The sequence below is a fragment of the Hippocampus bargibanti genome, linkage group LG12, assembly GCF_051943395.1.
Source record: "Hippocampus bargibanti isolate YZ-2025 linkage group LG12, ASM5194339v1, whole genome shotgun sequence".
In the NCBI taxonomy this organism is placed as follows: domain Eukaryota; kingdom Metazoa; phylum Chordata; class Actinopteri; order Syngnathiformes; family Syngnathidae; genus Hippocampus; species Hippocampus bargibanti.
Window position 1 is genome coordinate 22,710,207 of NC_142745.1, and position 288,358 is coordinate 22,998,564.

Here is a 288,358-nt window from a genome sequence, read left to right on the forward strand (position 1 = left end):
AACATTTAGCTTGTAGTCGACGTGCACATTCCACCATGATGTCCCTGATCCACTGGTGAAGAGACGCTTTGATCCTCTCCTCTTTCATCAGCACAGAAAGTGCTTAAGAATGAATGTCTCTCTGTGTCTTTGTGTTGTCATGTTATTTGTATTTAGTTTTTTTGTGTTCTTTTGACTTCAAGACGGCGCCGCGAGAGTGGCTGCCTTTCCAGCAGCTCCTGTGTTTTGCTTTTCTACTTTCATTTCTTTCCTAACTTTGCTGCTGTGAAATGTAAATTTCTCCACTGTGAGACTAATAAAGGCAAATCCAATCCTATTAGCTGGCTAGCTAGCTTTCTATCTATCTGAGTTACTTCTGGGATGAGTGAACGCTGGCGTGTGTGGCTGCAGCTGCTCACATATGCCATAATCAGGCATAACAATAGAAGTAATCAGTATGGATAATAGGGATATATATATATATATATATATATATATATATATATATATATATATATATATATATATATATATATATATATATATATATATATATAGGGCCAAAACCACCAGCAAATTTTAGTTCGCTGACGAATCCTCTTGAGCAAAACGTCCGACACCTTCCAATTTGTATAGGTGATGGCTGAAGAAACCTTCTCTTCTCATTGATAAACCTCACAACGTCATTTCATAAAAGGACATTTGTTCGTGGAAGCTTATTCGCTTTCTTTTAAACTTCTCCCGAGCCGCTTTGTTATTCGGCCCCCACCATTTCAACCCTTCCCCTCAACACACACACACACTCACAGACACACTCATTGCTCTGGTGCCTCGACATCTGATTAGTTGTCTGTTGTCGTGGAGATGTCCGGGACCGTCGGTGGGGGCGAGATGTGGGATTAAAAGAAAAAAAAATCCATGTGGATAATGGCCTTCCCATAGCACTGGATAAAAGTGAATTCCACGCTACGCTCATTTGTGGTCAAGGCGAGAATGGCGCTGATCTGTGGTGTGTAAGTCAAGTGGTCATCGGCGCGGCCAGCCTGGATGATGGAGATTCATGCCGACGTGCCCTGCAGGCGCCTGCTCGGGCTTTTACTCCCGTTCTGCTTTTTGAGTCCATACGGGTCAACCATGGACACAGGTTAGTCGGCCGCCGTTAGCACCAGCTCGCGTGTGCGTCGCAGGGTGATAGTAGTTTATTGCCAAACAGTTCTACCCTGAAATTGTTTTCTTCGTAACTTAACCCAAAGATGACTTGAAAAGAATTTTGCTGAATGCAAAGTCCAAAAATATTAAATTAGCCACTGCTAATACGCGACTTCCGACAAAATGACTTGATCATTTTTGTGTCATGGAACCTATCCCAGCCGTCTTCGGGCACTAACTCTGGTGCTTTCAAAGTACAATGGGACCTTGGCTTACGAACTTAATTGGTTCCCAGACAGAGTGTGTAAGCTGAAAAGTGTGCATCCCAAACATTCATTTCCCATCGGAAACCATTTAAATGAGAATAATCCGTTACCAGGTCCCCATAAAACATAATTTACGACTTTCTAATTCTCTAAGCCTTAAAACTACACAAACTATACCTTATTTTATGTATAATAAATGTGCTATTGTATTATAATGAAATAAATTAACTGTACTGTATAATCAAGTGGTTTTATTGACCTTTCTGATGGTCATTGATGACTTGATGGAATGGAGTGTCCGGTTTCCTCAGCATTAAACACTTGATGAGGAACGTAGCCTTCTTCTTTCGCCATCTTGAGGAATGATCCCTTGTAGGTGCTTTCTCTGTGATAATTGTATCTAGTTCTTCATCAATTGTGATCTGTTGAGCTGGGTTCATAGCTTTTAGCATCAAGTGTACAGATGACTTGTGCGGGTTATTTGTGGAGCCTGATTGATGGGAGATATTCTACAACATTAGCATATTGCTACCAAAGTGAACGTCTCTGTAAATGTTAGGAAATAAAAAAAATCAAAAAATCATGGATGAAAAGGTTTCTTCAGCCGTCATCTGTACTTCTTTGAAGGGGTCGGACATTTTGCGTCTTATTCAAGAAACTTTGTCAGCAAACTAAAGTCTTACTGGTAGTTTAGGCCCTATATATATATATATATATATATATATATATATACAGTAAAGTCTCGTTATATCGATATCGGATATATCGATAGTCCCGGTTATATCGATATTTTTTCGGACTCCCTTGAATATCGATATATAGATTTATATATATATATATATATATATATATATATATATATATATATATATATATATATATATATAGTGACATCATGAGAGGCTAGCTCTCAGCGGGACAGGACAAGGAGCGCAATGGGCGACAGGTTTGAATAAAAACAAAGGTTTTAATAAAGGGTTTCAGGGGGAATTCACAAGCAACAAAGGTTTGAAAAGTGTCTCTTCCAATACTTAAATCAAGATAAAGTCCCTTCTGAGGTGAAACTGAAGACAGAGTTCTTTTCCATGTGGTTCTAGGCCTCACCCCTCTTGATGTCCTTCTCAGGTAGCCTCGCCACCTTTAGCAAGAGTCCAAATCCAGTGTCTGTCGTATGGTCGCAACTGGCGATGAGTTTCATGCAGCAATCAGTTTCTCCACAGAGCACAGCAATCGAGCTTGTCTTCCCCGACCTCCACACTCAGAGGCTCTCTGCCTTAAGAGCCTTGCTTGCCAATCAAGCCGTGATCAGCCGCAGGTGTGTGGTTTGAATTGCTGCCTTCCACCAGATGGGGCCAAGACTCTCTGTGGGTGGAGCCATCTTAGGGTGATGTATTTGCCCTCCAGGGCACAGCCTCTCGTGACATCCCTATATATATATATTTATATATATATACAGTAAAGTCTCGTTATATCGATATTCTCGGGTGTTAGAAAAAATGTCAATATAACCGTACTGTCGATATATGAAAAATGGACAAAATCTGACTTCAACGGACAGTTAGGACGGCGGAAAAAATCATTGGCACCGCCCTACCCACTCTCGAGGACTTGCACACTGCAAGAATCCAAACTAGGGCGCGGAAAATCCTACTGGACCATCCGCACCCTGCCCACCACCTTTTCCAGCTACTCCCCTCAGGCAGGCGCTACCGATCCATGCGCACCAAATCCAGCAGACATTTAAACAGCTTCTTCCCCCAAGCCATTAACTCTTTGAACTCTTCAACAGTAGCCAAAATGGAAATGTATAGTGCCACTTAGCAGTTTTTTTGACGACGATACTAGTGCAGCGTGTTCTACCGGAAACAAATTCCTTGTGTGTTCTACATACTTGGCAATAAAGATGATTCTGATTCTGATTCTGATATCCGTCCTGTGCCGAACTGCATTAACAAAAGCCGCCAAAAGAGGGCATTCAAGTGCCATATAAGAAATAGAGCTGGCCATGAGTTCACCAGTTTGTGCCTTTTTTTGGGTGAGAGATGTTCCCCCAATGTTGCCTCAAAATGGCACATATAATTCTTTAATGGATTGCAAACATGTATGCTTTCCTCTTCAGAACTGCAGTGTATTTGAATCATATTCATAACTGGATGTGTAACAAGAAAGCATATTATCCGAATCTGAAGCCATTGTTTGGATTCACAAGCAATGCAAGACGTCTTGGCGTTAAGTCATTTTTATTTGCATTTGAATAAAAAGTGACATCGGCTGTCCTTTAATACACAGTATGGAATGTTAATAATTTTCAAAATCATCAGCTTCAGCAGACAAAACAAGAAACATTGTTGCAAAAAACGATTCATATACAGTACAGTGGGCATGTACATAACACAACAGGGAAACTGCAACGCTTACATCTTACTGTATTATGTATGCAATTTAAAAAAGTCATCAATATTCTTCTGCTTCCCATTTTTACCTTTTAAAACACTTCAGTGTCGTCTGCTACACATGAGCTAGCGTCTGAAAATGAAAATGGCTCTGCTACACGGGAGCTGGTCACGTAACAAACTCACGTGACCAAGTCGACCAATGGCGCGACCGATACAGCGACCGATACAGATTTCGATAATGGTGGTACTGTATAGAAACCCCTTAGCAAATATCGATTCATCTTAAATATCTTTTGTATCGATATAAACATAGCAAAATGGCTGGCGGGAGATGAAAAAGAGCACCGTAGTAACCGGCTTATCGTAAAAACCACGAATCGTACTAAACGGAACTAATTATACATAAAAAGACTAGAAATGTGCGCGGTGTTTTATGAAAAATTGCCTTGTTACAGGTTCGGAGAGATCGCAGCAGAGAAATGACTACAAACAACGACTGTATATATATAGATATGTATTTATTGATAAAACACACAGCAATTTACAGCATTTCCCGATCATGAGTAATTACGCTAGACACAAACTGTCACCTCTATGCCCCCACGTAAAGACTCCAACATCCCGGTTAAGATCCAGAATAGTATACCTTACCGTTGACAGAGGTCGGAGAGCCGGCAAAAACACCCCGGGAGAGTAATCTGGACTGGAAAACCCAAAGCTGGACACTCGTGCACAGCAGACTCTAACCGATATTGAGGAAACCCACATCTTATAGACCCAACTCACGCGGAAATAAGTGGCCAGTTTGTCCTCGCTAGAGATGAGTCATTTCTCCCCAATCCCTCAGCCTTGAGACCAGGTGCTCCAGAAAAACATGTTGTGTATGATACATTGTCGGGCGTATGAGAGAATCCCGATCAGTTCATGCAGGAAAATACAAAACATAGATAAGTGCGGAACAAGCGATAAAACAAGTGGTACCAGGTGTTCATGATCAGTGTGAGAGAAATACAGAAAGTGGCAAATAAATTGTATAACCATATGGGTCAGCTCAGGACACCAATAAAAATTTCTTCCTTCACACGGGAAATGAAAATAGTATCGTAATAAGCAGTATTATCAATATAAACGATATCGATATAACAAGACTTTACTATATATATATACAGTGAGACCTCAACTTACAAACTTTTTGTCTTGCAAACGTCAAATTTATGAAAATTAAACCTCATACTAAGCACTATTTTCATAATACACATCCACCACGGCTGGCGGAGTGATCTTCGGCGGAAGCACACGACCGCACAGCACCAGAGGTTAAGTTACCAACAGTCCTTATAGAAGGTGACTCTCCTTCCATAAGCCATCAACGACCATCAACAAGGTAAATAAAACTTTATTTTACAGCACAGTTTATTTCTTTAATTACAGTCGTCATGTAATGCGTCTCTCTTTCCAAACAGCAATTCCCTTTGATCTTCGACCGCCAACTCCATTCCATCAAGCCATAAATGACCATCACAAATGTAAATAAAGTGACTTTATGATACAATGCAGTGGATTTCTTTCATTTCAATACAATAGCACATTTATTATGCATAAAATAAGGTATGTTGTGTGTAGTTTTAAGGCTTATTTAGTTGAAAAGTATATTTTATGGAAACCCGGGAACGGATTATTCCCATTTTAATGGTTTCCTATGGGAATTGTTTTTTTGAGATACACACTTTTCACCTTACACACTCTGTCTGGGAACCAATTAAGTTCGTAAGTTGAGGTCTCACTGTGTATATATATTTATATATATATATATATATATATATATATATATATATATATATATATATATATATATATATATATATATATGTTGTGATGTCACGAGAGGCTGTGTCCTGGAGGGCAAATACATCCCCCTAAGATGGCCCCACCTGGTGGAAGGCAGCAATTAAACCCACACACCTGCAGCTGATCAGGGCTTGATTGGAAAGCAGGGCTCTTAAGGCAGAGAGCCTCTGAGTGTGCAGCTTGGGGAAAGACAAGCTCGATTGCTGTGCTCTGTGGAGAAGTTGATTGCTGCGTGGAACTCATTGCCAGTTGGGACCACACGACTGGATACTGCATTTGAACCTAGCTAAGGTGGCTAGGCTACATGACGAGGACGTCAAGAGGGGTGAGGCCTAGAGACTCTTGTAAAGAACCCCGTCATCAGTTTTTACCTCAGAAGAGACTTTATTTGGATTTAAGCATCAGAAGAGACTTTATTTTGATAAGTATTGGAAGAGACACTATTCAAACCTTTGTTGCTTGTGAATTCCCCCTGGAACCCTTGATTAAAACCTTTTTCTTTGCATCCGAACCTGTCGTCCATTGCACTTCTTGTCCCGACCCGCTGAGAGCAAGCCTCTCATGATATCACTATATATATATATATATATATATATATATATATATATATATATATATATATATATATATAAAGAAAAATCCTCGTCTCACCCACCATGGGTGGTGTCTGTCCCCCATTTTAGCTCGGGTCCTCGACCAGAGGCCAGGAAGCTTGAGGGTTCTGCGCAGTATCCGTGCTGTTCCCAGCACTGCGCTTTTCTGGACCGAGATATCTGATGTTGTTCCTGGGATCTGTTGCAACCACTCGTCTAGTTTGGGGGTCACTGCCCCGAGTGCTCCGACCACCACAGGCACGACTGTCACCTTTACCTTCCAGGCTCTCTCCAGCTCCTCTCTGAGCCCTTGGTATTTCTCCATTTTCTCATGTTCCTTCTTTCTGATATTTCCATCACTCGGGACCGCTACATCCACAACAACGGCTTTCCTTTCCCATTTATCTATGACCACGATATCTGGTTGGTTGGCCATTACCATCTTGTCAGTCTGTATCTGGAAGTCCCACAGGATCTTTGCTTGGTCATTCTCCACCACCTTGGGAGGTGTTTCCCATTTTGACCTTGGGGTTTCCAGTCCATACTCCGCACAGATGTTTCGGTAGACTATGCCAGTCACCTGGTTATGGCGCACCATGTAGGCTTTCCCTGCCAGCATCTTAGCGGCTGGACAGCTCAGTTGAAAAGGCATAGGTTTGCCATATGGGAGATGAGGGTTCGAATCCCACTTGGGGCAGAGAAAATGAGCACAAAAACATCATCCAGTGTGGGTCCTTGGGCAAGACCCTTCACACTAATGCCTACCTCATACAATGATGAGAGACATATATATATATATATATATATATATATATATATATATATATATATATATATATATATATATATGCACGTCTGTGTAAGCTCTCAGTCGTACAGGAGTGGTCCATCGATGAGAAGGTTTCTTCAGCCGTCATCTGTACAAAAGTGAAGGTTTCGGACGTTTCGCCTCCTATCAAGAGACTTCGTCAGCGAACTAAAGTCTGACTGGTCGTATCGGCCCCATTTATATATCCCTAATGTCCAGACCTATATATATATATATATATATATATATATATATATATATATATATATATATATATATATATATGGGGGCACAAGCCAGTGTCTTATTGTGCCGGTCCCAAGCCCAGATAAATACAGAGGGTTGTGTCAGGAAGGGCATCCGACGTAAAAAAAAAATTGCCAAAACGAATATGCGAATCAAACCTCTGAATCCCATACCGGATCGGTCGAGGCCCGGGTTAACAACGGCCGCCATTGGTACTGTTGACCTTCAGGGTGCCAGTGGAAAATGCACTACTGTTGGTCAAAGAAGGAGAGGAGGGAGGTGTGCCCGGAGGAAAAGAGAGAGATGGAACGCCAAGAGTATAGAACTAAGAGTAGGAACTTTGAATGTAGGAACAATGACAGGTAAAGGTCGAGAGCTGGTTGACATGATGCAGAGAAGGAAGGTGTGTCCAGGAGACCAGGTGGAAAGGGAGCAAGGCTAGAAGCTTAGGGTCAGGATTTAAGTTGTTCTATCATGGTGAAGACAGAAAGAGAAATGGAGTTGGGTTATCTTAAAAGAGGAGTTTGTTAGGAATGTCTTAGAAGTAAAAAGAGTACCAGATAGAATGATGAGTCTGAAGCTAGAAATTGAAGGTGTGATGTTCAATGTTGTTTGTGGGTATGCCCCACAAGTAGGATGTGAGCTGGCGGAGAAGGAGAAATTTTAGTTGGACTTTGATGAAGTCATACAGAACATCCCGAGAAGTGAGACGATTGTACAGATGGTGGTTGACTTTGCTAAGATAATGCAAATGGCTATTGTGAATACTTTCTTTCAGAAGAGACAGGAACATAGGGTGACCTATAAGAGTGGAGGCAGAAGTACACAGGTAGACTACATTTTGTGTCAACGGCACCATCTAAAGGAAATCAGTGACTGCAAATTAGTGGTTGGTGAGAGTGTAGCCAGACAGCATAGGTTGCTGGTGTGTAGGATGACGCTGGCAGTGAGGAAGATGAAGAAACCAAAGGCTGAAGTGAGGACAAAATGGTGGAAATTGAAAAAGGAAGAGTGTTGCATGACATTTAGGAAGAAGGTAAGACAAGCACTGGGTGGGCAAGAGGTCCTTCCAGATGACTGGCAAACTACAGCGAACATAATCAGAGACACAGGTCGGAAAGTACTTGGTGGAAGAAAGGTAGATAAGGAGACTTGGTGGTGAAATGGGGAGATGCAGGAGTGTATACAGAGAAAGAGGTTAGCAAAGAAGTGGGACACTGAGAGGACGGACGAGAGTAGACACCAGTACAAGGAGATGCAGCGCACGGTTAAAGTAAAGGTGGCAAAGGCCAAACAAGAGGCCTACGATGACTTGTATGCTCGGCTGGACAGCAAGGAAGGTGAGACTGATCTTTACAGGCTGGCGAGACAGAGAGACAAAGATGGTAAGGACCTGCAGCAGGTTGGGGTGATTAAGGATAGAGATGGCAATGTATTAACAGGTGCCAGTAGTGTGATGGCAAGATGGAAAGAGTACTTTGAAGAATTGATGAATGAGGAAAATGAGAAGGAACAAAGAGTAGAAGACGTGACTGTTGTGGACCAAGACGTAGCTAACATTAGCAAGGATGAAGTGAGGAGGGTGCTGAAGAGGATGAAGGGGGGAAAGGCACTCGGGCCTGATGATTTACCAATCGAAGTATGGAAGTGTCTTGGAGAGGTGGCGGTGGTATTCCTGACTGGGTTATTCAACAAGATCTTAGAGGGTGAACAGATGCCTGAAGAATGGAGACGAAGTGTACTCGTGCCCATTTTTAAGAACAAAGGAGATGTGCAGAGTTGTACTAATTACAGAGGAATAAAGTTGATGAGCCATACAATGAAACTCTGGGAAAGAGTAGTTGAAGCAAGACTAAGGGCAGAAGTGAACATTTGTGAGCAGCAGTATGGCTTCATGCCAAAAAGAGTACGACAGATGCAGTGTTTGCTTGAAGAATGCTGATAGAGAAGTATAGAGAAGGTCAGAAGGAATTGCATTGTGTCTTTGTAGATCTGGAGAAAGCGTATGACAGGGTGCCCAGAGAAGAGCTGTGGCATTGCATGAGGAAGTCTGGAGTGACGGAAAAGTATGTTAGAGCGGTACAAGACATGTATCATGACTGTAAGACAGTTGTGAGGTGTGCTGTCGGTGTGACGGAGGAATTCAAGGTGGAGGTGGGACTCCACCAGGGGTCAGCTCTGAGCCCCTTCTTGTTTGCTATGGTGATGGACAGGCTGACAGACGATGTTAGACAAGAATCTCCTTGGACGATGATGTTTGCATATGACATTGTGATCTGTAGCGAGAACACGGAACAGGTGGCGGAGAAACTACAGATGTGGAGATATGCCCTGGAAAGGAGAGGAATGAAAATCAGTCGCAGCAAGACGGAATACATGTGTGTGAATTAGAGGGATCCAAGTGCAAGAGTGATGCTACAGGGAGAAGAGATAAAGAAGGTGGAGGATTTTAAGTACTTGGGGTCAACTGTCCAGAGCAATGGAGAGTGTGGAAAAGGGGTGAAGAAGCGTGTCCAGGCAGGCTGCAGCGGCTGGAGAAAAATGTCAGGTGTGATGTGTGATAGAAGGGTTTCAGCTAGGATGAAAGGAAAAGTGTATAAAACAGTGGTGAGACCAGCTATGATGTTTGGACTGGAGACAGTGCCACTGAAGAAAAGACAGGAAGCACAGCTGGAGGTAGCAGAGCTGAAGATGTTGAGGTTTTCTTTGGGAGTGACCAGGTTGGATAGGATCAGGAATGAGTCCATTAGAGGGACATCTCATATTAGAGGCTTTGGAGAGAAAGTCAGAGAGGCCAGACTGAGATGGTTTGGACATGTCCAGAGGAGAGAGAGCGGTCATATCGGGAGAAGGATGCTGAGCCTTGAACTGCCAGGCAGGAGACCGAGAGGAAGACCGAAGAAGAGGTTTATGGATGTGGTCAAAGAGGACATGCAGGTAGCTGGTGTGAGAGAAGAGGATGCACAAAACCGGGATAGATGGAGGACATTGATTCGCTGTGGTGACCCCTGAGGGGGAAAGCCGAAAGGAAAAGAAGAATATATATATATATATATATATATATATATATATATATATATATATATATATATATATATATATATATATATATATATATATAGGGCCAAAACTACCAGCAAATTTTAGTCTGCTGACGAAGCCTTTGGATAAGAAGCGAAACGTCGGACACCTACAAAAAAGTACAGATGACGGCTGAAGAAACCTTCTCATCGTTAGTTGAGAAATGTAATCGTGAGTACGCCAGAGTTTGACTGATGATAACCCCCCCTAGCACACTGAAGTTCTGTTGTGTGGATGTTTCAATAGTGGCTTGAAGGGCTACTCCGAAATTTTGGTCAAACAAGCCGCCAGAATCACAACATGCACGCGTGCACCAATCCGCGCTTATTCCTCTTGAATCCGCCATTGCTCAGCTCACCCGCGGATGCGCAGCTTTTCTATCATTTGTCATTTTCAACTGCCATTCATGATGACAATGTGGCTCAAATCGGAATTGGCGAGTGAAGGGAATAATGGTTTCTCACCAACGGGGGCTTTGGGTACATTCCTGGAGGTCATTGGGGGAGGAGTTAATGGTTTCCCTTGGAAACAGAGCAAATAAAGTCCATTGGCGATTGTAAATTTGACATGGCCTTCCAAAGCCGGAATTGCCCACACATCTTTCCTGCTCCTCCTCATGGAATAATCCCACCGTTGATTTACGAAATGGGGTCATGCCTTGGCCTGGTTAATCTGCTGTGATTTTGTCAACATTTCACCCTATTTAGTCAAGTTCATTTCGCCTGGTTATGGTATACACGAGAATCGAATCTTTATTCGTTTTGTAACTACAGTAATACTCCTCCAATATTAATAATACATTTGATTTCAAAGCGCCTTTCAAAACTCTCAAGGTCACTTTACAGTCACAGGATCGGTTTTTCTGTGGGTGAGCAGCGGCAGCCACATGCGCCCGTGTTCACTCAACCCGGAAGTAACTCAAATAGATAGAAAGCCAGCTAGCTAGCGAATAGATAGCTAAGTGATAGTCAGACAGACAGCTAGCTAGCTAATAGACAGCTGGATATATAGCTAATACATAGCCAGCTAGCCAGCTAATAGATAGCTAGCAAACAGATAGCCAGCTAGCCAGTTAATAGATAGCCAAGAGATAGCTAGCCAATATCTATCTAATAGATAGCCAGCCAGCTGGCATTTCTGTGGGTGAGAAGCGGCAGCCAGACGCGCCAGCGTTCACTCAACCCGAATAACTCAAATATAAAGCTAGCAAGCTAGCAATTACATAACTAAGAGATAGCCAGCCAGCTAGGTAGCTAATAGATGGCTAGTAGACAGCCAGCTAACAAGCTAGCCAGCCAACACGCGCCAGAATTCGCTCAACCCGGTAGTAGCTCTAATAGATAGGAAGCTAGCTAGCTCGCTAGCTAATAGATAGCTAAGAGATAGCCAGCCAGCTTGCTAGCTAATAGATAGCTAATAGACAGCCAGCTAACAAGCTAGCCAGCTAATAGATAGCCATCCAGCTGGATAGATTGCTAATAGATAGCCGGCCAGCCAGCTAGCCAGCTAATAGATAGCTAGTGAACAGAGAGCCAGCTAACCAGTCAATAGATAGCCAACAGGCTGGCCAATATCTATTTCATAGATAGCCAGCCAGCTGTCACAGACGCGCTAGCGTTTACTCAACCCGGAATAACTCAAATAAAAAGCTAGCTAGCTAGTTATTAGATACATAAGAGATAGCCATCTAGCTAGCTAGCTAATAGATGGCTAGTAGACAGCCAGCTAACAAGCTATCCAGCCAATAGATAGCCACAAGAATCGAATCTTTATTTGTTTAGACTACAGTAATACTCCTCTAATATTAATAATAATAATAATAATAATGCATTTCATTACTAAGCGCCTTTCAAAACTCTCTTTACAGTCACAGGATCGGTTTTTCTGTGGGTGAGCAGCGGCAGCCATACGAGCCAGCGTTCACTCAACCCGGAATAACTCAAATAGATAGAAAGTTAGCTAGCTATCTAATAGATAACTAATAACTAGCTAATATCTAGCTAACTAGAGAGCTAGCTAGTCAGCTAGATTGAAGAGATAGAAAACTACAGTCGCTGGCCAGATAGAAACCTAGCTAGTCAGTAAATAGAGAGCTAATAGCTAGCGAGCTAGATAGTTACCTAGCAAGCTATACAGCTAATAGATAGCAAATAGATAGCTAGCTAGGTAGTGAGCTATTTATCCAGTCAGATAGGTAGCTAGATAAAGAAATGAAGAGAGAAAAAAAAGAATAAAGTTGATAGCTTTTTGCATCAAATGTACAGATGGCAGGTTTCAAAGTTGAAACCAGTCCAAATTTCACTGTTTTCTATCAATATTCTCACTCGTCTGCCTGTCTCTTTAATGTTTAACCCCACCCCCCACCCCACTGCTGCGTTCTTGACCAATCACGTGGCTTTAACCGAAGACTGGGGGCGGGGAATAGAGGACAAAAACAAGTCGGCTGCTATTGCGGAGTGCCATTGTGGCACTCCGTGTGTATCCCGAAAAATAGTTCGTATGCCAAGGAAAAAAATTCATTAATTAAACATTCGTAAACCGAAAAATTCCTTAGCCAAGGGGTTCGTAAACCAATGTATCACTGTAACTACAGTATATTTTACGTTTTAAGACTCACGCTGAATATTCTTCATGAAGTCTTGTTTTCGAGTTGATGACGATGCCCGAGTGACGTCACGGAGGGAACACCCCTGACCGAGAAAGCGACAAACAATGCATTTTGGGTACTTTTTTCATCTGAAAACACCGTGTTGATGGCAAAATTTGAACCGAAATGGTGAATTGTTGTGTGTCGCAGCAATTTGCGATAACACGTTGTCAGAGATATGACAGTCAGACCCATACGTCTGAATTCCGCACCCCTCTGCCAGCTATTTATTGAGAGTATATGCAAATTAAAGTGTTACATTAGTAAAACATAGTTTTCTTGATTAAAATACCACTCCTCTGGACGTTCTGAGCACCAACAGATGTAAGCAATAAAACATTTTTGTTTCCCATGAACTCATAAGTTTGTATCCTGGCTAATGACCTCTTCCTGTGAAAATGAGTTTGAAGTCCTAAATCACCCCTGTGATATGGATTCCCCAAGTCGTAAATGACTCCTGTGAAGCTGACCGTTTAAATTGCTGTGTCCGTTGACCTGATTGACCCCAGGTTGCCCGTGCCACACTTGTGTATTGAGTCACAAGTGTTGACTAAGCACACAACAGCATTAAACTTTTAAATATGATAACTTCTTATTCTCTAATCTTTATCACACATATAAAAGGTGTAAGTTGACACAAATTCCCAGCGGACAAATCAGCCCATTTCCAACGGAGCAGAGCACAAAAATTATGTTTTATGGGGAGCTGGGAACGGATTATTCTCATTTTAATGGTTTCCTATGCGAAATAATTTTTTGGGATACACACTTTTCGCCTTACACACTCTGTCTGGGAACCAATTAAGTTCATAAGCCAAGGTATCTGTGTATATGCGGTGGAATCTTAGTCAAATACGCTCAGTAGAAGTCATTTGAAGTGATTTTACAAATTATGGACGCAACTTGTCCGGAGGTGTTGGTTGTCCTTTAATGAACTTGGTTATGGTGTCTTCACAGTTAATGTGGTGGACTTCTGCAGTCAAAGCATCCGAGGTGATGGCATGATCATCAACTCCCATCAAGAATCCAAAAAGTACTACTTTGTGACAATGGGGACTGACTGCCACCTGACCATGCAGGCCAGCTCCCCAAAGGACAAAGTCCAGTTCCACTTTCGCTTCTTCCTGGTCTACAGTTTGTTGCGCGTTGCCCCTCTGAGCCCGGCCCCTCTATTACCCGAGTCCCCGCTAGGCTCTGCTCCCCTCAACCAAAAACTGGAGTCCGCCTCTGGGGAAAGTCTTGCCGATCCCTGTCACGCAGGCTCATTTGTTCAGTTTTATGATGGACCGGACAGGAATTCTCCTCCACTTGGGCCTCCGCTTTGTGGCAAGACTGCGCCACGGCCGGTGCTCTCCACAGGAAACTACCTGACCCTGCGACTTGTCACCCGTGGGACTCAGCCCAGAGTGGACTTTGTGGGGGACTTCACATCCTTCAGACTTGGTAAACACACACACACACGCGCACATGGACGCACACACACACACACGCACAAACAAAAAAAAATGGAAGACTTTACCAATCTGAAAAAAAATGGAGACATTATAATTTTATTGCAAAACAAAGTGTCTGGAATAACGTCTGCCCAGATGCCCAGGGCGTGCAACTTTTACGTCGGGCGTACAACTTACAAAACGTGTCCGCCCGGGCTGCCGACAACTTCTTCAAGAAAAAAAAGAGATTTTGTTTTTTTTTTTTTAACATTTGCTTTTTTCAATAAAGCAAACGTTTGAACGAAGATTTTGAAAACGGTATAAATGATACCTCGGTTTACGAACCTCTTGGCTTCCGAACTTTTCGGTTTACGAACGTTAAATTTATGAAAATTTTACGCCACCGACATTTTTTTGTCCTCTATTCCCCGCCCCCAGTCTTCGGTTAAATCCACGTGATTGGTCAAAAACGCAGAAGTGAGGGGTGGTTTAAACATTAAAGAGACAGGCAGACGACAGAGAGTGAGTGAGAAAATGGATAGAAAACAGTGAAATTTGGACTCGTTTCAACGTTGGTAGTTGTTCAAAGGCAGAGTGTATACTGCAAGGTTTAAATATCCCATCAATCAGGCTCCACAAATAACCCACACAAGCCATCTGTACTTTTGATGCAAAAAGCTATCAACCCAGCTAAACAGAACACAAATGATCAGGAACAAGATAAAATGATCGCAGAGAAAGCACCTCCAAGGAATCATTCCTCAAGATGGTGAAAGAAGAAGGCTATGTTCCTCATCAAGTGTTTAATGCGAATGAAACCGCCCACTCCATTCCATCAAGCCATCAACGACCGTCAAAAAGGTAAATAAAACGACGTTATGATACAGTACAGTTTATTTCTTTCATTATAATACCATAGCACATTTATTATACATAAAACAAGGTATAGTTTGTGTAGTTTTAAGGCTTAGAGAATGATGTTTTATGGGGAGCTGGGAACGGATTATTCTCATTTTAATGGTGTCCTATGGGAAATTAATTTTTGGGATGCACACTTTTCGCCTTACAGACTCTGTCTGGGAAGCAATTAAGTTCGTAAGCCAAGGTATCACTGCATTCTGATTTCGAAATCTTCGTTTGGTTTGGAAATTTTGGAATTTCGGTTAGTTTGGCAATTTGCATACTCGGCACGGCAGCCAATCAGAAGCCTGCTTCGTGCAGCCGGACTTGATTGAGCGTTGTAAGGTTGTGCATTTGCGTATCATTTTCCAAAGTAGATGCACAGAACCTCAGCCCCAGAAGAAAGAGTGAAAAGAAGCTAACAAAATGTATGACCCTACAAAACGTACATTATCCCATGACTGTAAAGTGTCTTGAGAGGTGCTAAGAAATAAAATGTAATATTATTATTATTATTATTATTATTGTTGTTGTTGTTGTTATTATTATTATAAGCATAGTGGAAAGAGGAGTTGACGTGGCTTGTAGCAGATGACACAACGCTAACATTGCATTGTGCAACATGACGAACAGTGTAAGGACAAACCACAACTGGAGAAAAATCATCATCAAGGGATATTTACCATCAATTAAGCAAGGTAGCATTTGTGCTAGGTACTTCCTTCGTGAAAAAAAAAACAAACGTAATTTGCAACAATGGTTTTATTGCAATTAGTCGTCTCATTGTGTTTCAAGTTGTGAAAAATGGGCAGGCAACTTTATGGCTGGTGTCCGCTAACTTTTTCTCATGAGTTCCAGACAGGGCTAAAGACCTCTTCAGCTCTAATACTCAAGCGGGTACAACAAGCAACGTCTACACAAATACATGAGCAGCTTTAGGAGGATGTAGTCTGCAGTTTATTTGCATCTGAAAAGGGAACGGACATTCCTTTGAGGACAACAATGTGGAAATGTTGGACAGAGAGGACGGAGCAGCGGCTATATGTCAAACCAAAGGCCTGTCCTGAACAGAAGAGCTTTGAGCCACTGATGAGCTCATGATACGGGAACTGGGGGAACAAAAGGACCAGGATCAAATGAGACTAAGCGAAAAGCCCTTGCAAAGGGAAAAGCCAAATATAAACATACTGTAGACTGCTTGTCACAAAAGGATAAGGAAATCCAATCAGAATCAGAATCAGAATACCTTTATTCGTCCCGCAATGGGGAAATTTGCAGTCCACAGCAGCAATTGAAGAGGGATGGGGTTGGGGTGGGAGTGAAAGGATAGAAAACAAGATATTCTAAGCATAACAAAATATGCAAATATAAACAAGACTGTACATAGTGCAGAATCAAGAAATGCATTTAGCTATATTGCAACAACCCATATTTACAAGTGTCCAGTTTTTTTTTTCACATGTGATCATTGGGAATTGTGAAGCCTGACAGCAGTCGGTAGGAACGAGCGGCGGTACCTCTCCTTCTTGCAGCGCGGGTGTAATAGTCTCTGGCTAAAGGAGCTACCCAGAGCTGTCAGGATGGGCAGGAGGGGGTGGGAGGGGCTGTCCGTCATAGCTTTTAGTTTAGCTAGCGTCCGTCTGTTGCCCACCTCCTCTAGAGAGTCCAGCGAGCAGCCCACGACAGAACTGGCCCGCTTGACAAAGCGCTCCAGTCTTTTTCTGTCCCGGGTGGTGATGCTGCCTGACCAGCAGATAATGCCATAGTGGATGGCTGATGCCACCACAGAGTCATAGAAAGTCTTTAGGAGTGACCCCTGAACTCCAAAAGACCTCAGTTTCCTGAGGAGGAAGAGGCGACTCTGTCCCTTTTTGATTAGGGCATCCGTGTTTGTTGTCCAGTCCAGTTTATTGTTGAGAGTAACACCCAGGTACTTGTAGGAGGTCACCCTCTCAATGTCCGAACCCTGGATGTTCAATGGTGCGGGTGAGGATTGTTTCCTGCAGAAGTCCACCACCAGCTACTTGGTTTTCCCGGTGTTGATCTGGAGGTGATTCTGCTGGTACCAGTCCACAAAGTCCTTTGTCAGTCCCCTGTACTCCCTATCGTCTCCCTCTGTAATGAGGCCGACAATAGCTGAGTCGTCAGAGAACTTCTGAAGGTGGCAGGTTGGGGTGTTGTAGTTGAAGTCCAAGGTGTAGAGGGTGAAGAGGAATGGAGCCAGGACTGTTCCCTGCGGCGCTCCGGTGCTGCAGAGAAGCCTGCCCGACTCACAGTTCTTTACCCTCACGTACTGTGGCCTGTTTGTGAGGTAATCTGTAATCCAGGATGTGAGGTGATGGTCGACTCCGGCATGCCGCAGCTTCTCCCCCAGTAGATTTGGCTGGATGGTGTTGAAGGCACTGGAGAAATCGAAGAATGTGATCCTCACCGTGCTCCCAGCATTCTCCAGGTGCAGCAACGCCGTATGGAGGAGGTAGATGATGGCATCCTCCACACCGATGCTGGGCTGGTAGGCAAACTGTAGCGGGTCCAGCGATGAGCTTGCCAGCGGTCGCAGGTGGGCGAGGACGAGTCTCTCCAGCGTCTTCATCAGGTGAGACGTCAGCGCCACCGGTCTGTAGCTGTTGAGCTCTTTGGGGTTGGCAATCTTGGGTACTGGGACCAGGCATGACTTTTCCACAGCTGTGGAACTCTGCCCAGCTTCAGGCTCAGGTTGAACAAGTGCTGGACAATGACACACAGCTGGTCGGAGCAGGTCTTGAGGAGTCGGGAACTGATATCATCCGGACCTGCTGCCTTCCTCACCTGCATCCTCCTCAGTTGGTTCCTCACCTGCGCAGTTGTGACAGACAGGCAGGAACCAGGAGGCAGAGTGGCGGCTGAGGGTGTGGCAACGGTTGGGAGGGCAGATGTTGGTTGTGGAAAGCTGGTCGTGAGAGGGGGCAGGGAGGCTAAGGCCACAGTGAGAGTTGGTGCAGGAGCAGCTACAGGTGAAGTTGACGGTGGGCTACAGGCGTCTTGTCAAACCGATTGAAAAAGCGGTTGAGTTCATCTGCCCAGTCCTTGTCTTTTTCGTTCAATGTCACTGGGCTTTTGTGGCCTGAGATGTTTTTCAGGCCCTTCCAGACACCAGCGACATTGCTGGCTTGCAGCTGCTCCTCCATTTTCATCCTGTAAGCCTTCTTCCCCTCTCTGATCTTCCTCCTCAGTTGGATCTGTACGGCCTTCAGTTCCTCTCTGTTGCCCGACACAAAAGCCCTTTTCTTCTCCTTCAGGAGGACTTTTATGTCGGGATTAATCCATGGTTTGTTGTTGGCAAAACACCGCACAGTCCTGGTGGGTACGGTGTTTTGTTCACAAAAGTTAATGTAGTCTGTGATGGCGTTGGTGAGTGAGTCAATGTCCTCCCCGTGAATCTCAGTAAAGAGCTCCCACCTGGTTGAATCAAAACAGTCCCGCAGAGCTTCTTCAGCTTCTGTGGACCATCTTTTGATCGTGCGGGTCACAGCTGGTTGCCTCTGGACAAGGGGTTTGTACACAGGCTGGAGATAAACCATATTGTGGTCTGCTCTTCCGAGAGGGGGGAGGGGGGAGGGTTTGTATGCATCCTTGGCGTTTGAATAAAATAGGTCCAATATGTTATTGTATCTGGTGGCACAAATTACATACTGTGTGAATGTTAGGAGGGAGAATTTCAGGGAAATGTGATTGAAGTCCCCTGAGATGATAAACAAGGCGTTGGGGGACTGGGTTTGCAGCTTGTTTACAACAGATATGAGGGCATAGGAGGCAGCGCCGCCATTTGCCGTAGGGGGAATGTACGTCGTCACGGCTATGACGTGTGAGAATTCCCGTGGCAGGTAATGCGGCCGGAGGCTAACGGCTAGCAGCTTGATGTCGCGAGTGCAAAGTTTTTCCTTCACCGTGATGTGCCCAGGGTTGCACCATTTGTCATTCACAAATACAGCAATCCCCCCTCCTTTCTGCTTACCGCTGCCTTCATTTCTGTCCGCTCGTACGAGTTGGAAGGCCTCCAACACTGCGTGGGCGTCCGGAGTGATATCTTGGCTTACGAACTTACTTGGTTCCTAGAAAGTGTGTGTAAGGCCAAAAGTGGGTATTCCAAACATTAATTTCCCATAAGAAAGCATTAATCTGAGAATAATCCGTTCCCAGGTCCCCATAAAACTTCAGGACAACCGACGCCTCCGGACAAATTGTGTCCATAATTTGTAAAATCATTTCAAATGACTTCTCCTGAGCGTACAGTAAAGTCTCGTTATATCGATATCGGTTATATCGATAGTACCGCTTATTACGATACTATTTTCATTTCCCTTGCACATTTCTAGTCTTTTTCTGTATAATTAGTACCGTTTAGTACGATACCTGGTTATTACGATAATCCGGTTATTACGGTGCTCCTTTTCATCCCCCGCCGGCCATTTTTGTTGTTTATATCGATATATCCGTCGCGCCATTGGTCAACTTGGTCACGTGTCTTGTTACGTGAGCCGCCATCGGTCGCGCCATTGGTCGACTTGGTCACATGAGCCGCCATCGGTCGCGCTATTTGTCGACTTGCCCGTGTATCTTTGTCACGTGACACGCCATCGGTCGCGCCATTGGACAACTTGGTCACGTGTCTTGGTTACGTGTCACGCCATCAGTCGCGCCATTGGTCGACTTGGTCAGGTGACTTGGTTACGTGCCCAGCACCCGTGTAGCAGAGCCATTTTCATTTTCAGACGCTAGCTCGTGTGTAGCAGACGAGATTGAAGTGTTTGTGTTAAAAGGTAAAAATGGGAAGCAGAAGAAGATTGATGACTTTTTTAAATTGTATACATAATACAGTAAGATGTAAGCGTTGCAGTTTCCCTGTTGTGTTATGTACATGCCCACTGTACTGTATATGAATCGTTTTTTGCAACAATGTTTCTTGTTTTGTCTGCTGAAGCGCGATGATTTAGAAAATTATTAACATTCCATACTGTGTATTAAAGGACAGCCGATGCCACTTTTTATTCAAATGCAAATAAAAATGACTTCACGCCAAGACGTCTTGCATTGCTTGTGAATCCAAACAATGGCTTCAGATTCGGATAATATGCTTTCTTGTTACACATCCAGTTATGAATATGTTTCAAATACACTGTACTTCTGAAGATTAAAGCATACATGTTTACAATCATTAAAGAATTATATGTGCCATTTTGAGGCAACATTGGAGGAACATCTCTCACCCCAAAAAAAAGGGAGCTAATGGCCAGCTCCGTTTCTTATATGGTGCTTGGCTGCCCTCTTTTGGCGGCTTTTGTTTAATGCAGTTCGGCGCAGGGTCGGATATATCGATAGTCCCGGTTATATTGATATTTTTTCGGACTCCCTTGAATATCGATATAACGAGACTTTACTGTATTTTACAAATATTCCACCGCATATTAAAGCTACATTTGACCTTTTAAGACTCGCGCTGAATATTCAGGAAGTCTTGTTTTGGAGTTGACGATCCCAACGTGACGTCACGGAGGGACCGCCCCTGACCGAGAAAGCGACACACAATGCATTTTGCGGTACTTTGTTTGGTCTGAAAACTTCATGTGGATCCGTGTTGAGTGCGAAATTAGAAGGAAAACATAAATAACGCGATGGCGAATCGTGTGTTGCGCCAGGACTACTATTTGATACTAGTTGACACAAATTCCCATCAGACAAATCAGCCCATTTCCAATGGAGCTTGGGCGCCATCTTCTGCATTTTCTGGGTGCTACATTGCTGTCATTGAGGGCTCGAATTGGAATTGATATGGGAGGGATCCTTTAATCGATTGCAAACATTTATGCCTTCCTCTTCAGAACTATTTGAATCATATTCATAACTGGATGAGTAACAAGAAAGCATCTTCTCCTAATCTGAAGCCATTGTTTTGATTTTCGAGCAAGGCAAGACGTCTTGGCGTGACGTCACGAATAAGGGGGCGGAACCTTCTGAAACTGGCCACGTCCGGGTTCAATTTGAAGTCGTTTTTGGAGACTTGAAGTCATTTTTATTGGTGTTTTTCATTTGACTAAAAATATCAGCCTGCGTGTTTTGGCTATTTTAGATGCTATAAAACGTTTCTCTAATGTCAGTTAGGAAACGAAAAAATGGTTTCTGTTGTCCTTTAAAACGACACACAATATGCCTTATTTTATGTATAATAAATGATATGGTATGGTAATTAAAGACATAAACTGTACTTTATAATAAAGTAGTTTTATTTTCCTTTGTGATGGTCGTTGATGGCTTGACGCAATGGATAGCTTTTTGCATAAAAAGTGTTTCAAGGAGCTCTGGGTTGTACGTCTTAGAAGTTGTGATATTGTAACAGCAACAGATGCAGGCAGACACACTAGAAACATCCGTAATAGCTAGTTCCCTTGCTTGTATGTTCTCTTCAAATTGTACAGATGGCTTGTACGGATTATTTGTGGAGCCTGATCAGAATCAGAATCATCTTTATTGCCAAGGATGTAGAACACACAAGGAATTTGTTTCCGGTAGAACACGCTGCACTAGTATCATCATCAAAAAAATGCAAAGAGGCACTATACAGTTCTATTTGGGTTACTGTTTAAAGAGTTAATGGTTTGGGGGAAGAAGCTGTTTAAATGTCTGCTGGATTTGGTGCGCATGGATCGGTAGCGCCTGCCTGAGGGGAGTAGCTGGAAAAGGTGGTGGGCAGGGTGCGGAGGGTCCAGTAGGATTTTCCGCACCCTAGTTTGGATTCTTGCAAGTCCTCGAGATTGATGGGATATTTTAACCTTGCAGTCTACACTCTGCTTTTGAACTATCAATAAAGTTGAAACGAGTCCAAATTTCACTGTGTTTTCTATCCATGTACTCAGAGTTCGGTGAGTGTGGCAGTGGGCAGGGGCAAGGGGGGCAGGGCTGGAAGGGAGTTGAGTCTCCTGACTGCCCCGGTGGCAGAACCTGTCCTTGAGCCTGCTGATCTTGGCTCGGAGACTCCGCAGTCTCTTAGCTGATGGCAGCAGGCTGAAGAGGCTGTGGGAGGGATGGGTGGGATTTGTGACGTCTTTTTAGGATGATACTAGTGCCGCATGTACTACCAAATACCAATTCCTTGTGCGTTGTACACACTTGGCCAAGAAAGATGATTCTGGTTCATATTCCGAGTAGAACATGAGCGACAGTGAAGGCATCATGCTGGGAGTCCTTTTAAACTGAGGCTAATGTCAATGACCAACAGGTGTGTAGCTGTAGGCGGAGCCCTACAGCTACACACCTGTTGGTCAGAAACAAGACATCACATCATGAATCAATCCAATTGGCATGGTGGTGTGACATCTACGCTCAACCTCTGCGCACATCCAGAACTTTTCAAAGTAGTATTTATTTGTTGTTTTTGTCTCAGATGATCCCACTTTTTTTCCTCAGGATTCAACCAGTCATTGTGCAGCGGCGAGCTTTACTTCACCTGCAGGGATGGAAAGTGTATCCCACTCAGTCTGGTGTGCGATGACAAGGGCATTGACAATTGCGGGGATGGAAGTGACCTGGAAGAAAATCTAAGCACAGGATGCAAAGGTCAGTCATGGAATATGTTGCGACTCCAACATTTGCCACCGTGGTGGGTCGTCAGGGTCTGCCAGGGCTTCTCTGCTGGCCTCAAAATATCCCAATCACACACTGATGTTAATCTGACCCCGGTTAACAAATGATGGCTGAAACGGGATCGGTTAAATACTTACATACGGAAACACACAACAGGGGAAAAGCAATGAAAGGAAACTGAAAGACAATTCAGAATTACGGTGATACCTCACTTTACGAACGCTTTAGCTCACGAACTTTTCGCTTTACGAACGTTAAATTCGTGAGAATATAATCTTGCCAGACAAACTACTTTTCGGCGGACGAACCATTGCCGACCGTTGCTAGGTCTCAGGCAATAGAAGAGGTTGCAATTTTTTGTTGATTTGGATGAACGAAAAGCAGCTAGCAGGGGACAGTGTGCATCAGGGTGTAATCATAGAGAAAGCACGGCAACCTGACTCGGATATTATCAAGAGGCAACAACGACCATCACAAAGGTCAATAAAACGACTTTATTATATAGTACAGTTTATTTTGTTTCATTACAATACAATGGCACATTTATTATACATAAAATAAGGTACAGTAAAGTCTCGTTATATCGATATTCAAAACCGGGAAACATGGAGGACATTGATTCGCTGTGGCGACCCCTGTGGGGAAAAGCCGAAAGGAAAAGAAGTTTCGTAGTTGTAATCGTAGTCGTGGTTGTAGTCGTATTATTATTATTATTATTAATAATTTTATTATTATTATTATTATTATTATTATTATTATTATTATTACAGTAAAGTCTCGTTATATCGATATTCAAGGGAGTCCGAAAAAATATCGATATAACCGGGACTATCTATATATCCGACCCTGCGCGCATGTAATTTTCTCCGTGCGTGCATAGAAATAGTATCGATATAACCGGGACTATCGATATATCCGATATCGATATAACGAGACTTTACTGTATATTTTGTGTAGTTTTCAGGCTTATTTCGGCACAAATTATGTTTTATGGGGACTTGGGAACTAATTATTCTCATTTTAATGGTTTCTTCGGGGAAATAAATGTTTGGCAGACAAACTTTTCTCCTTACACACACTTTATGGGAACCAATTAAGTTTGAAAGCTGAGGTATAACTGTATTTCATAAGAATTTATGGCCAACAGACAATGAATCAGTCTGATTCAGATCTTTTTAGGGCAGCAGAGAAGGCCTTGCAGGCCCTGACGACCCACCACTGACTTTACTGTACAAAAAAAGCATATGGTCCTTGCTTCTTAGTTTTTTTTAACGTCACCAGATTGTAAATGTGGCTGAGTCTGAAATGTTTTCACTGCACTTGACCTGCGTGACCTTTGGGGTCAAGAAAGTTGATCAAAGTTTGTTGTTGATCAGCAGGTCAGCTTGTACCACCAACACCGCCAACGGCAATACCGACCACACCACCGTCTTTTGTAAATCCCCCCACGGTGCCGATTCCCGTACACCTGAACTGTGGAATTGCACACGGCACTCCTAGTTTTGAGTCTGTTTCAGGTAAGTGGAAAATAACTCGACTTTTACGTTGTTAATCATTGTTTCTGTCAGTTATTGTATGTTACTAGCAGTTGTTGGCCGTCAGCCATCTTGGATTCCCACCAATAACCACCAATACTAATTGTTTATAGTGATACCTCAGCTTACGAACTTAATTGGTTCCCAGAAAGTGTGTGTAAGGCCAAAGGTTTTTCTGTCCAACATGTACTTCCCATAAGAAACCATTAAAATGAAAATAATTTCTTCCGATGTCCCCATAAAACTTAATTTTCTACGAAATAAGCCTTAAGACGACACAAAATAGACCTTATTTTATGTATAATAAATGTGCTACTGTATTGTATTGAAAGAAATAAACTGTACAGTATAATAAAGTCGTTTTATTGACCTTTAATAATAATAATAATAATAATAATAATAATAATAATAATAATAATAATAATAAGACATTTCATTTATAAGCGCCTTTCAAACCTCTTAATGTCACTTTACAGTCTCAGGATAAGTTGATATTGACATTGTGATGGTCGTTGATGTAGTTGCCTCTTGATGATATCCGAGTGAAGTTGCCATGCTTTCTTGGCATTAATAGCCTTACTCACACTGTCTCCTGCTAGCTGCTTTTCGTTAATCCAAATGAACTATTGCCTGAGAGCGTTGCTGAGACAACACAGAAACACCCTTAGCTACCCCAAAAGAAGAGTTCCAATAATAACTTCTTGATCAGGTCGGAAGAATCACGTTTTCCCTTCCTCACCGATGATTGATAGAGTTGTACTAGCTATTGGCTGGCTATCTAGCTAGCTATTTAACTTGTTCTGTGGCTGTGAAGTGACATCGAGAGTTTTGAAGAGCGCTTGTAAATGAAATGTATTGTTATTATCATTATTGTCATTAGCTATCTCTTAGCTAGCTAACGCCAGACCCATATCGTTCAGGAATTAACTGTTTTTTTCTGATGAAAGAAGAGTGTCAATGGTTGCTAATGCTACATTGAATGTTGATGTCGTCGTAAGGAGGAATCATTAGCGTTTTCCTTCCTCACTGATGATTGACAGAGTTGTACATATATCTATCTAGCTGGCTAACTATCTAGCTAGCAATCTATTTGCAATCTCTCTAGCTGGCTATCTAGCTAGCTATTTAACTCTTTCTGTGGCTGTGAAGTGACCTTGAGAGTTTTGAAAGGCACTTAGAAATGAAATGTATTATTATTATTATTTTTATTATTATTATTATTATTATTATTATTATTATTATTATTATTATTATTATTATTACATCTGTGTAAGCTCTCAGTCGTACAGGAGTGGTCCATCGATGAGAAGGTTATTATTACAGTGATACATCGGTTCTCGACCATAATTCGTTCCAGGACCCTGTTCGAAAAGCGATTTGTTCGAACACCGAAACCACCTCTTTGCTCCTGTCACGTGCGAGTTGACAGCGCAGGGCGGGGCTGCCTCTCCCGGCCGTTCTCCACCCGCTGTCAATTCTCTAATCACGGACACTGGGCATTTATACGGTTCGCGATCACCTCGCCAATGCCGGATGATTGACTCACCTCGCCACCGTACCTGGACTCTTCCTTCGATGCGCGAGTGTATCCGGTCCGAGGTATTTTCCCTGCGTTCCGTAAATTGATGTCATCTTCCGGGATTGCGTCATTTTGCACCCTCGTGTGCCATTTGCTTTTTGGCGTAGTAAGCGGGTCGGATCACCCCCTGCCTTCTTACTCGCTGTGTTTTCTTTGATTTGTGAATAAACATCCTGCTTGGTTAGTACGTCTCTGCCGCCTGCTTTGATATCCCAAACATTCCACTACGTTCCGATGAGTCAGCTGCCGTCACTCTCGCTCGGAACGTGACAGCTACGGATGACTCGGCTACAGGATGTTCTTTTCTCTTCAAATATCGATCCAATGACACTTGCTCTCACTCCCACAGCCACATCACTAGACTTCACAGCCTCCTTATTCTTTCATATCGTACTGATGGTAGATTTCGCCATGCTGTATTCACTTGCACACCTCCTTCATATTTTGCAATTATTTCTTTCTTAAATGCAATAGTTGTACGCACTACTTTTCTTTTGTCACTTTTAGCAGCACTTACTTTGTTTGGAGGCATGATTAGTGGCTAAAACTCTTCGTACACCTATATTAAATGTGAGAGCAAAACGCAGTCCGTCCGTCCCAACAGTTGGTTACGGAGAGAGCGATACACCCGTACGCCGCTCAGCTCCCCACCCTCGCGTACGCACTCACGCGTCGTATTGGCGTTCGAACACCGATTGGTGTTCGAACTACGAAGCAAGAATATCTCGAATATTTTGTTCGACCTCCGATTTGTTTTAACTGTGAGGTGTTCGAGAACTGAGGTACCACTGTATTATTATTATTATTATTATTATTATTATTATTATTATTAGCTATCTCTTAGCTAGCTAGCTTTCTATCTATTTGAATTACTTCCGAGTTGAGTGAACGCTGGCGTGTGTGGCTGCCACTGCTCACAGTGACCTTGAGAGTTATGAAAGGCACTTAGAAATTAAATGTATTATTATTATTATTAGAAGATTATCAGCCACACCTAGCAAGGGTCGACTTAGCAGACTGGAACTGGGACGCATGACTTGGTGTTTTTTGATGATCTCCTTCTGTTCGACTGTCATTTTCTTTTGTGTCCTCTTTGGCTGAACACTAGCCTGTGCTAGGGTCTTTTTGCTCGTATAATAGCAGAAGTACTCCACTTGACAACAAACCACGTCTGCATGCAAAGAAAGGGGGTGACAAAAACTAGTCCACCAGTCACCACGGCGCTGTGTGGTTTGGTTCATTTGCCGAAAACTAGTTTTGTGGCTGTGAAGTGACATCGAGAGTTTTGAAGAGCGCTTGTAAATGAAATGTATTGTTATTATCATTATTGTCATTAGCTATCTCTTAGCTAGCTAACGCCAGACCCATATCGTTCAGGAATTAACTGTTTTTTTCTGATGAAAGAAGAGTGTCAATGGTTGCTAATGCTACATTGAATGTTGATGTCGTCGTAAGGAGGAATCATTAGCGTTTTCCTTCCTCACTGATGATTGACAGAGTTGTACATATATCTATCTAGCTGGCTAACTATCTAGCTAGCAATCTATTTGCAATCTCTCTAGCTGGCTATCTAGCTAGCTATTTAACTCTTTCTGTGGCTGTGAAGTGACCTTGAGAGTTTTGAAAGGCACTTAGAAATGAAATGTATTATTATTATTATTTTTATTATTATTATTATTATTATTATTATTATTATTATTATTATTATTATTATTATTACATCTGTGTAAGCTCTCAGTCGTACAGGAGTGGTCCATCGATGAGAAGGTTATTATTACAGTGATACATCGGTTCTCGACCATAATTCGTTCCAGGACCCTGTTCGAAAAGCGATTTGTTCGAACACCGAAACCACCTCTTTGCTCCTGTCACGTGCGAGTTGACAGCGCAGGGCGGGGCTGCCTCTCCCGGCCGTTCTCCACCCGCTGTCAATTCTCTAATCACGGACACTGGGCATTTATACGGTTCGCGATCACCTCGCCAATGCCGGATGATTGACTCACCTCGCCACCGTACCTGGACTCTTCCTTCGATGCGCGAGTGTATCCGGTCCGAGGTATTTTCCCTGCGTTCCGTAAATTGATGTCATCTTCCGGGATTGCGTCATTTTGCACCCTCGTGTGCCATTTGCTTTTTGGCGTAGTAAGCGGGTCGGATCACCCCCTGCCTTCTTACTCGCTGTGTTTTCTTTGATTTGTGAATAAACATCCTGCTTGGTTAGTACGTCTCTGCCGCCTGCTTTGATATCCCAAACATTCCACTACGTTCCGACGAGTCAGCTGCCGTCACTCTCGCTCGCAACGTGACAGCTACGGATGACTCGGCTACAGGATGTTCTTTTCTCTTCAAATATCGATCCAATGACACTTGCTCTCACTCCCACAGCCACATCACTAGATTTCACAGCCTCCTTATTCTTTAATATCGTACTGATTGTAGATTTCGCCATGCTGTATTCCCTCGCCAGATCAGACACTCGCACACCTCCTTCATATTTTGCCATTATTTCTTTCTTAAATGCAATAGTTGTACGCACTACTTTTCTTTTGTCACTTTTAGCAGCACTTACTTTCTTTGGAGGCATGATTAGTGGCTAAAACTCTTCGTACACCTATATTAAACGCGAGAGCAAAACGCAGCACATCCGCTAGCGACAACAGTTGGTCACGGAGAGAGCGATACACCCGTACGCTGCTCAGCTCCCCACCCTCGCGTACGCACTCACGCGTCGTATTGGCGTTCGAACACCAATTGGTGTTCGAACTACGAAGCAAGAATATCTCCAATATTTTGTTCGACCTCCGATTTGTTTTAACTGTGAGGCGTTCGAGAACTGAGGTACCACTGTATTATTATTATTATTATTATTATTATTATTATTATTATTAGCTATCTCTTAGCTAGCTAGCTTTCTATCTATTTGAATTACTTCCGAGTTGAGTGAACGCTGGTGTGTGTGGCTGCCACTGCTCACAGTGACCTTGAGAGTTATGAAAGGCACTTGGAAATTAAATGTATTATTATTATTATTAGAAGATTATCAGCCACACGTAGCAAGGGTCGACTTAGCAGACTGGTACTGGGACGCATGACTTGGTGTTTTTTGATGATCTCCTTCTGTTCGACTGTCATTTTCTTTTGTGTCCTCTTTGGCTGAACACTAGCCTGTGCTAGGGTCTTTTTTGCTCGCATAATAGCAGAAGTACTCCACTTGACAACAAACCACGTCTGCATGCAAAGAAAGGGGGTGACAAAAACCGCTGGTGCTGGTCGTTTAATCATTGACACTTAAAAGGACACCCGGCACGACCATCCGGTGCCGGTTCATTGTTTGTTTGCTGCTTGGTTGCTGCATGCATCGTGTATGTGTTTGTTTAACCTTGGCGGACTTTTACTTTTGGTCTTCTTTTGCTACTTTGTATTTTTTCCATTCAGATGATTTTGATGTTTTACATTTTGTTCCTGCTGACCTTTATTTCAATACAATTTGTCAAACAACCTCCTGCTCCCTCCTGCCTGCTTTTTGGGATCCGAACCCGCCATCACCACCTCGCAAACCGTGACAGTGTGAGTGATACTTCCGAGTTGAGCGTCTGGCTGCCGCTGCTCACCGGCAGAAAAGCATTTGTGTTCTTATCCTGTGACTGTAAAGTGTCCTTGAGAGTTTTGAAGGGTGCTTTTAAATTGAATGTATTATTATTACTTTTTTAGGCCAGCCACTGGAATATACAAATCATATGGATTGTCTGTAGTATTTATATCAGATAGTAGTAGTATTGTACTATCTTTGTGACTGCTTGATGGCCTGTACAGTGATACCCCGGCTTATGAACGCTTTAGCTTGCGAACTTTTCACCTTACGAACATTAAATTTGCGAGAATCTAACCTTTGCAACCGAAGTAGTTTTCGGTGGACGAACCAAACCACACAGCCTCACGGTGGCTGGCGGACGACATGTTTTCGGCGGATGATAACCAAACCACACGGTCGAACAGCGCGATGGTGGCTGGCGGAGTAGTTTTCTTTGAGTGCAGACGTGGTTTGTTATCGAGTGGAGTACTGTTGCTATTATGGGAGCGAAAAAAACCCCATCACTGGCTAGTGTTAAGCCGAAGAAGACATTAAAGAAAAAGACAGTTGAGCAGAAGAAGGAGATCATCAAAAACCATCAACGAGGTGTGCATTTGTGTGACTTAGCGTCCAGTAACCTGTACGCTAAGTCGCTACGTGTGGCTAAGGGTGTTTCTGTGTTGTCTATGCAACCGTCTCAGGCAAGAGAAAATGTTGAAAAACTTCTGTTTTCTTTGAATTTGGTAGCAAACAAAACCATGAGTAAGCTAGATATAAGCCTTCTAGCTAGCGAACTCACTAGGTAGCCAGCTAACTAGCTAGCTTTCGATCTATTTGAGTTATTCTGGGTTGAGTGAACGCTGGCGCGTGTGGCAGTTACTGCTCACCCACAAAAACTGATCCTGTGACTGTAAAGTGACCTGAAGAGTTTTGAAAGGTGCTTTTAAATGACATTTATTATTAATTTTTATTATTTATTATTATTATTATGATTATTATTATTATTAATAATAATAAAATGCAGCTAGCGGGGGACCGTGTGAGTGAGGGTATTATTGCCGAGAAAGCACAGCAACTTCAAGAAGCAATGACATCAACGACCATCTCAAATGTCAATAAAACCACAGTATTATACAGTGCAGTTTATTTCTTTCATTACAATACAATAGCACATTTATTATACATAAAATAAGGTATATTTTGTGTCGTTTTAAGGCTTATGTAGTAGAAAATTAGGTTTTATGGGGACCTGGGAACGGATTATTCTCATTTAGAGGGAGGGGGCACGCGCAGCAGGACACACGCAGCAGTGAGCAGGGGGAGAGGTTACACAAACCGAAACACACACACACACACACACACACACACAAAAGGGAGACGACAGGGCTTGAAACAAAAAAACAAAAGTGAAAAAAAAAAACAAAAGTGAAATGGTGAGAAAATGGATAGAAAACAGTGAAATTTGGACTTGTTTCCACTTCATTGATAGTTCAAAGGCAGAGTGTAGACTGCAAGGTTAAAATATCCCAGCAATCAAGAGACAAGGACAAGCAAGGGAACCAGCTATGAATGAAGTTCATAGCTAGTTCGTGTGTCTGCCTGCAGTTGTTGCTGTTGCAATATCACACCTTCAAAGATATACAACCGTGAGCTCCTGGAGACACTGCATGCAAAAAGCTATCCATTCCATCAAGCCATCATCGACCATCACAGAGGTCAATAAAATGACTTTATTTTACTGTACATCCTATTTCTTTAATTACAGTACCTTAGCATTTATGATACATAAAATAAGGTATATTGTGTGTAGTTTTAAGGCTTATTTAGTTGGAAATGATGTTTTATGGGACCTGGGAACAGATTATTCTCATTTTAATGGTTTCTTATTGGAAATAAATTTTCGGCAGACAAACCTTTGGCCTTACACACACTTTCTGGGAACCAATTAAGTTTGTAAGCTGAGGTATCACTGTATAAGATAGTTACTCAATGTACAGGACTTCGTATGTGCTCTATAAATACAGTGGAGTGGAGTGGAGTATTTTCTATTGATGTCTCACACTTGTAAAGATTTTCCTCAATCCTTATTTGCACCCCCCCCCCTTTTTTCCCCACCACCTCCATTTCCTTTTGTGACAAAAATGTTTGTCGTGAGTCATTTGATGAACGTGTTACGCTGCTGAGGAGAGATTCCGTCTGGCCGAGGCGAGCAGGATGTTATCTTGGCCTTTGCAGCACTGCAGCACAAAGTCGCTCTTGTTCTCTGTGACTCAGACAAAGTCGCACACTGCTCGCACGGCCACAACGACACACCGTGTGTGTTGACTTTGGTATCCATTGACAACCTTTCAACGTAAACGTCTCGGGTCAAAAAAAGAACAGCCCAAAAAAACATTTAGCTTATCTCCATTTTCCATTTCGGAGTGGACAGCGGGAAGACTTTTGCATCATTGCTGCATAAAAAGATACGTCGGGCCAGATTTGGCCCCCGGGCCTTGACTTGGACAACTGTGATGTCTAGCTATCTGAATAGAAAGGGAGATAGCTCACTCGCTCAGTAGCTAGCTCGATCGATATATATATATATATATATATATATATATATATATATATATATATATATATATATATATACACAGTAAAGTCTCGTTATATCGATATTCAAGGCAGTCCGAAAAAATATCGATATAACCGGGACTATCGATATATCCGACCCTGTTTGCATGTAATTTTCTCAGTGCGTGCATAGAAATAGTATCGATATAACCGGGACTATCGATATATCCGATATCGATATAACGAGACTTTACTGTATATATATATACTCAGTGATGTGTATGTGTGTGTGTATACTTGTATGTATGTGTATATATACCTGTATATATGTGTATGCATTAGGTGTTTGTTCATGCTGGCTGGTTGTGTTTTCTCCACAAGGCGTGCATTGAGCTCCACGTGGGAGCTGCCGGTGCACCCGACTCACCTTGTCTCTTTAAAACATAAGGTCAGCCATTAAAACAGTGGGGGGTCTTGAACAAATAAGTTCCACAAAGGAGTCTACTGAGGTGACAATATATTTCCGACCATATAAACGTCGTATTAAAATCTCCAGGGCAGGACTGGCGCTCAGGACGTCCACCTCACAGTTCTGAGCTTCAGCGCCAAAATCGTATCTTCCCCACAGGGAGCGTCAGAATGAAAAAAGCTGTTTTCATTTTGTCACCAGGGGGCGCTGACAATGACACACTTTCACATGCAGTATTCAAAAAAAGAAGTGTATTCATCATGCATACAAGCGCTAATCATAGTTTAAAACTTCATTCATAATATATTTTTTCTTTGCGTTGCAAGCTATCTCGCTGGCTAGCTAGCTTATTCTCCAGCTGGCTACCAGCTAGCTAACTAGCTGGCTATTTAGCTATCTAACTGGCTACCCAGCTAGTTATCTAGCTGGCTATTTAACTATCTAAATGGCTACCTACCTAGTTAGCTATCTAGGTGGCTTCCTAGCTAGCTATCTATTAGCTATCTAACTAGCCAACTAGCTATTGATTAGTTATCTATTAACTAGCTAACTTTGTATCTATTTGAGTTATTCCAGGATGAGTGAACGCTGGGGCGTTTGGCTGCCGCTGCTCACCCACAGAAAAACTGATCCTGTGACTAAAGTGACCTTGACAGTTTTGAAAGGCGCTTAGAAATGAAATTGTTTATTATTATTATAAATGAAATGTCTGTCAGGGCCTGCAAGGCCTTCTCTGCTGGCCTAAAAATATCTGAATCACAGATTAATGTGAATTCGATTTTGTCCATGAATTCTGATGAAATAATTCCATATTGTCTTTCAGCTTCCTTTTCTCCTGTTGTCCTTCTTCCAGATGTGTGTTTTCATCTTAAAGCATTCAACCAAGCCCATTTCAGCCATCATTTGTGACCAGGGTCCGAAATCGACCTGGGCGCCTTCACAATCAGTTCGGCAGGGCCTGCAGCATAAAAATCAACGGCAGATTTACTGTTCAGGCCATTTTCAAGATGGACTTTTCAAGAACAGATACACGTCATTAATAAAGGTTGGACATCTCTGAAGCTAGCAAAACATATTGCAATTTGATAAGGTGGATAGCTCATAGATGGCTAGCTCGATAGTCAGCCAGCTAGCTATCATATAGTAATAATAAATGTGATGTATAAACGCCTTTCAAAACTCTTAAGGTCACTTTACAGTCACAGGATGACATTCTCTGTGGTTGAGCAGCGGCAGCCACACGCTACAACGTTGACTCAACCTGGAAGTAACTCAAATAGAAAGAAAGCTAGCTAGATAGCCAGCTACATAGCTAGCCAGACATCTATTTAAGTATTAGATAGCTATTAGATAGCTACTTGATAGCCATTAGGTAGCTAGCTAGGCAGCTAGATCGCAAATAGATAGTAATTTTTGAATTAACTTGTTTTTTTCTGAAGAAAGAAAACAGAGTCACAGAAGACGGTATTATTATATTGTCGCGAATAGATTGCTAGCTAGGTAGCCAGGTAAATAGCCAGCTCGATAACTAGATAGCCAGCTAGATACTGTAGCCAGCAAGTTAATTTTGGATGTTTTTTCCCTCACTGAATAAATACAATTGAATCAAAGTTGGGCGTTCTTCTTTTTAGACAAAAAAAAAGAATTGAAAGGTGCTTATAAATGAAATTTATTATTATTATTATTATTATTATTATCTACACGTTCATCGTCAAAATTCCAACAGTTTAATGACAGTATTTCTTAATACGTCTGTGTAAGCTCTCAGTCGTACAGTATTTCTTAAGTTACCAGTTATTTCCTGGCCGTTGGTACCCTCTAGTGGACGTGTAGTAATATCACACCGCTTTCGCAGCCGATTGATTCAGACGTGGCGAAGCTCCGATGCTAGCATAAATAGCAAATAATATTGCAATTTTATGAGGTTATCATGAATCCACACGTTCATCGTCAAAATTCCCACAGTTTAATGACAGTATTTCTTAAGTCACAAGTTATTTCCTGGCCTGTGGCACCCTCGAGCGGACGTGTGGTAACATCACACCCTTTTGCAGCCCATTGATTCAGACATAGCCCAACTGAAGGCCTAGGAGTGTCACGCACGGCCCGCCACTGTCTTGACTTAACATGAGAAATGTTTTGCGACATGTCGTTGATCATGTTGTCACGTTCTGGTGGACTGGAGGCAACACTGATTACTTCTATTGTCCTGACTGATTATGGGGTCTGCGATTGGCCTGATTGCCCCATTATGTCTGGTACCACCCTATCAGCATAACTAAGCCTATGTTGTCTAAGAAGTCTGTTGTGAGAACGATCCAAATTAAACCTCACCCCACCATGGTGATTTAGTGAAGGGTTTTTCTGTTTGATGAAAACAGATGTTTGAGATTTTGTCCCGCTGACTTTATTTGAATACAATTTGTCAAATACACCCCCACTGCTTCCTCCTGCCTGCTTTTTGGGGATCCACCACCATCACCGCCTTGCAAACCGTGACACACGTAGGGTTGCATCAATGAACAGTTCCAGCTCATTTTCATTGACGTGTTGAAGCAGACGTTGAACAAAGTACTGTAGATAGCAGTCTGTAATCTAGAAGTTAGCTTCTTGAAGCATGTCGCCGTTGGGACAAACTTCTTTGTCTGTAGACGTTGCTGAAAGTCAAAGTATCCGGCACCTTGTCCTTGAGTTTTGTGCTGGACACAACAGTCTTATGCTCATTGGCCACCACCAGGAGCATCTCTGCGTCCATTGGCTCTCCTGAAGAGAATGGATGCGAGAGCATCTCCATCAGTCCAATGATAGTCCCCAGTGCTGCAAAAACGGAACCCAGGAGGTACACCTTGAGCAGATGGCGACTGGGTTTCTGACTCATCATGTCCTTGGCAAAACTGAGGAACTCTTCCATGCTTTTCGCTTCCACTGACTCTTCAGCTGATTTGCAAGAGGCTGTGGGTGGAGCCTGTAAAAGAAATGACGTCATTAACGAGGCGGGATTCTGGCAATCAAAGATGATGGCCAATATTATGATGATGAACTCATTCGCTTTGACATTCACAAATTTATTCTGGGAATTATAATAATTATTATTATTATCAATTGCTAGCTGTTTGCTATCTATTAGCTATCTGGCTGGCTATCTAGCTAGCTATATATTCACTGTCCAGCTGGCTGGCTATCTAGCTAGGTATCTGTTGGCTAACGTTTGGGTAGCTCGCTAGCTTTCCATCTATATGAGTTACCTCCGGGTTGAGTGAACGCTGGCGCCTGTGGCTGCCGCTGCTCACCCGCAGAAAAACCTATCCTGTAAAGTGAGTTTGAAATTTTTGAAAGCCGCTTAGAAATGAAATGGATTATTATTATTATTATTATTATTATTATTATTATTATTATTATTATTATTATTACTACAATTCATTTATAAGCGCCTTTCAAAACTCTGAAGGTCACTTTACAATCACAGGATATGTTTTTCGGTGGGTGAGCAGCGGCAGCCACAAGCGCCAGCGTTCACTCAAGCTAGCTAGATAGCTAATAGATAGCTAGATAGAGCTAATAGACCGCCAATAGCTAGCTAGCAACAGCTAGTAGTGATTGTGCTATATTGACATTTTTCCGCTGGGTATTTATAATAATAATACATTACATTTTAAGCGCCTTTATTTTTATTATTTTTATTTATTTAAATGGAGAATATGAATATGACTTATTTGCTAGTTCCTTTTGTAGAATAAACACTAGCTATAGCTAGCTAGAGAGACAGAGAGACAGCTAGCAAGAGAGCTAGCACGCTAGCTAGAGAGATAGCTAGTTATAGAGCTCGAGAGACAGCGAGCTAGAGAGATAGATAGCTAGTGAGAGAGCTACAGAGATAGCTAGCGAGATAGAGACAGCTAGTTAGACCAAGCTAGAGAGATCGTGTGAGAGAGATAGCTAGAGCTACAGAGATAGCATGCTAGCTAGATAAAGAGATAGCTAGTTAGAGAGCTATAGAAATAGCTAGTTAGAGAGCTATAGAGATAGCTAGATAGATAGAGACAGCTAGCTAGACAGATAGTTAGCTAGAGAGAGAGAGAGATATAGCTAGCTAGCTAGAGAGAAAGAGAGAAATAGCTAGCTAGAGAGACAGCTACCTAGAGAGATAGAAAGATTAAGATGCTCTCCAAGAGGTTTTCACTAAACTATTTAACATTTAGCTTGTAGTAGACGTGCCCATTCCACCATGATGTCTCTGATCCACTGCTGAAAAGGATACTTTGATCCTCTCCTCTTTCATCTAGAACTGCTTCATGTCACAAAGAGGGTACAGCAAGTGCTGAAGAATGAATGACTCTCCGTGTCTCTGTGTTGTCATATTTTTTGTTATTTAGTTTTTTTTTGTTTTTACTTCAAGAATGGCTTCCTATTCAGCGACTCCTGTACAAGATGGTGGAAGAAGAAGGCTACGTTCCTCATCAAGTCTTTCATGCTGATGAAAGCGGCCACTCCATTCCATCAAGCATCAACGACCATCACAAAGGTCAATAAAACCACTTTATTATAAAGTACAGTTTATTTATTTAATTACACTACCATAGCACATTTATTGTACATAAGACAAGGTATATTTTGTGTAGTTTTAAGGCTTACAAAATTAGAAAGTAGAAAATGATATTTTATGGGGACCTGGGAACTCATATTAGAGGCTTTGGAGAGAAAGTCAGAGAGGCCAGACTGAGATGGTTTGGACATGTCCACAGGAGAGAGAGCGGGAGAAGGATGCTGAGCCTTGAACTGCTAGACAGGAGACCGAGAGGAAGACCGAAGAGGAGGTTTATGGATGTGGTCAAAGAGGACATGAAGGTAGCTGGTGTGAGAGAAGAAGATGCACAAAATAGATGGAGGACATTGATTCGCTGTGGTGACCCCTGAAGGGAGAAGCCGACAGGAAAAGAAGAAGGTGAGGACCTGGCAACAGATTAGTCACATTTTAATAGTTTCCTATGGGAAATTAATATTTGGGATACACACTTTTTTGCCTTACACACTCTGTCTGGGAACCAATTAAGTTCTTAAGGCAAGGTATCACTGTATTTTGTTTCTCTCTTTCTTTCCTTTCCTCTTCCTTTCATAACTTTGTTGCTGTGTTACTTCCGGGTTGGGTGAACGCTGGCGCGAATGGCTGCCGCTGCTCACCCGCACAAAAAACAAGTTCTTATCCAGTGACTGTAAAGTGTCCTTGAGAGTTTTGAAAGGCGCTTAGAAATGAAATGTATTATTATTATGATGATGATGATTATTATGATGATGATGATTATTATTATTATTATTATTATTATTATTATTATTATTATTATTATTATTATTATTATTATTATTATCATTATTTGGAATTGATTTTCCTTGTGAGTTTACTGTTGCGCGTGATTTGGATGTCCGCTGTAAAAAGCTTGATTGTTTTGCATGGTAGTCAAATATTTATCCATAGTAAAATGATAATAATAATAATAATTTATTATTTAATTTATAATAATTTTATTTCAAGCGCCTTTCAAAGCTCTCAAGGATGCTTTACAGTCACAGACAAGCATAGATACAATCATAAATAAAATACAATTATAAATAGAAAGAAGAGCGACACAAAAAATAATAATTAAAGGCAATATTAGTTATAATGATCTATTTGTTGTTTTAGTTGGTTGAAATAAAACCTAATGAAATGAAACTACCCGTGGATGTTTCCATGAGCAAACATTGTGAACATCAAGCAAAGATTTTTGACCTATTGGCAGTGTCTGAAACTCATGAGAAAAAGTTAGCGGACACCAGGGCAGACAACTGTGACAAGTTGCCTGCCCGGCCATAAAGTTGCCTGCCCCATTTTTCACAACTTGAAACACAATGACGACTAATTGCAAAAAATACCACCATTGTTGGAAAGTATTAAGGATTTTTTTTATGAAGGATGTAGCTAGCTTAAATGCTCCCTTGCTAAATGTATCGTAAATCTCCTTGCTGATGATTTTACTCCAGTTGTGGTTTGTCCGTACACTGTTGGGCATGTTGCACAATGCAATGTTTGCGTTGCGTCGTCTGCTACAAGTCACGTCAACTCCCCTTTCCACCATGCTTTTAATAATCCATTTCATTTGTAAGCGCCTTTCAAAACTCTCAAGGACACTTTAGTCACATGATCAGTTTTTCTGTGGGTGGGTGAGCAGCGGCAGCCACATGCGCCAGTGTTCGCTCAACCCGGAATAACTCGAATAGCTAGAATGTTAGCTGGCTAGCTAATTGATAACTAATAGCTAGCTAGCTAGATAGCTTATAGAGAGCAAATAGCATGTAGGTGGCAAATATATGTAGCGAGCTTGGTAACCTTTTCCATTTCGTCTAATAGTTTCAATTTTGTGAAAATGCCATTTTGAATATTGGCAAATTCAACAAACAACTCAATTCGTCAATATTTTCTCAGCATCTGCCAGTATACTTATTGATAAACATTGAGATCTCCAGTGATGACTAACTAGCTAATGAGCCACATGCTGCTTCACAACTAACTGGCGTTGATATTTACCGTGGAGCGCCGAACACTTTCTGGAGTCAACGCCTAAATTCAGAAGACATTCATCTAGCCTCATGAATGTTGTTAGCTTCTTTTGACTCTTTCTTCCGGGGCTACTACTAAATGGAAAATGATACGCAAATGCACGACCTTATAACGCTCGGGAAAGTTTGGAAGCACGAAGCAGGCTTCTGATTGGCTGCCGTGCCGAGTATGCAAACTGTCAAACGAACCAAAAATCAAAAATGTCCAAACCACACAAAGATTTCGAAATCGGAATAATTTCTTTGCTGCTGTGTTACTTCCGCCAAGAGTGAACGCTGCCGCGAATGGCTGCCGCTGCTCACCCACACACAAAAAAAGTTATTATCCCATAACTGTAAAGTGACCTTCAGCGTTTTGAAAGGCGCTTATGAATCAAATGTATTATTATTATTTATTATTATTATTATTATTATTATTATTATTATTATTATTATTATTATTATTATTATTTAAAATGCTCAATGTCTAACAAATCTTTGTTCAAACGTTTGCTTTATTGAATAAAGCAAATGTTTCATCTGAAAAAACAGCTTTTTTTTCTTGTCAGTCGTTGACGTTTTGTAAGTGGTACGCCCGAGGTAAAAGTTGCACGCCCCGGGCGTCCGGGCAGGCGTTATTTCAGACACTGCTATTGGTCTTAAAATCATGAAAACTTACCGTGGCCGTCGTCAACGAGACGCTCATCTTGATGATGACTCGTCGTCTGTGTGAGCGACTTACTGTGACTCGATGCTGCCATATTTATAGCCATCCAAGTTGGTCCCACCCATCATGTGTCACTTGCACAACCTTCATGGGGAAAGCAGAGCAGTCGCGCAGTCGTGCAGTCGTGCAGTCGTGCAGTCGCGCAGTCGCGCAGTCGTGCAGTCGCCCACTCGCGCAGTCCAACAGCTCTTGGATTGCTGCCCCAAGAGCTCCTGTGACAAAACGTCCTTGGCCAACAAATGTCATCTGTTCTTTTGACCGAGCAAATCACAAATGACTTATATCGCTCAAAGCCAGGTGGTTTGTACTTTCTGAAGTTCCCTACTGCTAATGCTAATGTTGAAATCCGCTATTTATTTGAACATGGATCCGAATAACGGTGCGCAACAATGTCATGTCGCAATTTGTTTTGTGTAGCTGCATCCAAGTGATTCATTTCTCAGTTGGACAAGGTCAAAGGTCACAGTGATGGGAATTCCGGCTCTTTTCAGAGAGCCTGTTCTTTTGGCTCGGCTCATTAAAATGATTCGGCTCTTTTGGCTTCTAAATGGCTCATCAGTTTGTTTGTTTTTTTTTTTTTTGTTGCTTAAATTAATTAACTACCAAAAATCATGTATAATTATGTGAAAAATGAATTACCCATGTAAAAAATACACGATATCAAATATTTTTATTGATATGGCTTGATTTATATGGACACAGAGAGTATCCACTAACTTTGACTTTCCCTGTGGTTACTCTGGACTGATGATCAGCTGTCACTCATTTGCTTTTCATATTAATAATGCTTTCATACCAACTAGTAAAAAATATCATCATTGAGTAACAGAATTTGACAGAATTCCTTATGAGAGAAGACTTCTGACAGTCTACCTAGCGATCACGCAAGCTACCTAGCTATCTATTTGCTATCTATTAGCTGGCTATCTAGCTATCTAGCTAGCTATCATTTAGCTATCCAGCTGGCTAGGTAGCTATCTATTAGCTAGCAAGCTTGCTTCCTATCCATTTGAGTTACTTTGGTGTTGAGTTAACGCTGGCGGGTGTGGCTGCCACTGCTCACCCGCAGAAAAACTGATGCGGTGACGTAAAGTGACCTTGAGATTTTTGAAAGGTGCTTAAAAAATTAATTGATTATTATTATTATTTGGCCACCTGTCTACCCTAAACCCCCCCTTCTCACTGCTGCGTGTGTCTGTAATTGTCCCCTCCCTCCTCTACCACGGATATTGACCAATCACGTGCGGCTTTAACCAAAGACCGGGGGCGGGGAATAGAGGACAAAAAGTCAGCTCCCATTTCCAGCTCCTTGTTAGGAACCGGCTCTCTCGGTTCACTTCAGAGATCCGGCTCTCAGAACCGGCTCGTTTGCGAACAAACTAAGGAGCCATTTGTAAAGTAAATAGATAGAAAGCTAGCTAGCCAGCTAGTAGATAGCTAATAGACAGCCAACAGATAGAAAGCTAGCTAGCCAGCTAGTAGATAGCTAATAGATAGCCAAAAGATAGAAAGCTAGCTAGCCAGCTAGTAGATAGCTAATAGATAGCCAACAGATAGATAACTAGATAGCGACCCACCTAGATAGCTATATAGCTGGCTAGCTAGATAGATAGTCAGTTAACTAATGCACTGATTGTCACTATTAAATACACAGATAGAAAGCTAGCTAACCAGCTGCTGGATATTATTATTATTATTATTATTATTATTATTATTATTATTATTATTATTATTCCCGATGCGTCATCGCTAGGTGAATGAAGTAACAATCGGAAGCTCTTACCCGAGGTGAAAATGGCTTTTCATGCACGTGATGGTGCTTGGCCTCTCTGTTTGCAGACTTTACGCTATCTCAATAACATCCACAGATTTCGAATTAGAGGAAAGGTTGTGTCAATGTTACCTCATCCGAACCTGAGACCGCTGCTGCCACCTGTAGTCCGAGTAGAACCACAGACACATCCATGCATGTGTCAGATGATGACTAAGAATGTCTTGTACAGGAAATGTGCAAACGCAGTCGCTGAATCCGAGACCTGCTGATAAAAGAACTTGCGAAAAGACCAAAGTCATAATGAACAACCATTAAGGCATCACCACAGAAAGCAAAATCAGTGGCATAAAACTTGACACGAAGAAGACCTTCAAGTACAGTGATACCTTGGCTGATGAACTTAATTGGTTCCCAGAAAGTGTATGTAAAGCGAAGTGTGTTTTCCAAACACACCCATAGGAAACCATTAAAATGAGAATAATCTGTTCCCAGGTCCACATAAAACATATTTTTTTTCTTTCTCGTATTCTCAGCCTTAAAACTACACAAAATATACCTTATTTTATGTATAATAAATGTGCAATGGTATCGTAATTAAAGAAATAAACTGTGCATTATAATCAAGTGGTGTTATTGACATTTGTGATGTTTGTTGATGGCTTGATGGAAGGGAGTCATCAGCATTAAACACTTGATGAGGAACGTAGCCTTCTTCTTTCACCATCTTGAGGAATGATTCCTTGTAAGCTTTGGCAACTTTACCGTCAGAACAGCTGACGTTATCTGAGTGAAGTTGCCAGGCTTTCTCTGCGATAATTTTACCTAGTTCCTCATCAATTGTGTTGGCTTGTGCAGGTTATTTATGGAGCCTGATTGATGGGATATTTTAACCTTGCAGTCTACACCCTGCCTTTGAAATATCAAAGTTGAAATGAGTCTCTTCTATCCATTTTCTCTCTCTCTCTCTCTCTCTCTCTCTCTCTCTCTCTCTCTCTCTCTCTCTCTCTCTCTCTCTCTCTCTCTCTCTCTCTCTCTCTCTCTCTCTCTCTCTCTCTCTCTCTCTCTCTCTCTCTCTCTCTCTCTCTGTCGTCTGCCTATCTATTTATTATTTGCAGATCTGTGTTTCTGTAACCCCCACGCTCCCTCACTGCTGCGTTCTTGACCAATCACGTGGCTTTAACCGAAGACTGGGGGCAGGGAATAGAGGACAAAAATGAGTCGGCTGCCATTTTGTTGTTAGGAGAACGGTTTCGTCCGCGAAAGACACATCACTCATTGTGGAGCTCCGTCTGTATCCCGAATAATAGTTTGTATGCCAAGGTTACATTTTTGTCACATCTCGTTGCCATCCTGGGCGCGGCCCGCCCCTCCTGTCACCTCATTCGCCACTCCCGGGAGACGGCCCCTCCAATCATCACTCACCTGGGTTCCCACAGCTGATTGTCATTCACTGATTGTGCCTTCTGCCTATATCTGCCTGTCGCTCACTACCGTCTCCGTCGGAGTATCTTTGGACTTTGCCGTTTCCACTTCCGTGTTGCCAGGTCTGCTGTCATTTAGTTATCTTCCTCCACTCTTCCCTGTTTGTTATTTTTTGATGCATGTTCCAGTAAAGACTCTTGCTCCATCCAAGCCTGTCACGCCGTGTATTTCGGGTCCTTCCCTATCGCCAAGATCCCGTCGCTCGAGTCCTGCCTCTTTGCACTCGAGCGACGTAACAATTTTCACAAATGTAAAGTTTGTTAACCGAAAAGTTCGTAAGCCAAGGGTTTTTTAACCTGAGGTATCACCGTACCTGGGTTCCATCATCTTATATGAAGGCTCCAGACCAGTAGTTCTTAATCTTGTCAGAGACACCGAACCCCACCAGTTTCATATGCTCATTCACCAAACCCTTCTTTCAATGACTGTACCCACTAACTGCTGACTAGACTGAGGGGTGGACCTCTGCGGAGGAGGATCCACAGAACCCCGAGACCGACTCATCAAACACCTACAGTTTGATGCAACCCATTTTAAGAAGCACTGCTCCAGACCCTAAATACTGGCAAGGATAGTTAGTACAAACAACAAGAGTCTTCACAAAACTCTGGAGAGACAAAAACATCAGTCAGCACTCTAAAAATGACCCAACGCTCTCCCTTATCTTCCTATCCGCCTGCGAATCCTGAACCCTCACAGCGGAGCTACAAAATAGAATACAAACGGTGGAAATGAGATGCTACAGGAAGATTCGAGACATCCGCTACAATGAACGTGTGACAAATGAAGAGGTCTACCAGAAGGCCACAGATATAATTGGACCACGGAATTGATCTGGATCTCGTACAGAAAGAAGTTACTGCTACATAGGGACACAAGCCAATGTCTTATTGTGCCAGTCCCAAGCCTGGATAAATAAAGAGGATTGTGTCAGGATATATTGTTTTTGGGGGCCAAAACAGATATGAGTACAGAAAGAAGCTAGTTATACTGATGAGGTGATACCACAGCATATGGGGCAATCAGGCCAGTCGTAGACCACATAATCAGGCAGGACAATAGAAGTAATCAGTGTAGCCTCAGGAAAGTAGGGACCTATCATAGCAGTGTCTGGCACCGCCATGTTTGGATAGTAGGGATATATATATTGTCACATCTCATCGCCTTCCGTCAGGTCTGCATTCTTTTTCCCTCACTCATCGCCATTTGTTTTGTTTGTGCACATGCTCACAGTAAAGACTTTTCTTGATTACAAGTATCTGTCTCGCCGTGTACTTTGGATTCGAACCTCCGCTTTCCCTCGTCTCTTGAGTCCTGCTTCCTAGCCTCAAGAGACGCAACATATATAGGGCCAAAAGTGCCAGCAAATTTTAGTTCGCTGACGAAGCCTCTTGGATAAGAAGCGAACACCTTCAAAGTAGTACAGATGACGGCTGAAGAAACCTTCTCATCGACTAACAAGTATAAATATACAAAAATTACATACAAATACATACATCCCAAAAAAAATAATTGATCAGCTTACAGTGGTACTGGAATATTAGCGCTTTGAATGTTAGGCCAATAGTTATTTTTTCATAGCAGTTTTTTGTAAGGCTGGTCATAACAGAGTAAGTGCAAAAATGCCCGCAAAAAAACACCCACCAACAAGATAGCATGTTGCTACTTTGGAAATGAACAACATTCACCTCCACAGAAGGCAAGATGGTACTTGTCTGAGATGTGTCGTCTTTGCGTGTTTGAGTGCGCACGCGTTGAATCACGAGACACTCCCTGTGCTTGTTATGGGTAAGCATGTCTGCAGAAAGTACACAAATATTCCGTGCGGGGGTTCAAATGGCCCCTGAGGCTATCTTTGCACACATGCGAGTCAACCTCAAGCTCTCAGGACAACTGCAATGTCTGCTGTTCAAATTTGTTCCCCAACACAACACAGCAGGGATTATTCACTGAGTCCTTTGTTGATGTTAAGTTGTTATAATAATAATAATAATAATAATAATAATAATAATAATAATACATTTCATTGATAAGCGCCAAATAGGAAGTTGTCAAAGATGACATGAAGGTAGCTAGTGTGAGAGATGAGGATGCACAAAACCGGGTGAGATGGAGGACACTAATTGGCTGTGGCGACACCTGAAGGGAAAAGCCCAAAGGAAAAGAAGAAGAAGAAGATTGATAAGCACCTTTGAAAACGCTCAAGGTCACTTTACAATCACAGGATACATTTTTCTGTGGGTGAGCAGCGGCAGCTACACGCGCCAGCGTTCACCCAGACCGGAATAACTCAAAAAGATAGAAAGCCAGCAAGCAAGCTAATTAGCTAATAGATAGATAGATAGATAGATAGATAGATAGATAGATAGATAGATAGATAGATAGATAGATAGATAGATAGATAGATAGATAGATAGATAGATAGATAGATAGATAGATAGATAGATAGGTAATATACACAGTCTCTATATACGTTATACTGTATATATATTATATATAATGTATAATGTATAATAGCTAGCTAGCTAGCTCGCTAATAGGTATGTATATATATATATATATATATATATATATATATATATATATATATATATATATATATATATATATATATATATATATATATCATAATCAGAAAGCTTCAGAAAGGTCCTCACAAATTCACCCAAAATGATTTTTTTTGGTGTGTATTTTCATTTCACATGGATACACAAACAATTTTTACTCACTCTGTGTGTGTTTATGTATGTGCGTGTGGTTAGTGAGAGGAAAAAGTTCATACTACAAAAAGTAAAACGATATTTTAACCAAACTCACTACAGGGGTGAGGACTTTGAATGTACCCATTCAGAAACCTCACTCTTCTTCTTTTTCTTTCGGCTTTTCCCCTCAGGGCTCGCCAAAGCGAATCAATGTCCTCCATCTATCCCGGTTTTGTGCATCCTCTTGTCTCACACCAGCTACCTTCATGTCCTCTTTGACCACACTCCTGCTGTTATTTCAGTTTCAAGTCCACTTTTTATTGACGGATTTTAAGGAAGTTGAAATGTGAAATGGGGTGACATTTAGTCTTGGAAATGGAACACTAGTTCTTCTCTAAACTTATCACCAGCTCTGGTCCTCACTCCTTAATTGGAGTTATTCGGACCTCACAAAACCATTAAAACAGGAGTGTGTGTGTGTGTGTGTGTGTGTGTGTGTGTGTGTGTGTGTGTGTGTGTGTGTGTGTGTGTGTGTGTGCGTGTGTGTGTGTGCTTGTGCGTGTGTGTGTGTGTGTGTGTGTATGCGTGCGTGTGTGTGTGTGTTGTGTGTGTGTGTGTGTGTGTGTGTGTGTGTGTGTGTGTGTGTGTGTGTGTGTGTGTGTGTGTGTGTGTGTGTGTGTGTGTGTGAGTGAGTGTGTGATTCATGGAGACATGGGAGTGGTGCGAAAGGGTGTGACCGTGACACACGCTCTCTCATATCGGCCAGGTGAGTCTCCAGTTTGTATAAGGGCAGCAAAGCGAAGTCACCAGACTTGGGCAGCGACAACAAGGTGACCCTCATGGAAAAATCCACATTCAGATCCTTTGGAATCTGCTTCACTTTGCCCACGAAAACTCATATTTGGTCTTCCTTTTCTCTTCTAGAAGCGTACATGAAGAAAGCCTAAAATGAAGCTACTTTTACTTCTAACAGGTAAGAACACCCCCACCCACCCCGTTCAAAGTTTTTCCTTCATTCTTATGTGGTGCTGTCTTACATCCCCAAATCAGATTTTTGTGTCCAGAACGGAATGAGATTTTGGAGTTGAACCAAATGCAAGCTAATCGACCACACATACCTCATACAAAGAATGAACCTGCATGCTTTCTGTCATGATGGCACATGTTTTAAAGGCTTATTATCGCAGATAGGAATTAGTTTGGGCCTGCTTTTCACTTGTTTCAAGACTCTGCGGACTTTTTCAAAAGAGCAGCACACACAAGTTAAACAACAACCAAAGTTGTCAAATCATTGCCTAGAAGTAGGCAATCTACTGTAAAAATGATAGAGAGAGAGAGGTAGGTAGGTAGGTAGGGAGGTAGATAGATAGATAGATAGATAGATAGATAGATAGATAGATAGATAGATAGATAGATAGATAGATAGATAGATAGATAGATAGATAGATAGATAGATAGATAGATAGATAGATAGATAGATAGATAGATAGATACTGTAAATATATACTTTAGATATCATCCATCTACAGTGTAGGTGGATGATATATATACTGTAGATGGATACCGTAGATGGACTGACGGGCGGACTGACTGACTCCTTTTTGAATTAGTGTGAAAGCACACAAGAGACAAACAAAACCAACAAATGAACGGAACTTTCAAAATGTAAAAAGAATGAATTCCCGAGTGTGGAGTCTGGGACCTTGGAAGTAACCTCCGCATTTTGTCTTGCAGCCGTAGCGATGGTAACTGATGCCCAGAACGACTGCAGACAAGGTGCTTGCTACCCACGCAGCAGCGATCTTGTTGTGGGTCGTGCTGATCAGCTTCATGCCTCGTCGACATGCGGGATGACTGAACCCGAAGTCTACTGCACACCATACCAACAGGTACAAGCAAGCGAGGAAATTTTTCACAATAAGACAGAGTTGGATCTTTGGGTCTATGAGGCCTTCATGTTGACACTTCTTGACATTGAAAGGACACGCTAAAAAAACTGAAACTAGTTTGTCTGCCAAGATTATATTCGCGCAAATGTAATGTTCGTAAGGCGAAAAGTTCGTTAGCTAAAGCGTTCGTAAACCGAGGTATCACTGTATATGGTTTCAAAACCAACATGGATTTCTCATGTCATGGTTTTGTGTTGATTATTTTACTTGATATCGATTGTTTTGTTAAGCTCTTAAGTCAAGCTTCAGCTGTTGTTATTCATCAAAACGTTTGAGGATGCTATCTATCTAGCTGGCTAGCTACCTAGCTAGCTAGCTATTTGCAATCAATTAACTGGCTAGCTAGCTGCCTATCTATCAGCTATATAGCTATCTAGCTGGCTAGCTACCTAGCTAGCTAGCTATTTGCAATCAATTAACTGGCTAGCTAGCTGCCTATCTATCAGCTATATAGCTATCTAGCTGGCTAGCTATTTAACTAGCGAGCTATTGGCTATCTATTAGCGAGCTAGCTAGCTTTTTATCCATTTGAATTACTTTCAGGTTGAGTGAACGCTGGTGCGTGTGGCTGCCGCTGCTCACCCACAGAAAAAAGGATCCTGTGACTGTAAAGTGACCTTGAGAGTTTTGGAAGGCGCTTCGAAATGAAATGTATTATTAATTAATTAATTATTATTATTATTATTATTATAAAAAGTAAAATCCATAAATTTGTCTGAATCAGCTGCCCATAGTTGAATCTAGGGTTAAAAAAACAATTCTGACGCTATCGTTTGCTAGTTTCAGAAACTTTGCAAATGGGTAAAAGACACATCAAATGTGTTAGTTTCAGCTTTAAAAAACCTTTCCCATTTAAAAAAAATGGGAAAGGTCCCTTTCAGTAGCGCAAGATCAAAATTGTGTCTTTGAACCTGGTGATTGCAACACATGGAGGCAAATGGGGCAAAGGTCACAGTGAACACGCAGACACGCACATGCAATCGACGTCTGCGGTCCTTTTGGCTGGACTTCCCAATCCCCTCTTTGTCACTTCCATGTTGGTGCCAGACCCTCATTTTGCAATGTCGCCCTTTCACCGACATTTTGGATCTCGGGAACAAGCAAATGCAACTCCAAGCGGCAGATTATTTGCAGACTCAGCACAAAACTTGCATCCCAACACACAAGCTGCAGTGATACCTCCGTTTACGAACTGCATTGGTTCCCAGAAAGTGTGTGTAAGGCGAAAAGGGTGTCTTCCAAACATTCAGTTCCCATAGGACACCATTAAAATGAGAATAATCCATTTCCAGGTCCCCATTAAAGATACTTTTCTACTAAATAATCCTTAAAACTACACAAAATATACCTTATTTTATGTACAATAAATGTGCTATTGTATTGCAATTGAAGAAATAAACTGTACTGTATAATCAAGCCATTTTATTGACCTTTGTGATGGCCGTTAGTTGATTGACCTTCAGATCAGAATCAGTGCCAAGTATGGCCGTAGAACACGCTGCATAGTTGAGTTGCTATGGCACTGAGTGAAGAGTTGCTGTGGCTTGGGGGAAGAAGCTGTTTTGTCGGCGATAATACCCTCACTCACACTGTCCGCTGCTAGCTGCTTTTCGTGAATCCAAATCAATAGAAGTTTTTCAACCTCTTCTATTACCTGAGACCATTTCTTAGGCAACACACAAACACTCTTAGACATATGTAGCAATGATCGACCTCGCGTTCTGGGACCCTAAGTCACACAAACGCACAACTTGTTGGTGTTTTTCTATGATCTCCTTCTTCTGCTGGACCGTCATTTTCTTTTTGTTTCCTCTTCGGCTGAATTCTAGCATGTGGTGGGGTCTTTTTCGCTCCCGTAATCGCAAAAGTACTTCACTCGAACAAAGCACGTCTGCACTCAAAGAAAACTAGTCCGCGAGCCACTGTGGCGCTGTTCGACCGTGTGGTTTGGTGTTCATCGACCGAAAACTAGTTGGTATGCCAAGATTATATTCTCGCATATTTAATGTTTAATGTTTTTCATTGAGAATGGATGACTTTTCCACTCTCCCTCTTTCCAAAGCTAAAGTTGAGACGTTCTCAAACCAAAAATAACAGCGTTATGCATATGAACTCATTGACTGCTAGACATGCAAAAACGTGTCCACTCCAGTGCCAGGGTTTTTGTCATTTTCACTCAAGTTGTGAGCAGGTATCATTATTAATTGTCAAATCATGAATCATTATCTGTAATCATTCATGATCAAGTGCAGTAAATCATCAACATTTTGTTCCTTGACCGTTTGAGATATGCTTGGGATTATGTTTAACCTTCCTGCATGCGCCCTTGTGAATTTGTCTGAGGCAATGTTAGGTGTGTACTCGAAAGACGCTTAGAAATTAAATGTATTATTATTATTATTATTATTATTATATGTAGCCAATGTAGCCAGAAGGGGGCACAAGCCAGTGTCTTATTGTGCCGGTCCCAAGCCCGGATAAATACAGAGGGTTGTGTCAGGAAGGGCATCCGCCGTAAAAAAAAAATTGCCAAAACAAATATGCGAATCAAACGTCGGAATCCCATACCGGATCGGTCGAGGCCCAGGTTAACAACGGCCACCATCGGTACTGTTGACTTTCAGGGTGCCAGTGGAAAATGGACTACTGTTGGTCGAAGAAGGAGAGGAGGGAGGTGTGCCCGCAGGAAAAGAGAGAAATGGAACGCCAACAATATAGAACTAAGCGTCGGAACTTTGAATGTAGGAACAATGACAGGTAAAGGTAGAGAGCTGGTTGACATGATGCAGAGAAGGAAGGTAGACATACTGTGTGTCTAGGAGACCAGGTGGAAACGGAGAAAGGCTAGAAGCTTAGGGTCAGGGTTTAAGTTGTTCTATCATGGTGAAGACAGAAAGAGAAATGGAGTTGGGGTCATCTTAAAAGAGGAGTTTGTTAGGAATGTCTTAGAAGTAAAAAGAGTACCAGATAGAATGATGAGTCTGAAGCTAGAAATTGAAGGTGTGATGTTCAATGTTGTTTGTGGGTATGCCCCACAAGTAGGCTGGCGGAGAAGGAGAAATTTTGGTTGGACTTTGATGAAGTCATACAGAACATCTCGAGAAGTGTAATTGGTGGAGACTTCAATGGACATGTTGGCGCAGGAAACAAAGATGATGAGGAGGTGATGGGCAGGTTTGGACTCCAGATAAGGAACGCTGAAGGACAGATGGTGGTTGACTTTGCTAAGAGAATGGAAATGGCTATTGTGAATACTTTCTTTCAGAAGAGACAGGAACATTAGGTGACATATAAGAGTGGAGGCAGAAGTACACAGGTAGACTACATTTTGTGTCAACGGCGCCATCTAAAGGAAATCAGTGACTGCAAAGTAGTGGTTGGTGAGAGTGTAGCCAGACAGCATAGGTTGCTGGTGTGTAGGATGACGCTGGCAGTGAGGAAGATGAAGAAACCAAAGGCTGAAGTGAGGACAAAATGGTGGAAGTTGAAAAAGGAAGAGTGTTGCATGACATTTAGGAAGAAGGTAAGACAAGCACTGGGTGGGCAAGAGGTCCTTCCAGATGACTGGCAAACTACAGCGAACATAATCAGAGACAGGTCGGAAAGTACTTGGTGTATCGAGTGGGAGAAAGGTAGATAAGGAGACTTGGTGGCGGTATGGGGAGGTGCAGGAGTGTATACAGAGAAAGAGGTTAGCAAAGAAGAAGTGGGACACTGAGAGGTCGGACGAGAGTAGACAGCAGTACAAGGAGATGCAGCGCATGGTTAAAGTAAAGATGGCAAAGGCCAAACAAGAGGCCTACGATGACTTGTATGCTCGGCTGGACAGCAAGGAAGGTGAGACTGATCTTTACAGGCTGGCGAGACAGAGAAACAAAGATCGTAAGGACATGCAGCAGGTTCGGGTAATTAAGGATAGAGATGGTAATTACCAGGTGCCAATTGTGTGATGGCAAGACAGAAAGAGTACTTTGAAGAATTGATGAATGAGGAACATGAGAAGGAACAAAGAGTAGAAGACGTGACTGTTGTGGACCTAGGCGTAGCAAACATTAGCAAGGATGAAGTGAGGCAGGCGCTGAAGAGGATGAAGGCTGGAAAGTAACTTGGGCGTGATGATTTACCAATCGAGGTATGGAAGTGTCTTGGAGAGGTGGAGGTGGTGTTCCTGACTGGGTTATTCAACAAGATCTTAGATGGTGAACAGATGCCTGAAGAATGGAGACGAAGTGTACTCGTGCCCATTTTTAAGAACAAAGGAGATGTGCAGAGTTGTACTAACTACAGAGGAATAAAGTTGATGAGCCATACAATGAAACTCTGGGAAAGAGTAGTTGAAGCGAGACTAAGGGCAGAAGTGAACATTTGTGAGCAGCAGTATGGCTTCATGCCAAAAAAAGAGTACGACAGATGCAATGTTTGCTTTAAGAATGCTGATAGAGAAGTACAGAGAAGGTCAGAAGGAATTGCATTGTGTCTTTGTAGATCTGGAGAAAGCGTATGACAGGGTGCCCAGAGAAGAGCTGTGGCATTGCATGAGGAAGTCTGGAGTGACGGAAAAGTATTTCAGAGCGGTGCAAGACATGTATCGTGACTGTAAGACAATTGTGAGGTGTGCTGTCGGTGTGACTGAGGAATTCAAGGTGGAGGTGGGACTCCACCAGGGGTCAGCTCTGAGCCCCTTCTTGTTTGCTATGGTGATGGACAGGCTGACAGACGATGTTAGACAAGAATCTCCTTGGACCATGATGTTTGCAGATGACATTGTGATCTGTAGCGAGAACGGGGAACAGGTGGCGGAGAAACTAGAGCTGTGGAGATATGCCCTGGAAAGGAGAGGAATGAAAATCAGTCGCAGCAAGACGGAATATATGTGTGTGAATGAGAGGGATCCAAGTGCAAGAGTGATGCTACAGGGAGAAGAGATAAAGAAGGTGGAGGATTTTAAGTACTTGGGGTCAACTGTCCAGAGCAATGGAGAGTGTGGAAAAGAGGTGAAGAAGCGTGTCCAGGCAGGCTGGAGCGGCTGGACAAAAATGTCAGGTGTGATGTGTGATAGGAGGGTTTCAGCTAGGATGAAAGGAAAAGTGAATAAAACCGTGGTCAGACCAGCCATGTTGTTTGGACTGGAGACAGTGCCACTGAAGAAAAGACAGGAAGAAGAGCTGGAGGTAGAAGAGCTGAAGATGTTGAGGTTTTCTTTGGGAGTGACCAGGTTGGATAGGATCAAGAATGAGTACATTAGAGGGACAACTCATATTAGAGGCTTTGGAGAGAAAGGCCAGACTGAGATGGTTTGGACATGTCCACAGGAGAGAGAGTGACTACATCGGGAGAAGAATGCTTAGTCTTGAACTGCCAGGCAGGAGACCGAGAGGAAGACCGAAGAGGAGGTTTATGGATGTGGTCAAAGAGGACATGAAGGTAGCTGGTGTGAGAGAAGAGGATGCACAGAACAGGCTTAGATGGAGGACATTGATTGATTGAATTTCTCCACTGCGAGACTAATAAAGGCAAATCCAATCCAATCCAATCCAATTGATTCGCTGTGGCGACCCCTGAGGGGAAAAGCCGAAAGGAAAAGAAGAAGAAGATTATTATTATTATTATTATGATTATTATTATTATTATTATTATTATTATTATTATTATTATTATTATTATTATTATATGGAGCTGAGCACTGTACAATCCACAGTTTATATTCTCTCGCTGCATGACTTTGACCAGACGGGGAGAAGAGAAACAAAAACATCTCAGTGTTGACATTTTCACTGATGGCGAACAATAAAGATCAACAATGATAAAGACCACAAATCAAGTTCCCTCACTAATCACATGTAAAAATCCTAAATGAATATCTCATGTATTTTGAAGTTAACAATTTGGGGGAAAAAAAACAACAACGCACATTTGATTTGGATAAAGGAATTGATTGGTTTGTTATCCGAACAAATCTTACTGGATAACCAATTTTGTCATCGATGAAAAGGTTTCTTCAGCCGTCATCTGTACTTCTTTGAAGGTGTCAGACTTTTTCGCTTCTCATCCAAGAGGCTTCGTCAGCGAACTAAAATTTTACTGGTAGCTCTGGCTTTATGTATATATCCCTACTGTCCAGAGGTGGCGGTGCCAGACCTCTGCTATGCAAGTTCCCTGCTCTAAGGTTGGGGGCAGCAGAGTACTATTTCCTGTCAACCTTGGCTAATAGCTGCCCTTATAAATGATGAAAACTCCCATAAAAAAAGTTATAGTACCCAGTACATTATTTGAAATGATAAAAAAAACTGTTAAAGCGCTATACAAATCAATATATATGTATAATAATAATAATAATAATAATAATAATAATACATACATACATACAGCAAAAGCAGTGCTGAAAAAAAGATCGTTTGAAGGTCAGTGCTGCGTTTGGGTTTGGTTGTTCAATTGTCATTTTTAAACATGACTTTGATCATCCAGTTCGTAGGTCATGCTGACTTAGTCAAAGTCAATAATGTGCACAACCTTTGACACCATTACAAATCGGGGAAACAGGGAAACATCCTTGGAACTACATGTTTGCAATTCATCTTTATTTTTGGTTTGTTTCTTTTCCACACAATGCATTTTTTAAATGCATACTTTTTTGATTGGATAATTGTACTTGACCTTGACTTGGGTTCACATTGATAGAATTTGTTCAGGCATTACATCACTGGCAAGAAATGAACGCAAATACTTCATGCCGTGTTTGTTTGAGATAATAACGAACCGTGCCAAAAGAAACAAAACGTTAAAAATAAATGGTCAAATAACAGCAGGACTTTGATCAGAATAGAATCTGCTCATATTTGTGTGGGTTCATCCACTAAACCTGAACATTGAAATTCCATGATGAACTTTGATCGATTGTTTATGTCCAATGACATGTTTCGGCGACTACTTCCACCTTCGTCAGAGACTAAGGTGGAAGTAGTCGCCGAAACATGTCAGGTATTTGAACACCTACACTGTCTGTAAGTAAAGAATCTGCTTTAATTAGATACCAAGTAGACAGGATGAACTTAGTACAACGATGACTTAGCATTGTTGTTGTCGTTTTGTCTTCTTCAGAGGAAGATCAAGTGCTGCCCGTGTGACTCCAGAAACCCAAATGGACCACTGGCCCACACTGTCAAGGAAGTTATCTCCACTGCTGGACCAGAGAGGTGGTGGCAGTCCAGGAAAGGTGAGCTGTCTTGCTCTCTCTCTGTCTTTCTCTCTCGCTCTTTCGCAATATTGGAAAATCCACGATTGTCTTCTTGTTTTCCTCTAGAGGTGTCTCCAGTAACTTTTCAATTGGACCTCAACAATGTTTTCAAGCTGGACAACCTGATCCTTAAATTTAAGGTTTGTAAAAATTGCACAGCGGTTCTCAAAAAGCATCAGTATTGTCAATGTCTGAAACCGTAGATGCCGTAGATAGATACCTGTCACGGTTTGCAAGGTGGTGAAGGTTGTGGATCCCAAATAAGCAGGCGTAAGGGAGCAACAGGTTGTATTTGACAAATTGTATTAAAATAAAGTCAGCAGGAACAAAATCTAAGACATCAAAGTCATCCGAACAGAAAAGTACAAGGTATCAAAGAAAACCGCAAGTAAAAATCTGCCAAAATGAAAGAAACCTGACACGGTGAAGCAAACACATACAATGACCCGACACGGAATGGTCGTGCCGGGAGTTCTATTAACTGCCACTGATTGGAACGACCAACACCTGTGCAGCTGCAGGTGGGGCCGACGGCACTATCTGTTGGCCGCCAACCAGAACGTGACAGTCTGCCACTGATTGGAACGACCAACACCTGTGCAGATGCAGGCGGGGGTGACAGCGCCACCCGTTGGTCGCCAACCAGATCGTGACAACACCATAGATACCGTAGATATCGTAGAAAGATACTGTAGATAGATACCATAGATACCGTAGATAGATGCCACAGATACCATATATAAATATCTCATATACCGCAGATTGATACCACAGATTGATAGCATAGATACTGCAGATTGATACAACAGATACCGCAGATTGATAGTACAGATACCGCCGATTGATACCACATATACGGCGGATTGATACCACAGATACCGCGGATTGATACAACAGATACTGCAGATTGATACTACAGATACCGCAGATTGATAATACAGATACCAATGTCTGAAACTCATGAGAAAAAGTTAGCGGACACCAGGGCAGACAACTCTGAAAAGCATCCATAAAGTTGCCTGCCCCATTTTTCACAATTTGAAACACAAGACAACTAATCGCAACAAAAGACCATTGTTGCAAAGTATTAAAGATTTTTTTTATCATACAATCCGGGCAGACGTTATTTCAGACACTGGTATTGTCATTTGCCCCAATTTTTCTTTCGACCTAGCGCACTTCTTATTTCTGGATCCGCTTTCCTGTGTAGGGTCCTCGTCCCAGTGCCTTGGTCATCGAGAAGTCTCTGGATAATGGCAACACATGGCAGCCTGCCTTCTACTTAGCGACAGACTGCCAGAAATATTTTCCAGGGATCTCCACCACATCGCCGCTGACTGAGGAGCACAAATATTGTTTTACGCTGCCCCCTACTGAAACAAACCCCTTCCAAGATCATACAGTAAGGACCACTCCAATTTCTCTTACAGACACCATTTTTTAATCTTTTAATGTTTCAAAATACCCCCCCCCCAAAAAAAAAAAATATATATATATATATATATATATATATATATATATATATATATATATATATATATATATATATATATATATAATATATATATATTATAATAATAATAATAATAATAATAATAATAATAATAATAATAATACATTTTATTTCAAGCTCCTTTCAAAGCTCTCAAGGACACTTTACAGTCACAGACAACCATCGATTGGATTGGATTGGATTGGATATGCCTTTATTAGATTAGATTGATACTATAATAAATAAAATACCTACCTATCTACGTCCCTAAAAATGACACAAAAAGTTATATTTATAATTTAACTGTAAGCATTTTGGTATATAATAGTATTCAATAGAAAATGTTGCATAAAAACAACAGATTGACATCATATACTATCCTGTCGTGTAAATGTCACATCGGCCATTTTGAATGGATCTGGACTTACGACCGTTTTGCTTACGACCGTTTTGTCGGAACGGAACCCGGTCTTAACTTGGACGTTACCTGTGCTACAGGCGGAACCCTGTAGAAGTAGTGCATAATCCCAGCCCCAACTAGCGCATTAAAATGTCGTGTACCTTATACGTATTTGGAAAAGTTTTATATATTTATATAATATATTTGGACAACGTCTTCCCTTATAATGCAATAATATTATAATACAAAATCTTACAGTAATTAATTCCATTATATGGGTGTGGAGTTGTATGAGCTTGAAATGAGGGCGGCTGTCCAAAATACAATGCAATGCATACATATTGGTTTAAATAGCGCTTTAACAACAGTTGAAGCTGGAACAAAGCGCTAACATGGAAAAAAGGCAAATGCTGCTCCCTTGTGGAAGGGAAAAACATAGCCAGAGGTCATGGCCAGCACTTGAACCAGCTAAATGAACCCTAGCTTTCACCCAATGGAAACACAAACAACTGCATATATTAAGAGATGAGGTCAAGTCAGTGAGAGTTTTAAAAGGCGGTTATAAATGAAATGTATTATTATTATTATTATTATTATTATTATTATATGGTTCTAATCTTTATCCCAGTCGGTATTTCAAGTGCTAACCGATGTCATTTCATGATCGACATCATTGAACTGGGGAGAAATTACGAACATCAATCTTGGTCTAAAAAAATGCAGCGTGATGACTTCAGAATACACACATGAAGTACTGTATGTATTCTCTTTTCCAGATCGAGTTCAGTCCACTGCAGCACTATCCTTATCTTCCGGATCCCAGAGATCCAAAGATTAAAGGTCAACTTTTGTCTTCCTCTGGAGTGGATTACATGTCGGATGCTTAATAGACCACCAAATCAAAGTCAAGACCCAGGGGTCAAATCTGGCCCACCACATCATTTTATTCGGCCTTTGAAAGCAGATCTAGCCTGTGAAATTCCATGCTCAGCTATCCAGCTAGCTAACTAGCTCGCTAACTCGTGATCGAGCTAGCTATCTTGCTATCTTGCTAACTAGTGATTGAGCTAGCTAGCTAGCTAGATCACTATCAATCGATCTAGCTCGCTCGCTAACAATCAAGCTTGCTGGATAGCTCGCTAACTACTGATTGAGCTAGCTAACTAGCTTGCTAACTAGTGATCGAGCTAACCAGCTGGCTCACTAAATAGCAATCGAGCTAGCTACCTAACTATTGATGGAGCTAGTTAGCTATATAACTAACTAGCGACCGAGTGAGCTGGATAGCTAGCTTACTATCGATCGAGCTAGCTAGCTAGATCACTAACTGGCGATCGAGCTAGCTAGCTAGATCACTAACCAGCAAATGAGCTAGCCCACTCACTAGCTAGCGATCGATGGAGCTAGCTAGCGCACTAACTAGCAATCAAGTGAGCTAGATAGCTTACAAACTAGCGATCGAAATCTATCTAGTTTGCTAACTAGCGATCGCGTTAGCTAGCTAGCTCGCTTAATAGCAATCAAGCTAGCTAGCTAGCTATTTTTCTTATCAACTAGCTGGTTAATCCTTTACATCACAGGTGTCAAAGTCAAGGCCCGCGGCCACATCATTTGATACGGCCCGCGAAAACAAATCAAACTTGGGAAATTTGACAATTCTTGCTAAAGTCCAAGCTACAATTTCCCATGGTCGTATCTCAACCAGGATCAATGATCAATTGCCCCGTTTGCTTGCTTTGTCGCGATGTTTCCAAAGACCTCGTGGATCGTGACTTTTTCTTTGATCCTTAGATGCGACCGGTTTAACGGGTCTGAGGGTAACCCTGGCCGAGTTGGGCGATGTGCCACGTCAACCGGGCAGGTCTCTCAGTCGCTTTTTCGCCCTGAAGGAGATGAAAGTGATGGGCAGCTGCATGTGTCACGGACATGCCAGTCATTGCTTGCTGGAGGCCGCCAATAAGGTTGGATTCCCCTTGCTTTTCATTCAACTATTAACTCATTCACTGCCATTCACAAATGTATTCGCAAATTGAAAAAAAAGTGTTCGGGTTTTGTTTTTTCGTGTTTGGGTGACGGTGAAGCGCTGGCCTCTGGCAATGTTTTCTCTTTTCCACAAGGGGGAAGCATGTCCCTTTTTTCCATGTTAGCGCTTTGCTCCAGTTTTAGCTGTTGTTAAAGCGCGACCCAAACCAATATGTATGGACTGGTAACATCAGACTTACAAACGTTCCAACCAAATGGTCCTAAGTCAAAATCCATTCAAAATGTTGAAAACTAGCTGGCTATCTATTAGCTGTCTCGCTGGCTGGCTGTAAGCTGTCTAGTTGGCTAGCTGTTGGCTATCTGGCTATCTATTCACTCTTTATTTGCTATCCATTAGCTAGCTATCTAGCTATTAGCTGTCTAGCTGACTGGCTGTAAACTGTCTAGCTGGCTCGCTGTTGGCTATCTGTCTATCCATTAGCTATTTATTTGCTATCCATTAGCTAGCTTTCTGTCTATTTGAGTTACTTCGAGGTTGAGTGAATGCTGCGCATGTGGCTGCCACTGCTCACCCACAGAAAAACTTAGCCTGTGACTGTAAAGTGAGCTTGAGAGTTTTGAAAGGCGCTTATAAATGGAATGTATTATTATTATTATTAATAGAGACTCAGACGCTAAATTACTTGCGAACCATCCAACCCCCCTCCCCCAACCCCTTCTGGTGCCACCACACGGTAGATTGCTGTGCGAGAGTGACATGCTGGCTGGACAAAACTGTCGTTCCCGGCCTGCTAGCGCGTTGCGGTGCCAGGCGTAGAATTAACATTTTGGCATTTTGAAAATAGGGTCTGGAGGTCGTGGTCATGTATGTAAGTATGGGTGGTTGGAAGTCGCATGTTACCTGTATTGTATTGTATTGTATTTTGGACATCTGCCCTCATTTCAAGCTCATATAACTCCAGACCCGTATCATTTAGGAATTAACTCTTTTTTTCTCATGAAATAAGAGAGTCTAAGGTTTCTAACACTGTACTGAATGTTGATGTCGTCCTAAAATTGAATATTCTGTGGGTCCTGCAATTCGAGTGACAATGACAAAAACCCTGGCACTGGACTGGACACATTTTTGCACACTGTCTGGCAGTGAACGAGTGAATAACATTGATTGGCAGATCGACCAGTGTTGTGATCTGCTAACCTTTAACAAGCGAGCATAAATGAAAGTGAGTAATGTGATGACGACCTGCAGGTGAGCCCGCAGTGCGACTGCCAGCACAACACCGCCGGTGTGAACTGTGAACGCTGTGATGAGCTCTACAACGATCTACCCTGGAGACCCGCTGAGGAAAGCAACACGCACACCTGCAAACGTACGTAAGAGGCTAGCTCACAAGCCCAAAGTCATTTTATACTCCTATGTATAGCTTTCTATTAGCTATCTATTAGCTAACTGTCCGGCTATCTGGCCTGCCATCTATTAGTTATATGGCTAGTTGTCTAGCTGTCTAACTGGCTATCTATTAGGTCTCTATTAGCTATATACAGTAAAGTCTCGTTATATCGATATTCAAGGGAGTCCGAAAAATATCGATATAACCGGGACTATCGATATATCCGATCCTGCGCCGAACTGCATTAAACAAAAGCCGCCAAAAGAGGGCAGCCAAGCGCCATATAAGAAACGGAGCTGGCCATTAGCTCCCTTTTTTTTTGGGTGAGAGATGTTCCCCCAATGTTGCCTCAAAATGGCACATATAATTCTTTAATGATTGTAAACATGTATGCTTTAATCTTCAGAACTACAGTGTATTTGAAACATATTCATAACTGGATGTGTAACAAGAAAGCATATTATCCGAATCTGAAGCCATTGTTTGGATTCACAAGCAATGCAAGACATCTTGGCGTGAAGTCATTTTTATTTGCATTTGAATAAAAAGTGACATCGGCTGTCCTTTAATACACAGTATGGAATGTTAATAATTTTCAAAATCATCGCGCTTCAGCAGACAAAACAAGAAACATTGTTGCAAAAAACGATTGCATTCATATACAGTACAGTGGGCATGTACATAACACAACAGGGAAACTGCAACGCTTACATCTTACTGTATTATGTATACAATTTTAAAAAGTCATCAATCTTCTTCTGCTTCCCATTTTTACCTTTTAACACAAACACTTCAATCTCGTCTGCTACACACGAGCTAGCGTCTGAAAATGAAAATGGCTCTGCTACACGGGTGCTGGGCACGTAACCAAGTCACCTGACCAAGTCGACCAATGGCGCGACTGATGGCGTGACACGTAACCAAGACACGTGACCAAGTTGTCCAATGGCGCGACCGATGGCGTGTCACGTGACAAAGATACACGGGCAAGTCGACCAATAGCGCGACCGATTGCGGCTCATGTGACCAAGTCGACAAATGGCGCGACCGATGGCGGCTCACGTAACAAGACACGTGACCAAGTTGACCAATGGCGCGACGGATATATCGATATAAACAACAAAAATGGCCGGCGGGGGATGAAAAGGAGCACCGTAATAACCGGATTATCGTAATAACCGGGTATCGTACTAAACGGTACTAATTATACATAAAAAGACTGGAAATGTGCAAGGGAAATGAAAATAGTATCGTAATAAGCGGTACTATCGATATAACCGATATCGATATAACGAGACTTTACTGTATTTGTTATCTATTAGCTAACTGGCCGCCTAGCTAGGTATCTGATCAGCTATCTATTAGTTACATAGCTAGTTGTCTAGCTGTCTAGCTGGCTATCTATTGGCTAAATATTATCTTGCTATGTACTGTATTTGATTTACTTCTGGGTTGAGTGAACGCTGGAGCGTGTGACTGCCGCTGCTCACCCACAGAAAAAAAACTTCTCCTGTGACTGAAAAGTGACCTTGAGTGTTTCGAAAAGCGCTTGCTTACAAATGAAATGTATTACACATATTATTATTAATTGTTGTAACAAAAACAGATAGAAAGCTAACTAATAGATAGCCAACAGATAGCTAATAGCTAAGCAGATAGATTGCTGCCTATCTAATAGATAGCCAATTGGTTCAGACTCCAGTATTCATTGTGTATGTTGAGCCCCAAGTAGCTTGTGTTCCTCTTTCTGGACCCCAGGTTGCGAGTGCAACAACCACGCCCAGCGGTGTCGTTTTGACCAAGCTTTGTACGAAGCTAGCGGCCGACGAAGCGGAGGTGTATGTGAAGGATGTTTGCACCACACAACAGGACTGCACTGCGACCAGTGCATCCCTGGCTACCAGCCCAACCCCAACAGCCAAATGGATCGTCCCGATGCTTGTATTCGTAAGTCGGGATGGAGGAGGGGCGGGGGGCTGATTTTAAAATGAAATGTTCACAGTTGAGTTTTTCTGAATTCTAAACAAGACTTTATTTGGGGAAAAGGTTTCTTCAGTCGCCATCTGTACTTCTTTGGAGGTGTTGGACGTTTCGTTCCTCATCTGAAGAGCTTAGTCAGCGAACTAAGGTTGTGCTGGTAACTCTAAAGTTGAGGCTTTGAAAGAGGAGTCAAAGCGGCCATTTTTGTAAAACAGCAAAACCCTTCACTAAATCGCCAGTACAGTACACAGGTAGACTACATTTTGTGTCAACGGCGCCATCTAAAGGAAATCAGTGGCTGCAAAGTAGTGGTTGGTGAGAGTGTAGCCAGACAGCATAGGTTGCTGGTGTGTAGGATGACGCTGGCAGTGAGGAAGATGAAGAAACCAAAGGCTGAAGTGAGGACAAAATGGTGGAAGTTGAAAAAGGAAGTGTTGCAGGAGGTAAGACAAGGACTGGGTGGGCAAGAGGTCCTTCCAGATGACTGGCAAACTACAGCGAACATAATCAGAGACACAGGTCGGAACGTATTCGGTATATCGAGTGGAAGAAAGGTAGATAAGGAGACTTGGTGGTGGAATGGGGAGGTGCAGGAGTGTATACAGAGAAAGAGGTTAGCAAAGAAGAAGTGGGACACTGAAAGGACGGACGAGATTACTTCTATTGTCCTGCCGGATTATGGGGTTTACAACTGACCTGAGTGCCCCCATTTCCTCTGGCATGAGGCAAGCAGGCCAGTCGTAGTCATCAGTGTAGCCTCAGGGAATGGTCCTCTGCTCCCCCCAACCTTAGAGCAGGGACCTAGCATAGCAGAGGTCTGGCACCGCCACCTCTGGACAGTAGGGATACATATGTAAAAAGGGCGAGAGCTGCCAGCAAATGTTAGTTCACTGACGAAGCCTCTTGGATAAGAAGCGAAACGTCCGACACCTTCAAAAAGTACAGATGACGGCTGAAGAAACCTTCTCATCGATGGACCACTCCTGTACGACTGAGAGCTTACACAGACATGTTGGTTTAAGGTTTCATTTAGACCGTGCTTACAATAGGTACTTAAGTCATTACCACATAGGCTTAGTCATTCTAATGAGGTGATAAGAGAGCGAGTGGTGCAATCTCTGTTGGTCATAGACATAATCAGACAGGACAAAAGAGGTAATCATATTGGCTTCAGGGAGTCGTCCACTGCTCCCCCCCAACCGTAGGGCTGGGACCTATCAGAGCAGAGGTCTGGCACTGCCACCTCTGTCCATTAGGGATATAGGATCGCGGTTACCACCACGACTTTAGTTCGCTGGCGATGACGAGCCAAATGTCCAACACCTTCAAAGATGACGGCTGAAGAAACCTTTTCCTCGATGGACAACTCCTGTACCACAGAGAGCCTACACAGACGTAGTACTGTCTCTTGCATGGATTTTGTGCGGTTTCTCTTTATTTGCGCATTGTCCTCTAGGTTGCGTCTGCAATGCGGAAGGGACGGAGAACGGTGGGCGATGCGATGACAATACAGGCTTGTGTCAGTGTAAAATGAATGTGGAAGGGCCACGCTGCGATCGTTGCAAAAGTGGCTATTATGGTCTTTCGGCATCCAATCCTCTGGGTTGCACAAGTGAGTCGACTGATTTCTTCACTAGTTATCAACAACACATAGTGGCGGGCCATGGATGTCACTCCTAGTAGTGCTCCTTCCTTTTGTTACTTAGTCATTACATGTACAGTGATACCTGATCTTACGAACGCTTTAGTTTACGAACTTTTCGCCTTACGAACATTAAATTTGCAAGACTATAATCTTGGCATCCGAACTAGTTTTCGGGAAACACACGGAGCGCCACGGTGGCTGCCGGACTAGTTTTCCACACCCACTTCCTTTGAGTGCAGACGTGGTTTGTTATCGAGTGTAAATCTTTTGCTATTATGGGAGCGAAAAAGACCCCACCACAGGCTAGTGTTAAACCGAAGAGTACACAAAAGACAATGACAGTTGAGCAGAAGAAGCAGAGCATCAAAAAATACCAACGAGGTGTGTGTTTTTGTGACTCAGTGTCCCAGTACCAGTACGCTAAGTCGACCATTGCTACGTGTGGCTAAGCGTGTTTCTGTGTTGTCTAAGCAACGGTCTCAGGCAATAGAAAAGGCTGACAAACTTCTGTTGATTTGGATTAACGAAAATCAGCTTGCAGGGGACAGTGTGAGTGACGGCAACTTCACTCGGATATCATCAAGAGGCAACTACATCAACGACCATCACAAAGGCTACCCAGCTAGCTATCTATTTACTATCTATTTGCTGTCTATTGGCTATCTGGCTAGCTAGCTCGCTATCTAGCTCACTATCTATTAGCTAGCTAGTTAGCTAGTTATCTATTAGCTAGCTAGCTTGCTTTTGACTGTAATAATAATAATAATAATAATAATAATAATGCATTTCATTAATAAGCGGCTTTCAAAACTGTAAAGTGACCTTGCGAGCTTTGAAAGGCGCTTAGAAATTAAATGTATTATTATTATTATTATTATTATTATTATTATTAAAGGTCAACAAAATGACTTTATTATACAGTGCAGTTTATTTCTTTCATTACAATCCAATAGCACATTTATTATACTTAAAATAAGGTATATTTTTGTGTGATTTTAAGGCTTATGACGGAGAAAATTGTCTTTTATGAGGACCTGGGAACGGACTATTCTCATTTTAATGGTTTCTTATGGGAAATAAATATTTGGCAGACTCACTTTACGTCTTATACACACTTTCTGGGAACCAATTAAATTCATAAACCGAGGTATCACTGTACTGTAATCTGTAATCTGTTTGTCGGGAATGTAATTATTTCTCGCTGCCCACCCTCACTACCCTACCCCTTTTCTTCTCTCCAGAGTGTTTGTGTTTTCCGCAGGGATCCCAGTCAGACATTTGCGATTCAGTGACTGGCCAGTGTCCTTGTCGGCTGCACTTCCATGGCCTGACTTGTGAATCTTGCGCAAGAGGCTACTGGAAAGCGCCACAGTTCCAGCACTGTGAACTCTGCAACTGTGACCCCACCAGGTCCCTCAGCGATACTTGTGACCAGGTCTGACCTACAATGCTCTTGTTCCTACCGTAAAAATGGGATCACCTGATATGAAGTATAAGGCTGATTCCTCTAATTGACAAGGATTTCCTATAAAAAGTCATGCATGAGTGGAGAAATAATAATAATAATACATTTCATTTTAAGCGCCTTTCAAAGCTCTCAAGGACACTTAACAGTCACAGATAAGCATAGGTAATAATTGATCAAATACAATCACGAATATCTCTCCTCTGACTCACAGAATATAATTATTCTGGGAGACTTCAACATTCACATAGACAATCCACCTATTCCGCTAACAATTGACTTCACTTCTTCCCTTGATAGCCTTCAGCCAACTTGTGGACGTCCCTACGCATATAAAAGGTCACACACTTGACCTGATATGCTACTCTGGTTTGACTCCATTCAATTGCACAGCTGTTGAACTCCCAATAACACACCATTATCTCATTACTTGTAATATTTCCATCACACTCTCCACCACCAAAACACCCTTTCGTAACATCAACCCGGAAATGACTGTTCCTGACTAATGGGTCTAGGTAGCTTTATAGCCTTGAATAGATCCATCCATTTTCCAGACCGCTTGATCCTCATTGACTTTTGTTTATGTCAACAGTAGTAAAAAATAAGTCTTTTCTCTTTGTCTTTACCCTACAATAGCTATCTGACTGGCTGGCTAGTAGTCTAGCTGGCTAGCTATTCGCTATCTCTATCTATTAGTTATATGGCTATCTAACTAGCTGGCTACCTAGCTGGCTATCTATTTGCTCTATATTTTCTATCTATTTGCTATCTATTAGCTACCTGGCTGGCTGGCTAGCTATCTAACTGGCTCTCTATTAGTTATATAGCTGGCTAGCTACCTACCTGTGGCTAGCTACCACAGAAAAACTTCCCCTGTGTCTGAAAAGTGACCTTGAGTGTTTTGAAATGTATTATTATTATTATTATTATTATTATTATTATTATTATTATTATTATTATTATAAAGCCTTTTGTTGAAATGTTCTGTTTGTCTTTCTAGTTGTCAGGTCAGTGTCAATGTCGGCCAGGCTTTGGTGGCCTAAAATGTACCGATTGCCCAGCCAACACATACGGCGATCCTCTCATTGGCTGCAAGCGTAAGTCACTTTGTCTTGATATCTTCTGTGTGGTTTATCTTGTTCTGCCGTTAGCATAATTATAGTAACACAGAAACTGAAAAATAGTTCGACTATCAGGGGTTGATGTTTTGACATCCATTAATCTCGCGAAGCGACCTTCCGTATGCCGCAATCCTTGTTAGCCTGCTCGTGCCTCCATAGAAATGAATGGGGAAATGGCCTGGCCATTCAAATGAATGAAGGATGGCGCCCCTGGCGGCCAACTGCGGTACTTCAATCCCCTGGTAGCGCCGCCAATGTCTGTTTTTTATCTTTATTGCTATACAGGTAACATCCAAGTTACGACCGGCGCGATTTATGACCAACTGTACTGACGACCACGACCGCCAGACCCTTTTTTTTTAATTCTTTGCTTAAAAACAACAGATTGACATGGTATACGATCCTGTCGTGTAAACGTCACGCCGGCCATTTTGAATGGATTTCCACTTACGACCGTTTAACTTATCACCGTTTTGTCAGAACAGAACTCGGATGTTACCTGTATTTGAAGATATATGACAGATATGAAGAAACATTCTTATTATTTTCCATCGTATTTTATAAATCAAGTAGTTCTCATCATTTTTTTCAGGAATCTTCCATGTTTGAATGTTCTCTTTTCATTTGCTGTTCCCCAGCTTGTCTGTGTGACCCTGAAGGCACCCAAGTTTGTAACAAGCAGACGGGAAGCTGCTTGTGCCGTCCAGGCGTCACAGGCGCCCGATGTGATTCGTGCATGAGAGGACACTGCCACTCTTTCCCTCTTTGCAAGGCGTGCCCTGCTTGCTTCTTCTCTTTGGATACGCAGCGACAAAGCTTCAGTTTAGCCCTGGAGAAATTGACCTTGAAAATCCCTTCCGGTCCGGGAGCTTCTGGGGACCTTGGGAATTTGGAGCCCCGCATTCGAGCCCTTGAAAAGCGTCTGAATTTGATTCGGGCCTCGATCTCACTTCCTCCCACTTCTGTAAAACAGATTGATGATGCCCTGTTCCAACTCAACAAATTAAGGTGTGGAAATATTTCGATCAACCTCAATAGGTGTCCTGTAGTGATGTTTCGTTCGCGAACGTGCCGTTTTTTTGAGCCCGATCTCTGAAGTGAACCAAGAGAGCCGGTTCCTAACAAGGCGCCGCAAATGGGAGCCGACATTTTTTGTCCTCTATTCCCCGCCCCCGGTCTTCGGTTAAAGCCGCACGTGATTGGTTGATATCCGTGGTAGAGGAGGGTGGGGAGAATTACAGACACACGCAGCAGTGAGGGAAGGGGGTGAGGTAAAAAAAAGGTCAAAGTCAGCTTTATTGTCAAATATGCTAATATGCTAAAATGCGCGACATACAGCACAGATGGAATTAATGTCCTCTCGGAATCAGCGTGCAAGGCACTTAAGATGTGGTTACAAAAAGACAGACAATTGACAACCTACAATACATGTCATTTCTGAATGTCAAGTGAGGTAGTGTCGTATGTCGAGTGAGATAGTGTTGTATGTCAAGTCAGGTATTGTCGTATGTAAAGTGACGTAGCGTAGTAATGCAAAAACAAAGAAAAAAAAGGTTGAAGTGAGGTCTTGCAGAAACAAAAACGAAAAAAATAGAGTTAAGGTTGATAGTACAGCGTGTAACGTGTACTCAGAGTTCGGTGAGTGTGGCAGTGGGAAGGGGCAGGGGGGGCAGGGCTGGGAGGGAGTTGAGTCACCTGACTGCCTGGTGGCAGGTGGACAAATCATAGAAGTCATTTGAAGTGGTTTTACGAATTATGGACTCAACTTGTCCGGCGGCGTCGGTTGTCCTTTAAGACGTGTCACCGATGGTCCAGTTGGTTGAGGTGACCTACGCACATAAACTAATAGCCACTTCGTATATGCTCCAACAAATCCGGCAAATTGGCGTTTTCATGTTTATTATGTTTGTTAAAGTCATTATACGTGCCTTTGCACGCTGGGTCAGAGAGGACAGTCCTTTCATCTGCGCTGTATGTCACGCATATTAGCATATTTTACGATAAAGCTGACTTGGACTTTGAACAAACATGTTCAAAGCGAATACGAATGCTTAAATTCACTCACTTTGTTCCTTTTGACTCCCAGGGACCAAGTGGACAAAGTCAACAATGGCCTCTCTACTCTACCACCAAAACCTGATCCGAGCAAAGAGCTTGACAGACTTCAGGACCTACTGGACAGCCTCAATGGAGACTACAATAACAAGAAAGATGCCATGAAGAACACAATCAATCCCAGCAATACAGGTCAGTGATGAAAAAAAACAACTCAGTCGGACATGTTCTTTTATCGTCCATCTCGAACTGCTTCGAAAGCAGATGGGGTGAAAAGCATATGTGGCTGCCGCTGTTCACCCACATAAAAACTGATCCAGTGACTGTAAAGTGACCTTGAGAGTTTTGAAAGGCACTTACAAATCAAATGGATTATTATTATTATTATTATTATTATTATTATTATTATTATTATTATTATTATTATTATTATTATTATTATTATTATTATTATTATTTCGTCTGTGTAAGCTCTCAGTCGTACAGGAGTGGTCCATAATAATAAGAAACCTATTCTTCTTCTTCTTCTTCTTCTTCTTCTTCTTCTTCTTCTTCTTCTTCTTCTTCTTCTTCTTCTTCTTCTTATTATTATTATTATTATTATTATTATTATTATTATTATTATTATTATTATTATTAATACATTACATTTTAAGCGCATTTCAAGGTCACTTTACAGTCACAGGATAGGTTTTTCTGTGGGTGAGCAGCGGCAGACACACGCGCCAGCGTTCACTCAACCAGGAAGTAACTCCAATAGATAGAAAGCTAACTAGTTAGCTGATAGATAGCTAATAATAATAATGATAATGATAATAATAATAATAATAATAATACTGATAATAATAATAATAATAATAATAATAATAATAATAATAATAATAATAATAATAATAATACTTTTCTAAGCGCCTTTCAAAACTCTCAAGGTCACTTTACAGTCACTGAATCAGTTTTTCTGTGGGTGAGTAGCAGCAGCCACATGCGCCAGCGTTCACTCAACAAGGAAGTAACTCAAATAGATAGAAAGCTAGCTAGCTAGTAGATAACTAACAAATAGCCAGCCAGCTAGCTAACAGATAGATAATAGACAGCCAGCTAACCAGCTAGGCAGCGAATAGATAGCTAGCTAGCCGGATAGATAGCAAACAGATAGCCAGCCAGCTAGATACCTAGCTTGGAAACCAGCAAGAGCTCGCTTTGCAACAACTGGAGACATGGATGTGTTGACAGCAAGCAAGAATGCTTTATTGTTTGTTGCAGGACTTTCGTCGTCCGGCTTATTATTATTATTATTATTATTATTATTATTATTATTATGAAAGTGGAGTTTTTCTGTCTTTCAGGTGCTTTCAATACCATCAAAAATGCCTACGGAGAGTCCGCAGATGCCGGAAAGAAAGTGGACACCAGCAAAAAAACCGTCAAGGAATCAGCTGACGTCAGAGAAGATACTTTAGATCTTCAGGAAAAAGAATATCCAAACAATACTCCAGAGGTCAACAAAATCAACCAGAGCATGGCATCCCGCCCAGACCTCACTCCTGTTGCAAAAAAGGTAGCCTCTTTGTTGTATGAAACAGGAGAGGATCAGAGCTTCTATTTCAGCAGTGGATCAGGGACGTCATGGTGAAATTTGTACGTCTGCTACAAGCTAAATGTTGAAAGTAAACACAAATCTGTAGCATCCATTGATGAAAGAGATTGTCTCACATCTCCTGTCCCATGTAAATCCGCTTCAATTCCAAGCCGACACATCCAAATATACGTTTCACATTTTCAGGAAAGTCCATTTTCGTCTCTGTTAATGAGAAATGTTGAAAATGTGTTTAACGGTCCCTCCGTTATGCGACCCGCTATGATGGAATTTAAATAAGAGCTATCTTGCTAACTGGCTATTTGCTAGATTGCTAACTGGCTATTTCCACCTACATAATATCAATTTCAGCCATTTAGCCGCCAAACTTGCTCCCACTCAACATTTTTCATTTTTATATTCTTTTCCCACATTCATCTCCTGCCTATTTAAAATCGAATACTCGTTTTATATTCTTCTCTTGTATTATTTATAATTTTACCTGATGGCTGGCTAGCTAGCTACTGGCTGTCTAGCTAGCTATTAGCTGGCTAGCTTTCTTAGATAGATAGATAGATAGATAGATAGATAGATAGATAGATAGATAGATAGATAGATAGATAGATAGGTAGATAGATGGGTAGGTAGGTATGTAGGTAGGTAGCTATTATTATTATTATTATTATTATTATTATTATTATTATTATTATTATTATTATTATTACAGTAAAGTCTCGTTATATCGATATCGGATATATCGATAGTCCCGGTTATATCAATATTTTTTCGGACTCCCTTGAATATCGATATAACGAGACTTTACTGTATTATTATTATTATTATTATTATTATTATTATTATTATTATTATTATTATTATTATTATTCTTTTCATTCGAGGAGCTTGATCTTGGTTTGAAGTCACTGACCATGGATCAAAAATATTTCTCCAGGTATGCGGCAGTGTTCGTTCCGAGCCGTGTACCCCACTTATGTGTGAGGGTGGGGACCTGTGCCCCCCTGAAGGAACTTTGCCCTGTGAGAAGGGCTCAACATGTGTCGGGGCCCTTCCTCTCGGCAAGAGGGCCGATGCCGATGTGAAGGATGTCAAAGATCGGCTGGAAAATCTCAGCAACAAGATCACGGAGGCCGCAGAGAAGGCACACACTCACACACACATATATATATATACACCCAAATATACACCCTTGTGCAAATTAATTGCACTATCCTGTTATTTTGGCATCAAAATGATTTTTTTTACATTTTTTGACAACTCAAATGATTGACATGTCCATTTTAGTCAGAAGTGTGTCCTCCCTTGTTCTTGATCACCTCAGCAATGGAATCCACCACATTTTGACAGTTGTTGATGGTGGAAGGGTCCCTGTACCAGGTCTGAAATTAGGGCTTTTTTGTGCTGTGCAATCTTTCTCACGCAGACGAATCTTGATTATTGACCAAAAATTCTCAATCGGGTTCAAGTCCGGTTAATTGCCATTACAGTAATGTCCTTCTATATCCATCTCGTTGAAGAAGAACTGATTTATAAGCCAAAACCCCTTCTTTTTATCCCTGACTGAAAGGGGAGGAGGACATGGTCATCCATCAATGATCCAATCAGAGGCCTGGCAAACAAGTCATTAGGGAATGTGCTTGCTCAAGTATATCAGACAGACTCCACCCCTATGATGGCAAACATTGTTCTGAACTTTTTGCAAGCTTTAGAATAATTTCAATCAGCAAACAGTCAAGATCACAGGGTGGTGCAATTAATTTGCACAAGGGTGTATGTTGAGTTGAGGACCTGGCTGCTGACAGTCGTTGCGATAACTGTTGTGGCTCAATATGACTTCACATCGAAGGCGCATCGGCATATAAGGCGCAGGGTTGAAGAAAATGGAGGCTATTGGGTACAGTGATACCTCCGTTTACGAACGCTTTAGCTCACAAACGTTTCGCCTCACGAACATTAAATTATTAATTAAAGTATATAGTCATGGCTGATGAACTAGTTTAGGGCAGAGGAACCAAACCACACAGCGCCACGGTGGGTGTCGGACTAGTTTTCTTTGAATGCAGACGTGGTTTGTTATCAAGTGTAGTACTTTTGCTATTATGGGAGCGAAAAAGACCCCACCACAGGCTAGTGTGAAGCCAAAGAGGACACAAAAGAAAATGACGGTCGAGCAGAAGAAGGAGATCATCAAAAAACACCAACGAGGTGTGCATTTGTCACGTCCGCTCGAGGAGTGACGAGGGACGAAGAAAGGTAACAAGGGGTGGATCCGAAATACACGGTGGGGTCGGTAAATTCAAGAAAGGTTTTTACTGAGATACATCAAGCAAACAGGAAATCAGGCAACCGAGTAGAACAGCGTAACAGACCTGCGTGCTGCTGGGTGACAGGGAACTACGGAAAATACACCGGCGCGGACCGAGCGAGAATGGGTGGCTTTTATAGGCAGAAGGCACAATTAATGGAATGAGAAATAGGTGAGTGAGTCCGGAGCAGTGAGGGGAGGGGCCCGCTCCTGGCGCAGAGGAGTATGTGACAGTGCCCCCCCCCCCCCCCCGCCCCCCAAAAATGGAGGCCCACCCGGGTTGGAGGGGTGAGCCAAATGGAATGCCCTGGTGAGAGATGGGTCGAGGATCCAGGAACGGGGAACCCACTGACGTTCTTCGGGCCCGTTGCCCTCCCACTCGAACAGGTATTGCAATCCCATGCCCATGCGCCTGGAGTCCACTATCTCCCGCACGGTATAGACAGGATCGCCGTCCACCATCCGGGGGGGGGGGGGGGGCGGAGCCAGGGGACTGGTCTCCACAGGCTTGAGGAGGGAGACATGGAAGACCGGGTGGATCCTCATCGTGGGTGGCAGCCGGAGCCTCACTGAGACCGGGCTGAGGATGGCCTCAATGGGGAAGAGACCAGAGAACCATGGACCCAGTTTGACCGATATCTCGGCCAACCGGAGGTCCCTCGTGGACAGCCATACATCCTGCCCGACCTGGTAAGTTGGTGCCTGGCAGCGACGACAATCCGCAATATGTTGGTTCCGGGATGTCGTGCGCGACACGGCGGCTCTGGTCTCCTTCAACACTCGATGGGCCCATCTCAGGTGGTGTTCGATGGACGGAACCTCCACCTGGCCCTCCTGGGTGGGGAACAATGGTGGCTGATAACCACAGGCGGACTTGAAAGGAGACCGACCTGTGGCTGTGGAGACCAGGGTGTTGTGTGCGTACTCCACCCACGGCAAGTGGAGAGCCCACGACGCAGGACAGTGGAGGCACACACACCGGAGAGCCGCTTCCAGGTCCTGGTTCTTGCGCTCCGTCTGGCCGTTGGTCTGGGGATGGTAGCCAGACGACAGGCTCGCCGACGCCCCTAGGGACCGACAGAAACGTTTCCATACCTTGGACACAAACTGCGGTCCCCGGTCCGACACGATGTCCGCCGGAATCCCGCCGAGACGGACGACGTGGTTAACCAGGAGTTGAGCCGTCTCAATGGCGGACGGCAACCTGGTTAACGGAATAAAGTGGGCCGACTTAGAGAAGCGGTCCACAACGGTGAGGACGACCGTCTTGCCACGGGACGGGGGGAGGCCCGTGATGAAGTCAACGGAAATATGTGACCAGGGTCGAAGGGAATCGGTAGCGGCTGGAGAAGTCCCGCTGGGGGTTGTGGGAGACCTTCCCACGAGCACAGGTGGGGCATGCTTTCACGAATTCCGTGATGTCCTTCCTGTACTCCGGCCACCAGACCCGCTGGGCGATGAGATAGATCGTCCTGTTGACCCCCGGGTGACAGGCGACCCTGGAGGCGTGTCCCCGGAGTAGCACTTCGGTGCGTAGAGTGGGGGGGACGAACAGACGATCCACCGGGCAACCCTTGGGGATAGGGTTAGCCCCCTGGGCCTCCTGAACCTTCCTCTCAACCTCCCACCGCCGGGCGCCCAGGATGTGTTGCGCCGGCAGGATGTTGGCGATGACTTCCTCTTTCTCTGCCGGCTCGTGAATGCGAGATAGGGCATCAGGCTTTGTGTTCTGCGACCCTGGGCAGTAGGTGAGAGTAAAGTTAAATCGCGTGAGGAACAGTGCCCATCGGGCCTGTCGTGAGTTGAGTCTCTTGGCGGACCAAATTTCTCCACTGTGAGACTAATAAAGGCAAATCCAATCCAAATGGCGGCCAGGTTCTTGTGATCGTTGTATACTGTGAAGGGGTGTTTGGCCCCTTCAAGCCAGTGTCTCCACTCCTGCAGCGCCAGGATGACCGCCAGCATTTCCCGGTTCCCCACGTCGTAGTTGGCTTCTGCGGGGCTGAATCGGCGGGAGAAGAAGTCGCATGAGTGGAGCTTCTGGTCGACCGGGGAGCGCTGGGATAGGACCGACCCCACCCTGGACTCCGATGCGTCAACCTCAACCGCGAACGCGAGTCGGGGTGACGTAAGACCGGAGGGTTGGAGAAGGCGTGACGGAGGCGGGTGTCCACCTGAATGGGACCTTGGTGGATGTGAGATTAGTAAGGGGGAGTGCCTTCTTACTATAACCGCCGATAAAGCGGCGGTAGAAGTTGGCAAACCCCAAAAATCGCTGGAGTTGTTTGCGCGTCGGGGTTTGGCCACTCTCCCACCGCTTTGGTCTTGGCGGGATTGGCCCATAGTTGCCCCTGCTCCACGACGAACCCCAGAAAAGACAGGGAGCGGACGTGGAACTCGCACTTCTGCCTTCACGTAGAGCCGGTTTTGCAGGAGCCGCGGCAGGACCCGTCGGACATGCTGCCGGTGTTCTTCTGTGGATTTAGAGAATATGAGGATGTCGTCTAAATACACAAAGACAAAAACATTGAGAAAGTCCCTGAGCACATCGTTGATGAGGTTTTGAAATACGGCGGGGGCATTGGTGAGTCCGAACGGCATCACCAGGTATTCAAAATGCCCCAAGAGCGTCTTGAATGCGGTCTTCCACTCGTCCCCCACTCTGATGCGAACCAGGTGGTATGCGCTACGCAAGTCCAATTTGGTGAAGATGGTAGCCGATTGGAGGGGCGCGAAGGCCGAATCCATGAGGGGGAGAGGGTATTTTTTGCGAATGGTGATGTCGTTCAGACCCCGATAGTCGACACACGGACGCAGAGACCTATCTTTATTTTCGATAAAGAAGAACCCTGCGCTGAGCGGAGAACGCGAGGGTCTGATAAGTCCCGCCGCAAAGGAAGAGTCAATGTATGTGCTCAGGGCTTCTTGTTCCGGGTATGAAATATGGTAGAGTCTGGAGTCCGGTAGTGGAGCCCCCGGCTGCAGTTCGATGGCGCAGTCATACGGTCGGTGGGGTGGCAGGGATTGCGCGCTGTCCTTACTGAACGCCTCCTGCAGATCATGCCAACAACGCGGCACGCCATCGAGGCAGATCTCTTTGGGTGCGCCGCGGGAGGGGTCTCGCCCTGCCGTAGCCGACCGTAGACAATTGGTCTAGCAGTAGGGGCTCCAACCCTTTATGGTGGAACCCTCCCACGAGATGGAAGGGTCATGAGTGCTGAGCCAAGGGAGGTCCAGCACGAGTGGCATGTTGCGGGAGGGCATGAGGAGGAAATGGCGGTGTTCGACCTGGTTACCTGATAACCGGAGTTTAAGGGGTGCGGTGATACGTGTTACCCGGGCTAATAGTCGGCCGTCAAGGTCCAGGATCTCCTTGGGGTTCTTAAGGTCCTCGATGCCACAACCCAATGTCTCTACCCCCGGGGTTGGCACGAGCGCCCCCGCTGCCCACCTGCATCGGCTCGGGGATCTCCTCCTGGCGTCGCGCCTGCTCGTTGATGTTGGGTGTGGTCGTCCGCTGCTCGTTTCCGGGTTCGTCGGACCGCTGGGTACCTTACTCCCGCCGCCGCTCCAGGAGGCGATGGTCCAGGCAGCATCTCGCTGAGGGTGGTGCCAGCGTCGCGGGTGGTCAGCTCGTCTTTGAGAGCGGCGCTCAGTCCGTGACGAAACACTCCTCTCAGCGCTCGATCGTTGTAGCCACTCCGGGCAGCCTGGATGCGGAAGTCGATGGAGTACTCAGCGGCCGAACGCGTTCCTTGTACACAGTCGTGAAGGAGTCCCGCAGCCTCGCACTCTATGACCGGGTGGTGGAACACTTGGCGAAGCTCGGCCACAAAGTCCGGGTAGGAACTGCAAAGTTCGGGCTGGGACTCCCGGACGGCCAACACCCAGGACTCGGCCTGACCACTTTAGCTTCATCGCTAACGAAGGCGGAGGGTTGTTATTCAAAAACCAGCGAGCACTGCATCAGGAATTGAGCACAGCGCCAGGGTTCGCCTTTGTAGCGTGAGGGGTGTGGCAGGGAGTGCTCGCGACTACTCATGGGGGGCAGGGCATGTCTCTACCTCCTGTAGGCATTGAGCCGGCAAGGACGCGATGTGGCGGTTCTCCTCGATAGCTTGCGCCAGCTAGCTCGAACGCTCCGCCTGAAGGGCTAAGGCGGATATGCGTTTGTCTCCACTGGCGAGATCCATTGTTGGCCGGTGTATTATGTCACGTCCGCTCGAGGAGTGGTGACTCGACTCGAGGGACGAAGAAAGGTAACAAGGGGTGGATCCGAAATACACGGTGGAGACGGTAAATTTAAGAAAGGTTTTTACTGAGACACATAAAGCAAACAGGAAATCAGGAATAGAACAGCGTAACAGACCTCCGTGCTGCTGGGTGACAGGGAACTACGGAGAATACACCAGCGCGGACCGAGCGGGAATGGGTGGCTTTTATAGGCAGAAGGCACAATTAATGGAATGAGAAACAGGTGAGTGAGTCCGGAGAGCCCCCCCCCCCCCCCCCCCCCAAAAAATGGAGGCCCACCCGGGTTGGAGGGGTGAGCCAAATGGAATGCCCTGGTGAGAGATGGGTCGAGGATCCAGGATGAGACAGGAGGGGAGGGGGACGCTCCTGGCGCTGAGGAGGATGTGACAGCATTTGTGTGACTTAGTGTCCCAGTCCCAGTCCCAGTATGCTAAATCAACCATTGCTACACGTGGCTAAGGGTGTTTCTGTGTTGTCTAAGCAACAGTTTCAGGCAATAGCAGAGGTTGAAAAACGTCTGTTGATTTGGATCGATGAAAAGCAGCTAGCAGGGGACATTCTGAGTGAGGGTATGATCGCCGAGAAAGCACGGCAACCTCACTCAGATATCATCAAGAGGCAACTACGTCAACGACCATCACAAAGGTCAATAAAATGACATTATTATATTTTTAGTTTATTTCTTTCATTACACACACATTTATTCTACATAAAGTAAGGTATATTTTGTGTAGTCTTAAGGCTTATTTTGTAGAAAATTATGGTTTATGGGGGCTTGGGAACGGATAATTCTCATTTTAATGGTTTATTATAGGAAATAAATGTTTGGCAGAATCACTTTTCGCCTTACACGCAGTTTCTGGAAACCAAGTTCATAAGCTGAGGTATCACTGTATATTTCATGATGTAATCCACGTTTTAATAACACCATTACAAGATGTAACCCAGGATCACATGACAATATGTTTAGTTAAACAGATGTACTTGTATTTTGACCGTGTTTTTAATCCACAGCTCCAAAACACTGAAGATGAGACCAATGGCATAAGACAGTCAACAGAGGATCTGTCTGACAAGATCAGGGAGGCCAGAAATGATCTAGAAGATGACCTGAATGAGGCAAAGGATGTTGTCAAAGAGCTCAAAGATTTCCTATCAGGTACAATTATTTGCCGTGTAACCTAATTTTGTATTTGTGATGAAGTACCCTCTTGCATACTGCAATGATGAAGTTGTTGTTATTATTATTATTATTATTATTATTATTATTATTATTAGTAGTAGTAGTAGTAGTAGTAGTAGTAGTAGTAGTAGTAGTAGTAGTAATAGTAGTAGTAGTAGTAGTTCTTGTTGTTGTTGTAGTATTAGTAGTAGTAGTAGTAGTAGTAGTAGTAGTAGTAGTAGTAGTGGTCATTGTAGTATTATTATTATTATTATTATTATTATTGTTATTATTATTATTCGTAGTAGTAATAGTAATGTAGCCACAAGGGGGCAAATGTAACCACAAGGGGGCACAAGCCAGTGTCTTATTGTGCCAGTCCCAAGCCCGTATAAATACAGAGGGTTGTGTCAGGAAGGGCATCCGACGTAAACATTTTTGCCAAAACAAATATGCGAATCAAACCTCTAAATCCCATACCGGATCGGTCGAGGCCCGGGTTAACAACGGCCGCCATTGGTACTGTTGACCTTCAGGGTGCCAGTGGAAAATTGACTACTTTTGGTCGAAGAAGGAGAGGAGGGAGGTGTGCCCGAAGAAAGAGAGAGAAATGGAATGCCAAAAGTATAGAACTATGAGTCGGAACTTCGAATGTAGGAACTATTACAGGTAAAGGTAGAGAGCTGGTTGACATGATGCAGAGAAGGAAGGTAGACATACTGTGTGTCTAGGAGACCAGGTGGAAACGGAGAAAGGCTAGAAGCTTAGGGTCAGGGTTTAAGTTGTTCTATCATGGTGAAGACAGAAAGAGAAATGGAGTTGGGGTTATCTTAAAAGAGGAGTTTGTTAGGAATGTCTTAGAAGTAAAAAGAGTATCAGATAGAATGATGAGTCTGAAGCTAGAAATTGAAGGCGTGATGTTCAATGTTGTTTGTGGGTATGCCCACAAGTAGGCTGGCGGAGAAGGAGAAATTGTGGTTGGACTTTGATGAAGTCATACAGAACATCCCGAGAAGTGAGAGGGTTGTAATTGGTGGAGACTTCAATGGACATGTTGGCGCAGGAAACAAAGATGATGAGGAGGTGATGGGCAGGTTTGGACTCCAGATGAGGAACGCTGAAGGACAGATGGTGGTTGACTTTGCTAAGAGAATGCAAATGGCTTTTGTGAATACTTTCTTTCAGAAGAGACAGGAACATAGGGTGACATATAAGAGTGGAGACAGAAGTACACAGGTAGACTACATTTTGGGTCAACGGCGCCATATAAAGGAAATCAGTGACTGCAAAGTAGTGGTTGGTGAGAGTGTAGCCAGACAGCATAGGTTGCTGGTGTGTAGGATGACGCTGGCAGTGAGGAAGATGAAGAAACCAAAGGCTGAAGTGAGGACAAAATGGTGGAAGTTGAAAAAGGAAGAATGTTGCATGACATTTAGGAAGGAGGTAAGACAAGCACTGGTTTGGCAAGAGGTTCCAGATGACTGGCAAACTACAGCGAACATAATCAGAGACAGGTCGGAAAACACTTGGTGTATCGAGTGGAAGAAAGGTAGATAAGGAGACTTGGTGGTGGAATGGGGAGGTGCAGGAGTGTATACAGAGAAAGGTTAGCAAAGAAGAAGTGGGACAGTGAGAGGACGGAGGAGAGTAGACAGCAGTACAAGGACATGCAGCGCACGGTTAAAGTAAAGGTGGCAAATGCCAAACAAGAGGCCTATGATGACTTGTATGCTCGGCTGGACAGCAAGGAAGGTGAGACTGATCTTTACAGGCTGGCGACACAGAGAGACAAAGACGGTAAGGACCTGCAGCAGGTTCGGGTAATTAAAGATAGAGATGGTAATGTATTAACAGGTGCCAGTAGTGTGATGGCAAGACTGAAAGAGTACTTTGAAGAATTGATGAATGAGGAAAATGAGAAGGAACAAAGAGTAGAAGACGTGACTGTTGTGGACCAAGACGTAGCTAACATTAGCAAGGATGAAGTGAGGAGGGCGCTGAAGAGGATGAACGGGGGAAAGGCACTCGGGCCTGATGATTTACCAATCGAGGTATGGAAGTGTCTTGGAGAGGTGGAGGTGGTGTTCCTGACTGGTTATTCAACAACATCTTAGATGGTGAACAGATGCCTGAAGAATGGAGAAGGAGTGTACTCGTGCCCATTTTTAAGAACAAAGGAGATGTGCAGGGTTGTACTAACTGCAGAGGAATAAAGTTGATGAGCCATACAATGAAACTCTGGGAAAGAGTAGTTGAAGCGAGACTAAGAGCAGAAGTGAACATTTGTGAGCAACAGTATGGCTTCATGCCAAAAAGGAGTACGACAGATGCAGTGTTTGCTTGAAGAATGCTGAAAGAAAGTACAGAGAAGGTCAGAAGGAATTGCATTGTGTCTTTGTAGATCTGGAGAAAGCATACGACAGGGTGGCCAGAGAAGAACTGTGGCATTGCATGAGGATGTCTGGAGTGACGGAAAAGTATGTCAGAGCGGTGTGAGACATGTATCATGACTGTGAGACAGTTGTGAGGTGTGCTGTCGGTGTGACGGAAGAATTCAAGGTGAATGTGGGACTCCATCAGGGGTCAGCTCTGAGCCCCTTCTTGTTTGCTTTGGTGATGGACAGGCTGACAGACGATGTTAGACAAGAATCTCCTTGGACCGTGATGTTTGCAGATGACATTGTGATCTGTAGCGAGAACGGGGAACAGGTGGCGGAGAAACTAGAGATGTGGAGATATGCCCTGGAAAGGAGAGGAATGAAGATCAGTCGCAGCAAGACGGAATATATGTGTGTGAATGTGAGGGATCCAAGTGCAAGAGTGATGCTACAGGGAGAAGAGATAAAGAAGGTGAAGGATTTTAAGTACTTGGGGTCAACTGTCTATAGCAGGGGTGTCCAAAGTCGGTCCTCGAGGTCCGCCGTCCTGCCTGTTTGCCAGCTCTCCCAGGAGCAATGCACCTGATTCAAATCATCAGGACCATTTTGATGCTGCATTACAGCTGGCTAATGAGCTGATCATTTGAATCAGGTGCGTTGCTCCTGGGTGAGCTGGAAAACAGGCAGGACAGCGGCCCTCGAGGACTGACTTTGGACACCCCTGGTCTAGAGCAATGTAGAGTGTAGAAAAGAGGTGAAGAAGTGTGTCCAGGCAGGCTGGAGCGGCTGGAGAAAAATGTCAGTTGTGATGTGTGATAGAAGGGTTTCAGCTAGGATGAAAGGAAATGTATATAAAACCAGCCATGATGTTTGGACTGGAGACAGTGCCGCTGAAGAAAAGACAGGAAGCAGAGCTGGAGGTAGCAGAGCTGAAGATGTTGAGGTTCTCTTTGGGAGTGACTAGGTTGGATAGGATCAGGAATGAGTACATTAGAGGGACAACTCATGTTAGAGGCTTTGGAGAGAAAGGCCAGACTAAGATGGTTTGGACATGTCCAGAGGAGAGAGAGTGACTGTATCGGGAGAAGGATGCTGAGCCTTGAACTGCCAGGCAGGGGACCGAGAGGAAGACCGAAGAGGAGGTTTATGGATGTGGTCAAAGAGGACATGAAGGTAGCTGGTGTGAGAGAAGAGGATGCACAAAACCGGGAAAGATGGAGGACATTGATTCGCTGTGGCGACCCCTGTGGGGAAAAGCCGAAAGGAAAAGAAGTTTCGTAGTTGTAATCGTAGTCGTGGTTGTAGTCGTATTATTATTATTAATAATAATTTTATTATTATTATTATTATTATTATTACAGTAAAGTCTCGTTATATCGATATTCAAGGGAGTCCGAAAAAATATCGATATAACCGGGACTATCGATATATCCGACCCTGTTTGCATGTAACTTTCTCCGTGCTTGCATAGAAATAGTATCGATATAACCGGGACTATCGATATATCCGATATCGATATAACGAGACTTTACTGTATTATTATTATTATTATTATTATTGTTATTGTTATGTCATAATAGTATTACTATTATTATTATTGTTTTTTATTATTATAATTATTATGACTATTAATGTTAATAATATTGTAATTGTTGTTGTTTTTGTTGTTGTTATTATTATTATTGTTATTGTTGTCACTATTCCTGTAACGTTTCCTTGAGAGTTTTACCTATAGTACTATGGTTAGCAGCTATCTATTAGCTATATATTATCTAGCTAGATAGCTTTCTATTATTTGAGTTACTTCCGGGTTGAGTGAAGAATGGTGCGTGGTGCTGCCGCTGCTCACCCACAGAAAAACTGATCCTGTGACTGAAAAGAAACCTTGAGCGTTTTGAAAGGCGCTTAGAAATGAAATGTATTATTATTATTATTATTATTATTATTATTATTATTATTATTATTATTATTATTATTATTATTATTATTATTACGAGGATTATTAATAAGCTCAAGTGTCAATGGAAAGTGTGCATCCATACTTCTTCGTGGTGTCATTTGTGGATGCAGATCCATCATCCAACCTGACTCACATTCAGGACGTGAGTGATCGGATCCTGAAGACCAAACTGCCTTTGAGTTTGGCTTCTCTGAAGAAGAAGTTGGACGAACTGAAAAATCTTGCTGAAAACCTCCCGGACAGCTCGTCCATCTTGAACAAGTCACAGCCGCAGTACGACGCGGCCAGAAAACTATTGCAGGAGGCCCAAGATACCAGGTGAAGGTCCAACCTGAACAGTCTAAGCTTTACTTTCAATAGATATACCGTTCTTACTGTAGATTAACTTGCTGGCTATCTAGCTAGCTATTGAGCTGTCGAACTAGCTGGCTACCTAGATAGCTATCTATTTACTATCTATTAGCTGTCTAGGTAGCTGGTTAGCTAGCTAGCTATCTATTGGCTATCTACCTGGCTTAATATTGTGTAGCTGGCTATCTAGTTAGCAAATTTCCCCATTGTGGGACCATTAATGGTTTTGTGATTCTGATATAGTAGCTATGTATTAGCTGGCTACCTAGCTATTTCTATATTAGCTGTCTAGCTAGCAGGTTATCTAGCTTGCTATCTGTTGGCTCTCTATCTAGTTATCTATTTGCTAGCTATCGAGCTGTCTCACTAGCTGGTTATCTAGCTAGCTATCTGTTGGCTATCTATTTGCTAGCTATCAAGCTGTCTAACTAGCTGGCTATCTATCTAGCTATCTATTTGCTATCTATTACCTGTGTACTTAGCTGGTTATCTAGCTAGTTATCTGTTGTTTATCTGGCTAGCTATCTATTCGCTGTCTAGCTAGCTGGTTTTTCCTAAATGTGTGATTTCTCTGAATCCGATGTTGTGGACGTTTCTTGTCTTTTTGACAGGGACACGGCGCTGGGGGTGAAGGACGATGTGGATGAACTGCTGGCAGGCTTTGACTCCGTGGAGGACTCCCTCTCTGACATGGATGACAAACTCCAGAACAGCATGGATAGCATAGACAACTTGAATAGAACGCTGACAAAGGTAAGACCCGGGAAAAAAACTTTATTGACAGGTGATTATCCAGTTAAGGGTCAGAGAGAATCTATTGTCGCCACAGGAAAAATCAGAAAACCCCATTTGTCAAAACTGATTCCCCCTCCAGGCCAAAAATCAGCTGAAACCAGCCGAGAAGACTCTGGATGACGTGTCCTCCTTGGTGAATCCAATCAAACCGCAACTGGATGAGCTTAAAGACCTGCTGCGGGATGGAGCTGAACAAGCGGAGGACGCGCAGGAAACCTCAGAGCAAGCCGTGGATGAAGCAGCGGATGCCGATAAGGTCAGCTTTTCATCTTTTTTCATGATGTCCATCTATTCTTGAAAAGTCCGTCTTGAAATGCTTGATCTGCAAGCATATCCATTTCTTCTTTTCCTTCAGCCACTTTGTCCATCAACATGTTTCTGTTGTTGTTGTTGTTGTTGTTTTTTAATAGGAGCTCTTGTCGGTGCAGCAGCAGTTTGACATTTTGAAAGATAAGGCTGCTTCTGGACAGCCTCCTGGAGAAGCTGGGCCAGCGGGTGAACGGCTTACCAAGCTCATCAACGATGTTGGGAATTTGACCAATAACACTGACGGCATGTTGAATGATCTGGAAGGTAACAGATTGATCCCATCAGACAATCCAATTTTACTTAGAGCACATTTTTCAAATTTAAAATTGCAATCCAATCCATTGCAATCAGTGTTTCCATTGCAAAGGCCTTTTGAAAGTCGTTCCTGGATGATTGTGTTATAATATTACAGGCTATTATTAGCATTAACCGTTCATTTTAAAATTGTGATGCCTCGACTTTACGAACACCTTGGCTTACAAACTTTTCGGTTTACGAACGTTAAATTTGTGAAAATGTTACCTTGGCATACCAACTGTTTTTCGGGATACACACGGAGCACCACAATGAGTGATGTGCCGTTCGCGAACAAGCCCGTCCTCCTAACAAGAAAATGGCGGCCGACTTGTTTTTGTACTCTATTCCCCGCCCCCAGTCTTCAATTAAAGCCACGTGATTGGTCAAGAACCAAGCAGTGAGGGGAGGTGGTTTAAAGGACAACCGACGCCCCCGGACAAGTTGTGTCCGTAATTTGTAAAATCACTACAAATGACTTCTACTGAGCGCATTTGACAAAGATTCCACGGCATATAGCTATATTTGACCTTTTAAGACTGGCGCTGAATATTCAGGAAGTCTTGTTTTTGAGTTGGTGACGATACCTACCGTGACGTCACGGTAGGTATTGTCACTGCCCGAGAAAGCGACACACAATGCATTTTGGGTACTTTGTTTGGTCTGAAAACTTTGTGTTGATGGCGAAATTAGAAGGAAAACACATAAATAACGCGATGGTGAATCGTTGTGTGTTGCACCAAGACTACTATTTGATACTAGTTGACACAAATTCCCAGCAGACAAATCAGCTTGGGCACCATCTTGTGCATTTTCTGGGACGCTACATTGCAGTCCAGACGCCTCAAAATGACACAGAAGGACTTCTTTAATTGATTGCAAACATTTCTGCTTTCCTCTTCAGAACTATTTGAATCATATTCATAACTGGATGAGTCACAAGAAAGCATCTTCTTCGAATCTGAAGCCATTGTTTTGATTCTCGAGCAAGGCAAAATGTCTTGGCGTGACGTCACGAATAAGGGGGCGGGACCTTCTGAAACTGGCCACTTCCGGGTTCAATTTGAAGTCGTTTTTGGAGACTCTAACTCATTTTTATTGGTGTTTTTCATTTGACTAAAAATATCAGCCTGCGTGTTTTTGCTATTTTAGATGCTATAAAACATTTTTCTGATGTCAGTTGGGAAACAAAAATGGTGCCGGTTGTCCTTTAAACATTAAAGAGACAGGCAGACGATAGAGAGAGAGTGAGAAAATGGATAGAAAACAGTGAAATTTGGACTCGTTTCTACTTTGATAGTTCAAAGGCAGTGTGTAGACTGCATGGTTAAAATTCCCATCAATCAGGCTCCACAAATACGGGTTATCAAGCCATCTGTACACTGTAATTATAATACCATAGCACATTTATTATACATAATATAAGGTATATTTTGTGTAGTTTTAAGGCTCAGAAAATTAGAAAGTAGAAAATGATGTTTTATGCGGACCTGGGAACAGATTATTCATGTTAATGGTTTCCAATGGGAAATTAATTTCTAGGATACACACTTTTTGCCTTACGTCTGTGTAAGCTCTCAGACGTACGGGAGTGGTCCATCGATGAAAAGGTTTCTCCAGCCGTCCTCACAAAATTCCTACTTATTTCAAACCGATAACCACGTTAAGGCAAAAATTAGTGCATCCAAAAGATAGGCTGCCAAATGAAAAACAAAGTCATGTAGTTTATTCCATACATTGTAAGAATGAAAATTGTAAAGAGCAGTACATTGGGGAGACTCAACAAATTCTCAAAAAAAAGACTTTATCAACATCGCAGGGATAATACAAGTGGGCCTCAATCGGCAGTAGATTTGCACCTAAAAGCTAGCAACCACTCATTTGACGACAATGAGGTTAAAATCTTAGCGAAAGAACATAGATGGTTTGAAAGGGGAGTAAAAGAAGCGATTCTCATAAAACAACAAAATCCTTCATTAAACCGATATGGTGGGGTGAGGTTCAATTTGGATCGTTCATACAATAGCCTGCTTAGGCAAAACAGCTTAGGCAACATTAGTAATACTGATGAGGTGATACCGGCGGGAGTGGGGCGAATAGGCCAGTGGTTAGTCAGGAATGTAGGAACAATCGGTGGGGCCACAGGGAGTGGTCCTCTGCTCCCCCCAACCTGACAGTAGGGACCTATCATAGCTGAGTCCGGCGCCGCCATATCTGGACATTGGGGATATATAAATAGGGCCGATACGACCAGTAAGACTTTAGTTCGCTGACGAACCTCTTGCATAGGAGGCAAAACGTCCGACACCTTCAAATTTGTACAGATGACGGCTGAAGAAACCTTCTCATCGATGGACCACTCCTGTACGACTGAGGGCTTATACAGACGGTTTGAAACAAGTAGTTTTGTGTTGCCAAAGGACTCTTTGTAGTTTTTCAGAAACTCCTGCAATGTAAGGTACTGCTACTCCTCTCCTTTTTGTGTCTTCAGAATTTTTGGTTTCATTCCCTATTCTTTCTTTCTGACATTTGTTAAATGACCACTGAGGCTACCCACAGTTTGTGAGTGCTCTCCTGATATGTTTTTGCCTTATACACTCTGTCTGGGAACCAATTACGTTCGTAAGCCGACGTATAACTGTATTTCTACTGATGAACTCACTACTTTAACGTTTATCCGACACAATGTTTAACATGGCTAACTAAATGTCTTTATTTCCTTCATTTGTCTCTTGGCAGGAAAAGCAGATTCGCTGAAGCAGTTGCAGGATGAGATTCTTCAAAAGTCCTCCAAGCTTGACGGACTGGAAAGCAAACTGAAAGACCTTGTGGCACAACTTCAAAAGAAAGCCCACGATTTGAGCGTCTGCCAGGGTTGAGGCACAAGTTGCTTTGACTCTGGTCCAGGACGTCCGTGAACGGAATACATCTCGATCAGAGCCGACGTCCTCATTAACACGTGCTACACATCTCCATTACATTACAACTTTTCTTTGACAGATGAACCGTGTAGGGTTTGGAAAGATACAGGATGATTCTTCATTGCTTGCACCAGGAGTCGAATCTTAGGCTTTTTTGATGATTGCATCTGGCTCGGTGATATCTCGGCTTACGAACGCTTTAGTTAACAAACTTTTCGCCTTACGAACATTAAATTCGCGAGAATATAACCTTGGCATACCAATACGTCTGTGTAAGCTCTCAGTCGTACAGGAGTGGTCCATCGATGAGAAGGTTTCTTCAGCCGTCATCTGTACTTTTTGAAGGTGTCGGACGTTTCGCCTCCTATCCAAGAGGCTTCGTCAGCGAACTAAAGTCTGACTGGTCGTATCGGCCCTATTTATATATTCCTAATGTCCGGACATGGCGGCGTCGGACACAGCTATGATAGGTCCCTACTCTCAGGTTGGGGGGAGCAGAGGACCACTCCCTGCTGTTGATAAAGTCTTTTTTTTGAGAATTTGTTGAGTCTCCCCAATGTACTGCTCTTTACAATTTTCATTTTTCCAATGTATTGAATAAAGTACACTACTTTGTTTTTCATTTGGTAGCTTATCTTTTGGATGCACTATTTTTTGCCTTAACGTGTTAATCGGTTTGAAATAAGTTGGAATTTTATGTTGCCAAAGGACTCTTTGTAATTTTTCAGAAACTCCTGCAATGTAAGGTACTGCTACTCCTCTCCTTTTTGTATCTTGAGAATTTTTGGTTTAATTCCCTATTCTTTCTTTCTGACATTTGTTGAATGACCACTGAGGCTTCTCATCCTTGGCATACCAACTACTTTTCGGGAAACACAGGGAGTGCCACAATGGCTGGTGGACTACTTTTCCACACCCACTTTCTTTGAGTGCAGACATGGTTTGTTATCGAGTTTTTGCTATAATGGGACCGAAAAAGACCCCACCACAAGCTAGTGTTAAACCGAAGAGGACACAAAAGAAAATTATGGTCAAGCAGAAGAATGAGATTATCAAAAAACACCAACGAGGTGTGCGTTTGTGTGATTTAGCGTACCAGTATGCTAAGTCGACCATTGCTATGTGTGGCTAAGGGTGTTTCTGTGTTGTCTAAGCAACGGTCTCAGGCAATAGAAGAGGTTGAAAAACGTCTGTTGATTTGGATTAATGAAAAGCAGCTAGCAGGGGACAGTGTGAGTGAGGATATTATCGCCGAGAAAGCACGGCAACTTCACTCGGATATCATCAAGAGGCAACAACATCAACCGCCATCATAAAGGTTTATTATACTGTACAGTTTATTTCTTTCATTACAATACAATTAGCACATTTATTATACATAAAATATGGTATATTTTGTGTAGTTTTAAGGCTTATTTAGTCGAGAATTATGTTTTATGGGGGCCTGGAAACGAATTATTCTCATTTTTAATGGTTTTCTATGGGGAATTAATGTTCGGAGCACACTTTCTGGAACCAATTAAATTCGTAAACTGAAGTATCACTGTACAATCCATATTGTCGCTTTTTCGCTGTTCATTTCCAGTTTAGGCTGTAGTTGGTTTAAGGCGCAATTTTGGTTGGATGATACTGACCTTCAGTCGAAACAGGTAAACGCCCCTTTTGAATAAGCCACACGAGTAAAAAAAAAAGTATGACGCGTTTTGTCCACTTCAGTTTGAATGAACCTGACGGATTCACCTTTGTGGAGAGAAAAAGTTCTAATTTGATAGATTCTAATTTGTAACGAGACAATCCCATCGATGAAATAGTCGAATGTCAGTGGTACTTTGACAAGTCCCATGCTATGTTAGCATCAATATACGTACAGCAACAGAAAGCAAGCGTCCAAGCTAATGAGCCGTGTGCAGGCTAGCTAGCAGTAACTTCCGCATATGGAGCCGCCAAATTGACTTTCATTCCGATCGTTTGGATGATTTTTTTTACCAATCATGAGGAACGGAAAACATTCAATGCCAGTGGTGAGTACTAGCACAAAGTTATTCTCAATCATCCATTCTGCCATTTTATTGAAATCGCGTGTGTGTGGCTTTCACTGAAAAAAAAAAAACAAAACATTTCTAAATAGTTTGCTTTTTGGGCGCTTTTAGTCAAAAAGTTTCCTGGCTTCCATTTAGCATTTAGCAATGATGCAGTCACCACTGCAGTAATCTGCCAATGTCTTTCTTTTGTTATCAAAGTGTCATAGGAAAGAAAGATCAGCACAAAAGTATTAGTACTGCGTTTGCCTTTGCATAAATGACAAAATATTTGATGCCATTTTGTAACTTGCATCGGTGCTGCACCGTTTTTTCTTTTATATCTTACGCCAGTGTCAATTTTTGGAGCATTTCTACGTATTTTGCTGCTGACAAAAGAAAATCTTATTGATCCCGGTGCAGCCCAGTTTGCGTTCACACCAGTTTCAACGCCCTTGAAATACGATAGGAATAAATAATCCAGAAATTAACTTTTTTTTATGAACAACGTCAACCCCGTTTCATTTTGTTCAAGTGGGACATAGCGACTATATTCACATACATTACAAATGATGTCTAATTCTTTTGGTCAACCTTATACACTCTTTATTTATTGTATGTTTTGTTATTTGTGCAGAATCAGTCATATTTAATAAAAGCTTTACTTATACTTCATTGTGTGTGCTATTTAAAATGGCATTTTCTGTGTAGCTCTTTCTCTTGTTTGTACAGTAAAGTCTCGTTATATCGATATTCAAGGGAGTCCGAAAAAATATCGATATAACCGGGACTATCGATATATCCGACCCTGTTTTCATGTAATTTTCTCCGTGCGTGCATAGAAATAGTATCGATATAACAGGGACTATCGATATATCCGATATCGATATAACGAGACTTTACTGTTTTTGTATTTTATTTAGTGTATTCTATTTGTGATTGGATTTTATTTATTATAGTAGCTATGCTTGTCTGTGACTGTAAAGTGTCCTTGAGAGATTTGAAAGGCGCTTAAAAGGAAATGTATTATTATTATTATTATTGACAGTGGCGACCCCTTGAAGAGAAAAGCGGCAAGGAAAAGAAGAAGATTGACAGTACAGCATTTATGAACAAAAAAAAACAAGGGATACATATTTGTATTTTTTCATTGGGGTGGAAGATGCATTTTGTTCCATTTTGAATTATTTTAAATTTTAATAGCGATTTGTGACATTTGATAAATTCATTCTAAGTGGAACCCCCTATTTGTAAATAGGGAAATACTGCATAAAATAGACACATTGAAATGCATTGAAGGGGGAAAAAAGAATGAAACCAAATCTTTAAACAAAAAGATTATACCATTAATTTTACCAATAATAAAATATGATTAAACATAATCAGTAAACTTTCTGCATTTTCCATAATAATAAAAATCCACTGGTGACCAACTATGAGTATGTGTAATGGAAATAATAATAATAATAATAATAATAATCATAATAATAATAATACATTACATTTTAAAAGCGATGAAATTTATTAAAGTAGACACTAGTCAAGCTGGCTACCGAGCTAGCTATCTAGCTATTTAGCGAGCTGGCTATCTATTAGCTATTTAGCTGGCTAGCTATATAGCTGTCTATTTATTTGAGTTATTGCGGGTTGAGTGAATGTTGTTGCGTGTGGCTGTCGCTGCTCACCCACAGAAAATATCTTGTGACTGTAAAGTGACCATGAGAGTTTTGAGAGGCGCTTATAAATTAAATGTATTGTTATTATTATTATTATTATTATTATTATTATGATGATGATTATTATGTGATGGTTCTGTTGGAAATGTATTACAAAAAGCAAAAACTAGTGATTGTATTGGATGTACCTTTATTCGTCTCACAGTGGAGACATTTACATTTATTTCACAGCAGCAAAGTTATGAATGGAAGAGGAAAGGAAAGAGAAGTAGAAAAACAAAATACAGATTGATCATTTATTTTTCATGACAGAACTCAAAATTGGGCCCTTCCTATGTGCAAATTGTATTTTTCCATCAATTGATGTCAAATTTACAGACATTAACTCATTGATTGCCAGACAATGTGCAAAAATGTATCCACTCCAGTGCCAGGGTTTTTGTCATTGTCACTTGAATTCCAAGAACCACAGAATATTGAGTTTTAGGACTACATAAACATTCATTACAGCGTTAGAAACTTTAGATGATTTTCTTTCATCAGAAAAAAATGAGTTAATTCCTAAGCTATATCGGTCTGGAGTTATCTGAGCTTAAAATGAGGGTGGCAGTCCAAAATACGATGCCACACATACATATTGGTAGATATTGCGCTTGAACAACAGCTGAAGCTGGAACAAAGCGTTAACATGGAAAAAAGGGAAATGCTGCCCCCTTGTGGAAAGGAAAAAAACATTGCCAGAGGCTATGGCCAGCGCTTTATCAGCACCCAAACAAGAATAAACCAAAACCTGAACAAATTCGGGAATGGTGCTCTATCAACATCACATTTTCAATTCCCGAATACATTCGTGAATGGCAGTGAATGAGTTACAATGTCGATGTTCTTTTGGTTCATGGATGTTGGTGCTTGTACCAGGGGACGACTTGGTACCTCCGCAGGACCACAACGGGGAGTCCATGGGACATCCAGAGGCGTGGTATTCAAATAAAGGAGGGAGTGTTTTCCTAGTTATCTATTAGCTAGCTAGTTATCTATTAGCTAGCTAGCTAATTTTCGATCTATTTGAGTTATTTCGGGTTGAGTGAATGCTGGCGCATGTGGCTCCCACTGCTCACCCACAGAAAAACTGATCCTGTGACTATAAAGTGTCCTTGAGAGTTTTGAAAGGCGCTTAGAAATGAAATGTATTATTATTATTATTAATGTATAACTTGAATTATCATGTACAGTGATACCCCGGTTTACGAACCCCTTGGCTTACGAACTTTTAGGTTTAGAAACGTTAAATGTATAAAAATTTTACCTTGGCATACAAACTATTTTTCGGGATACATACGGAGCGGCACAATGAGTGATGTGTCGTTCGCGAACGAGCCCGTTCTCCTTACATGAAAATGGCAACCGACTGTCTTTGTCCTCTATTCCCCACCCCCAGTCTTCGGTTAAAGCCACGTGATTGGCCAAGAACGCAGCAGTGAGGTGGCGGGGGTAAACATTAAAGACACAGGCAGACGACAGAGAGAGAGTGATAAAATGGATAGAAAACAGTGAAATTTGGACTTGTTTCAACTTTGATAGTTCAAAAGCAGAGTGTAGACTGCAAGGTTAAAATATCCCATCAATCAGGTTCCACAAACAACCCGCACAAGCCATCTGTACACTTGATGCAAAAATCTATCCCAGCTAAACAGAACACAATTGATGAGGAACTAGGTAAAATGATTGCAGAGAAAGCACCGACAAGGGTTCATTCCTCAAGATGGTGAAAGAAGAAGGCTACGTTCCTCATCAAGTGTTTAATGCCCACTCCATTCCATCAAGCCATCAACGACCGTCAAAAAGGTAAATAAAATGACTTTACTATACAATACAGTTTATTTCTTTAATTATACTACAATTGCACATTTATTATACATAAAATAAGGTATATTTTGTGTAGTTTTAAGGCTTAGAAAATTAGAAAGTAGAAAATTATGTTTTATGGGGACCTGGGAACGGATTATTGTCATTTTAATGTTTTCCTATGGGAAATTAATTTTTGGAATACACACTTTTCGCCTTACACACTCTGTTTGGGAACCAATTAAGTTCGTAAGCCAAGGTATCACTGTACTCTCAATAGAAAGCTTAGGAGGGGCTGCAGAGGCTGTGTGTCAGTCGGGAACATGACAACTGCGCCTCCAACTTGCAGTCAAGGACAATCTTCTTGTGTTTGAGGCCTTTCTTCAAAGTGTCCAAGGAAAAAATAGTTCAGGGTGTCCTGGCCTACTGCCTGGAAACATCTGGGATAGGCTCTTTCACCCTACGCGACTCTAATGAGGAGAAATTGGAAAATGGATGACTGGATGAATGAATGAGTCATGGGAACATCCTTTCCTGGTCTGAGAGGGCGGTTGATAGGGTGTACATCTTCATGCCAAGAACAATACCACTTAGTGTCGTCACCTGAAATGACAGATATTGTGTTGTTCAAGGATTTCCAGAGCAGACAGCAAAGTTTTGGAAAATAAAAGAGGACAGGTGGTGGGAAACCTTTTTACTGACGTGAGAATCATCTCAGGTTTGCCAGCCAATCACATGACGGAGCAAATGCCAGAGTGAAGCGCCGAGTCCTTCCTCTCAGTCACAACAGCCAAGCTACAATGCAGACGTGATTCCAATTTAGAGGCTAATACCCGTCGCTAATGTTCATGAGCGCCACAGCATTTCTGACCTTTTAGGTGACATGAAAGACGTGTCGTACTCCGAGTCCATCGAGTGGATCTCTCTTGGTTCTGCCAGCAGGTAGTTGGGTTCCCTCAGATGGCCTCTTTGCGGAGGACTAAGACGCCTGCTGGAGGTGGGAAGACGATTTCCGTTTGGGTCCGTGCAGAAAGCTTCGTCATTGGAGCTTCCCAGAGATTCCAAGTCGGTCTGAGAGGAGGTCTGGACGATGATGTGCGGCAGTGAGAGAGGAGTGACTGAGCAGTGATCCCTGTGGGACGCCTGCAGCTTCTTCATATGGTAGATGGCGCTACTTGCATGGAAGGCTTGCTGTGGACGAAGAAATGAGGAGAAAAAGCTTTGATTGCTGTCCGATTTGAAAAACATCAAGTTCACCCGCAGAAAAAACGATTCTGTGACTGTAAAGTGACCTTGAGAGTCTTGAAAGGCGCTTAGAAATGAAATGTATTATTATTATAAAACGTGGCTGGTGGAAATCCTCATTGCCTGGTAGACTGAAGCAAATGGATGGCTAGCTAGGTGGCCGGCTGGATCGCTAGATGGATGGCCGGATAGACAGCTGGGTAGCTCAAGTGAGCAACATGGTGTGAAAAGACCATGAAGGACCCAGCTTGCTAGCTATCTATTAGTTATCTAACTTTCTATCTATTTGAGTTATTCCTGGTTGAGTGAACGCTGGCGCAAGTTGCTTCCGCTGCTCACCCCACAGAAAAACGGATCCTGTTACTGTAAAGTGACCTAGAGAGTTTTGAAAGGCGCTTAGAAATGAAATGTATTATTATTATTATTATTATAAAAGAAGTTATTTTGATAAAACAGCAAAACCATTCACTAAATCGCTATGGTGGTGTGAGGTTTCATTTGGATCGTGCTTGCAACACACTTCTGAGATCATTACCACATTGGCTTAGTTATGCTGATGAGGTGATACCAGAGCCAATGGGGCAATCAGGGCAGTCGTAGACCATAATCAGTCAGGACAATAGAAGTAATCAGTGTAGCCTCAGGGAATAGTCCTCTGCTCCCCCAACCTGAGAGCAAGGGCCTATCAGAGCAGAGGTCTGGCACCGCCACCTCTGAACAGTAGGGATATATGCAGTATAGGACCAGAGCGACCAGTAAAATTTTAGATCGCTGACGAAGCCTCATGGATGAGAAGTGAAAGGTCCGGAACCTTGAAAGAAGTACAGATGACGGCTGAAGAAACCTTTTCATCGACTGAGAGAATCACAAGCCATTTTGCTTGGTGATCCTCAAAAATATGTATCTATTAGATTTGGGATAATGATAGTGAGGATCATGAAGAATATGGACAAGCCGACATGGTTACTAACCTTCCATTTCGCTTTGGCAAAGTTGCGTTCCATCTGCTCACAGACCGAGTGGTAAATATCCAGGTCTTTAGCTGTGTTTCCCGCAATCCTGTCAGAGGATCAGTTGGACTTGTTAAACTGTGTTGCAATCATGAAGTCTTTATTAACTCCTTCACTGCCAGACGACGTGCAAAAAGGTGTCCACTGCAGTGCCAGGGTTTTTGTCATTTTCACTCAAATTGTCGGACCCACAGAATATTGAGTTTTAGGACTACATCAACATTCAATGCAGCGTAAAAAAACTTCGACTCTCTTATTTCATCGGAAAAAAAAGAGTTAATTACTAAATGATTTCGGTCTGGAGTTATATGACCTTGAAATGAGGGTGGGTGTCCAAAATACAATGCAATCCAGTACATACATATTGGTTGATATAGCGCTTTAAAGGACAACCGACACCATTTTTTGTTTCCTAACTGACATAAAAAAAAAACGTTTGATAGCATCTAAAATAGCCAAAGCACGCAGGCTGATATTTTTAGTCAAATGCAAAACACCAATAATAATGACTTCAAGTGTCCAAAAACGATGGTCCCACCCCCTTATTCGTGACATCACGCCAAGACGTCTTGCCTTGCTCGAGAATCAAAACAATGGCTTCAGATTGGGAGAAGATGCTTTCTTGTTACTCATTCAGTTATGAATATGATTCAAATAGTCCTGAAGAGGAAAGCATAAATGTTTGCAATCGATTAAAGGAGTCCTCCCATATCAATTCGAGCCATCGAGGACAGCAATGTCAGGTCCCAGAAAATGCAAAAGATGGCGCTAAAGCTCTGTTGAAAATGGGCTGATTCGTCTGCTGGGAATTTGTGTCAGCGAATGTCAAATACAGTAGTAGTCTCGGTGCCCCACACGACGATTCACCATCGTGTTATGTACGTGTTTTCCTTCTAATTTGTGTAGTCATCTCCTCACCATGGGTGTCGCAGGGCCTGCTCAGTGCTGAATCGTTTCATGGGATTTTTCTCCATCATATTCCGAATGAAGTCTTTGGCTGTCAATCATAATCAGAAAAATACATTGTATTTCTATGACAAAGACATTGAATAGATCGCTTTAGTTCCATATATACTGCTTCGTGTCACAAAGAGGGTACAGCAAGTGCTGAAGAATGAATGACTGTGTCTTTGTGTTGTCATGTTATTTGTTATTTTGTTTTTGTTGTTTTTTGTTTTTACTTCAAGATGGCGCCGTGAAAGTGGCTGCCTTTCCAGCAGTTCATGTATTTTGTTTTCATACTTCTTTCTTTCCTTTCCTTTCCTCTTCCTTTGATCACTTTGCTGCTGCGAAATGTCAATTTCTCCAATGCGAGACTGATTAAGACGAATCCAATCCAATCTTGAGCCATATATGGCTCAGGAGCCATAAATTGCCGACCCCTGAGCTATAGATTGGATTCTGATTCTAATTTGCAATGAAAAAATACCATGAATGAAACAGTCAAATGTCAGTGGCATGTTGACAAGCCCCATGCTAACGTTAGCATCAATATACTTCTGCGAGAGACAGCACAAAGCAAGCGTGCAAGCTAATGAGCAGGGTGCAGGCTAGATAGCAGTAACTTGCCGTGTCGATTTGGCAAGTTTACTTTTATTCCGATCGTTTGGCTGGATTTTTTTTAACAATCATGCGAAACGGAAAACCATTCATGCTAATGGTGAGTACGATCACAAAGTTATTTAATAGATCGTCCTAATGGTAATTTATTTTATTTTTTTCCACGTACCTGAATCAGAGATGTCATCCCAATAGGGCGAGTGAAAGGCGTATTCAGCTCTCATGATCTTTGAAAATAGACGCGTCTCATTCTCTTCAAAAAATGGAGGATATCCGCACAGCCTGGAACAAAAGAGAGGAGAACCACCTTCAAATAGCATATTCATGAGAGTATAAGTTGTGCTTGAATGAGATAATATGGCAGCTCGGCGGTGGATTGCTTGGCATGTTAGCCTCAAAATGGAAAATTAAACACCTTGTTTTGCATGCATGCGACCATTCACTGCCGTTCACGAAATTATTCGGCTATTGAAAATAGGACATCAAGCGCTATTCCCCAATTAGTAGAGTTTTGGTTTTTCTTGTTTGGGTGCCGATAAAGCGCTTATCATGGCCTCTGACAATGTTTTTTTGCTTTTATAATAATAATATTAATAATCCATTTCATTTTTAAGCGCCTTTCAAAACTCTAAAGGTCACTTTACAGTCACAGGATCAGTTTTTCTGTGGGTGAGCAGGGGCAGCCACATGCGCCAGCGTTCACCCAACCCGGAATAACTCAAATAGATAGAAAGTTAGCTACCGAGCTAAAAAATAACTAATAGATAGCTAGCTGGATAGTTAGATAGCTAATAGATAGCAAATAGATAGTTAGCTAGGAAGCCACCTACATAGCTAGTTAGGTAGCTAGGTAGATAGCTAAATAAACAGTCCCAAATTTATTCTGGAATTGAAAATATGATGTGGAGCGCCATTCCCAAATTTGTTTGGGTTTTTCTTGTTTGGGTGACGATAAAGTGCTGGTCATGGCCTCTGACAATGTTTGTTTGCTTTTATAATAATAATAATCCATTTCATTTCTAAGCACCTTTCAAAACTCTCAAGGTCACTTTATAGTCACAGGAGAACGTCTGTGTAAGCTCTCAGTCATACAGGAGTGGTCCATCGTGGTCCATCGATGAAAAGGTTTCTTCAGGCGTCATCTGTACTTTTTTGAAAGTGTCGGACGTTTCGCTTCTTATCCAGGAAACTTCATCAGCAAACTAAAGCGAGTCACTTTAGTTTGCTGACGAAGTATTTGATACTAGTTGACACAAACTCCCAGCAGACAAATCAGCCCATTTCCAACGGAGCTTGTGCGCCTTGTGCATTTTCTGGAGTCCAGACGCCTCAAAATGACACGGAATGACTTCTTTAATCAATTGCAAACATTTATGCTTTCCTCTTCAGAACTATTTGAATCATATTCATAACTGGATGAGTAACAAGAAAGCTTCTTCTCCGAATCTGAAGCCATTGTTTTGATTCTAGAGCAGACATGGGCAAACTACGGCCCGTGGGCCACATGCGGCCCATTAGGCTTTGTAATCCGGCCCGCCGAACTTGTCCAAATTATAGTAAAAACAGTGTCTGAAAGTCATGACAAAAAGTTAGCGGACACAGGGCAAACAACTCTGAAAAGCTGCCTGCCCCATTTTTCACAATTTAAAACCTAATAAGACGAGTAATCGCAAAAAAAAACAGAGTAGCAAAGTATAAAGTAAATATCCATAGCTGAAGATTTTGCTCCAGTTGTCGTTTGTCGTTATGGTGCACAATGCAATGTTTGCATTCCTTGCTACAGGCCACTAAGCGCCTTTCATAACTCTCAAGTACACTTTACAGTCATGGTTCAACTTTAGGTGGCCTATGTGTCTGTGTGCTTGGCAACAATACACGTGTACTGTTTGCGCGTGAAGGCGAGGGCGTCCGTGGCGAGTTTGTAGAGCGCGCGGTCAGGACAATCCATCCATGATTTTGCGGAATTTAACACAAGTAGATATTATTGTGCTTGAGTATTTTGTTGTGTAATAATATGTTTTGAATGTTGAAAGTGAATCCATTTTTCAATAAATGTTGATTTCTTTAAAGGGCAACCAACGTCACTTTTTTGTTTCTTGACTGACATCAGAAAAAATGTTTTATAGCCTCTAAAATACCCAAAACAAGCAGTATGATATTTTTAGTCAAATGCAAAACACCAATAAAAATGACAAAGTGTCCAAAATCTGCAAAAAATTGAGCTGCGAATTGGGCATTTTCAGAAAGTCCCGCCCCCAGTTCGTGACGTCACGCCAAGACGTCTTGCATTGCTTATGAATCCAAACAATGGCTTCAGATTGTGAGAATATGCTTTCTTGTTACACATCCAGTTGTGAATATGATTCAAATTGTTCTGAAGAGGAAAGCATACATGTTTGCAATCGATTAAAGAATTTATTCCGTGCCATTATGAGGCAACATTGAGGGGAGATGTCTCAACGAAAAAGAGGCACAAAATGGCGACCTCCAGTGGCCACCTCCGTTTCCACAGGCTGATAAATTCCTATGGAGCTTGGACACCCTCTTCTGGCGGCTTTTGGGTGCAACACAAGGTTTTCAGACCAAACAATACAGCAAAATACATTGACGTGATGGAAGGATTGCTACAATGTGTCTTTTTTTCAGTGTGGGGCGTTCCTCTAGTGACGTCACGTAGGGACTCGTCACCAACTCAAAAACAAGACTTCCTGAATATTCAGCGCGAGTCTTAAAACGTAAAATATAGCGATATGCGGTGGAATCTTTTTAAAATACGTTCAGTAGAAGTCATTTGAAGCCATTTTACAAATTATGGACACAACTTGCCGGAGACGTCGGTTGTCCTTTAACTTTGCACCTTCGATTGAAACTTATTAAAAACAGACGCAATCTTGATAAATCACGGTGCGTATGCTATTTTAATCTATTTCCATTTCCTCCTCCCGGTATTTGCGAAATAGTATGTATATGCCATATCTTGCATATTCTTTGAGACCAATTTATGAAGTGATAAGGGCTATTTTTCACATTTGAAAGACAGTTAATAAAAGGGGTTGTAGTGTTCTTACTGTGCTATGAGGTTTGCACACACTACATTTAATGCTTTAGGTTTAGTATATCCGGCCCAAACACGCCCTCCAAATGCTTATTGATGGCCCGGCCCCTCTGTTAAATTTTAGAACCCATTGTGGCCCGCGAGTCAAAAAGTTTGCCCATCCCTGTTCTAGAGCAAGGCAAGACGTCCTGGCGTGACATCACGAACAAGTGGGCGGCACCTTCTGAAACTCGTCATTTTAAAGTAGTTTTGGGACACTTTTAGTCGTTTTTATTGGTGTTTTTCATTTGACTAAAAATATCAGCCTGTGCGTTTTGGGTATTTTAGATGCTATAAAACGTTTTTCTGATGTCATTTAGGACATGGCAAATTTTAGAGCCATTGTGCATTTGGTAAAATCCAGTGCAGTGTTATCTCTAACAAGTATAAAAAGCAATCAGTTAGGGTCGATAGCGACCATTAAACAGCTTCTTCCCCCAAGCCATTAACTCTTTCAACAGTAGCCCAAATGCCACTTAGCAATTTTTTGATGATGATACTAGTGCAGCGGGTTCTACCGGAACAAATTCCTTGTGTGTTCTACATACTTGGCAATAAAGATGATTCTGAATCTGATTCTGATTATATGTTTTCATGCTAATTTGGGGTCAAGTGTTTTTTTTTTTAAATTTATTTATGATTTTTTTTTATACCTTCTTTGATAGATTGTTACACTTCAACGATAAGCCTCGAGGTGACTGTTGTCTGTGACATCGGATGTTTACTAACGGTGGTCCGATTTATTTAGCTATCATTTGAACGCCTCGTGCTGAACCACCTCAAGAACATCACCGTACCTCTGCTAGATCCTACCCACTCTCGAGGACTTGCACACAGCAAGAATCCAAACGAGGGCGCGGAAAATCCTACTGGACCCTCTGCACCCTGCCCACCACCTTTTCCAGCTACTCCCCTCAGGCAGGCGCTACCGATCCATGCGCACCAAATCCAGCAGACATTTAAACAGCTTCTTCCCCCAAGCCATTAACTCTTTCAACAGTAGCCAAAATGGAACTGTATAGTGCCACTTAGCAGTTTTTTTGACAACGATACTAGTGCAGCGTGTTCTACCGGAAACAAATTCCTTGTGTGTTCTACATACTTGGCAATAAAGATGATTCCGATTCTGATTCTGATTCTGATTTCTAAGCACCTTTCAAAACTCTCAAGGAACTTCAAAACTCACAGGATTGGTTTTTCTGTGGCTGAGCAGCGGCAGCCACACACACCAGCGTTCACTCAACCCAGAAGGAACTCAAATAGATAGAAAGCTAGCTAACTAATAGATATCTACTAGACAGACAGATGTATTTTTCAAGATACTTACAAGATGTAAGTAATAACTCCAATGGACCAACAGTCGACCGCTTTGCTGTAGGGTTTTTGAGCCAAAACTTCTGGAGCTGCAAAATAAATGGATGGCAGATAATCATGCCGGTACCTCACAAAGCACATTTGAACAGCTGGACAATAAAATGTTATTATAGCATAACAATTTAGCATTAGCATTTTTGGTGCGAAAAGCTGAGCAGATTAGCAACATAAAGGAGACTGACTGATCTCTTTGTAAATAATCATAATAATAATCCATTTCATTTATAAGCGCCTTTCAAAACTGTCAAGGTCACAGGATAGATTTTTTTTTCTTTGGGTGAGCAGCGGCAGCCATACGCGCCAGTGTTCACTCAAACCGGAAGTAACTCTGATAGAAAGCTAGCTAGCTAATAGATAGCTAACAGATAGCCAGCTAGGCCTTCACTCAACCTGGAAGTAACTCAGCTAGAAAGCTAGCTAGCAAATAGACAGCTAATAGATAGCTAAGTAACACGGATTTTATTGTCAGGTGTGTGTGCCCCACTAGGTAACTTAATAATAATAATCCATTTAATTTATTAGTGCCTTTAAAAACTCTCAAGGTCACTTTACAGTCACAGGATAAGTTTTCTGTGGGTGAGCAGTGGCAGCCACATGCGCCAGAATTCACTCAACCCGGAAGTAACTGAAATAGATAGCAAGCTAGCTAGCGAATAGATAGCTAATAGCTACCCAGACAGCTAGCTAGCTAGCCAATAGATAGCCAGCCAGCTAGATAGTCATTAGATAGTTAATAAAATAAACAAAGTAAATGAATAAATAATAACAAATAAACAGTTTTTTTTTTTAATTTTGAGTTTTGGAAGGCGTTTATAAATGAAATGTATTATTATTATTATTATTATAACTAATAGATAGCCAGCTAGCTAGCTAGCTAGCCAGCTAACCAGATAGCTAGCTAAGAGATCGAACTTACCGACATATCCGGGTGTACCGCAGGCCGTGGACATCACCCCGTGCTCCAATGTTTTGGAAAGGCCAAAATCGCTCACCATGATTTTGGCATTTTCATCCGCACTGTCGTACAGCAGGTTTTCAGGCTACTTAGCCAAAGAGTGCGACAACAACACAAAGAAGGACAAACATGGCTGAGTAATAATTATACATTTCATTTATTACAGTTTTAAAAATTCAACTACCGTATTTTCCGGTGTATAAGGCACACCCAAAAAGCCTTTATGTCACAAACTTTACGCCTCACAAACATTAAATTCGCGAGCATATAGTCTTGGCTAACAAACTAGTTTTTGGCGGACGAACCAAACCATATAGCGCCACGGTGGCTGACAGACTAGTTTTCAGCGGATGAACACCAAACTACATGGTCGAACAGCGCTACGGTGGCTACCAGACTACTTTTCCACACCCACTTTCTTTGAGTGTAGACGTGGTTTGTTATCGAGTGGAGTCCTTTTACTGTTATAGGACTGAAAAAGACCCCACCACAGGCTAGTGTTCAGCTGAAGAAGACACAAAAGAAAATGATGGTCGAGCAGAAGAAGGAGACGATCGAAAAACACAGACGAGGTGTGCATTTGTGTCCCAGTACCAGTGCGCTAAGTAGACCATTGCGACGTGTGGCGAAGGGTGTTTGTGTGTTGTCTAAGCAACGGTCTCAGGCAATAGAAGAGGGGTTGAAAAACTTGAGTGAGGGTATTATCGCAAAGAAAGCACAGCAACCTCACTCGGATATCATCAAGAGGCAACAACATCAACGACCATCACAAAGGTCAATAAAACCACTTGATTATACACTACAGTTTATTTCATTCATTACAATACAATAGCACAATAATAATAATAATAATAATAAATAATAATTACGGATTATTCTCACTTTAATGGTTTATTATGGGAAATAAATATTTGGCATTTGAACTTTTCGGGAACCAATGACGAACTACCATCACAAAGGTAAATAAAACGACGTTATTATACTGTAGTTTATTTCTTTAATTACAATACAATAGCACATTTATTATACATAGAATAAGGTATATTTTGTGTAGTTTTAAGGCTATTTAGTAGAAAATGATTTTTTACGGGGACCTGGGAACAGTTTATTCTCATTTGAATGGTTTCTTATGGGAAATAAATGTTAGGCAGACGAACTTTTTTCCTTTCTGGGAAATAAAACGACTTTATTATACAGTAGTTCATTTCTTTAATCACAATACAATAGCTCATATATTATACATAACATAAGGTGTAGATAAGGTATCACTGTATATGGAAAACGTTTGAAAATACACCATTAGCTTTAGCATTTTGGTGTTAAAAGCTGAGCAGATCAGCAACATTCATTGAGGATGCGCCTTATACATCGGAAAATACGCTCCATCATTATGTTGCGTGGATGCGTTTTTACCTTGAGGTCCCTGTGCACAATACTGTTTTCATGCAAGTAGTCAACAGCCTCCAGCACCTGTTTGATGACCAGGCTGGCGTCCTTCTCTGTAAAAACGCCTTTATCCAAAATCCGATCAAAAAGCTCCCCGCCTGACACCCTGCACACAAATGAGGATTCACATTTATGTTTTAGATTAATTTTTTTCGTCATCAAGTGTCGCCATCATGTGGACTTACAGTTGCATGACCAGGTAGTAGTGTGTTCGACTCTCGTAAAAATCCTCCAGTCCGATGACGTTGTCGTGCTTTATCCTGAAATCAGAGGTTTGGATTTCAATTCAGACTTTAGCGCCACCAGTACACGCACGGACAACATTGGATGTTTTGCTTCTCATCCGAAAGAAAATAGATGGTTTGAAAGGGGGAGTAAAAGAAGCTATTTTTATAAAACAGCAAAACCCTTCACTAAATCGCCACGGTGGGGTGAGGTTTGATTTGGATCGTGTAACAACAGACTTCTGAAATCGTTACCACATAGGCTTCGTCATGCTGATGAGGTGATAATAATTCTTTGAAGGTGTCGGACGTTTCGCTTCTTACCCAAGAAACTTCGTCAGCAAACTAAAGTCTTTCTGGTAGTTTAGGCCCTATATATATATATCTCTACTGTCCAGACATGTCGGTGCCGGACTCTGCTATCATAGGTCCCTGCTCTCAGGTTGGGGGGAGCAGAGGACTACTCCCTGCCACTCCACTGATTGTTCCTATTGTTCTGAAGAAACCTTTTCATCGATGGACCACTCCTGTACGACTGAGAGCTTACACAGACGTATTATTATTATTATTATTATTATTATTATTATTATTATTATCATTATTAAAAACAATGTCTGCCGTTCATGAGTGCATTTTCAGACACCAGAGTTGTTTTTTTTCTTGCGGCGTGGATGCATATTTTTCTGGCTGAAACAATACAGGTAACATCCGACTTACAACCAGCTCGACTTACGACCACCCGTACTTACGACCATAACCTCCTGACCCTATTTAAAAAAATATATAATTCTACACTAGCAATGCGCTAGCAGGCCGGCAACGTGTACGACAATTTTGCTTCGCTAGCGCGCATCTCACTCTCGCACAGCAATCGACCATGTGATGGCACCCCCCATGCCCCCTCCCCCCGGTCTCCTCTGAGTCTCTATTCAACATTTTCAATGAATTTCGACTTACGACCGTTTGGTCGAAACGGAACTTGGTCGTAAGTCGGATGTTACCTGTAAGGTGAGACCTCAGCTTACGAACTTAATTGGTTCCCAGACAGAGTGTGTAAGCCAAAAAGTGTGTATCACAAAAAAAATTCCCATAGGAAACCATTAAAATGGCAATAATCTGTTCCCAGGTTTCCATAAAATATACTTTTCAACTAAATAAGAATTAAAACTACACACAACATACCTTATTCTATGTATAATAAATGTGCTATTGTATTGTAATGAAAGAAATACAGTGCACTATGTAATAAAGTCACTTTATTTACATTTGTGATGGTCGTTGAATGACATTATCATTCATCATGTTGATGATTCTCATAGCCTTTTCTAGATGGAACTGTTCAAGTTCAAAATCAAGAACAAATCAAATCATCTGTGTTGAGGACCTCATTATGGTCAGCAACAAGCCCCTCGGTGTCATCTGCATCCACTTCGAGTCCCGTAGGTGCTGGCAGAGATTTTATTACAACAAAAGGTCCGATGATTCCACAGACGCGGAATAAAACACGTCATTAGTCACTTGAAAGCATCGACTAAATAACGCCTTTGTGTAAAGTTTACACAAAGGCGTTATTTAGTCGATGTGAGAAACACGAACGAGGTTTGCGTTTGTGGCGTCACATGTGCACACCGCGGCTGTCACGTGAATCTCAGCCTGACACATCTCTCACGCTGTGTGTCACTTCCCTGAGAGTAACATTCTTCATTTCCACCATCCTTCGCCTAAAAGCTTTACAGTGTTGTGTAAACTTTACACAAAGGCGTTATTTAGTCGATGCTTTCACGTGACTAATGACGCCGAAATTGTCACGTGCGAGTCGATAGGCGGGGCGGCGCCGCCGCTCGCGACACTTCAATTTCATTTCAACGAGTCGCTGAAGCTTTACACTTTTAAAGCTTTTAGGCGAAGGATGGTGGCAATGGTGGAAATGAAGAATGTTAGTCTCAGGGAAGTGACACACAGCGTGAGAGATGTGTCAGGCTGATATTCACATGACAGCCGCGGTGTGCACATGTGACGCCACAAACGCACACCTCGTTCGTGTTTCTCAATGTTCTCCTCGACGGTGATTTTATTTTTTGTGTCTTCTCCGGCTGAACACGAGCCTGTGGTGGTTTGTTTTTCGGTCCCATAATAGTAAAATTATCTGCAAAAAGCTCCTCGGAGGCGATCGACGTGTGAATTCAGAGAAAGGGGGCGTGGAAAGTAGCGCCGGCTGGAGCGCTGGTCGGTCGTGTGCTTCCGCCGAAGATCCGTAGATCACTCCGCCAGCCGTGGCGGGTGTGTATCGCGAAAAGTAATGCGCATTTCAAGGTTTAATTTTCATAAATTTGATGTTCGTAAAACGAAAAGTTCGTAAGATAAGGTGTTCGTAAGCTGAGGTCTCGCTGTATATGGAAGGTTTATGCTTTGCGTGTGTTTACCTCTTCAAAACATTGATTTCGTTTTCCAGGTTGCTGTGGGTCAGGTGCTTTTTTTTCAGACACTTCAGAGCGAACAATTTGCCCGTCTTCTTCTCTCTCACCATGAAGACTTCGGAAAAAGAACCCCTACACAAAACAACGACAAAGAAAGTGAATATACGCCAACTTCAACCGTGAATGTACAATCTTCACAAGAGCCAATAAAAGCTCCATCAACAAATCTTCAATTTTCCCGGTTCAAAATCATTTGACTGCATGAAAGGCATGAGGAGTCTGCCATGAGAAGAAAGGAGCGCAGATGCGTATGTGGAACGGTCGCGGCTTGGAGTTGAAGCGGATTTACTGTACATAGGACAGGAGATGCTACAGGACAGGGATACTACAGATTCATGTTTACATTCAACATTTAGCTTGGATTAGATGTGCACATTCCACCATGACGTCCCTGATCCACTGGTGAAAAGGATGCTTTGACCCTCTCCTCTTTCATTTAGAACTGCTTCATGTCACAAAGATGATACAGCAAGTGGTGAAGAATGTATGACTATGTGTCTTTGTGTGTTATATTATATTGTTATTTTGTTTTATGTTGTTGTCCTGTATTTTGTTTTTTCTACTTCTTCCTTAACTTTCATCACTTGGACATCACAAATGGACATCACAAATGTGCGAGACAAACAAAGGGAAAGTAGTATTGTTCCTTTTTTTGTCATTTTCATTCATTTTGGCCACCCGATGCGGCTTCCTGAAAGGTACCACTAACATTAAAGAATTGATCTTGCTAGCTATCTATTTGCTATCTATTTGCTATCCACCACTTCCATAACTATCTCTAGCTAGCTATCTCTAGCAAGCTATCTCTAGCTATTATTATTATTATTAGATTAGTCTCCCCCATACTTATTTTTCTGTCTTTATTGCCAGCGCTTGGTTGTTATAATAATAATAATAATAAAGGATCATCATCATAATCATAATAAATTTGATTTATAAGCGCCTTTCAAAACTCTCAAGGTCACTTTAAAGTAACAGGAGAAGTTTTTCTGTGGGTGAACAGCGGCAGCCACACGCGTCAGCGTTTACTCAACCGGGAAGTAACTCAGAGATAGAAAGCCAGCTAGCTAACAGATAGCAAATGGCTTGAACTCTCATACTTTAGTTATTTATTTAGTTTTTTTTTTACTTCAAGATGGCGCCACGTGAGTGGCTGCCTTTACAGCAGCTCCTGTATTTTCTTTTTCTACTTCTTTCTTTCCTTTCCTCTTGGATTGGATTCCTTTCATAACTTTGTTGCTTTAAAACATAAATTTTTCCACTGCAACATGAATAAAGGTACAGTGATACCTCAGCTTACGAACTTAATTGGTTCTCAGAACGTGTCTAAGGCGAAAAGTTCGTCTTCCAAACATTTATTTCCCATAATAAGCCATTAAAATAATCCATTCCCAGGTCGCCATAGTTTTCTACTAAATAAGCCTTAAAACTACACAAAATATACCTTATTTTATGTATAATAAACATGCTATTGGATTGTCATGAAAGAAATAAACTGTACTGTATCATAAAGTCGTTTTATTGACCTTTGCAAATTTCCCCATTGTGGGACGAATAAAGGTTTTCTGATTCTGAGTCTGATTGTGATGGTCATTGATGTAGTTGCCTCTTGATGATATCCAAGTGAAGTTGCCGTGATTTCTGGGCGATAATACCCTCACTCACACTGTCCCCTGCTAGCTGCTTTTCGTTCATCCAAATCAACAGAAGTTTTTCAAACTCTTCTATTGCCTGAGACCGTTGCTTAGACAACACAGAAACGCCTTTAGCCACATGTAGCAATGGTCGATCTAGCATACTGCTAATGGGACGCTAAGTCACACAAACGCACACCTCGTTGGTGTTTTTTGATGATCTTCTTCTGCGCAACTGTCATTTTCTTTTGTGTCCTCTTCGGAATAACACTAGCCTGTGGTGGGGGCTTTTTCGGTCCCATAATAGCAAAAGCACTCCACTTGATGACAAACCACGTCTGCACTCAAGGAAAGTGGGTGTGGAAAAATAGTCCGCCAGACATTGTGGCGCTCCGTGTGTTTCCCGAAAACGAGTTTGTATGCCACGATGATATTCTCGCGAATGTAATGTTCGTAAAGTGAAAAGTTCGTTAGCTAACGCGTTCGTAAGCCGAGGTATCAATGTACAATATACGACATGAAGTTGTTTGGCGGACCATTGATGATGGGTCGTGTATTTCCAGTCAGACTGCTAATCCCATAATGAAGTGAGGCTAGGATGTTCCCACACTGCTCACGTCTGACGTCAAGCGATCAGGGACCGACAAACACACGGCAGCATCCTTATTCACAGCCGGTCCACAATAAGAGAACTTTAAGCAGCTTGGATTCCGCAAGACACTGATGAGGTAACAGGCTTAGCATTAAGTGAGCCGCTATTTCATGCGGCTCACTGCGTTTCATCTCTGTTGTGGTGAAGCCACCTTTTCTCACCAATGTCATCATGGCAAAAGTTTTGTGAGGACAAAGTCAAACACGCCGGTGTGTCTCTTCACTACTGACTCCGTCCGTTCATCTTAAATCATTCTCTGACATTCCCGAATTTATTCAAGAATTGAAAATGGGAAAATAAGTACAGTGATATCTTGGCATGCGGACGCACCAAATCACACAGCGCCACAGTGGCTGGCGGACTAGTTTTCCACACAACCTCTCTGAGAGCAGACATGGTTTGTTATCGAGTGGAGTACTTTTGCTATTATGGGACCAAAAACGACCCCACCACAGGCTAGTGTTAAGACGAAGAAGACACAAAAGGAAATGACGGTCCAGCAGAAGGAGATCATCGAAAAACACCTACGAGGTGTGCGTTTGTGTCACCTAGTGTCCCAGTACCAGTATGTTAAGTCAACCATTGCTCAGGTTGGCTAAGGGTGTTTCTGTGTTGTCTAAGCAACAGCCTCATGCAATAGAAGAGGTTGAAAAAATTAACAAAAAGCAGCTAGCAGGGGACAGTGTGAGTGAGGGTATCATCGCCGAGAAAGCACGGCAACTTCACTCGGATATCATCAAGAGGCAACTGCATCAATGACCATCACAAAGGTCAATAAAACAACTTGATTATACAGTAACGTTTAATTTTTCATTACAATACAATATCACATTTATTATCCATCAAAAATTTCTATTTTGTGTAGTTTTAAGGCTTATTTAGTAGAAAAGTATGTTTTATGGGGACCTGGAAACGGATTATTCTCATTTTAATGGTTTCCTATGGGAAATTAATGTTTAGCAGACAAACCTTTTGCCTTACACACACTTTCTGGGATGCAATTAAATTCGTAAGCTGAGGCATCATTGTACCTTTATTCGTCTTGCAGTGGAGAAGTTTACGTTTCATAGCAGCAATGTTAAAAAAGCAACTACATCAACGACCATCACGAAGGTCAATAAAACAACTTGATTATACAGTACAGTTTATTTCTTTCATTACAATCCTATAGCACAATTATTATACATAAAATAAGGTATGTTTTGTGTAGTTTTAAGGCTTACTTAGTAGAAAATTATGTTTTGGGGGGACCCGGGAACAGATTAATCTCATTTTAATGGTTTCCCATGGGAAATTAATGTTTGGAATACACACTTTTCGCCTTACACACACTTTCTGGGAACCAATTAAGTTCGTAAAATGAGGTATCATTGTATTTATTGTGTCCAAAAACATCACAATCGACAGTATATACCAGGGGTGTCAAAGTCATTTTTTGCCGCAGGCCACATTGTAGTTATGGTTTCTTCTCGAGGGGCGTTGTGAATTTGGGGAAGCCATTAGAATGTTTAAATCCCTTCAAATATTACATATAGAGCACACAGCAAATTAATGAATAACTCGTTTTCAAATCTGAAGTCAAGAATAATGACTTTTATTGTGGTTGACATCCAAAAATATGAAATTTTGGCTCAGATTTTAGCAATCTGATTTGCTTTCGCGGGCCGAAAAAAATGATGTGGCGGGCCGGATTTGGCCCGCGGGCCTTGACTTTGACACCTGTGGTATATACTCTATGGCAGGGGTCTCAAACTCCGGTCCTCAAGGGCTACCGTCCTCCATATTTTCCAAGTCTCCCTGTTGCAACGCACCTGAGGCTGTGTTGCAACAAAGAGACTTGGAAAACATGTAGGATTGCGGCCCTCGAGGACCGGAGTTTGAGACCCCTGCTCTATGGGTTTGGAATCTGAACATGATCGGACTTCAATATGTTGCTGGATCGAGCAGCATAGCGAAAATGGGACAACCACTGCTGGAAGGTGGAGTGGTGTGAGTGGTTTACACAAAGTGTCTTAAAGGTTCCATTGATAAAGTCAGCTGTGCGGAAGGCCGTGATAGGATTATCCTTCAACCTGGAGTGTCCTCCTTTTGATCAACGAATAGCAGCCTTGCTGGCGGACATCTTGTCTGAAATGCACCATACTTACGATCCCATCTTCCCCTTGAAGTCAAACACATCCTTGATGTTATTGACGGGTTTCTTCCAACTGCAGACAATCTCCTTGCGCCCCATCTTGGCTGTGACGTGGCCGTCGACTCCTGCAAAGCAAACGCCATAACACATTAAAGGACATCGGGCACCATTTTTTTGTTTCCTAACTGACATCCCAAAAATGTTTTTTAGCATTTAAAATGCCCAAAACACGCAGGCTGATATTTTGAGTCAAATGCAAAAGACCAATCAAAATGACTTCAAGTGTCCCAAAACTGCCACAAAATGAGCTCGAAACTGGTGAGATTCAGAAAGTCCCGCCCCCTTGTTCGTGACGTCACGCCAGGATACTCCTTCACAAACTGCCTTGCTCCAGAATCAAAACAACGGCTTCAGAGAGTTCAGATTGGGAGAAGATGTTTTCTTGTTACTCATCCAGTTATGAATATGATTCAAACAGTTCTGAAGAGGAAGGCATAAATGTTTGCAATCGATTAAAGAAGTCCTTCCGTATCAATTCGAGGCGTCTGGACTCCAACATAGCGCCCAGAAAAGGCACAAGATGGCGCACAATCTCCATGGAAATGGGCTGATTTGTCCGCTGGAAATTTGTGTCAACTTAAACCTTCTTTTTACGTGTTACCGCAATTGGCTGCGACAACGATTACCAATCGCATTATTAATGTCATTTTGCTTCTATTTTCGCCATCAACACTGTGTTTTCAGACGAAAAAAAGTACCCAACATGCATTGTGTGTCGCTTTCTCGGTCAGGGGCGGTCCCTCCGTGACGTCATGTCAGCCATCGTCATCAACTCGAAAACAAGACTTCCTGAATATTCAGCGCGAGTCTTAAAAGGTAAAATAGAGCTATATGCGCTGGAATCTTTGTAAAGTGCGCTGACGAGAAGTCATTTGAAGTGATTTTACAAATTATGGACGCAACTTGTTGGGAGGTGTCGGTTGTCCTTTAAAATCATGACATACACAAATGAATCCAGCCCATCTGCAACTCGTGATGACAAACAAAACCCCCAAAAATGTTTTTGTCAATACAGGTAACATCCGACTTACCACCAGGTTCCGTTCCGACCAACTGGTCGTAAGTCAAAATGGTCGTAAGTCGAAATCCATTCAAAATGTTGAATGGAGACTAAATGACTTGCAAACGACTTGATTCGGACGCCACGGAGGTGAATGGTCTTCCGTAAACTGAATAATGTGTGGTTGTAATTTTAAATCAATAGCTTTTTAATCCAAGCCACAATTGACATTTTCGTGGGTACCCATTATGTCATACATAATAATCATAATAATCCATTACATTTCAACGCCTTTCAAAATTCTCAAGGTCACTTTACAGTCACAGGATAGGTTTTTCTGTGGGTGAGCAGCGGCAGCCACACATGCCAAAGTCACTCAAATAGATAGAAAGCTAGCTAATATATAGCTAATAGATATAGATAGCCAATAGATAACTAGGTTGGTAGCCAGCTAGATAGTGTGAACGTTGGCGCGAATGGCTGCCGCTGCTCACCCACCAAATTAAATTTATTATTATTATTATTATTATTATTATTATTATTATTATTATATATAATCATATAATAATATTTGGGAGCCTTTTACTGAGCGAGTTGCTTGTTCTGTATCCACAAAGGGACATAAGTCTTCTTGTGCAGAGAAATACAGAGGGTTGTGTCAGGAAGGGCATCCGACGTAAAAGCTTGGCCAAAACAAACATGCGGATAAAACCTCTAAAGATGGAGGACACTGATTTGCTGTGGCGACCCCAAGAAAGGAAAAGCAGAAGGGAAAAGATTATTATTATTATTATTATTATTGTTGGATGTTAATTATTATTATTAACATCCAAAGTATTTATCTGAGAAATATCTGCCGCTGCTCACTCAGAAAAAAAACTGATCCTGTGACTGTAAAGTGACCTTGAGAGTTTTGAAAGGCACTGAGAAATGAAATGTATTATTTTTATTATTATTATATGCTCACCCGCAAAAAAAACTGTCAAGTGTCCTTGAGAGTTTTGAACGGCACTTCTAAATGAAATGTATTATTAGTATTAAACTGTATTTGCAGTGGTTAAGCTAGTGGTTAAATGCGTTCACGGTCCTTCATTGACCTGTTTCATCACACTCTCAGTTCCTTTTTCAGTGCGGGTTACATAAAAGGTTGCATGTCCACGGCTGAGGTTAGTCCCAGCGAAGCAAAGCCTTTTTGTACAGATCACTTGCCCAGCTTTAAGAAACTTTGGGGATTACAGTTGGATAGCAGCGGTTGCTTCAACTCCTGTTTCTATGCACCCGTGGCCCGGCCCGCTCTCCCAAAGTGCTCTTTCGTGTGTCTGCCGAGGGAATGGATTAACACCTGATTCCACAATGGAACTGGGTCACTTCATAATCTACGCCTTAGAAGATCACGGGAGTACTTTCCACATGCAAAATAACTTACACTAAATTACTATTACCTGTACTGAATAGAAAACAAAAACGACAAGACATTATAGCTGCCATTTTGTTCAGCCTTCTTCCCAGTTAACTATTATTCTGGCCTCATAATTAACATACAGTAAAGTCTGGTTATATCGATATTCAAGGGAGTCCGACAAAATATCGATATAACCGGGACTATCGATATATCCGACCCTGTTTGCATGTAATTTTCTCCGTGCGTGCATAGAAATAGTATCGATATAACCGGGACTATCGATATATCCGATATCGATATAACGAGACTTTACTGTATTTTTTAAATAACAACATATATTTAATATACAGGTAACATCCGATTTACGACCAGTTCGACTTACAACCGCCCATACTTACGACCATGACCTCCAGACCCTATTTTTTTAAATTTAATTCTATCTACGCCTGGCAATGCAACGCGCTAGCAGGCCGGCAACGCGTACGACAATTTTGGCTAGCCAGCCAGCATGTCACTCTCGCACAGCAATCGACCGTGTGATGGCACCAGGGGGGGGGGGGGGGGGGGGGTTGCGTGTCATTTAGCCTCCGAGGCTCTATTCAACATTTTGAATGGATTTCGACTTATAACCGTTTGGTCGGAACGGAACTCGGTCGTAAGTCGGATGTTAGGTGTAGAACTTTTTTCAAATCCCACCTCAAAACCTATCTGTTTAAAATTGCATTCATGGTCTACTTTATTATCATAATAATAATATTAATAATAATACATTTCATTTATAAGCACCTTTCAAAACTCACAGACACTTTACAGTCACAGGATATTTTTTTCTGCGGGTGAGCAGCGGCAGCCACACGCGCCAGCGTTCACTCAAACCGAAAGTAACATAAAGTAAAAAAAAAACGACATATGAAATAATATTACAACATAAAAACACATCATTCATTCTTCTGCACTTTCTGTGCCCTATTTGTGACATGAAGCAGTTCTAGATGTAAGAGATCATCAAAGCATCCTTTTCAGCAGTGGATCAGGGACGTCATGGTGGAATGTGCGTTTAGTCAGCTATTATATTATTTATCATTTTATTTATAGTTTTATTGTTCTATGTATTGTTCTTTTAATTGTAAAGTGCCTTTGAGTGTTGAGAAAGGCGCTTGTAAATGAAATTTATTATTATTATTATTATTATTATTATTATTATTATTATTATTATTATTATTTATTATTATTATACACATGAAACCTTAGCTGCACTATAACATCTGAGTCACGTTTTTTCGAGAAAAAAAATCAATTGTGGAAAGTCATATACTGCACGCATCTTTTGGTTTGTTTTTGTTATTGTTTAGCGTTTCTAGAAAGTACCAAACACGGAAACAACACGTTTCAATCCAAGTGTGACAAATGACGATTAAATGTTTTTTTTCCTCTCGGATCAAGTGAGTATGTTGTGCCTTTCATTAATCGATAGGGCGACATGTCGAAGGCAGGTATTATAATAATAATACTGTAATACGTTTCATTGATAAGCGCCTTTCAATGCAATAAAATCACGTTTTTAAACAGAATGTAAAGTTCTCAAACATCTTCCATAAGGTGTTATCGACTACTAAAACAAATAAATCAAGAAAAAGAATGAAAAGACGTTTTACCTTGAGGAGCGGTGAAAGAAGGGAGGCAACGTTGAGGTATCCTGAGGCGGTACCTGCCACTCACAAGTAGTGTGCAGCCTTTTACCAGCAAGGGGCGGAGCTACTTTCATTCATCATTCGCAAACATCGCGAGATGTGTTATGTACACGACTCGAAAAAACACGAAAACAAAAGCAACAGTTTGCTTTTCTGCTTATTTTTTTTTTTATAAACCGAACGGGGAATAACACATAATAAAATAAATCATACAGGTGCTTGCCAACAGATTAGTATATCAGAAATAATAAAAAAAAATGTAATTCATAAATGTGTGTTACTTCCGGGTTGAGTGAACACTGAAGCGTCTGGCTACCGCTCCTCACCCACAGAAAAACATATCCATTTCAAATTTGTATTTTTTGTTATCTATTTTTAGTTTTATAGATGCCTAAATTGTGGTTTTCATTTGGTGACATTTTACATCAAAATAATTCAAAAAATTAAATTCATAAATGTGTGTTACTTTCGGTTTGAGTGAAGCCGGCGCGTCTGGCTTCCGCTGCCCACCCACAGAAAAACGTATCATTTTAAAATTTGTTTTTTATATATATTTCTAGTTTTATAGATGCTCAAAGTCGTGGTTTTATTTGCTGTAATTTTAAATCAAAATTAACACAAATAATTCATACATGTGCGTTACTTCCGGTTTAAGTGAACACTGAGGCGTCTGGCTTCCACTGCCCACCCACAGAAAGTTAAAGTTTGCATTTTGGTTATCTATTTTTAGTTTTATAGATGCCAAAATTTGGGTTTTTATTTGCTGTAATTTGTAATCAAAATCACCCAAAACATTTCCTTCTTACTTTGAAGCCAAGCCACTTGCAAATATTGTCTGCGTACGCGTGAGAACCACGGATAAAAACAAGAGGCTAGAAAATGACATGCAGTTTCTAATAACAGTACATGTACATACACGAGGTGTACGCTTAACTGCACACTTTAAAGCTTGCAGGTATCGTTTAAAAGGCTTTAAGCCTTAAGTGATCAAACGGCAGGTGCCACGTTGAACTGCTCTAATGGAATTTAAGGCAAAGCTTTGTAAATCAATTTCGACTGCAACCTTCTCGTGTGAAATTAGCAACCAAGAGGCCTATGGTGAATTGTAGGCGAGGCTGGACAGCATCTAATAATAATAATAATACATTTACAGGTTGGCGAGACAAACAGAAATGGTAAGGAAGTGCTGCAGGTTGGGGTGATGAAGGATAGAGATGACAATAAATATGAACCAATCTCAACTAGGAGATGAATGCGACGAGCTGGCATCTGGTATGGGGTGTCCCGCACTATGAGCCCGTACCCCTCGTGACCTTTTTGAGAATACAGCAGATTGGAAAATGGATGCAAACATGCTACGGACAATGTAATTAACATGTTATTTTTATTCAACTACAGTAGAATACATCATCCATCGATGAGGGTGGATCAAGTCAAGTTTTGTGTAAGTGGAAGTGTATAGTGCCACTTAGCATTTTTTTTGACGACGATACTAGTGCAGCGTGTTCTACCGGAAACAAATTCCTTGTGTGTCCTACATACTTGGCAATAAAGATGATTCTGATTCTGATTCTGATTCTGATTCTGATTCTGATTCTGAAAAATGTCATGCATTTAGTAGCTGTATGGCTATCTAGCTAGCTGGCTAGCTATCAGCTGTATAGCTATCTAGCTATATATTAGCTGTATAGCTATATATCCAGCTAGCTATCTATTAGCTATGTAGCTTGCTATCAAGCTAGCCATCTACACTATTAGAAAGCTGATAGCTATCTCTTTGAGTTACTTCCAGGTTGTGTCAATGCTGGCCCATGTGGCTACCGCTGCTCACCCGCAACCTATTTGCTATCTACACTACTATATGCTATCCATTAGCTATCTAGCTAGCTATTAGCTTTATAGGTGTCTAACTAGCTAGCTAGCTATTAGCTATGTCATTGAGAATTTTGAATGGCGCTTATAAATACAATGTATTCTTATTATTATTATTAAAGGACCTCAACAGCTACAGACCGGTGGCGCTGACGTCTCACCTGATGAAGACGCTGGAGACTCGTCCTCGCCCACCTGCGACCGCTGGCAAGCTCATCGCTGGACCCCCTACAGTTTGCCTACCAGCCCAGCATCGGAGTGGAGGATGCCATCATCTACCTCCTCCATACGGCGTTGCTGCACCTGGAGAATGCTGGGAGCACGGTGAGGATCACATTCTTCGATTTCTCCAGTGCCTTCAACACCATCCAGCCAAATCTACTGGGGGACAAGTTGCAGCATGCCGGAGTCGACCGTCACCTCACATCCTGGATTACAGATTACCTCACAAACAGGCCACAGTATGTGAGGGTAAAGAACTGTGAGTCGGACAGGCTTCTCTGCAGCACCGGAGCGCCGCAGGGGACAGTCCTGGCTCCTCTTCACCCTCTACACCTCGGACTTCAACTACAACACCCCAACCTGCCACCTTCAGAGGTTCTCTGACGACTCAGCTATTGTCGGCCTCATTACAGAGGGAGACGATAGGGAGTACAGGGGACTGACAAAGGACTTTGTGGACTGGTGCCAGCAGAATCACCTCCAGATCAAAACCGGAAAAAACCAAGTAGCTGGTGGTGGACTTCTGCAGGAAACAATCCTCACCCGCACCGTTGAACATCCAGGGTTCGGACATTGAGAGGGTGACCTCCTACAAGTACCTGGGTGTTACTCTCAACAATAAACTGGACTGTACTACAACCACGGATGCCCTCATCAAAAAGGGACAGAGTCGCCTCTTCTTACTTCGGAAACTGAGGTCTGTTGGAGTTCAGGGGTCACTCCTAAAGACTTTCTATGACTCTGTGGTGGCCTCAGCCATCCACTGTGGCATTGTCTGCTGGTCAGGCAGCATCACCACCCGGGACAGAAAAAGACTGGAGCGCCTTGTCAAGAGGGCCACTTCTGTCCAGTGCTGCTCGCTGGACTCTCTGGAGGAGGTGTGCAACAGACGGACGCTAGCTAAACTAAAAGCTATGATGGACAGCCCTTCCACCCCATCCTGGCCACCCTGACAGCACTGGGTAGCTCCTTCAGCCAGAGACTATTCAAGAAGAAGAAGAAGGAGAGGTACCGCCGCTCGTTCCTACCGACTGCTGTCAGGCGTTGCAATTCTCAGTGATCACATGTGAGGAAAAAATCAAAAACTGCACACTTGTATATATGGGTTGATGCAATATTTCAATGTGCCTTTCTTGATACTTGCACTATGTAGTTTTTTTATGAAACTGGTTTGCACATTTACATTTGCACAGTATACAGTTGACAGTTTTATTTTGTTATGCTCAGAATATCTTGTTTTCTATCCTTTCACCCCCCATCCCATCCCGTTTCAATTGCTGCTGTGGGCTGCAAATTTCCCCATTGTGGGACGAATAAAGGTTTTCTAATTCTGATTAGCTATCTATTGGATAGCTAGCTAAATTTCTATCTATTTGAGTTACTTCTGGGTTGAGTGAACACTGGCGCGTGTGGCTGCCGCTGCTCAGCCACAGAAAGCCCTATCCTGTGACTGTAAAGTGACCTTGAGTTTTGAAAGGTGCTTATAAATGAAGTGTATTATTATTATTATTATTATTATTATTATTATTATTATTATTATTATTATTATTATTATGTGCACCACCAGTCTGCAAAGCGCTACGAAACAGAAGTATTTTGAAACACCAACAGAGAATAATAAAATAACAAACGACACCCAAGGGCATTGCTAATTTTGTTTTAGTTCTTATAGCGACTGAAAAAGGAACTTAAATGCAAGTCGTTGCAAAACAATAGATGGCGGTAATAAACTAAGCGCTACGAAACACCAAGAAGACGAAGAACAGCGTCAGCTTCCTCTTCCGGGATAGTTTCTTACGTCATATATTGACATCGTGCACGTTTTTTTAGCTTAGTGATAACCCGTAAATCTGAAATAAAATGCAATAAAATGTGAAGTGACACGAACCAATTGGTGAATTAAGGTTCGAAATTTGTTGGCATTATCTCCAAAGTTGTCAGCGTTTCATAGACTTAAATGGAATACGGAGTAGAAGACAAGGTCGGGTTGGGTTGTGCTATAGCAAGTTAACGATCCACTAGTATTAGCAGGGTGTTTTTTTTTTTTTTTGCTAAACAACACATTTTCCTGCGTGTTTATTTTTTATGTATATATGCGAAGCGTCATTGATGCAAAATATGACTTCCGTTAGTTGTCGGAATTAAGGTCATTAAATATCGGCGAAAGGCTACTTCCGAAGTGATTACGCATTTAGCCCGTGTTAGCATTGTCTTTTCATTGCAATTTGTTGGTGTGCACAGTCGATCCGTTTGGTTATAACCGGACACCCCTGCACACCCCGGCAACATGGCGCCGCGCTTACAGTTGGAAAAAGCGGCTTGGCGTTGGGTGGAATGTGTTAAACCTGAAGATATCGGACAGGAGCATATCATGCTAGCGTACCGCATCAGTCTTCCGGCCTGCAAGAAGGGAACCTGCAGGTACAATCAGAAATGCCGCATCACTTTCAGTTGTGATAACAATCAATAGCTGGTTAACAATCAATAACTGGTTAAACACCCCCTTGGAGATTTTCTCTGTTGTATAATTATCAACCAAACACACCGCATCGAGTCTTTATTGCTCGTTTTGGGCCGTCTGTCATGCGACATAACGTTAAATGACATCAATAAACGTCACGTTAACCAATAACAAGACAAGAGATGCACAAATTAAATAGAGTGGGGTTGAAATAGCGTAACTAAAATTTTTAACAGTTTTTATCTACACGTCCCCTTTAAGACGTCTAATTTACGATGATAATTTCAAATCGTACATCGAGATTCAAACTTTACGTTTTTACCTGTGATGTTTTGATGACAATGTTTTTACTCCTGTGAAGGAGTTGACCAAATACTAAATTATGTCCTGTGAATAAGTTGAGCAAGTACTAAATTAGTCCAAGGCCAGATCTCCTACAATGAAGATCACAGGTTAACACCTAGCTATTAGCGGTCTAGCTGGCTGACTAGCTATCTAGCTAGCTAGTTAGCTATTATTGGTCTGGCTGGCTGATGGACTATATATTAGACATTGTCTGAAATAACGCCTGGCCGGACGCCCGGGGCGTGCAACTTACATAACGTCTCTGCTCGGGTGGCCGACAACTTTTTCAATAAAAAAAAAAACAACAGATTGTTTTTCAAATCAAAAGTTAGATGCACAGAACCTCAGCCCCAGAAGAAAGATTCAAAAGAAGCTAACAAAATTGATCACGCTACAAAACGTCAACGTACATTATCCCGTGACTGTAAAGTGTCCTTGAGAGTTTTGAAAGGAGCTTAGAAATGAAATGTATTATTATTAAAAGCATCATGGAAAGGGGAGTTCACGTGGCTTGTAGCAGACAACGCAGACATTGCATTGTGCAACATGCCCAACAGTGTGTGGACAAACGACAATTGGAGCAAAATCATCAGCAAGGGATATTTACCATAAATTAAGCGGGGGGGCATTTGTGGTTGGTACATCCTTAATAAAAAAAAACAATCCTTAATACTTAGCACAATGTTTTGTTTTGCGATTAGTCGTCTTATTGTGTTTAAAGTTGTGAAAAATGGGGCAGGCAACTTTTCAGAGTTGTCTGCCCTGGTGTCCGCTAACTTTTTGTCATGAGTTACAGACACTGATATAGACACTTGCTCTTTGAATATCTGATCCGTATTTGATTTGTGTACATGCTACTACTTCAGGAGGAACTGTAAAGGCAACCCCAACTGTCTTGTTGGAATTGGGGAACAGACATGGCTTGGGGAGATTGATGAAAATTCTTTCCACAATATTGATGACCCAAATTCAGAGCGAAGAGATAAGGTACACCATTTGATCACTTCAATCACAGTGCTTAGTACAATACAATACAATACATTTTTGTTGATTTGTTTTTCTGTCTGAACAGAACACCTTTGTTGGTTTGACCAATTTGGGTGCGACATGTTATGTCAACACCTTCCTGCAGGTGTGGTTCCACAACCTTGAGTTGCGAAGAAGTCTCTATCAGTACTACAATTCGCGTGCAGAGGAGCACAATGCGGAGTCAGGTGCAAGTACAAATTGTTTGCGTTTGGTAATTGGTAATAAAAAGGTTATTTGTGATACCTTGGCTTACGAACGCTTTATCTAATGAACTTGTCGCCTTACGAACGTTAAATTTGCAAGAATATAATCTTGGCATATGAAGTATTTTTCGGGAAACACACGGAGCGCCACAATGAGTGATGTGTCGTTCGCGAACGAGCCGTGCTATTGCATGCTGTGAGCACACCACACAGAAAAGACAGACGACAGAGCTTGAAACAAAAAAAAAAAACAAAAGTTAAAAAAATCTAAAGTGAAAGGTGAGAAAATGGATAAAAACACAGTGAAATTTGGACTAGTTTCAACTTTATTGATAGCAGAATGGCGACTGCAAGGTTAAAATATCCCATCAGTCAGACTCCACAAGTAACCCGCACTAGTCATCTATACAATTTGAAGAGAAAGGACAAGCAAGGGAACCAGCTATTAATGAAGTTTCTAGTGTGTCTGCCTGTATCTGCTGCTGTTGCAATATGACAAATTCCAAGATGTACAACCCAGAGCTCCTTAAGACGCTTGATGCAAAAAGCTATCAACCCAACTAAACAGAACACAATTGATGAGGAACTAGGTAAAATTATCGCACAGAAAGCACGGCAACTTGACTCGGATATCGTCAATAGGCAACCTGGAAGTTCATCCATTGATGATTTCAAGGCTAGCCACGGATGGTTCGAGGACTTTAAGCGTCGTACAGGGATTCATAGTGTCATTCGTCATGGTGAGGCAGCCAGTTCTGAAGCTGCCAAAGCTTACAAGGAATCATTCCTCAAGATTTTGGAAGAAGAAGGCTATGTTCCTCAAGTGTTTAATGCTGATGAAATCGGCCACTCCATGCCATCAACGGCCATCACAAAGGTAAATAAAACGACTTTATTATACTGTAGAGTTTGTTTCTTTCATTATAATACCATAGCACATTTATTATACATAAAATAAGGTATATTTTGTGTAGTTTTAAGGCTTAGAAAATTAGAAAGTAGAAAATTATGTTTTATGGGGTCCTGGGAACAGGTTATTCTCATTTTAATGGTTTCCTACGGGAATTAAATGTTTGGAATACACACTTTTCGCCTTACACACACTTTCTCCAATTAAGGTCATAAGCCAAGGTGTCGCTGTATTTTTCATCAAGTAACGCAACCTGGCTGGCTGGCTAGCTAGATATCTAGCTGACTACCGATTAGCTATCTATTGGCTTGCTAGCTAGCTTTCTATCTATTTGTCTTTGTTTCAGATTACGAACCTCAATCCATTTGCGAGCATCTGCAATATTTGTTTGCGCTGCTACAGAACAGTAACAGAAAATACATCGATCCTTCCGGGCTTGTTAAAGCACTTGGCTTAGACACTGCGCAGCAGCAAGTAGGAAAACCAGCCTGTTAACCTCCCAATCCGATGGCCCACAAAGCACTCATCATTCTTTTCTCTCTCTCTCTCAGGATGCCCAGGAGTTCTCCAAGCTCTTTTTATCCTTGCTGGAGGACACGTTGTCCAAGCAGAAGAACCCAATCCTGCAAAATGTCATTCAGCACCAATTCTGTGGACAGTTCTCCTATGTAACCGTGTAAGCAAACCAAATGTCACTTTACGTCTGTATAAGCGCTCAGTCGTACAGGAGCGGTCCATCGATGAGAAGGTTTCTTCAGCCGTCATCTGTACAAATTTGAAGGTGTCAGATGTTTCGCTTCTTTTCCAAGAGGATTCGTCAGCAAACTATTTTTTTTTTGCTGGTAGTTTTGGCCCTATATATATATTCCTACTGTCCAGGCGTGGCGGTGCCAGACTCTGCTATGATTGGTCCCTGCTCGCAGGTTAGGGGAAGCAGAGGACTACTCCCTGTGGCTACACTGATTACTTCTATTGTCCTGCCTGAGTATGCGGTCTACGACTTGCCTGATTGCCCCATTTGCTCTGGTATCACCTCATCAGCATAACTAAGCCTATGTTGCCAAAGAAGTCTTTTGTAGGACCGATCCAAATTGAACCTCACCCCACCATGGCAATTTAGTGGAGGGTTTTTGCTGCTCTATGAAAATAGCTTCTTTTTAAAAACATTTTAGTTCGCTGACGAAGCCTCTTCGATAAGAAGCGAAACATCCGTCACCTTCAAAGTACAGATGACAGCTGACGAAACCTTCTCACCAAAAGTCACTTTCTTCTCAAAGATGCTTCAAATCCATTGTTGAACTGCACCGATTCATGAACAGAGATTTTCTAATTGCAATCAATGTTCTGTTTTTTTCCCCCAGCTGTAACCAATGCGGGCGATCATCTGCGCTGCCTTCCAGATTCTATGAACTGGAATTGAATATTCAGGGCCACAAGAACCTGACAGAATGTGTTACAGAGTTTCTGAAGGTATGTTCATGTCAAGAGATATGATGTGATATGATGAAGCTTTAAAGGACAACCGACGTCTCCGGACAAGTTGTGTCCATAATTTGTAAAATGGCTTCAAATGACTTCTACTGAGCGTCTTTTACAAAGATTCCACTGCATATAGCTATATTTTATGTTTAAAGACTCGCGCTGAATATTCAGGAAGTCTTGTTTTTTGCGGTTCTTTGTTTGGTCTGAAAACTTCGTGTTGATCCGTGTTGATGGCGAAATTAGAAGGATAACACATAAATAACGCCATGGTGAATCCTTGTGTGTGGTACCGAGCATCGATTTGATATTCACTGACAAAAATTGTAAGGAATTAAGCAGCCCGTTTCCACAGAGCTTTCCACGGAGCTTTGTCGCCATCTTCTGCCTCTTTTCGGTGCTACACACACCACCCCCCCGCCCCCCCTCAGATGACACACATTCGGTGCTACATTTCCCCCCTCAAAATGACACGGAATACATTCTTTAATCGATTGCAAACATGTATGCTTTCCTCTTCAGAACTATTTGAATCATATTCATAACTGGATGTGTAACAAGAAAGCATATTCTCCGAATCTGAACTCTGAAGTTTTGAGTGTTTTGATTCTGGAGCAAGGCAGTTTGTGAAGGAGTATCTTTGCATGACATCACGAATAAGGGGGCGGGACCTTCTGAAACTGGCCACTTCCGGATTCAAATTGAAGTACTTTTTAGACACTTTAAGTCATTTTTATTGGTGTTTTGCATTTGACTAAAAATATCAGCCTGCACGTTTTGGCTATTTTAGATGCTAGAAAACGTTTTTCTGATGTCAGTTAGGAAACAAAAAAATGGTGTCGGTTGTCCTTTAAGGCTTGTATAAGTAACCTGTATTGGTGTGTACTGAAAAATATGCTCTATAAAGATATGTACATCTACAACAGAGAATACTACATATGTTACTAGAAAAATATTCGTATGTACCGTTGTTCGTAACTCGAATGTTCATAAGTAGGGGGGGCGTCTCTTGTATGGACAGCTAGTTAGCTGGCTATCTATTGGCTACCTATCTGTCTGCCTATCTATTAGCTATCTATTAGCTAGATAGCTTTTTATTTATTAATAATAATAATAATACATTTCATTTTCGAGTCATTCCGGGTTGAGTGAACGCTGGGGCGTGTGGCTGCCGCTGCTCACCCACAGAAAAACTTATCCTGTACAGTGTAAAGTGACCTTGAGAGTTTTGAAACGCGCTTATAAATGAAATGTATTATTATAATTATTATTAATGCTTCTGTTCACTTTTCAGGATGAGAAACTCGATGGAGACAACCGCTACTTCTGTGAAAGCTGTCAAAGTAAACAGAACGCCACCCGGAGGATCAGACTGCACAGTTTGCCTCCCACCCTCAACCTGCAGCTCATGCGCTTTGTCTTTGACAGGTTTGTCCCCTAAAAATATCCATTACAATTCAATAGTCCGTATCATATTAATGATCTAGATATGAAACAGAAAAGTTATGATGCATGCATGACTCAGGGTTAGCGACCTGCTTAAGTGACAGCATCTGTGATGTGCTCTGTAGACAAACCGGACACAAGAAGAAACTCAACACGTATATCACTTTCCCCGAGCAACTGGACATGGCACCTTTTTTTGAAGTTACAAAAGGTATTTTCATGTTGATGCTCTTTGGCTTCGGTCAGTGATATGCGCCTAAATGACATACAGTGATACCTCGGCTCACAGACTGAATTGGTTCCCAGAAAGTATGCGTGAGGCGAAAAGTTCTTCTGCCGAATATTATTTTTCCATAAGAAAACATTAAAATGAGAATAATGCGTTCGCAGGTCCCCATAAAACATAATTTTCTACTAAATAAGCCTTAAAGCTACACAAAATATACCTTATTTTATATATAATAAATGTGCTATTGTATTGTAATTAAAGAAAGAAACTGTACTGTATGATATAGTCGTTTTATTGACCTTTGTGTTGCCTCTTGATGATGCTTTCTCAGCGATAATACCCTCACTCACACTTTCCCCTGCTAGCTGCTTTAGGTTAATCCAAATCAACAGAAGTCTGTCTGAACAGAACACCTTTGTTGGTTTGACCAATTTGGGTGCGACATGTTATGTCAACACCTTCCTGCAGGTGTGGTTCCACAACCTTGAGTTGCGAAGAAGTCTCTATCAGTACTACAATTCGCGTGCAGAGGAGCACAATGCGGAGTCAGGTGCAAGTACAAATTGTTTGCGTTTGGTAATTGGTAATAAAAAGGTTATTTGTGATACCTTGGCTTACGAACGCTTTGTCTGATGAACTTGTCGCCTTACGAACGTTAAATTTGCAAGAATATAATCTTGGCATATGATGTATTTTTCGGGAAACACACGGAGCGCCACAATGAGTGATGTGTCGTTCGCGAACGAGCCGTGCTGTTGCACGCTGTGAGCACACGACACAGGAAAGACAGACGACAGAGCTTGAAACAAAAAAAAAACAAAAGTTAAAAAAAATCTAAAGTGAAAGGTGAGAAAATGGATAAAAACACAGTGAAATTTGGACTAGTTTCAACTTTATTGATAGCAGAATGGCGACTGCAAGGTTAAAATATCCCATCAGTCAGACTCCACAAGTAACCCGCACTAGTCATCTATACAATTTGAAGAGAAAGGACAAGCAAGGGAACCAGCTATTAATGAAGTTTCTAGTGTGTCTGCCTGTATCTGCTGCTGTTGCAATATGACAAATTCCAAGATGTACAACCCAGAGCTCCTTAAGACACTTGATGCAAAAAGCTATCAACCCAACTAAACAGAACACAATTGATGAGGAACTAGGTAAAATTATCGCACAGAAAGCACGGCAACTTGACTCGGATATCGTCAATAGGCAACCTGGAAGTTCATCCATTGATGATTTCAAGGCTAGCCACGGATGGTTCGAGGACTTTAAGCGTCGTACAGGGATTCATAGTGTCATTCGTCATGGTGAGGCAGCCAGTTCTGAATAAGCTGCCAAAGCTTACAAGGAATCATTCCTCAAGATTTTGAAGAAGAAGGCTATGTTCCTCAAGTGTTTAATGCTGATGAAATCGGCCACTCCATGCCATCAACGGCCATCACAAAGGTAAATAAAACGACTTTATTATACTGTAGAGTTTGTTTCTTTCATTATAATACCATAGCACATTTATTATACATAAAATAAGGTATATTTTGTGTAGTTTTAAGGCTTAGAAAATTAGAAAGTAGAAAATTATGTTTTATGGGGTCCTGGGAACAGGTTATTCTCATTTTAATGCTTTCCTACGGGAATTAAATGTTTGGAATACACACTTTTCGCCTTACACACACTTTCTCCAATTAAGGTCATAAGCCAAGGCATCACTGTATTTTTCATCAAGTAACGCAACCTGGCTGGCTGGCTAGCTAGATATCTAGCTGACTAGCGATTAGCTATCGGCTTGCTAGCTAGCTTTCTATCTATTTGTCTTTGTTTCAGATTACGAACCTCAATCCATTTGCGAGCATCTGCAATATTTGTTTGCGCTGCTACAGAACAGTAACAGAAAATACATCGATCCTTCCGGGCTTGTTAAAGCGCTTGGCTTAGACACTGCGCAGCAGCAAGTAGGAAAACCAGCCTGTTAACTTCCCAATCCGATGGCCCACAAAGCACTCATCATTCTTTTCTCTCTCTCTCTCTCAGGATGCCCAGGAGTTCTCCAAGCTCTTTTTATCCTTGCTGGAGGACACGTTGTCCAAGCAGAAGAACCCAATCCTGCAAAATGTCATTCAGCACCAATTCTGTGGACAGTTCTCCTATGTAACCGTGTAAGCAAACCAAATGTCACTTTACGTCTGTATAAGCGCTCAGTCGTACAGGAGCGGTCCATCGATGAGAAGGTTTCTTCAGCCGTCATCTGTACAAATTTGAAGGTGTCAGATGTTTCGCTTCTTTTCCAAGAGGATTCGTCAGCAAACTAATTTTTTTTTTGCTGGTAGTTTTGGCCCTATATATATATTCCTACTGTCCAGGCGTGGCGGTGCCAGACTCTGCTATGATTGGTCCCTGCTCGCAGGTTAGGGGAAGCAGAGGACTACTCCCTGTGGCTACACTGATTACTTCTATTGTCCTGCCTGAGTATGCGGTCTACGACTTGCCTGATTGCCCCATTTGCTCTGGTATCACCTCATCAGCATAACTAAGCCTATGTTGCCAAAGAAGTCTTTTGTAGGAACGATCCAAATTGAACCTCACCCCACCATGGCAATTTAGTGGAGGGTTTTTGCTGCTCTATGAAAATAGCTTCTTTTTAAAAACATTTTAGTTCGCTGACGAAGCCTCTTCGATAAGAAGCGAAACATCCGTCACCTTCAAAGTACAGATGACAGCTGAAGAAACCTTCTCACCAAAAGTCACTTTCTTCTCAAAGATGCTTCAAATCCATTGTTGAACTGCACCGATTCATGAACAGAGATTTTCTAATTGCAATCAATGTTCTGTTTTTTTCCCCCAGCTGTAACCAATGCGGGCGATCATCTGCGCTGCCTTCCAGATTCTATGAACTGGAATTGAATATTCAGGGCCACAAGAACCTGACAGAATGTGTTACAGAGTTTCTGAAGGTATGTTCATGTCAAGAGATATGATGTGATATGATGAAGCTTTAAAGGACAACCGACGTCTCCGGACAAGTTGTGTCCATAATTTGTAAAATGGCTTCAAATGACTTCTACTGAGCGTCTTTTACAAAGATTCCACTGCATATAGCTATATTTTATGTTTTAAGACTCGCGCTGAATATTCAGGAAGTCTTGTTTTTTTGCGGTTCTTTGTTTGGTCTGAAAACTTCGTGTTGATCCGTGTTGATGGCGAAATTAGAAGGATAACACATAAATAACGCCATGGTGAATCCTTGTGTGTGGTACCGAGCATCGATTTGATATTCACTGACAAAAATTGTAAGGAATTAAGCAGCCCGTTTCCACAGAGCTTTCCACGGAGCTTTGTCGCCATCTTCTGCCTCTTTTCGGTGCTACCCCCCCCCCCCTCAGATGACACACATTCGGTGCTACATTTCCCCCCTCAAAATGACACGGAATACATTCTTTAATCGATTGCAAACATGTATGCTTTCCTCTTCAGAACTATTTGAATCATATTCATAACTGGATGTGTAACAAGAAAGCATATTCTCCGAATCTGAACTCTGAAGTTTTGAGTGTTTTGATTCTGGAGCAAGGCAGTTTGTGAAGGAGTATCTTTGCATGACATCACGAATAAGGGGGCGGGACCTTCTGAAACTGGCCACTTCCGGATTCAAATTGAAGTACTTTTTAGACACTTTAAGTCATTTTTATTGGTGTTTTGCATTTGACTAAAAATATCAGCCTGCACGTTTTGGCTATTTTAGATGCTAGAAAACGTTTTTCTGATGTCAGTTAGGAAACAAAAAAATGGTGTCGGTTGTCCTTTAAGGCTTGTATAAGTAACCTGTATTGGTGTGTACTGAAAAATATGCTCTATAAAGATATGTACATCTACAACAGAGAATACTACATATGTTACTAGAAAAATATTCGTATGTACCGTTGTTCGTAACTCGAATGTTCATAAGTAGGGGGGGCGTCTCTTGTATGGACAGCTAGTTAGCTGGCTATCTATTGGCTACCTATCTGTCTGCCTATCTATTAGCTATCTATTAGCTAGATAGCTTTTTATTTATTAATAATAATAATAATACATTTCATTTTCGAGTCATTCCGGGTTGAGTGAACGCTGGCGCGTGTGGCTGCCGCTGCTCACCCACAGAAAAACTTATCCTGTACAGTGTAAAGTGACCTTGAGAGTTTTGAAACGCGCTTATAAATGAAATGTATTATTATAATTATTATTAATGCTTCTGTTCACTTTTCAGGATGAGAAACTCGATGGAGACAACCGCTACTTCTGTGAAAGCTGTCAAAGTAAACAGAACGCCACCCGGAGGATCAGACTGCACAGTTTGCCTCCCACCCTCAACCTGCAGCTCATGCGCTTTGTCTTTGACAGGTTTGTCCCCTAAAAATATCCATTACAATTCAATAGTCCGTATCATATTAATGATCTAGATATGAAACAGAAAAGTTATGATGCATGCATGACTCAGGGTTAGCGACCTGCTTAAGTGACAGCATCTGTGATGTGCTCTGTAGACAAACCGGACACAAGAAGAAACTCAACACGTATATCACTTTCCCCGAGCAACTGGACATGGCACCTTTTTTTGAAGTTACAAAAGGTATTTTCATGTTGATGCTCTTTGGCTTCGGTCAGTGATATGCGCCTAAATGACATACAGTGATACCTCGGCTCACAGACTGAATTGGTTCCCAGAAAGTATGCGTGAGGCGAAACGTTCTTCTGCCGAATATTCTTTTTCCATAAGAAAACATTAAAATGAGAATAATGCGTTCGCAGGTCCCCATAAAACATAATTTTCTACTAAATAAGCCTTAAAGCTACACAAAATATACCTTATTTTATATATAATAAATGTGCTATTGTATTGTAATTAAAGAAAGAAACTGTACTGTATGATATAGTCGTTTTATTGACCTTTGTGCTGCCTCTTGATGATATCCGAGTGAGCTTGCCGTGCTTTCTCAGCGATAATACCCTCACTCACACTTTCCCCTGCTAGCTGCTTTAGGTTAATCCAAATCAACAGAAGTTTTTCAACTCTTCTATTGCATGAGACGGTTGCTTAGACAACACAGAAACACCCGTAGCCACACGTAGCAATGGTCGACTTAGCTACTGGCACTGGGACACTAAGTCACACAAATGTACACCTCGTTGGTATTTTTTCATGATCTCCTTCTTCTGCTCGACCGTCATTTTCTTTTGTATGCTCTTTGGCTTAACACTAGCCTGTGGTGGGGTCTTTTTCGCTCCCAAAAAAGCTAAAGTACTCCACGCAATAACAAACCACGTCTGCACTCAAAGAAATGGGGAAATGTTCGTCAGGCGAAAAGTTCGTGAGCCAAAGCGTTCGTAAGCTGAGGTATCACTGTCTTTGTGCTCAATATTTTATTTATTATTTTTTCATCCATTTATTCATCAATTTATCAATGTACCAATTTATCAATGTATCAATTTATTTATCTATTTATTATTATCTATTCTTGTATGGCTAATGAAATGTTTTTCTCATTCTTTATTTCCTTTCTTCTTCCTTTCATAACTTTGCTGCTATATTACTTCCGGGTAGAGTGAACGCTGGCACGAATGGCTGCCGCTGCTCACCCGCACAGAAAAAAAAGTTCTTACCCCATGAGTGTAAAGTGTCCTTCAGCAACCATGACAAAGGTCAATAAAGCCACTTGATTATACAGTACAGTTTATTTCTTTCATTACAATACAATAGCACATTTATTATACATAAAATAAGGTCTATTTTGTGTAGTTTTAAAGGACAACCGACGTCTCCGGACAAGTTGTGTCCATAATTTGTAAAATCGCTTCAAATGACTTCTACTGAGCGTATTTGACAAAGATTCCACCGCATATAGCTATAGTTTACGTTTTAAGACTCACACTGAATATTCCGGAAGTCTTGTTTTCGAATGAGGCCTTCCTTCAGTGACGTAGGGTGAGGTCTCCTCACTCTACGTCACTGAGGAAGGCCCCTGACCGAGAGAGGACATACCTTGCATCACCTCAATGCATTTTGCGATACTTTGTTTGTTCTGAAAAAATCGTGTTGATCCGTGTTGACGGCGAAATTAGAAGGTAAACACATAAATAACGCAATGGTGAATCGTTGTATGTTACACCGAGACAACTCTTTGCTATTTGTTGAAAAAAAATCCAAGCTGAAAAATAAAACTATTTCCAACGGAGCTCTGCCGCCATCTTCTGCATTTTCTGCGACACTACACATCAGTCTTGAGCCATCAAAATGACCCAGAAGACCTTCTTTAATCGATTGCAAACATTTATACTTTCCTCTTCAGAACTATTTGAATCATATTCATAACTGGATGTGTAACAAGAAAGTATCTTCTCCCAATCTGAAGCCATTGTTTTGATTCTCGAGCAATGCAAGACGTCTTGGCGTGACGTCACGAACTGGGGGGCGGGACTTTCTGAAAATGCCCAATTCGCAGCTCAAGCTTTTGCAGATTTTGGACACTTTAATTCTGATTGGTGTTTTGCATTTGACTAAAAATATCTATTTTGGGTATTTGAGATGCTATAAAATGTTTTTCTGATGTCAGTTAGGAAACAAAAAAGTGATGTTGGTTGTCCTTTAAGGCTTATTTAGTAGAACATTATTTTTTATGGTGACCTGGGAGCGGATTATTCTCATTTTAATGGTTTCTTATGGGAACTAAATGTTTGGCAGACCAACTTTTCGCCTTACACACACTTTCTGGGAACCAATGAAGTACGTGAGCTGAGGTATCTGTATTTTGCTTTCAATACAGCAAAAACAAAGGAGTAGACCTTTCTGTGCAAAGTTTTTTGTAGGGGACTGTGTACATTTCTGAAGTTTATTGAAACCCTTTTGGACTGCATGTTAATCCTTCATCCATTTTCTGGGCGTATTGCCTCAAATACTTTCTAACCCAAGGCGTGTGTCCCATTTTTAGATCAGAAGTGTGTGTACGAACTTAGCGCAGTGCTGATCCATCGTGGCATCAGCGCCTACTCGGGACATTACATTGCCCACGTGAAAGACGCTCGTACCAGCGACTGGTACAAATTCAACGATGAAGAAATTGAAAAGATGGAAGGCAAAAAGCTGCATTTGGGTACGGAAGATGATATTGGTAAGTGTACTTCAAACAGGAAGGCGCTTCTTGAATTTTCAATTGTTTGTCAGACTGAATTCACGACCACCACCATCTTGTTATTGACCTCAGCTGAAACTGTGAAGTCTCAGACGCGAAAACCCAAGTGCAGTAAAGGCTACCACTGCTCCAGAAATGCCTACATGTTGGTGTATAAAGTCCAGGAAGAGGAAACCGTCGACGCCGCTGTGGCCCCAGTTCAAGTACCCGGTAGGTTAACCTATTTGCCACCGTATAAGGCGCACCTTCAATGAACAGCTCATGAACTTCATTGGTTCCCAGAAAATATGTGTCAGGCAACAAGTTCGTCTGCCGAACATTTATTTCCCATAAGAAACCATTAAAATGAAAATAATCCGTTCCCGGGTCACCATAAAACATAATTTTCGACTAAATATGCCTTATCTTATGTATAATAAATGTGCCGTTGGATTGTAATCATAATAATAATAATACATTTAATTTCTAAGTATCTTTCAAAACTGTCAAGGTCACTTTACAGTCACAGGATACATTTTTACGTACATATGTTTTTTAACCCTTTACTGCCTGAATTATTTTCTACTTCGAAAAAAAAATTCTGTTCAGTTTTTATGGTCACTGATGGATATAATAACATACTAGCAGCTTCCATTTTTATTATTTTCCAATAATGTAGAAAATTTAATAATGTGCCTAATTTGGCACAATCGTCATGAAAGACCTATATTGAGTGGGTGCCTTTTTTGGAACGTATGTCAAATGCAACTTCAAAGACTAGACTTTTACCCATATGACAGCTTTTTATTAAAATAATAAAATACATAAAATATTTACATAAAATACATACATAATTTACATAAAATATTTACATAACATGTTTACGATGAGAAGGTTTCTTCAGCCGTCATCTGTACAAAAGTGAAGGTTTCGGACGTTTCGCCTCCTATCCAAGAGGCTTCGTCAGCGAACTAAAGTCTGACTGGTCGTATCGGCCCCATTTATATATCCCTAATGTCCAGACCTGGTGGCGCCGGACATGTTTACATAAAAATAAATAGTTCCTTTACAGATAAAGAAAACTAGCTAATAACCATGGAATAATGCAAATTGTATATGTTTTTACGATAATCCGGTTACTACGGTGCTCTTTTTCATCTCCCGCCGGCCATTTTACTATGTTTATATCGATACACGCCATCGGTCGCGCCATTGGTCGACTTGGTCACGTGAGTTTGTTACGTGCCCAGCACCCGTGTAGCAGAGCCATTTCCATTTTCAGACGCGAGCTCGTGTGTAGCAGACGAGATTGAAGTGTTTGTGTTAAAAGGTAAAAATGGGAAGCAGAAGAAGATTGATGACTTTTTTTAAATTGCATACATAATACAGTAAGATGTAAGCGTTGCAGTTTCCCTGTTGTGTTATGTACATGCCCGCTGTACTGTATATGAATGCAATCGTTTTTTGCAACAATGTTTCTTGTTTTGTCTGCTGAAGCGTGATGATTTTGAAAATTATTAACATTCCATACTGTGTATTAAAGGACAACCGATGTTACTTTTTATATTAAACACCAATAAAAATGACTTCACGCCAAGACGTCTTGCATAGATTCGGATAATATGCTTTCTTGTTACACATCCAGTTATGAATATGATTCAAATACACTGTAGTTCTGAAGGTTAAAGCATACATGTTTACAATCATTAAAGAATTATATGTGCCATTTTGAGGCAACATTGGGGGAACATCTCTCACCCCCCAAAAAAATGGCGAGCTCATGGCCAGCTCCGTTTCTTATATGGCGCTTGGATGCCCTCTTTTGGCGGCTTTTGTTAATGCAGTTCGGCGCAGGACGGATATATGGACAGTATGGTTATATTGGCATTTTTTTCTAACTCCCGAGAATATCGATATAACGAGACTTTACTGTACTTACGTGATATCAGAATCAGAATCAGAATCAGAATACCTTTATTCGTCCCGCAATGGGGAAATTTGCAGTCCACAGCAGCAATTGAAGAGGGATTGATCCATGACGAAAAATAGAAGGAGCTTTGATGATAGAGGTGCGCACATTGTGTTGCGCAAGAAGGAGATGATGTCACTGACACTCTTAAAGGCAAAGCTGCACATAACCTGTTTTAAAGGGACACGTAACTTGTGATGCATCAGTTCCAATCGGCACTTGAACTGCTACCTTTCATTTTTTTTATCTATGAGCATTTATCTTTAGTGTACCGAATTCGGCACAATCGTCTGTAAAGGGTTAACTCAAATAGACAGAAAGCTAGCTTGCTAATAGGTAGCCAATAGATAGCTAAAAGATAGCCAGCTAGATAGCCAATAGAAATAAACTGTATTGTATAATAAAGTGGTTTTATTGACCTTTGTGGTGGTCGTTGATGGAGTTGCCTCTTGATGATATCTGAGGGAAGTTGCCGTGCTAAGGGTGTGGCTAAGGGTGTTTCTGTGTTGTCTAAGCAACGGTCTAAAGCAATAGATAATATAATTTTATTATACATAAAAGAAGGTATATTTTGGGTAGGTTTAAGGCTTATTTAGTGTAAAATGATGTTTTATGGGGACCTGGGAACGGATTATTCTCATTTTAATGGTTTCTTATGGGAAATAAATGTTTGGAAGGCAAACCTTTCGCCTTATACACCCTTTCTGTGAACCAATTAAATTTGTAAGCTGAGCTATCACTGTATAAGTGTTCGATTATTGGACCCCTCTGTTGCAAGACATGTCAGAACATGTGGCAAAATGAACGTGCGACATCTCGACTGCTTGATACTCCAGAAGCATGCTAGATGCTAGACAACCAATCCTGTAGGAGTATTTTACACCATGTCGGTTACGATGTGCCACCACAAGGCAAAATGGGCCACAAGCATGAACCGTCGGGTGAACATCGGCTTGTGTTGACGTCATCTGACTAACCTCTGTACTTGCAGTTAACATCATCTGCTGTCTCGTCTGAAATTTGTTTCCCTCTTTTCCAAACTCCATCAGGGTTCCTTCAGAGGTTGGTGGACCAGGACAACCATAAATTTGAGGAGTGGTGCAGTGAAATGTCGGACATGAGGAAACAGAGTGTGGATAAGGGCAAAGCCAAGCATGAAGAAGTCAAGGAGCTCTACGATCTGTTACCTGCCAGAGATGGTCAGTAAGCATGTTCTCCAGCCATCTTGGAAATTAATTGTTTGCTTCATGTGGTGTAAAAGACCAAAAAATGGATTTGATGCAGAGGAATTTGACCTTGGATTATAGTTTGTCGACACTGCACTCGTCTGCCAGAACGTACCAAAAGAGCGAATGGAATATTCATTTACCCATGGTGCTTTGCAGGATTTACATCCAACATGGCGGATGGTTTTAGAGTGAGAAGAGGAGTCAAACTCTAAAAGATATTAAAATTAAGCAGCAAACAAGCATTTTTTTCCAGTTTTTTTAAGAAACAATGGAATAAGTCTATGGAGGGTCGTGACAATTGGTTGCAGCAAACTGCTGTTGTTGATTCCAATTTAGTGGCTGACGGGAACGATGTCAGAGCTGTTGCAGCACATTGGACATTTTCAAAGCAAATAAATTACAGTGATACCTTGTCTTACGAACTTAATTGGTTCCCAGACATAGTGTGTAAGGCGAAAAGTGTGTATCCCAAACATTAATTTCCCATGGGAAACCAGAAAAATGAGAATAATCCGTTCCCAGGTCACCATAAAACATACTTTTCTTCTTTCTAATTTTCTTCTAATATATTCCCCCTGTACACTGCAGTTCACGTGTTGAGAAAAATGTCTCCTAAAACCATGTGTGGATACTAAACAAAGGATGACTTGTTTTAAAATAAATACAGTGATACCTCAGCTTGCCAACTTAATTGGTTCCCAGAAAGGGTGTGTAAGGCCAAAAGTTTCTCTGCCAAACATTTATTTCCCATAAGAAACCATTACAATGAGAATAATCCGTTCCCAGGTCGCATAAAACATAATTTTCTATGAAATAAGCCTTAAAACTACACAAAATATTCCTTTTGGTATGTATAATAATGTGTGATGGTATTGTAATGAAAGAAACAAACTATACTTTATAATAAAGTGGTTTTATTGACCTTTGTGATGGTCGTTGATGGCTTGATGGAATGGAGTGGCCGCTTTCATCAGCATTAAACACTTGATGAGGAACGTAGCCTTCTTCTTCCACCAACTTGAAGAATGATTCCTGTAAGCTTTGGCAGCTTTATCGTCAGAACTTGCTGCCTCACCATGACGAATGACACCATGAATCCCTGCACGACGCTAAAAAGACAACTGACGCCTCCGGACAAGTTGTGTCCATAATTTGTAAAATCACTTCAGATGACTTTTACTGAGCGTATTTTACAAAGATTCCGCGGCATATAGCTATATTTTACGTTTGAAGACTCGCGTTGAATATTCAGGAAGTCTTGTTTTCGAGTAGATGACGATCCCCACGTGACATCACGTTTAGAACGCCCCTGACCGAGAAAGCGACACTCAATGCATTTTGCGGTACTTTGTTTAGTCTGAAAACTTCGTGTTGATCCGTGTTGATGGCGAAATTAGAAGGAAACACATCAATAATGCGATGGTGAATCGTTGTGTGTTGCACCAGGACTACTATTTGATACTAGTTGACACAAATTCCCATCAGACAAATCAGCCCATTTTCAACGGAGCTTGGGCGCCATCTTCTGCATTTTCTTAGTGCTACATTGCTGTCATTAAGGCCTCAAATTGATATGAGAGGACTCCTTTAATCGATTGCAAACATTGATGCTTTCCTCTTCAGAACTATTTGAATCATATTCATAACTGGACGAGTAACAAGAAAGCATCTTCTCCGAATCTCAACTCTGTGAGCCCATTGTTTTGTTTCTTGAGCAAGGTAAGACTTCTTGGCGTGACGTCACAAACTGGGGGGGGGGGGGGGGGGCGGGACTTTCTGAAAATCCACAATTCGCAGCTCAATTTTTTGCAGATTTTGGACACTTGAAGTCACTTTTATTGGTGTTTTGCATTTGACTAAAAATATCAGCCTGTGTGTTTTGGGTATTTTAGATGCTATGAAACGTTTTTCTGATGACAGTTAGGAAACGAAAAAATGGTGTTGGTTGTCCTTTAAAGTTCTCGAACCATCCGTGGCTAGCCTTGAAATCATCAATGGATGTCGAACTTCCAGATTGCCTCTTGACCATATCCGAGTGAAGTTGCCGTGCTTTCTCTGCGATAATTTTACCTAGTTCCTCATTAATTGTGTTCTGTTTAGCTGGGTTGATAGCTTTTTGCATCAAGTGTACAGAAGGCTTGTGCGGGTTATTTATGGATCCTGATTGATGGGATATTTTAACCTCGCAGTCTACACACTATCAATAAAGTTGAAATGAGTCCAAATTTCACTGTGTTTTCTATCCATTTTCTCACTCTCTGTCCTCCTCCTGCCTATTTTAATTTGCAGCTGTGTTTCTGTAAACCCCCTCCCCCTCCTCACTGCTGCGTTCTTGACCAATCACATGCGGCTTTAACCGAAGACTGGGGGTGGGGAATAGAGGACAAAAAAAGTCAGCTGCTATTTCCTTGTTTGTAAAACAGGCTCATTCACAAACGATACATCACTCATTGTTGCGCTCCGTGCGTATCCCGAAAAATAGTTTGTATGCCAAGATTAAATTCTCGTCAATTTTAACGTTTGTAAGCCGAAAAGTTCGTTAGCCAAGGCGTTCGTAAGCCGAGGTATCACTGTCGGTTGAAGTAGAGACCAGAAATAAATATTGTGCAAAGTCTCTTGTCTTCGTTTTCTCTGTAACACCGTCAAATATCAAAATAGCACAGGATTGATTGTGTCGTAACTCAAGAAAATTGAAAATGTTTGTTGATTTTATGTGTGATGTCATTCTTTGATTTGAATTCAAAGTGTTTTATGTTGTTTTTGATTGCGGTTGAAGGAGAAGCGTACGAGTTCATCCCTCTGGATTGGTTGAAGAAGTGGTTAGATGACTCGACGGCCACCAAGACAATCGACAACTCCCACTTTGTGTGTTCGCACGGCAAACTGCATCCCGACAAAGTGGGAGATGCCAAGAGGGTTTCTCAGACGGCTGGCCAGGTCCTCTACGAGCGCTACGGTGGAGGCCCAAGGCTTGATGGTACAACAAAGACAAACTGCTGCTAAATGGAAGTCGTTTTGGGATGATTCAGGCGAGAAATGTGTGACGGGAACACGCTACTTGTCTGAAACTGCAGACTCCACTCTATGCCGAGAGTGCGTGGAACAGCGATGCAGGGTACTACGGCTCAAGAATCAACTTCACGAGGACCACAAGGAAGTCTCCAATCTGGTCAAGCGTAACATCAGGTAATCATACAACAACAACAATAATAATAATAATAATAATAATAATAATAATAATAATAATAATACAATTGATTTCTAACTGCCTTTTGAAACTCTCAAGGTCACTTTACAGTCACAGGAAAAGTTTTTCTGTGGGTGAGCAGCGGCAGCCACACGCGCCAGCGTTCACTCGACCCAAAAGTAACTCAAATAGATAGCTAGCTAATAGATAGCTACTGATAGCCACTAGATAGCTAGCTGGGCAGCCAGCCAGCCAGACAGCTAATAGATAAGAAGATGTAGAAGGCTTGAATGGGAAAGTGGAAGGTCGGGCAAGGGAGAAGGGGGAATGATTGTATCTATTAGCGATCTATTAGCTAGCTGGCTGGGTGGCTATCTGTTAGCTGGATGGTGGCTGGCTGGTTGGCTATCTATTGGCTATCTGGCTATCTATTAGCTATTTATTGGCTAGCTATCTGGCTGGCTATCTATTATCCGGCTATCCGGTGGCTAGCTGGCTGGTTGGCTGGCTATCTGTTGGCTATCTATTAGCTAGCTAGCTGGGTGGCTATCTGTTAGCTGGATGGTGGCTGGCTGGTTGGCTATCTATTGGCTAGCTGGCTATCTATTAGCTATTTATTGGCTAGCTATCTGGCTGGCTATCAGCTATCTAGTGGCTAGCTATCTATTGGCTATCTGTTAGCTAGCTGGATATCTGCTGGCTATCTATTAGCTAGCTAGCTAGTTTTTTATTTATTTGAGTTATTTAGGGTTAAGTGAACGCTGGCGCATGTGGCTACCGCTGCTCTCCCACAGAAAAAAATATCCTGTGACTGTAAAGTGACCTTGAAGGTTTTGTAAGGCGCTTATAAATCAAATGTATTATTATTATTATTATTATTATAACCGATTAACTGAATTTTCACAAAGAACAGACATGTAAAATGGAGAAATGCTGCCCCATCGTAAAAAGGAAAAAAAAAAAACATGGCCGGAGGTCTGACCAACGCCTTATCGGCACCCAAACCAAAAACAAATCCCAAACCAATTTGGGCATGGCGCTCCACGTCATATTTTCAATTCCCAAATACATTTGGGAATGGCAGCGACTGAGTTAGTTTTATTTTAGTTTTAAAACATATTTTTCAAAGAATCATTTTATTGATCTGTATATGTATCTGTTTCCAGTGGAGAAGGTTACTGGGTGGGCAAAGCCTCTTTGCGCAGTTGGAGGCAGTTAGCTCTGGAGCAACTGGACAAGGATGAGCATGAAAGTGAACCCAGCAATGGTCAGAGCAATGGCAATGGCTCACACGCCCACAACAGCCAGGGTAAGAAAGAGCATTGGGTCATTTCAACTCGCTTTTACACCAGGAGCCTTTTTGTAGCCAAACGGCAATCAATGATTAAAAAAATAAATACATCGCTGATCTGATCATAAAAGCAAAATACAGTGACACCTCGGCTTACGAACACTTAAGTTCACGAACTTTTCGCCTTACGAACATTAAATTCGTGAGTTTATAATCTTTGCTCACAAACTCGTTTTCGGCGGACGAACCAAACCACACAGCGCCACGGTGGCTGGCAGACTAGTTTTCCACACCCATTTTGTTGAGTGCAGACGTGGTTTGCTATCGAGTGGAGTACTTTTGCTATTATGGGAGCGAAAAAGACCCCACCACAGGCTAGTGCTAAGCCGAAGAAGACGTGAAAGAAAATGACGGTCGAGCAGAAGAATGATATCATCAAAAAACACCAACAAGGTGTGACTTAGCGTCTCAGTACCGGTATGCTTGGTTGCTATGTGTGGCTAAGGGTGTTTCTGTGTTTTTTAACAACGGTCTCAGGCAATAAAAGAGGTTGAAAAACTTGTTAATTTGGATGAACGAAAAGCAGCTAGCAGGGTATAGTGTGAGTGAGGATATTATCGCCCAGAAAGCATGGCAACTCCACTTGGATATCATCAAGAGGCACCTACATCAATGACTATCACAAAGGTCAATAAAACGACTTGATTAGACAGTACGGTTTATTTCTTTCATTCCAATACAGTAGCACATTTATTATATGTAAAATAAGGTTTATTTTGTGTAGTTTTAAGGCTTATTTCATAGACAATTATGTTTTATGCGCCCTGGGAATGGAATATTCATTTACCCATGGTGCTTTGCAGGATTTACATCCAACATGGCGGATGGTTTTAGAGTGAGAAGAGGAGTCAAACTCTAAAAGATATTAAAATTAAGCAGCAAACAAGCATTTTTTTCCCCAGTTTTTTTAAGAAACAATGGTAGCCAGCAGTAGCCAAAATAGAACTGTATAGTGCCACTTAGCAGTTTTTTTGACAACGATACTAGTACAGCGTGTTCTACCGGAAACAAATTCCTTGTGTGTTCTACATACTTGGCAATAAAGATGATTCTGATTCTGATTCTGATTCTGATAAGTCTATGGAGGGTCGTGACAATTGGTTGCAGCAAACTGCTGTTGTTGATTCCAATTTAGTGGCTAACGGGAACGATGTCAGAGCTGTTGCAGCACATTGGACATTTTCAAAGCAAATAAATTACAGTGATACCTTGGCTTACGAACTTAATTGGTTCCCAGACATAGTGTGTAAGGCGAAAAGTGTGTATCCCAAACATTAATTTCCCATGGGAAACCAGAAAAATGAGAATAATCCGTTCCCAGGTCACCATAAAACATACTTTTCTTCTTTCTAATTTTCTTCTAATATATTCCCCCTGTACACTGCAGTTCACGTGTTGAGAAAAATGTCTCCTAAAACCATGTGTGGATACTAAACAAAGGATGACTTGTTTTAAAATAAATACAGTGATACCTCAGCTTGCCAACTTAATTGGTTCCCAGAAAGGGTGTGTAAGGCCAAAAGTTTCTCTGCCAAACATTTATTTCCCATAAGAAACCATTACAATGAGAATAATCCGTTCCCAGGTCGCATAAAACATAATTTTCTATGAAATAAGCCTTAAAACTACACAAAATATTCCTTTTGGTATGTATAATAATGTGCGATGGTATTGTAATGAAAGAAACAAACTATACTTTATAATAAAGTGGTTTTATTGACCTTTGTGATGGTCGTTGATGGCTTGATGGAATGGAGTGGCCGCTTTCATCAGCATTAAACACTTGATGAGGAACGTAGCCTTCTTCTTCCACCAACTTGAAGAATGATTCCTGTAAGCTTTGGCAGCTTTATCGTCAGAACTTGCTGCCTCACCATGACGAATGACACCATGAATCCCTGCACGACGCTAAAAAGACAACTGACGCCTCCGGACAAGTTGTGTCCATAATTTGTAAAATCACTTCAGATGACTTTTACTGAGCGTATTTTACAAAGATTCCACGGCATATAGCTATATTTTACGTTTGAAGACTCGCGTTGAATATTCAGGAAGTCTTGTTTTCGAGTAGATGACGATCCCCACGTGACATCACGTTTAGAACGCCCCTGACCGAGAAAGCGACACTCAATGCATTTTGCGGTACTTTGTTTAGTCTGAAAACTTCGTGTTGATCCGTGTTGATGGCGAAATTAGAAGGAAACACATCAATAACGCGATGGTGAATCGTTGTGTGTTGCACCAGGACTACTATTTGATACTAGTTGACACAAATTCCCATCAGACAAATCAGCCCATTTTCAACGGAGCTTGGGCGCCATCTTCTGCATTTTCTTAGTGCTACATTGCTGTCATTAAGGCCTCAAATTGATATGGGAGGACTCCTTTAATCGATTGCAAACATTGATGCTTTCCTCTTCAGAACTATTTGAATCATATTCATAACTGGACGAGTAACAAGAAAGCATCTTCTCCGAATCTGAACTCTGTGAGCCCATTGTTTTGTTTCTTGAGCAAGGTAAGACTTCTTGGCGTGACGTCACAAACTGGGGGGGGGGGGGGACTTTCTGAAAATCCACAATTCGCAGCTCAATTTTTTTGCATATTTTGGACACTTGAAGTCACTTTTATTGGTGTTTTGCATTTGACTAAAAATATCAGCCTGTGTGTTTTGGGTATTTTAGATGCTATGAAACGTTTTTCTGATGACAGTTAGGAAACGAAAAAATGGTGTTGGTTGGCCTTTAAAGTTCTCGAACCATCCGTGGCTAGCCTTGAAATCATCAATGGATGTGGAACTTCCAGATTGCCTCTTGACCATATCCGAGTGAAGTTGCCGTGCTTTCTCTGCGATAATTTTACCTAGTTCCTCATTAATTGTGTTCTGTTTAGCTGGGTTGATAGCTTTTTGCATCAAGTGTACAGAAGGCTTGTGCGGGTTATTTATGGATCCTGATTGATGGGATATTTTAACCTTGCAGTCTACACACTATCAATAAAGTTGAAATGAGTCCAAATTTTGTGTAGTTTTAAGGCTTATTTCATAGACAATTATGTTTTATGCGCCCTGGGAACGGATTATTCTCATTGTAATGGTTTCTTATGGGAAATAAATGTTTGGCAGAGAAACTTTTGGCCTTACACACCCTTTCTGGCAACCAATTAAGTTCGCAAGCTGAGGTATCACTGTATTTATTTTAAAACAAGTCATCCTTTGTTTTAGTATCCACACGTGGTTTTAGGAGACATTTTTCTAAACACGTGAACTGCAGTGTACAGGGAGAATATATTCTAAGAGCAAAAAGTGGACCAACATTTCAATGACACACATGAAGAATCAATCTGCATTGTGTGAATTGAATTGTGTATGAGTGGCAACCTGAATTGAGTGGTCCTTTATCTTGTAGACTGCAGTCCTGAGGTCTCGGAGGGCAACGAGGAGGAGATGAAGACATTCAATGAGGACATTGTCTGCACCCACGGTATGTTCGCATGGAGCATGTGGTATGAAAAGATATTCACAAATTGCCTCTTCATATTTTGCTGATATGGGAGTTGGCGACATGTCTTTGTGCATCAGGAGGTCTAAGTATTCTGGACACTGAGCGTAAACTGGTTTCTTGTGAAGTTTGGACCAAGCTCAGGGCCTACTTCCCCAAAGCCCTGGAATTTAACCAAGACCAAAGTCCCTGTCAGCAGTGTCGAGTAAGTGCTCACTCATCCCTTACTTTATGTCAAATAAATACATACATGCACACATGCACACGTGGAGTTACTTCGGGGTTGAGTGAACACTGGCACATGTGGCTGCCGCTGCTCACCCACACAAAAAACACACACACACACGCATACATACATACATACATACATACATACATACATACATACATCAAAGTCAGTCAAAGTCAAAGTCAGCTTTATTGTCAAATATGCTAATATGCATGACATACAGCACAGATGAAATTAATGTCCTCTCGGACCCAGCGTGCAAGACATGCAAGGCACTATAACGTGGCTAAAAAAGACATACAATTGACAACAGACAATACATGTAATTTCTGTATGTAAAGTGAGGTAGTGTCGTATGGAAAGTGAGGTAGTGACGTATGTAAAGTGAGGTAGTGACATATGTAAAGTGAGGAAGTGACGTACATAAAGTGACCTAATGTCGTAATTGCAAAAACAAACAACTAGAAAGGGTTGAAGTGAGGTCTTGTCTAATGAGAAATAACAAAAAATAGAGTTCAGGATGATCGTACAGCATGTAGCGTGTACTCAGAGTTCGGTGAGTGTGGCAGTGGGAAGGGGCAGGCTGGGCAGGGCTGGGAGGGAGTTGAGTCTCCGGACTGCCTGGTGGCAGAAACTGTCCTTGAGCCTGCTGGTCTTGGCTCGGAGACTCCGCAGTCTCCGACCCGATGGCAGCAGGCTGAAGAGGCTGTGGGAGGGGTGGGTGGGATCGCCAGCGATCCGGATGGCTCTGCGGGTGAGGCGGGTGTTGTAGATGTCCTGAAGGGGGGGGAGAGAGACACCGATGATCTTCTCAGCTGTCCTCACGATGCGCTGCAGAGTCTTACGGCAGGACACGGTGCAGGCGCCGTACCACACAGTGATACAGCTGGTCAGGATGCTCTCTATGGTACCGCGGTAGAAGGAGGTCGTGATGGGGGTCGGGGCTCCAACTCTTTTGAGCTTGCGGAGGAAGTACAGGCGCTGGTGGGCTCTCTTGGCCATTGATGCCGTGTTGTGGCTCCAGGACAGGTCTTCGGATATGTGCACTCCCAGGAACTTGGTGCTGCTCACTCTCTCCACTGCAGCACCGTCGATGGTTAGTGGAGCATGCTGGGGGCGCACTCTCCTGAAGTCCACAACAATCTCCTTCGTCTTCTCCACATTCAGACGGAGATTGTTGTCCTTGCACCACGTGGCCAGGCGGCTGACCTCGTCCCTGTAGGCTGTCTCCTCGTCGTTGTTGATGAGGCCCACCACAGTCGTGTCATCCGCAAACTTTATGAAGAGGTTGGAGCTAGGTGATGATGGTGAGCAGTCGTGCGTGAGCAGAGTGAAGAGGAGGGGGCTCAGCACACACCCCTGGGGGGCCCCTGTGTTCAGCGTGATGGTGCTGGAAGTGTTGTCGCCAACTCTGACTGCCTGTGGTCTCCCCGTCAGGAAGTCCAGCAGCCAGTTGCACAGGGAGGTGCTGATCCCCAGTTTGCTCAGTTTATTGGTGAGTTGTTGGGGGATGATTGTGTTGAATGCTGAGCTGAAGTCGATGAACAGCATTCTGACGTAGGAGTCTCTGGTCTCCAGGTGGGTGAGCGCTGTGTGGAGAGCAGTGGAGATGGCATCATCGGTCGAGCGGTTGGGCCGATATGCAAATTGGAAGGGGTCATGGGTGGGGGGGAGGGCAGCCTTGATGTGGTTCATAACTAGCCGCTCGAAGCACTTCATGAGGATGGGAGTGAGTACGACCGGGCGGTAGTCATTGTGGCAGGTGGGGGACGACTTCTTCGGGACCGGGATAATGGTGGTGGCTTTGAGGCACGTGGGCACAACAGCCTGGCTCAGAGAGGTGTTGAAGATGTCCGTGAAGACATCTGTGAGCTCCACAGCGCAGTCTCTCAGAACACGGCCAGGAATGCCGTCGGGACCCGGGGCTTTTCGCGCGTTGGCCTCACGCTGTCCTGGGACAGTGTCAGCACCTGTTCGCCGGGAGGTGGTGGGGTCTTCTGTGCTGGAGTGCTGTTGTCTGCCTCGAAGCGGGCGAAGAAGCTGGTTCAGCAGAGTGGTGGAGTTCTCGCAGGTCTGTGGAGTGGGCTTGTAGTCTGTGATGGTCTGTATCCCACGCCACAGGGATAGCTAGCTGGGCAGCCAGCCAGCCAGACAGCTAATAGATAAGAAGATGTAGAAGGCTTGAATGGGAAAGTGGAAGGTCGGGCAAGGGAGAAGGGGGAATGATTGTATCTATTAGCGATCTATTAGCTAGCTGGCTGGGTGGCTATCTGTTAGCTGGATGGTGGCTGGCTGGTTGGCTATCTATTGGCTATCTGGCTATCTATTAGCTATTTATTGGCTAGCTATCTGGCTGGCTATCTATTATCCGGCTATCCGGTGGCTAGCTGGCTGGTTGGCTGGCTATCTGTTGGCTATCTATTAGCTAGCTAGCTGGGTGGCTATCTGTTAGCTGGATGGTGGCTGGCTGGTTGGCTATCTATTGGCTAGCTGGCTATCTATTAGCTATTTATTGGCTAGCTATCTGGCTGGCTATCTATTAGCTATCTAGTGGCTAGCTGGCTAGTTGGCTAGCTATCTATTGGCTATCTGTTAGCTAGCTGGCTATCTGCTGGCTATCTATTAGCTAGCTAGCTAGTTTTTTTATTTATTTGAGTTATTTAGGGTTAAGTGAACGCTGGCGCATGTGGCTACCGCTGCTCTCCCACAGAAAAAAAAATCCTGTGACTGTAAAGTGACCTTGAAGGTTTTGTAAGGCGCTTATAAATCAAATGTATTATTATTATTATTATTATTATTATAACCGATTAACTGAATTTTCACAAAGAACAGACATGTAAAATGGAGAAATGCTGCCCCATCGTAAAAAGGAAAAAAAAAAAACATGGCCGGAGGTCTGACCAACGCCTTATCGGCACCCAAACCAAAAACAAATCCCAAACCAATTTGGGCATGGCGCTCCACGTCATATTTTCAATTCCCAAATACATTTGGGAATGGCAGCGACTGAGTTAGTTTTATTTTAGTTTTAAAACATATTTTTCAAAGAATCATTTTATTGATCTGTATATGTATCTGTTTCCAGTGGAGAAGGTTACTGGGTGGGCAAAGCCTCTTTGCGCAGTTGGAGGCAGTTAGCTCTGGAGCAACTGGACAAGGATGAGCATGAAAGTGAACCCAGCAATGGTCAGAGCAATGGCAATGGCTCACACGCCCACAACAGCCAGGGTAAGAAAGAGCATTGGGTCATTTCAACTCGCTTCTACACCAGGAGCCTTTTTGTAGCCAAACGGCAATCAATGATTAAAAAAATAAATACATCGCTGATCTGATCATAAAAGCAAAATACAGTGACACCTCGGCTTACGAACACTTAAGTTCACGAACTTTTCGCCTTACGAACATTAAATTCGTGAGTTTATAATCTTTGCTAACAAACTCGTTTTCGGCGGACGAACCAAACCACACAGCGCCACGGTGGCTGGCAGACTAGTTTTTCACACCCATTTTGTTGAGTGCAGACGTGGTTTGCTATCGAGTGGAGTACTTTTGCTATTATGGGAGCGAAAAAGACCCCACCACAGGCCAGTGCTAAGCCGAAGAAGACGCGAAAGAAAATGACGGTCGAGCAGAAGAATGATATCATCAAAAAACACCAACAAGGTGTGCGTTTGTGTGACTTAGCGTCTCAGTACCAGTATGCTTGGTTGCTATGTGTGGCTAAGGGTGTTTCTGTGTTTTTTAACAACGGTCTCAGGCAATAAAAGAGGTTGAAAAACTTGTTAATTTGGATGAACGAAAAGCAGCTAGCAGGGTATAGTGTGAGTGAGGATATTATCGCCCAGAAAGCATGGCAACTCCACTTGGATATCATCAAGAGGCACCTACATCAATGACTATCACAAAGGTCAATAAAACGACTTGATTAGACAGTACGGTTTATTTCTTTCATTCCAATACAGTAGCACATTTATTATATGTAAAATAAGGTTTATTTTGTGTAGTTTTAAGGCTTATTTCATAGACAATTATGTTTTATGCGCCCTGGGAACGGATTATTCTCATTGTAATGGTTTCTTATGGGAAATAAATGTTTGGCAGAGAAACTTTTGGCCTTACACACCCTTTCTGGCAACCAATTAAGTTCGCAAGCTGAGGTATCACTGTATTTATTTTAAAACAAGTCATCCTTTGTTTTAGTATCCACACGTGGTTTTAGGAGACATTTTTCTAAACACGTGAACTGCAGTGTACAGGGAGAATATATTCTAAGAGCAAAAAGTGGACCAACATTTCAATGACACACATGAAGAATCAATCTGCATTGTGTGAATTGAATTGTGTATGAGTGGCAACCTGAATTGAGTGGTCCTTTATCTTGTAGACTGCAGTCCTGAGGTCTCGGAGGGCAACGAGGAGGAGATGAAGACATTCAATGAGGACATTGTCTGCACCCACGGTATGTTCGCATGGAGCATGTGGTATGAAAAGATATTCACAAATTGCCTCTTCATATTTTGCTGATATGGGAGTTGGCGACATGTCTTTGTGCATCAGGAGGTCTAAGTATTCTGGACACTGAGCGTAAACTGGTTTCTTGTGAAGTTTGGACCAAGCTCAGGGCCTACTTCCCCAAAGCCCTGGAATTTAACCAAGACCAAAGTCCCTGTCAGCAGTGTCGAGTAAGTGCTCACTCATCCCTTACTTTATGTCAAATAAATACATACATGCACACATGCACACGTGGAGTTACTTCGGGGTTGAGTGAACACTGGCACATGTGGCTGCCGCTGCTCACCCACACAAAAAACGCACACACATACATACATACATACATACATACATACATACATACATACATACATACATACATACATACATACATACATACATACATACATACATACATACATACACTCGTATATACACATACATACACACATACATACACACACGCACACCCACGCACACGCGCGCACACATGCACATGCACACACACATAACACACATACATACACACATACATACATACATACACGAATACACACATGGATACACACACAAATACACAAATACACACATAAATACACAAATAGACACATGAATACATCAATTAATGAATTAATTGACAAACAAACAAGTTCGATTGAAACCGTTAGTTTGGTCGATTGTTTTAAATCTGTCACTAAATCATATCATTTGTAATTTGGACTTCAAGACGGCGCCGCGAGAGTGGCTGCCTTTCCAGCAGCTCATGTATTTTGTTTTTCTACTTTCATTCCTTTTATCACTTTGCTGCTGTGAAATGCTTGATCCAATCCAATCCAATTGTATTTTATTTTGTTGTTGTTTTGACTTCAAGATGGCGCTGCGAGAGTGTCTGCCCTTCCAGCAGCTCCTGTAATATGTTTTTCTACTCCTTCCTTTCTTCTCACCTTCCTTTCATAACTTTGCTGCTGTGAAATGTCAATTTCTCCACTGCGAGACTAATTAAGTTCAAACCAAAGAATGGTACTTGGGTGCCAAAAAAGTGTGCTCAGTGCATCCTCGTCTGCATGAAATCTGTCAGTAAGGAGCGAATCAGAATGCTACGACTTTTTATGTGTCCAGACGCTGGAACAGGAAGAAAAGGACAATGAGGCTGTGAGTAAAATGATGGCTTTGGACCAGAAGAACCAACTCCTCAACCTCTTCCATGAGAAAAACCGACCAACCCTCAGCAAGTGGCCCCAGGTAACAAAATGGATCACGGTCACTATGCTGAACTTTGTTCATCAATGTTGTTTTATTGTATGTTTTCAGGACACAGATGTACTCTATGTCGTCTCTCTGTTTTTTGTGGATGAATGGAGAAAATTTATCAGGTATGGTTTTCTTTTTTATAATAATAATACATTTTATTTATAAGCGCCTTTACAGTCACAGGATAAGTTTTTCTGTGGGTGAGCAGTGGCAGCCACGCGCGCCAGCGTTCAGGCAACCCGGAATAACTACAGATATAAAGCTAACGAGTTAATTAGAAAGCTAGCTAGCTAGCCAGCCAGCTAGATAGCTAATAGATAGCTAGCGAGCCAACTAGATAGATAGTTAGCCAGATAGCTAGCAAGCCAGCTAGATAGCTAATAGATAGCAAATAAAGTGCTAGGTAGGTAGCCAGGCAGATAGCTAGCTACGTAGATAACTAGTTAGACAGATAGAAAGCTAGTTAGCTAATACCTAGCGAGCCAGCTAGATGGCTAATAGATAGCTAGCGAGATAGCCAGTGAGCCAGCTTGATATCTAGATAGCTAGCAAGACAACTAGATAGCTAGTGAGCCAGCTAGATAGCTAGCAAGCCAGCTAGAGAGCTAATAGATAGCAAATAAAGTGCTAGGTAGGTAGCTAGCTATATAGTTAGCTAGTTAGACAGATAGAATAGCTAACTAGATAGATAGAAAGCTAACTAGCTAGCCATTAGCTAGCAAGTGAGCCAGCTAGATATTTAATAGATAGCTAGCGAGATACCTAGCGAGCCAGCTAGATATCTAGATAGCTAGCGAGCCAGCTAGATAGCTAATAGATAGAAAATAAAGTGCTAGGTAGGTATCCAGGCAGATAGCTAGCTACATAGAGAGTTCGTTAGCTAGATAGATAGCCAGATACACTGTAGATAGATAGCTGAATAGCTGGATCAGGGTTGTCAAAGTCATTTTTGGCCGCGGGCCACATTGTAGTTCTGGTTTCCTCTCGACGGCCGTTATGAATTTGGGGAACCCATTAGAATGTTTAAATCCCTTCAAATCTTACATATAGAGCACACAGCAAATTAATGAATAACTCGTTTTCAAATCTGAAGTCAGGAATAATGACTTTTATTGTGGTTGACATCCAAAAATATGAAATTTTGGCTCAGATTTTAGCAATCATCATGGAATTTGATTTGCTTTCGCGGGCCGAAAAAAATGACGTGGCGGGCCGGATTTGGCCCGCGGGCCTTGACTTTGACACCTGTGAGCTAGATAAATAAAAAGAAGTGAAGAGAGGAAACCTTTCTCACACACCCCACGGTTACTTCAGAGCAATGACCACGGTGGGTGGGTGGTTTTTAATTGCAAAATAAACCGTTTTTTTTCTGTGTGTATCAACAGTAATGTCCCAATACCAACATTTCATACAATACACGCATACAATAAGCCAAGGTGAGAACTGAAACAATCCTGTCGCAAAATTATTCGTAATTGGTATTCATTCAAATAATTATTATCAGGATACTAATTTGAATACCTTTGAGGAAGTGTACATTGGAACATTTTACACACTTAAAAAAGATTAAAGTTTGTTTTATTTGTATTTTTTTAGTACAGTGAACGCTTTAGCTCACATACTTTTCGTCTTCCGAACATTAAATTCGTGAGAATGTAGTCTTGGCTACACACACTTTCTGGGAACCAATTAAGTTCGTGAGCTGAGGTATCGCTGTACTGTATTTTCTGGTGGATGAGGCACACCCAAAAAAAGCCTTGTTTTTCTTCAAAAGATGAACCTACGCCGTATACGCCGCTGCGCCTTATCAGTGAAGTCATATTGAGCCACAACAGGTCTTGCAATGACAATCAGCAGCCACCGACTCATTATGCCTTTTTTTAAAACTAAAAATAATATCAAAACAGATTTTTTTGGTAGTCATGTTTTTTTAATGGAATTTTCAACATTTTGAAAAAAAACCTGTATGTGTCCTTGCATTTTCCTGACAGAAGACCCACCAAATCGTCCCCAGTGTCGAGTGTGGGCAACAGCCTCCTGGTATGTCCCCATGGAGGCTTCCTTTTCACCTATGACTCCCTGATCAACGGAGATGCCCAGCAGTGAGTTCCAACATACACACAAAATTCTTCCACATTTTGCCGAAATTCCTGATTTTTTTAAACTTTCATGAGTTCGCCGGAATATTGAGGGAAAATTGCCGAAAATGAATGACATTTCGGGCTTAGCACGTCAACTTCACAGCAGAGGTCGTGAGTTCAAATACATGTGTTGGATTATTTTGATCGTTCGCCCTTGGTTCATTGCTTCGACGGGTGTTGATGGAGGATGGTTAAATCATCAGGGAGCCAGATGTAGAATAGAAAATTGGTTTAATCTTGGTGAGAGCGGAGATATAGTGTGTCCTTTCTCGGTCGGGGGCGTTCCTTCAGTGACGTGACGTGAGGACTCGTCACCAACTCAAAAACTAGACTTCTGGAATATTCAGCGCGAGTCGTAAAATATATATATATGGTGGAATCTTTATAAAATACGCTCAGTAGAAGTCATTTGAGGCGATTTTACAAATTGTCCTTTAAAGGACAACTGACGCCTCCGAACAAGTTGTCTCCATAATTTGTAAAATGAGTTCAAATGACTTCTACTGAGCGTATTTTAATAAAATTCCACCGCATATAGCTATATTTTACGTTTTAAGACTCGTGCTGAATATTCAGGAAGTCTTGTTTTTGAGTTGGTGACGAGTCCGTACGTGACGCCACTAAAGGAACGCCCTTGACCGAAAAAAGACGCATTGTAGCGGTCCTTCCATCACGTCAATGTATTTTGCTGTACTTGTTTGGTCTGGGGACCTCGTGTTGCACCCAAGAGCCGCCAGAAGAGGGCGTCCAAGCTCCATGTAAGGAATTTATCAGCCTGTGGAAACGTAGGTGGCCACAGGAGGTCGGCATTTTGTGCCTCTTTTTCGGTGAGACATTTCCCCTCAATGTTGCCTCAAAATGGCACGGAATAAATTCTTTAATTGATTGCAAACATGTATGCTTTCCTCTTCAGAACTATTTGAATCATATTCATAACTGGATGTGTAACAAGAAAGCATATTCTCCGAATCTGGCGGGACCTTCTACAACTGGCCACTTCCGGTTTCATTTATTTGCAGATTTTGGACACTTTAAGTCATTTTTATTGGTGTTTTGCATCTGACTAAAAATATCATACTGCGTGTTTTGGGTATTTTAGATGCTATAAAACGTTTTTCTGATGTCAGTTAAGAAACAAAAAAATGGTGTTGGTTGTCCTTTAAAGAAATAAACTGTACTGTATAATAAAGTTGTTTTATTGACCTTTGTGATGGTCGTTGCCTCTTGATGATATCCGAGTGAAGTTGCCCTAATATACATGTAATACCCTCACTCCAGTGACGTGCAGTCAGTGGAGGCAGGTGAGGCAGTGCCTCACCTGTCATCATGGAAAGCTGTCATGGAAATATCAAATGAAAAAATAAATTAAACAGTTAGATGTATTTAATGATTTGTACTTTAAAGTTCTTGTCCATTTAACTTCACCGTTTTAGGATTTTTTTCAAAATCGCTGAATTTTCACATTTACCGTTCAAATACTAAGTAGAGCTGATTGATGACGTCAGTGCCTCACCAGCCATGAACCTCACCGCACGTCACTGCCTCACTCACACTGTCCCCTGCTAGCTGCTTTCCGTTGATCCAAATCAACAGAAGTTTTTCAACCTCATCTATTGCCTGAGACCGTTGCTTAGACAACACAGAAACACCCTTAGCCACACGTGGCAATGGTCGACTTAGCGTACTGAGACGCTAAGTCACACAAAGGCACACCTGGTTGGTGTTTTTTGATGATCTCCTTCTTCTGCTCCACCGTCATTTTCTTTTGTGTCATCTTCGGCTTAACACTAGCCTGTGGTGGGGTCTTTTTCCGTCCCATAATAGCAAAAGTACTCCACTCGATAACAAACCACGTCTGCACTCAAAGGAAGAGGGTGACCAAAACTAGTCCGCCAGCCACCGTGGCGCTGTGTGGTTTGGTTCGTCTGCCGAAAACTAGTCCGTTAGTAGTCAAGACTATATGCTTGCGAATTTAATGTTCGTGAGGTGAAAAGTTCGGGAGCTAAAGCGTTCATAAGCCGACGTATCACAGTATTTGTCCTCAATATTGTGACAATCTCATATGAGCTTCCAAGTTGTATTACCACAAACGGACCTAAGTCTTCTTGTGCCGGTTCCAAGCCCGGATAAATACAGAGGGTTGTGTCAGGAAGGACATCCGACGTAAAAGCTTGGCCAAAACAAACATGCGGATCAAACCTCTAAAGATGGAGGACACTGATTTGCTGTGACGACCCCTTAAAGGGAAAAGCCGAATTTGATCCCAACGAGCTAATTTGTCCTGTATATGTGCCGTTTGTTTTGTCCTGCACAGCATTGTTCTGCTGTGGCCCAGCGAATGGGAGGTGATCAGTAAACTCTTCATTGTGGACCAGCCCGTCTCCATCAGCTGCGTCAAACAGGCCACGGCCGCTGGTCCCACCACCAAATACACCACTCAGCCTGGTAACAACACTTTACTTGACTTCAGCCACAAGCGACAGCTAGCCAGCTACACAGCTAACGGCTAGCCAGCTAGCTAGATAACTAATGTTTCCTGCAGTTAATTAGCTATCGGGCTATCTAATTGGCTATCTATGAGCTATATAACTGGCTATTAGCTAGCTGGCTAGCTTTCTATCTATTTGAGTTAGTCTGGGTTGAGTGAACGCCTTGAGAGTTTTGAAAGCTGCTTATTAATCAAATTTATTATTATTATTATTATTATTATTATTATACACCGGAAAATATGGTATGTACAGTAAAGTCTCGTTATATCGATATCGGATATATCGATAGTCCCGGTTATATCGATACTATTTCTATGCACGCACGGAGAAAATTACATGCAAACAGGGTCGGATATATCGATAGTCCCGGTTATATCGATATTTTTTCGGACTCCCTTGAATATCGATATGACGAGACTACTGTATCTAGCTAGCTAACTTTCTATCTATTTGAGTTATTCTGGGTTGAGTGAACGCCTTGAGAGTTTTGAAAGCCGCTTATTAATCAAATTTATTATTATTATTATTATTATTATACACCGGAAAATATGGTATGTAGTTGTTTTTATGGTATTTTCAGATCTATGCTGGGAGTGCAGAGAAGGTTTCCTTTTCCAGCAGCAGAAAGACCTCCGAGAGTACACCCAAGCCACCATTTACATCCGCAAAATCATTGAAGACAAACGGGTATGCCAAATCCGCAGACATTTTCGTTCTGTGGTGAAGGAGTCAGTCCAACGTTTTTTTTGCGCTGACTACTCTTGATCATCCGAGTGACAAGTGATTTTTGCCTTTTGAAAAGCTGACGAAAGAGGCTGTTCCCGAGCTGAACGCCAGCAGTTCTGAGGCCGAGGAGGAGAAGGAAGAGCAACCAAAGGTCGTGGATGAGGGAGATCCGGACTTCAGCAAGGTAAAAATCAAGCAACGTCATTTTACTCAACTACAGTGATACCTCAGCTGACAAATGCTTTAGTTCACAAACTTTTCGCCTTATGAACATCAAATTCGCGAGAATATAATAATAATAACAATAATAATAATACATTTCATTTCTAAGTGCCTTACAAAACTCTCAAGGTCACTTTACAGTCGCAGGATCAGTTTTTACGTGGGTGAGCAGCGGCAGCCACATGCGCCAGCGTTCACTCAACCCAGAAGTAATTCAAATAGATAGAAAGTTAGCTAACAGATAGCTAATAGATAGCCAGCTAGACAGTTAGCGAACTAGCTAGATAGCCATTTAGCTAATAAATAGCCAGCTACATAGCCAGATAGCTATTAGGCGCACTTATTGTTTTAAAAGTGAAGACAAAATAATGTACTTGTACATTTTATCTGACTGCACTAGTAGGATCTGGACGGCGTTGTAGCATCATGTGATGCTTCGCAGGATGCGGCGCGCATGCGTACTCTTCAAGCTGCTTAGTGCCCCCTCCAGGATGGAGATCAGGTGCAGGAGGGTCTCCTGGTCCATGTGGAGAACCCGGCAGCTTGGCTCTGCGCCAGAACCGCACCCTTGCGTCAGGTGCAGCTTGGTGACCAAAGTGGCAGCGACTGGCCAACTGTACATACAATTAACATACAAACTAGTTTTCGGCGGACTAGTTTCCATTGAGTGCAGACGTTGTTTGTTATTGAGTGTAGTGCTTTTGCGATTATGAAGAGGACACAAAAGAACATGACGGTTGAGCAGAAGAAGGAGATCATTCCAAAAACACCAACGAGATGTGCGTTTGTGTGACTTAGCGTCTCAGTGCCCGTACACTAAGTCGACCATTGCTGCGTCTGGCTAAGGGTATTTCTGTGTTGTCTAAGCAACAGTCTCAGGCAATTATTTGCTAGCTTTCTATCTATTTGAGTTACTTCCGGGTTGGGTGAACGCTGTCGCGTGTGGCTGCCGCTGCTCACCCACAGAAAAACTTACCCTGTGACTGTAAAGTGACCTAGAGAGTTTTGAAAGGCGCTTAGAAATGAAATGTATTGTTATTATTGTAATAGAAGAGGTTGAAAAACTTCTGTTGCTTTGGATTGACGAAAAGCAGCTAGCTGGGGACAGTATTATCACAGAGAAAGCACAGCAACTTCACTCGGATATCATTAAGAGGCAACTACGTCAACCACCATCACAAAGGTCAATAAAATGACTTTATTATACTGTATAGTTTTATTTCTACAATACATTACAATACAAAAGCACAATTATAATACATATAATTAGGTATATTTGGTGTAGTTTTAAGGCTTATTTAGTAGAAAATCATGTTTTATGGGGACCTGGGAATGGATTATTCACATTTTAATGGTTTCCTATGGGAAATTAATGTTTGGAAGACAAACTTGGCTTTACACACAATTTCTGGGAACCAATTAAGTTCGTGAGCTGAGGTATCGCTGTATGACGAATACACCTGCCACCCCAAAATAAATTGGGACAGGGGTGTGTTCCAAAATGTTCAATGCCTAGGTGCCAAACCGCAAATTTGCAATTTTTACTATTTATATTCCCATATTCAGTCTTGTTGTTTTTCTCTCAGTCAGAAGATGCCGCTAAGCGGCTTAAACTAAATGACGGCAGCGCTTCAGAAGGAGGAGCGGCTTCTCCAGAAATCAACATCACTAAACTCGGTGGCACCAGGAGAAGCACGAGGCACCGCAAACTCCGAGGGGAAAAAGCTCTCATTGTGTCCGCCAATCAGACCCTCAAAGAGCTGAAAATTCAAGTAAGGAAACACACGCGCACACATGTGCACACACACACACGTTTTTTGTTCAGTTTAAAAAAGCAAAAAAAAAAATGAATGCAAGAAAAATATTATCCTGCATCTAAGGCACAGGTGTCAAAGTCAAGGCCCGCGGACCAAATCCGGCCCGCCACATCATTTTTTTCGGCCCGCGAAAGCAAATCAAACTTGTTAAATTCCATGATGATTGCTAAAATCTGAGCCAAAATGTCATATTTTTGGATGTCAACCACAATAAAAGTCATTATTCTTGACTTCAGATTTAAAAACGAGTTATTCATTAATTTGCTGTGTGCTCCATATGTAATATTTGAAGGGATTTAAACATTCTAATGGCTTCCCCAAATTCATAACTGCCCTCGACAGTAAACCATAACTACAATGTGGCCCGCGGCAAAAAATGACTTTGACACCCCTGATCTAAGGGCAATTGCTGTCTCCTATTTTGCGATCACTAATTTGCCTCGCAGTGGTACTTCTAGCTTGCTATCTCTGGCTCTCTAACTATCTCTCTAGCTAGGTACCTCTATCGCTCTAGCTAGCTAACTTGCTAGCTCTCTACCTCGCTATCTGTCTAGCTAGCTATCTCTCTAGCTAGCTATCGCTCTATCCCTCTCGCTATCTATCTCTGTAGCTCTCTAACTAGCTATGTCTCTAGCTATCTCTCCCTCTAGCTATCTATCTCTGTAGCTCTCTAACTAGCTATCTCTCTAGCTAGCTATCTCTCTAGCTAACTAACTTGCTAGCTCTCTAGCTAGCTATCTCTCAAGATAGCTATCTCTGTATCTCTCTAGCTAACTAACTTGCTAGCGCACTATCTATCTCTCTAGCTAGCTATCTCTCCCTCTAGCTATCTATCTCTGTAGCTCTCTAACTACCTATCTCTTTAGCTAGCTATCTTGCTAGCTCTCTAGCTAGCTATATCTCTAGCTACCTATCTCTCTATCCCTCTAGCTATCTATCTCTGTAGCTCTCCAACTAGCTATCTCTCTATCTAGCTATCTCTCTATCTCTCAAGCTAGCTATGGCTAGTGTTTATTCTACAAAAGGGACTAGCCCAAAAAAAATCTTATATTCATATTCTACATATAAATACCAAGCGGGTAAATGTCAATATAGCATAATCAATACTAGCTGTCGCTCGCTATCTGTTATTATTATTATTAGCTAGCTGTTAGCTATGTATTAGCTATCGATTAGCGGTCTGGCTGGCTGGCTAGCTATCTCTTAGCTATCTATAAGCAGTCTAGGTGGCTGGCTAGCTATCTAGCTAACTATCTATTAGCTACTTATTAGCTAGCTAGCTTTCTGTCTATTTGAGGTACTTCCGGGTTGAGTGAACGCTGGGGCATGTAGCTGCCGCTGCTCACCCACGGAAAAACTGATCCTGTGACTGTAAAGTGACCTTGAGAGTTTTGAAAGGCGCTTATCTATGAAATGTATTATTATTGGATTGGATGGGATTTGCCTTTGTTAGTTTCTCAGTGGAGAAATTTACATTTCACAGCAGCAAAGTTATGAAAGGAATGAAAGTAGAAAAACAAAATACGTGAGCTGCTGGAAAGGCAGCCACTCTCGCGGCGCCGTCTTGAAGTCAAAAGAACAAATGTTGTCTCTTGTTATGAAACAAATTTGAAGGCAAAAATACATGTACAGTGATGCCTCAGCTAACGGACTTAAATTGGTTCCCAGAAAGTGTGTGTAAGGCGAAAAGTTTGTCTGCCAAACAATAATTTCCCATAAACCATTAAAATGAGAATAATCCTTTCCCATGTCTCCATAAAACATCATTTTCCAGTAAATAAGCCTTAAAGGACAACCGACGTCTCCGGACAAGTTGTGTCCATAATTTGTAAAATGGCTTCAAATGACTTCTACTGAGCGTCTTTTACAAAGATTCCAGCGCATATAGCTATAGTTTACGTTTTAAGACTCGCGCTGAATATTCAGGAAGTCTTGTTTTTGAGTGAGGCCTTCCTTCAGTGACGTAGGGTGAGGACTCCTCACTCTACGTCACTGAAGGAAGGCCCCTGACCGAGAGAGGACATACCTTGCATCACCTCAATGCATTTTGCGGTACTTTGTTTGTTCTGAAAAAATCGTGTTGATCCGTGTTGACGGCGAAATTAGAAGGTAAACACATAAATAACGCAATGGTGAATCGTTGTATGTTACACCGAGACAACTCTTTGCTATTCCACCGCATATAGCTATATTTTACGTTTTAAGACTTGTGCTGAATATTCAGGAAGTCTTGTTTTTGACTTGGTGACGAGTCCGTACGTGACGTCACTAGAGGAACGCCCCACACCGAAAAAAAGACGCATTGTAGCGGTCCTTTCATCACATCAATGTATTTTGCTGTACTTGTTTGGTCTGAAAACCTCGTGTTGCATCCAAAAGCCGCCAGAAGAGGCCGTCCAAGCTCGATATAAGGAATTTATCAGCCTGTAGAAACGTAGGTGGCCACAGGAGGTCGGCATTTTGTGCCTCTTTTTCGGTGAGACATTTCCCCTCAATGTTGCCTCAAAATGGCACGGAATAAATTCTTTAATTGATTGCAAACATGTATGCTTTCCTCTTCAGAACTATTTGAATCATATTCATAACTGGATGTGTAACAAGAAAGCATATTCTCCGAATCTGGCGGGACCTTCTACAACTGGCCACTTCCGGTTTCATTTATTTGCAGATTTTGGACACTTTAAGTCATTTTTATTGGTGTTTTGCATCTGACTAAAAATATCATACTGCGTGTTTTGGGTATTTTAGATGCTATAAAACGTTTTTCTGATGTCACTTAGGAAACAAAAACAGTGATGTCGGTTGTCCTTTAAAACTACACCTAATATACCTTATTTTATGTTTAAATGTGATATTGTATTGTAATTAAATAAATTAACTTCTGTATAATAGTCGTTTTATTTACCTTTGTTATGGTCGTACGCTTTCTTGTTACACATCCAGATATGAATATGATTCAAATAGTTCTGAAGAGGAAAGCATACATGTTTGCAATCGATTAAATAATTTATTCCGTGTCATTTTGAGGCAACATTGGGGGGAAATCTCTCACCCAAAAAAGGAACAAACAAAATGGCAACCTCCAGTGGCCACCTCCGTTTCCACAGGCTGATAAATTCCTTATATGGTGCTTGGCCGCCCTCTTCTGGCCTTCTGGCGGCTTTTGGGTGCAACACGAGGTCCCCAGACCAAACAAGTACAGTAAAATACATTGACGTGATGGAAGGACCGCTAGAATGCGTCTTTTTTACGGTCAGGGGCGGTCCTTTAGTGACGTCATGTACGGACTCGTCACCAACTCAAAAACAAGACTTCCTGAATATTCTGCGCGAGACTTAAAACGTAAAATATAGCTATATGCACTGAAATCTTTGTAAAAGATGCTCAGTAGAAGTCATTTGAAGCTATTTTACAAATTATGGACACAACTTGTCCGGAGACGTCGGTTGTCCTTTAAAACTACACCGGATATACCTTATTTAATTTAATGTGTAATAAGCCATTAACCCCCAAGCCATTAACTCTTTGAACTCTTTCAACAGTAGCCAAAATGGAACTGTATAGTGCCACTTAGCAGTTTTTTTGATAACGATACTAGTGCAGCGTGTTCTACCGGAAACAAATTCCTTGTGTGTTCTACATACTTGGCAATAAAGATGATTCTGATTCTGATTCTGATAAATGTGATATTGTATTGTAATTCAAGAAATAGATTTTACTGTGTAATCAAGCGGTTTTATTGACCTATGTGATGGTCGATGATGGCTTGATGGAATGGCTAGCTTTTGGCATCAAGTGTCTCAAGGAGCTCTGGATTGTACATCTTGGAAGTTGTGATATTGCAACAGCAGCAGATACAGGCAGACACACTAAACACTATATTAATAGCTGTTTCCCTTGCTTGTATGTTCTCTTCAAATTGTACAGATGGCTTGTACGGATTATTTGTGAAGCCTGATTGATGGGATATTTTAACCTTGCAGTCTACACTCTACCTTTGAACTATCAATAAAGTTGAAACGAGTCCAAAATTCACTGTGGTTTGTATCCATTCTCTCACCATTTCACTTTTGTTTTAACCGATAACCCATAACAGAGTCATTCCATAAGAGGTGAACTGTGAAGGTGCAATCCAAGCCCATTTCATGCTCTGTTCTTGCAACTCTTTAGATTATGCACGCCTTCTCTGTGGCACCGTTTGACCAAAACCTCTCCATTAATGGGAAAGGTCTGACGGACGACTCGGCCACGTTGGGAAGTTTGGGCGTCATTCCAGAGTGTATCATCTCTCTCAAGGTAAATAAGATGCCACCATTTAATTGCGTTTGCTTTGGGGTGACATTTCAAAGCATTTTCATGCTACTGTGTGTTAATTCAGGCCGACGAGCCAATCGCTGATTTTGCAGCCATGGATGACGTCTATCAAGGTGAGTGTCGTCATTAACTCATCGACTGCCAAAAATCTGGCAGAGTTTTAGGACGACATAAAAATTCAATGCGGTGTTAGAAACCTTATAATACATTTCATTTATAAGCGCCTTTCAAAACTTTAGTCACAGGATACATTTTTTTTTTCCTGTGGGTGAGCAGCGGCAGCCACACGCGCCAGCATTCACTCAGCTAGCTAGCTAGCGAATAGCTAGTGAATAGTTAATGGCTCGCAAATAGATAGCTATTAGCAAGCGAATAGACAGCTAATAGCTAGTGAATGGATGACTAATAGCTAGTGAATAGATAGCTAATACCTAGCGAATAGATGACTAATAGCTAACGAATAGATAGCTAATACCTAGCGAATAGATGACTAATACCTAGTAAATAGATAGCTAATACCTAGCGAATAGATAGCTTATAGCTAGCTAGCTATATTGCTAATAGATACAGTAGCCAGAGAAATAGATAGCAAGCTAGCTAGCTAGCGAATATATAGCTAATAGCTAGCGAATAGATAGTCAATGACTCGAGCCGGAAGTAATTCAAATAGATAGCAAGCTAGCTAGCGAATAGATAGCTAATAGATAGTGAATACATAGTTAATGGCTAGGAAAAAGATAGTTATTAGCAAGCGAATAGATAACTAATAGCTAGCGAATAGATAGCTAATTCCTAGCGAATAGATGTCTGGTACCTAGCGAATAGATGACTAATACATAGCGAATAGATAGCTAATACCTAGCGAATAGATAGCTAGCTATATAGCTAATAGATACATTGGCCAGCTAAATAGATAACAAACTAGCTTGCGAATAGATAGCTAATAGCTAGCTATATAGCTAATAGATCCAGTAGCCAGCTAAATAGCTAGCTAGCGAATAGTTAGCTAATAGCTAGCAAATAAGTTAGTTAATGGCTAGCGAATAGATAGCTATTCGCGAGCGAATAGATAGCCAATAGCTAGCGAATGGATAGCTAATACCTAGCGAATGGATGGCTAATACCGAGCGAATAGATAGCTAATACCTAGCGAATAGATAGCTAATAGCTAGCTAGCTATATAGCTAATATACACAGTAGCCAGCTAAATAGATAGCAAGCTAGCTAGCTAGTGAATAGATAGCTAATAGCTAGCAAATAGATAGTTAATGGCGAGCGAATAGATAGGTATTAGCGAGCGAATAGATAGCTAATAGCTAGCGAATAGATAGTTAATGGCTAGCGAATAGATAGCTAATACCTAGCGAATAGATAGCTAAAAGCTAGATAGCTATATAGCTTATAGATACAGTCGCCAGCTAATTAAATAGCAAGCTAGCTTGCGAATAGATAGCTAATAGCTAGTGAATAGATAGTTAATGACTAGCGAATAGATAGCTATTAGCGAGTGAATAAATACCTAATAGCTAGCGAATAGATAGCTAATACCTAGTGAACAGATGACTTATACCTAGCGAATAGATAGCTAATAGCTGGCTAGACAGCCAATAGACACAGTAGCCAGCTAAATAGATAGCAAGATAGCTAGCGGATAAATAGCTAATAGCTAGCGAATAGATAGTTAACGGCTAGCGAATAGATAGTTAATGGTTAGCGAATAGATAATGGCTAGCGAATAGATAGCTATTAGCGAGTGAATAGATAGCTAATAACTCGTGAATAGATGACTCATATTTAGACTCTTTTCATCAGGAAAAAAAAGTTACTTCTTAAATGATATGGAACTGGAATTTTATGAGCTTGAAATTAGGGCGGATGTACAAAATACAATGCAATACATACATATTGGTTGATATAGCGCTTTAACAATAGCTGAAGCTAGAACAAAGCGCTAACATGGAAAAAAAGGGAAATGTTTTCCCTTCTGGAAGGGAAACCATTGCCAGAGGAAAAAAAAAACAAACAAACCCCCCAAAAAATTGGTAATGGCGCTCTACGTCGTATTTTCAATTCCAGAATACATTTGTATTCATCAGAAAAAAAAGTTATTTCCTAAATGATGTGTCTGGAGTTATCAGTGCTTGAAATAAGGGCAGATGTCCAAAATACAATGCAAAACATACATATTGGTTAATATGGCGCTTTAACAACAGCTGAAGCTGGAACAGAGTGCTAACATGGAAAAAGGGAAATGCTGCCCCCTCGCGGCAGGGAAAAAAAACAGGTGTCTGACCAGTGCTTTTTCGGCACCCAAGCATTAAAAAACAAAACCCGAATACATTCGGGAATGGCAGTGAATGAGTTAATTGGTTTGACAAAATAATATATATTTTTTATATTTATATTTTTTTCTTGATTCTTATTTATCCAAAATAATATCAAAACAATAAAAAGGCCTGAATGGCTTCAGCCGTGCGAAATAAATCTAAAATATATGAATGCCTAATGTTTATTAGCACATTCCAGAAGATAATGAGTTATTAGCTATCTCTCTCGCTAGCTAACTCTCTAGCTAGCTGTCTCTCCATCTCTCTAGCTAGCTATAGCTAGTGTTTATTCTACAAAAGGAACTAGCCAAAAAAAAGTCATTCATATTCTCCATATAAATACCCAGCGGATAAATGTCAATATAGGATAATCACTACTAGCTCTCATAATCACTACTAGCTATTAGCGATCTTTTAGCTCTAGCTATCTATCTATTAGCGCTAGTTATCTATGTATTAGCTATTTAGCTAGCTTTCTGTCTATTTGAGTTACTTTCGGGTTGAGTGAATGCTAGTGCGTGTGGCTGCCGCTGCTCACCCACAGAAAAAAACTTATCCTGTAATTGTAAAGTGACCTTGACAGTTTTAAAAGGCGCTTATAAATGAAATGTCGATGAAAAGGTTTCTTCAGCCGTCATCTGTACTTTGAAGGTATCGGACGTTTCGCTTCTTATCCAACAAACTTTGTCAGCAAACTAAAGACTTACTGGTAGTTTAGGCCCTATATATATAATAATACATTTTATTTCAAGCGCCTTTCAAAACACCCAAGGACACTTTACAATAAAAACAATAAAACAAAGCACATAACAATAAAACCATAAGTAAAATGATACATAATAAAATAGCAGATAGAACTATACCTTGAAATATATATCCCTACTGTCCAGGCTACGCACACAGACCAATACTTTTTGAATCTAACCACCCTCGACAACACAAACTATGATCTATTATCAGAACCCTCCGGCATAGGGCTAAACTAATACCAACAAGAGTTGGAGGTAGAGAAAAGGAGTCAAAACAGAACAGGCGAGCACTCACTAACTGTGGGTAGCCTCAGTGGTCATTTAACAAATGTCAGAAAGAAAGAATAGGGAATGAAACCAATAATTCTCAAGATACAAAAAGGAGGAGTAGCAGTACCTTACATTGCAGAAGTTTCTGAAAAACTACCAAGAGTCCTTTGGCAACACAAAATTCCTACTTATTTCAAGCCGATAAACACGTTAAGGCAAAAATGAGTGCATCCAAAAGATAGGCTACCAAATGAAAAACAAAGTCATGTAGTTTATTCAATACATTGTAAGAATGAAAATTGTAAAGAGCGGTACATTGGGGAGACTCAACAAATTCTCAAAAAAAGACTTTATCAACATCGCAGGGATAATACTAGTGGGCCTCAATCGGCAGTACATTTGCACCTAAAAGCGAGCAACCACTCATTTGACGACAATGAGGTTGAAATCTTAGCGATTTAGCATAATTTAGCGAAAAGAAGCGATTTTCATAAAACAACCAATCCTTCATTAAACCGGTTTGGTGGGGTGAGGTTCAATTTGGATCGTTCGTACAACAGCCTGCTTAGGCAACATAGGATTAGTAATGCTGATGAGGTGATACTGGTCGAAGTGGGGCAATCAGGCCAGTCGTTAGTCAGAACGACAGGAACTATCAGTGGAGCAGCTGCAGACCTGTGTGCAACCTGAGAGCAGGGACCTATCATAGCAGAGTCCGGCACTGCCATGTCTGGACAGGAGGGATACATATAGGGCCTAAACTACCAGTAAGTCTTTAGTTTGCTGACGAAGCTTCTTGGATAAGAAGCAAAACGTCCAACACCTTCAAATTTGTACAGATGACGGCTGAAGAAACCTTTTCATCGATGGACCACTCCTGTACGACTGAGAGCTTACACAAATATAACTGAAAAGTGTTATTATTATTATCAAAATATGCAAAAGAAAATTAGGACACATACCTGCTCAAGTAAAAGTTACCTAATTATTTTTCCCTAACACTCTGCATTTATAGTGGGAATGCCAGAAGAGGGTTTTAAAGGTAAGCATTATCACACCATTTCTTAATCTATACATGTATAATATATATATATATAGAGTGATACAGTGGCTTACGAACTTAATTGGTTCCCTGACAGAGTGTGTAAGGCGATAAGTGTGTATCCCAAAAAATAATTTCCCATAGGAAACCATTAAAATGAGAATAATCCGTTCCCACAAGACATAACTTTCTACTTTCTAATTTTCTAAGCCTTGAAACTACACAAAATATACCTTATATTATGTATAATAAATGTGCCATGGTATTGTAATTAAAGAAATGAAATGTACTGTATAGTAAAGTTGTTTTATTGACCCTTGTGATGGTCGTTGATGGCTTGATGGAATGGAGTGGCCACTTTCCTCAGCATTAAACACTTGATGAGGAGCATAGCCTTCTTCTTCCACCATCTTGAGGAATGATTCCTTGTAAGATCTGGCAGGTTTATCGTCAGAACTGGCTGCTTCACCATGATGAATGACACTATGAATCCCTGTACGACGCTTAAAGTTCTGGAACCATCCGTGGATAGCCTTGAAATCATCAATGGATGACGAACTTCCAGGTTGCCTCTTGACGTTATCCGAGTGAAGTTGCCGGGCTTTCTCTGCGATAATTTTACCTTGTTCCTCATCAATTGTGTCTATTTAGCTGGGTTGATAGCTTTCTGCATCAAGTGTACAGATGGCTTGTGCGGGTTATTTGTAGAGCCTGATTGATGGGATATTTTAACCTTGCAGTCTACACTCTGCCTTTGAACATTCGAAGTTGAAACGAATCCAAATTGCACCGTGTTTTCTATCAATTTTCTCACTCTGCCTATCTATTTTAATTTGCAGCTCTGTGTCTCTGTAACCCCCCACCCCCACTGTTGCGTTCTTGACCAATCATGTACGGCTTTAATGTATTTTGATTTGGAGTTGTTTGTGTAATCACTGAAGACTGTGGGCGGGGAATAGAGGACAAAGAATAGTCGGCTGCCATTTCCTTGTTAGGCGAACGGGCTCGTTCGCAAACGACACATAAGTCATTGTTGCGCTCCGTGTGTATCCCAAAAAATAGTTTGTATGCCAAGGTAAAATTTTCATAAATGTAACGTTCGTAAGCCAAAACGTTCGTTAGCCAAGGCGTTCGTAAGCCGAGGTATCACTGTATATGCACTGCCATTTTGATGTATCGAAGTAAAAGATTGATTGATAGAATGTTTGTGTGTATTTTCAGGCACTGGTCTTCTCGGACATTGATGACAAAATGTCGCCGTGTTTGAGTTGGAAAAGAAATGCTTTAATTTATCAAGTGTCAATGTATAAAGAAGCTTTATTTTCCTCAGTAGCCATTTTCGAATGGTGACGGTGATCATCATGGAAGCCTGCCATTTTTTTCTTCCCTGTTTAAGGCAAGTTCTCATCCATTGTTTCCACACTTTTGTTGCACTTCTGGTTCAATCATGATCAATACATTGATTGAATTGTTGTCTCCCCAAACCTACATTTTTGTGTCGTTTGGCATTTTAAATTATGGAAGAAAGTACAGTGTTCTGTTCTGTTCGTGTGGAAACTTGTTTAACTCTCATTTGAGATGATCTACGTGTTATGTCAATGCACAAATATGTACAAAAAATATTGTTGGCTCAGCATATGTTGGATAGAAGTTATTTGCTACAGAAATGTTAGCAATGCTAACCTGATTGGTTGAACGTTTGGAACTGTATGCAAGCAGTGTGCTGTTAATTCCACTGTTATTTCTTATTGACAATAAAGTTATTTTTGAAATCATTCTTATACAATTATTGAAAAAGTATATTTTCAAAAGTTAAATATTTTAACATTGATAACTCAAGTTTGTAATGACCCAAAAACTCCATTTGTCTCATGTTACAATGGCCATTTTCTGAATTTGATCAATTGCATATGTACATTTTGCAATGTATAACCATCCATTTTCTGCCACTTATCTAGACAGCTAGCTGGCTAGCTCTCTATTTTAGCTAGCTTTTAGCTATTTGAGTTACTTCCTGGTTGAATGATTATTAGCTAACTCTTAGATAGCTAGCTAGCTTTCTATGTATTTCAGTTACTTCCGGGTTGAGTGATTATTAGCGAACTCTTAGCTAGCTAGCTAACTTTTTTTCAATTTGAGTTACTTCCGGGTTGAGTGAATGCTGGCGCGTGTGGCTGCTGCTGCTCACCTGCAGAAAAAACCGATCCTGTGACTGTAAAGTGACCTTGAGAGTTTTGAAAGGTGCTTAGAAATGAAATGTATTATCCATCCATCCATTTTCCGTAGCGCTTCTTCCTCATTAGGGTCGCGGGGGTTGCTGGAGCCTATCTCAGCTGTCTTCGGGCACGAGGCGGGGGACACCCTGAATTGGTTGCCAGCCAATCGCAGGGCACACAAGGACGACTAACAGTCACACTCACACCTAGGGACAATTTGGAGTTGTCAATCTGCCTGCCATGCATGTTTTTGGAGTGTGGGAGGAAACCGGAGGATCTGGAGAAAACCCACACGGGTCCGGGGAGAGCATGCAAACTCCACACAGGGAGGCCGGACCGGGACGCGAACCGGCGACCTCTGCACTGTGAAGGGTGTGCTAACCACTTGACTACAAACCGTGAAATGTATTATTATTATTATTAATGTTATTATTATCCGGGGTTGGGTCGTGGAGGTATAAGCTTTAATAGACATTTTAATCGCTGCGTCTGGTCATTCATTAAAGCATAACGTGCGGATGCGCAGTAGTCTCCATTTCCGCTTGTGTTCGCGTTTTTTATCATTTCAAAATAATGTATGGCGTACTCCAACTTTTACACGGCAGCTATTAACCAAGGTTAACAGGTATGTGGAACTAACACGTGTTTGAGTTCGTTGTTTTGCTAATTTGTCGCCAGGCCAATCCAGCGAAATGCTGGGCTCGAGTCCGCTGCTCTCTGCTGCGCATTCGTCGGTTTGCGAGTGACGTCACATAGAGAAATAATCTTTGATTTGAGCTTTGAGGACGACACGACGTCGAGGTTAGCCGGGCACGTTTTTTTTCCTGCTAAACTTTCTGTATCCAAATCTTGCTTTCACGAGCATCGCACGAGTAGCAGTAGCACCCCCCAACCTCGCCACCATTCGCGTTGTCATAGTCTCGCGATATTTTTGAGATTTCGAATTTTGGCCACAAAGGTTGCATGTTGTACAGTGTCATCTATGTCATGAATATACACAGCCGTATATGGTCACGTGAGTTACACTGACAAACAATTTTACATTTCCGGGTACGCGTCTGTAGGTACAAGGCAATAGTGGTGTATCGTTCGCGAACGAACGGACGTTTAGAGCCGTCTCTTGGAGCAGGCGCTTAATCGGGAACCCTTTATGGGAGCCCATTCCGCGACCCCAAAGTCAGTCAAAGTCGCACGTGATTGGTCAAATCCGTGGTAGAAGACACACACACAGGTGTGCGCACACACACAGGAATATAAATAAAGTCACATACATTTTTAAAATGATATCGTGTATTGTATATTTTCTTGTAGTAAATTAATTTGGATTGGATTGGATTGGATTTGCCTTTATTAGTCTCGCAATGGAGAAATTTACATTTCACAGCAGCAAAGTTATGAAAGAAATGAAAGTAGAAAAGCAAAACATAGGAGCCGCTAATTTAAGCAACAACAAAAAAAGAAAAACTGAGGATATTGTAGTTTTTTTTTTTTATTATAATTCATTTTACGGATCACTTTAACTTATTTTTGGTAGTAAATTAAGTTAGCAACAAACAACCTGAGGAGCCATTTGGGAGCCGAAAGACAAGGGTCTTTCTGGTGAGCTGAGCCTAAAGAACCGTCTCTCTAAAAAGAGCTGGAATTCCCATCACTACAAGGAAAGCAACTCAAGGGGTTGTGTTCAGCGTTTTTCATCGTAACCGGAAATGTCGTCATGTGCTAATCCTGTTGTCGCCATGTTCAAAATCGACGTAGCTTTATTGCACGATCCGGTAATGTCCAACACGACGTTTAAATAAAGAAATGGATCGTTTGAATAAGACAAGGTAAAGACAAACCACTGAGTGAGGGCATCATGTGTGTTGCTTGTGATCAATTTTTCCGTTCAAATCGATCGTCTCTCCCCTCCATTCTAAACACTTGTCGCCATGTTAGCATAATCTGCTAGAGGTAATTTAGGCTTAATCCGCCGAATAAAAAAATATTAAACACTGGTTGTTTTGGACCAGTGTACACCAATCTAAATCGTGGTTATTTAATAAATACCACAAGCCTTTTCAGAAATACCATATCATAATTTATATTTTTCCACATTTCCACTTCGTTAGCGTGAGCTCTAGTTCGTGATCTTGTAGCAACTGCCGAAATAAATCACGTGCTTTTGTTTAGTCATAATGTAGGGATGTGACAAAAAATGTCAATAATAATTCATCACACATTTTCTAATGTCGTATAAAAGTGCATTTAAATAGCTTTCAAATGATGTATTATAGATTATTGTTCTGTGACAATTTTTTTATGTTCGAAATATGAGGGGATTTTCTGCCTGTAATTACACAGTTGGAATTAAAGGTTTCGAATCGTGGCTCCTCTCTATTTGCTATCTAGCTGTTTAGCTATTGAGCTAGCTAGCTCTCTATTTTGCTATTTAGTTAGCTGGCTATATAGCTGGCTAGCTATTGGCTATTAGTTATCTATTAGCTCGCTAGCTAACTTTCTACCTATTTTTCTTTCTACCGATTTGAGTTATTCAACTATCTATGAGTTATCTATTCGTGATCTAGCTAGTTATCTATTAGCTAGCGAGCTAACTTTCTACCTATTTGAGTTATTCAACTATCTAGCGAACTATCTATGAGTTATCTATTGGCTAGACAGCTAGCAAGCTAACTTTCTACCTATTTTTCTTTCTACCGATTTGAGTTATTCAACTATCTACCTAAGTGATGAGTTATATATTGGCTAGCCAGCTAGCTTTCTATCTATTTGAGTTACTTCCGGGTTGAGTGAACGCTGGCGCGTGTGGGTGCCGCTGCTGACCCACAAAAAAACTGATCCTGTGACTGTAAATTGACCTTAAGAGTTTTGAAAGGCGCTTAGAAATGAAATGTATTATTATTATTATTATTATTGGATTGGATTGGATATGCCATTATTTTATTTATTTTATTTATTTTATTATTATTATTGTTATTATTATTATTATTAAAAACTGAAAATCATTGAGCGAGTTCTTTATTTCAGTTTAAAGTATAACTTTCTTAATTTTTGGCGGATTTTAACGAGTAAGGTACCATTGGAAAGCTTTTGAAATTCTAAACGAGAACGGAAAACACAACAAAAGATTCCAAATAAAAATGAGCAAATATCAATGATCGAATGCAGGCAGATTTTCATCAGAAAACCAAAATGGCTGTCACTGGACACTAGGAAAGAAAATTGCCAGCTCTAGAAATATATATGCTAATGCTTCTTTTTGCTTGAAACTTGGCAGTTATGGAGAAAAATATATATCCTACCACTTGTATGAGTTATACAAATACAACTTTCTTTGTCACCTTTATAAACTGTAGTGTTAGCAAAAAGAGCGTCAACTTCAATCCATTTTTTTCCCCATTTCTTGTTGTCGTATTGGGAAATTTCAAGAACCAGCATGGAGGGAAACGTGTGTAATACGTCATCATAAACTGCATAGCTTGGAAAATCCCACCCAAAATGATTACGTACTTCATAAAAATGCAATGATATACCACTGCGAGTACAGAGTGCGCTCGCTTCACTGGACAGAAACAATGGCGGTGGAATATAGCGAACCGTAGCGAATTGAAATAAAACGTTATAAACATTGAAGAAAATGTTTTCTTTGCAAAGGGTCGAGGAAGATTTCTCGTCTGCGGAGAAGATCAACCAAATGTTCGAACTTCCAAACTACAGCAGCCAGTTGATGCAGCAACTGTGCAGCCTGCGGAAGGAGGGCCACTTTTGTGACTGCACCGTCCTGGTTGGAGACAACCCTCACCGTGCACATAAAATAGTGCTGGCAGCTTCCAGCATGCTTTTCAGGTACTCTGAATATTTCTTTGATCCACGTGCTTATGTTGGAATATTAGGACAACAGACTGAATTTCTATTGAAAACCGCAAACCGTTGCATAGTTTATATCTGGTGTCGGCAATCTGTGGCTCTTTTGATGATTGCATCTGGCTCGCCAATAAAACTCAATACATATTCTGGCTTTTTCACTGTTCATCTGCGGTTTGGGCGGTAGTTGGCGGGAAGCGCAATTTTGATTGGATGATACTGACCTATGGTGTTGATGTCGAAACTGGTAAACGCCCCCTTTTAAATAAGCCTGGCGAGTAAAATGCTTAAAATGAAATGTATTATTATTATTATTATTATTATTATTATTATTATTATTATTATTACAGTAAAGTCTCGTTATATCGATATCGGATATATCGATAGTCCCGGTTATATCGATACTATTTCTATGCACACACGGAGAAAATTACATGCAAACAGGGTCGGATATATCGATAGTCCCGGTTATATCGATATTTTTTTGGACTCCCTTGAATATCGATATAACGAGACTTTACTGTATTATTATTATTATTATTAAAAAATGACGTTGAATGGACGGAAGGATTCACCTTTGGAGAGAAAAAAGTTCTGCCGTGATTCTAATTTGCAATGGAACAATACCATGAATGACACAGTTGAATATCAGTGGCACTTAGCTAGCAAATATATAGCTAGCCAGCTAGCCAGCTAATAGATAGCTAGCTAGGTAGCCAGCTAGATCGCTAACTAGATAGCAGGTAGATAGCTCAAAAAAACTCTCAAGGTCACTTTACAGTCACAGGCTAAGTTTTTCTGTGGGTGAGCAGCGGTAGCCACACGCCCCAGCGTTCACTCAACCTGGAATAACTCAGATAGAAAGCTACCTAGCTAGCTAATAAATAGCTAATAGATACCAAGCTAGCTAGATCGCTAATATGTTTCCTGACTAGCTGAATTGCTAGCTAGCTAATAGATAGATACAGTAGCTAGCTATCCAGATCGTTAATAGCTAGGCAGCTAACCAGAACATTGAGTATTTATTATTTTGGTGATTTTTGACTTGTTGTTTTTATTGTAAACCATAATAGACCCAAACATTCCCGTATATAAATTTGAATAAATTTGCCTCAACCGAACGGACAATTGTTATTTGGACGAGTATGTGACGGCGGCTTTGGGAATGCAGCCATCGAGCTGCGAGCTGACACCGCGATAGAGACCCCTGACGCCATGTCCGCTGACCGTCTGCTTGACGCAGTCCTTTTACATTCAATCCATTTGAATTGATTCACTAAGTTCATTTTTCCCCCCTCACTTAAAGGACAACCGACAAGTTGCGTCCATAATTTGTAAAATGACTTCAAATGACTTCTACTGAGCGTATTTGACAAAGATTCCACGGCAAATAGCTATATTTTACCTTTTAAGACTCGCGCTGAATATTCATAAATTGTTGTTTTCGAGTTGATGACCATGCCAGAAGTGACGTCACGGACGGAACGCCCGTGACCGAGAAAGCGACACACAATGCATTTTGGGTACTTTCTTTCGTATGAAAACACAGTGCTGATGGTGAAATTAGAACGAAAACGACATCAATATGGTGAATCATTGTGTGTGGCAGCCAATTGCGGTAACACGCATGAAGAAGGTGTAAGTTGACACAAATTCCCAGCGGACAAATCAGCCTCTTTTCAACTGAGCTTGGGCGCCATCTTGTGCATTTTCTGGCCGCTAGATTGGAGTCCAGACCCCTCGAATTGATATGGAAGGACTTCTTGAATCGATTGCAAACATTTATGCTTTCCTCTTCAGAACTATTTGAATCATATTCATAACTGTATGAGTAACAAGAAAGCATCTTCTCCCAATCTGAACTTTCTGAAGCCATTGTTTTGATTCTGGAGCAAGGCAGTTTGTGGAGGAGTTTCCTGACGTGATGTCACTAACTGGGGGCGGGACTTTCAGAATCACTCCAGTTTTGAGCTCATTAGTGGCAGTTTTGGACAACCACAAGTCATTTTGATTGGTGTTTTGCATTTCACTCAAAATATCAGCCTGCGTGTTTTGCGTATTTGAGATGCTATAAAACATTTTTCTGATTTCAGTTAGGAAGCAAAAAATTGTGTCGGTTGTCCTTTAAAGTAGCAAAAAGTCAAAGATGGCTCTGACTGAAAATGCAATGTTTGTATCCCTTCAGGTCCCTGCTGAATTTTTCCGATACCGTCTCCATCGACACCACTCTGGTTTCCTCGCAGGAGTTTTCTTGTCTTCTGGACTTGGTCTACACGGGCAAGCTCCCTTTGGGGAAACACAACGTCAGCCGCATCATCGCCGCTGCAGACAGCCTGCAGATGTTCGATGTGGCCGTCAGCTTTAAAAATGTCCTCAGCGACCTTCTCCGCCAGCAGCCGCTCGCCTCCTCGCCGCCTTCGACGCTCGCTCAAGTCAACAAAATCCCAAGCCCAAACGCTGAAGTTTCAGCTGCTTCGCCCGGGAATGACTTGAAGTCACCTGATGATGAGATGCTGGTGAAGGACAATTCAGAGGGCGATGGATGTGAAGATACAAAGGACTTTGCAAAGGAGCCTTCTTGTAAAAGACTCTGTCCAGAATTTTCACAGTCTCAAGGTCAGTTTCGAAATACCTCAGCTTACGAACTTAATTGGTTCCCAGAAAGTGTGTGTAAGGCGAAAGGTTCGTCTGCCAAACATTTATTTCACATAAGAAACCATTATAATGAGAATAATCCATTCCCAGGTCTCCATAAAACATCATTTTCAACTAAATAAGCTACACAAAATCTACCTTATTTTATGTATAATAAATGTGCTAATAGATAGCAAATAGATAACTAGCGAGGTAGCCAGCCAGCTAGATAGCCAGATAGCCAGCTCAATAGATAGATAGCTCAAGTGAGCAACATGATGTCAACAAACCGGGAAGGACCCATTACGTTTCATATTAGGCAAATAAAAGCCGAGTGAATTGGAACCGGCATCCTAGTCATCTCATCCTAATACAGCGATGCCTCAGCTCACGAACTTAATTGGTTCCCAGCAAGTGCATGTAAGGCAAAAAGTTTGTCTTCCAAACATTTATTTCCCATAAGAAACCATTAAAATATGAAACGTAAATTTCTCCACTGTGAGACTAATAAAGGCAAATCCAAAATGAGAATAATCCGTTCCCAGAGCCCCATAAAACATACTTTTCTACTAAATAAACCTTAAAACTACACAAAATATACCTTATTTTATTGTATAATAAATGTGCTCATTTTTTTGTATAATAACGTTTTGATAATAACAGCCGATCGAACTTAATTGGTTCCCAGAAAGTGCGTGTAAGGCGAAAAGTTAGTAAGAAACCATTAAAATGAAACCATTAAAATGAGAAAAATCCGTTCTCAGGTCCCCATAAAACACACATTTCTACGAAATAAGCCTTAAAACTGCACAAAAGATACCATATTTTATGTATAATAAATGTGGTGGTGTTGTATTGTAACTAAAGAAATAAAATGTACAGTATAATAAAGTGGTTTTATTGACCTTTGTGATGGTCGTTGCCTCTTGATGATATCCGAGTGAAGTTGCCGTGCTTTCTCTGCGATCATACCCTCACTCACAATGTCCCCTGCTAGCTGCTTTTCACTAATTCAAATCAACAGAAGTTTTTCAACCTCTTCTATTGCCTGACATTGTTGCTTAGACAACACAGAAACACACTTAGCCACACGTAGCAATGGGCGACTTAGCATACTGGTATTGGGAGGCTAAGTCACACAAACGCACACCTCATTGGTGTTTTTCGATGATCTCCTTCTTCTGCTCGACCGTCATTTTCTTTTGTGTCTGCTTAATACTAGCCTGTAGTGGGGTCTTTTTCGGTCCCATAATAGCAAAAGTACTCCACTCGATAACAAACCACATCTGCACTCTAAACTAAACTAGTCCGCCAGCCACCGTGGCGCTGTTTGACCGTGTGGTTTGGTGTTCATCGACCGAAAACTAGTTTGTATGCCATTATTATATTCTCGCGAATGTAATGTTTGTAAGGTGAAAAGTTCGTGAGCTAAAGCGTTTGTAAGCTGAGGTATCACTGTACATGTCAAGCAGTGTTTGTTTTTGAAATATTCCTTCTCATCATCATTATTGTTGTTATTTAGGAACTGGTTGTGTTCAATAAATCAAGGACATTATGTCTCGAGCCACACACGACAGCCAACTGGAAAATAAAAATGGCATTATTGTACCGTATTTTCCAGTGTATAAGGTGCGTCCAAAAAGCGGTGATTTTCTTCAAAAGACGACCCTGCGCCTTATACGCCGCTGCACCTAAAACACCAGAAAATACAGTAAATACAGTATTCTTCATGCATAAGATTCCTTTCTTTTTACGTGTCCTCAGTGCCTGAAGAAAACACATCTGCAGACAGTATAGTAGAAGAAGAAGAAGATGATGATGGTAGGAGAGCCACCAAAATTCCAGCGACTTGGTTGGAGCGCTGTTCTGAGCTGACTGAACAACTGGCCACCATGCCAGACATCGTTGATCTCTTCAGTCAATCAGCTCGCAGCTCTCTGGATGAACACGAGAGACAGGTATCAATCTATCCTCATCTCTGCGGTAAAATCACACAAAAGCTCTTCGGCGAACGGCAACATTATCGATCAAACATGCCCGTCGCTATTCTGTGCAGCTATTTTCTAGCATGAAGCAAACAAGCAAGAATTGGGTTCAGGAAAGCGCACTCGCACCTTCAATATTTTGTGTGTGCAAGATTCGGGTTGAGTGAACGCTGGCGTGTGTGGCTGCCGCGGCTCACCTGCAGAAAAAAAAATCCTGTGACTGTAAAGTGTCCTTGAGAGTTTTGAAAGGCGCTTAGAAATGAAATTTATTATTATTATTCATATGCCGTATGCCGTCTGACACAACCCTCTGTATTTATCCGGGCTTGGGACCGGCACAAGAAGACTTATGTCCCTTTGTGGCTACAGAACAAGCAACTCATATGAATATGAATACGAATATTCATATTCACATCGACATTCACTTTCACATAAATATTAATATTAATATTAATATTAATATAGCTCAAGCTATAACAGAGCGCTCCTATTTACGAACATTCGTTCATTAACTACCTGACTATCTAGCTAACTATCAGACTGTCTAACGAGCTGGCTACCTAGCTAGCTATCTATTTGCTAACTGTTCGGTGTCTGGCTGGGTAGCTGGTTATTTAGCTAGCTATCTGTTGGCTATCTAGCTGGCTAACTATTGGCTAGCTGGCTATCTAGTTAGCTATGTATTAACTGGCTAGCTAGTGAACGCTGGCGTGTGTGGCTGCCGCTTCTCACCCACAAAAAAATATCCTGTGACTGTAAAGTGACCTTGAGAGTTTTGAAAGGTGCTTCAAATAAAATGTATTATTATTATTATTATTATTATTATTATTATTATTATTATTACTACCAAAAAAGCCGGCAAGTTACTCATAGATGGTTTATTCCTAACAATTTGATCTAATACAGAATTCTGGGTCTCAGCTCCCTGACACAGAAAATATTCGTGTGCCCCAAATCCGTAAGAAAGACGAAGACTGAGACTGAGGAGCCCAGATTTAAAGGTGTACCACATGCATATTCAAATTTGGCCCACACAAAGAAATCAAGTTCCCATTTGGTCCTTCTTGGATCTGGTTCACGTGTCTGCTCCTAAGGTAGTTCCCCGACTTCCAGGCGGGGTGCAAGGTAGATCAAAAGTTGTGTCCTGGCGAGTTAGTGTTTGGTCAGTTCCTTTCATCTGTGTTGTCCAGCATTTGGTTCTGTTGTCATTTCACACTTCCTTTGTGTCTGCCAGCCGGCTCCCCTTAGATCTTCTGCCACCTGAAACATATGTCTCCAACCAAACACTTAAGGAAGGTTATGGATAGCTTTAAATGTGTAAAGAAGAATTTTAAAGTTGATTCTATGGCTAAATAAATGTACAGGTACCATCCAACACACGACCGGCTCAACTTACGACCACCCGTACTTACGACCACGACCTCCAGACAGACCCTTTTTTTTTTTTTAATTCTACACCTGGCACGACAACAAGCTTACAGGCAGGCAACGCGTACAACAATTTTGGCCAGCCAGCCAGCATCTCACACTCGCACAGCAATTGACCGTGTGATGGCACCACAGGGGGGAGTTTCCCAGTCATTTAGCCTCCGAGTCTCTATTCAACATTTTGAATGGATTTCGACTTACGGCCGTTTGGTTGGAACGGAAGTCGGTCGTAAGTCGGATGTAACCTGTATTTATTTCCTTCATTGTGAAACATCTCCGCATAAGGACGTGGTAAAAATGGCTTGAAAATAACGTCAAGGGCCTCCCTCAAAACAGTGAAAACAGACAAGATTTATTTGAGATCATCTTTTCCTTTCTATTTTTTTCCTTCTGTCAGTTAGTGTGCAAGTGCTTAGAAGAAGCTGAGCCGTGCTCAGCGGTGACGACGCTGTTGAGCCAAGTGGAGAAGGGACTCGTCAGTCAGCAAAGTCTCCTGAAGCTGCTGCGCGCTGTCCAACGGGGAACTCCCTCCACCTTCCCAACGTCGTGGCTCTCGCTGCTGGACGACGCCGTGGAGGATATGCAGGAGCCAGAACAACCGCAGGCTGCAAGACAAGTAGCAGAACCTTTGGGTGAGCACACACACCACTTTGCTCATTCACTGCCAGACGATGTGCAGAAAATGTGTCCACTCCGGTGACAGGGTTTTTGGCATTTTCACTCAAATTGCAGGACCCACAGAATACAGTGATACCTCAACTTACGAACGCTATAGGTCACGACCTGTTCGCCTTATGAACATTAAATTCGCAAGAAAAAAAAAATCTTGAGTACAGACGTGGTTTGTTATCGAGTGTAGTACTTTTGCTATTTGGAACAGAAAAAGACCCCACAGGCTAGCGTTAAACCGAAGAGGACACAAAAGAAAATGACGGTCGAGCAGAAAGAGATCATCGAAAAACACCAATGAGGTGTGCGTCTGTGTGACTTAGCATCCCAGTACCGGTATGCTAAGTCGACCATTGCTACCTGTGGCTAAGGGTGTTTCTGTGTTGTCTAAGCAATGGTCTCAGGCAATAGAAGAGGTTGAAAAACTTCTGTTGATTTGGATGAACAAAAAAGCAGACAGTGACAGGGACAGTGTGAGTGAGGGTATTAACGCAGAGAAAGCACGGCAACTTCACTCGGATAACATCAACGATCATCACAAAGGTCAATAAAACCTCTTTATTATACTGTAAAGTTTATTTCTTTCATTAAAATAGCACATTTATTCTAGATAAAATAACGTATATTTTGTGTAGTTTTAAGGCTTATTTAGTAGAAATTATTTTTTCATGGGGACCTGGGAATGAATTATTCTCATTTTTAATGGTTTCCTATGGGAAATTAATGTTTGCAAGATGAACTTTCACACACTTTCTGGGAACCAATTAACTTCGTAAGCTGAGGTATCGCTGTATTGCCTTTTAGGACAACATCAACATTCAATGCAGCGTAAGAAACCTCAGACTGTCTTCTTTCAGCAGAAAAAAATGAGTTAATTCCTAACTGATATGGGTCTGGATTTATCTGAGCTTGAAGTGGGGGCGAGTGTACAAAATATTTGTAGATTTGTATAGCACTTTATCAGCTAAAGCTATAACATAGTGCTCATATTGAAAACGGGAAAAAAGGGAAATGGCGCTGCCTCGTGGAAGGTAAAAACGCCGCCAGAGGTCTGGCAAGCGCTTTATCGGCACTTAAGCGAGAAAAAAACAAAACCCAAACAAATTCGGGAATGGCGCTCTACGTCATATTTTCAATTCCCAAATAAATTTGGCGATGGCATTGAATGAAAACGATAAAGCAAAAAAAAAAATACGACTTTATTATACCGTACTGTTTATTTCTTTAATGACAATCCAATAGCACATTTATGATACATAAAATCAGGTAGATTTTTTGTAGTTTTAAGGCTTATTTCGTAGAAAATTATGTTTTATGGGGACCTGGGAATGGATTATTATCATTTTCAATTGTATTTTTTCTAATTTTCAAAATTTTGGTAAATCATTTTCTGGGATTTTTATAATTTTCAAAATTGTGGCAAATAATTTTTCAGGGACTTTTCTAAATTGTAACATCTTGGCAAATAATTTTTCAGGGATTTTTCTATTTTTTAAATTTTGGAATATAATTTTCCAGGCATTTTTCTAATTTTTCAAATTTTGGCAAATCTTTTTTATGGGATTTTTCTAATTTTCAAAATGTTGGCAAATACATTTTCAGGCATTTTTTACATTTTTAAAATTTTGGCAAATAATATTTCTGGGATTTTTCTAATTTTCAAAAATTTGGCAAATAGTTTTTCTGTGATATTTCTAATTTTCAACATTTTGGCAAATCATTTTTCTGGGATTTTTATAATTTTCAAAATTGTGGCAAATAATCTTTCAGGAACTTTTCTAAATTGTAAAATTTTGGCAAATGACTGCAGGCATTTTTCTAATTTTTTTTAATTTTGGAAAAATAATTTTCCAGGCATTTTTCAAATTTTTCAAATTTTGGCAAATAATTTTCCTGGGATTTTTCTAATTTTCAAAATATTGGCAAATAAATGTTCAGGCATTTTTCACATTTTTTAAATTTTGGCAAATAATTTTTCTGGGATTTTTCTAATTTTCAACATTTTGGCAAATCATTTTTCAGGCATTTTTCAAATTTAAACAAAATTGACAAATACGTTTTTTTTCCGATTTTCAAAATTTGGCAACTCATTTTCCTGGTATTTTTCAAATGTTTAAAATTTTGGATGTGGATTATTTCGCTGCTGTAAATTGTGTCATTGGGTAAGACAAATAAAGGTTTTCTTATGATGACCACGTTATTTCCGGGATGAGTGAACGCTGGCGCGTGTGGCTGCCGCTGCTCACCTGCAGAAAAAATATCCCATGACTGTGAAGTGTCCTTGAGAGTTTTGAAAGTCGCTTATAAATAAAATGTATTATTATTATTATTATTATTGAGACTAATAAAGGCATGAGACTATATGAGACAAATCCAATCCAATTATTATTATTAAAAAGGTGTCAGAGATGTTCGATCGGACACTGTGGACAAAGGCTCGAACACGGAAAGATTGTCTTTTACTGCCGGCAGGAGACGCAGCCATTCATGACAAATGCTTGAATTCTGCAGCCCTCTGCCAAGCTATTTATTGAGAGTATATGCAAATTGAAGTGATACATTAGGAAAACATAGTTTTCTTGATTCTTGATTTCTAAGCATGAACAGCTGTAAGCAATAAAACTTTTGTTTTTTTCCATGAACTGATACATTTGTAACCTGGCTAATGAGCTCTTCCTGTGAAGTACTTTCAAGTCGTAAATTGCTTCGGTGACAAAGGAGTTTCCCAAGTCCTAAATTCTGTCCAAGGCCAGATCTCCTAGATGAAGATGACAGTTTAACAAGCTGCGTCGGTTGACCTCAGACTGACCCCAGGTTTCGCTGCGCTTTAATTGTGTATTTGAGTCACACATGTTCACTAAGCATATAACAGCATGAAATTTTAAATATGATAACTTCTTATTCTCCATCAAAAGGTGAAAAAAAGCTGTGTCATAGGTGGTGTCGCTGAGTGGTTGTGTTCACTTGACAGCCGAGTCCGAAGTGGCAACCGTTGACAGCAAAAGTGGAATCAAGCTGGATCAGAACCTCCCGGAAGAAGACAAAGACGTGGAAGACGAAGACGAACGCTCGTCCTCGTCCAAGTCGTATCGCTGCCGCTGGTGCAAGAAGACGTTTGCCTACAAGTGTCGCGTGACGGCCCACATGAAGCGCTGCCCCATGTCGGAGGACGGCCAGCTGGCGTGCCCGCAGTGTCCTTCCAAGCTGCCCAACAAGCGGGCTTTGCAGCGCCATCTCACCGAGGCTCACCCGGGAGGCAAGAAGAAGAAGGTCGCCTGCGACCTTTGCGGGCGCACCTTCGCGCACCCGTCGGGTGAGTCCATGGCTCCTCCTGCACCGCCGGGAAGCCGCTTCATTCTTATTTTGCATCATCATTCGCAATATTGACTCTTTCTCTTTATTTTACAACTTTGCTGGATGTGCACAATATGAATTCCATCTATTAGCTATATGGATGTCTGGCTATCTATCTAGCTCGTTCTCTAGCTGTCTACCTAGCTGTTATCTATTTGCCATCTATTTTATATTTATCAAAAGTCAAAGTATTAAATATGCTAATATGCATGACATACAGCACAGGTGAAATGACTATCCTCTCAGACCCAGCATGCAAGGCACTTAGAATGACTTTAACAAACCTAATAAACATGAAAACGCCCTGCAGTAGGTTCGGGTTGAACAAAGCGGGGCTGTGAAGATGCTGCCCATTACTGGAGCAAAAAAAGCACAATGGCCCCTGTGGTGTCCAGCGATGATAGTCAAATGGCACCAACATTCCTCCCATTCAAAAACAGTACTGGCATATTCACTTATTAGCTATCAATTAGCTCTCTGTTATCTTTCTTGCTAAATATCTATTAGCTGTCTGGCTAGATGGCTAGCTATCTAACTAGCTACATATGTATGAGCTATAGGGCTGCCTACCTTGTAGACAATGGGACCTTCCCGGTTTGTTGACACCATTTTGCTCACTTGAGCTATCCAGCTAGCTATCTGACTAGCTAGCTAGCTATCTAGCTGGATACCTAGCTAGCGAGATGGCTAGCTATCTGGCTGGCTACCTAGCTAGCTAGCTATTTGCTATCTACTTGCTATATATTAGCTAGCTAGCTATTCGTTATCTACAGTATTAGCTAACTACCTATCTATTTGCTATCTATTGGCTATCTAATTAGCTAGCTAGCTATCTATTAGTTATCTACAGTATTAGCTAACTAGCTATCTTTCTATCTCCATATTTGAGTGACTTCCGGGTTGAATGACGCTGGCGCATGTGGCTGGCTGCCGCTGTTCACCCACAGAAAAACTGATCCTGTGATTGTAAAGTGACCTTGACCTTTTTAATGGTTTCTTAGAAATTATTATTATTATTATTAGTATTATTATTATTATTATTATTATAAAATCATACATCATGAAGCAATGAGGCTTTCTATTAGCTCTCGCTATCTATCTATTAGCGATCTATTATATCTAGCTAGCTTTCTATCTATTGGAGTTACTTCCTCAATCCTGTGATTGTAAAGTGACCTTGAGAGTTTTGAAAGGTGCTTCTAAATGCAATGCATTATTATGATTATTATTATTGTATTACTCTGTCAATCATGCCTAGGTATGATTTACCACCAGCGCACGGAACATTTTGAGGAGAAGCCGTACGTGTGCGAGACCTGCGGCGCCAAGTTTCCCGCCACGTCCTCCTTGAAGAATCACATGCGACTCCACACCGGAGAGAAACCGTACCGCTGCAAGCACTGCGACATGAGCTTCCGGGTGGCGGCGGCGCTGGCCTACCACACCAAGAAGAAACACGCCGAGGGTGAGCCGGCAACACACATGACGGCACAAAATGGCGCTTTTCAAGCCAACGCTTGTGTCGTTGCAGGCAAAATGTACGCGTGCCAGTATTGCAAGGCCGTTTTCGCCCAGTCCATCGAGCTGACGCGGCACGTGCGCACGCATACGGGCGACAAGCCCTACGTGTGTCGCCAGTGCGGAAAAGGCCACAGCCAAGCTAGCGGCTTGACCGTCCACCTGCAAACCTTCCACAGTAAGAACGCCCCGAAATGCCCCCCACAGTTTAAAAATAGATAACGTTGGATTGGATTGACCGTTGCAGTGGAGAAATTGACATTTCACAGCAGCAAAGTGATGAAAGGATTGAAAGAAGTAGAAAAACAAAATACAGGAGCTGCTGGGAAAGGCAGCCGCGCTCGCGGGGCCATCTTGAAGTCAAAATAACAAAATAAAATACAGTGATACCTCAGTTTACGAATGCTTTAGTTGACGTACTTTTTGCCTTACGAACATTAAATTCACGAGAATATAATCTTGCATACAAACTAGTTTTCGGCAGACGAACTAAACCACACGGAGCGCCACGGTGGCGGGCTAGTTTTCCACACCCAGGTTATGAGTGCAGACATGGTTTGTTATCGAGTGGAGTACTTTTGCTATTATGGGTCCAAAAAAGAGCCGACAAAACAAACTTACGGTCGAGCAGACGCCACTGTGGCTGGCGGACTAGTTTTCCACACCCCATTTCTTTGAGTGCACAAAAGAAAATGACGGTTGAGCTGATGAAAGAGATCATCAAAAAACACCAACGAGGTGTGCATTTGTGTGACGTAGCGTCCCGCTACCATTACACTAAGTCGACGATTTCTACCATCCTTAAGAACAAGGAAGCTATTAAGGGTGTTTCTGTGTTGTCTAAGCAACGGTCTCAGGCAATAGAAGAGGTTGAAAAACTTCTGTTGATTTGGATTAATGAAAAGCAGCTCGCAGAGGACAGTGTGAGTGAGGGTATTATCGCTGAGAAAGCACGGCAACTTCACTCGGATCGACATCAACGACCATCACAAAGGTCAATAAAATGACTTGATTATGCAGTACAGTTCATTACAATACAATAGCACATTTATTGTGCATAAAATAAGGTAATTTTTGTGTGGTTCTAAAGGACAACCGACGTCTCCGGACAAGTTGTGTCCATAATTTGTAAAATGGCTTCAAATGACTTCTACTGGGCGTATTTTAATAAGATTCCACCGCATATAGCTATCTATATTTTACGTTTTAAGACTCATGCTGAATATTCAGGAAGTCTTGTTTTTGAGTTGGTGACGAGTCCGTACATGACATCACTGAAGGAACGCCCCTGACCATAAAAAAGACACATTGTAGCAATCCTTCCATCACGTCAATGTATTTTGCTGTATTGTTTGGTCTGAAAACCTCGTGTTACACCAAAAAGCCGCCAGAAGAGGGCGTTCAAGCTCCATGTAAGGAATTTATCAGCCTGTGGCAACAGGCTGATTCATTCCTCACAGGAGCTCGGTGGCCATTTTCTGCCTCTTTTTGGGTGGGACATTTCCCCCCTATGTTGCCTCAAAATGGCACGGCTTTCCTCTTCAGAACTATTTGAATCATATTCATAACTGGATGAGTAACAAGAAAGCATCTTCTCCCAATCTGAAGCCATTGTTTGGATTCATAAGCAATGCAAGACGTCTTGGCGTGACGTCACGAACTGGGGGCGGGACTTTCTGAAAATGGCCAATTCGCAGCTCCATTTTTTGCAGATTTTGGACAACTGAAGTCATTTTTATTGGTGTTTTGCATTTGACTAAAAATATCATACTGCGTGTTTTGGGTATTTGAGATGTTATAAAACGTTTTTCTGATGTCAGTTAAGAAACAAAAAAGTGACTTCGGTTGTCCTTTAAGGATTATTTAGTAGAAAAAGATGTTTTATGGGGACCTGGGAATGGATTATTCTAATTTTAATGGTTTCTTATGGGAAATAAATGTTTGGCAGACGAACTTTTCGCCTTACACGCACTTTCTGGGAACCAATTAAGTTTGTGAGCTGTGATATCACTGGATTAGGATGAGATGACCAGGATGCCGTGGTTCCGATTCGCTTTTATTTGCCTAACATGAAACATAATGGGTCCTTCTCGGTTTGTTGACATCATGTTGCTCACGTGAGCTATCTGGCTATCTAGCTGACTGTCTACCTATTTGCTATCTATTAGCTGGCAAGCAAGCTCTCTAGCTAGCTAGCTATTAGTTATCTATTAGCTAGCTAATCTCGATATCTAGCTGGCTACCTTGCTACATATCTACACATCTGATTTACGACACGCCTGACTTACGACCACCCATACTTACAACCATGACCTCAAGACCCTATTTTTTAACATTTTAAGGGGAGGAGTTTGCGAGTCATTTAGCCTCTGAGTCTCTATTCAACATTTTGAATGGATTTCGACATACGACCACTTTGACTTACGACCGTTTGGTCGGAACGTAACTCACTCGTAAGTTGGATGTTACCTGTATTTGATATCTATTTGCAAATTGCTATCTAGCTGGCTACCTAACTAGCTATCTACTTGCTATCTATTAGCTATCTAGCTAGCTCCCAATTAGTTATCTATTAGCCAGATAGCTAACTTTTGATCTATTTGAGTCATTCCAGGTTGAGTGAACGCTGGCGCATGTGGCTGCCGGTGCTCACCTGCAGAAAACATATCCCATGACTGTGAAATGTCCTTGAGAGTTTTAAAAGCCGCTGATAAATACAATTTATTATTATTATTATTATTATTATTATTATTATTATTATTATTATTATTATTATTGTTATTATCTCGAATGAAATGAGCATTTCCCTTCCACCGCCAGACATGCCGCAGCCACTCAACTGTCAAAAGTGTTGCGTCAGCTTCCAGACTTTGGAGGAGCATCAGAAGCACCTCGAGGAGCTCCACGTCAAGCTGATGCACAAGTGCCACGTGTGCCGAAAAGTCTTCACCAGCGCCGCCCTGCTGGAGAAACACAAGTCCACCCACGCCGGGGTCAAGCCGTACGTCTGCAACTTGTGTCACAAATCTTACCAGGTAGGACGGATGCCTTCTCGTTCGGCTGAGAGACAGAGAGAGGGGGGGGGGAGTGAGTGTATGAGAGAGTGTATGAAAGAGAGAGAGAGAGAGAGAGAGAGAGAGAGAGAGAGAGAGAGAGAGTGTGTATGAGAGAGTGTATGAGAGAGACAGTATGCGAGACAGTATGAGAGAGTATGAGAGAGAGTATGAGGGAGTGTATGAGAGACAGTATGAGAGACAGTATGAGAGAGTGTATGAGAGAGTGTGAGAGTATGAGAGTGTGTGAGAGAGAGAGAGAGAGAGAGAGAGAGAGAGAGAGAGAGAGAGAGTGTGTGTGTGTGTGTGTGTGTGTGTGTGTGTGTGCATGCGTCCGTATTTCCTGACTGGCGGGGACTCAGGTCTCTGAATTGTCCCCTCTGCCTTGCCACAGCAACTGTCGGGCCTGTGGTACCATAACAGGACGACCCATCCGGAGGTTTTTGCCAACCAAACGCAGCAACTCAAGTCGCTGGTGCAGTGTGACGTCTGCTTCACCTTCTTCCCCTGCGCCTCCAGCCTGGCCAAACACCAGAAAGCGCAACACCAAGGTGACACGTGAATTCCTTCAGAGTACAGTAATTATAAGGGAAGGCAGGATATGACGTATCAGGAAGTCCAAAACGTAAACAAAGATTAGAAAGCGATGTTTAAACATGTTCGTATGGCGAATTACCCCAACAGTAATACCTCAGCTTACGAACTTAATTGGTTCCCAGTGTGTGTAAGGCGAAAAGTTTGTCTGCCAAACATTTATTTCCCATAAGAAACCATTAAAACGAGAAAAATCTGTTCCCAGGTCCCCATAAAACATTGTTTTCTACGAAATAAGCGTTAAAACTACACAAAATATACCCTGTATAATAAATGTGCTATTGAATTGTAATTTAAGAAATAAACTGTGCTTTCTCAGCGATAATACCCTCACTCACACTTTCCCCTGCTAGCTGCTTTAGGCTAATCCAAATCAACGGAAGTTTTTCAACCTCTTGTATTGCCTGAGACCGCTGCTTAGATAACACAGAAACACCCTTAGCCACACGTAGCAATGGTCGACTTAGCATACTGGTACTGGAATGCTAAATCACACAAGCGCGAGACTAATAAAGGCAAATCCAATCCAATCCAAGCGCACACCTCGTTGGTGTTTTTCAATGATCTCCTTCTTCTGCTCGACTGTCATTTTCTTTTGTGTCATTTTTGGCTTAACACAAGGGGTCTTTTTTGGTCCCATAATAGCAAAAATACTCTACTTAATAACAAACCACGTCTGCACTCAAACAAAGGGGGTGACTAAAACTCGTTCTGCCAGCTGTGTGGTCTGGTGTTCATCCGCCGAAAACTAGTTTGGTTGCCACGATTATATTTTTGCACATTTAATGGTTGTAAGGCAAAAACTTCATAAGCTAAAGCGTTCGTAAGCTGAGGTACCACTGTATTATATAGATAATGTATAATAATAATAATAATACATTTACTTGTCAAGGACAGTTTAGTCACAGGATTTTTTTGTGCGGGTGAGCAGTGGCAGCCATTCGCGCCAGCGTTCCCTCTACCTGGAAGTACCATGTATATAATTACCCCCCCCCCAAAAAAAAAAAAATAACGACCATGTATAGTAAGTCGTTTTTCTACCCGAAAAACGACTGTGTATGTATGTCTCGACCTCTTTCTCCTTCCTTGCTTCCCAGATTGTGCATCACGCCCCCTGCAGTGCGCGCACTGTCAAGTTGTGTTCAGCGTATCCGCCGAGCTGCAGGATCACGTCTGCAGTCAACCCCCGACGACCAGCAGCCGCCTGATCTGCCCCTTGTGCGCCCAGCTCAGCACCTCCCAGACGGAGCTGCGGGACCACCTCCTCTCCTGCCACGCGGAAGCGAGCCAGACGCAGGACCAGGCCTCCGACACGCACACTGTTAAGAGCTCACTTGGATATCAAATCATATTTTTCACATCGTAGTTTGTTTTGGCTTTTTAACTCATTGACTGGCAGACAATGTGCTAAAATGTGGGCACTCAAGTGCCAGGGTTTTCGTCATTGTCACTCCAATTCCAGGACCCATACAATATTCTGTTTTAGGACAACATCAACATACAATACAGCGTTAGAAACCTTACTTTCTCTTCTTTTATCAGGGAAAAAATACTTAATTCCTAAATGATATAGCTCTGGAGTTATCTGAGCCTGAAATGGGGGCAGCTGTACAAAAATGCTGCTTTATATAGCATTTTAACAACAGCTGAAGCTATAACAAAGCGCTCCTACTCACGAACATTCTAGCTAGCTATCTGGCTATCTAGCTACCTATCTAGCTGGCTATCTAGCTGGCTATCTAGATATAGCAAATAGATAGCTAGCTATATAGCTGGATACCTAGCTAGCTAGCTAGCTATTGGCTATCTTACTAGTTAGCAATCTAGTTACCTAGTTATCTACAGTTAGCACTAGTTATCTACAGTATTAGCTAGGTAGCTATCTTTCTATCTACATATTTGAGTTAATCCAGGATTGAGTGACGCTGGCGCATGTGGCTGCCGCTGCTCACCCGCAGAAAAACTGACCTTGTGACTGTAAAGTGACTTTGAGAGGTTTGAAAGGCGCTTAGAAATGAAATGTATTATTATTATTATCTAGCTAGCTATCAAGATGTCTACCTAGCTGGCTACCTAGCTAGCTAGCTATTTGCTAACTGTTAGCTGTCTGGCTGGCTAGCTGGTTATCTAGCAAGCTATCTGTTGGTGATCTAGCTGGTTAACTATTGGCTAGCTTGCTATCTAGTTAGCTATGTATTAGCTGGCTAGCTAGCTTTCTATCTATTTGAGTGACGCTGGCACATGTGGCTGCCGCTGCTCACCCACAGAGAAAAAACTTATCCTGTGACCTTACGCTTATAAATGAAATGTATTATTATTATAATAACATGGACAAAAGGAGAAGGCTGCCACCTTTTGGAAAAGCAATAAAACATTGCCAGTGGTCTGGCCAGCGCTTTATTGGCACCCAAGCAAGAAAAAACTAAATCGAAGTAATTCAGGAATGGTGCCTTCCGTCACATATTCAATTCCTGAATAAATTTGGGAATAGCAGTGAATGACTATCTCTGTTTTTGTTTTATCATATTATTTTGTTATTTAGTTGTTGTTTTGACTTCAAGATGGCTGCCACAAGAGCGCATGCCTTGACAGCAGCTCCTGTATTTTGTTTTTCTACTTCTTCCTTTCCTTCCCTCTTCCTTTCATCACTTAGCTGCTGTGAAATGTCAATTTCTCCACTGTGAGACTAATAAAGGCTAATCTAATCTAATCTAAGTAATATTGTAGAAGTCGTGCGTGGTGCATGCTGGGATATATAAAACGGAACCCCTGCTTCTACTATAGCACCTGAAATTTTGGTGTGCCTTATACAGGTAACATCCGGCTTACGACTGAGTTCCGATCAGACCAAACGGTCGTGAGTCAAAATGGTTGTAAATTGAAATCCATTCAAAATGTTGAATAGAGACTCGGAGGCTAAATGATGCTGGCTGGCTGGCTGGCCAGAATTGTTGTACGCGTTGCCGGCCTGCTAGCGCGTTGCAGTGCCAGGCGTAGAATACAATTTTTTAAAATATTGTCTGGAGGTCGTCGTCGTATGGATGGTCGTAAGTCGAACTGGTCGTAAGTCGGATGTTACCTGTATATGAAAAACTTTTTTCAACATGTCATTGATTGAAGGTGCGTCTTATAATAATACATTTGATTTCTAAGCGCCTTTCAAAACTCTCAAGGTCACTTTACAGTCACAGGATAAGTTTTTCTGCGAGTGAGCAGCAGCTGCCACACGCGCCAGCCTTCACTCAACCCTGAAGTAACTCAAATGGATAGAAAGCTAGCTAGCTCACCAACAGATACCTAGCTAGATAGCCAGCCAGCTAGATACCTAATAGATAACTAGCCAGATAGCCAGCTAGATCTAATAGATAGCTATCAAATAGCTAGCAAATGATAATAATAATACTAATACTAATAATAATATTAATAAGACATTTCATTTCTAAGCGCCTTTCAAAACTCTCAAGGAACTTTAAAGTCACAGGATACGTTTTTCTGCGAGTGGACAGCGGCAGCCACACGCGCCAGCGTTCACTCAACCCGGAATAACTCAAATAAATAAAAATCTAGCTAGCTAGCGATTAGATAACTAATAGATAGCCAGCCATCTAGCTAGCCAATAGACAGCCAATAGATAGCCAGCTAGCCAGTTAATAGATAGCTAGCCAGCTGGATAGCCGGCCAACTAGCCAGTACATAGTGCCCTGAATCTCCATCAGTATTCTCAGCAAAACATGCTAACTATGTTAAAATGCTACATGTGGCTAATTTCTTGTAGAAAATAAGTAACATTGGATGTTTAAGGATGTGCACATAAAATCGTTGTAACAGGGGTGGTGGTCGTAAGTCGAGCTGGTCGTAAGTCGGATGTTACCTGTTTTTTCAACGTGTCATTGATTGAAGGTGCGGCGATTTTTTTGAATTCCTTGAAATGTTAATCTGAATTTTCCAAAATCAAGCTTTCCTCTTCCATTTTGTTCCCGATCAGGTGATCTCGGTGCACGAGCAAGAGGGCGAAGCGGTTCAGGCAGCGGACTGCGAGGAACCGTCGCAAGCGCCTGTGAGCCAGCAAGTTTTTGTGGGTCTGGCAGGAGAAGGCCAGTCTTCATCTGAAGTGGTGGAGGTCAACGTGTACGATCTGCTCAACAACTCGGTGACGTTTATCTGTGAGAGCAAAACATCCGATTTGTAACCGCTTCCGCGACCAATCTCACAGCCGTTAGCGTGATGTCGCTCGACCCAGTCCTTTTTTGCTGCCTATCAGTTATTATATAGCTAGCTGTCTAGCTGGCTATCTATTAGCTATTTATTTGCTACCTATTAGCTAACTGGCCAGCTAGCTAACTATCTGGCTGGCTATCTAGTAGTTATATAGATAGCTGGCTATCGATTAGCTTTCTATTAGCTATTTTCTACCTATTAGCTAACTGCTGACTGCTGCTAGCTATCTGGCTGTCTATTAGTTATATAGCTAGTTGTCGAGCTGGCTATCTATTGGCTATCTATTTACTACCTATTAGCTAACTGGCCGGCTAGCTAGCTATCTGGCTGGCTATCTTTTAGTTCTATAACTCGTTGTCGAGCAGTCTAGCTGGCTATCTATTGGCTATCTATTAGATTTCTATTAGCTATTTTCTATTAGCTATCTGCTCACCCACAGAAAAACGTATCATATGACTGTAAAGTGACCTCGAGAGTCTTGAAAGGTTCTTATAAATGAAATGTATTATTATTATTACTATTATTATTATTATTAGCACCACAACAATGTCAGACGTTGCTGTTGTGCTCGCGAAATGAACCTGCCCGCTTTGGTTCATCACTTGAAAGACAACATGTCTCCTTTAGTTGTTTGTGTTATTTATAATAATAATAATCCATTTGATTTCTAAGTGCCTTTCAAAACTCTCAAGGTCACTTTACAGTCACAGGATAATTTTTTTTCTGTGGATGAGCAGCGACAGCCACATGCGCCAGCGTTCGCTCAATCCGGAAGTAAGTCAAATACATAACTAGCGAATAGATAGCTATTAGCTCCAGCGTTCTCTCAACCCAGAATAACTCAAAAAGATAGAGAGCTAGCTAGCTAGCTAATATATTGCTAATCGATAGTCAGCTAAGAGAGCCAGCTAGCCAGATAGCCAATAGATAGCGAGATAGCTCAGCATCTTATCAAAATGTTAAAAAAAAGGTACAAAAGCATTTTGTCATACGACAGTGGTTTTATTGTTTTCCCTTGACTGACTTGAATATGAATTATCAATAAAGCAATGCAATGTCTGCATTTGATTTGCAGACATTCGGCTTGAACTTCAGTTGCATTTCTTATTGTCATGAACTGACACTATACAAATAAAGTTGCGTATTTTGAAAGTAACTCAATGTGTGTGTATGTATGTATGTATGTATGTATGTATGTATGTATGTATGTATGTATGTATGTATGTGTATGTGTATGCATGCATGTATGTATGTGTGGATTTATGTGTATGTATACATTGTATATATAGTAAGGCGTTTTTGACCAAAAAACGACCATGTATACTGTACATGGTCGTTTTTTGGTTACAATACACCTGTTACAATACACCTGATTCAAATAATCAGATAATCACCAAGCTCTGCGGAAGCCTTACATTGAACCTGCTCATTTGAATCAGGTGTGTTGCAACAAAGACACTTGGAAAACATGCAGGAGGGTGGCCCTCCAGGACCAGAAGTGCCCACCCCTGACGTATAGGAAGAATCAATGGTTTGCATGCTTTGCATGTATGAGGTCTAGGGTTCAATCCCCAGAATATGCATTTTTGTGTGTGGCACTATCCAAGGATTTCTTATTCTTATTGAAAAATGCCCATGTATAGTAAGGCGTTTTAGCCCAAAAAAACGACTATACGTGGTTGTTTTTTTGGTCAAAAACGCCTTCCTATACCTGGTCATTTTTTTTTTGGTCCCTGACCTTACTATACTGGTCGTTTTTTTTTTTTTTAATCAAAAACGCCTTACTATAGGTGGTCGTTTTTATGTCTAAAATGCCTTACTCTAGAAGTTGTTTTTTTTAGGGGGGCAAAAACGCCTTACTATACATGGTGGTTTTTTTCAGCTAAAAACGCCTTAATGGACAACCGACCATAATTTGTAAAATGGCTTCAAATGACTTCTACTGAGCGTATTTTACAGATTCCACCGCATATAGCTATATTTAACGTTTTGACTTGCGCTGAATATTCAGGAAGTGTTGTTTTTGAGTTGGTGACGATCCCCATGTGACGTCACGTTTGGAACGCCCCGGAACAAAAAAAAAGGACACATTGTAGCAGTCCTTCCATCACGTCAATGCATTTTGCTGCACTTTGGTCTGAAAATGTCATGTAGGACCAAAAAGATGCAGAAGAGGGCGACAAAGCTGATTAATTCCTTACACGGCTTTGTCGCCATGTTCTGCCTTTTTTGGGTGAGAGATGTTCCCCCAATGTTGCCTCAAAATGGCACTGAATAAATTCTTTAATCGATTGCAAACATGTATGCTTTCCTCTTCAGAACTATTTGAATCATATTCAGAACAGGATGGGTAACAAGAAAGCATATTCTCCGAATCTGAAGCTATTGTTTTGATTCTCCAGCAATGCAAGACGTCTTCGCGTGATGTCACAAAATGGGGGCGGGACTTTCTGAAAATGCCCAATTCGCAGCTCATTTTTTGCAGATTTTGGACACTTTAAGTCATTTTTATTGGTGTTTTGCCTTTGACTAAAAATATCATACTGCGTGTTTTGGGTATTTTAGATGCTATAAAACGTTTTTCTGATGTCAGTTAGGAAACAAAAAAGTGATGTCGGTTGTTCTTTAATATACATAGTCTTTTTTGGGCAAAAAACGCCTTACTATATATGGTCGTTTTTTTGGTCAAAAACGTCTTACTATACAGTGAAACCTCAGCTTACGAACACCTTATCATTTATCGAACTTTTCATTTTACGAACGTCAAATTTATGAAAATTAAACCTTGAAATATGCACTATTTTCATGATACACACCCACCACGGCAGGTGGAGTAATCTTCGGCGGAAGAACACGAAAGCACACGACCTTTGGATCTGGCGGAGTGATCTTCGGCGGAAGCACACGACCGAACAGCGCTCCAGCCGGCGCGACTTTCCAAACCCCCTTTCATTGAATGCACACGTCGATCGCCTACTTGGTTTGCTGATAATTTTACTATAATGGGACCGAAAAAAACCCACCACAGGCTCGTCTTCAGACCAAGAAAACACAAAATGAAATCACTGTCACTGAGAAGAAGGAGATAATTGAAAAACACGAAAGCTATTTTATGCGAGAAAGCACGGCTAATTCACGCCGATATCGCCATGCGCCAACCTGGAAATTCGGCGCTTATTGAGGATTTTAAAGCCAGTAACGGATCGTTCGAGAACATCTGAGGAGGAGATGGCTGCAGCATCAAGTGAGCTCATCAAGTGGAATGATGTGCAGGCATTTACCGAACAGTTCCATTCAGAAAAGAATGTGGCTATGACAATCATCAACATGATGAACGATCATGTGATGCCTCAGCTTCGCAAGACCTTACAAGTCAGAAAGCAACAGGTGTCAATTAAGAGGTTTTTAATCAGAAAAAATGACGAGTCTCCAAAGAAAAAAGAAGAAATGCCACACCAGAGGTTAAGTTACCAACAGTCCTTATGAAGGTGACTCTCCTTCCATAAGCCATCAATGACCATCAAAAGGGTCAATAAAACTTTATTTTACAGCACAGTTTATTTCTTTAATTACAGTCCGCATGTAATGTGCCTCTCTTTCCAAACAACAATTCCCTCTGACCTTCGACCTCCAACACCATTCCATCAAGATGGCGCCCGAGTAGTGCTCTGATGAGCCTTGCTTTTGTTGTTGTTTTTGTGTTTTCTTTTGTCACTTTGTGATGTTGTGCGTCGTGTGGAACGGATACAGATTATTTTTCAGTATTTTTGACCACGACATTCATCAAGGAGGAGACTGTGCTGAGCGGTTGCGCCTTTTCGGCAGCATGAATATGCCAGTACTGTTTTTGAATGGGAGGAATGTCGGAGCCATTCGACTGCCATCGCTGGACACCAAAGGGGCCATTGTGGTTTTTGGCGCCTGTAATGGGTAGCATCTTCACAGCCCCGCTTTGTTCAGCGGAAAGGTCGGTGCTGTTGGACAGTCTGCGGCTGGATGGATGCGTGGCTTGAGGAGCCCGCGATAAGAAGGAAGGAGTGTCAGCGCAGAGCGCCGATGCGTATATGGAATTGTCGCGGGATGGAGTTGAAGCAGATTTATGAGGGACAGGAAATGTGAGACAATCTCTTTTCGTCAATGGATGCTACAGCTGCGTGTTTGCTTTCAACATTTAGCTTGTAGTCAACGTGCACGTTCCACCATGATGTCCCTGATCCACTGGTGAAAAGATGCTTTGATCCTCTCCTCTTTCACCTAGAACTGCTTTATGTAACAAAGAGGGTTGTAATATTGTCTTTGTTTTGTCATATTTGTTTTTCTGTTCTTTTGAGTTCAAGACGGCGCTGTGAGAGTGGCTGCCTTTCCAGCACCTCATGTATTTTGTTTTTCTACTTATATTCCTTTAATCACTTTGCTGCTGTGAAATGTAATTTCTCTACTGCGAGACTAATAAAGGCAAATCCAATCTAATACAATCCAATCAAGCCATCAATGACCATCACAAATGTAACACCTTTTTTGGTCAAAAACGCCTTACTATAAATGGTCGTTTTTTTTCAGCTAAAAATGCCTTACTATACATAGTCTTTTTTGGGCTAAAAACGCCTTACTATATAATATAATATATAATAATAATAATAATTTCCTTACTAAACATGGTTGTTTTTTTGGTCAAAAACACCTTACTATACATGGTCCTTTTTTAATAAAAAACGCCTTACTATACATAGTCGTTTTTGGGCTAAAAACACCTAACTCTACATGGTCGTTCTTTTGGTCGAAAAACGCCTTAGAAGGTTTCTTCAGCCGTCATCTGGACTTTTTTGAAGGTGTCGGACGTTTCGCCTCCTATCCAAGAGGCTTCGTCAGCGAACTAAAGTCTGACTGGTCGTATCGGCCCTATTTATATATCCCTAATGTCCAGACATGGCGGCGCCGGACACAGCTATGATAGGTCCCTACTCTCAGGTTGGGGGGAGCAGAGGACCACTCCCTGCGGCCCCGCTGATAGTTCCTACATTCCTGACTAACGACTGGCCTATTTGCCCCACTACCTCCGGTATCACCTCATCAGTATTACTGATGTTGCTTAAGCAGGCTATTGTATGAACGATCCAAATTGAACCTCACCCCACCAGACCGGTTTAATGAAGGATTTTGTTGTTTTATGAGAATCGCTTGAAAGGGGAGTAAAAGACGCCTTAGTATACATGGTCGTTTTTTGGGTGAAAAACGTCTTAATAAAAACGTCATAATATCAGTTTTTAGTCAAAAACACCTTAATGCATACATGGTCGTTTTTGGTCAAAAACACCTTTATATATAGTTAACAATACATCTGCCGATGCACAAACTTGGACACATCATCAGTGTTGATTCCTAGAATCACTGGGTGTTTCGGGTCTTTCAACAGACACCCTCCTCCAGGCGACCCGACCGGGGTTTGCAAGGCCCCGGCCTGTGTCCAAGTGGCATGCTACTGCTCCACTGCCCCCACGGCTCTCCCCTCCTCAACCAGAGCCATCTGGTGGCTCTTTCTGCTGCCTCCACGTTGTTGCCTATGGCTCTTCTGCGGTTTGCACCTGTTATGCCCAGTGTGCCATAGGCTTTGCTCAGGGAGTGGCTGGCAAATCCCCGACTGCCCACCTCCACCGGCATACACCTCGACCTCCACCCGTTCCTCCGACATTCCTCCACCAGCTCCTGGTACTTCTCCCTCTTCCTTTCCTGAGCCTCCTCCATCCTCTCCTCCCAGGGAACCGTCAGCTCCAGAAAGAAGAGTTGCTTTGTGGCCTCAGAGACCAAGATGATGTCAGGTCTCAACCTGGTCTGGGTGATGTGTGCTGGAAACTTCGGTTGCCTTTCCAGGTCAACTGTCATCACCCAGTCTCGGGCCGTGGAGAGCAAACCAGCAGAGCGGTTGCTTGATGTATTCAACCTTTGTCCTTTAACAAAGTGAATGGTCTTCGCAGTGGCTTGGGTGTAACGGCTTGCCGCAATCCCCTTCCTGATTGCTTCAGCGATGGATTTGAGGACCTGGTCGTGCCTCCACCGATACAGACCCTCACCCAGGGCCTTGGGGCAGCTGCTCAATATGTGTTCCAGAGTCCCAACCTTGGAACACAGGGGGCATGCTGGTGTTTCTATGGTGCCCCAAGTGCACAGATTAGATGGGCTTGGAAGGACATCGTACACCCCCTGAATCAAGAACTTGATCCTCTGTGGGTTCCATGACCAGATGTCCTTCCAGGTGACGCGGCGCTCCATCGCCTGCTCCCACTTCATCCAGGCACCCTGCTGCCGCATGGCCACTGCTCTGCTGGTTCGTTCTTCCTCGACTGCAGCTCGGACCTCCTCCTGCACCAGCCTCTGCCTCTCCCTCGCGCTGGCAGAGTCATAGCGGGTCGCTGTTCGGCTCCCCAGTCCAGCTCTACCTTGCGCCACTGCTCCAACAATGGTCCTGTGCCTCAGTCGAGTTTCTGCACGCTCAACTGCCTCGGCTGCCCTCCATTTCCTCCCAGTTCTCACAACGATCCCTGCCCCGGACACTTTGGCATCTCTGGATCCAGAGTACTACAGATGTTCCCGTGCCCGTGCTACGATGAATTCCTCCCTGACTGAGCTGAAGGGGAGCCTGAGCTTGTTGGTTTTCCCGTACAGCCCAATGCTACTTAGGCTGCGGGGCAGTCCCAGCCATCTGCGCAGATAGCTGCTCAGTCTTTGCTCAAAACCTTCCACCACGGTCATGGAGACCTCGTAGATTAGCAGCGGCCAGAGGATTCTTGGGAGGATCCCATGCTGGTAGACCCAGGCCTTGAATCTTCCCGGGAGCCCAGACTTGTCCACTGTTTTTAACCAGCCCTCCAGTTCAGCGCTGGTTGCTCTGATGGACTCGCTGTCATTCAGGCTTCAGTTGAAGACCTTGCCAAGGCTCTTCACTGGCTTCTCAGACACTGAGGGGATCTGGTGTTGTCCCAGCCTGAAACGGAACTTGTCTGTGACTTTCCCCCTCTTTAGAACCAAGGACCTGGACTTTGCGGGTTTGAAGCTCATGCGTGCCCACGCCATGATACGCTCCAACCCTTGGAGGATCCACCTGGCTCCTGGTACAGCTTTTGTTGTCACTGTGAGGTCGTCCATAAAGCCTCTGATGGGAGGTTGCCTTACTCCAGACTTGCTAAGAGGGCCCCTGCATTCTGGTTCAGCTGCCTTGACCAGCATGCCCATAGCCAGTGCGAATAGGATGACTGAGATGGTGCACCCAGTGATTATGCCTACTTCCAGCTGGTGCCAGTCAGATGTCAGCTGGCTAGTGGAGACTCTGAAGCTGAACTTGCTGTAATAATCCAGGATGAGGTCTTTCACCTTTTGGGGTACATGATACTTCACCAGTGCAACCTCCACCAGTTTGTGGGGTATGGAGCCATAGGCATTGGTGAGGTCCAGCCATAATACTGCCAGGTCACCTCTACTTTCTCTTGCCTCTCTGATGAGCTGGGTTACCACGCCTGTGTGCTCCAGGCAACCAGGAACGCCCGGTACTCCTCCCTTCTGCACTGACGTGTCGATGTACTTGTTGCTCAAGAGGAAGCTGGAGAGTCTTCTGGCTACAATGCTGAAGAAGGTCTTGCTCTCCACACTCAGCAGGGAGATGACACGAAACTGGTCGATGTTCTCAGACCTCTCGTCTTTGGGTATGTATACTCCCTCCGCATACCTCCATGTCTGGGGGATCTTTCCTCTCCTCCAGATCACCTTCAGGGCCCTCCAAAGCCGATGTAAGAGCTTTGGGCAGTTTTATATACCTTGTACGGTACTCCGCTTGGGCCTGGTGCTGAGCTCGACCTTGCTCTCCGCACCACTTCCACCACTTCACTTAGTAAAGGCTCCTTGAGGTTGAAGTCTGATGTAGACTCTGGTGGTGTTATCAGTGCATCGCATGGACCTAGCGGTTGTTCTCTGCTAGGGTCACTGTACGTGGCATTGAGGTGGTTGTTGATGGCCTCCTTAGAGCAGGTAAGGTGACCAGCCCTCTTCTGACGAAGAAGCTGCCTGGTCAACTTGAAGGGATTGGCCAGAAAAGCTGTTCTCTTTCTGGCTCTCTCTTTCCGCCTTCTTCTGTGGAACTCTGCCCTCCTCGAGGTCAAGAGTTGTTTCCTGAGGATTGCTCTCAGGTCCGCTAGGCCAGCTCTCTCAACTTCCCCTGCGATCTTATACTGCCTCTTCAACAGCTTCAACTCTTCCCTCAGGCTCTGGATTTTCCTAGCTCTGCGGCATGGAGCATAGGTCGTTGGCGTGGGCTTTGGTGCCTGAGTTCCAAATCGCTCAGCCGCGATTTTCACTATGAGGGTGGTCATAGTTCTCAGCCGCTGGTCCACATCCCCCTTGGATGTCGCTTCCAGAACCTTGTCCACATCCTCATCAAACTGCTTCCAATCAGTTCTCTTCGAGGATTGAGGCCACTGGATCCTTGGTTGGGCCGAAGGCGCTCCGCCAGGTGGAACTGTTGAATCTTGTTGGCTTTGAAGGCTTTGTAGGTTGTTGGGAGGTGATGCAGTCTATTGGGGGCTTGGGGTGGCATTCGAACTGTTGGCAGCGGGTGTTGATGACACTTGGAGGCTTCGGGCACTATGGGTTCTCCTCCGTCTGACCAGAAGTAACTTCTGTGCGTTGTGTCGCCACTGCCGCAGACAAACATTTCATCCTGCCTTGATGGATTTTCAAACCCTTCTGATTCTTGCAGGTTTTACCGCAGATGCACTGTGCTGTCGTCGTCGTTAATCCGTTGTCCGGGTTCGTCATTCTTAGATCCGTCCTGTTGGGGTGCTCATACTCCCCCCCTCTCGGGCACCCCTGGGGGTTTTTCTTTATTCATGTCTGTCGCTTGTTTCGGGTTCCTCCTCACGGAAGATAAGGTTTGGGCTGCCAACCCTCCCCTCCCCGGGTTGCCGTCTCTCCGGCTGTCCTCTGTCTCTCCAGATGTCACTACCCTTTCGTGGTCGTCAACCAGCCTATTCCTGGTTGTCCCTGGTACTCCCAGAAGTTTCAGTTAACAATACATCTGCTGATGCACAAACTTGGACACATCATCAGTGTATACTATATATATACAGTAAAGTCTCGTTATATCGATATTCAAGGGAATCCAAAAAATATCGATATAACCGGGACTATCGATATATCCGACCCTGTTTGCATGTAATTTTCTCCGTGCGTGCATAGAAATAGTATCGATATAATCGGGACTATCGATATATCCGATATCGATATAACGAGACTTTACTGTATATATATATAGTGAATGAAATTGCGAATTTATTCATCACATTTCATGTCGATTACCATTTTGTGTTTGGGAGCCTTTTACTGAGCGAGTTGCTTGTTCTGTAGCCACAAAGGGACATAGGTCTTCTTGTGCCGGTCCCAAGCCCGGATAAATACAGAGGGTTGTGTCAGGAAGAGCATCGACGTAAAAGCTTGGCCAAAACAAACATGCGGATCAAACCTCTAAAGATGGAGGACACGGATTCGCTGTGGCGACCCCTTGAAGGGAAAAGCCGAAAGGAAAAGAATATATATGGTCGGGGCGGCCCGGTAGTCGAGTGGTTAGCACACCGGCTTCACAGTGCAGAGGTCGCCGGTTTGCGTCCCGGTCCGGCCTCCCTGTGTGGAGTTTGCATGTTCTCCCCGGACCCGCGTGGGTTTTCTCCGGGTCCTCCGGTTTCCTCTCACACTCCAAAAACATGAATGGCAGGCAGATTGACCACTCCAAATTGTCCCTAGGTGTGAGTGTGAGAGTGACTGTTGTATGTCTTTGTGTGCCCTGCGATTGGCTGGCAACCAATTCAGGGTGTCCCCCGCCTCGTGCCCAAAGACAGCTGAGATAGGCTCCAGCACCCCCCGCGACCCTAATGAGGAAGAAGCGCTACGGAAAATGAGATGAGCGATATATAAGGTCGTTTTGTGGGCTAAAAAAGCCTGATTATACATGGTCGTTTTTTGGTGCTCAAAAAGCCTTACTATACATGGTGGTTTTTTTTTTTGTCAAAAACACCTTATTATACATGGTCTGGCTTATAAATGAAATGTATTGTTGTTATTATCTGTGTGTGTGTATGTATGTATGTGTGTGTATATGTATGTATGTATCTACCAAATGAATGAGAACTAACCACTAAACGCTTAAACATCAAAGTCAGCTTTTATTGTCCTGCAGTGCTGCATTGATTTGGCACTTTCTCCTTTGCGGCGCATGTGGTTTTCAAGTCAGAAAAACACATCAAAAAGACACAGAGACTTTTTTTCTTGAATAAAGCAAAATATTTTAATTAGCAGCATCACCGGATGATCTTGAGGTATTTGAAGTCCACAGCCATACATTGAAAATCCTCCTTTCACCCTTCCGACATACTTTCAGATGATAGCAAAGACACACGGAGACTCCAGTCTATTCCCGTCAAAGGACCCGCACAGCACCAGCGCACGCGTGTGCAACGTGTACAACGTGTACAAGGTGAATCCTGTTGCCCAAGTGAAGCTGTCTCACTCTTGTGGCTTGTAAAGGCAGGCAGGCACAATTAATGGTGCACTTTTGGCTGTGGGGAGAGAAAACAAACACAAAAAATGTCATTCCAACGACATGGACAACAACAGTCATGTTCCCAATTTGTCGGGAGGTCACCATATGAATATTTCAAGCTGTCTAACTAGCTGGCGACCTAGCTAGCTATCCACAGGTAACATCCGACTTACGACAGAGTTCCGTTCCGACCAAACGGTTGTAAGTCGAAATGGTCGCAAGTCGAAATCCATTCAAAATGTTGAATAGAGACTCAGAGGCTAAATGACATAGGTATGGGTCATGGTCATAAGGACGGGTGGTCGTAAGTCGAGCGGGTCGTAAGTCGGATGTCAACTGTATTTGGTAACTGTTTGCGGTCTGGCTGGCTAGCTGGTTATGTCGCTAGCTATCTTTTTGCTATCTAGCTGGCTAACTATTGGCTGGCTGGCTATTTAGTTGGCTGTATTAGCTGAATAGCTAGCTTTCTATCTATTTGTTACTTCCGGGTTGAGTGAACACTGGTGTGTGTGGCTGCCGCCACTCACCCACAGAAAAAAACTTATCTTGTGACGAACAACAGTCAGTTAGCTAGCTATCTATCTATTTGCTAACTGTTAGCTGTCTGGCTGGTTAGCTGGTTATCGAGCTAACTATCTGTTGGCTATCTAGCTGGCTAACTATTGACTGACTGGCTGGCTAGCTAGTTGGCTGTATATTAGTTGGCTAGCATTCTTTCTAAAAAAAACTTATCCTGTGACTAAAGTGACCTTGAGAGTTTTGAAAGGCGCTACAGTAAATAGCTAACTAGACAGCTAATACTGTAGATAGCGAGCTAGATAGCCAGGTAGCTAGCTAATAGATCGTTAATAGATAGCAAATAGAATGTTGCTGTGCTGATGACCATTTTGTGTTTGGGAGCCTTTTACTGAGTGAGCTGCTTGTTCAGTAGCGACAAAGGGACATAGGTCTTCTTGTGCCGGTCCCAAGCCCGAATAAATACAGCGGGTTGTGTCAGGAAGGGCATCCGACGTAAAAGCTTGGCCAAAACAAACATGCGGATCAAACCTGTAAAGATGGAGGACATTGATTTGCTGTGGCGACCCCGTCAAGGGAAAAGCCGAAAGGAAAAGAAGAAGATAGCAAGATAGCTGGCTAGCTAGATAGCTAATAGATCGCAAATAGATTGCTAGCTAGATAGACATACAGATAGATAGCTTGCTAGCGAGATAGAAAGCTAGCTAGCCAGCTAGATAGCTCAAGAGCCAGACATATAGCTAGCTAGCCAGCTAATAAATAGATAGCAAATAGCTAGCTAGCTTCGAGTCCCAATGCATTGGAATGGCATTTGGGGGGTGAACATGACACGCTATATGAATGACCCAAAAGTGATTCGGGGTGTCTTGATCCTAGCGCCATTTTAGCACGCTACGATGTGTCAACAGCTTGTTTACCTTTTGGGCGGCCATCTTTTTCTCCATGCCCCCCGCCAAGCCGCCGCTCTTACTGTCCTTCCACGGGTAAAAGTTGGAACGAGGAGAAGATGAGTCAGGAGTGGATGAGGAGGAGGAGGAGGAGGAGGACGAGGGGAGCGAGTGTTCCTGCAGACCGCCTCCTTTACGCTTTTTGATCAAACCCTGATGGTCCAACGGCCGCCCGCCACCTTGCACAAGCAACCCCGAGTCCGCGACGCTATTCCGACAATTGTTGACGGAAGACGTTTCCGCGGGCGACGTGTGCGTTCGTCTGTAAGTCCAAAGCGTCTTTGCGGCCGGCGAATGCGATTCTGTTGGGGAGGGAAGTGGGTGGGGTTTACTCCCTGGCGACAGCCTACCATTGGTCAGTCCGTGGGAAAGAGGCGAGAGGATGGGCGCTTTGGGGGCGGCGAAGGTGGAGGAGGGCGGGCGGCCCCTGTCTTGCAAGGAAATGCAGTTCCTGTTTGGGCCGGAACGGTCGCCTTCCTGGGACGGCGCTTTGCGTTTGCGGGCAGCGGCCGCCGTGGCGGCGTCTTCGCGCAATCTGAGCATCTGCTTGCTGGGACGCCCCACGGGGTTTTTGGGCCGTCCCGGATCCGCCTGACGGGGAACCGTCTTGGCTGGGGAAGCCGGACACTGGTGGTTTGTAGCTTGAGGTATTTTCCTGAGTCACAATAAGAAATAATAATACATTTGATTTCTAAGCGCCTTTCAAAACTCTCAAGGTCACTTTACAGTCACAGGATAAGCAGCCGCATGCGCTAACGTTCACTCAACCCGGAAGTAACTCAAATAGCTAGCTAGCGAATAGCTAACAAATAGATAGCTAATAGCTAGCGAATAGATAGCTAATAGCTAGCGAATAGCCATTAGCCAGCGAATAGATAGCCAATAGCTAGCGAATAGATAGCTATTAGCTAGCAAATAGATAGATTTGTATTTTTTGGGGGGGCTTCTCGTGTTTGTTTCATTTACACGATCTTTAGGGATGTTCATTTTTTGGTACGGCATTTTGTTTCACGTCTCAAGTACTAATAGCTATCTATTCGCTAGCTAATAGCTATCTATTCACGAGCAATTGTCTATCTATTCGCTGGCGAATAGCTATCTAATCGCAAGCTATTAGTTTTTCTGGGGTTGTGCAGCGGCAACCACACGCGCCAGCGTTCAATCAACCCGAAAGTAACTCAAATAGATATAAATCTAGCTCGCTAGCTAATAGACAGCTAATAGATAGATAGCTAGATAGTGTGAGACCTGTTGTGGCTCAATATTACAGACGCTCCCCAACTTATGAACAAGATACGGTCGTCGTTCGTAAGGTGAATTCGTTCATAAGTTGCTTCAGTGCTATATTTTGTAAGGAATGTATAAGGTTTATATAAGTATGTTTAAAGGACAACCGACACCATTTTTTTTTGTTTTCTAACTGACATCAGAAAAACGTTTGATAGCATCTAAAATAGCCAAAACACACAGGCTGATATTTTTAGTCAAATGCAAAACACCAATAAAAATGACTTAGTGTCCCAAAAGTACTTCAAAATGACCCCGGAAATGCTGAGTTTCATAAGGTCCCGCCCCCTTGTTCGTGACATCACGCCAGGACGTCTTGCCTTGCTGGAGAATCAAAACAATGGCTTCACATTCGGAGAAGATGCTTTCTTGTTACTCCTCCTGTTATGAATATGATTCAAATAGTTCTGAAGAGGAAAGCATACATGTTTGCAATTGATTAAAGAAGTCCTTCCGTGTCATTTCGAGGCATCAGGACAGCAATGTAGCTTCCCAGAAAATGCATAAGCTCCGTTGGAAATGGTGCAACACACAAGGATTCACCATGGCGTTATTTATGCGTTTTCCTTCTAATTTTGCCATCAACACGGATCAACACGGATCAAGTTTTCAGAACCAACACCCAAAGTACCCAAAATGCATTGTGTGTCGCTTTTTCGGTCAGGGGCATTCTGAATGTGACGTCACTTCGGGCATCGTCATCAACTCGAAAACAAGACTTCATGAATATTCAGCTTGAGTCTTAAAACGTAAAATATAGCTATATGCTGTGGAATCTTATTAAAATACGCTCAGTAGAAGTCATTTGAAGTCATGTTACAAATTATGGACGCAACATGTCCAGGGGTGTCGGTTGTCCTTTAAGGCTTATTTAGTAGACAATTATGTTTTATGGGGACCTGGGAACGGATTATTCTCCTTTTAATGGTTTCTTATGGGAAATAAATGTTTGGCAGACGAACGTTTGGCCTTACACACACTTTCTGGGAACAAATTAAGTTGGTAAGCTGAGGGATCACAGTATTTGGTGGTGAAAATAGGCAAGGTATCAAGTGAATCCAACTTACTTCCAAAGATGGGCGCTAATGTGCTGCTCCAACATGCTGCTAAAAGCCGACCTCAGGTGGTGAAGCCTTCTGTCAAAAGTGTAGATGCCATGGCCCAACATCATACCACCAAAGGAACACATCTGGACAGAGAAGATGTCAAATATTCCAGAATGAGGGAAAATGAGCTTCATTTTGTTGGGGTCGCTTCTGAAAATCAACAGGCACGCTCAAGTACAGCAAACATTTTCAGGCAACAGCTTATCACTCAATTTAGTCATGGGAAGTTGTATTTCACAATAAACAAAAAACAACAAATACAGGTAACATCCGAGTTACGACCGGGTTCCATTCCGATAAAACGGTCGCAAGTCAAACGGTAAGTTGAAATCCATTCAAAATGGCCGACGTGATGTTTACACAACAGGATGGTATACGATTGCAATCTGTTGTTTTTAAGCAACGGTTTCCATTGGATACTATTGTATACCAAACTGTTTACACTTCATTTTACATACATTTTATAACATTTAGTGTCATTTTTATAATTTTAGATTTCATATTATCAATTTTTATGACTGTATAACTGTATCTGTAATGTATACAAAACTGTTTACTGTACAGTTCATTTATCAATGTTATACTTATCTTTTAGTGTTGCTTTTATCATTTATATTTCATATTATCGATTTATATTTTATATTTAGATTCCATACAGTAGGTTAAAGAAAACACATACATAAAGAATACAGCAACATATGCTGTAAGTAAGTAAGACAACATATGCTGTAGGTACAAATACAAAATTAAGCATGTAAAAAAGTACAAAAATGCTAAATACGTAGGTACATATGTACCCAAATACACATAGCTTCCCACGCATGCGCGCTGTTGAAAAATGGCTCTCCCTGCTAACGACCCGAAGAGGTCGCCTGACATACACGCTCGGACTCAGGCGGACGCCGTGGGAAAAAAAGCAGTGTACAGTCCTACAGGAGATGTTGCCCAGACGGTATTTGCACTGTATAACTACTGTATTGAGTGTAGTCACACAGTAGATTGGTGAGCGAGTGGAGGACATGCTGGCTAGCCAAAATTATAGTACGCGCTGCCGGTTGCGTAGAATTAAAAAAACACACACACACACACACATACACACACGTGGTCATAAGTACGGATGGTAGTAATTCGCACCAGTCATAACTCGGATATTTCCTGTAAATACAAACTAAAACACTTCTTTTATGCTGAAGTGCTTCATACAACAAAGAGGATGCAGAAAAGTCGTTCAAATTGAATGATTGTCTCTGTGTGTTGTGTTATATTACAGTGATACCTCGGTTTAAGAACCCCTTGCCTTACAAACTTTTCGGTTTACGAACGTTAAATTTATGAAAATTTAACCTTGGCATACAAACTATTTTTGGGGATACACACGGAGCGCCACAATGAGTGATGTTTCATTCATGAACGAGCTCGCTCTCCTAACAAGAAAATGGCAGTCGACTTGTTTCTGTCCTCTATTCCCCGCCCCCAGTCTTCAGTTAAAGCCACGTGATTGGTCAAGAACGCAGCAGTGGGGGGGGGGGGGTAGTTCAAAAGCAGAGTGTAGACTGCAAGGCTAAAATAGCCCATCAATCAGGCTCCACAAATAACCCGCACAAGCCATCTGTACACTCGATGCAAAAAGCTATCAACCCAGCTAAACAGAACACAATTGATGAGGAACAAGGTAAAATTATTGCAGAGAATGCACAGCAACTTCACTCCGATATCATCAAGAGGCTACCTGGAAGTTCATCATCCATTGATGATTTCAAGACTAGCCACGGATTGTTCGAGAAGCGTCGTACAGGGATTCATGGTGTCATTCGTCACGGTGAGGTAGCCAGTTCTGGTGATAAAGCTGCCAAAGCTTACAAGGAATCATTCCTCAAGATGATGGAAGAAGAAGGCTACGTTCCTCATCAAGTGTTTAATGCTGATGAAACTGGCCACTCCATTCCATCAAGCCATCAACGACCATCACAAAGGTCAATAAAACTACTTTACGTCTGTGTAAGCTCTCAGTCGTACAGAAGTGGTCCATAGTGGGCCTCTATCGGCAGTCCATATGCACCTAAAAGCTAGCAACCACTCATTGGACGACAATGAGGTTAAAATCTTAGCGAAAGAACATAGTGGGTTTGAAAGGGGAGTAAAAGAAGCAATTTTCATAAAACAACTAAATCCTTCATTAAACCGGTTTGGTGGGGTGAGGTTCAATTTGGATCGTTCATACAATAGCCTGCTTAGGCAACATAAGATTAGTAATTCTGATGAGGTGATACCGGTCGAAATGGGGCAATCAGGCCAGTCGTTAGTCAGAACGACAGGAACTATCGGTGGAGCAGCTGCAAGGAGTAGTCCTGTGCTCCCCCCAACCTGAGAGCAGGGAGGGACCTATCATAGCAGAGTCCGGCATCGCCATGTCTGGACAGTAGGGAGATATATATATATATATATATAAAGAAGTACAGATGACGGCTGAAGAAACCGTTTCATCAAGAAACCATTTTATTATAAGGTACAGTTTTTATTTAATTATTACTGTCCTTCCAGTATTTATTTAATTATAATACCATATCACATTTATTAGACATAAAATAAGGTATATTTTGTGTAGTTTTAAGGCTTAGAAAATTAGAAAATGATGTTTTATGAGGACCTGGGAACAGATTATTCTCATTTTAATGGTTTCCTATGGGAAACTAATTTTTGGGATACACACGTTTCGCCTTACCTGGGAACCAATTAAGTTCGTAGGCCAAGGTAACACTGTATTTTGACTTGAGGATGGTGAATAATGCAATAGCTCACTGCGATCGGTCTTGGGTGCGCAGCAGAAGACGGGAAGTCAACGGGATGCTCCGCTCCTTCCGTTTCACTTTCACCACTGGAAATTGTTCCGTGGACAAGAGGGGACGGGACGCGAAGGCTTCCCTCATCCTGCAACTCCCCGTCATTGTCCGGGGGGGCCTCTGATTGACACGTGGAGCGACTGGAACGACATGGCCAGCTAACATTTTATAATAATAACAACAACAACAATAACAATAAATAATAATAATAATCCATGATGAATGACATCATTTCAAAAGGGGCCTATCAGCTACGAGATAGAAGGGTGAAATATATCAGATTGAAATAAGAATGGTTGAACACTACAAATACGTAAGTTTATAAGGTAAAGTATACCTATATGTGGAGAGTAACAACTTAGACCAACTAGACAAATACAAATGAGTAGAAAAATAAGTAACATTGGATGTTTAAGGATGTGCATAAAAAATAATAATAAATCATAATACATTACATTCATAAGTGCCTTTCAAAACTCTCAAGGTTTACAGTCAGGGGATACACTTGTCTGTGGGTGAGCAGCGGCAGCCACACGCGCGAGCGTTTATTCAACCCGGAAGTAACTCAAATAGATAGAAAGCTAGCTAGCTAGCCAATCAATAGCCAACAGATACCTAGCTAGATGGTCATCCAGCGAGACACCTAATAGATAGCTAGCTAGATTGCCAGCTAGTAAGCCAGATAGCTAGCCAGCCAGAGCTAATAGATAGCAAATAGCTATCAAATGATACTAATAATAATACTAATAATAACAACACTAATAATAATACATATAATCATATAATACACTCAAGGTCACTTTACAGTCACAGGATACATTTTTTTGTGGGTGAGCAGCGGCAGCCACAGGCACCAGCATTCACTCAACCCCGGAAGTAACTCAAATAGATAGAAAGCTAGCTAGCTAGCCAATAGATAGCTAATAGATAGCTATATAGCGAATAGATAGCCAGCTAGATGGCTATATAGTTCATCGATAGCTACCTTTATTGAATAAAGCAAACGTTTAATTTGGAAAAAAAAATGTTCTTTTTTTTTCTTGAAGTTGTTGTCGGCCACTTGTACGTAAAAGTTGCATGCCCCAGGAGTCCGGGCAGACGTTATTTCAGACACTGCTAATCAACATTTGCATTTGCATTTTCCATTGCTACCTCGGTGATACATCATGACTTTGAATTATCAGCGAGTAGAATTCCTTCTTTGCTTGTTTTTGGCAAATCTAACCTGAATGCAGGAAGGCTAGCCAAAAATCTTCGGCAGTGCGGAGCGCCATCTTGTTCTCTGGGCACCTCCGCGCTGGGCGACCACCCGGAATAGGAACCTCCCTCCAGCGATTGGGCCCCCTTCTCTCGAACTTTGGTCTTCAGTTCAGCCACTAACTGGTCAAACTTCTTACTGCGACCCAACACCTTCCGACGCTGGTGGATGGAATGGATCTGGAACAAGACCAGATGGACTCAGTCATTTTTCTACATTATTTTGGAATTATCATTCAGGAAACATGTGCTGAATCACTAAAAAGTGTTAAGAATTGATTTTAAAAAGATAGGGAGGGGCATGTAATACTAACACTGGAAAACAAATTCCAATATAAATTGTGATGGACATTGCATTAAGAACATCATAATAACAATAACAACAATAATAATAAAATAAAATACAAAAATTAAAGAAAAAGAAGAAAAAGAAAAAGAAAAAGATGAAGACCATGAAAATGAAGAAGACAAAGAAGACGAAGAAGACGAAGAAGACGAAGAAGATGAAGAATAATTATATACAATTCCGACTTTGAACTCTGAATTCCGACTTTTAACGTGCGCCGGCGTCTCGCTTTGGATCTCACATTGCATGTCAGCAGGCGAGTGCAGACTTTCTTCCTGTCAAGATCCAGGACACCACAGTGCTTGTCCAAGTCACACTCTCTTTCTGGGAAGATAAAGCCAGTCATGTTTAATGTCACATTCAAAGCAACTATGAACATACAGCGATTCCTTGGCTTACGAACTTAATTGGTTCCAAGACAGAGTGTGTAAGGCGAAAGATGTGTATCCCAAACATTAATTTCCCATAAGGAACCAGTAAAATGAGAATATTCCGTTCTTTCTAATTTTCTAAGCCTTGAAACTACACAAAAAAGACCTTATTTTACGTATAATAAATGTGCGATGGTATTGTAATGAAAGAAATAAACTGTACAGTATAATAAAGTCGTTTTATTGACCTTTGTGGTGGTCGTTGATGGCTTGATGGAATGGTGTGGCCATCTTGAGGAATTATTCCTTGTAAGCTTTGGCAGCTTTATCGTCAGAACTGGCTGCCTCACTATGACGAATGACACTATGAATCCCTGTATGAAGCTTAAAGATCTCGAACCATCCGTGGCTAGCCTTGAAGTCATCAATGGATGACCAACTTCCAGGTTGCCTCTTGACGATATCCGAGTGAAGTTGTCGTGCTTTCTCTGCGATCATTTTACCTAGTTCCTCATCAATTGTGTTCTGATTAGCTGGCTTGAGAGCTTTTTGCATCAAGTGTATAGATGGCTTGTGCAGGTTATTTGTGGAACCTGATTGATGGGTTATTTTAACCTTGCAGTCTACACTCTGCCTTTGAACTATCAATAAAGTTGAAACGAGTCCAAATTTCACTGTGTTTTCTATCCATTTTTCTGACGCTGTATTTGTCGGCTGTATTTCTCACAAAGACTGGGGGTGGGGAATAGAGGACAAAAAATTGTTGGCTGCCATTTCCTTGTCAGGAGAATGGGCTCGTTTGCAAATATCACTCATTGTGGCGCTCCGTGTGTATCCCGAAAAATAGTTTGTATGCCAAGATTAAATTCTCGTGAAGTTCACGTTCATAAGCCAACAAGTTTGTTAGCCAAGGCGTTTGTAAGCCGAGGTATCAATGTATATCCTTCCAAATGCAAGTGTTTTTCCGGCACTTACTGGCGGCCATTTTGTTGTATGGCTTGGGAATACGGTGGCTTTGGACCGCAGAGGCTGGAGAAGAATCCTTTCTTTGGGTCGGGGGCCTTTCAGTGGCTGCTGGAGGCCTCGCAGGCGGCGTGCCTCCGTGTGGCCACGGGGGGTCTCTGATGGATGAAGGTGGCGAGCTCATCAGAGGTTCGACAGGCGGTGGCTGCTTGAATACTGATGCATCGCTGTGGTTGCTGTGGCAGGATTTTTCCAGTGGCAAAGGTCTGCTAATGAGAGAAAACCCAGCATCACAAGACTTCTACGTACATAATGCAGAAGGGCCTGCAAAGCCTTCTCTGCTGGCCTAAAAATATCAGAATCACAGACTAATGTGAATTCTATTTTGTCCATGAATTCTTATGAAATAATTCCAAATTGTCTTTCAGCTCCCTTTCATTGCTTCAGAAATCTACCTGTCTGCCTTCACAATCAGTTCTGCAGGCCCCGGAGTTTAACATAAGTGTCAATGAAAATGCTGCTTTAACAATCAGATTTCAAGATGGCTCCCCAAGGCCTGCTCGAGTTTTCGCAAATTCTGATTGGCTAGTCACATAATTGGTGAGTCACTAGCCAGTCATAGTATCACAAGCTGCTAGTGATAAGCGCATACTGGCGAGAGAAAACACACTGTAGCTGTAGCGAATAGATTAGCTAGCAAATAGATAGCTAGCTGGGTATCTATTACCTAACTAGCTTTCTATCTATTTGAGTTACTTCCAGGTTGAGTGAACGCTGGCGCGTGTGGCTGCCGCTGCTCACCCACAGAAAAACATATCCTGTGACTTTGAGTATTGAAAGGCGCTTCGAAATGAAATATATTATTATTATGAGTATTATTATTAGCTAGCTGGCTATCTATTAGCTATATAGCTAGCCATTTGAGTTGAGCTGGCGCGTGTGGCTGCCGCTGCTCACCCACAGAAAAACCGATCCTGTGACTGTAAAGTGACCTTGAGACTTTTGAAAAGTGATTAGGAATGAAATGTATTATTATTAGTATTATGATGACCCCCCCTCACCCCCCCGGGCGGCCCGGTAGTCGAGTAGTTAGCACAGTGGCTTCACAGTGCAGAGGTCGCCGGTTCGCGTCCCGGTCCGGCCTCCCTGTGTGGAGTTTGCATGTTCTCCCCGGACCCGCGTTGGTTTTCTCCGGGTCCTCCGGTTTCCTCCCACACTCCAAAAAACATGCATGGCAGGCAGATTGACCACTCCGAATTGTCCCTAGGTGTGAGTGTGAGAATGACTGTTGTACGTCTTTGTGTGCCCTGCGATTGGCTGGCAACCAATTCAGGGTGTCCCCCGCCTCGTGCCCGAAGACAGCTGAGATAGGCTCCAGCAACCCCCGCGACCCTAATGAGGAAGAAGCGCTACGGAAAATGGATGGATGGATGATTACCCCTTAATGCAGCCCAATCTTACCTTCCTCCTTCCTTTGTGTTTTTGGCGTGTTTGTGCTGGGGTGGCGTCAAAGGGCCTTGACCTCGACCATCCCATGCTGAGGTGGGGATGGAATTGTTCCCCTGAGAAGGAGAATGGCTGTGATGGGTCTTCTGCTGGGATTGGAGAGGCGGAGAACGGCTGTGATGGGTCTTCTGCTGGGATTGGGGAGGCGGAGAACGTATTCGGGAGTAAAGTTTGGCCAGAGGGCCGTGTCTCCTTTCGCAGTGCTTCTCGAACGCCTGCGGCTTGACCACTTGACCGCAGTGGCTGCACACCACCAGGTAGAAGTCGTCGTAGGCCGGGTACAGACCAAAGATGGACATGTCTGGGAGAAGAACCGACAGGACTGTTCAATAACAAACATGGAAAATGTGCTTCTTATCAAAACAAAGAGGAGGACTTCAAATAATGAAAACAAATGAACTCTTTAAAGTCACAATTCTGAGTTAAAAGTTGGAATTTTGAGTTAAAAATCGGAATTCAGAGTTAAAAGTTGGAATTTTGAGTTAAAAGTCGGCATTCAGAGTTAAAAGTCGGCATTCAGAGTTAAAAGTCGGGATTCAGAGTTAAAAGTCGGGATTCAGAGTTAAAAGTCCGAATTTTGAGTTAAAAGTCGGAATTTTGAGTTAAATCAGAATTCTGAGTTGGGTTGAGTGAACGCTGGCGCGTTTGGCTGCCGCTGCTCACCTGCAGAAAAACATTATTGATCTTATCCCATGAGAGCCAACCACTTCCAGCACAGCACCATTGACTTTTATCCGAGAGGGAGAGAAAAAGCCCAACCCTCCTCCTGCAAAACTGGAGGTTGGACAGCTATCCAAGGCCCGCGATTGGGAGATGCGGGTTGACATTGGCCAGCAATTGGTTTTCCCAGCGGAGATTGCAGCCACCACCCTCAGACCAGACTTGGGGCTCTGGTCCCCTTCACTCAAGGCTGTCTACATCGCAGAACTCACAGTCCCGTGGGAAAACTCTGTTGAAGAGGCCTATGAGCGCAAGAAGCTGCGCTACGCAGAACTCGCAGTGGATGCGCAACAGCGAGGATGGAAAGCCAAGGTCTATCCATTTGAAGTTGGATGCAGAGGGTTTGTGGCTTCCTCCACCATCAAACTGCTAACAGACCCGGGCATCCACGGACAGGCTCTGCGGCACACAGTTAGATCACTCTCCGAAGCGGCAGAAAGAAGCAGCCATTGGATCCGGATGAAGAGGAAGGACCCTTGTTGGGCTCATAGGTCAGCAACCTAAGACCCTCCCCCCCCAAAAAAAACTTCTCAACATCTGATTGGGCATGGGACACAAGCGCAGGCGTGATCAACCTGTCGCTGGCCACCATCCCATCCCATGAGGGTGTCGAGTGACGAAAGGCCGAAACACCCAATGATTCTTTGGAGCGCTACTGACGATGTGTCCCAAATTCACAAGCTTCCCATCCCTGAGGCACAGCTCCCACACCACTCTCAACGTCAAGGCTAAATCTCATGTGAGGACCATCCATTGGCACAAACGCACAGAATAACATCATGTCCAGTGTTTCATGATTCATTCTTATCCTGTGTCAGTAAAGTGACATTGAGAGCATTTGAAAGGCACTCATAAATTGAATGTATTATTATTATACATTTCATTTATAAGCGCTCAAGGTCACTACAGTCACACGATAAGTTTTTCAGTGGGTGAGCAGCGGCAGCCACACGCGCCAGTGTTCACTCAACCCGGAAGTAACTCAAATAGTTAGAAAGCGAGCTACCTAGCTAATAGATAGCTAGCCAGCCAGCTAGATGGCTAATACATAGCAAATAGTTAGCAAGTAGATAGCTAGCCAGCTAAATAGCTATATAACTAATTGAGTCGATAAGATGACCTGAATAACAAAAAAATGGAATGGCTGATGAGAGAGACACACAAGAAATCATTCCAATCTTAAACTTTTTCTGAATTATTATTAAACTACATTATTATTATCATCTCCTTCACTGCCAGACGATGTGCAAAAATGTGTCCGATCCAGTGCCAGGGTTTTTGTCATTGTCACTCAAATTCCAGGACCCACAGACTATTGACATCAACATTCAATGCAGCGTAAGAAACCCGAGACTCTCTTCTTGCATCAGAAAAAAAGGAGGTCATTCCTAAATGATATGGTCTGGAGTTATATCGTCAAAACAGTAAATACTCAATGTTCTAGCTATCTATTAGCTATCTAGATAGCTCGCTATCTATCTATTAGCTAGCTCGATTGTTGAGTCAGGAAACACATTAGCTATAAAGCTAGCTATCTATTAGCTATTGCTGGCTACCTAGCTGGCTAGCTATTTGCTATCTATTCGCTAACTAGCTAGCTGGCTACCTAGCTATCTATCTATTTGCTATTTAACTAGCTAGCTGGCTACCTAGCTAGCTATCTATTTGCTATCAATTCACGATTTAACTAGGTAGCTGGCTAGCTATCTATTTACTATCAATTCGCTATCTAACTGGCTAGCTGGCTACCAAGCTAGCTATTTGCTATCTATTCACTATCTAACTATCTAGCTGGTTACTAAGCTAGCTATGTATTTGCTATCGAACTAACTAGCTGGCTGGCTAGCTAGCTTTCTCTTCACTATCTAACTAACTAGCTATCCATTAGTTATATATTAGCTAGCTCGCTAGCTCTCTATGTATTATGTATCTATGCGTTATTCTGGGTTGAGTGAACGCTGGCACGCGTGGCTTCCACTGCTCACCCACAGAAAAACTGATCCTGTGACTGTAAAGTGACCTTGAGTTTTGAAAGGCACTTAGAAATGACATTTATTATTATTATTATTATTATTATGAGCTTGAAATGAGAGTGACTGTCCAAAATACAATGCAATACAAACATATTGGTTAATATAGCTGTAACTGGCGGGTATCTTGTCATTGGTTGTATATAATTTATTTGGACTTGTTGTTCTGTAAAAGTGTTTAATGTTTCTATGCGAATCTTTATATGTGTGTCTTTCTTAAAATCGTTCGTCTTCGATACTTTATGTATCATGTTTTGTCATTATCACTTCCGCGTCATGTGTTTCGATAAAAGCGAGTAAGGCGAGACAGACGGAACGAGACTAATGCGAAAGAGAGACACAAGCGGAGCAACTGCTAGATAGAGAACGACAGTCTCAAGTCTACGTCAACGTTTATCTACTTTCGGTTAATAAGGTGCACACGGTACGTTATTAATTTCCTTATTGACTGAATGTTTTGTCCAACTTATTGTAATGTTGTCGTTTCAATGTCCTTTCTCGTTTTCACGGTCTTCCAAGTGTTTCACAATAAACGTGACATCGGTAAGAAGCGTCATCCTTGACCGGGGTACAGTGAAAACGTGTTCACAACAACGAAAACGTGCTCACACAGTGAAAACGTGCTCCCAAAAGTATATGGTCCTCATTCCGCGCAGGTGCTTCCCACCGCAACGGCAAGCTATCGACTTCGGCGTACTCGCTACATCGAGCGTCGGCGCACTCAACCACGTGTCACGGAGCTAGCCACGAGCTACTTGGAACATCGTAGCACTCAACCCGCAGCAAGCTACAGGCCTCGGCGTGCATCGTCACAATCAGCCTTCAACGGTTTCAACGCGCGACGTTGCTTCACATGCTTAACAGCAGCTCAAGGTTTTGATGGACGTTTCCAGTCGCTCACAAAGTGGATGGATAGAACATACAAATTCACCGCAGTAACACAGAAAATAATGAATGTGGGTTTTGGAATGAAAGTATATACAGTAAAGTCTCGTTATATCGATAGTACTGCTTATTACGATACTATTTCTATGAACGCAAGGAGAAATTTACATGCCGCAGGATTGGATATATCGATAGTCCGGTTATATCGATATTTTTTTCCCACTCCCGAGAATATCGATATAACGAGACTTTACTGTACTTCTATAAAACAAATTTGAGGTTCTGAACTATTAAAATGTCTCAAACTAGCATTTCAGTTAAGAGGGCCGAAATGGCGGCTCTACTGGCAGCAAAGGAAGCTGAGATTGAAATGGAAGAGGCGGTTGAAGCTCAACGTCAGCAGTTGAAAAAAACGTGAAAATCTGAGAGACATCAAAGTGATGAAGGCAAAGTTACGTGTGTGTGAGGAAGAAATAATGAAAGCAACGTTACGCCAGTTTGAGAAAGTAGTGAAGGTAAAGTTAGGTGCGTTTGAGGAAGAAGAAATGAAGGAACTGCATGTCACCGGCATCCCCAAACACACCAAAGAGAAAGATACATTGCCTTTCTACCACCATGACCCATGCCATAAACCGCTAACTGAGAAATAGGTTGAATCCTACATTCAAAGTTCCTACTTTTAGTTGTATCCTCTTGGCGTTCCATTTCTCTCTTTTCCTGCGGGCACACCTCCCTCCTCTCCTTCTTCGACCAACAGTAGTCCATTTTCCACTGGCACCCTGAAGGTCAACAGTACCAATGGCGGCCGTTGTTAACCCGGGCCTCGACCGATCCGGTATGGGATTCAGAGGTTTGACTCGTTTTGGCAATTTTTTTTACGTCGGATGCCCTTCCTGACACAACCCTCTGTATTTATCCGTGCTTGGGACCGGCACAACAAGGCACTGGCTTGTGCCCCCTTGTGGCTACATCCTTTTTTACATAATAATAATAATAATAATACTAACTTATTTACCACTGAATTTTCACAAAGCACAAACATGGAAAAAGGGAAAATGCTGCACCTTGTGAAAGGGAAAAACATAGCCAGAGGTCTGGCCAACGCATTTTTTGGCACCCAAGCATGAAAAAACAAACCCCGAACAAATTCGGGAATGGCGCTCGACGTCATGTTTTCAATTCCCGAATACATTGATAAATGGCGGTGAATGAGTTGAAATAGAGTACGTGGGAAATCACATGATGGAGTACTGCGGATATATTGTCAACATTATTGTGACATCTTGTATGTGACATTGCCGGTGTGATGAAAACATGACGGAAACCAAAAATAGCAGCAAAAGTTTGTTTTGCGGAGTTGCAGACGGGATGCTGGCCGGACCTACCCTCCCTGCTGAGTGACATGGCCTCTGCCGCCTTTTTGCCATTTTTATTGCAGTCATCCACGCCAGCTCCTAAAACACCAGACAGGAAACATTTTCATGATACTTGTTCCATCTCCGACTAGTGTGGCATTCATATCAGTTGTATAAATTCAGCTCAAAGCAAAAGCAACGAAACACAATGCATTTTGGGTACTTTCTTTCATCCGAAAAGACCGTGTTGATGGCAAAATTAGAAGGATAACTACATAAATAGCGCCATGTCGTTTTGTGTGGCAGCCAATTGCGGTAACACGCATAAAGAAGGTGCAGGTTGACACAAATTCCCAGCGGACAAATCAAGCCCATTTCCAACAGAGCTTGGGCGCCATCTTGTGCATTTTCTGGCCGCTACATTGGAGTCCAGACAGCTCGAATTGATACGGAAGGACTTCTTTCATCGATTGCAAACATTGATGCTTTCCTCTATTTAGGACTTGAAACTCCTTCACAGGAAGAGCTCATTAGCCAGGTTACAAATGTATCAGTTCATGGAAAAGACAATGTTTTATTGCTTACAGGTGTTCGTGCTTAGAACTCAAGAGGTGTGGTATTCTAATCAAGAAAACTATGTTTTACTCACGTATCACTTCAATTTGCATATATTTCTCAAGAAATAGTTTGGCAGAGGGCTGCAGAATTCAGCTGTCTGTCATGAATGGCTGCATCACCTGCGTTTCTGGGCCCGAGCCTTTGTCCAGTGTCCGATCGAACATCTCTGACAACTATTTGAATCATATTCATAACTGGATGAGTAACTAGAAAGCATCTTCTCCCAATCTGGACTCTCTGAAGTCATTGTTTTGATTCTGGAGCAAGGCAGTTTGCGAAGGAGTAGCCTGGCGTGATGTCACCAATAAGGGGGCGGGACCTTCTGAATCTCCCCAGTTTCGAGCTCATTTTGTGGCAGTTTTGTGACACCAAGTCATTTTGATTGGTGTTTTGCATTTGACTCAAAATATCAGCCTGCGCGTTTTGGGTGTTTTCGATGCTATAAAACGTTTTTCTGATGTCAGTTAGGAAACCAAAAAAATGGTGTTGGTTGTCCTTTCAGACCCTTAACCCTTTCGATACTTCAAAGACATTTGCATTGGATGAGCCTTTAGTCGTTTCACAACGTCGAAATCGACGTTTCCCAGCAGTAAAGCAATGAAAGTAAGACGAAAGGAAGAAGTAGAAAAACAAAATACAGGAGCTGCTGGAAAGGCAGCCATTCTCGCGGCAGCCATCTTGAAGTCAAAACAGCATTACAAAAACAACAAAATAAACTTTATGACACAACACAAAAGACACAGACAGTCATTCAATCGCAAACACTTTCTTCACCCACTTTGTTGCGTGAAGCAGTTCTGGATGAAAGAGGAGAGGATCAAAGCGTCCTTTTCACCAGTGAATCAGGGACGTCATGGTGAAACGTGCACATCTGCTACAAGCTAAATGTTGAAAGTAAACACCAAGCTGTAGCATCCATTTCTCTCTCTCTCCGAGCTAGCTATCTATTTGCTGTCTATTAGCTATCTGGCTAGCTTGCTATCTATGGTGCACATTCCACCATATGGTCCCTGGTCCACTGGTGAAGAGATGCTTTGATCATCTCCTCTTAAATCTGGAACTGCTTCGTGTAACAAAGAGGGTGCAGAAAGTGCTTAAGAATGAATGACTCTGTGTCTTTGTGTTGTCATGTTATTTGTTAGGTAGTTTTTGTTTGTTTGTTCTTTTGACTTCAAGATGGCGCCGCGAGAGTGGCTGCCTTTCCAGCAGCTCATGTATTTTGTTTTTCTACTTTCATCACTTTGCTGCTGTGAAATGTAAATTTCTCCACTAAAATGCGAGACTAATAAAGGCAAATCCAATCCAATCTATCAACTATCTAGCTATCTATCTATTTGCTATTTATTTGCTGGCTATTAGCCATCTGACTAGCTAGCCTTCTACCTAGCTTGCTATCTATTCGCTAGCTAGCTATTTGCTGTCTATTAGCTATCTGGCTAGCTTGCTATCTGGCTCGCTATCTATTAGCTATCTAGCAAGCTAGCTAGCTATTTGCTATCTATTAGTTATGTAGCTAGCTAGTTTGCTATGTAGCTCATTTCTATTAGCTATCTAGCTAGCTAGTCTTCTATCTAGCTTGCTATCTATCAGCTAGCTAGTTATTTGCTGTCTATTACCTATCTGGCTAGCTTGCTATCTGGCTCGCTATCTATTAGCTAGCTAGCTAGTTATTTGCTGTATATTAGCTATATCGCTAGCTAGTTTGCTATTTGGCTCGTTATCTATTAGCTATCTAGATAGCTATCTATTTACTGTCTATTAGCTATCTGGCTAGCTAGCTTGCTATCTAGCTCACTACCTATTACCTATCTGGCTAGCTAGCTTTCTATTTGCTATCTATTTATATTGACACCTTCAAAGACGTACAGATGACGGCGGAAGAAACCTTTTCGGCTGTGGTGGTGGTATCACCAAATTGAACGTATTAACGTAAATGAGAGGGGAGGGAAATGTATTCATGGTCAGAAGCTATCCAGTCTCGGCATACTTTACTGGTGAGTTGTGAGAAGACTTGCATGGATGCCAAACAATGGGGGAGTGCAAAAAAAGCTTGAAAGCTGGGGAAAAGACAAATATATTGGAGAGGAACGACCACAGTTCGGGTAAAGGGACATAGTCGATGCGATGAAGGGGACACGCAAGGGAAATCAGGGTCAAGTGCTCGAATAAGGAAAAAAAAACAAGAGTGGCGTTTAAAAATGGCAAATCTTGGGGCAGCATTCATGTTGTTGGTAACAGCACGAGACTCCTTGTGTGTCACCGGTGTACACATTCCAAATCAGCGGGTTACTCAGCTGCTGGAACGCCAACTCAAAGTAACTATCCTGCCGTCAACCAATTGTGTGTTGCTTGTTAGCAAGCTAGCTTAGCTTTTCCACGGTAAGAAGTTACACGCAGAGTCTGTCTTCCTGCCTGCCATACTAGCTTCATTCTGGGCTGATGTCATCGCCGCCCGGCTCATTTCATCCAATTTGGACACACCCGGCAAACAAAAGGTGACATGACTTTTTTTAACACAGCTCCAATACTATAATGCAAACGCCATATTATTGATCCCGGTCCTTGTTTTTTCCCTGACAACATTATGCAGATGGCTCCAGTGTAGAGCAACATGTTATCCATCCAGCGCTAGGACCCGGCAGGGTCTTTGTTTGGGTAACATGGCTAACGCTTCCCGACGTTTACACGAAAATAAAGCTTCGGCTTTTTGGATGAAAGCATTTAATCGCAGGTAGATGTGGCGTCGTGGCGTTTGCTTACCATCAGGGGTTGTCACAGAGGACCACTCGGTCCAAGCAGTCCAACTTTGACCGACGAAATCATCGAAGCTAGGCACCCGCCGATCGAGAGCAGCCATTACTTTCACTGCGCGTTCACGCGCCGCCATCATCACTGCGCGGCAAACTGCCTACGTCATAAGTCGCTTGCTGACAACTTGGCGGGGACGTCAACTAATAACAACCACAATGGCACAGGCGATGTTTACTAATGGGACGGAAGAGGATTAGGGCCACTGAAGAAAAACTAAATCATAGATTTCATTCATAAGTTCACTCAACCAGGAAGTAACAAAGTAAAAAAAAAAAAAAAAAAACCGCAATAACATTCTGACTTTATGCTCAGAATTCTGAGCATAAAGTCATAATCTCACTTTGAAGTCAGAATTGTGAGAATAAAGTCATAATTCTGAGCATAAAGTTAGCATTCTCACTTTAATGTCACAATTCTGAGCATGAAGTCATAATGCTTCTTTTCCTTTCGGCTCTTCCCTTCAGTGGTCGCCACAGCGAATCAATGTCCTCCATCTATCCCGGTTTTGTGCATCCTCTTCTCTCACACCAGCTACCTTCATGTCCTCTTTGACCACATCCATAAACCTCCTCTTCGGTCTTCCTCTCGGTCTCCTGTCTAGCAGTTCAAGGCTCAGCATCCTTCTCCCTATATAGTCACTCTCTCTCCTCTGGACATGTCCAAACCATCTCAGTCTGACTTTCTCTCCAAAGCCTCTAATATGAGTTGTCCCTCTAATGTACTCATTCTTGATCCTATCCAACCTGGTCACTCCCAAAGAAAACCTCAACATCTTCATCTGTGCTACCTCCAGCTCTGCTTCCTGTCTTTTCTTCAGTGGCACTGTCTCCAGTCCAAACATCATGGCTGGTCTCACCACGGTTTTATAATTTTCCTTTCATCCTAGCTGAAAGCCTTCTATCACACATCACACCTGACATTTTTCTCCAGCCTGCCTGGACACGCTTCTTCACCTCTCATGAAGTCATAATTCTGAGAATAAAATCAGAATTCTGACTTTTTTTCCCCAGGATGCTGACTTCAAAGACTTTATTCTCAGAATTCTGACTTTAAAGTCAGAAATCTTGAAACTGTCAACTTTAAAGGCAGAATTGTGAGAAAAAAAGTCAGAATTCTGACTTTAAAGTCAGAATCCTGACTTTATTCTCAAAATTATGACTTTAAAGTGAGAATTCTACGAAAGAGGATGAGGGCCACTGAAGGAAAAAAAAATAAGGTTGGCAAGATTCTCACTTAATTCTCAGAATTCTGAAAATAACGTCAGATTTCTGACTTTTTCTCTCAGAATTCTGACTTTAAAGTCAGAATTCTCACTTGAAAGTCATTCTGAGAATAAAGTCAGAATTCATAAAGTCAGAATTCTGATTTTATTCTCAGAATTCTGACCTTATGCTCAGAATTCACAAAGTCAAGAATCCTGAGAATAAAGTCAGAACTGTCATTTTAAAGTCAGAAATCTCATTTCAAAGTCAGAATTATGAGAATAAAGTCAGAATTCTCACTTTAAAGTCAGAATTCTGAGAAAAAAGTCAGAATCTTGCCAACCTTTTTTTTTTCTGTGGCCCAAAATGCGATCTGGGCATTTATATTTTGAGATTTCAAACGAAAACATCACAGCTTTCGACAATTCTTTCAAAATAAAACTAACCCGACAACTGAATATTCAAATTTGGGACACAGATGACCTCATAACATCTTCCGATACGTAAAAATAGGCACAGGTCGTCTAGCACCAGGTACATGTATTAAAAGCAAAAAAGACAAACAAAGAACTTGATTTTATATTTTTAATATTCTACAAAGCACGGGAACAAATAAATGTAAATTCTCTTTGCCATACATGCATTGAGACATTTTTTTCATAAGGATTAAACATCATAGCAAGGATTGATTAGAATCGTCTGTTTATTATGTGACTTTAAAAATAGCCATTCCATGCAAAACGCATTTTTATGTAGAGGTGATTCAAATTAAGCATGTAGTGATACCTTGGCTTACAAACTTAATTGTTTCCCAGACAGAGTGTGTAAGGCAAAAATTCCCCATAAAACATCATTTTCAACTTTCTAATCCTTAAAACTACACAAAATATACCTTATTTTATGTATAATAAATGTGCAATGGTATTGTAATTAAAGAAATAAACTGTGCATTATAATCAAGTGGTTTTATTGACCTTTGTGATGGTCGTTGATGGCTTGATGGAATGGAGTGGCCGCTTTCATCAGCATGAAACACTTGATGAGGAACGTAGCCTTCTTTCACCATCTTGAGGAATGATCCCTTGGAGGTGCTTTCTCTGCGATCATTTTGCCTTGTTCCTCATCAATTGTGTTCTGTTTAGCTGGGTTGATGCTTTTTGCATCAAGTGTACAGATGACTTGTGTGGGTTATTTGTGGAGCCTGATTGATGGGATATTTTAACCTTGCAGTCTACACTCTGCTTTTGAACTATCAAAGTTGAAACAAGTCCATATTTCACTGTTCTCTATCCATTTTATCACTCTGTCGTCTGCCTGTCTCTTTAATGTTTAAACCCTCCCCCTCACTGCTGCGTTCTTGACCAATCACGTGGCTTTAACCGAAGACTGGGGGCGGTGAGTAGAGGACAAAAACAGTCTGCTGCCATTTTCTTGTTAGAATGGGCTCATTTGCGAACGACGCATCACTGATTGTGGCGCTCCGTGTGTATCCCGAAAAATAGTTCGTATGCCAAGGTAAAAATTTCATAAATTTAACATTGGTAAACCGAAAAGTTCATAAGCCAAGGGGTTCGTAAACTGAGGTATCACTGTATGATAATCTTTTTTTTGTCTTCACTGGACCACTGTTTCTGATGAAACAAATAGCTGTGTGAGTGTTCAGAAATCACAGGCTCGTACACGTGAACACAACTTGACTCGTGCTAATCCCTGTTAAGTGGTTAAGGACGCACCGTCGTCTTGTCTGAACCAGGCTTAAAGGACAACCGACGTCTCCGGACAAGTTGTGTCCATAATTTGTAAAATGGCTTCAAAGGACTTCTACTGGGCGTATTTTAATAAGATTCCACCGCATATAGCTACATTTACCTTTTAAGACTGGCGCTGAAGATTCAGGAAGTCTTGTTTTTGAGTTGGTGACGAGTCCGTACATGACGTCAGAAAAGGACCGCCTCCTCACCGTATTGTAGCGTCTTCCCATCACGTTTATGTATTTTGATGTACTGTTTTTTTTTTTAAACCAGGTCTTACACCCAAAAGCTGCCAGCAGAGGGAGGCAAACTCCATGGAAGGAATGTATCAGCCTGTGGAAACGGGCTGATTAATTCCTCATCGGAGCTGGTCGCCATTTTTCTGCCTCTTTTTGGGTGAGACATTCCCCCCCGCCCGTTTGCCTCAAAATGGCCCAAATAAATTATTTAATCAATTGCAAACATGTATGCTTTGCTCATCAGGACTATTTGAATCATATTCATAACTGGATGTGTGACAAGAAAGCATATTCTCCGAATCTGAAGCCATTGTTTGGATTCACAAGCAATGCAAGACGTCTTGGCGAGACGTCACGAACTGGGGGCGGGACTTTCTGAAAATGCTCAATTTTTTTTGCAGATTTTGGACACTTGAAGTCATTTTTATTGGTGTTTTGCATTTGACAAAAATATCATACTGCATGTTTTGGGTATTTTAGATGCTATAAAACGTTTTTCTGGTGTCAGTTAAAAAACAAAAAAGTGGCGTCGGTTGTCCTTTAAACACAAGCGTCAATCAACAAGTGGCGTATAACTCAACACCTGAATTAACAGTCATACTGTTCTGGGCAAATGCGACATTCACGGTATTGTATCCAACGAGGTGGTTTAGGCCCAAATACACATGTACCTTTAGAGAGCCCTTATCAGTGTCTGAAACTCATGACAAAAAGTTAGCGGACACCAGGGCAGACAACTGTGAAAAGTTGCCTGCCCGGCCATAAAGTTGCCTGCCCCATTTTTCACAACTTGAAACACAATGACGACTAATTGCAAAAAATACCATTGTTGGAAAGTATTAAGGATTTTTTTGTATGAAGGATATACCTAGCACAAATGCTCCCTTGCTTAATTGATGATAAATATCCCTTGCTGATAATTTTGCTCCAGTTGTGGTTTGTCCTTACACTGTTGGGCATGTTGCACAATGCAATGTTTGCGCTGCGTCGTCTGCTACAAGTCACGTCAACTCCTCCTTACATGATGCTTTTTATTCTAATAATACATTTAATTTCTAAGCGCCTTTCAAAACTCTCAAGGACACTTTACAGTCACAGGATAATGTACGTTTACGTTTTGTAGCCTCATAAATGTTGTTAGCTTCTTTTGAATCTTTCTTCTGCGGCTGAGGTTCTGTGCATCTACTTTGGAAAATGATATGCAAAAGCACGACTTTATAACGCTCGGGAAAAGTCCGGAAGAACGAAGTAGGCTTCTGATTGGCTGCCGTGACGAGTATGCAAATTGCCAAACGAACCGAAATTCCGAAATGTCCAAACCGAAAGATTTTGAAATCGGAATAAAGTATTCCGATTTCAAAATATTAGTTCAAACGTTTGCTTTGAAAAAAAAACTTGTTTTGTTCTTGAAGAAGTTGTCGGTCACCCGGCCGTAAACGTTTTGTAAGTTGTACGCCCGACGTAAAAGTTGCACGCCGCGGGCGTCCAGGCAGATGTTATTTCAGGCACTGTCTATAGACACACCATACGTCAGGCTAACAATTTGGATCCGATTTTATAAGCAAAGTCAAGATCTGACTTTCGAATCTAACAATTCATGTTATGTTAAAAAAAAAAAATCACGTTGATTATGTCGCGGGTGTTTTTTACCCATATGTCCCAAATACCAAATATGTCCAGTCAACAGTCAAAAAGGTGACATCCGCAATGGATGCTACAGCGGCGTGTCTCCTTTCAACATTTATAGCTAGAGATAGCTAGATAGCTGGCTGGCTATCTCTATGGCTATCTAGGTAGCTTTCTATCTATTTGAGTTACTTCCGGGTTGAGTGAATGCTGGCGCGTGTGGCTGCCGCTGCTCACCCACAGAAAAAAAAACTTTTCCTGTGACTGTAAAGTGACCTTGAGAGTTTTGAAAGGCACTTAGAAATGAAATTTTATTTAGCTTGTATCTTATTTTGCTTTTTTTTTTAAATTGGCGCTAAACCAATTTAGAAATACAAATCAATTGACAAATCTGTCGAATACCCAGTGGCGGGTCACTGGGTATTCGACAGTAAAATGATTGCTTCGAAGCCAGTGTGGAAAAACAGCAGGATAAACCTTTTATGGCACTTGTTAGTCACTCAAGCAAACAGATTTCCAGTAGCAAAACATTATGAATACCAAATGCACTGTGTCCCTGATCCACTGCTGAAAAGGATGCTTTGATCCTCTCCTTTTTCATCTAGAATTTAATGTCACAAAGAGGGTACAGCAAGCGCTGAAGAATGGATTGGATGTACCTTTATTTGTCTCACAGTGGAGAAATTCACATTTTACAGCAGCAAAGTTATGAAAGGAAGAGGAAAGGAAGAAGTAGAAAAACAATGAATGACTGTCTGTGTTGTCATCCATCCATCCATTTTCCGTAGCGCTTCTTCCTCATTAGGGTCGCGGGGGTTGCTGGAGCCTATCTCAGCTGTCTTCGGGCACGAGGCGGGGGACACCCTGAATTGGTTGCCAGCCAATCGCAGGGCACACAAAGACATACAACAGTCACTCTCACACTCACACCTAGGGACAATTTGGAGTGGTCAATCTGCCTGCCATGCATGTTTTTGGAGTGTGGGAGGAAACCGGAGGACCCGGAGAAAACCCACGCGGGTCCGGGGAGAACATGCAAACACCACACAGGGAGGCCGGACCGGGACGCGAACCGGCGACCTCTGCACTGTGAAGCCACTGTGCTAACCACTTGACTGCCGGGCGGCTTTTGTTGTCATATTATTTATTTATAATAATAATAATAATACATTTCATTCATAAGCGCCTTTCAAAACTCTGAAGGTCACTTTACAGTGATGTTTTTTTCTGTGGGTGAACAGCGGCAGCCTCACGCACCAGCGTTCAGTCAACCCGGAAGTAACTCAAACAGATCGAAAGCTAGCTAGCTAGCGAATAGATGGCTAATAGCTAGCTAATAGATAGCAATTAGCCAGTGAATATGTCGCTAATAGCTCACGAATATATAGCTAATAGCTATTATTACTTGAGACTTTAGTTTTTCTTTTGTTTTTTTGACTTAAAGATGGCGTCGCCGAATTGGCTGCCTTTCCAGCAGCTCCTGTATTTTGTTTGTCTACTTCTTTTTCTTTCCTTACCTCTTCCTTTCATAACTTTGCTTCTGTGAAATGTCAATTTATCCACTGCCAGACAAATAAAGGTACATCCAATCCAATCATTAGCTATCTAGCTAGCTAATAAGCTAGCCAGCTAGCTTTCTCTCTATTTGAGTGACGTCCGGGTTGCTGTGAAATATCAATTTCTCCATGGCGAGACAAATAAAGGTACATCCAATCCAATTCAAAGTACAGTAATAAAGATAAGCTGCGCATTGACATCTTTCCATAATGGGAAGGTGGAAATACAAACAGAAACCCATGTGATGGCAAATATGAGTGTTTTTTACATTCAAATGAGGTTATTAATAAACGTTATGGGAAAAGACAAATCTTAACATTGTTGAATAGATTGAATATCACTATTCCACTGCCGTCGTGTAAACATGGAGACAAGTAGGACAAGCTGAAAAAACTCTTGAGTAGACTTTGGCAAAGTAGTGTCTGCAATTAACAGTGACATGACAAAAAAACAAAAAAAAATGCTGAAATAGCAGCACAAGTAGCTCTCAGTAATTCAGATGTGTCTTTCTTTTCACTAAAACTTAAGGGACAACCGACACCTCCGGACACGTTGCGTCCATAATTTGTAAAATGGCTTCAAATGACTTCTACTGAGCGCATTTGACAAAGATTCCAGCGCATATAGCTATATTTGACCTTTTAAAACTCTTCTTGTTTTCGAGTTGATGACGATGCTGACGTCACGTCATGTCTGGAACGCCCTGACTGAGAAAGCGACACACAATGCATTTTAGGTACTTTGTGTCATCTGAAAACACCGTGTTCATCGCAAAATTAGAAGAAAAACTACATAAATAACGTGATGGAGGTGTAAGTAAGTAAGGCAGGGGTGTCAAAGTCATTTTTGGCCGCGGGCCACATTGTAGTTCTGGTTTCCTCTCGAGGGCCGTTATGAATTTGGGGAACCCATTAGAATGTTTAAATCCCTTCAAATCTTACATATAGAGCACACAGCAAATTAATGAATAACTCGTTTTCAAATCTGAAGTCAAGAATAATGACTTTTATTGTTGTTGACATCCAAAAATATGACATTTTGGCTCAGATTTTAGCAATCATCATGGAATTTAACAAGTTTGATTTGCTTTCGCGGGCCGAAAAAAAATGATGTGGCGGGCCGGATTTGGCCCGCGGGCCTTGACTTTGACACCTGTGAAGTACTGTGTAAAGAGAAGGTGTAAGTTGACACAGATTCCCAGCGGACAAATCAGCCCATTTCCAATGGACCAGAGCAGTATAGCTGGCTATCTAGCTAGCTATTTTCTGTCTATTCGCTGTATGGCTAGCTAGCTAGCTATCTATTAACTTGCTATTAGCGAGATAGCTAGCTTTCTATCTATTTGAGTTGAGTGAATGCTGGCGCGTGTGGCCGCCGCTGCTCACCCACAGAAAAAAACGTATCCTCTGACTGTAAAGTGAGCTTGAGTTTTGAAAGGCGCTTAGAAATGAAATGTATTGTTATTATTATTATAGCGCCAGCCTGACAATGTGTACAAAGGTGCTTCCAGTGGTGAAAGAGAGCAATCGTCATAATAGTGGAGCAAACCTATCGGACAAACATTCAGCTGCTGGAACCATATTTCAGATGCTATAAAACGTTTTTCTGATGTCAGTTAGGAAACAAAAAAGTGGTGTCGGTTGTCCTTTAAGTTTTATTGGATGTGTTTTTATTAAGATGTTTTAGATGAGAAAATATAATATACTTCAAGTTTTAGATTTGCTTTAATGTTGCATAATGATTACAAATCAAACCAAAATGTGACATTGTGTTCAATTTTAATCATTAAAAAGTATCATTCTATATATTTTAATGAATACACTGATCAAATGTTTTTTTGTTTTTCAAAAAATGCCTACTTCCTTAGGCTTGAGCTCATCTGAGATGGACTGATGCAAAGTGGTCTGATAAGTTCATATTTCAAATTAGTTTGGGCAGTGGCAGACCGTTAAGGCCTGCAAAGCCTTCTCTGCCGGCCTAAAAAAGATTTCAATTACGGACTGATGTTAATTAAATTTTGTCCAGGAATTCTTATCATGAAATATTGTATTGAGTGTATTGAGTTTTAGGACTACATAAACATTCAATGCAGTGTAAGAAACCTAATACAGGTAACATCCGACGTTCCGACCAAACGGTCGCAAGTCGAGATGGTCGCAAGTCAAAATCCATTCAAGATGTTGAATAGAGACTCTTGAGGCTAAATGACTGGCAACCTTCCCCCCTGTGGTGCCATCAACACGGTCGATTGCTGTGCGAGAGTGAGAGGCTGGCTGGCCAAAATTGTTGGACGCGTTGCCGGCCTGCTAGTGTGCCAGGCGTAGAATTCAAATTTTTAAAATAGGGTCTGGAGGTCGTGGTCGTATATATGGGTGGTTGTAAATCGAACTGGTCGTAAGTCGGATGCTACCTGTATTTTGTCCATGAATTCTTATTATGAAATGATTCCAAATTGTCTTTCAGCATACTTTCATTACTTTTTTGTTCTTAAGCATTTCACCGATCAAATTTCAGCCGTCAATTATTATTACCAGGCTGCATGTTGTTTTGTCAACGAATGAAAAAAAACATCTTAAAGTTGATCTCATAACGCAAATTAAGATTTTTTTTAACCTACAAAAAAATTCTTACATTTAAACTTTAATTTTATTTGGTTTAAAGAAAACAATCAAGGCACTCTGGCAGCAAATGGGCCCCCTGCCGTTTCATAAATACCACATTTTAAATGGCACGTTTTATGATGGGTGCACTCAGTAGTGTTGAAAAGCTGTCATAAAAATAAAAAAAACAATAAAAAAAAAGTTTAAAGTCAAGCGAGAGTAATCAGCAAACTAAAACTCAACGGAAACTGTGAGGATTTGCCTTTGTTGAGTGGAAGGAGTGAGCCGGCCTGGAACTTTAAGGCCCAGGGGTGCCACCTCCTTCCTCCATGGTGGCGGCTGGGCTGGGATCTTGATGGAACGAAGTCTCCTTGTAAATGAACCAGCAGTTGCCAGCCCAAAGGATCATGTTCAAAAAGCCAAAAATCTGGCAAAAGTCCGGAGAAGAGAGTAGAATTTAGATACGGAATCACAAGTGTTCTATGTTTGATGGATGACCATAAAAAAACAAAATGTCTGTGTAAGCTCTCAGTCGTACAGGAATGGTCCATCGATGAAAAGGTTTCTTCAGCCGTCATCTGTACTTATTTGAAGGGGTCGGACGTTTCGCTTCTTATCCTAGAAGCTTTGTCAGCAAACAAGTCTTACTGGTAGTTTCGACCATATATATACAGTAAAGTCTCGTTATATCGATATTCAAGGGAGTCCGAAAAAATATCGATATAACCGGGACTATCGACTCCTTTATAGCAGAGCCTGTTCACCCAATAGCAGTGTCTGAAATAATGTTTGCCTGGACGCCCAGGGCGTGCAAATTTTACGTTGGGCGTACAACTTACAAAACGTTCAACGTTTTTCAAATCAAACGTTTGCTTTTTCAATACAGTGATCCCTCGTGATTCGTGCATCGCAGATTTTTTTGGAGGGGGGAAAACTTTTTTTTACAAATGTACAAAGAAACCACTGCAAACAAAGCAGAATAAAATCAAACACACTGGCTTTGAACAGCTCATGGATGTCACGGTTTGTGAGGTGGTGATGGTTGTGGATCCCAAATAAGCAGGTAGGAGGGAGCAGCAGGTTGTATTTGACAAATTGTTTTAGATTTTGTTCTTGCTGACTTTATTTTAATATGAAGTCTTCCGAACAGAAAAGTACAAAGTATCAAAGAAAACCACAAATAAAAATCTGCCAAGATGAAACAAACCTGACAGGGTGAAGCAAACACATACAATGACCCGACACGGAATGGTCGTGCCGGAAGTCCTTTTAACTGCCACTGATAGGAACGAGCAACACCTGTGCAGCTGCAGGCGGGATCCGACAGCGCCACCCGTTGGTCGCCAACCAGATCGTGACAGTGGAGCATTCTGCTTCTAGAAATCGGGTCATGTTGGTTTATAAAAAATCTTCTTGCTAAAAAAAAAGAAAGTGCCAACAATGACCGAAAGTGCCAACAACTACCGAAAGACTCCTTCAGTAGAAAAAGACCCGACAGCAAAATATTGTTGTACAACACCGTTCTTTAAACTATTAAAAGAGAGGTTTTATTTTTTGTGTCATTCTGCACTATGTACAGTTTTGAATTGTAAAAAAAAATAAAAAACACATTTGTGACTACATTGTACTTCGCAGATTTCACCTATCACAGGCTATATTTGGAACGTATCTCCCGCGATAAACAAGGGTTCACTGTAAAGCAAACGGTTGAACGAAGACTTCGAAATCTGAATACATTATTCCGATTTCAAAATCTTCATTGAAACGTTTTATTTATTGAATAAAGCAAATGTTTGATTTGAAAAAAAAAATAAAATACATTTCTTGAAGAAGTTGTCGGGTACATCTGTACCTAAAAGCTAGCAACCACTCATTTGACGACGAGGTTAAAATCTTAGCGAAAGAACGTAGATGGTTTGAAAGGGGGGTAAAAGAAGCGATTCTTATAAAACAACAAAATCCTTCATTAAACCGTTCTGGTGGGGTGAGGTTCAATTTGGATCGTTCATACAATAGCCTGCTTAGGCAAAACAGGTTAGGCAACATTAGTAATGCTGATGAGGTGATACCGGAGGGAGTGGGGCAAATAGGCCAGTCAGACACCTGTTGCTTTCTGACTTGTAAGATCTTACGAAACTGAGGCATCACATTATCATTCATCATGTTGATGATTCTCATAGCCTTTTCTGGATGGAACTGAATGGCCTGCTTCTGCTTGTCCTCTTGAAGGCAAATCAAATCCTGTGTTGAGGACCTCATTATGGTCAGCAACAAGCTCCTCAATGTCATCTGCATCAACTTCGAGTCCCGTAGGTGCTGGCAGAGCAACAAAAGGCGCGAGTCCGATGATTCCACGGACGCGGAATAAAACGTGACAAAAGAAGGCGGGCGGGGCGATCCGTCCAGCATATTCGCGATCCCGGAAAGCACCAAACTTGCGCCATCGCTGCTAACAATCACCTCGGCAAAGCAAACTCTTGAACTTGCCAGGACAAGACACAGCTAGGCGCGAGGCGTCGTAATCATGTCACTAGTGAGGTGAAAGCGACTCGTTGAAATGTCCCAGTATCGGTGATGAGGGGATCAACACGCAACCCCACGCACAGTCGCGATCCCGGAAAGCACCAAACTTGCGTGAACGCGGCTAACAATCACCTCAGGCAAAGCAAACTGTTGGGCTTGCCAGCACAAGCGTCGTAATCATGTCACTGGCGAGGTGACAGTGACTCATTGAAATGAAATTGAACTGTCTTCTTCGGCTGGCGGAGGTCGCGAGCGGCGGCCCCACCCCAGCTGTCAACTTGCACGTGACAATTTCGGTGTCATTAGTCACGTGAAAGCATCAACTAAATAACGCCTTTGTGTAAAGCTTTTAGGCGAAGGATGGTAGCAATGGTGAACGGTACCGGGCTCTTTATTTGTAGAATGGTTGTAGAAAGTTACTCTCAGGGAAGTGACACACAGCGTGAAAGATGTGTCAGGCTGAGATGTGCGCATGACAGCCGCAGTGTGCACATGTGACGCCACAAACGCAAACCTCGTTCGTGTTTCTCAATGATCTCCTTCTCCTCGATGGTGATTATTAGGGGATCATCTTGCATTCATTTCCTAATAGTAAAATTATCTATAAATTATCTATAAAATTATCTATATAATATATGCGCACCAAATCCAGCAGACATTTAAACAGCTTCTTCCCCCAAGCCATTAACTCTTTGAACTCTTTCAACAGTAGCCAAAATGGAACTGTATAGTGCCACTTAGCAGTTTTTTTGACGACGATACTAGTGCAGCGTGTTCTACCGGAAACAAATTCCTTGTGTGTTCTACATACTTGGCAATAAAGATGATTCTGATCTGCAAAAAGCTCATCGGAGGCGATCGACGTGTGAATTCAGAGAGAGGGGGTGTGGAAAGGTGCGCCGGCTCGAGCGCTGTTCGGTCGTGTGCTTCCGCCGAAGATCACTCCGCCAGATGCGAAGAGCACTCCGCCAGCCGTGGTGGGTGTATCGCAAAAAGTAGTGCGTATTTCAAGGTTTAATTTTCATAAATTTGAGGTTCATAAACCGAAAAGTTCATAAGGTAAGGTGTTCGTAAGCTGAGGTCTCACTGTATTTTTTCGCAAATTAATTTCTTGTAGCAGCACAATCACTTTGAGGTCCCTTGGTATACAAAAACGAATATGACATTACCCGAAACGGTGTACTAATATCACACCACACTCAGCTTCTTCAAGAAGAAAAAAATAAAAATAGATTTCAAATCAAACGTTTGCTTTATTCAATAAATCAAACGTTTGAACGTAGATTTCAAAATCGAAATAAATTATTCAGATTTCGACATCTTCGTTCAGTTTGGAAATTTTGGAATTTCGGTTCATTAGGCAATTTGCATACTCGTGACGGCAGCCAATCAGAAGCCTGCTTCGTGCTTCGGACTTTCCCGAGCGTTATACGGATGTGCATTTGTATATCATTTTCCAAAGTAGATGCACAGAACCTCAGCCCCAGAAGAAAGATTCAAAAGAAGCTAACAACATTTATGACGCTAAACAGGGTCGGATATATCGATAGTCCCGGTTATATCTATATTTTTTCGGACTCGCTGAAGAAAGCTTTTCATCAATGACTGAAACTGTGTCTTAGTCAAGTTCAAAAGCTTGAGTAAATGAGCATGATATTCCTGTTAAGTTTCCTTCATGGGAGACAATGATACTTTTTGGGGGGAGGTGTTCCAAACTTGTCAAGGACAGACCTGTTAACGCCTAACTTGACTCACCACAGAGGCATTTAAGCGTCCCATGGAGGGAAAGTCTCCCGCGTGACAATGTGCACAATTCTCCACCAAGTGCTCCGGGTTTGTGGCCCATTTCACGTCCGTCAGACCTTTGCCCCAGGCCGAAGATGACACCAGCCACAGGAAGGCGAAGGCGGCCGTCACCAACAGATCCTTCAAGAAAGCAAACGCAAACATTGCTTGCATGCTTAGTATTATTATTATTACTATATTATTTTATTTATTTTTTATTACAATTATTTTTATTATTATAATTATAGAAGTATATTATATTATTATAATTATATTATATAATTATAATTATAATTATAATTATGCCATGCATGTTTTTGGAGGGTGGGGGACAAGCGGAGGACCCGGAGAGAGCCCACGCGGGTCCGGGGAGAGCATGCAGGCGACCTCTGCACTGTGAAGCCGGTGTGCTGACCACTCGACTACCGGGCCGCCCCATTATATTATATTATTACTATCAAACCTCTGAAGATGGAAGTCACTGATTCGCTGTGGCGACCCCTCGAACGGAAAACCCGAAAGGAAAAGATTATTATTATACAGTAAAGTCTCGTTATATCGATATCGGTTATATTGATAGTACCGCTTATTACGATACTATTTTCATTTCCCTTGCACATTTCTAGTCTTTTTATGTATAATTAGTACCGTTTAGTACGATACCCGGTTATTATGATAATCCGGTTATTACGGTGCTCCTTTTCATCCCCCGCCGGCCATTTTTGTTGTTTATATCGATATATCCGTCGTGCCATTGGTCAACTTGGTCACGTGTCTTGTTACGTGAGCCGCCATCGGTCGCGCCATTGGTCGACTTCGTCACATGAGCCGCCATCGGTCGCGCTATTGGTCGACTTGGCCGTGTGACTTTGTCACGTGACACGCCATCGGTCGCGCCATTGGTCAACTTGGTCACGTGTCTTGGTTACGTGTCACGCCATCAGTCGCGCCATTGGTCGACTTGGTCAGGTGACTTGGTTACATGCCCAGCACCCGTGTAGCGGAGCCATTTTCATTTTCAGACGCTAGATAGTGTGTAGCAGACGAGATTGAAGTGTTTGTGTTAAAAGGTAAAAATGGGAAGCAGAAGAAGATTGATGACTTTTTTAAATTGTATGCATAATACAGTAAGATGTAAGCGTTGCAGTTTCCCTGTTGTGTTATGTACATGCCCACTGTACTGTATATGAATGCAATCGTTTTTTGCAACAATGTTTCTTGTTTTGTCTGCTGAAGCGCGATGATTTTGAAAATTATTAACATTCCATACTGTGTATTAAAGGACAGCCGATGTCACTTTTTATTCAAATGCAAATAAAAATGACTTCACGCCAAGACGTCTTGCATTGCTTGTGAATCCAAACAATGGCTTCAGATTCGGATAATATGCTTTCTTGTTACACATCCAGTTATGAATATGTTTCAAATACACTGTAGTTCTGAAGATTAAAGCATACATGTTTACAATCATTAAAGAATTATATGTGCCATTTTGAGGCAACATTGGGGGAACATCTCTCACCCCAAAAAAAAAGGGAGCTAATGGCCAGCTCCGTTTCTTATATGGCGCTTGGCTGCCCTCTTTTGGCGGCTTTTGTTTAATGCAGTTCGGCGCAGGATCGGATATATCGATAGTCCCGGTTATCAGAATCAGAATCAGAATACCTTTATTCGTCCCGCAATGGGGAAATTTGCAGTCCACAGCAGCAATTGAAGAGGGATGGGGTTGGGGTGGGAGTGAAAGGATAGAAAACAAGATATTCTAAGCATTTAGTATTATATCGATATTTTTTCGGACTCCCTTGAATATCGATATAACGAGACTTTACTGTATTTAGATAGTGACACTAGCTATCTAGCTAAAGATGGAGGACACTGATTTGCTGTGGCGATCCCTTGAAGGGAAAAGCCGAAAGGAAAAGAAGAAGAAGCTAGCTAGAGAGCTATCTATTAGCAATATAGCTAGCTAGCTGTTTGAGTCAGGAAACACATTAGGTATCTAGTTATCTACCTATCAGCTAGCTAGCTTTCTATCTGAGTTACTTCCGGGTTGGGTGAACGTTGGCGCCTTTGGCTGCCGCTGCTCACCCGCAGAAAAAAAAAAATCTTATCACGTGACTGTAAAGTGACCTTGAAAGTTTTGAAAGGCGCTACTAAATGAAATAAGATTATTATTATTATTCAGTGTATTAGCTAACTAGCTATCTAGCGAGCTATATGTTGGCTATATATTAGCTATCTACTAGCTGGCTAACTAACTTTCTATCTGTGTATTTTAGTGAAATTCAGTGTATTAACTAACTATCTCGCCAGCTATATCGCTATCTGGGTGGCAAGCTATCTAGCTAGCTATCTATTAGCTATCTACTAGCTGGCTAGCTAGCTTTCTGTTTACTTCCAGGTTGAGTGAACGCTGGCGCGTGTGGCTGTCGCTGCTCACCCACAGAAAAAAAACTTATCCTGTGACTGTAAAGTGACCTTGAGAGTTTTGAAAGGCGCTTCTGAATGAAATTGATTATTATTATCACAAAAGTAAATAAAAAGAATTGATTATACAGTACAATTTATTTCTTTAATTATAATACAATAGCACATTTATTATACATTAAATAAGGTCTATTTTGTGTCGTTTTAAGGCTTATTTAGTAGAAAATTATGTTTTAAGGGGACCTGGGAATGGATTATTCTCATTTTAATGGTTTCTCATGGGAAATAAATGTTTGGAAGACAAACTTTTCACCTTACACGCACTTTCTGGGAACCAAATAAGTTCGTAAGTAGAGGTATCACTGGATCTAATATCATTCTATTGGAAGCCATGTCTATGTGTATGGTCTGTACTTTCCACCGACAGAAATGACTCAATTATTTGGCCTCTGACTGGATAAAATCAATCAAGTAGTGATGGGAATTCCGGCTCTTTTCAGAGAGCCGGTTCTTTTGGCTTGGCTCACTAAAAAGATCCAGTTCTTTTGGCTCCCAAATGGCTCCTCAGTTTTCGTTGTTGTTTAAACTAATTAACTCCCAAAAATCATGTACAATTATGTGAAAAACAGATTACTCATGTAAACAAAATACACTATATCAAATATTTTTATTTATATGGCTTGATTTATATGTGCACAGAGTTAGTGGATGTTAAGTTTCACTTTCCCTGTGGTGACTTTTTTGACCCATTCTTGGACTCCAACACGTTCGTCATATATGATTCTGGAATGATTCTTTGAGCAAGTATTTTCAAAATCAGAATGAGAAAGCCCTTTCATGTTTCATGTGCTCCTCACAGTTTGCTTCTGTTTCTCTAACCACTCCTCGTTCTCCTCACTGCTGCGTGTGTCTGTAATTATCCGATCCCGGCTCTACCACGGACCTTGACCAATCATGTTCGGCTTTAAGCAAAGACTGGGAGCGGGGAATACAGGAAAAAAAGTTGGCTCTCATTTCCGGCTCCTTGTTAAGAGCCAGCTCTTTGTTCACTTTAGAGAACCGGCTCGTTCGCGAACAACACATCACTACTCTCAAGCGGCTCGCTATCTTTCGCATTTGCATCAGTACCTGTGAAGGTTTCTACTATGGGACGGTCTGTGAATTTTATACATTGACTTTTAAATCATGATGAATATGAAGACTAGGAATATGGAAAAAGTACTCACGATGAAGGGACCACGAGTGTTTTGCCGATAGACATGCTGGTAGCCCAAGTAGAGAATCAGCGTGGCGATGCAGTAGAGAAAACCAAACACACCCACACACACAAAAAACTCTGCAGAGGAGGAAAAGTCTCCCTGGAGGTAGGTGTGATTTGAAGTACTCCCATCACACGAAGGCACCTCGTAGAAATATGCCGACAACCTAAATGAAATCGGAAAAAAAGACAAACAAGACTTTGCAGTCAGCATGGTGAGACTCTGAGGCCGTGATTCACCATCGGAATTTGAAAATGAAACATTCTCACCTAGTTTGCTTGTTAGTCCAGGAGAGCAAGATAGAGAAATACAATTGACATTTTTTTCAATTGCAGGCTTGCACAAATATGCAACAAAATGGGATACGGCCAACATGTTAATTATAATCATAATAATAATCCTAATACTAATAATACCAATACTACCATTAATAATAATAATAATAATAATAATAATAATAATACCATTAATAATAATAATAATAATACCAATAATACCATTAATAATAATAACAATCATCATCATCATCATCATCATGATCAGACGGCGCCGCGAGAGTGGCTGCCTTTCCAGCAGTGTTTTGCTTTTCTACTTTCATTTCTTAAATAACTTTGCTGCTATGAAATGTACTTTTCTCCACTGCGAGACTAATAAAGGCAAATCCAATCCAATCCTCAAACTCATAATACTGATACTACTACTACTACTACTACTACTAATAAAAATAATAATACTGATTGATAATAATAATAATAATAATAATACATTTCATTTATAAGAATCTTTCAAAACTCTCAAGGTCTCCTTACAGTCAGAGGATGAGTTTTTGTTCTGTGGGTGAGCAGCGGCAGCCACACGCGCCAGCGTTCACTCAACTCAAATAGATAGAAAGCTAGCTAACTAGCTAATAGCTAGTTAATTACTAGCTAGCTAGCTAGAAAGCTAATAGATAGCTAGATAGATAGAAAGATAGATAGCCAATAGCTAGATCGCTAGATAGCGAATAGATAGCTAGCTAGATAGCCACCTAGTTAATAGCTAGCTAGCTAGCTACATAGCTAGCTACCCAATAGATAGCTAGCTAGATAGCTAATAGATAGCTAGCCAGCTAGTTAGTTAAATAGCTAATAGACAGAAAATAATTGTTTATTATGTGTATCAGGGGTCTCAAACTCCGGTCCTAGAGGGCCGCAATCCTACATGTTTTCAAAGTCTCCCTGTTGCAACACACCTGTTGCAAAACAGCCTCAGGTGCGTTGCAACAGGGAGACTTGGAAAACATGGACCGCGGCCCTCGAGGACAGAGTTTGAGACCCCTGATGTATATTATATTACATGTTGTATATTATATTATGTTGTATATTATTAATGTTTATTATGTTTGTTAAAGTCATTCTAAGGGCCTTGCATGTTGGGTGCGAGAGGACAGAAATTTCATCTGTGCTGTATGTCATGCATATTAGCATATTTGACAATAAAGCTGACTTTGACTTTGAAATAGCTAGCGAGCTAGATTTGTACAATGATGTCTGAGAGTTTTAGTCATGTTCTAATGCTCCATATTGCAACCATCCGCCATGTTGGATGATAATAATACATTTCATTTCTAAGCGCCTTTCAAAACTCTCAAGGTCACTTTACAGTCAGAGGATACGTTTTTTTTTCTGTGGGTGAGCGGCGGCGGCCACACGTGCCAGCGTTCACTCAACTCAAATAGATAGAAAGCTAGCTATCTAGCTAATAGCTAGTAAATTGCTAGCCAATAGCTAGCTAGCTAGATAGCTAATAGTTAGGTAGCTACTATTAACTAGCTAAATAGCCAGCTAGTTAATAGATAGCTAGCTAGCCAGCTAATATATAGCTAGCTACATAGAAAGCTAGCTAGCCAATAGATAGCTAGCTAGATAGATAGTTAGGTAGCTACTAGCTAGCTAGCTAGCTAGATAGTTAAATAGCTAAAAGACAGAAAATAGCTAGCTAGCTAGATTGTACAATGATGTCATTTAGAGTTTTACTCATGTTCGAACGCTCCATATTGCAACCATCGCCATGTTGGATGATAATACATTACATTTCTAAGCGCCTTTCAAAACCCTCAAGGTCACTTTAACACGCAACAACAACCATCTGGTGCCCATGTAGACAAACATCATCAGACTCACATCCATAGACTATTTTGTGTCCATGATCGAGGAGAACACAAGTATTATCTATTAGCTAGCTAATCTTGCTGTCTAGTTGGCTATCTAGCTCGTTGGCTACCTTGCTACATATCTATTTGATATATACTGTATTTGCTGACGAGCTATCTAGCTGGCTACCTAACAAGCTATCTATTTGCTATCTATATGCTATATATTAGCTATCTAGCTAGATAGCTATCTATTAGTTATCTATTAACCAGCTAGCTAACTTTCTATCTATTTGAGTTATTCCAGGTTGAGTGAACGCTGGCACATGTGGCTGCCGCTACTCACCCACAGAAACACTGATCGTGTGACTGTAAAGTGACCTTGAGAGTTTTGTAGGGCGCTTAGAAATCAAATGTATTATTATAATGACAAAAACCGTGGCACTGCAGTGGACACCCTTTGGCACATGGTCTGCCAGTCAAAGAGTTCATGCCGATTCTAAATTCACCCGAACAACACAAATGCTTTCATGCATGTGTATGCAGTACCTAAATACATGTAACTTTTTTTAGAGTTGTATTTCTACCTGAATGGGTATCCAAACACCGGCTTGACGTCCACTGGCTGTGCAGTTTCCGAACATTTGACAGTGAAGTGAGATGTCCCGGAGTAACCTCCAGTCGTGGCAAAGGCAAAAATGGTAAAAACCTGACAGGGAAAGAAGGAAAGAACAAAGAGATATTGTCAGACATACATCTGAGACAGCAGTTTAATATCCAGAAGCAAATACAGTGATCCCTTGGCTTACAAACTTAAAGGACAACCGACGTCTCCGGACAAGTTGTGTCCATAATTTGTAAAATGGCTGAGTGTTATTTGACAATGGCTGAGTGTTATTTGACAAAGATTCCACCGCATATAGCTATATTTTACGTTTTAAGACTCGCTCTGAATATAAACAAAGTCTTGTTTTTGAGTTGGTGACGAGTCCGAACGTGACGTCATGAAAGGACCGCCCCCTGACCGTAAAAAAGCCGCATTGTAGCGTCCTTCCATCACATCAATGTATTTTGCTGTACAAGTTTGATCTGAGAACCGTGTTGCACCCAAAAGCCGCCAGAAGAGGGAGTCCAAGCTCCATATAAGGAATTTATCAGCCTGTGGAAGCGGAGGTGGCCACTGCATGTCGCCATTTTGTGCCTCTTTTCTGATGATCCATTGTTGCCCCAATGTTGCCTCAAAATGGCATGGAATAAATTCTTTAATCGATTCCAAACATTGATGGTTGCCTCTTCAGAACGATATGAATCATATTCATAACTGGATGAGTAACAAGAAAGCATCTTCTCCAAATCTGAACTCTCTGAAGCCATTGTTTTGATTCTGGAGCAAGGCAGTTTGTGAAGGAGTATCCTGGCGTGATGTCACGAACAAAGGGGCAGGACTTTCTGGATTTCCCCTGTTTGTAGCTCATTTTGTGGCAGTTTTGGGACACTTTAAGTCATTTTTATTGGTGTTTTGCATTTGACTAAAAATATCAGCCTGCGTGTTTTGGGTATTTTAGATACTATCAAACGTTTTTCTGCTGTCAGTTAAAAAACAAAAAAGTGACGTCGGTTGTCCTTTAATTGGTCCCCAGACAGCGTGTGTAAGGTGAAATGTGTCTATCCAAAACATTAATTTCCCATCGGACACCATTAAAATGAGAATAATCCGTTCCCAGGTCCCTATAAAACAATGTTCTACTTTCTAAGTTTCTAAGCCTTAAAACTACGCAAAATATACCTTATTTTACGTATAATAAATGTGCTATGGTAGTGTAATTAAATAAATAAATTGTACAGTATAATAAAGTCGTTTTATTTACCTTAGTGATAGTCGATGGCTTGATGGAATGGAGTGGCGATCTTGAGGAATGATTCCTTGTAAGCTTTGGCAGCTTTATCGTCGGAACTGGCTGCCTCACCATGACAAATGACACTATGAATCCCTGTACGACGCTGAAAGTTCTCGAACCATCCGTGGCTAGCCCGAAATCATCAATGGATGACAAACTTCCAGGTTTTACCTAGTTTTACCTAGTTCCTCATCAATTGTGTTCTGTTTAGCTGGTTGATAGCTTTTTGCATCAAGTGTACAGATGGCTTGTGCGGGTTATTTGTGGAGCCTGACTGATGGGATATTTTAACCTTGCAGTCTACACTCTGCCTTTGAACTATCAATAAAGTTGAAACGAGCCCAAATTTCACTGTTTTCCATCCATTTTATCACTCTCTGTCATCTGCCTATCTATTTTTATTTGCAGCTGTGTTTCTGTACCACCCCTCACTTCAGCGTTCTCGACTAATCACGTGCAGCTTTAATCTATTTTTATTTGCAGCTGTTTCTGTAACCCCCCCCCCCACCACCACCACTGCGTTCTTGACCAATAACGTGCTGTTTTAATCAAAGACTTGGGGCGGGGAATAGAGGGCGAAAAATAGTCGGCTGCCATTTCCTTGTTAGAATGGGCTCGTTCGCGAACGACACATCACTCATTGTGGCGTTCCGTGTGCATCCGGAAAATAGTATGTATGCCAAGATTACATTCTCGCGAATTTAACGTTTGTAAACCAAAACGCTCGTTAGCCAAGGCGTTCGTAAGCCAAGGTATCACAGCAGTCAGTAATTAAGTCGAACATCACAACGTGAATGGCTAGATTAACTCATTCGCAAATTTATTCGGGAATTGCAAATATGACATCATCCTGTCACACACGGTCAGCATGGTTCCTCAAGTGTTTTCACGGCTGTTAACATTCAACTCTTTTTGCGTGACCTCTTCTCAGATAACAAATGCCTTTTGTCAGAGACTCAAGCTTTATCTTCAACTACGCTGACAAAGCAAAGACATGAGCAGGAAGAAAGGAAAGCGATTCACTTCCTCTTACGGTGATCATGAACTGACTTGGCAAAAAGATGAAGGTAGCCTACAAGTCTGCTAGCTATAATGAACAAATACCTTGTGTTTTTCATCCATTTGTTTTTTTTTTTTGTGCCGGATGGGTTGGAAGGCTTATTTCCAATTGGGTGGTAGCAGAGTTGGGACATATCTCAACACACTTCAAGTGACGGGCAGTCAGTTGCAACTCACTGAGGGAGAAATGGACCGAGCAGACTGCACCAAAGTCAGCCGAATGCCATCATAGGATGTGGTTGTTGATCATTCACATGTACATGCCAAAATAGATACAGTGATACCTCAGCTTACGAACTTAATTGGTAACTAGAAAGTGTGCCAGGCGAAATGTTCGTCTTCCAAAAATTTATTTCCCATAAGAAACCATTAAAATGAGAAAAATCCCTTCTCAGGTCCCCATAAAACATACATTTCTACGAAATAAGCCTTAAAACTGCACAAAAGATACCATATTTTATGTATAATAAATGTGATATTGGATTGTAATTAAAGAAATAAACAGTACTATATAATAAAGTGGTTTTATTGACCTTTGTGATGGTCGTTGATGTCGTTGCCTCTTGATATCCGAGTGAAGTTGCCGTGCTTGCTCATCGATAACGCTTGCTAGCTGCTTTTGGTTAATACAAATCAACAGAAGTTTTCCAAACTCTTCTATTGCCTGAGACCGCTGCTTAGGCAACACAGAAACACCCTTAGCCACATGTAGCAATGGTCGACTTATCGTACTGGTACTGGGACGCTATGTCATACAAACGCACACCTCTGTGTTTTTCGATGATCTCTTTCTTTTGCCCGACTGCAATTTTCTTTTGTGTCCTCCTCGGCTTAACACTATCCTGTGGGGTCTTTTTTGATCCCATAATGGCAAAAGTATCCTCGATAACAAACCACGTCTGCACTCAAAGAAAGGGGATGAGGAAAACTAGTCCGCCAGCTACCGTGGCGCCGTGTGGTTTGGTTCATCCAGCGAAAGCTAGTTCGTCAGCCAAGACTATGTTCTCGCGAATTTAATGTTCGTAAGGTGAAAACTTCTTGAGCTAAAGTGAGGTATTGATTCAACGACATTTTTTTTTGTTTCCTAACTGACATCAGAAAAACGTTTTATAGCATCTAAAATACCCAAAACACGCAGGCTGATATTTTTAGTCAAGTGAAAAACACCAATAAAAATGACTTAAAGTGTCCCAAAACTGCCACAAAATAAGCTCGAAACTGGGGAAATCCAGAAAGTCCCGTCCCTTTGTTCGTGACATCACGCCAGGATACTCCTTCACAAACTGCCTTGCTCCAGAATCAAAACAATGATTTCAGAGAGTTCAGATTCGAAGAAGATGCTTTCTTGTTACTCATCCAGTTATGAATATGATTCACATAGTTCTGAAGAGGAAGGCATAAATGTTTGCAATCGATTAAAGAAGTCCTTCCGTATCAATTCGAGTCGTCTGGACTCCAATGCAGCTCCAAGAAAATGCACAAGATGGCGCACTAGCTCCGTTGGAAATGGACTGATTTGTCCGCTGGGAATTTGTGTCAACTAGTATCAAATAATTGTCTTGGTGCAATACACAACGATTCACCATTGCATTATTTATGTTTTCCTTCTAATTTCACCATCAACACGGATCATCACGAAGTTTTCAGACCAAACAAAGTACCCAAAATGCATTGTGTCGCTTTCTCGTTCAGGGGTGTTCCAGACGTGATGTCACTTATGGGATCGTCATCAACTCAAAAACAAGACTTCCTGAATATTCAGCGCGAGACTTAAAACGTAAAATATAGCTATATATGCGTGGAATCTTTGTAAAATACGCTCAGTAGAAGTCATTTGAAGTTTACAAATTATGGACACAAGTTGTCCGAAGGCGTCGGTTGTCCTTTAAGCTTCCATATGTGTGGATTTTCAGGAATGGGTTTCAACTTTCAAGATGATTTCTCGGCTTTCATCTCAACCCTGTTTGAGCCGCTCCACCGAGACTAACGGAACCGCAAATAAACCTGGTGGCAGGGCAGGGATTCCTTGAACGAGTCCAGTGTCAAACCGCACCCTGCCAGAGACTCAAGCATTCCGCACAACCTTTTCTTGAAACCTCAAACTCGGGTGTCAAACTCGCGGCCTGCGGGCCAACCGCGGCCACCGAAATAATATTTTGCGGCCCGCCTTGACATGAAAGATTAATGTTAGTGCGGCCCGCATGATTGATATGAATGAATGAAATGTGGGTGTGGAGCTGAACAAACCGCTGAACAAACCATGGAACACATCTCCATTTTGGAGCTACAGAGGGAATGTAATCACAGATTTGCAGACGTCAAGATGCACAAAGCCACATTTTAAATTTTTGCGGACCCATTCTCTTTTAATGTGCAAGATGCCCCTCCTGTGTTCCAAATGGAGCTCTGTGACCTACAGTGCCACTCTGCACTCAAAGCCAAGTTCAGGGATGTGAATGGAGAAGCAGACAAGCTTGGGCAATGTTTGAGAGAGTTAAACCCCAGCTTCCCTGAACTTTCCCGAATGTTCAAGTGGGAGCGTATACTTATGTGAGCAGCTCTTCTCCACCTTGAAGTACAGGTCCAGACTTACTGATGAGCATCTTCAAGCCCTACTCAGATTCTCCACTGCCTCCTCCCTCAAGCCAAATGTGGCTCGGCTTTGTGAAAAGAAGCGCTGCCAGGTCTCTAGCAGCAAGAAGTAGGCAAGAGAAGCCATGTTTAGGACAGTTCATGTTCAATATTTTATTGATGTTCGGAAAGTTAAAGGTTAAAGAACTGTGAATACAGACATTTGAAACTTTATTAAAATACTTAGTTTCCTGCGCTTTTTTTTTCAGTCGTCTGTATCTGCCTTATGATCATTATACATCAACGAAGAATGGTGCACCGATGTCACGATGCTCGACGCACACTGCAGCCCTGGTTTGGAATCGCTGTCTCTCAACTGCAAGCCATTCTACTCGCCACGTGAGTTCGCTTCCTTTATTCTCGTTGCCGTGTACATCGCGCCACAAGCTAATGCTAACGCGTGTATACAAACGCTAGCGGACCATGTAAACCATCTCGAGCTAAAATATCCAGAATCACCCCTGATCATTTTGGGCGATTTTAATCAAACACGCTTAAACCGTGAACTCCCCAAATATAAGCAGCATATTGACTGTTTCACCAGAGGAGAAAACATTCTAGATCATTGTTTCACAGCACTCAAAGGCGCATACCGGTCTGTTGCACATGCAGCATTGGGTCTTTCTGACCACTATTTAATCCACTTAATTCCCACATACAAAACAGAAACTCAAATGTGTAAAACCGGTAGTCAAGACAGTTAAAACATGGACAGATGAAGCAAAGTTATCGCTACAAGAATGCTTAGACTGCACTGATTGGAGCGTCTTTGAAACTTCAACGGGCACATTGGATGAATACACAGACACTGTAACATCATACATCAGTTTCTGTGAGGACATGTGTGTACCAACAAAGTCCTTCCGCTCATTCAACAACAACAAGCCATGGTTCACTCCCAAACTCAGGCAACTTAGGAAAGAGAAAGTATCCGCATTTAAAAGCGGCGATCGAGCAGTTTACAAACTCGCCCGAAACAGGCTGACGAAGGAAATTAACATCGCAAAGAAAAGTTATGCGGAGAGGCTTAACAAACAGTTCTCCGCTAACGACTCTGCATCGGTGTGGAATGGCCCGAAAGCAATAACAAATTATCGTTTACCATCCCCCCAAGCAGTGTACAACAATGGTATGGCTGATGAGTTAAATATATACTTCTGCCGATTTGAAAAGGACACCCCCATTTCCCTGGTCTGCCCACCATTACCAGAAACTACCGTATCTCCGCCCTCTGCCCTACAGATCCACGAACTGGACGTTAGACGGCTCTTCAAGCAGCAGAAGATCAAGAAAGCTGCAGGACCTGACAGAGTGTCCCCCTCCTGCCTGAGAGTCTGCGCTGACCAGCTGGCTCCGGTCTTCACACAAATCTTCAACAGATCCCTGGAGCAGTGTGAAGTCCCATCCTGCTTCAAACAGTCTACTATCGTCCCAGTTCCAAAGACACCAGCACCCTCGGGATTGAACGACTATAGACCTGTCGCTCTGACGTCTGTGGTCATGAAGTCCTTTGAACGCCTCGTGCTGAACCACCTAAAGAACATCACCGGACCTCTGCTAGATCCTCTTCAGTTTGCCTACCGGGCAAACAGGTCTGTGGAGGATGCAGTCAACATCGGACTGCACCACATCCTCGACCACCTTGACAACGCAGGAACCTACGCAAGGATCCTGTTTGTGGACTACAGCTCTGCGTTCAATACCATCATCCCAGAACTCCTCATCCCCAAACTTCTCCAGCTTGGTGTGTCCCCCACGAACTGCCAGTGGACCCTCAGCTTCCTGACAGGACGGACACAACAGGTCAGACTGGGAAATATATCATCCACAACACGAACCACGAGCACTGGAGCGTCCTCTCTCCATTGCCCTTCTCTCTCTACACAAACGACTGCACCTCAACGCACCCAGCTGTCAAATTCATAAAGTTCGCAGATGACACCACGGTCATCGGTCTCATCAAAGACGGCGACGAGTCTGCGTACCGACAACAAGTGGAGCAGCTGGAGCTCTGGTGCAGCCGTCGCAACCTGGAGCTGAACACGCTCAAGACAGTTGAGATGATCGTGGACTTCAGGAAACATCCATCACCACAGCTACCCCTCACACTATCCAACTGCCTGGTGTCAACCGTTGAGACCTTCAAGTTCCTGGGAATCACAGTCTCCCAGGACATGAAGTGGGAGGTCAACACCAACTCTATCCTGAAAAAGGCCCAACAGAGAATGTACTTCCTGAGGCTGCTAAAGAAGCATGGCCTGCCACAGGAGGTGCTGCAACATTTCTACACGGCTGTCATCGAATCCATCCTGTGTTCTTCCATCACCGTTTGGTTCGGGGCCGCCACAAAAATGGACAAAATCCGACTTCAACGGACAGTTAGGACGGCGGAAAAAATCATTGGCACCGCTCTACCCACTCTCGAGGACTTGCACACTGCAAGAATCCAAACGAGGGCGCGGAAAATCTTACTGGACCCTCCGCACCCTGCCCACCACCTTTTCTAGCTACTCCCCTCAGGCAGGCGCTACCGATCCATGCGCACCAAATCCAGCAGACATTTAAACAGCTTCTTCCCCCAAGCCATTAACTCTTTGAACTCTTCAACAGTAGCCAAAATGGAACTGTATAGTGCCACTTAGCAGTTTTTTTGACGACGATACTAGTGCAGCGTGTTCTACCGGAAACAAATTCCTTGTGTGTCCTACATACTTGGCAATAAAGATGATTCTGATTCTGATAATTATTTTATTTATTTGTTACTGGTTAATTTATTTTTATTCATTTTTCCATTTATTCATTTAATTCATTTTTTGTGTGTTAAAAATAAAGATTTTGAGAACATTTGTAATGTTTTATCTCTGCTTTTCTTGTGAAAATCCTGATGCAGTCCAGCCTCACCCAGACTTTGCCTCCAGCGGCCCCCGGGTAAATTGAGTTTGAGACCCCTGCTTTAACCCAATATGTCATGATCGCAAAAATAGCTAGCCGTACTCCTACCCTGGAAAATTGCTTCTGTCCTAGTAAAAAAGCTGCGGCATACCCGCATACAGTTTCATATAACTCAGTCAGGAATATAATAATAATAATACATTTCATTTCTAAGCGCCTTTCAAAACTCTCAAGGTCACTACAGTCACAGGGTAAGTTTTTTCCGTGGGTGAGCAGCAGCAGCAGCACACGTGCCAGCGTTCACTCAACACGGAAGCAAATCAGATAGCAAGCTACCTAGCGAATAGAGCTATTAGCCAGCGAGTAGGTAGCTATTAGCCAGCAAATAGATAGCTATTAGCGAGCGAATAGCTATTAGCGAGCGAATAGATGGCTATTAGCCAGCGAATAGATAGCTATTAGCTAGCGAATAGATAGCTATTCCCCAGCTAAAATCTATCTATTAGCTAGTGAATAGATAGCTCTTAATACTTGAGACGTGACAATACTAATAATACTAAAGATCGTGTAAACGAAACAAACACGAAACAAACACCAGAAGCCCCCCCAAAAGATACAAATAAAATATAAAAACAAAAAACAAAACGACATGTTCACATTTTGTCTTTCAAGAATATGAAACATATTGCATGTTTTTTTCAGTTTTCCACAACTAATACAGGTAACATACGACTTACGGCTATATATATATATATATATATATATATATATATATATATATATATATATATATATATATATATATATATATATATAGTAAAGTCTCGTTATATCGATATCGGATATATCGATAGTCCCGGTTATATCGATATTTTTTCGGACTCCCTTGAATATCGACATAACGAGACTTTACTGTATATATATATATATATATATATATATATATATATATATATATATATATATATATATATATATATATATATATATATAAAAATCCTCGTCTCACCCACCATGGGTGGTGTCTGTCCCCATTTCAGCTCGGGTCCTCTACCAGAGGCCAGGAATACATATATATATATATATATATATATATATATATATATATATATATATATATATATATATATGTGTGTGTGTGTGTGTGTGTGTGTGTGTGCGTGCGTGTGTTTGTGTGTGTATTAATTTAGGTTTGTTTGATTATTTATTTGCAACCGTTTATGAATGTGATCCTACATTCGTAGCTACAGCTCTCAATTTCATCTGTCCTGCAACAATTTTTTTATCAAGCAACAGTACGATCAATCTTTATTTCCAAATGCAACTCACACAAATTATGTAAATACATATTATTCGGATATCTATTTGATGAGATTGCAGTCAAAAAGCTTATGTTGTGCTCATCCTACCTTGATGTCATTAAAGGGTTAAAAAAAAGTCTGGCTTATATTACTGTTACTGTTGTTTATAATACTAATAATAAGAAGCGAAACGTCCGACACCTTCAATAAAAAGTACAGATGACGGCTGAATAAACCTTTTCATCGATGGACCACTCCTGTACGACTGAGAGCTTACACAGTCACAACTAATAATAATAATACATTTTATTAATTTATTAAGTGCCTTTCAAAACTCTCAAGGACACTTTACAGTAACGGGATAAGAACTTTTTTTTGTGTGTGCGGGCGAGCAGCGGCAGCCATTCGCGCCAGCGTTCACTCTACCCGGAAGTAACACAGCAGGAAAGTTATGAAAGGAAGAGGAAAGGAAAGAAAAAAAAGGACAAAATAAAAATACAGGAGCTGCTGGAAAGGCAGCCACTCTCACAGCGCCATTTTGAAGTGAAAAAACAAACAAACTAAATAACAATATGACAACACAAAGACACAGAGTCATTCATTCTTCAGCACTTGCTGTACCCCCTTTGTGACATGAAGCAGTTCTAGATGAAAGAGGAGAGGATCGAAGCATCGTTTTCAGCAGTGGATCAAGGATGTCATGGTGGAATGTGCATGTCTACTATAAGCTAAATGTTGAAAGCAAATGCCGCTAAACTGACTCTAGCTCTCTCTTGTTCTGTCTATTAGCTATCTAACTAGCTGGCTGGCTATTTTCTGTCTATTAGCTATGTCACTGGCTATCTAGCTAGCTAGCTTTGAAAGTCCTGATTGTTTCTCTACAGCAGGGGTGGGCAAACGTTTTGACTTGCGGGCCGCAATGGGTTCTAAAATTTGACAGAGGGGCCGGGCCAGGAACATTTGGAGGGCGTGTTTGGGCCGGAAATACTAAACCTAAAGAATTAAAGGACAACCGACGCCTCCGAACAAGTTATGTCCATAATTTATAAAATCACTTCAAAAGACTTCGACTGGGCGTATTTTACAAAGATTCCACAGCATATAGCTATAGTTTACGTTTTAAGACTTGCGCTGAATATTCATGAAGTCTTGTTTTCGAGTTGATGACGATCCCCATGTGACGTCACGTTTGGACCGCCCCTGACCGAGAAAGCGACACAATGCATTTTGGGTACTTTGTTTGGTCTGAAAACTTTGTGTTGATCCGTGTTGATGGAAAAATTAGAAGGAAAACACATAATGTGATGGTGAATCGTTGTGTGTTGCACCAAGACTACTATTTGATACTAGTTGACACAAATTTCCAACGGAGCTTGGGTGCCATCTTCTGCATTTTGCGGGTGTTACATTGCTATCATTGGCGGTTCGAATTGACATGGGAGGACTCCTTTAATCAATTGCAAACATTTATGCTTTCCTCTTCAGAACTATTTGAATCATATTCATAACTGGATGAGTACCAAGAAAGCATCTTCTCCGAATCTGAAGCCATTGTTTTGATTCTCGAGCAAGGCAATACGTCCTGGCGTGACGTCACGAACAAGGGGGTGGGACCTTCTGAAACTGGCCATTTCCGGATTCATTTTGAAGTCATTTCTATTGGTGTTTTTTTCCTTTGACTAAAAATATCAGCCTTCGCGTTTTGGGTATTTTAGAAGCTATAAAACGTTTTTCTGATGTCAGTAGGAAACAAAAAAAAATGGTGCCAGTTGTCCTTTAAACGTAGGGTGTACAAACCTCATAGCACAGTAAGAACACTACAACCCAATTTATTAACTCTCTTTCAAATGTGAAAAATATCCCTGATCAATTAATAAATTTGTCTCAAGTAATATGCAATATATGGCATTTACAGACTATTTCGCAGATACTGGGAGGAGGAAATGGAAATAGATTAAAATAATAATAATTATAATATGCACTGTGATTTATCAAGATTGCGTCTTTTTTTAATAAGTTTCAATCGAAGGTGCAAAGTTAAGAAATCAACATTTGTTGAAAAATTGAATCACTTTCAACATTCAAAACATATTATTCCACAACGAAATATTCATGCTCAATAATACCTTAAATTCCGCTAAATCATGGATGGATTGTCCTGACCGCGCGCTCTACAAACTCGCCACGGACGCCCTCGCCTTCACGCGCAAACAGTACATGTGTACCGTCACCAAGCACACAGACATAGGCTACCTGCAGTTGAAATTTGCATACTCGGCACGGCAGCCAATCAGAAGTCTGCTTCTTTCTTCCGGACTTTCACAAGCGTTATAAGGTTGTGCATTTGCATATCATTTTCCAAAATAGATGCACTGAACCTCAGCCCAGAAGATTCAAAAGAAGCTAACAACATGTGTGATGCTAAAAAACGTAAATTTATATCAAACCGTGACTGTAAAGTGTACGTGAGTTATGAAAGGGGCTTGTAGGCTTGTAGCAAGGAATGCAAACATTGCATTGTGCACCATGGTGACAAATGACTACTGCAGCGCAATCTGCCGCCTTGGACATTTACCGTAAATTAAGCAAGGTAACATTTGTGGGAGGTACAGCCTTACTTAATATAAAAAAACGTAATACTTTGTGACGATGGTCTTATCGTGTTTCAAGTTGTGAAAAACGGGGCAGGCAACTTTTCAGAGTTGCCCTTTTGTCTGCTAACTTTTTGTCACGAGTTTCCGACACTGTTTTTAGTATAATTTGGACAAGTTCGGCGGGCCGGATTAAAAAGCCTAATGGGCCGTATGTGGCCCACGGGCCGTAGTTTGCCCATCAATGCTCTACACTGTCGCAAAGACATGAGCGCAGTGCATCAGAAACATTATACGCTTCCATTATTAGCAGATTGGGCATTCCTCAAATGGTTTCCTTTTTTACGACAGAACGCTATCGGATTACTCAGTCTGCTCAATATTATTTGTAGATATTCAGAGTTTGTCTCGCCAAATTTGTCACAGCTCCATGTAAGCACATTCAAAGGCTTTTGTTTCCTTTGTGAAAATCCCTTTCAACATTCAGATTCAGTTTTACCTGTGGTGAAAGTAATGTTTATTTTGTGGCCATGGGAAACTATCTACAAAAAAATAAAAAGAACCACGATGAAACCGTATTAGGGGCTCAGAAAAGGCATCAGGGTGGACCAAAAATAGAAATTGTCTTCATTTCATAATCAAAATCGGATATATAAGACCTCTAACGAGAGTATAACGCAGATACAAGTTCGTGTGCACGTAAAAATGGTGACCAAAGACAATTAAGACTCATTGAACTGAAAGCTGTGTGTAAAACCATGCATGTCAACCTTTTAAAATAGTAACGTTGCGTCAATAGAAACACGCGAACCTTATTTCAAAGTACTTTCACATCCACCACCCAAAATAAATCTTCAAACGAGTAGGTGACGTTTACATACCCATTCCAGCACACGAATAAATCCAAGTGGTTCTTTCAATGGTCCCAAGTCCAGAGAAAATCCAGACACCGTAGTCTGTGGACATTTGACAAATTCGTCATATGACGAAAGGACAAACTTTTTTTTGTGAACGTTACATAGCTCTTAACAAGGAAACAATAACACTTACCTGCCTGCACCTGCGTGTAACTTTGAAGCTAACTGGCGCTGGCCTTGTTAGCCCAAACAATTTAGCAACACGCTACCTTTTGACAGCTGACAACCTGCGGGAAGACGGGAAAATCACCTACCTGAACAGAGTCCATTGAGGCGAGCAACAAGTACAAAAGTTTGAAAGCGTATCTCCACTCGTCAAAATGACAGAACTGATAAAAACACGTTACCACGTTTGCATTAAAGTAATTGCATTTAGCGAAGACTATAAGACGACAGCGAAACGTGCATACGAGCAGATAGATGGCAAACTGAAGCCGATGACAGTTAACATACTACTGGAACATACGTATTTCCGGTCTAGGCATTTCAGAATAAAAAAACTCGTTAGGCTTTTACGCCATTGGATGGACTGACGCCACATTACAGTATATGAATAGTATACAAACGATACCGTTTGTTCGCCATTTGGAGTAGTGAATCCACCAGCGTTGATCTTATGTTGCCATTCACAAATTTCCCCATTGCGGGACTATTGGATTGGATTGGATTTGCCTTTATTAGTCTCGCAGTGGAGAAATTTACATTTCACAGCAGCAAAGTTATGAAAGAAATGAAAGTAGAAAAGCAAAACACAGGAGCTGCTGGAAAGGCAGCCACTCTTATATATATACAGTAAAGTCTCGTTATATCGATATTCAAGGGAGTCCGAAAAAATATCGATATAACCAGGACTATCGATATATCCGACCCTGTTTGCATGTAATTTTCTCCACGCATGCATAGAAATAGTATCGATATAACCGGGACTATCGATATATCCGATATCGATATAACGAGACTTTACTGTATATATATATAGGGCCTAAACTACCAGTAAGACTTTAGTTCGCTGACGAAGCCTCTTGGATAGGAGGCGAAACGTCCGACACCTTCAAAAAAGTACAGATGACGGCTGAAGAAACCTTCTCAACGATGTTATTGTTATTGTTATAGTTATTGTTTTTCTTCTTCTTCTTCTTATTGGATTGGATTGATTTGCCTTTATTAGTCTCGCAGTGGAGACATTTACATTTCACAGCAGCAAAGTTATGAAAGGAATGAAAGTAGAAAAATAAAATACAGGAGCTGCTGGAAAGGCAGCCACTCTTGCGGCACTGTTATTATTATTATTAATAATACTAATAATAATAGTAATGAAATAATAATAATAATAATAATAATAATAATAATAATAATAATAATAATAATAATAATAATAATAATAATAATAATAATATCATCCTCGATCACCCCACCGTCCTCAATTTCAAGCAACTGCGCCACATGCCTGTTATTACAAGTCCATATGAAATGAATGTAATTATTCCTACCCAACCTCAGTTGTGTACTACTAACATTCGGCGAGCCCAATTAAAAAGTTGCTCACCTTTGGAATCAAAGTTTAAATTTATCGGTGTGCAAGTCTGCTCCAAGCTAAGTTTGAAAGCAAACAAATAGCCGTCCATAGACGAGAAAGAGATCGTCTTACATCTCCTATCCCATTGATTGACTGAAAAGCACAAAATAAACGTTTAATCAAAACAGTAATAGCATGTTGCGCGTTTGTATTTTAAATAATACATTGCAGAAAAGAAACTTCCGTTTATCAAAAAATTTGAATAAAGTTAAAGGGGGAAAAAAACCACAGCCGCCATTTTGGCTGTGGTCGAACGGGGCAGTTCAGGATTGTACGACTGTACTTCCATCTCAAACCATTTTACAAATCAAGAAACTGGTAATTTTAGCGATTCTATTACTTAAAGTTAATAGCCGCATCTGTTTTATGACATATAGCTGGTGTTGGTTGGTGTAGTTTTATAATATATACATTCAATGGTAGTGGAATGGATCGAGAAATGTGCGATTCGGCCTTTGTTTACTAGCGCAAACAAAACAACATTTCGCAACGCTAAAGTTGAACTTTAAATAAGAACATATTTAAGAACTTTACATTTTCATTCTCAAGTTATTGGTATTGTGTCTAACTAGAAACAAGCGATTTAACTTTTTGATTAGATACGATTAGCATTGAGCTAACATTCGACGAACATTTGAGGAAACGCAAATTTTCCTCAACGCTCGGTTTCGTCGTTTTTTTACGTAAGTGTTATATGTATTCATTTTATTTGGATTTATTTTACAACATCGTGGCCGTTAAAGTCGCCATCTGGATTTAACCTAACAATTAGGTAAGAATCTTCCTTTGGTTAAACGTTCCCGGTTTCTCGTATGTTTCAAGAACTTCTCCGTTCCTTAACTGCCTTGTGGGTGCCTCATAGTTCTGGGACGTGATATGGGTTACGATATTTTACAAATGTCAAAGTATACAAAAAGGGCGACAAAGAGCATTGGTGAAATAACATGAATTAGGAAAATTGAGAAGTAAACCTTGGACATTGGTGGTGGTAAGTGATCATCATGAATCGCGGATTGAGAAGAATCAGGAACAAATGTGACTTGTAGTAGAGATGTGACAAAATGTGTCAATAATAATTCATCACCCATTTTCTAATACCATATTAAAGTGCATTTAAATAGCTTTAAAATAATATATAGATTATTGTTCTATGACAAATAATAAGGAAACAATGGAATTTTTAATTTTCGAAATATGAGGACGATTTTCTGCCTGTGATGACACAGTTAAAACAATGAAAAACTATGATCAAGTTCTTTATTACAGTTTAAACTATCATAACTTTTTTTTTAACTTTTGGCAGATCTTAACGAGTAAGGTACCATTGGAAAGCTTTTGAAATTCTAAACAAGAACAGAAAACACAAGAAAAGATTCAAAATATAAATGATCAAATATAAACGAGCAAATGCGGGCAGATTTTCTTCAGAAATCAAAAATGGCTGTCAATGAACACTAGGAAAGAAAATTGCGAGCTCTAGAAATATAGATGCTAATGTTTCTTTTTGCTTGAAACTTGGCAGTTATGGAGAAAAATATATATTTTACCACTTCTTTGAGTTATGAAAATACAACTTACTCACCTTTATAAACTGTAGTGTTAGCAAAAAGAGCATAAACTTCAATCCATGTTTCCCCCTTTCTCGTTGTCGTATTGGGAAATTTCAAGAACCAGCATGGAGGGAAACGTGTGTAATACGTCATCATAAGCTGCATAGCTTGGAAAATCCCACGAAAAACCATTACGTACTTCACAAAAATCCAATGATATACGACTGCGTGTTCACTGGACAGAAACAATAGCGGTAGCGTACCTAGTCCATGACAGCATTTTATCAAATGACTTTCTAGAGCGAGTTTTGGATTTGTGTATTCCAACCAAATGCCTGGTTTATGATGTTTTCTGATATGACAGTGCGGATGAAATTACTGTCCTCTCGGACCCAGCGTGCAAGGCACTTATAATGTGGCTAAAAAAGACGGACAAATGACAACAGACAATACATGTAAATTGTCAATGTAAAGTGAGGCCAACCAAAAAAGGTTGAAGTGAGTTTGTGCAGAAAAAAAGAACAAATAGAGTTCAGCATGATAGTACAGTGTGTAGCGTGTATCCAGAGTTTGGTGAGTGTGGCAGTGGGAAGTGGCAGGGGGAGCAGGGCTGGGAGGGAGTTGGCAGAAACTGTCCTTGAGCCTGCTGGTCTTGGCTCGGAGACTCCGCAGTCTCTTACCCGACAGCAGCAGGCTGAAGAGGCTGTGGGAGGGGTGGGATAGATTAAAAATGTCTCTGTCAATGATGTGCCCATTAGTCAAAATTCTCACACTTGTGTAATAATAACCCGCTCAGTCCTGTCGGAGTGTTTTTGATTGATTTTTTTAGGTGTAAATCCCATCCCTTGGTCCTTTGCTGTGATCCTTGGAAATGGAAAACATACCTTCCTTTGAGAATACTTGGGCCGAAGACTCCCCTCCCCTCCTCCCTCTTCATCCTAGTTCGATAATACCTGGCCCATTTACCCATCTTTGATCACGCAAACATGTTCCAAGTGTGCAAAATGTCAACCAGCCCAAGAAGAGTTGTTTTCACCATCCTTCCCAAGCTGCATCTTTGCCCTTTTTGCAAGCCCACTAAGATGCACTTTTTTATTGTTTATGTTGCACAAATTCTAAAACAAAAAACACAATTTGGAGAAAAAAAAGAAAAGATCATGAAAAGGACTTGAATCCACCATCAGTGTAGTTAAGCCAGCGATTAGTGCCCTGGGCGACCCAAGCCCCCATTTCACTCTTATCTGATGGATCAAGTGTTCCTCCAGGACTTCATACTGAATCAAGGACACCAATCATCAACCTACAAAAGAGGAAGACACTACCTGCGCCCACCTAAGGTAATTTATTATTATTATTATTATTATTATTATAGTTTGTACCAGATCAATTCAAGACAAACGAAAATGATGTTATTGGTGAATGTTTCATTCACTAAAAACAGCATTTTCGTTTGTCTTGAATTGATCTGGTACAAACGATAAAAATACTAATACATTTTATTTATAAGCGCCTTTCAAAACTCTCAAGGTCACTTTACAGTCACAGGATACGTTTTTCTGTGGGTGAGCAGCGGCAGCCACACGCGCCAGCGTTCACTCAACTCAGAAGTAATTCAATAGATAGAAAGCTTATCATGACAGTGATACCTTGGCTTATGAACTTAATTGGTTCCCAGACACAGTGTGTAAGGCGAAAAGTGTGTATCCCATAAATTAATTTCCCATAGGAAACCATTAAAATGAGAATAATCTGTTCCCAGGTCCCCATAAAACATTATTTTCTACTTTCTAATTTTCTAAGCCTTAAAACTAGACAAAATATACCTTATTTCTATGCACAATAAATGTGCTATGGTATTATAATTAAAGAAATAAACTGTACTGTACAATAAAGTCGTTTTATTGACCTTTGTGATGGTCGTTGATGGCTTGATGGAATGGCTAGCTTTTTGCATCAAGTGTCTCAAGGAGCTCTGGGTTGTACATCTTGGAAGTTGTGATATTGCAACAGCAGCAGATACAGGCAGACACACTAGAAACTATATTAATAGCTGTTTCCCTTGCTTGTATGTTCTCTTCAAATTGTACAGATGGCTTATTGTGTTGGTTATATGTGGAGCCTAATTGATGGTATATTTTAACCTTGCAGTCTACACTCTGCCTTTGAACTACAGTAAAGTCTCGTTATATCGATATGGGATATATCGATAGTCCCGGTTATATCGATACTATTTCTATGCACGCACGGAGAAAATTACATGCAAACAGGGTCGGATATATCGATAGTCCCGGTTATATCGATATTTTTTCGGACTCCCTTGAATATCGATATAACGAGACTTTACTGTATCTATAAAGTTGAAATAAGTCCAAATTTCACTGTTTTCTATCCATTTACTCGCCTTTCACTTGTTTTCTTCACTTTTTTTTCTTGTTTCAAGCTCTGTCGTCTGTCTTTCCTTATCTTACCCCCCCCCTGCTCACTGCTGCGTGTGTCTTGCTGTGTGTGTCCCCTCCCTCCTCTACCATGGATCTTGACCAATCAAGTGCGGATTTAACCAAAGACTGGGGGCGGGGAATAGAGGAGCTTGTTAGGAGCTCCAAGAACCGGCTCGTTCGCGAACGACACGTCACTCATTGTGGCGCTCCGTGTGTTTCCCGAAAAATAGTTCGTATACCAAGATTATATTCTTGCGAATTTAACGTTTGTAAGGTGGAAAGTTCGTTAACTAAAGCGTTCGTAAGCCAAGGTTCAATGTATTTAAAACTCATCTCAAAACTCACTTATACTCTTTGGTATTTGACTCAGCATGACGCGGAGCGCCATTCCCGAATTTGTTTGGGTTTTGATTTTTCTTGCTGGGTTGGTGACAAAGCGCTGGTCAGGCAATATTTTTCCCTTTTTTTCAGGGAGTCCTGTTGGCTTGGAAGAAGCAGCTACTGAGTCGGAAAGCCAGAGCCAGATTGGTGCCAATGAGAACATAACCAGCTTGACTATGGCTGACAATGGAGACGACTGCTACTTCTTTTACTATTCTACCTGCACAAAAGTAAACCATATTCACATTCAGTCTTCAGGTATACTGATATGATGACACTAAGGTCACATAACATTGTGTGTCGTTCATCCCGCAAGGGAGACGACTGCCCTTTCAGGCACTGCGAAGCAGCGATGGGCAACGAGACTGTCTGCAATCTCTGGCAGAAGGGACGTTGCTATCGGGAAGTCTGCATGTTTCGCCACATGGAGATCACAGTAAGAAGCACTTTCAAAACAATCACGTGACTAACACGGCCATGACGGCATATTTTGCATGTCTATGCAATACAGGTATCGAGTTGCGACCGGGTTCCGTTCCGACAAAACGGTCGTCAATCAAACGGTCGTAAGTCGAAAGCCATTCGAAATGGCTGACGTGACATTTACACGGCAGGATCGTCTACGATGTCAATCTGTTGTTTTGAAGCCACGTTTTCTATTGAATATCCATTGACGAAAAGAGATCGTCTCACATCTCCTGTCCCACATAAATCTGCTTCAACTCCAAGCCGCGACAGTTCCACATCCGCATCGGCGCTCTGTGCTGACGCTCCTTTCTTCTTATCGCGGGCTCCTCAAGCCACGCATCCATCCAGCCGCAGACTGTCCAACAGCACCGACCTTTCCTTTGAACAAAGCGGGGCTGTGAAGATGCTGCCCATTACAGGCGCAAAAAAACACAATGGCCCCTTTGGTGTCCAGCGAAGCCAGTCGAATGGCACCAACATTCCTCCCATTCAAAAACTGTGGTGGCATATCCATGCTGCCGAAAAGGCGCAACTGCTCAGCACAGTCTCCTCCTTGATGAATGTCGTGGCCAAAAATGCTGAAAAAACAATTCGTATCAATTCCACATGACGCACAACAGCACAAGGTGACAAAAGAAAACACAAAATAAGACAAAAACAACAAAAAACAGCAAGTCTCATGAGAGCACTTGCTGACGGCTGCCTACTCGGGCGCCATCTTGGACTCCTAACACAATAACAACACAACACAATAAGAATAGAATTATATCATACTTGTAATATTTTTTGTATGATGATAAACTCTCTTGTCAATCCAGAAAAAACGTAAGGAAATCCCATGTTATTGGGAGACCCACCCCGCCGGCTGCCAGAAACCACACTGTGCCTTTTTCCATGAAAAGCCACGGTACGTCGATGGAATTCTTATCCCACCGGACATAAGTGAGTGTTTTCCCCACATCATTTTGACATTTTGAAGTTGAAAAGCGTTTCATCCCCCATGTGTGAAGTTCACGTGAAATGATCAATAATAACCTGATCGCAGGTAAAATGGAGAATGAAGAAGAGCAGCCTGAAGAGCCACCACCCCCGCTGCCAACCGCTCCTCTCCCCACAGCGACTAATCCGCAGTTGAGAGGAGTCATGAAGACAGAAACCCAAGAACCAGTTCCAAGCCCGACCCATCCACCCGTGGTGATTAATCCAGCAGATGATGACGAGGATGAAGATGGTGAGTTTTTTTTACTTTCGTTTGAGTTCATTAAATCAACACAATAATATCAAACCTCAGAAGATGGAGGAGACTGATTCGCTGTGGCGACCCCTTGAAGGGAAAAGCCAAAAGGAAAAGAAGAAATCACTACGACAATATACAGTCATACCTCAGCTTCCGAACACTTTAGCTCACGAACTTTTCGCCTGACGAACATTAAATTCACGAGAATATAATCTTGGCATACAAACTAGTTTTTTGCAGCCGAACCAAACCACACAGGGCCACGGTGGCTGGCGGACTAGTATTTCACACCCCCTCTCTGAGTGCAGACGTGGTTTGTTATCGAGTGGAGTACTTTAATAATAATAATCATAATCATAATACATTTCATTTCTAAGCTCCTTTCAAAACTCTCAAGGTCACTTTACAGTCACAGGATAAGACACACGCGCCAGCTTTCACTCAACCCGGAAATAAATAGATAGAAAGCTAGCTAGGTAATAAATAGCCAGCGCGACAGCTAGAGATCTAGCTATATAACTAGTAGATAGCTATATAACTAGCCAGCCTGCCATTGAGCTAATAGATAGCAAATAGATAGCAAATAATTAGCCAGCTAAATGAACTCTAGCATAGTTTTTGGTGGAAGAACACCAAACCACACGGTCGAACAGCGCCACGGTGACTGGCGGACTAGTTTTCCACAACCCCTGTCTGAGTGCAGACGGGGTTTGTTATCAAGTGGAGTACTTTTGCTATTATGGGACTGAAAAATCCCACCACAGGCTAGTGTTAAGCCAAAGAGGACACAAAATAAAATGATGGTCGAGCAGAAGAAGGAGATCATTGAAAAATACGAATGAGTTGTGACTTAGCATCCCAGTGCCAATACGCTAAGTCAACCATTGCTAGGTGTGGCTACGGGTGTTTCTGTGTTGTCTACGCAACGGTCTCAGGCAATATAAGTGGTTGGAAAAACTTGTGTTGATTTGGATTAATGAAAAGCAGCAAGCGGGGGACAGTGTGAGTGAGGGTATTATCGCCAAGAAAGCATGGCCACTTCACTCGGATATCATCAAGAGGCAACTACATCAACGACCATCACCAAGGTCAATAAAACGACTTTATTAGACAGTACAGTTTAATGTAGCCACAAGGGGGCACACACCAGTGTCTTATTGTGCCGCCCCAAGCCCGGATAAATACAGAGGGTTGTGCCAGGAAGGGCATCCGACGTAAAAAAAATTGCCAACACAAATATGCGAATCAAACCTATGAATCCCATACCGGATCGGTCGAGGCCCGGGTTAACAACGGCCGCCATTCGTGCTGTTAACCTTCAGGGTGCCAGTGGAATATGGACTGCTGTTGGTCGAAGGAGGAGAGGATGGAGGTGTGCCCGCAGGAAAAGAGGGAAATGGAACGCCAACAGTATAGAACTAAGAGTCGGAACTTTGAATGTAGGAACAATGACAGGTAAAGGTAGAGAGCTGGTTGACATGATGCAGAGAAGGAAGGTAGACATACTGTGTGTCCAGGAGACCAGGTGGAAAGGGAGAAAGGCTAGAAGCTTAGGGTCAGGGTTTAAGTTGTTCTATCATGGTCAAGACAGAAAGAGAAATTGAGTTGGGGTTATCTTTAAAGTGGAGTTTGTTAGGAATGTCTTAGAAGTAAAAAGAGTATCAGATAGAATGATGAGTCTGAAGCTACAAAATTGAAGGCGTGATGTTCAATGTTGTTTGTGGGTATGCCCCACAAATAGGATGTGAGCTGGCGGAGAAGGAGACATTTTGGTTGGACTTTGATGAAGTCATACAGAACATCTCGAGAAGTGAGAGGGTTGTAATTGGTGGAGACTTCAATGGACATGTTGGCGCAGGAAACAAAGATGATGAGAAGATGATGGGCAGGTTTGGACTCTAGATGAAGAACGCTGAAGGACAGATGGTGGTTGACTTTGCTAAGAGAATGGGAATGGCTATTGTGAATCTTTCTTTCAGAAGAGACAGGAACATAGGGTGACCTATAAGAGTGGAAGCAGGAGTAAACAGGTAGACTACATTTTGTGTCAACGCCGCCATCTAAAGGAAATCAGTGACTGCAAATTAGTGGTTGGTGAGAGTGTAGCCAGACAGCATAGGTTGCTGGTGTGTAGGATGACGCTGGCAGTGAGGAAGATGAAGAAACCAAAGGCTGAAGTGAGGACAAAATGGTGGAAGTTGAAAAAGGAAGAGTGTTGCATGACATTTAGGAAGGAGGTAAGACAAGCACTGGGTGGGCAAGAGGTCCTTCCAGATGACTGGCAAACTACAGCAAACATAATCAGAGACACAGGTCGGAAAGTACTTGGTGTATCGAGTGGAAGAAAGGTAGATAAGGAGACTTGGTGGTGGAATGGGGAGGTGCAGAAGTGTATACAGAGAAAGGTTAGCAAAGAAGAAGTGGGACACTGAGAGGACTGACGAGAGTAGACTGCAGTACAACGAGATGCAGCGCACGGATAACTCTTTCCTCCCTCGCAGGCATTTTGCATTTCTTCCCCCACAGCCTACAGTGCCTGCAGCCTAGCTTTGTAGTATGGTCCCTGAGTGGCTTCAGCGGGAAATTCATAACTAACGTGTATTCAAATAAACTGTTATAACTTTTGTTAAATTTGTTGTTCAATCTTTGTGAAACGTTCAGTACACTTTCATAACATGTAATAGAATAAGATAACATTTTTTTGTGAAATTGATTGAAGTTTTAGAAAATTATTGCAATGTTAATGAATATTTTTTTTCCAAATCCTGCAAATTACAACAAAATACATTCACAACAAGTCACATATGCATGAAATAAACCTAGAATGCATTTACAATAATTCAGGATGTTTTTATTTGTAGTATGGTTTAAAACATGGAATGCATAGGTTCACCTTGCATTGCTCCCAGCCTGTTCTTGGCTCGAGACGAATTTTCTTCTTTGCACACTCTTTACATGTTCTCTTTTTATCCAATTCTACTGGCCAATGAAGGAGGGGAGCAGTGTCATTCTCCTTCATGCATTCTCTTTTTCTTTTCCTTCTGTAATTGCCAAACAAATGATGAGCTAAGTTTGTCTTGAATTCTAACTGAGTCTTTTTCGGAGGCGACCTGTTCTGGTTTTCACTTGATGGTTTGGAGAGAGTTTCATCAGTATAAATCCATTGCAAATACAAATATCCACTAGAAACCAGAACAGTGATTTGAGTTGATCAGCCTGAAAGTATGTGAATGGTGATAGAAGTTCATCAATGCAACCGTCACGACTCTGTCAGATGCCAAAATGTCTTCATCAACATGGTCATCTATTTCATTCTCATCAGGATCTGGAAAGGTATAAAGTACATGGATATTTTAGAAAAAAAAAACATATGGACCTCCGTCAATAATCACATTGAGAATGCAAAGCCAAGAGGTACTGCTATTAGTGGAAAACGCACCATTCACTTACAATTATTCGCATTGCGTACCAAGTCAGGATCAACAATATCATCATAAAAATAGCGTTAGCGTTAGAATGTTCGGAATTCGGGACACTCCTTACTTTTAATATTTCTCGGTAAATAAACAAGTTAGCGTTAGTTTATGCATTTCAGTATCAAGGTAAACCTCTTCTGAATAGCTCATAAAATCGTCACAACATATACTTACGTGGTATTTCATCCATGACAAAAAATAGAAGGCGCTTTGAAGATGGGGAAGAGCACGTTGTGTTGCGCATGAAGGAGATGATTTCACCGACGCTCTTAAAGGCAAAGCTGCATATAACCTGTTTTAAAGGGACATGTAACTTGTGCCGTATCAGTTTCAATCGGCACTTGAACTGCGACCTTTCATTTTCTCGATCTATAAGCACAACCATCCGTGAAGGGCTAACATCTATTCACAGCCCGCCTGTAGTCGGCATCCGGCATTATTTATTATCGGTTCAGCCCGACTAGAGGCGTGACTCGGGATGCACGAAAGTAAAAACACAACAACTGTAGTCGATTGCCGGGAGGAATGAGTTAAAGTAAAGGTGGCAAAGGCCAAACAAGAGGCCTATGATGACTTGTATGCTCGACTGGACAGCAAGGAAGGCGAGACTGATCTTTACAGGCTGGCGAGACAAAGATGGTAAGGACCTGCAGCAGGTTCGGGTGATTAAGGATAGAGATGGCAATGTATTAATTAACAGGTGCCAGTAGTGTGATGGCAAGATGGAAAGAGTACTTTGAAGAATTGATGAATGAGGAAAATGAGAAGGAACAAAGAGTAGAAGACGTGACTGTTGTGGACCTAGGCGTAGCAAACATTAGCAAGGATGAAGTGAGGTGGGCACTGAATAGGATGAAGGGGGGAAAAGGCACTCGGGCCTGATGATTTACCAATCGAGGTATGGAAGTGTCTTGGAGAGGTGTCGGTGGTGTTCCTGACTGGGTTATTCAATAAGATCTAAGATGGTGAACAGATGCCTGAACAGATTATTCTCTTTTTAATGGTTTCTTATGGGAAATAAATGTTTGGAAGATGAACTTTTCACCTTTCTCACGCTTTCTGGGAACCAGTTAAGTTCATAAGCCGAATCACTGAATTTGCTTATGCAGCTTGTATAATGCTTATAACATTTTTTTATTTTTCCTTCCAGACCAATTCTCCGAGGAAGGAGACGGACCCTCCCCAAGAAAAAGATGCAAGCCTGGTGAGTTCAACAAGGCGGCACAAAGGAAAAAACAAATCCGAAATATTCTCAACTTTAGATAGGCACAAATTGAAAATATTTGTATTGTATATTTGTACAAATTGAAAGTATTTGTCGACAGATGAATCGCACAACTTTGGAGTGAGCACCCTGGAGGAGATCCGCCTCAGGAGGGCCCTCAAGGCAGGCATGAATAGAACTCTTCCAAACCAGACTGCAAATAGTTCTGTCAATGGAGAGAAAGAAAACATCATTTCAGCCATTTGGCCACCTTTCAATGCATCCCATGAAGGTAACAATATGTGATGGCTATGTGTCATTCAAAAAGGAAAAAAAAAAAAATTGATCGCTAGATTAGTGTCATTTACAGTGGAACAATTTGGTTTCATTGGATGCACTCATCTTTGAAATAAAAAAATAACAACTCATTCACTGCCAGACGACGTGCAAAAATGTGACCACTCCAGTGCCAGGATTTTTGTCACTGTCAAATGGACCCACTCTCAAATGGACGCACAAAATATTGCGTTTTAGGACTACATCAACATTCAATGCAACGCCGACCTGCTATTTAGCTGGCTAGCTGTTGGCTATCTAGCTGGCTAGCTGTTAGCTATATAGCTGGCTAGCTGTTAGCTATCTAGCTGGCTATATGTGGTGTTCGTCCTCTTTGACAAGAGATGACCATCTTCACTATGATTATGTACAAGGGGGGTGGTGAAGATGACTTGCGCGTGAGTGAAGGAGAGTTGCGCAATGTCGTCTGCCTCTGCTGGCTATATATTAGCTTTCTAGCTATCTATTAGCTGGCTATCTATTAGCTACCTATCTATTAGCTTGTTAGATGGCTCTCTGGATAGCTATCTATTGATACAGTGAGACCTCAACTTACAAACACCTTATCTTACAAACTTTTCGTCTTACAAACGTCAAATTTATGAAAATTAAACCTTATAATAAGCACTATTTTCATAATACACACCCACCACGGCTGACGGAGTGATCTTCGGCGGAAGCACACGACTGAACAGCACCAGAGGTTAAGTTACCAACAGTCCTTATGGAAGGTGACTCTCCTTCCATAAGCCATCAACGACCATCAAAAAGGTCAATAAAACTTTATTTTACAGCGCAGTTTATTTCTTTAATTACAGTCCTCATGTAATGCGCCTCTCCTTCCAAACAGCAATTCCTTTTGACCTTCGACCTCCAACACCATTTCATCAAGCCATCAATGACCATCACAAATGTAAATAAAGTGACTTTATTATACTGTGCAGTGGATTTCTTTCATTACAATACAATAACACATTTATTATACATAGAATAAGGTATGTTGTGTGTAGTTTTAAGGCTTATTTAGTTGAAAAGTATATTTTATGGAAACCCGTGAACGGATTATTCCCATTTTAATGGTTTTCTATGGGAATGTTTTTTTCGAGATACACACTTTTCGCCTTACACACTCTGTCTGGGAACCAATTAAGTTCGTAAGTTGAGGTCTCACTGTATTTAGATGGCTATCTGGCTGGCTACCTAGCAAGCTATCTATTTGCTATCTCTTAGCTATCTAGCTAGCCATCTAGCTATCTGGCTTGCTATCTGGCGATCTAGCTGGCTAGCTGTTGGCTATCTAGCTGGCTAGCTATTATCTATCTGTCTGGCTATCTATTAGCTGCTGGCTATCTATTAGCTCGCTATCAATCTATCTATTTGCTAGTTAGCTGGCTGGCTAGCTATCTTTCTATCTGAGTCATTTCGGGTTAAATGAACGTCGGCGCGTGTGGCTGCTGCTGCTCACCCTCAGAAAAACGTATCCTGTGACTGTAAAGTGACCCTGAAAGTTTTGAAAGGCGCTGATAAATGAAATGTATTATTATTATTATTATTAAATAGAAGAATTCTTAGACAATTTTCTGTGTAGCTCCATCTCTTGTTTCTATTTATAATTGTATTGTATTTATTGTATTCTATTTATAATTGTATTTTATTATTGCATCTATGCTTGTCTGTGACTGTAAAGTGTCATTGAAAGCTTTGAAAGGCGCTTGAAACAGTTTATTTCTTTCATTATAATCCAATAGCACGTTTATTATACACAAAATAAGGTATATTTTGTGTAGTTTTCAGGCTTATTTAGTCGAAAATTATGTTTTATGGGGACCACGAATACTGATTATTCTCGTTTTTATTTGTTCCTTATGGGAAATAAATGGCAGATGAACTTTTCGCCTGGCTCACACTTTCTGGGAACCAATTAAGTTCGTAAACTGAGGTATCACTGTAGTTTCCTTTTCGGACTCGAAAGTGTCCTTGAGAGCTTTGAAAGGCGCTTAAAATGTAATGTATTATTATTATTATTATTATTATTGTTATTACCCAATAACGTCTTCTTTTCATCAGACAAAACAAGTTAATTCCTAAATTATATGGGTCTGGAGTTATATGAGCTTGAAATGGGGGCTGTTTTCCAAAATACAATGCTATACATCCATATTGGTTTATATAGCACTTTAACAACAGCTGAAGTACAGACATGAAAAAAATGGAAATGCTGCCCCCTAGTGGAAAGGAAAAAAACATTGCTAGAGGTCTGAGCAGCGCTTTATCGGTACCCAAGCATGAAAAAACAAATTTGGGAATAGCGCTCCACGTCATACTTTCAATTCATAAATGAATTCGGAAATGACTGTGAATGAGTTCATCTTCTTCGTCTTCTTTGTCTTCTTAATCTTCATCTTTTTCTTCTTTTTCTTCTTTTTCTTCTTCTTCTTCTTTTTCTTTTTTCTTTTTTTCTTCTTCTTCTTCATCTTCATCTTCATCTTCATCTTCTTCTTCATCTTCATCTTTTGAGGTCTCAGCAGCGCTTAATCTTTACCCAAGCATGAAAAAAAACTGGGAATTGCGCTCTACGTCACATTTTCAATTCCCGAATAAATTCATCAATGGCAGTGAATGAGTTTGAAAAAATTAGAAAAAAATATTAGATTGGGAGGTAAATATAATTTACAGTGGAACAATTTGGTTTAATTGTCAGTGACAAGCTACGTGGTAAAATAGAAACCCAGTTGCACCAATGACTTATTTTCATGTTCTCAATTCCAGGCAATACTCTTTTTCAAGAAACTTTCCGATCAAATGTGAGCGTCGCTGATCGGCTTGAGAGACATCGGGGCAACACCTGTAAGTTTGTAATTTTGTGACATCATTATACTCATGCAAATCTAATGAGCTCTCACAAATAACTTGTCTCATGTGTAGGTACGAAATATGGGGAGGTTGTTCCTATGACCAACAGCCTGGCGAAGCGTTTAGGCAGATTTGTGACAGAACAACAAGCACCCTCTCATAAAGGTAAGTCACGGCAATTTCAAGTCTGTCCTCAACAAACTTCCTTGTGTAATCTTCCCCTTTTTGTGGATTGACTATGCTGTCTTTTTGCTTGATGATAGGGCTTAAGACAATTAAGGAAAGGCTGACATTGCCTGCTTCTGTTGCAGTCAATCAAGCAGGTAAAAAATCATCTGTTATGTACTCACAGATTCCATCAACCACAAATGTCTTTCTTCTGCGCCCTTTGTATTTCCTTCTAAGATCATGCAGCCCCAAGTACAATTTGGGTGCAACTTCACACTGGATTAAAGAAAAGCAACTTCAGTGATACCTCAGTTTACGAATTTAATTGGTTACCAGAAACTGTGTGTAAGGCGAAAAGTTTGTCTGCCAAGCCTTTATTTCCCATAATAATAATAATAACAGCAACAACAACAACAATAACAACAATAATAACAACAATAACAACATTAACAACAATAATAACAACAATAACAATAATAATAATAATAATAAGAAACCATTACAATGAGAATAATCCGTTCCCAGGTCCCCATAAACCATAATTTTTTTACAATGCTGAAAATTAGCACTTAATGTTCCTGAAAATATATTGGGACAAGAAAACATAGAAAGATATTTAGAAGTAAAAATGGTAAATTAGTGCTTCAAACAAGCTGTGAAATAGTGTACGTACTGGTACTGGGATGCCAAGTCACACAAACCCACATTTCTTTTGTGTTTTTCAATGATCTGCTCGACCACCATTTTCTTTAGTGTCCTTTTCGGCTTACCACTATCCTGGTGGGGTCTTTTTCAGTCCCATAAATAGCAAAAAATACCTCGCTTGATCACAACCCACATCTACACTCAAAGAAAGGGGGTGTGGAAAACTAGTCCGCCAGCCACCGTGGCGCTGTGTGGTTTGGTTCGTCCACCGAAAACTAGTTTGTATGCCAAGGTTATATTCTCGCAAATGTAATACAGTAAAGTCTCGTTATATCGATATTCAAGGGAGTCCGAAAAAATATCGATATAACCGGGACTATCGATATATCCGACCCTGTTTGCATGTAATTTTCTCCGTGCGTGCATAGAAATATTATCGATATATCCGATATCGATATAACTAGACTTTACTGTATTTGTAAGGGGAAGTTGGTGCTCTAAAGCGTTCGTAAGCCGAGGTATCACTGTATTTGACTTTTTTCCCACTTCCACGTCGTTCTGATTGAGCTGTGCTGGATTACCTGCCATCCGTGACTTCAAATCCGAATTCGAAAGTGGATCAATAAAGCCCTGTGTTGGTCGGCAGACATGGCGATATGGTATACGTTGTGGTCTTGCAGTCATCTTTGAGGGGTGTGAACTTTGAGGCCTTTATATTGATACGGTTGCTGACCCCTGAAAGCCAAATCTTCACTAATTCTTCATTGTATTTGTTTTTGTCAACAGCAGATGGCAGCGCCGGGTCAAACAGTGCACCCGAACAAATTCGCATCAAAACGCTGGAGGAAATCCGAATGGAAAAAGCGGCCAAGTCTCGTAGTCTTCTTCCTATGAAGACAGAAAACACTACAACAAATATGGCCGCCACACACACAGCCAAGCCTCCAAAGCGAACACGTTATACCAACGATCACGCGAATGACCCCCACAATGAAACATTCCACTCCAAGAAAAGAAAAGAGGAGCAGCAGGAGCAGAACCTCAAAGTCCCAGATGCAGTGGTGCCATTCCCTGATTCCCCAAACTCAGGGGAGGTTCGAGTGAAGACCTTGGAGGAAATCCTCAAGGAGAAAGCAGCCCGAATTCAAGTCAAAAGTCCAAACACGGAAGAGAACGTTGCCAAGAAGCCACCATTGCAGCAAAGTGACAAAGTCATCTCTCAGGGTAAGACATTTTACAAGAAACGCATGTCATCGGGGACATTTTTTAAAGAACAACCGAACACATCAGAAAAACCTTTGAGAGTTATGAAAGATACAAAAATGACGCTTATCGAAATGAAATGTATTTGCGTGACGTCACACCAGGATAGAAAAATGTATCCTGTGACGGTAAAGTGACTTTGAGAGTTTTGAAAGGCGCTTATAAATGAAATGTATTTATATTATTATTATTATTATTATTATTATTATTATGAATTGGTTCCCAGAAAGTGTGTGTAAGGCAAAAAGTGTATTCCAAACATTAATTTTCCCATATGAAACCATTAAAATGAGAATAATCCATTCCCAGGTCACCATAAAACATCATTTGGCCATGTGGTTTGGTGTTCTTTCGCCGAAAACTAGTCCACCAGCCATTGTGGCGCTCTGTGTTTCCCGAAAAATAGTTTGTATGCCAAGATTATATTCTCGCGAATTTAGGTGAAAAGTTTGTTAGCTAAAGCGTTCGTAAGCCGAGGTATCACTGTATTTTAATAATATATATATATAATATATATTATTATATATACAGTAAAGTCTCGTTATATCGATATCGGATTTATCGATAGTCCCGGTTATATCGATACTATTTCTATGCACGCACGGAGAAAATTACATGCAAACAGGGTCGGATATATCGATAGTCCCGGTTATATCGATATTTTTTCGGACTCCCTTGAATATCGATATAACGAGACTTTACTGTAATATATAATATATCCGACTGGCTGGCTATCTATTAGCTAGCTGTCTGGTTGGCTGGCTATCTATTGGCTATCTATTGGCTGGCTACCTGGCTGGCTGTCTATCTATTTGCTATTTATCCGGCTAGCTGGTTATCTGTTAGATAGCTATTGGCTAGCAAGTTATCTGGCTATATAATGGCTATTTGTTAGCTATCTGGCTGGCTAGCTATCTACTGGCTATCTGTCCGGATAGCTTGCTATCTGTTGGCTATCTGTTAGCTATCTGGCTTGCTAACTAGGTGGTTATCTATTAGCTGTCTGGCTGGCTGGCTAGCTATCTACCTAACTATGAGCTATCTATTAGCTAGCTAGCTAGCTTTCTATCTGAGTTACTTCCGGGTTGAGTGAGTGACTGGCGCATGTGGCTGCCGCTGCTCACCCACAGAAAAACTTCTCCCGTTACTGCAAAGTGGCCTTGAGAGTTTTGAAAGGCGCTTAGAAATCAAATGTATTTTGAACAAATTGCTTTTCGAACAGCCTTCTGGAACGGATTATGGTTAAAAACTGAGGTGTGACGATAGCGAGGGAACTGTCATTTAGCTCAGGCCCGATTGCTTTTAATCATTTTTGTAAATACATTGGAATTATTTTGAGGTTGTGGATTCAATCCCCATTCAGGCCTGCCTGTGTGGAGTTTGCATGTTCTCCTCGGGCCTGTGTGACTTCCTGGTTTCCTTCCATATTAAAAAAAAAACGTTCAGGATGTCCCCGCCTACTGCCCGAATAAAGCTGACATAGGCTGCAGCCCCCCCCCCCCCCCACCCACGCCCTCAGTGAGGCTAAAGCGGTCCAGAAAAATGAATGAATGAATAACAAAGCATATTTGTGTAATTCTGCAGGAGATATATCGAAAGAGAAGAACGTTGAGGTGACGAAAAGGACGTGGAAATCTCCTGAGGTTGGAATTTTGACCGTCAATATTGTTGTGTTTATTGTTGATTGATTGATTAAAATTCTTTTGTAACTGTCATTTTGGCACGCCATTCCAGACCACCTCCACCATTGTCCAAGTCAAAACATTTGAGGAGATTATGCGGGAAAAACATCGCCGCAAACAGGAAATGGTCGCTCAAGCTTCCATCAGCCAGCAGGCCTCCGATGCACCATCTTCACCCAAACCTTTTGTTCGTAGTCCACCAAAGAAGATTCTTCAACCTCCAGAGTCATCAACGCCGATCGGGAGCATTCCAGATACTAGCAATGCCAAAAACGTGGTTGTTCGCAAGCTGAAAACGGTCAAATCGCCTCCAAACATCTCGCCTCCGGCCCCCATCGCAGATGCGAACTCGTTTCTACCGACAAGTTCAACCCGGTCGCAGGAAGACACGCTCTTACTAAGTCCGGACAGCTCCACCAAGATCCAGTGGAAAACCACAAAAAGCTCGATTTCACCACTTTCAGCCAAGCAGACGACTCCAGAGAGACTCTTTGCAACTGTCCAGAGTCCAACCACAGATGGAACTCATACCACAGACAGAAAAGGTACATTGCACTTGCACTGATCATGATTGACGTTGATTATCCGTTTAAGTCGTTAGAGAAACACGGACCTGTTTTAATAATAATAATAATGATAATAATAATAATAATAATAATAATAATAATTAATAATAATTACATTTCATTTCTAAGCGCCTTTCAAAACTCAAGTTCACGTTTCAGTCACAGGATCAGTTATTCTGTGGGTGAGCAGCGGCAGCAACACGCGCCAGCGTTCAGTCAACCCAGAAGTAAATCGATAGAAAGCTAGGTAGCTAATAGATAGACGGCTAGACAACTAGCTATATAACTGGCTCCATCCGCAGAAAAAATATCCAGTTACTGTAAAGTGTCCTTGAGAGTTTTGAAAGGCGCTTAGAAATGACATGTATTATTATTATAACTAATAGATAGCCAGCCAGATAGCTAGCCAGCCGGCCAGTTAGCTAATAGATAGCTAATAGATAGCCAGCTAGACAACTAGCTATATAACTAATAAATAGCCAGCCAGATAGCTAGCCAGATAGCCAGTCAGCTAACAGATAGCAAATAGAAAGCTAATAGATAGCCAGCTAGACAACAAGCTATATAATAATAATAATAATACATTTAATTTCAAGCGCCTTTCAAAACACCCAAGGACACTTTACAATAAAAACAATAAAACAAAGCACATAACAATAAAACCATAAGTAAAATGATAAATAATAAATTAGCAGAATGAACTAGACATTGAAAGCAATTTTAAACAGATGGGTTTTGAGGTGGGACTTGAAAATAGGGAGGGAGTCAATATTACGGATGTTGGGTGGAAGTGAATTCCAGAGTTTAGGAGCAGAGCGGCTGAAAGCTCTGCATCCCATCGTGGTGAGACGGGCACAGGGCACATAGAGGTGAAGGGCGGATGAGGATCTGAGGGACCGAGAGGGAACGGAGATTTGAAGCAAGTCAGAAAGATAGGGAGGGGCAAGGTTATGGATGGCTTTGAATGTAAACAGAAGTACAGTAAAGTCTCGTTATATCGATATCGGATATATCGATAGTCCCGGTTATATCGATACTATTTCTATGCACGCACGGAGAAAATTACATGCAAACAGGGTCGGATATATCGATGGTCCCGGTTATATCGATATTTTTTCGGACTCCCTTGAATATCGATATAACGAGACTTTACTGTATTTTGAATTCGATTCGATGTTTAACAGGGATCCAGTGGAGTTGGAGTACAGGGGTGATGTAGTGAAAAGGAGGGTGTTCTAGTGATGATCCGGGCTGAAGAATTTTGGACGAGTTGGAGTTTATGGAGAAATTTCTGATTGACACAGAAGAGAAGTGAGTTACAATAATCGATGCGGGAGGTGACGAGACCGTGGATAAGGATAGCAGCGGAGTGAGGGGTGAGCGAGGGACGGAGACTGTTAATATTACGGAGGTGGAAATAAGCAGACCGAGTTGTTATTTATATGGAAGTGAAAAGATACTGAGCTATCGAGGATAACACCCAGGCTCTTGACCTGAGGGGAGGGGGACACGGTTGAACTGTCAATGGTGAGAGAGAAACTGTTAGTTTTGTGGAGGATGGATTTGGTACCGACAAGGAGAAGTTCAGTTTTTTTTCACCGTTAAGCTTGAGAAAGTTATGGGAAAGCCAGGATTTAATTTCTGAGAGGCAAAGTGACAGGGATGAAGGTGGCGTTTGGTTTGCTGGAGAGGTAGAGTTGGGTGTCATCCGCGAAGCAGTGAAAGTGAATGCCAAACTTATGGAAAATATTGCCAAGAGGAAGTAGGTAGATAATAAAGAGAAGGGGCCCCAGGACAGACCCTTGAGGCACACCAGAGGACACAGGAGAGGACAGTGAGGTGAACGAGTTGATTTGGATGAAATTGTGAGCGATCAGAGAGATAGGAATGAAACCAGCGAAGTGGGGTGTGCGTGATGCCTCGGGTGGAAAGTCTGTCGAGCAGGATAGGGTGGGAAATGGTGTCAAAAGATGAGGTCAGGTCGAGAAGGATGAGGATGGAGAGTGAACCGGCATCGGCTGCCATGAAAAGATCATTCGTGATTTTTATGAGAGCCGATTCAGTACTGTGGCGGGGGCGGAAACCGGCCTGGAATTGTTCGTAGAGGTTATTGTGAGTGAGGTGAGAGTAAAGCTGGGACGCAACTGTCTTTTCAAGGATTTTGGCGATGAATGGAAGGTGGGAAATTGGATGTAAGTTATTGAAATCGTTTGGATCTGAGCCAAGTGTTTTCAGGATTGGAGTAACAGCTGCAGTTTTGAGTGGGATAGGAACAATTCCAGTTGATAATGAGGAATGAATAATGATTGAAATAAATGGGAGAAGAGAGGGTAGGCAGGACTTGATAAGGATAGTAGGGAGTGGGTCGAGTTGACAGGAGGAATTCTTGGATTTGGTTATAATGTCTGAGATTATAGAGGGATGGGGGAGTTCAAATGCGGAAAGTAGTTGGGAAGGAGTAGATAGGAGGTTGTATGATTTTGTGATAGAGGGTAAAGAGGACCCGTGAGTTTCCAGGATTAGAGTCAATGAGTCCAGAGTAATATTGCGATTTTGCGCGTGAGATTGAGTCGTTGTAATGGGTGAGGTGAGCTGTTTACATGTCCTTGTGAGTAGTGAGACCGGTCTTCCTGTAAAGTCTTTCCAGTTGGCGAGTTTTTGTCTTGATGGAGCGGAGATGGGCGGTGAACCAGGGGGCGGACCGGGTAAATTGGACAGACCGGGATTTTACAGGAGTTGAGGGTGTTCGTGAGGTCCGCGTTGTACCGGGAAACAAGTTCATCAGGGGATCAGTTGTAGTCCGGAGTCAGGGTGGCAATCATCTCAGCGAGGGTGGCAACGTTGATGTCCTTGATGTTGCGATATGTTGACATGGGGTGGTTTGGGGAGAGAGAGTGATGGAAACATTGAATGAAACCAGGAAATGGTCTGTTATAGGAAGTTCATTTGCTGTGCAATTCTTTGTGATAAGGCCAGACATGCAAATGAGGTCCAGGGTGTGGCCTTTTATGTGGGTGGGAAAGTCAGAGAATTGATGGAGACCAAAGCTGTCAAGTGAGGGTGAAGTCTTTAGTGAGGGGAAGAGTGTAATTGTCCATGTGAATGTTGAAGTCCCCGAGAATAATTACATTTGGTGACAGGGTGGAGAGGTGTGTGTGTGAGGACATCAGAGAATTCTTTTAAAAAGTCACAATGTGGTTTTGGTGCATGGTATACAGTGGCTATGATAGTGGGAGAGGGTCTGGAAATTTTACATGCAACACATTCGAATGATAGGGTTTCCTGGAGTGAAAGTTGGAGGATTTTCCAGTTCTTGCGGTAAATTATCGCGAGACCACCTCCGCGGCCTGAGAGGCGGGGCTTAGAAATGTAAACAAAGCCTGGCGGAGTCGCGTCATTGAGCTCGGAGAAGTCTCCCGCCATTTGCCAGGTCTCATTTATACAGAAAAAGTCAATCTTACGGTCGATTAGGATGTCCTGGATAAGAAACCCCTTTCCCGTAAGCGAGCGGACTTTGAGGAGGCCGAAGTTGACGCTGGTGGCGTCCCCACTACGAGGCGCATTAGCCGACCTAGCCAGGCCGGCTAACATACTGTGATCGACGGAGCGGCTGCTCCTTTTATGCGGCTGGTGGACGGATGACCACAGGGAGGTGATATCCTTGGAGCCATCGAGGTGAAAGCCTCGACGTGATCCGCGGTGGATATACCTCCGGAAAGGGCGACGAGCGATTTCCGGGAACCGGAGAATCGCTAGTGGCACGCTCGTCCATTGGGAGCGGAACTTCAGCAGCTCCGGCGCCAAGTACTGTAATATGAATAATAAATAGCCAGGCAGATAGCTTGCTAGCCGGCCAGTTAGCTAATAGATAGCAAATAGAAAACTAATAGACAGCTAGACAATAGTAATAATACATTTCATTTTTAAGCGCCTTTCAAAACTTTCAAGGTCAAAGTCAAAGTCAGCTTTATTGTCAAATATGATAATATGCATGACATACAGCACAGATGAAATTACTGTGTACTCTCGGACCCAGCATGCAAGGCACTTATAATGACTTTAACAAACATAATAAACATGAAAATGCCAATTTGCCGGGAGAGGGGAGCCACTGCGTGTTCACGCGCCGCCATCTTGGGGAAAAAATAAATAATAAATAAATAACAAATATGACAACACAAAGACACAGTCATTCATTCTTCAGGCCTTGCTGTACCCTCTTTGTGTTGACATGTAGCAGTTCTAGATGAAAGAGGAGAGGATCAAAGCATCATGTCAGCAATGCATCAGGGACATCATGGTGGAATTTGTACATCTACTACAAGCTAAATGTTGAAAGCAAACACGAAGCTGTAGCATCCATTGATGTAAATACATTGTTTCACATCTCCTGTCCCACATAAATCCGCTTCAATTCCAAGACGCAACAGTTTCACATACGCATCGGCGCTCTGCGCTGACGCTGCTTTCTTCTTATCGCGGGCTCTTCAAGCCATGCATCCATCCAACCGCAGACTGTCCAACAGCACCGACCTTTCCGCTGAACAAAGTGGGGCTGTGAGATGCTGCCCATTACAGGCGCTAAAAAAGCACAATGGCCCCTTTGGTGTCCAGTGATGACAGTCAAATGGCTCCGGCATTCCTCCCATTCAAAAACAGTACTGGCATATTCATGCTGCCGATAGGCGCAACCGCTCAGCACAGTCTCCTCCTTGATGATTGTCGTGGCCAAAAATGCTGAAAAACAATCTGTATCCGTTCCACGTGACGCGCAACAACATAAAGTGACAAAACAAAACACAATAACAAGACAAAAACAACAAAAAAGCAAGGCTCATGAGAGCACTTGATGATGGCTGCCTACTCAGGCGCCATCTTGGGATAAAAAAAAAAACACTTAACAGTCACTGTTAGATGTTTTTCTGTGCGTGAGCAGCGGCAGCCACACGTTCCAATATCCACTCAACCCGGAACTAACTCAAATAGATAGAAAGATAGCTAGCTAGCTAGCTAATACATAGCTAATAGCAAGACAACTAATGGATAGCTAGCTAGATAGCCGCATAGCTAATGGATAGCAAATAGCTAGCTAGGTAGCATATGAGCAAAATTTGTTATATAACTGATAGCCAGCCATATATATATATATATATATATATATATACAGTAAAGTCTCGTTATATCAGAATCAGAATATATCGATATAATGAGACTTTACTGTATATATTTAGTCAGAGATTGATGGGGAAGAGAGGGCTGAAATGAGGCGATGTTCCAAATGAGGTTGAAGTCTTGTTCAAATCTTGTTCAAAGTTTTTAAGGGTCAGATCAAAACTTGGATGAAACCCCCTGATTTGTTTTGCGTTTTCCAGTGCGACCCAAACTGAACGTGAAGCCGTCCGTGGTGACGCAGCCCACCTTGCAAGTCAATGCGGCGCAGAAGAGGAAGAGGGCACTGCGCTCTGCTGTTGCTGCTGTCAAACCTTTGAACAGCGCCACCGCACTTTTACACGAATCGCAACAGGAGACGAACAGGAAAGAGGTAAGGAAAGTTTCTTTTGCACGCCTAGTCCTTGAGAATTCACTTCTCAGTTCATTTTGGATTAATTTGTTCATTTCATAGTCCATATTCAAGAAAAGCGGTTTTAACTGAAAAATCTTCACCCCCCCCATACGAATGAAAAATATGACAAGGAGACGCTAGCTTCAAAGTTACTCCAACCAAACAGCTGCAATTTCCAGAAAAAAAACTTGTTCCATGAATGCTTTTTGTTATTTCTTTTTCTAAAATGGAATTACAACAAAAAAAAACACAAACGAACAATAAAACATCAATGAAAAGGTTCCATCCTCTTAGTTTACATATGCACCTTAAAGCTAGCAACCACTCATTTGACGACAATGGGGTTAAAATCTTAGCGAAAGAACATAGATGATTTGAAAGGGGAGTAAAAGAAGCAATTTTCATAAAACAACTAAATCCTTCATTAAACCGGTTTGGTGGGGTGAGGTTCAATTTGGATCGTTCGTACAACAGCCTACTTAGGCAAAATAGGATTAGTAATGCTGATGAGGTGATACCAGAGAAAATGGGGCATTCAGGACAGTCGTTAGTCAGCACAATAGGAACAATCAGTGGAGTGGCAGGGAGTAGTCCTCTGCTCCCCCCAACCTGAGGGTAGGGACCTATCATAGCAGAGTCCGGCACCGCCATGTCTGGACAATAGGGATATATATATAGGGCCTAAACTACCAGTAAGACTTTAGTTTGCTGACCAAGTTTCTTGGATAAGAAGCGAAACGTCCGACACCTTCAAAGAAGTACAGATGACGGCTGAAGAAACCTTTTCATCGATGGACCACTCCTGTACGACTGAGAGCTTACACAGACAAACAATAAAACACGAATGAATTTTTCTCTGGTAGACAAATTCGCTGCACTAGTATCATCAAAAAAAATGAGAAAAATGGAGGTACTACCCAGTTCTATTTGGGTGACTGTTTTTAGAGTTAATGGCAACGAGGGAAGAAGCTGTTTACGCTTCTGCTGGTTTGGTGCACATGGGGAGTCGCTGGAAAAGGTGGTGGGCAGGGCGCGGAGGGTCCAGTAGATCAAAATCATGTTTATTGGCCAAGTATGTAGAACACGCAAGGAATTTGACTCGTTTAGAACACGCTGCACTAGTATCACAGAAGAAAAATGGAGGCACTAGACAGTTCTATTTGGGTTACTCTTTCGAGAGTTAATGGTGCCGGCGAGGGAAGAAGCTGTTTAAATGTCTGCTGAATTTGGTGTGGATCGATCGGTAGCGCTTGTCTGAGTCAGAGGAGTCGCTGGAAACGGTGGTGTGCAGGGTGCGGAGGGTCCAGTCGGATTTTCCACGCCCTTCTATGGATTCTTGCAGTGTGCAAGTCCTCGAGAGTGCCAATGATTTTTTTTCCCACCGTCCTAACTGTCCTAACTAAAAGTTGTAGTACACCGTACATTATTTAAAATGATTTAAAAAACGTATACAATACAGGGAAAACGTATATGCTGACAGGTATGCTATTCTAAGGTAAAACCCTAACTGAAGGAGGAAATGAGCTGTCTCACACATACTCTAACTAAACCCCCATCTTATCTCCAGGCTAATGTTAAAAAATATATACAGGTAGCATCCAACTTCCGACCGGCTCAACTTACAGCCACCCGTACCTACGACCACAGCCTCCAGACCCTATTTGCAAAATGTTAATTCTACGCCTGGCACCACAACACGCTAGCAGGCTGTCAACGCGTGCAACAATTTTGGTTAGCCAACCAGCATCTCACTCTCACACAGCAATCGACCGTGTGATGGCACCACAGGGGGGAGTTTGCCAGTCATTTAGCCTCCAAGTCTCTATTCAAAATTTTGAATGGATTTCGACTTGCGATCATTTTGACTTACAGCCGTTTCAACTTGCGACCATTTGGCCAGAATGGAACTCGGACGTAAGTCGGATTACCTGTATTTGTTTTGTACTTCCATTCCCAAAAGTTTGAGAAGATTCCTGAATGTATTTTCACTGACCTTGTCTGACATTTCAGGTGCTGAGCTCTCGAGTTTCCTGCAGTCCAAGCACATTGTTGGAAGACAAACGCAGCTCAAGTGAGGACTCACAGATCCTCCATCTTTCAAAACGCAGCCCGAGCCAAGACCCCAAACGAGATGTCAGCCTTGCAACTCCCGTGGAAGCCTGCGCTGCCTCCCGAAGGTACAAGTTCATTGAGGTCTCGTCAGACTGAAAATTGTTGCGTCTTCAAATGCAAAACTTTTCATGAAATCAAAAGCCGGAAAAAAAGTAGTCATGATTGAAAATGGGATTACAGTGATACCTTGGTTTACGAACTTAATTGGTTCCCAGACAGTGTGTCAGGCGAAAAGTGTGTATCCCAAGAATTAATTTCCCATAGGAAACCATTAAAATGGCAATAATCCGTTCCCAGGTCCCCATAAAACATAATTTTCTACTTTCTAATTTTCTAAGCCTTAAAAATACACAAAATATACCTTATTTACCGTATTTTCACGACCATAAGGCGCATATAAACGTCTCCGTTTTTTTTGAGAATGTGCGGTGCGCCCTGTAGTGCGGACGTGTTAGAGGCCACCATGAGGAGGACGTGGTAGAGAGCATGAGGGGGGATGTGTGGGCGTGGTTTGTGTATACAAGAACAGGTATGTGCTTCATGCAGAACATTGCTGTTTTAACAACTCAGAAAATGGCAAAGAGACATGGTTATGAAGTTCAGCTTAAACTGAAGGCTTTCCAAGGAGCTGGCGTTTTATGAAACTGTGATGTTTTATGAAACACTGTTCCATCCGGGCCAGGACTACGGCAGCGCAGCAACGTCCGGCGAATTATTCTGAAAAGCTAGCGAAAAGGCTTCGTTTCCTGTTGTGCTTGGCTGCCATGCTAACGGAGAGAAACTCCCGCCGATGGTGATTTTTAAAAGAAAGACCTTGCCTAAAGAGACATTTCCAGCAGGCGTCATTATTAAGGCAAACGAAAAGGGCTAGATGTTACGCCGCAGTTTGCCAATGGATTGTGGATGCTTGGGCTAACGTGTCTGCTGGCACGGTGGCTCGAGCTTTCGGAAAAGCCGGCATAATTTCCGAGGAGCCGCACAGCACAAAAAGTGACTGACCGTCAGGAAAGTGAAACTGCCACGTTGGTTTAGCGCAGCTGTTCGATTCTGAGACAGAGGATGAGGACTTTGATGGGTTTGATTACTGACTGTTACCGGTAATGTGTTTGTTTTTACCATGCCGACGCCTATTGAGTGATGATTACAAAATGTTCTTACTTTGTAATTAATAAATAAAGCACTACCAAACTGCGTTTTGTTCCCGATCTGTTTTTATAAATACACACACTTGTATGCCTGTGTGTTGTTGTGAGGCGGACGTACGTATGGCAGTAGGGGATATGTACCGGTATATAGACTTGCGTCCTTTCATCCGGTGCGCCCAATGTGTATGTTAAATACAGAAATGGCACACATAAATGAGACTGCGCCTTTTCACACGGTGGTGGTCGTGAAAATACGGTATGTATAATAAATGTGTTATGGTATTATAATTAAAGAAATACAGTGTAAATCAAGTGGTTTTATTGACCTTTGTGATGGTCGTTGATGACTTGATGGAATGGAGTGGGCGGTTTCATCATCATGAAACACTTGATAAGGAACGTAGCCTTCTTCTTTCACCATCTTGAGGAATGATCCCTTGTAGGTGCTTTCTCTGCGATCATTTTGCCTTGTTCCTCATCAATTGTATTCTGTTTAGCTGGGTTGACAGCTTTTTGCATAAAGTGTACAGGTGGCTTGTGCGGGTTATTTGTGAAGCCTGATTGGTGGGATATTTTAACCTTGTAGTCTACACTCTGCCACACTATCAATAAAGCTGAAACGAGTCCAAATTTCTCTGTTGTCTATCCATTTTCTCACTCTCTCTGTTATCTGCCTGTCTCTTTAATGTTTAACCTACCCCCCTCACTGCTGCGTTCTTGACCAATCACGTGGCTTTAACAGACGACTGGGGGCGGGGAATAGGGGACCAAAACTGCCATTTTCTTGTTGGAGGAATGGGCTCGTCACATCACTGATTGTGGCAGCTCCGTGTGTATCCCGAAAAATAGTTTGTATGCAAAGGTTACATTTTCATAAATTTAATGTTCGTAAACCGAAAAGTTCATAAGCCAAGGGGTTCTTAAACTGAGGTATCACTGTATTTTGTGCTTGGAAATGTTTTTTGACCCACAAATGAAATTCTAACGAAGATATCCCTCCATTAGCAGCGTCCAGAAGACCACCCCTCAAAGTAAATCACGGAGACAAAGTTTAGCAGGGTCACGTCACTCAACATCGGCCGCCGATGACTTTGAAGAGCTCATCAACGAATTCACAGACGATCATCTGGACGGAGACGTGGACCCCGGCATTGGGGAGGACGATCTACTGCAGGAGCTGTCAGACATGATTGGCAGCTGAGGCCATCTTTCTTTGGTCGATCGACCACACCAATATTGTTCAGGTTGATTCAGTGCATTTAAGCCCCGCCCCTTGACTAAGGATTTATGTTTGTTGTCTTTTTCTGGAATCAAAATCTGCATCAACAATGTGGTAGATTTAAGTGTTGGAAAAGGCAAACATTGTGTATACTGGGTATGCACTGGGAACATCTAAATGTATATAGATTAAAAAAAGAAAGGATCCCCGGCTGCAATTGCTTTGCTTTTAATTTCTCGCAAATATTGTCACTTACTTTTTTAGTAACTATTTTTAAAGCAGTCAACGTCAATTTGATTTCAGTTTGACTTTATTCTTGTGTGTAATGTTTTTTTTCTTTCTTAAATGTTGTGTATAGTTTATTTCTTAAACCATGACTAGATTTATTCAATGGGTTTCAATTGAACTGAATAATGGTGATACATCAAGTAAAAAAATGGACACATATTTAAGCAATTGTTTTTTTGGTTTGATTTTTTTTTTCATCTAATGCAATGATTTGAAAAATCACTCCAACTTTATCCATCAGTTCACTCTCAATAAAAAGTCATTTCTCCACAGGAGGGTCAATTAAAACATGCTCTTATTTAACAAGGTGACTTTTTCATCTCTATGAAACAAACAATAACAAACCAGCTTGTGCTCCCATTCGACATATGCGAGGACTCCGGTTCTTTGTGCAGATGCTTAATTCTTTAAAGTGATTTCACTTGCATCATGAATCACCTACGACACCCCCGTAGAACTACAAACAAGCATGAAAATATAGCTATTAATTACACATAAACACTTGGATTTTACATCAACGAAATAATTTATGCAATAAAATCATACATAACACTTTGCCCGCTTGCTGCGCCGAATGGAAGGCTTGATCTTTGACCTTTTTAATCTTTGTGTTGTCATATTATTTATTTAGTTTTTTTGTTTTACTTTGTTACTTTAGGGTTGAATAATCGCTGGTGTCAGTCAAAAGTCAAAGTCAGCGTTTTTTGTCAACTATGCTAATATGCATGACATACAGCACAGATGAAATTACTGTCTCGGACCCAGCATGCAAGGCACTTATAATGACTTTAACAAACATAATAAACATGAAAATGCCAATTTGCCAGGAGAGGGGAGCCGCTGCGTGTTCACGCGCCACCATCTTCGGGGGAAAAAATAAATAATAAATACATAACAAATATGACAACACAAAGACACAGTCATTCATTCTTCAGGCCTTGCTGTACCCTCTTTGTGATAACTTGAAGCAGTTCTAGATGAAAGAGGAGAGGATCAAAGCATCCATGTCAGTAGTGGATCAGTGACGTCATGGTGGAATTATTGTTTGTTTTGGGTTGTTACTTTCTCCCTTGTACTTGTGCTTTGGGGCATTGTTAAATTGCTTTTGTTTTGATTGTTCAAAAAAACCTTATTTTACCTTTCATTTTCAAATTCAATATTTTTGTGGAAGCACATTTATTTTCCTTACTCCATATGTCCTATGACAATGTGGGCAAGACCGAACAATATATTAGTTTGTTGCTGAACTTGTCCCACTTTTTAATTCAAATGATGAAACTAAGTTCCACACACACACACACACTCATGTCACGCACGTCGAGCAAATAAAAGGAGAGGTTTTGGAACAGTCTTTAGTGCATGAATGATCAATCCCACAGTGATACAGGTAGTAGTTGGTCTCATTTCAGTGTCAGTCGACAGCTATTATTGACTTTTGCAGAAACGGAAGAGCGTTGTTGATTAGTTTCCGGCCATAGAACTGGTGGCACTGTGACAGATCTCTCGATAAGGTCACATCGATCTCCACTGTGAGACTAATAAAGGCATATTAAATCCAATCCAATCGATTGCAAAATCCTTCTTTATGTTCACCACTAATTCAGTTAAACACCAGCCATGCAATGTGCTCTGATGGACGAAAAAAATATGAACATTTCTTAAATGATGGATGGGGCTTTTCGTGACCGGATAGAAACCTGAAGGCTGCTCTCCTTCTGTGGCTGGAACTATGAGAGCAGAGATGATTCCTCTCTTTACATTGATGATGTACACTGGTTCATTCGGTTCGGGGTACAGTTGAACATTGGAAGTATGCTGCACTGCGAACTTGAGGGGGTTTCTTTCCATGGCTGCCTTGAAGGCCCCTGAGCCAGTAGACTGTGTGTATACCAGTTGGCCATGAGGATCAATGGCAGCCACCTCATTGATTGTGCAGTCCATAATGCGCATGACAAATCCACAAATCTGAGGGACTTCAATCTCTACCTGACAAGTAACTTTAAGTCCATTCTTCAAGTTGGCAGTGCCCACCGCATCATTCCTGCTCTCTGTGATGTACTTGTAGATGTATTCCTTATTGACCTGTGTGTGTGTGTGGCTCATCTGCTTACCCGCAGAAAAAAATATCCTGTGACTGTAAAGCAGGGGTCTCAAACTCAATTTACCCGGGGCCGCTGGAGGCAGAGTCTGGGTGAGGCTGGGCCGCATCAGAATGTTTGCAAGAAAAGCACAGATAAAACATTCCAATGTTCTGAAAATCTTCATTTTTAACACACACAAAATGAATTAAATGAATAAATGGAAAAATGAATACAAAATTAATTAACCAGTAACAAATAAATAAAATAATTATAATGATCATAAGGCAGATACAGACGACTGAAAAAAAACACAGGAAACTAATTATTTTAGTAAAGTTTCAAATGTCTGTATTCACAGTTCTTTAACCTATAACTTTCCAAACATCAATAAAATATTGAACATGAAGTGTCCTAAACATGGCTTCTCTTGCCTACTTCTTGCTGCTGGAGACCTAGCAGCGCTTCTTTTCACAAAGCCGAGCCACATTTGGCTTGAGGGAGGAGGCAGTGGAGAATCTGAGTAGGGCTTGAAGATGCTCATCAGTAAGTCTGGACCTGTACTTCAAGGTGGAGAAGAGCTTCTCACATAAGTATACGCTCCCACTTGAACATTCGGGAAAGTTCAGGGAAGCTGGGGGTTAACTCTCTCAAACATTGCCCAAGCTTGTCTGCTTCTCCATTCACATCCCTGAACTTGGCTTTGAGTGCAGAGTGGCACTGTCGGTCACAGAGCTCCATTTGGAACACAGGAGGGGCATCTTGCACATCAAAAGAGAATGGCTCCGCAAAAATTTGAAATGTGGCTTTGTGCGTCTTGCTGTTGAGTGACCGCTGGCACGTATTATCCATTTTGATGACTGTTTTGTCAAAATATTAAGTCCGCGGTCTGAAGACACCAAGCTTTCAATTCCGGTGCTGTTTTATTTCACTTCCGGGTCAGTAGACGTCAACAGAGGGTCGCTCCTCAGCCAAAATTGGGGGACAACATGACCAAACTGGAGCTGCTGAACGTGTTTCTCAACGACAGAATGACAGCGGCCGCCGAGGAGATTTTCCGAGCCGTCAAAGAAACATTTCTTGAATATCAAGGTGAAATTCGCCGCTCAAAGGAAGAAAACGAGCGTCTGAAACGGCTCCTCAATGTCGCCGTCCAACGACTGCTGATGCTGCAACCAGGACCAGGTAGGCAAGAAAGGTGTCCGCTGTTTCTATGTATTACGTCACACGTGTCAGCTTTTATTTTCTTTTTTGGGGTGGCTATCAGAGATTTAGCCCCACATTCATACGTTTACGTCTGTGTAAGCTCTCAGTCGTACAGGAATGGTCCATCGATGAAAAGGTTTCTTCATCTGTCATCTGTACTTCTTTGAAGGTGTCGGACGTTGCGCCTCTTATCCAAGAAGCTTCATCAGCAAACTAAAGTTTTACTGGTAGTTTAGTTTGCTGACGAAGCTTCTTTGATAAGAAGCGAACCGTCCGACACCTTCAAAGAAGTACAGATGACGGCTGAAGAAACCATTTCATCGATTCAAACATTTATCAATTACAGTGATACCTCAGCTTACGAACTTAATTGGTTCCCAGAAAGTGTGTGTAACGCGAAAAGTGTGTCTTCCAAACATTAATTTCCCATAGGGAACCATTAAAAATGAAAATAATCCATTTCCAGCTCCCCATATAACATAATTTTTGACTAAATAAGCCTTAAAACTACTCAAAATATACCTTATTTTATGTATAATAAATGTGATATTGGATTGTAATTAAATAACTAAACTGTACTGTATAATAAAGTTGTTTTATTGACCTTTGTGAGCGTTGTTGATGTAGTTGCCTCTTGATGATATCCGAGTGAAGTTGCCGTGCTTTCTGGGCGATAATACCCTCACTCACACTGTCCTCTGCTAGCTGCTTTTAGTTAATCCAAATCAACAGAAGTTTTTCAACCTCTTCTATTGCCTGAGACCTATTGCCTGGGACGCTAAGTCAAACAAACGCACACCTCATTCGTGTTTTTCGATGATCTCCTTTTTCTGCTTCACCGTCATTTTCTTTTGTGTCCTCTTCGGCTTAACACTAGCCTGTGATGGGGTCTTTTTCACTCCCATAATAGCAAAAGTACTCCATTCGATAACAAACCATGTCTGCACTCAAAGGAAGGGGAAACTCGTCCGCCAGCCGCCGTGGCGCCGTGTGGTTCGGTTGGTCCGCCAAAAACTAGTCAGCCAGCCAAGACCATATGCTCGCGAATTTAATGTCTGTAAGGTGAAAAATTCGTGAGTTTAAGCATTTGTAAGCTGAGGTATCACTATACCTCCAAAGAAGACACTATCTAATGAGTCTCATCGAGAGAGCGCACGAGTAAGTAGAGACCCCAAACAGAATGGAAGAAATGTCATTTTTGTGGGAGACATCGAGGGTACGAACCATTATCTCAGTTCTAGAAAAGGATCTTTCACGATACTTTACGAAGCGCTCGAAATATCGAGGAAAAGTGGGAATTAATCATAATAATCATAATAATCCTAATACATGTTATTATCTCGTTCTCTAGCTGGCTATTTGACTAGCTAGCTATCTATTTGCAATCTATTTGCTATCCATTTCCTACTTATTAGCTATCTAGCTGGCTGGCTAGCTATCTGGCTATCTATAAGCTAACTTGCTAGGTATGTAGGTACCTATCTATTTGCTATATACAGTGAGACCTCAATTTACAAACACCTTATCTTACAAACTTTTCGTCTTACAAATTCCATCCATCCATCCATCCATCTTCTGCCGCTTATCCGGGGTCGGGTCGCGGGGGCAGCAGCTTCAGTAGGGAAGCCCAGACTTCCCTCTCCCCAGCCACTTCTTCCAGCTCGTCCTGGCGGATCCCGAGGCGTTCCCATGCCAGCTGGGAGACATAGTCTCTCCAGCGTGTTCTGGGTCGTCCCCGGGGTC

General features: G+C 41.9%; 11 protein-coding genes and 1 pseudogene across 17 annotated transcripts in view; 6 read left to right on the top strand and 6 right to left on the bottom strand.

The window, feature by feature from the left end:
• The first annotated feature begins 854 nt into the window (after positions 1 to 854).
• Positions 855 to 24,985, top strand: ldlrad2 (low density lipoprotein receptor class A domain containing 2). The gene is made up of 5 exons (XM_089010724.1): positions 855 to 1,123; positions 13,971 to 14,456; positions 22,787 to 22,936; positions 24,343 to 24,480; positions 24,975 to 24,985. The coding sequence occupies exons 1-5, from the start codon at positions 1,027 to 1,029 to the stop codon at positions 24,983 to 24,985; spliced, it is 882 nt and encodes a 293-aa protein (XP_088866850.1). The 5' UTR covers positions 855 to 1,026.
• Positions 24,986 to 34,616: 9,631 nt separating this feature from the next.
• Positions 34,617 to 40,055, bottom strand: g0s2 (G0/G1 switch 2). Its single transcript, XM_089010199.1, has 2 exons — positions 39,923 to 40,055; positions 34,617 to 35,638 (listed from the first exon to the last, which is right to left on the bottom strand). The coding sequence occupies exons 1-2, from the start codon at positions 39,947 to 39,949 to the stop codon at positions 35,276 to 35,278; spliced, it is 390 nt and encodes a 129-aa protein (XP_088866325.1). The 5' UTR covers positions 39,950 to 40,055; the 3' UTR covers positions 34,617 to 35,275.
• Positions 40,056 to 46,653: 6,598 nt separating this feature from the next.
• Positions 46,654 to 89,657, top strand: lamb3 (laminin subunit beta 3). Its single transcript, XM_089009769.1, has 23 exons — positions 46,654 to 46,758; positions 46,853 to 46,901; positions 47,663 to 47,817; positions 54,976 to 55,090; positions 55,178 to 55,251; positions 56,322 to 56,513; positions 57,780 to 57,843; positions 58,795 to 58,964; positions 60,236 to 60,356; positions 62,136 to 62,324; positions 63,814 to 63,969; positions 65,244 to 65,437; positions 66,471 to 66,567; positions 67,230 to 67,599; positions 68,678 to 68,838; positions 69,993 to 70,204; positions 71,175 to 71,381; positions 77,814 to 77,958; positions 82,410 to 82,617; positions 83,262 to 83,403; positions 83,525 to 83,701; positions 83,856 to 84,018; positions 86,788 to 89,657. The coding sequence occupies exons 2-23, from the start codon at positions 46,877 to 46,879 to the stop codon at positions 86,925 to 86,927; spliced, it is 3,477 nt and encodes a 1,158-aa protein (XP_088865895.1). The 5' UTR covers positions 46,654 to 46,758; positions 46,853 to 46,876; the 3' UTR covers positions 86,928 to 89,657.
• On the bottom strand, positions 72,699 to 73,936 carry LOC148890915 (uncharacterized). The gene has a single exon (XM_089010669.1). The coding sequence runs from the start codon at positions 73,089 to 73,091 to the stop codon at positions 72,699 to 72,701; it is 393 nt and encodes a 130-aa protein (XP_088866795.1). The 5' UTR covers positions 73,092 to 73,936.
• Positions 89,658 to 90,833: 1,176 nt separating the features above from the next.
• Positions 90,834 to 114,488, bottom strand: LOC148890916 (calcium/calmodulin-dependent protein kinase type 1D-like). 2 transcript variants are annotated; one of them, XM_089010583.1, is made up of 13 exons: positions 114,431 to 114,488; positions 110,327 to 110,438; positions 105,840 to 105,965; positions 103,378 to 103,452; positions 103,160 to 103,298; positions 101,708 to 101,831; positions 100,745 to 100,820; positions 96,493 to 96,605; positions 95,682 to 95,760; positions 94,725 to 94,812; positions 93,380 to 93,699; positions 93,211 to 93,303; positions 90,834 to 93,111 (listed from the first exon to the last, which is right to left on the bottom strand). In XM_089010583.1, the coding sequence occupies exons 2-12, from the start codon at positions 110,410 to 110,412 to the stop codon at positions 93,240 to 93,242; spliced, it is 1,290 nt and encodes a 429-aa protein (XP_088866709.1). In that variant the 5' UTR covers positions 110,413 to 110,438; positions 114,431 to 114,488; the 3' UTR covers positions 90,834 to 93,111; positions 93,211 to 93,239. The 2 variants fall into 2 exon arrangements, with proteins under 2 accessions (XP_088866709.1, XP_088866708.1); XM_089010582.1 differs by having other exon boundaries at positions 93,199 to 93,303.
• A 3,871-nt stretch (positions 114,489 to 118,359) lies between these two features.
• Positions 118,360 to 166,893, top strand: usp48 (ubiquitin specific peptidase 48). The gene is made up of 27 exons (XM_089010461.1): positions 118,360 to 118,981; positions 120,233 to 120,353; positions 120,439 to 120,580; positions 121,855 to 121,982; positions 122,060 to 122,184; positions 122,870 to 122,978; positions 124,282 to 124,415; positions 124,559 to 124,644; positions 131,622 to 131,801; positions 131,895 to 132,032; positions 134,820 to 134,969; positions 137,776 to 137,976; positions 138,074 to 138,185; positions 139,353 to 139,495; positions 142,945 to 143,019; positions 143,118 to 143,242; positions 148,877 to 148,999; positions 149,069 to 149,130; positions 151,000 to 151,110; positions 153,464 to 153,594; positions 154,219 to 154,325; positions 154,441 to 154,548; positions 156,173 to 156,358; positions 160,574 to 160,699; positions 160,782 to 160,830; positions 165,079 to 165,105; positions 166,327 to 166,893. Exons 1-27 carry the CDS (start codon positions 118,848 to 118,850, stop codon positions 166,347 to 166,349), a joined length of 3,156 nt encoding a protein of 1,051 aa, XP_088866587.1. The 5' UTR covers positions 118,360 to 118,847; the 3' UTR covers positions 166,350 to 166,893.
• Positions 166,894 to 169,022: 2,129 nt separating this feature from the next.
• On the top strand, positions 169,023 to 191,729 carry zbtb40 (zinc finger and BTB domain containing 40). The gene is made up of 12 exons (XM_089010906.1): positions 169,023 to 169,147; positions 170,973 to 171,164; positions 173,368 to 173,798; positions 175,581 to 175,774; positions 177,627 to 177,861; positions 180,870 to 181,211; positions 182,511 to 182,717; positions 182,784 to 182,948; positions 185,591 to 185,805; positions 186,218 to 186,374; positions 187,515 to 187,738; positions 190,403 to 191,729. Exons 1-12 carry the CDS (start codon positions 169,125 to 169,127, stop codon positions 190,604 to 190,606), a joined length of 2,589 nt encoding a protein of 862 aa, XP_088867032.1. The 5' UTR covers positions 169,023 to 169,124; the 3' UTR covers positions 190,607 to 191,729.
• A 4,151-nt stretch (positions 191,730 to 195,880) lies between these two features.
• Positions 195,881 to 198,992, bottom strand: LOC148890919 (uncharacterized; annotated as a pseudogene).
• Positions 198,993 to 200,930: 1,938 nt separating this feature from the next.
• atxn7l2a (ataxin 7 like 2a) lies at positions 200,931 to 220,921 on the bottom strand. Of its 2 annotated transcripts, none has more exons than XM_089011079.1 (10): positions 220,722 to 220,921; positions 217,374 to 217,442; positions 212,309 to 212,654; positions 210,860 to 211,113; positions 209,755 to 209,837; positions 209,136 to 209,347; positions 207,870 to 208,050; positions 205,032 to 205,153; positions 202,648 to 203,332; positions 200,931 to 201,230 (listed from the first exon to the last, which is right to left on the bottom strand). In XM_089011079.1, exons 1-10 carry the CDS (start codon positions 220,849 to 220,851, stop codon positions 201,213 to 201,215), a joined length of 2,100 nt encoding a protein of 699 aa, XP_088867205.1. In that variant the 5' UTR covers positions 220,852 to 220,921; the 3' UTR covers positions 200,931 to 201,212. The 2 variants fall into 2 exon arrangements, with proteins under 2 accessions (XP_088867205.1, XP_088867204.1); XM_089011078.1 differs by having other exon boundaries at positions 210,860 to 211,116; positions 220,722 to 220,919.
• Positions 220,922 to 226,046: 5,125 nt separating this feature from the next.
• Positions 226,047 to 253,604, bottom strand: sypl2a (synaptophysin-like 2a). The gene is made up of 6 exons (XM_089010387.1): positions 253,416 to 253,604; positions 253,126 to 253,200; positions 240,460 to 240,581; positions 237,709 to 237,907; positions 234,026 to 234,196; positions 226,047 to 230,174 (listed from the first exon to the last, which is right to left on the bottom strand). Exons 1-6 carry the CDS (start codon positions 253,428 to 253,430, stop codon positions 230,046 to 230,048), a joined length of 711 nt encoding a protein of 236 aa, XP_088866513.1. The 5' UTR covers positions 253,431 to 253,604; the 3' UTR covers positions 226,047 to 230,045.
• Positions 253,605 to 254,965: 1,361 nt separating this feature from the next.
• On the top strand, positions 254,966 to 284,621 carry zc3h11a (zinc finger CCCH-type containing 11A). Of its 5 annotated transcripts, XM_089009549.1 has the most exons (18): positions 255,022 to 255,055; positions 255,481 to 255,509; positions 257,553 to 257,624; positions 259,197 to 259,336; positions 259,423 to 259,542; positions 260,393 to 260,516; positions 260,620 to 260,805; positions 265,438 to 265,491; positions 265,613 to 265,783; positions 268,597 to 268,674; positions 268,753 to 268,845; positions 268,944 to 269,003; positions 270,280 to 270,717; positions 272,341 to 272,399; positions 272,491 to 272,983; positions 278,377 to 278,546; positions 280,578 to 280,744; positions 282,830 to 284,621. In XM_089009549.1, exons 4-18 carry the CDS (start codon positions 259,283 to 259,285, stop codon positions 283,023 to 283,025), a joined length of 2,463 nt encoding a protein of 820 aa, XP_088865675.1. In that variant the 5' UTR covers positions 255,022 to 255,055; positions 255,481 to 255,509; positions 257,553 to 257,624; positions 259,197 to 259,282; the 3' UTR covers positions 283,026 to 284,621. The 5 variants fall into 5 exon arrangements, with proteins under 5 accessions (XP_088865674.1, XP_088865678.1, XP_088865677.1 ...); XM_089009548.1 differs by having other exon boundaries at positions 254,966 to 255,509; XM_089009551.1 differs by lacking the exon at positions 255,481 to 255,509 and having other exon boundaries at positions 254,983 to 255,055.
• A 951-nt stretch (positions 284,622 to 285,572) lies between these two features.
• The window catches only part of LOC148890923 (uncharacterized), a 7,959-nt gene continuing 5,173 nt past the window's right edge, over positions 285,573 to 288,358 (top strand). Inside the window, exon 1 of the mRNA XM_089009553.1 lies at positions 285,573 to 286,594. Within this exon, the coding sequence (XP_088865679.1) occupies positions 286,399 to 286,594 (196 nt within the window). The 5' untranslated portion in view covers positions 285,573 to 286,398. The remainder of the gene's footprint in view (positions 286,595 to 288,358) is intronic.

Excerpts from the sequence above, each read along its gene's own strand:
- sypl2a (XM_089010387.1), bottom strand. Across the intron at positions 240,582-253,125 it reads TTATTCGTGTGCTGGAATGG|GTTTTTACCATTTTTGCCTT; the intron begins GTATGTAAACGT and ends TTTCCCTGTCAG. Across the intron at positions 230,175-234,025 it reads GACGCTTAAATGCCTCTGTG|ATTTTTGGCTTTTTGAACAT; the intron begins GTGAGTCAAGTT and ends GACTTTTGCCAG.
- atxn7l2a (XM_089011078.1), bottom strand. The coding sequence starts at position 220,851 with ATGATGGCGGCGCGTGAACGCGCAGTGAAAGTAATGGCTGCTCTCGAT. Across the intron at positions 211,117-212,308 it reads AACACAAAGGAAGGAGGAAG|CAGACCTTTGCCACTGGAAA; the intron begins GTAAGATTGGGC and ends TTCTCTCATTAG. Across the intron at positions 205,154-207,869 it reads CGCACCCAAGACCGATCGCA|ATGTGTTCCTTTGGTGGTAT; the intron begins GTGAGCTATTGC and ends TTCTCTGTCCAG.
- LOC148890915 (XM_089010669.1), bottom strand. The coding sequence starts at position 73,091 with ATGAGGATCCACCCGGTCTTCCATGTCTCCCTCCTCAAGCCTGTGGAG.
- ldlrad2 (XM_089010724.1), top strand. The coding sequence starts at position 1,027 with ATGATGGAGATTCATGCCGACGTGCCCTGCAGGCGCCTGCTCGGGCTT. Across the intron at positions 14,457-22,786 it reads CTTCACATCCTTCAGACTTG|GATTCAACCAGTCATTGTGC; the intron begins GTAAACACACAC and ends TTTTTTCCTCAG. Across the intron at positions 22,937-24,342 it reads TCTAAGCACAGGATGCAAAG|GTCAGCTTGTACCACCAACA; the intron begins GTCAGTCATGGA and ends GTTGATCAGCAG.
- lamb3 (XM_089009769.1), top strand. The coding sequence starts at position 46,877 with ATGAAGCTACTTTTACTTCTAACAG. Across the intron at positions 55,091-55,177 it reads GTGGTGGCAGTCCAGGAAAG|AGGTGTCTCCAGTAACTTTT; the intron begins GTGAGCTGTCTT and ends GTTTTCCTCTAG. Across the intron at positions 70,205-71,174 it reads TCACTCCTGTTGCAAAAAAG|GTATGCGGCAGTGTTCGTTC; the intron begins GTAGCCTCTTTG and ends ATATTTCTCCAG.
- usp48 (XM_089010461.1), top strand. The coding sequence starts at position 118,848 with ATGGCGCCGCGCTTACAGTTGGAAAAAGCGGCTTGGCGTTGGGTGGAA. Across the intron at positions 138,186-139,352 it reads CTGGTCAAGCGTAACATCAG|TGGAGAAGGTTACTGGGTGG; the intron begins GTAATCATACAA and ends ATCTGTTTCCAG. Across the intron at positions 153,595-154,218 it reads CAAATACACCACTCAGCCTG|ATCTATGCTGGGAGTGCAGA; the intron begins GTAACAACACTT and ends TGGTATTTTCAG.
- zc3h11a (XM_089009548.1), top strand. The coding sequence starts at position 259,283 with ATGGCTGACAATGGAGACGACTGCTACTTCTTTTACTATTCTACCTGC. Across the intron at positions 260,806-265,437 it reads TGATGACGAGGATGAAGATG|ACCAATTCTCCGAGGAAGGA; the intron begins GTGAGTTTTTTT and ends TTTTCCTTCCAG. Across the intron at positions 280,745-282,829 it reads GCCTGCGCTGCCTCCCGAAG|CAGCGTCCAGAAGACCACCC; the intron begins GTACAAGTTCAT and ends TCCCTCCATTAG.
- zbtb40 (XM_089010906.1), top strand. The coding sequence starts at position 169,125 with ATGGATCGTTTGAATAAGACAAG. Across the intron at positions 181,212-182,510 it reads CACCTTCGCGCACCCGTCGG|GTATGATTTACCACCAGCGC; the intron begins GTGAGTCCATGG and ends AATCATGCCTAG. Across the intron at positions 182,718-182,783 it reads CAAGAAGAAACACGCCGAGG|GCAAAATGTACGCGTGCCAG; the intron begins GTGAGCCGGCAA and ends GTGTCGTTGCAG.
- g0s2 (XM_089010199.1), bottom strand. The coding sequence starts at position 39,949 with ATGAGCGTCTCGTTGACGACGGCCACG. Across the intron at positions 35,639-39,922 it reads TCTCGTTGACGACGGCCACG|GCTCCACCCACAGCCTCTTG; the intron begins GTAAGTTTTCAT and ends TTTCTTTTACAG.
- LOC148890916 (XM_089010583.1), bottom strand. The coding sequence starts at position 110,412 with ATGGGGCGCAAGGAGATTGTCTGCAGTTGGAAGAAACCCGTCAATAAC. Across the intron at positions 94,813-95,681 it reads CAGGCCCTGCGACACCCATG|GATTGCGGGAAACACAGCTA; the intron begins GTGAGGAGATGA and ends ATCCTCTGACAG. Across the intron at positions 93,700-94,724 it reads TTGCCAAAGCGAAATGGAAG|CAAGCCTTCCATGCAAGTAG; the intron begins GTTAGTAACCAT and ends CTTCGTCCACAG.